At 40.1% G+C, this 233,252-nt stretch overlaps 3 protein-coding genes and 1 long non-coding RNA gene across 14 annotated transcripts; 2 read left to right on the plus strand and 2 right to left on the minus strand.

Annotated features, from left to right (window-relative positions):
• Positions 1-4,637: 4,637 nt before the first annotated feature.
• On the plus strand, positions 4,638-65,187 carry PTBP3 (polypyrimidine tract binding protein 3). 10 transcript variants are annotated; one of them, XR_005566468.1, is made up of 18 exons: positions 4,638-4,803; positions 8,524-8,754; positions 19,102-19,173; positions 21,457-21,620; positions 22,470-22,616; positions 26,037-26,201; positions 30,224-30,334; positions 35,355-35,529; positions 38,725-38,802; positions 39,451-39,584; positions 41,984-42,017; positions 42,644-42,736; positions 43,284-43,500; positions 44,526-44,603; positions 45,284-45,524; positions 63,573-63,740; positions 64,364-64,444; positions 65,139-65,187. XR_005566468.1 is itself a non-coding variant. In XM_027710330.2 (15 exons), exons 3-15 carry the CDS (start codon positions 19,149-19,151, stop codon positions 54,963-54,965), a joined length of 1,425 nt encoding a protein of 474 aa, XP_027566131.1. In that variant the 5' UTR covers positions 4,638-4,803; positions 8,524-8,754; positions 19,102-19,148; the 3' UTR covers positions 54,966-55,979. The 10 variants fall into 10 exon arrangements, 6 of the variants coding, with proteins under 6 accessions (XP_027566131.1, XP_027566125.1, XP_027566128.1 ...); XR_005566467.1 differs by lacking the exon at positions 65,139-65,187 and having other exon boundaries at positions 64,364-64,595; XR_005566465.1 differs by lacking the exons at positions 63,573-63,740; positions 64,364-64,444; positions 65,139-65,187 and adding an exon at positions 54,962-55,979 and having other exon boundaries at positions 45,284-45,818.
• LOC113982276 lies at positions 20,115-31,684 on the minus strand. Its single transcript, XR_005566469.1, has 3 exons — positions 31,601-31,684; positions 31,341-31,416; positions 20,115-20,216 (listed from the first exon to the last, which is right to left on the minus strand). It is a non-coding gene; the product is annotated as an uncharacterized LOC113982276 (long non-coding RNA).
• A 1,353-nt stretch (positions 65,188-66,540) lies between the features above and the next one.
• On the plus strand, positions 66,541-110,137 carry SUSD1 (sushi domain containing 1). Its single transcript, XM_039389288.1, has 16 exons — positions 66,541-66,631; positions 68,415-68,546; positions 70,012-70,167; positions 70,819-70,971; positions 72,275-72,451; positions 74,435-74,614; positions 76,579-76,758; positions 84,031-84,125; positions 85,603-85,792; positions 86,750-86,844; positions 87,952-88,138; positions 99,559-99,652; positions 100,743-100,998; positions 105,285-105,324; positions 106,160-106,253; positions 109,028-110,137. Exons 1-16 carry the CDS (start codon positions 66,541-66,543, stop codon positions 109,164-109,166), a joined length of 2,259 nt encoding a protein of 752 aa, XP_039245222.1. The 3' UTR covers positions 109,167-110,137.
• A 69,949-nt stretch (positions 110,138-180,086) lies between these two features.
• On the minus strand, positions 180,087-210,936 carry UGCG (UDP-glucose ceramide glucosyltransferase). 2 transcript variants are annotated; one of them, XM_027710319.2, is made up of 9 exons: positions 210,235-210,529; positions 192,847-192,988; positions 189,195-189,297; positions 188,209-188,310; positions 187,695-187,807; positions 185,026-185,204; positions 184,511-184,597; positions 183,897-184,086; positions 180,087-182,548 (listed from the first exon to the last, which is right to left on the minus strand). In XM_027710319.2, the coding sequence occupies exons 1-9, from the start codon at positions 210,330-210,332 to the stop codon at positions 182,378-182,380; spliced, it is 1,185 nt and encodes a 394-aa protein (XP_027566120.1). In that variant the 5' UTR covers positions 210,333-210,529; the 3' UTR covers positions 180,087-182,377. The 2 variants fall into 2 exon arrangements, with proteins under 2 accessions (XP_027566120.1, XP_039245256.1); XM_039389322.1 differs by lacking the exon at positions 210,235-210,529 and adding an exon at positions 210,846-210,936 and having other exon boundaries at positions 182,311-182,548.
• Between the last annotated feature and the right edge of the window lie 22,316 nt (positions 210,937-233,252).

Consider the following 233,252-nt stretch of genomic DNA (forward strand, 5'->3'; position numbering starts at 1 on the left):
GCCTTAGAATGACTGCGCTTTGAAACCAGGAGAAGAACCATAACCTCAAATGGTAGCCGAGTCCTAAGTACAAAAACCTTTTCCCCATGTGAGGGTATTTCAGACTATAGTGAAGCAGTATAAATAAATTCTTTAACGGTAACTTAAGGTGTGACTATAGCAATAGCACATATATTTTAACACATTCTTGTATTTACCAGCTGAACAGAATGTCTCAATTCTATCTCTCAGGAAAAAAACAAAACAAAACAAAACAAACAATCTCCCCCCAAAACAGCTGCTATTAAACCATGACCACACAGTAATTTCAGTCTGAACTAAACTTAGGTTTTTAATAAATACAGCTTCTGGTAGCTTAGCAAAGCAATTTCTCCCTTTTCTTTCCTGCTGGCAAAACTCTGCTAAGATTCTGCACCCAGTTTCTGCAGTGCATCAGGCCCCTTAGTGCAAGACACAGAATGGTAAATCACAATATCTAAATGTCACTTTGACTGGTTCATTCAGTGGAACTAGTTTGCTCAGTGATCAGTAGTGTCAAAGATTTGTCTTGTATTGTTGACTCTCAGTGCAGTGGGTAATCCGGTGGAGAAGCCATACCCTACCACCAGCTGGTACAGTACACAGTAAATCAGAGAAGCCCATGGAAGTCCATGGCTGCTCTCTCCAGATGTCTGCTCTGATACGCTATTGGACTGACCCCATCAAAAAAGTGGAGGAAGCTACCTTTTTTAAGTTTGTGGAATGACCTTAGTTGTGCCAGAACAGCTGAGGAGCTGGTCAAACTGTAGTGAATTGTCAGGTTTATTCAGGACTGTTATTTCTTGAGCTATAGTTGCTAGTGAAAGCCTTGTGTTGTCAAGTTCAAGCAATGACCTAATCAACAACTACCCTGCTAAGAAATCTCCTACATTTTTTTTCCAGGAAACTAAACAAAGGAGTTCTTACTAGAAATTGTGCTGTATGATATTCTCAGAAACCTAGCATATCTAACTACATAAACATAACATTTTATACAGAACTGAGAAGTTTTAATAGGAGAATTACCTGAAAAACAACAATGTATCAAATTATTCTGAGTAAATAGGAGTTAAATAAAATGGAGTACAGGATAGTATCTCCTTGAATAAAAAGTGGTTTAGAAGACCTTTTAGCTGCCAACTACTAATTAATGTCAGAAAATCCCAACTTAAAAACACATGGTATTGAAATTACAATCACAATTGCAAAACAAAAAAGTCTTTTTTTTTTCGTTTTGTTTTCATGGTGTAAGCAAGTGCTAGCAATACAGACAACAGGAATATCAGTAAGATACGGACGAGAAAAATACGGTAGGTGTTAGTTTCTTTAAACTTGATATGATAACCTCAAAGACAAGTCATTTTCAGTAAAATGCTATGCTGCTAAAACCAGATAAACATATTTTGTTTAAAATAGATCAGATTGACTATGTCTGTCTAATCATATTTGTATGCTGAGTAGACTGCATATCGTGCACCCAGGCCCTGATGCTATAATTTGATCTGTGCATACAGACCTCTGTTCTTTCTCAAAGTTCTATTTAATTAAATTAAACTATATACCTCTTTAAAGTAAACAAGACTATCATTCAGTTTATATGTCCTTATAAAAGAGGCAGCTGAAACACAACACATCCATTCAACACGATCCTGCACACCTAGTTTATAGCCAGCACAACTCCATGGACTTCCCTAAAGTTGCAAAAAACATGAATTTGACATGAATCAGGAAGAACACAATTCAAAGTAATGCAAAACGGAGAAAAAGTAACAGACATAACCAAAAAAGGGAAGCAGGCAGAAAAGAAGTAATGAAATAAGTGGACCCATTAAAAACAAAAAAACTAACCCACGAACAAACAAACTCCCGCAAACCCCAAACAAACAAAGAAACTCACTAAAGTGTCACAGGCAAAGTAGGAATATAACTCTCAGAGCCCAGGTTTTCTTCCTGGAAGTGTTTCTCTCACATTATTTTTATCTCTTTCTGTGTCTCTCCCCTTTACTCCTTCCCTCCCAGAAAGGGAATGATCAAAGTTTTCTTCCTTTTTGTTGTTCCCTGCATGTGTTAACAATCAGCTCACAGGCCCTATCACAAAGGATTTATATTCTTTTTCTATTATAACAATCTATCAAACTTTCTATTGGCTTTGTGAATTGCAGTTGGAAGTTAATTTAAAAGCATTCTTCAATGGCAGCGCAGTCTAGATTATCGGTGAAACACATTTCTATTTTTATAGGATGCAGAACAATTACAGGAGAACTCTTGTAGTATTTTTAAATTACATTGTATATTTAACTTGTAACAAGAAACATGTGTGCCAAGGGATGAAACTGCATGGTATTTTTCACAATCTGACTTCTAAAGAAAAGTTCTTTCCAAGGATTCAAAAATCCTTAATTTTTATATTCATATATATAAAAATAGAATTACTAACATATATAAAATATATTCCAATACATCAGAAAAATGGAATATATTAGTATATTCTCATATATATGTGTGTATGCTCTCATATTAGAATATAATAGACACATATATAATCCCCCTTTCTTTTCTCACAATAACTGATTCAAATATAATTGTTTTTGAGGCTGCTGTTATGACTAAATTTCATTTTTTTAAATGACTACCCCCCAAAGTACTTCTTTGATCATGGTGATTTGTCTTGCTCCTGTAGTTTAGTTCATGGGGGAAAAGAAAAGCAAATGTCTACATACTTCTATATTCTTAGGACTGAAGTCTATCAGACTCACAAAACATTGACAATTGTCATATGACTGTCATCCATTTGATTGAGGCTACATATTTCTTTAAAGACATAGCCCAGAAAGGCATTAGCTCAGGTAATTCCTTAAAGTCCACCCTACACAGGACATAACCAGAGGAATACAGTTTCTTGCAGTCTCATGACATGCAGATGACTCATGTGGTAGTCGCTTTGTGTTTCCGCGCTACCTCTTGCTTTTGGGAGCAGGATGCAGAAGCAGCTCATTTGATCCTGCATGCAGCCACCTCTATGTCACTAGACTTGGCCGTGCATCACTCACCAGCTTCCCACCTTGCTTCCCAGTCCTCATACACATTTGTCCAGGCATCTGCCCACTGTCCCACCTATGTGTCTTGGGGGCACCCAGCTCAAGCTGCTATTTTGTTATTGCACCAAGATTAGATTATTTTAAGAATCTGGACATCTGTGACTCTGCTCTGGGAAACCTGGGAACAAGCTGTTAAGGAAACCTGGTCTGACGGTATGAGTGTGGGGGGTGTAGCTGCAAAGGGACCTCAGTCCCAGCTCAGGCGGTGCAAGACTGACTGTCAGAATGGCTCCTGGATAGTTGGACAGGGAAGTTTTCTTAACATATGGCTCAGCGAGTTTACAACCTAGAGAGACAACTCTAACATGGGCAGGAGCTGACTGCCTTTGAACAGTGCAACAATCAGAGCTGGGGTTGTGCCACGAGGAAGGGAAGCCCAACCAACACCCAGTTTGGGGCTGGCACATTCGAATCCCCTCTGGTGGCCCCCCCACAAGCAGCCAGCTTTCACCCTCTGTTGTGGCTGCCCCAGGCACCCTGTGGGAATGGGACCAACAGGACAGGAGGACACTGGGTCCCCCAAGGGACAAGCAGGAACTGGGGCCCCCCTGAACTGCAGCTGCCCCCTAAACTTTGCAGTGCTTACAGGTTGGTGGAGGAGGGGCTGGAAAGCTGTCCAGTGGGAAAGGACCTCAGGGTGCTGTTTGACAGCTGGCCGAACACGAGGTAGGCATGCGCCCTGGTGACCAAGAAGACCAATGTCATGCTGCCTTGTATCAGAAATAGTGTGGCCAGCAGGACCAGGGCAGTGATTGTCCCTCTGTACTTGGTGAGGTTGCACCTTGAGTACTGTGTCCAGTTCCAGCTCCTCACTCCAGGAAAGACATTGAGGTGCTGGAGCGTGTCCAGAGAAAGACAACAGAGCTGGTGAAGGGTCTGGGAAGGGTCTGAAGGGTCTGTGAGGGGCTGCTGAGGGACCTGGGGTTGTTTAGCCTGGAGAAAAGGAGACTCAAGGGGGACCTTATTCCTCTTTACAACTACATTAAAGCAGATTGTAGTCAGGTGTGGCTCCGTCTCCTCTCCGTCAACTAGTGACAGGACAAGAGGACACAGCCTCAATCTGTACCAGTGGAGGTTCAGGATGGACATTAGGAGGAATTTCTTCACAGAAAAGGGTGATCAGACATTGGAATGGGCTGCCCAGGGAGGTGGTGGAGTCACCGTCCCTAGAAGTGTTAAAGGAAAGACTGGACATGGCACTTAGTGCCGTGGTCTAGTTGACAAGGTGGTGCTAGGTCACAGGTTGGACTTCTATAAACTAAAGTGACCCCGGGCCCGATGCTGCGATTCCGAGCGCTGAGGTGCGGAGCGAAGCCACGGGCCAGCACAACCGCCCCCCACAGCCGCGAGGCCACCGCCCCGCGCAAGCGCCGCGGGTCGGGAGGCGGCGGGAGGGAGCCCGCGGGCCCTCGGTGCGCCTGCGCCGAGCGCGCCCGGCTCGGGGCGGGGCGGCCCCGCCCTTGGGAGCCCCCGCCCAGTGCCCGCCCCCCCCGCCGGGCAGGGGCTGCCCCGCCCCGGGGCCGGGCCGCGCTGAGGGCGCCGGCCCTGAGCCCCCCGGCAGCGTCACCTGGTGCCGCCCGGGGCGGGGCGGGAAGCCGGCACTTCTTCCTCGGAGCCCCGGGGGTGGAGAGAGGGGCTGGGGGAGGTTCTCTTCGTCCCCGTTGAAGAGAGCGGAGTGAGTGGAAAGGTGGGTGTCGGAGAGGGGACGGGTTTCGGAGGGGCCGGGCTTGGGGTGGGGATATTCTCGAGGGCTGCTCCGCCAGGTTCTTGTGGAGGAAGGAGGAAGCCGGCAGCCGTCGCCGACCTGGGGCAGAGGGGCCGGGCTCTTCCGCGGGGAACTTCGCGGTACTCGGGGCGTGCGGGTCTCGCCTCCTTTTCATTCCTCTTTCTTTTCCTTTCTTTTCCTCTCACCGCGGGCGGGCTCCGCGTTTCCCCCTTGCTCGGGGCTAGCTTTCCCCCCGCCGCGACTGGCTGCGGGCCGGGATGCGGCGGGAAGCGCCGGGATGCGCCCCTCGGCGGGGCCGGCGCCGCCCTCCCGTCCCCCCGCGGCCGCCGCTCGGGGGCTGTTCTGGCCAGGTCCTGGTCTGTATCGCAGAGTTACCCCTGCTAAGGTGGCAGAAAGCCCCTTGGCGCCCGGCTCTCCTAGCGGTGGGTGAGGGTCGCGATGAGTTCTCGGATATTTGCGGTTTCGCGTGGTAACTGAAGTTTTGTGCCTCAAGTCTGAGGGTGGTGTGTGTGGCAGGGAAAACGTGGGAGTGCTGCTCTCTGCCTTGTCGCTGGTGCCTGGTGGAAGTGCATATGTGGAAGCGAACCGATTGACATCCATTCTGCAGGGTTAATCAATAATCAGAATGGTTATTCAGGTAGTCCTAACTGCATTTTGATAGACCGCACTGAGGGCTTTAAGCACACAGCCACTTGTTACAGGGATGAAGTTTATACAGCAAGTCATCCTCAAAAGATAAAAATATTTTTAGCAAGTCTGAAGTATTGTGCTCCCTTTTCTGGGGTAGCGTGATGTACGCTGACTATCTGTCATGTGTCTTGATAAAGTTTCATAACTTGAAACTAAGTAATAAACCCAGGTTCATTATGTATACTGCCAATTTCCCTCACTATTTTTTAAGTGAAAATGTGATTGCTGGTATTTTTTCTTTTGCCTATTGGTATTTCAAAATCCAAGGCCTAGGAAGCTTGACCGTGGTGGGAAATTCAGCTGTTCCAGGAAACTAACCAAGCCTAATGTCAGTAAAGTACTTTACTGTTTCTTTTATTTTTCTCATGATACAGTATGCATATGTGAAAATGGAAATGTTCACTAATGACTCCATGTGAAGATGTAGCTGTTTCACTAATTTAACTTCATCCTGTACATCAGTGACATGTAAAATCTTAGCTGTTCTTGAATTCTAGGAATTCCGAAGCAAAAGTTAATATGACTTCTTTTTTTTCTGGTTATTCAAAAACCTTTCTGACATTTTTTAACACTGTTGTACTGGAGGCCTTTGTAGGGAGACAGGTTGACGAGAACAGTCTTGTAAAAATGCTAATTAGTCAAAAAGCAAATACTCCTAAGAAGTATCTTTTTGGAGAACTTCATTTAAAAAATGTAGTGAGTAATTTTGCTGTGATCAGCATTTTTTCACGTTTGCTTTGAAACTGTTTTTCGGAATATTTCAAAAGAAAATTTCAAAAGAAAATTCTGACTGGAGTGAGAATCTTTTTTTAATTATTCTGTCAAATGTGCTTATGAGGAACATGTAATTTTGTTTTTCTTTTATTTTGTTTGAGAATACAATTATTTTTTTTCTCTTAGATTGTGGAATTGCTATCTAATGTGGGCGTGTGGTTCTTACTGTGGTCTCATACAACTAGTGTGATGAATTTCTTTTCCAAAGGTGGTTTGTTTTTTTTGTTTTTTTTTTAATTTTCATAAAGGTTTTATTGTTTCAGTTGAGAAGGGAGGGAAAAGGAGATATCTCTTGGTTGATGTACTGCCCTGAGATACTAATAAAGATAACTTAATGTTGACATTCATTCTGTTTCGAGTAGGAATGATACAGGTAAAATATGTGTAGTTCTTAAACTGTACAAATCTAATATCACAAAGTAGGTCCTTTCTAATAAACTTGCAACTCAGGGAGTAAGAAGACGACTATGGGCACTTAAAGATGAATCAGTTGAGTGCATTTTAGGAAATTTTCTGAAGTAGAGCCTTTTATGTGTTTCAGTAAAGATACAGGTGGTTGAGGATAACTGCAAGTTTGAGTATGCTCTGAGATATTAAATGCTACCTGTGACACTTCAGGAAGACCTGGGTTTTGGAGTGTTTTGGGGGTGTTGTTTTTTGTTAGAAGATGCTAAATACTCTCTGAGAATTGAATTGCATTGGGTGATCTTGAAACTGTTAGTTAAAAATTCAAGCTGTTAAGACTGGGGTTAGTTAAAACTGCCCTCGTAAAATTAAAGTAAAACAAGTTACATTTTTTCATAAACCAGCTTGCGATTTCTTATTTTTGAGGGCATTTAAGAAAAGAAAAAAGAGTAAAAGAAGGAATATTACACTTCCTTGGCACTAATATGGAAATGAAATAGAGGGATTAATTTCTTTCTGTGGAATGCTGAGGCTAATTTAGATCCAAAACTTGTATTTAGTGAGGGTAAGAATACATACAGGTAGACACAGAGAAACCATTTTTATTTGGATCAGAAAGATTCTGTAGAAATCTGGGAGAGTTTCACTGTTTTATGGCAAAGAAATTGGCTCTTTATTTAAGCTTATTGCATTGGCAATAAGGAAAATAAGAGTCATGTTAAACTGATAAAATTCAGTGAAACCGGTAACGATATGAACTGTATTCTTTTTACTATCAAAAGCAAACCACATATATACATAGATGTATGTTTTTCTGTAACTGAGGTTAGTGGCTTCCTTCCGGGTTAGAAAGAGGGGAAAATCAGCAACAACAGTAAACACAGGAGCTGAATTAATATTTGTGAGTTAAATTCAGTCATTCCAGTACCAGATTAAATCTTACAGTTTACGAAGGCTTTGGAATTGTGGAAAATGATGCTTAACCTTTTTTTGAGGAGTCATGAACCAGTTCCACATTAGTATCCACAAGTTTCTGGCTCAGAAGCCTTTTTCAGATTTATATTCTATGTAGAGTAGAATTACATAGCTTACTTTTTTGTGTAGTTGCTTCATAAATACCTGTTTCTACCCCACTCTGAGTTATGTGCTTGTGTAAAATATCTAATATAGGCCTACTGTGAATGAAGTTATCCCCCCTTATCAGCTTGTTGTTCACTTATCAAACTTGTTTACTACTAATATCTCATATGATCAGAAACGGGAATCATGTCACAATCAGAAACATGAAAATAGCAAAATATAAATAAATCTCATAGGTTCCCTAGCAGTTGTCAAATTATTGTTTGTTTGATTTGATGTGTAGTCAAGAAAATTTATCTGCTTTGGGTACTCTGTCAGGGGAGATAAGCAATTGAGTATGCTGGGTCCTATCAGGGGGTATTTATCAGGTTTTCTGCTGAACTAATCCTGTGCTAGCTGAAGCACTCAGAAGGTGGTAAGTGATAAGCACAAGTGTGTGTCTATGTCAACTTTCTTTTAAAGGATATCCTGATTAAACATAATATTGCATCAAAATGTGAGGATGAAAGTTAGTTATGTAATAAAATTATGCCTACAGCTACTGTTTCAAGGCACAGCTCTTAATTATTTTCTTTTGCACTCATGAACTGTTGCATGTGATTGCACTCTTGCTTTGATTTTCCTGCTTTTGACCATTGTTTATAATTTGTACTTTTAGTTTCATTTTGTGCTGCATATTTTTTATAGAAGGATACATTTGAGACTGTTTTTTCTTTTTCTTTTTCATTTCAGCATCTGAAAATTGGACTTGTCTTTTCAGGTCTGTGGACGTGAGTTTTACCTTGGAGTTAGAGACAGCATTTTTGGCACTGTTGTAAGGTGAACAAGTATTTTGGCTGTTGATCCTGTTGATACCACTCTTCCCTGCTCTTGCTGCTTCCGTGTTGACTGAAGTTGTTCAAACTCAAGTCTGTTGCCAAAAGAACAGCACCATCCTCGACAGCACATTTCTGCACCTCCCTCGTAAGTGTAGCAACTCTCATGTGTGAACTGCACAGTAAATCAAATTATTCTGGTACCATGCTGCCTCGCAGTTGTTAGTCACTGCAGCAGGAGCTGCAGCATGTGAAAACACAAAGGTGAGGAATAACAGGACTGCCTTTGCTCACTTTAGCTCAGCTTAAAATCACCAGGAAACCGCACCCTTAAATTTCCTGTGAAAGCCAATGGAATGAATGCTCATATGATTCAATAATCTAACCATTATCTTTATCCTTGCAATTAACTTCATTAATCACACTGAACTACAAGTAATTTAACTTGTTGCCATTCTTATTTGTTAAAAGACATGGTGTATTACAGTGGCATTTAAATCAAGAAGACAGATCATTCTTTCTCCACAGTAAATAGCAGAAGCAAAGGAACCAGAATAATATTTGCATATGTACACTGTGTGAAAATGTGCATGCTTCACACAAGAGCAAAAGTGTATGGTGGGGTCAGTACTCCCTATTAGGATCTTCCCATTTAAATGAAATCTTACTATTTCTTGGAAGGTGGGTTGCATTAATCACAGGAATGAGGATGATCCAAAAGACAGTTCAGATATAGGCAGAAATCAAATCTTACTATGTCATCTGCGTTGGGTGGGACCATCATCATCATGGCTGGGCTTCGCGAACGAAGATTTGGGAAAGGGCTCTACCCACGTTTATCACAAGCCTGCTGGTGGCTAAAAAGGCCAATATGAGACAGGCATGTCCGATTGCAAAAGGCACAGCAGAAAGACTCCTTAGGAAGTATATTCTGCAAGGCACGATTCTTTCTGTGTTGTCTTTTCTCCTTGAGAGTGATCCTGCGTGTGTTCTCAAAGGAGACAGCAGCGTTATAGATGGTGTGTCTCCAGACCTCCTGATTGGAGGCCAGAGTAGACCAGTTCTGTTGATCAATATGACCAAGGCTGAGATGTTGTTTCAGGGAGTCCTTGTATCTCCTCTTTGGGGCTCCTCTCATGCAGCAGCCGGTGGACCAGACCATGTGGCAAACCTAGGGACTGGTAACCCTTTCCTGGTCTGTAGGTCGCATGGTAGCTACATCTGAAGTGGCATGTGAGAAGGATGTGACAAAATTTCCATGTGTAATGAAGAGCAGGCCACTGCTAATCTGATGTACCTTGCAGGGATTTGGTTTAGAGTATTGCTCCAACTTTTGATTCTTCCTTACTTGGTAGTTCTCAGTCTGCAATGCTTTGGAAGAGACGATAAACATTTTTGAAGTGAGAATTCAGAGCACATTTTTCCACTTGTCCAGAGTGGCAACATACTTCAAAGACTTCATTTGAGTGTATAAATTATGCTTCAACCCTTTTTGAGTTACAGACTCACATATCTTAAAGATCTTTTCCAACTTAAATGATTCTATGATCCTATATGCCTTCATCCTTTTACCAAAATGTTTTCTAGGCTAGAAACACTAACAATACTGTTTGGCAATCAGCATGAAATGCATGTTGACATGGGGACCCCAAAGACCACTGCAAATTAAATTAATATAGCATCCAAGTATTTTATTGACTTGTAACATTAACAGGTGGCTTAGTTGAATTCATAAATTACACATAATCCCTCTTGGTTTTGTTAAGTCTTCTTTGTCTTCCTGGTTTTGTGCAGTTTAATTAATTTTCTTTCTGGTTCCATTACTGTAGGTTATTTGGTGGTTCATTTTCTCATTTTACTACCCTCTATTACTGCATTCATTTTCTTACTCTTTTTTAATTTGTCAGTGTATCTTTTTCTATTTTCTAGTCTCTAATTTGTCTTCCTTGCTCCATGCGTACAGACAAGTTGTTTGTTCTGATCTTGTGTTACCAGGAAAACTGCTCAAGCTTCACATCTGTTCTTTCCCCATCGTCTCAGTTACCTGTTCTTTCCCAAAACATAGTCAGTTTGAAATCTGTAATGATTTCAAAGTGATGTTGAAAAAAAAAATCATTACTGTGAAGTTATTCAGTACACATTGTAAGACCTTGGATGCAGTGGAAGCTGCAAAACTCAGTTTCTTTGGAGGAAACTTTGTGGACTCACAAGTAGGTGATCTGCTTGGTTTTAGTTTGTTTTCTGTTAGTGCTAGAAAACTTTTTTTCTGTGTAATAAAACCTGGTAGAGGTATAGAAAAACTTGCTCTCCTTATAAAACTGGTCAGTTTCAGAAAATGAGCACAAATTGTGTCTGTCATCCAGTCTTACAGATCTACTCATTACATGAGCTAAAGTAGCATTATATGCAGTTCTAGGTTCCCACCATGATCACTGAAGATTAAAAGCAGTTGCTGCTTCAGAAACTGAGTTGTCTTAATTGTAATTAGTTTCAAAGTCTGTCATAGAAGACTATTTCTGTATAATTTTTGTTTACTAAGTAACTTAACAGTAAAAGGACTTTAGGGTTACTGTTAAATCACTTCACAGTATACTTTGATCAGGGAAAATCATTATTTCACCAATAAATTGTGTGTTCCATTGAGAGCTGGAAGAAATGAAGTCTGTTAGAAGATGTATTACTGTGAAATAAAACTGAAGGGAGAAGTTCATGTTGTGTGGCTGGTGTAATATTTATGTGAAGGAATAAGAGAAGAGAAGAACTTTTCTGTAAATGATGCATTTACAGAATGATGAAGCATTTATTTCAACAGAAGATGGAGGTTTTCTGGATACAGGGGAGAATGTAAACAAAAATAGGGGTATATTAATGCTGTACTGTCTCCTGAGTCTCCAGACAGTCTGAGATTATGACTATGCACTCATTTGTATAACTAATGTATTAACATTGAAGCTTTAATCTAAAGGATGATTTTTACAGGGGCTAGTTTATTTACTAATTGTTCCAAAAGATGAAACAGAGTTGGGATGAAGAACACAGACCCACTGCATGAGAAAATGTCATACAGTGAGAAACTGATATGGAACACTGCTAGTGAAGCAGGGAGGAAGCCGAACAGTGATAAGACAAAAGGACAAGAACTGTGGGAATCATGGTTGTGACCACGTTTTCCTTGCATACAACACTACTCTCTTAGAAAACATTGAGTAGTAATTAAAAATTCAAGTTCTGAATAGAAATGTTATACTCTGTTGTTATCTTGGTACAAATCTTTCATCTGTTAGGACAAGAGCTTATTCAAGTCATACTTAATTTATGTGATAAACATCATCAAACAGACTTTTATTACTTTCCAACCTCTTGACTTCAAGTGTGCAATCCCTAGAGTTCTTAGTCCTAGAGTTATGTGATTGATTGTGCATATGAATCTTCCTTTTAAAAAAATATAAAAATTCTAGTTTTTACTCTAGTAAAGGAAAGCTTTAAATGTGAAGCTGAAAATTAAATAGTCAAAAAGCAAATAGTCAAGAACATGTGTCTTCAGAGTGTCATGGTTGAGACTAGGAACATTTTTTTTAGACTATTTGTAAGGTTCTGAAAATTTGTAAGTTAGAAAAAGTGGTTTCATGCTTTTAAATTAAATGATTGACCAGTTGAGAGTCAAGTCTTTTTGGTATCTTCCTATGAATCTGTGATGTTTTTGGATACATGGGATATGAGATTTTTATTTTCTCCAAAAAAATATTATGTTCTTAAACTAAGATATGTATATTTAGTTCTGCAGAGCAATAGAAATTAAAGTAACAAATATAAATGTTCTTCCACGCTACAAGGTAGAGCTGCTGATAAACCCTGTATCCTGGAATCCTGTTTATGATTTTTTCTGTTTTCAGAAGGAATTAAGGTTAAAAATGAATGGTAAAAGGGATGTTTCCTAAAAAAATTTTGCAAAAATTTTGTTGATTGCGATTGTGATCCAGCTAGTTGTTGTTTGTTTTGTTTTCTTTTTCTCCATATTATGCATATTAAACTATTTCCTTTGCAAGAGGAAAGAAAATAATCCATATCACATTTTTACTTTTATCACAATGTTTTTCTTTCTTCCTTTAAGCTATTTATCATTACCTTTGCAAAATTATCTAATTTGTTATTTTATCTTTCCATTTTTTTTAATACAGTGTTGTTACAGATCTCTTAGCAGTTGGTTTAAATGGAGGAATCTCTTTATAGCCTTTCACACACACTTACTAGTTCTTTTGTTATATCCCTTCCTGGGTTTGCTGTCACTATGTTGTTTGTTCTGTTTTTCTCAGGTGTATTTCTTTCTCAATTTTAACTATTAATAATAACAAATTATAAACTAGATTGTCCAGTTATGGTACTTTTGTATTATAGGGCTATGTAAGTTTTCTTCTGACCAAATTCAAGCGAGACAGCTTACTGGTGCTTCATTTAGTTTACTGGATGTTTGAAACATGACCTGTGCATAGTAGAGCATATAATGATGCAAAACTATACACAATATGGCATCATACAGATACATTTGTGACTTAAAGCAAAAAAATGTTGCGTTTAAAGCCAAGTATCTTCTTGCTGTACAGAACTTCATTCTGTATGGTGTTTACTTACAGATGTGTTCCCTTTTTCAATTGCTTATTAATAATAGGATGAAAATTTGTCTAAGTTGTGTTGAGGGTTCTGTTGATTATTTGAAAAAGGTATATATTTGAAAGGAATACATCGAAGTAACTTTCTTAAATAACTTAACAAAAAACCTGTGTTAACTCGTAAGGAAGACTTAATGTTTGTGTATTTAAGGGTTAAACTAACTAGGAAGAGTAGACATCAGTCTTTATTGTTAAATTTTGTATTTAAACTGTCAGAAAACAATATTGTTGGAAATTGTAAATGAATGATGACACCATGGAAAAAAAGCAGTCATCTTTTCGATGCGGAGTTTGAGAGGAAGCTCTGCTTCTGTGTCATGATGCCTGCTTGGTCTCTAGAACACTGGAAGTGTCCTTTCAGATGAGCTTAAAGCCCTCATACTAGGTGGAGGTATTTCTCACTTGAAAAGTGAAAAGGCACATTTTATGTTCATTAAAAAACTTAACTTGTCACACTAATTTGACAGCTCTTGATAATCACATGCTCAAGGTTGCTTTTACATACTTTGCAACTTCAAGAGGAAGATGTTATTTCCTTATGTTCTTGCCCTGTATCCAGCATAAAGGCAAAGTACATAATGTTTTTCTCTTAACCTTTTAATTACTGTTGCACGACTCCTTGAAAGTGTACAGTATCTTGTTACCAAGTGTAGGAGGGAGCTTCAGTAGTTGACAAAAGAGGCAGCAGAGCAGGCTATGTTGTAAGCAGAGCCACTAAGCATTTGAGTCTATGGGAAATAGCTATCAGGGCTAAAACAGTGTGCTTCTAGGGTGGCTGGCCTTCAGCAACTTGAGCCAGTGTTTGGAAGGGGTCTTTATGGTGGTGGAAAGGAGGCTTGCTTATTTGTGATCTTTGCCTATAATTTCCTTCTGTTTCAACTTAATGAAATGGCAGGCTTTATCTTTGTAAGGTCAGTTTATTTTTAGTGCAAATATATGATTTTGAAATTTCCCTTAGTTTGACTCCACTTTCTTCAAAATATTTTTATTCTGGCATCAACAACTTTGTACTTCACATTAAATCCCCATTTTGGAAGTAGGAGTTGCAACTCCTTTGCAAACATGGTTTGTGGAAGAAAGACTGAAAAATATAACAATTATTTAGAGACCTTACTGCAGAAGTAAAAGATAATGGAAATTTTTACTCTTCTCATGACCCTTAACTTTTTTTTTCACAGTTAGATTCTATAAAAATTAAAAGGTATGCATTAGAGCAGTTCATTTAAATTTAACAGTGATTTTTGACTGGTATAGCTTGAAATTGTCATGTTTCAAAGTTTACTTGTAGCAGTAATTACTTTGCTGCCGTATAGAATCTTGTAGAATAATGTACACAACTTTAATTTATATGCATAAATTGCTGCTTTTTGAAAGAATTATTTTCCCTTGAAATTGGCCCCTTTTTTTTGTTGTTCTAGCTATCTCATAGTAAAAACTGTGATGATATTCTTCCTTGTTGTTGACTTAAAAATAATAGTCTAGAAAAGTGGCTAGCTAAATTCTGGGAAAACCATCTATGCAAACATAAGTTTCTCTGAGACTATCCCATTTGGAATTAATTGAACAGTACTGAAGAATTTGTGACTTCTAGAAAATAAGAGAGGAAGAAAATACTGCAGTTAAATGCTGGGGGTGAGGGTGGAGTTGTAAAAAGATGGTTTTATTTACATACATCCTTTTTAAATATTAAAACTTGAACTAGCTGTAAGGTGCCTTATTGCTCTTACCTTACCTGTTACCACTTAATAATCTCAAACAAAGGCAAAAATGTTGCCTAATCGCTAATGTGTTTGGAATGATGGAATGAATGCAGGAATATAGGAGGATGTTGCAGCCATCTCGTGTGTCGAACAATCGCATTTACCTCGTTTCTCACAGATACATATCACAGGAATATTTACTGTGTCATTGGTGCAGTCCTGGCATTGAAACAGGAGGATTGTGCTGCTTTCTGTGAGTGTAGCTTTGTGCTGGAAGAACTGATTGTCAGGGAAGGGTTAGACAGCATGCTTACTTGTCCTACCTGCATCTTCATTTTCGCCTGTGCAGCCTTGCAGGGGACTGGTCCAAGTGGCTCGCTGAGGTTAAGTTAACTACTGCTGTGTTGTGGAAACTGAAGTAGTAGTGATGGCACCACGGCAGTGTAAACTCACATCCCTGCTGAAAGGAGTGCTTGTCAAGGTGGCTTTGTAGACTGTTTTCTGAACTGGACTTAAGAGTGAATAACTAGGAGGTAGTCAGTGGAAGACTTGTGTACAGAGACAGAGTAGGGGCATGGTAGGGCTCTCTAGCCTCTGCAGAAGGATTTTTGTAAAATAGTATCTAGGGCACACTACCTTCCTGTGTGGACTTTTTCAGCACCTAAGGCCTTGCCAACCCTTTTACCAGCAGCAGATCTTTGTCACCACATTAAATGCTTAATGTTACAAAGTATTTTAAAAATAACACTTTTATTTTTCACTGCGGAAGAAGGAGGTTGAACAAACGGACTTCAAGAACTTGAATTGTTATTTCTTTGTGGATTCTGTATGAAAAGCATTGTGAAGATACTGATGAAGTATATGTAATCTTTTTCACTAATCCAGAATATCCCAAACATGCATTTTGTATGTCAACTTGCAGAACTGCTGTGGTGTCAGTTTATCTTTGCATTCTATAGTGTTTTTGCATTTGGGTTGTTTTTGTTTTCAGTGACTGAGAAGGCTTGTCAGTTATCCTGCTGGCTAAATATCATGGCTAGGCTTCGTGAACGAAGATTTGGGAAGGGCTCTACCCACATTTGTTATAGGCACGCTGGTGGCTAAAAAGGCCAATATGAGATAGAGAAGTCTGGTTGCAAAAGGCACAGCAGAAGGGCTCCTTAGGTGGTATATTCTGCAAGACACGAGTCTTCCTGCGCTGTCTTTTCTCCTCAAGAGTGATCCTGTGTGCTTTCTCAAAAGAAGCAGCTGGCTAAATAAGGAAATGACGAAAAGCATCTTTATAATATTCTTGTACTTCAGAAATAGTTTGGTTGGCCACCTGCAAAAGCAGTGGCGTTCCTACCAGTTCCCTTATACCACATCCTTCCAAGGGGCGTGGTATGGTAAATAAATGTGCTGTAATTGTATAGGTAGGTATGTAACTTAATATTTATATCAAAAGGTAAAAATTGGAATAGTGTTTCAATGGAGCATTCAAACAATAACAAAAAGTTAACAAAAATCTTCTGGTTGTAATAAAGTTAAGTTTTGTAATCAGGGTTCTAGACTTAGCAAGCCTGTGCCAGCCAATTATTCTACAGTGTCTTGATTGATTTAATGTTTTATTGTTAAAAGAATGTTCACTTTAAAATACTCCTTGTATCAGGGTGAAGATATGAAGACAGTTATACATTTGAAATGTGTTGTAAGAAGACCAAAGATTTGCCCATCTTTTATTAGACCAAGTAGAACAGTTGACTAGGGAATGAGCTTAGGGTTTGAGAGAGTTTCATTATGTTTTGGCTATTATTTTAACAGGTTAATGGTTGTCAGCATAAAGGCAAAATGTAGATAGCTGTCTTAGGAGATAGTGGTTGAATGATGAATCAATGCAAGTACAGGCACATGTCATGATTGAAGGTTGTAATTTTGTACTGCCATCCTTCTGCTATTGAAGCTGGTTTAGTCCTCCATCCTGGAGCAGTTCTTTGTGTGCTGCAATGAGCTACAGCTTCAGTTGTATGGATACAGGCCAGTTGTACAGAGAGTTGTCACACGGAGCACTGCAGCCGTCTGAAATGCGCTTCTTTGTGTGTTTGTTAAACGTGGAAGAGGTTGGAAAATACTTTTTTTTCTGAAAACGTCTGTTGTGGTTTTTTTAATATCATTATTTATAAAATTAAATATAAAATTGTAAGAATACATGTTAAATCCTTGAAGTTAACTTATTTTTCGAAATAATAATAATTGATGTATTTGGGGCCGAGGTTTATAATGAAATCACAAAACAGTTAAAAATTGCTCAAAAAAGACACCTGCTGCCAGAGTTGGATGTGTTAAAACACCAAATTTTTTCACAGCCTTCTTGAAAAATGCAGATATTTCTTCTGTTGAATAAATGCTAAGTTAAAAAACAACAGCTAGATTTACATTAGTAGTGGGGTTTTTTTCCTACCCTCCAGTAAGTAAAAGGAAGGGCTAGTGTAATAAAAGATCATTCTTAATATTTTCTAGTACTTTCTATCTGCAGATGTATCTGCGTTTGTTTAATTAGCAGGATATGCATTTTACAATCAAAATATGCTCTTCTGGTGCAGTACCTGGATGCTGGCATGCTCAAAGTACTGCTAATAAGTGAAAAATTAATACTGATCTTGCATGTTAATTACCTCCCAGTATCGGTGCAAATACCATGTGATATTTATTAGACATCTAGTAACCATTTTGTTGATATTTCCTTAAAATAAGGGATTTGTATTTTTTTAGTTCTCTTAATGAAAAAATGACTTTGCTGTTTGCAACAGTTAGATGTTGCATTTAACTATACTGTTAAGATGCAGTTTCGTGTTTAAAAATAATAAGTCTGTACTGCTGCTAGAGAGGAATGAACACACTCATGTTTTCCTCCATCCCACACTAACACCTGTGCTTCTTCCTGCACAGCTGAATTTGGCTGAAAAGGTTTCTCAGCCTTCAGTTGTGAATGACCTTCCCACACTGGGGAAGCAGCAGGAACACATGGTTAACAAGGATGAAAAGAACCAAACTGCTCCTTTAAGCACAGGCAGCTTATAAACCAGTACCCTGAGCAGTACTTTTGCAGCCAATACAAGCCAGCATGACGACTTGCTGCTGCCATTCTTGGTCCCATCTCCTCTTTCTTTGCAGTGGATTTTGGCACTCTTTCAGCTGATTAACTAATCTAGCTCAGCATAGAGTGCTGGCAGGTTGGAGAATTGATTCATCTCATGGAAATACTCTTGGGCACCGGGGCTGGTGCAAGATAAACAGGTCATGCCCATGAGCAGGTGGGGCTCCTGGACCAAGGGCAATGGGAACCTCTTTTTCCACCAAAGTGGTAAGGAGTTGTTTGCATCAACTTATTCCATCCTGTAGAATCACTCCCTTAGTCTCAACTTTTTAATTAAAGTGCTTTTATAGAAGAGTATGGTGAAAATTTCAGGAACCTTAACTGCCTTGTTGTGGTATCTTGTTTCTTGTTGGCATTTTGAAGCTGAGGCTTAGCTGGAATTCTACAGCAGTCTTAATGAGTAAACAGGCTTTACAAACAGCTAAATGAGAAACTGTAGTGCTCAAAATCCTCCCTGTTAGTAGTTAGAACCTCAAATTGCCAGTGTTCTCAAAGTACATACTTTGATTTTTCAGTACATTTTTTTCTAAATACATATGACCTACCATCAAATTCTTAGGACAAGGATTAGTTTGTGGTGGGTTTTTTTTAACTGCCATAGGTATATTTAAATATGTCGAATTAGTTTTGCCCTGTGTCCAGACACAAATGCTGGCTTCGTCTGTGTGACTGTTTGTTTGCTCATATGTGGAAAGCAATGCTGTATTGCAGACCCGGAGCCTGCAGCCAGCTCATTTTTTTCATAAGCACTCTTAAGCATTATTCTTGAAATTTTAAAATATAAACTGTAGTGGGATAAATGTAAGTAAGAAGTGTAACAGCTGAACTTACTTCTTGAGATGGGGAAAAGTTTTCCCTGAAAAATAAGTTCTCAGTGTATAGAAGGGAGGTGTTCTTGGGAAGGTTAAATTACAGGAGTAATTTAACTTTTATATTAAGTTTTCTCTGTTTCTCTGTAACAGCTTTTACTGGTAATCTTGTCTTTTATTTCTTAGTGTGGTCCTGACGAACTTCTTCTGGTGTCAGTAACAGATCGTTTACCATGAGCAATTCTACTCCAACTACAGGTATACGTAAAAAAATATCACAGTTCTTCAACAGTGTGTGTTTCCTCTGCCTTTTTCTTTTTTTTTTTTTTTTTTTTTTTTTTTATTCTTTATTGTCACCATAAGCATGACTGAACTGTAATATGACTCCCAACAGTACTGGCATGTGAGCCTACCCTATTCCATGACAGTATTGAGGAGCTCCAAAAATGATCAGTTGAAATGCACAAAAAAAAAAAAATCTGTTTTCTATAATCATGATCAATCAAATACCTTCTATACAGACTGTCAAATGCCTATTCAATTTTCCTGTAGTTGAATGCTTGAAAGGAATTTGTTTTGAAGTATTTCAATGCTGTCAGGATTACAAAGACACCCATCTGAGTTTGGTGGAACGTAAGGAACATTATGTGGATTCATGATAAAAAATTCAGCTGATTCCCCTTGGTGTTCTTGTTCTTGCTTTCTACACTACCTCTGGAACTTTTTGAGGAGCAGCACAGACAGTCCTGTGATCTGGTTTCGGATGTTTTCTGCCAGTTCTTGTCCCCAGGCAATCTCTCCATGGGTTCAGATGGATGGTAATGTTTTTGCAAGGAAAGCAGTAAAAAAATACTACTTTTTTTCTCCTGATCAGATGTTTTCTAGATTTGGCACAGATTATTGTTCAGATATGTAGTGCAAAACCAGCAGAATGGGGTTTTATTGGGAAAGTGGTGGGAAGTTGGATAGGCAGATGCAGGGTAAGGAAACTGGGTTCATTAAAGCTATGTGATGGCTCACTGTGAAACCACAGCCACGTGTTTCTTCAGACATGTTAAACTATACTACCATGCGAAGAAACTTGTGCTCTGCCCTCTTCATGTGTTGAGAAAGATGCGGCAAATGTACATGTCTACCTACAGTTTTAGATCAGACAAGAAACTGAGAGAAAGCTAGGAACTGCTTCCTTTAGTGGTACTTCCAGCATAGGTGGTCTTGAAGTATTAATGGCCAATGGCTGCATAAGTTAACTTTACGTCAAGTAACTTAGTAAAGTCAAGGATATCTTGTCCATTTTGAACCTGAAAAGTAAAACATAGAATGGATTGTTAGGCTTTAATAGTAATATATCCTGTCATGGCTTGGTACTGGTAAGAGTTTAATATGTTCATGTTTGTTTCAGTCTCATCCCAACAAGTGTACCAGATATTCACAATTTTCAGAATGCATATAGAGCACATGAAGCCATATAAAATTTCTTGATAGAAAAATCAATGCATAATTGACTTTTCTGTTTTGCAGGTGGGGGAATTGTTAACTTGGCTTATGACTGTGCCATGGTTGGGGCTTAGATCATCTAACTTGGAGTTTTAGAGTCTTCCACTAATAAAAGAACCCTCTGTAATACAGAATGACTTGTTTAAACCACTTTTGAACCTTAGACTGTACTCAAAACAGACAGCAAAATCTGAAGTTTCTTGTAAAGCTCATACAAATATTTCTTCCTCATCTTTTGTTGTTCTCATTGGAAGGCTAAATGCAAGACATTAGGTGTTAAGACTGTCTCTCTTGCCTTCGTTACAACTGCTTCTAGAAAAATATGCCTGTTCCAGATGTGATGTTCTGTGTAAAAGTGCTCTCAAGAACTCTGAGTCATCTCCTTGAAAAGTAATCATTGGTCACTTAGCTGTTACAGGATCCAAATAGGCACATGTTTTAAAAAAAAAAAAGACAGTTTACCAAAGTAGAAAACTTCAGAGTTCGTATGGAATCCATGCTGTGCATCCTTTCCAAAGACTTTTCAAAACTTAAAATCATATGGAACAGCACATTTTCTTTAAGAAAATAAATAAATAAAGACCCTTTGAGTTTACACTTCAGCCACAGGAAGATAAGTTAGTGATTAAAAAAATTTAATATATTACATCTCAGTTTTGACTTACCTGTCTACTGTGCAACTAACACTTTGTAAATACCTTATGTGGGCATTTGGGAAGAAGTTATTGGCCTCTGTGTCTGTAAGAATTTAAAAAAACCCTCAAAACACAAAGCTAAACCACAGGAAAATAAACAAGCCCAAACCAAAGCCAAACAAACACAACACACCTTCCCATTGCAGTTGATATTTGGAATCGTTTATGAAGTCTTCTTACTGTGGTTATATATGAACTGTCTTTTCTTAAGATTCAAAGAGCTATACCTAAGTCAATGTCAGTGCTGAGACAGCAGTTTGTTTTTTTTTTTTTTTTTTGTTTTGGTGTCTACACTGTGCAATAAGTTTATCTTGTTTGCTTGTCTGTCTCCTTCCCTAAAATATTTTAGACAATGGGAAGAAAAAAATCAAAGGGGGCAAATCACAATGTTTGCCTTCACGTGTCCTTCATATTCGTCAAATTCCAAGTGATGTTACTGGAGCAGAAGTCATTGCATTAGGTCTCCCTTTTGGCAAAGTAACCAATTTCTTGATGCTAAAAGGAAAAGGTCAGGTATGTAATTTTCAGTGTTTCAATTACAAAGGCAAGGTTGAAGATGTGGTTCATATTTAGGTCTTGCGTTTGACTGAAATGATTGCAACAATGTCTAAATATTTCATTGATAGTTCAAGATTTTCATATTTTCAAATGTGAAAGAATGTTATGAAATTTATTTTAAATTCTTAATACTTTGAATTAAATAATGATCTAGAAACTTGTTAATAATATTGCTAAACATTATATCCACTTTAGGTAAGAACATATGGATGATAAAGAACTATATTGTCTCTATTGATGTAGATGTATGTCTTGAAATAGCCTGCCTAAGTTACTAACATGCCTGTTAATTTTTTAACATCTTTTTAATTCTATTAGATGTGACAGAATAGTTCACACCATGAATAAACACTGAAATCATAAAAATAATAGGCATTCATTCAAAAAATTGTCTAGAACCATCTGGGTCAATATGATGCATAAACTGATAGATGTTTAGTGTCCTGTTCCTACTTTTTCAATCAGTATGTGTATCTGCTAGCTAGGTAACAATGCTTGGATTCAGAAATGTAATAAATTCATTAGCATTGTGGTATTTTTAGTGGTGTTGCTTCCCATATATCATACTTATTCCACCTCTTCTTTAATGACTTAATGTACTTACAGTGTAAAACTTCATAAGAAAACCCACAAAATCCCATAAACATGCACACACAAGTGCATTTTAATGCTGAGCAAACCGGTACTTTACTTTCACATGATCTTTTTCTAGTGAGAGTGGAATTGGGAAAAAATGATGTTTCAATGCTTTGTTCTCTCCTGTAAACAAAAACAGCACTGAAGTGAGCTATGTATTGGTTACAGGCATTTTTGGAAATGGCTTCTACAGAAGCTGCTGTTTCTATGGTGAACTACTATACTCCTGCTACACCTCACCTCCACAATCGGCCAGTTTATATTCAGTATTCCAATTACAAAGAACTTAAGACTGAAAATCTACATAATCAGGCTGTAAGTATAATATTTCCATTTAACAGGATGCTGTATTGGTTTTGGCTAGGACAGAGTTAATTTTCCTTGTAGCAGCTTGTGACAGAAAGTATCAAGGCCTTTTTGGCTTCTCACATTGCCAGTGTGAGTGCATAAGAAGTTGGGAGAGGACCCAGCTGGGACAGTTGATCCCAGCTGACCCAAGGGATATCCCACAGCATATGATGTTGTGCTCAGCATAGAAAGCTGGGGGAAAGATGAGGAAGGGAGGATGCTCCAAGTTGTGGCCTTCTTCTTTCTGAGTAATTGTTACGTTCAATGAGGCTGTATTTTCCTGGAAATGTCTGAACACCTTTCTGCCAATGGGAAATAGTAAAGGAGTTCCTTATTTTGCTTTGCTTACACGTGCAACTCTTGCTTTGCCTGTTCAACTGTCTGTAACCCAGCCCATCGGTTTTCTCCCTTTCACTCTTCCAATTCTCTTCCCCATCCTGCTGGGGGAAGGTGGCTGAGCAGCTGTGGCGCTTCACTGCCTACCAGGGTTGAACCACAACATTAGTGAATAGACTACTTTTCACATCAGTAGTCAAGTTCTGATATATATAATGCCTGTCTTTTCATTTAAGCAGTAACTTCTTTCAGACAGAGACTTCTCAATATCTGTAAAATTACTGTGGAGGAGCTCAAGCTCAAAGCTTGCTCCTGATGAGCAAGAAACAAAGTGAGGGTGGCAGGAAGGCTGCCTGGATGAACAAGATGCTCCTGATTGAACTTAAACATGAAAGAAAGGTATAGAAAAGTTAGAATCATGGACAGGTGCCCCAGGAGAATTATAGAACATTATGTGAGCATGCAGGGTTGTGGTTAGGAAAGTCAAAGATCACATGGAGTTGTCTCTGGTGAGTGGTGTGAAAAGCAGCAAGTATGGCTCCTCAAAGTGTATCAGCAGTAGAAATAAGATTTTTTTTTTTTTTTTTGAATATGTGGGCCTGCTGCTGAATGGGGGTAGGGACTCTGGTGACCCAAGGACATGGAAAAGTCTGAAGTTCTGGATGCCATCTCTTCAGCCTTTAGTGGTTAAGACTTACCACTGAGTACCAAGCAAGTGAGAACAGTAGGAAAGTCTTGATGAAAGAAATAGAGAAGAATCTGACTAGGGAACATTTAAATGAATTGGATAAGCAAAAAGTCTTTGATCCTAATGAGATACAGTTGTGAGTGCTGATGGAGCTTGTCAATGTCATTGCAATGCCACTCTTACAGTCTTGTAATGTCATAGAAGTTGAAAGAGGTTCCAGAGGACTAGGAAAAAAGAAAATATCTCTCCTATCTTAACGAAGGACAACAAGGAAGAACCAGGGAACCACTGGCTGATCAGCCTTACTTCAGTCCTTAGGAAGAGAATGAAGCAACTCATCCTGGAAACCATGTCCAAATCTTCTAAGGAGAAGAAAGGGGTTAGGAAAAGTCAGCATGGGTTTTTCAAAAGGATGTAAAGCCTGACAAATGTGATGGTTTTCTATGGTGAGATGACAGGTTTGGTGGATGAGAGGAGAGCAGTGGATATTGTTTATCTTGACTTTGGCAAGAATTTCAGTGTTGTTTCCAATAACATCCCAATAGATAAACTGATTAAATGCAGTCTTGTTAAGTAGATTGTGAGGTGATTTAAAAGGCTAAAATGGTTCTGAAGTAGCATGAAGTTTAGTTGAGGTTGAGTCACTAGTAGAGTGCCCTAGGGGTTGATACTTTGTCCAGTACTGTTTAGCATCTTCATTAATCCCTTGAATGATGGGATGGGGAACATGCTAAGCAAGTTTGCTGACAACACAGACCTAGGAGGAGTAGTTGACACATGGAATGGTTGTACTGTCATTCAGAAGGATCTTGAAAAGCTGGAGAAATGAACTGGCAGGAGGAACCTCATTAAGTTCAAGAAAGGGAAATGCCAGCTCCTGCACCTGAAGAGTAACCTCAGGTACCACTTTACACTGGTGGCTAACCAGCTGGAAAGAAGCCTGGTAGACATGCCAAGCACCAGAATTAATTTCTTCCTTGTAGTTCTGAAGTACTAAAAATTGATTTCTTAAGAATATGAATTGAAAAATGCAGATGAGTGATTTATATCCTAATCTCTAAGCAAGGAAATACTCTTTGCACAATAAGATCAGACCACACAAACCATCATATTATGGTTGAAATCTGTTTGGATTTTTGGATTCCTGGATGATTTTCAATTGACCTCCCACTTAGTTACCTGAGTTATATACTGCAATGTGTATATCATGATTTTGTTTTCTGTAAGAACGTTGCAAGTAGTGATAGGGGCATAAATCATTAATAATGTTTAATTTGTGCTCACACAAAAGACACTGAAGTCTTGTAAGCTTGTCAGTCTGGTAAATGTTATTTGGCTGTTTCCTCATCCAAGATTGTTGGATTGATTTTTTTAATCTGCAAAAAACAAATAAACAGCAAGCTTTTTTTTTAAGGATGTGGTTTGTGTAACAGCCAAATATAACCATACATATATTTGCAAATAAGACTCCTTGAATCTCTTTCTGAGTATTTAACTTGGTGGGTAGCACTTGCTTTCTTCTCAAAAAATATTGTCTACTTTTAAAAATTGGAGAGGGGGCAGTTATGATTCTTATATTTGAGTCTCATACCTTAGCAAAGCAGCTGAACACTGTGTTACTATCCTAGTGTCTAGGCTCAGGCCTGAAGTACAGATTATTTTGCAGGGTTATATTTTTTCTGAAACTGGGGAACGTCTGAATGATGTGCCCTGTTTAGTCTGTCTTTCAAGAAAACAGTATAGCTGAGATGATTTCAAGTCACAACATTATATTTGGAAAGGAACATGGTCTCCATAGTTGTTCTACTCAGAGGAGGTTTGAAGGCCATGAAAAACAAGTGTAGAGGCAAAAACTCCAGTTGGAGGAGTGTTTGATAACTTGACTCTGAAAGAAGAGCAGGGTATACACCTTTAAGCTTATCCCCACCAAATCTCAGTTCCTGAAGAGAATGAAATCCTCAAAAAGCAGAGCAAATAGTTTTATGGGCACTGACTGGTTGTTAGTCTATTACAATATTGTGATCAATACTGTCATCAACAGTATTGCTGGAAAAATCTATGAATGTCAAAACCTTACTGAATTAAAGCAAAATTGTGGTTATATGACATTATAAAGTAGTAACAATTTAACTAAAAAAATAGTTGTAATTTTGTGAATTACACTGATCAGTTGTAAGGGAGGGGCATGGAAAGGAAGAGGTATGATTTACCTTGATTAATGTGGGATCTGAATCAACAATCATATGAAGGAACTACCTTTTTCTGTAGTTGCATTTTATGTGCTTTTCTTCTAAGAGACCTTTGTTTCAGTATGATAATTTGCATGTAAATTAATTATGCTTTCTGCTGTGTTGTAATTTCAGAGACCCCAGGCTGCATTGCAAGGTGTGAATGCTGTGCAGCATGGAAGCCTGGCTATTACAAATACTCTTGATGGTGAAGGTGGACACCTTCCAAGTCAAGGTTCTGTTCTTCGAATCGTTGTTGAAAATGTTTTTTACCCTATCACTTTAGAAATGCTGTATCAGGTAATGAGGATTGCTTAAAAAAAAGATAAATTACAGTCTGTTCCAATGTTGCTGTTGTAAATCCACGAATTTATTTTTTTAAGTACCCGTGGATCCTTAATCTTTTGAGTGAGGACTGCCTCTTTAAAATTATTTCTTGTAGTTTAGAGATCTAGGTTTGAAATAGTTCTGCACAGATGAAATTCCAGTAAACAAGGCTTCCGTACCCTGCTTTTCACGTTGTCATTTTTACTTCATTTCCTTTCTGTGGAAGCAGCAATGAACTTGAACTGTTACTTCTGATTTATGCCCCCATGATGAACTAGTGAAATACTGATTGTTATGAACTTGTGGGTCCATATTTTAGCGCTCTTTGTACTGAGTAACATCAGTAGTTTGCATTATATTTTAGGGGCTTATATGCACTTCTATAATTCAATGCAAGTGATGTAAAATGCAAGTTGCTTTACAAATGTTTCTGGTTGTTCATCGACTACTAGAATGACATTTAACTACCTCTGAAAGCCCTGAATAGTGATAGACTACAGCTATGAAAGACATTACTGTAACTTCTGCTAGGTATTTGGGTTATGCTGCTGAGAGCTCTAAGTTTAAAAACAATAACTTTGAGACCACTTCTTTGTGCCCAAAAGATTTGTTGATGTTTTTACAGGTACTGAAAAGCTTTTGTAATTACTAGTAAATTTTTACAGGAAAAGACATGCCCCAAGTAGGAGTTTCTGAAACGAATGTGATTTAAAATAACTGGGATGATTTTACAAGAATCTGCAGTCCTGGAAGATTTTTTTTCCTGCTCTGCTATGATCTCAAACAATAGATGATTGTTAGCAACACTTTATTTTTCTTCTTATCTCTTAGAATTTTCTCTTTCTCTGTTTCTCCCCACCATGATACTCATTAACTAGTATAGTAGTTTTCACTTTGATGTAGCAATTTGCCTGATCTAAACTTTCTTTGAGTGTTGTTCACTCGTTACTGAACTTGTACAAATACTATGTCAACTGCTTGGGATTATTAGTGCACTCAGAATAACCTGAGAACAAGCTTCTGTGGTTATGAGAACTGTGCTAGTTTTAACAGTGCAACAGCAAAGAGGAAATTCATGTTAGTTTAATATGATTAAAGTTTACTTCAGCAAAGGAGAATGATATTTTCAGTCTCTGAATTGCCCAGTGACCCTCACTGAACTACTTTTGCAATAGGTCTATAAAATTTAGCAATATTTGAAAAGGGATCTTATTTGCAGTTCTTATCAGGGGGCAATCTCCTCTAATTAAAGCAGCACTTTGTGCCTCATAGCTACAATCTAACATCGCTTTAAGTGTGATAAGGTTAATACAAATGAAAACTTGCATCAAGTATAGCATCATATGGAACACTAGTAGGCAAACTGTCATCCAAAGCTTCAATTTAATTTTGTAAGTTATAACTGCTTGTCAAGAAATTTTTACTTCATTTCCTTCATTTCCTTCATTTACCTCAATTTACCTTAAAATATTTATCGTAAGCAACAGAATATGCAGTTTTATCTGTGCAGAAACAAAATTGATATATACAGGGTATTTAGGTTTAAAACCAAGCAGGAGTATATTGAATTTCATTACCTTAAAAAGATCTATTTAGTCTTCTGGATAAACATGGAAAAGCATATGTTGAGAAGCTGCAGTTAGGCCTTCCTTGAGAGGAAGTGCTTTATGAACAGGAAATCAATGGCTAATTTTAAATAACTGTGGAAAGGTTTCTGTTCCATTTCCTATGACAAAATGATGATCGCAGCTTTAAAATCTTGTTTCTGAGAAATGAAAGACTGGGCACAAAGGCTTGGGACATTGGTCTTCTACCCGTGATTCTAGGCTGGCAAAAGATATTTATCCTTATGTATGGTCTTTCTTTCCATTGCAGGTTTAATACTTCTCAGGGGTTTCTGCTTTCCTGACTATGCATTGATTCTAACAGTTTGTTACAAAACTGTTAGTATTTCACAAGCTCACCTTTCCTCTTTGACTGTTAATTTAGACATAGTTTTTCTGTACTTGAATGATATATCCTAGCTTTAATTTTGTCCTCACTCCTTGTGGCTTTGCTTTTGTATAGACACTTCCATGTAGTGCACACTCTCATTTTGCGTGTATATATATTTAATTTCATCCCTTCAAAATATTTCTGTAATGTTTGCATTTGCAATAAATCAAATACCATTTGATTGTAAAGTATGTGAGTTGGTTCCAATCTAAGTCTTTGTCTTGCTCCTTTCCTCTTTGTCTTCTAGTTTGGACAATGGATCTTTGTAAACACATCACCTATTTAAGTTGTATTTTTGGCTAACAAATTTGCTGAATTTGTTTGAAGTACAGAATGTATAGGTGGATACCTTGAAATGCAGTTTGCCGTTCCCATCTCAACTGACTTCCAGAAACAAGGAATAATGTTGATAGGAATAGGCAGATCTGTCAGGTCAATGCATGGCTCCCACTCTGGTGTAATTTGAAAAAGTCTGGATTTTTTGACCATGGGATGATCTGTTCAACACCTGGCCTATTGACACCTGATGGGATGCACCTATCTCAGAGGGGAAAAAGAAGAAACCCAAGAGTTCTTGCACAGGAGCTAGTGGGGCTCATTGATAGAGCTTTAAACTAGCTGGGAAGGGGGAAACACCAGACTTGCTGGTGATGAGCAATGGGATGGTGTGCCAGACTCCAGGAAATGGGCATTAATGGGATCTGTCAATCTGCTTCATGAGCTGTTGGCTACAATGTCCCACACCTGAAATGTTTCTGCACCAATGCACGCAGCATGAGGAGCGAACCAGAGGAGCTTGAAGCTTTGGCCCAGTCCCAGAGACTTGACATCATTGACATAAGGGAAACCTGGTGGGATGAGACAGGATGAGGATGGTCCCCACAGAAACAGGGACAGAGACAAGGCAGAGGTGTTTAATACTTTCTTTGCCTCTCTCTTCAACATGGATGATGGACCAAGAGGGTCTCAGTGCCCTGAGCTGGAGGACCACAACTGTGAGAATAACTCCCAGCTGACCCTGAAATTGTGTGGGATCTGCTGCTCCAGCTGGATCCCTACAAATCTATGGGGCCTGATGGGATTCATCCCAGAATTCTCAAAGAACTGGTTGATGTCATCACAAAACCTCTCTCAGTGATTTTTTGAGCTGTCTTGGGAATCCAGAGAGGTCACAGCTGACTGGAAGCTGGCAAATGTTGTCTCGATTTTTCAAGAAGGGCAAAAAAGACGACCCTGGAAATGACAGGCCTGTCAGTCTCACTTCAGTGCCTGGTGAACTCATGGAAAATATTATTGTGGGAGGTATTGAGGAGGACAGCGCAGTCACTGGTCACAGCCAGCATGGCTTTGTGAGAGGGAAGTCCTGCTTATCAAACCTGATTTCCTTCTACAACAAGGTAAACCACCTGATTGATCAGGGAAAGCCAGCTGATGTAATTTTTTTGGACCTCAGCAGAGTTTTTGGTACTGTCTCTCACAGGATACTTCTGGAACAAAATGTCTAGCACACAGCTGGATAACCATGTTACTCAATGGGTGAAGCATTTGAGCAATGTTGTCAGGCACAGGGTGTGATCGTTGGGGAGTCCTGCGTAGAAACATGAGTTGGACTCAATTATCCTTGTGGGTCCATTCCAACTCCAGCATATTCTATGATTCTACGACTTGGGAAAGTTCATTTGTCAAACCTCAACTCTGATTCATTATCCACAGTTTCTCTGCAGACATTGGACAAATGCCTGTTTAGGCTCTCCTTCCCTGCTCTTAGTTGATCAGTTATTGCTAAATCTTTTAGGAAATTTTATCCTTCTTTCCCATCTCTTGTAGCCTTTTTTTAAAATATTTTTTTTACCCGCAACAAAATTCTGAGTTCACTCAATTTTTGTATAGCTCTCAGAACAGAAATACTTTTCAGAAATTTATTTGAAATATTAAATGCTAATTTTTAGAGAGCATGAATTATTCTTTGGGTCTAAAAGTCCATGCTTTTTCCTTAACAGATTTTCTCTAAATTTGGATATGTCTTGAAGATTGTCATGTTCCATAAGAACAATCAATTCCAAGCGTTGCTCCAATACGCTGATGCAATGAATGCATATTGTGCCAAAATGGTAAGTACACTGTATTCAAATTGATTTTTTTTGTTTGTTTGTTTGCTTGTGGGGGGGGTTTCCTCTCCCCTCTGGTAAGGGGGGAACATTGGGGATATCTTGACCATTACCTTATGATTTCTCATCATTCTAACCCTCTTGATGCACATGAATAACTTTTGACATCCCTCATTAGTTAAGAGGACAGCACTCTATCATCAAACTGCAAACAAATATATAGCACACACCTAAGTGTATGAGTCTACCAAAACAAAAGTCATTGATAAAGTCCCCTCTCAGTCTTCTGGAGGCTGAACGGGCCTAGCTCCCTCTGCTTTTCTACATAAGAGAGATGCTCCAGTCCCCTCATCCTTGTAGCCTTCCAGTGGACCTGCTCCAGGAGCTCCGTTTCTCTCTTGTCCTGAGGAGTCCAGAACTGGACACAGCACTCCAGTTGAGGCTTCACCAGGGCTGAGCAGAGGAGCCAGATTATCTCCCTCTTCCTGCTGGAATGCTCTTCCTAATGCATCCCAGGATACCATTGGCCTGCTTGGCCGCAAGGACACACTGCTGGCTCATGAGCACTTTGTTGTCCACCAGTATCCCCACGTCCTCCACAGAGCTTCTTCACAGCAGGTCGACCCCCATCCTGTGCTGGTGCCTGGGGTTATTCCTCCCCAGATGCAGAATCCTGCATTTGCCTTTGCTGAATTTCAGAGGGTTTTGCTCTGCCTATCTCTCCAGTCTACCAAAACAAAACTCAGAACTGTCAGTAGTGATGAGTGACAGTAGCTGTAGTTGACCGAAAAGGTTTACCTTTCAAACAGAATGGAATAGTTTCAATAAGGTTCAATGAAGAGAGTGTAGTTAAATGCCCAGAAATTAAATGAATATTACATGTTTTACTTGCTTGAATTTCAGTGAGAAATTTACAACAATCAGTGTTTTCATCTTGTAATTCTTAATTTCAAACAAACTGTTTGCTGAGTTTTAAAATGCATGTTCTCACTGATGAAGGAAAGCTCACCTACTCGGGTGTATTTTCTGTGGTGGGGTAACTTTGGCTAGCTGCAGGAACTCACCAAGCTGCTCTCGCTCCCCTTCTTTAGTAGGACAGGGGGAAAAATAAAAATGAAAAAGCTTGTGAGTCAAGATAGTGCAGGGAGATTGCTCAACAATTACTGTCATAGGCATACAGACTTGACTTAGGATAAGTAAGGAACAAAAACACCTTTCCTACTCCCTCATTCTTTCCTCCCAGGCTCCATTTCCCTCCCAGTCCACTACCTCCTTCCCCTGAGAAGTGCAGGGGATAGGGAATGGGGACTGTGGTCGTTCCATAACACTTTGTCTCTGCTGCTCCTTCCTCCTCACACTGTTCCTTTTGCCAGCTTGGGTGGTTCTGCCAGGATACAGTCCTTCCCTAACTACTCCTGTGTGGGCCCTTCTGTCATGGGCAGAATGGAAGCATTGGACAAGGTTTACTGGGGAGACCCTCCTGTTGTGTCACAAAGTGCAGAAAGGACCCACTTGCTTTCTAAACTCCTCAGAGAGGAGTCCAAGTGCAGCTGGATCCAATCTTAGCCTCAGACTTAGTTAATAGTTTATGTTTAAAGGAATTATGTAGGTGTAATTGAGCCTTTATACAACTCTGTCCCACTGGATTAAGGATGTCAAAACAAATATATTTATATTAATAAGGTAAATTATTTATTTAACTGGATGATAATAATTAGACTAAAAAACATTAGTCAGAATTATTTAGCACATAGTATAGATAAAACTAATACTACAGTGCAGTATTTATTGAAACAATATTGAAGCAATGATATTAAAGCTAGCAAAAAAAATTACTCAGTAGCAATGGCTGTGGGCTAATATCTTGCTTAGCCTCCGAGAGTAACCTTGAGGGGCATCCACACCCAAGAGAGGAATCTACACACGTACTTCTAGAAGGGGTGTGTTAGGAGACCCTGCTGTTAAAAAGTGGGACTGGGCTTTTATAGTACAGAGTCATTGACTGTCAGTCAGATGTCTCCAAGCCAACTGTGTCAACTCAGCAGCTTTAGATAGGTTATCAGTAGGATCAGTTGTTTGTTCCTTTATCAGGTACTTTGTACACCACATCCTCACTGGTGCCAATTTCTGTCAGGGAACATTGTTCTTCCTCAGAATGTTTAACTTTGGAATTGATGACTCAGGCTGGTCTCAGCATCCTTCAACACCATAAGCAGCATGACCTCCTTTTCCATCCACTACTGATAACTTCTGCAAGTAGGGTAAAGTTCAAGCTGGTTATCCTCACTTAGGCAGAACAGCCTGATACACCATCCCACAGGTTGTAAGTGGGATGGATATCTGTTCCACTGTGGGTGTCCATGGGCTGCAGGGGGTCAGCCTGCCTCACCATGGTCTCCAGGGGAATCTCTGCTCCTCCTCCTCCTCCCCCTCCTTCTCTGACCGTGGTGTCTACAGGGATGGTTCTCTCACTTGTTTCTCGCATCTCACGTCTCAGCTGTCGCACACTGGTTTTTTAGCCTTTCCTAAACATGTTGCCCCAGAGGTGCCACCAGTATTCTCCTCCACTTTGTATAGCAGCAGATACTTTTTTTTGAAAATACTCAATATATTTTTTATGTAAACAACTTATTCTTAAAGTTTTCTTATAATGACTAAATATTTTAATTTCTAAAAAATACTGTTAATTAGTTTCCTCAGTGACGAGTAGTTTTATAATTAAATGTTGAAAGCTGAGTACTTCAGAACTTTTGCAGAAGGCACAGCACTGTTAAAATCATTGGGTTATAATACTTGAACTGTGAAGTTAAAAATAAAGACAAAAATAAAACACTTCACTTACTTGAAGTTAAGCCTGAAACACTTTGATTTTATTTATTTACTAATATTGAGGTGACCACATATTTTAAAGAGAAATAGAATCTGAAAATTTCCATTGAAGTATATAGAATAGATTCCTCTAAGTATTAAGTGGTAATTAGGATTCAGTTAAAAAAAAATTACTGAAAGATGAGATAGAATGGAACTTTTACCTTACTTTTGTTATTTAACTTGACTTTATTCTCAGCTTCAACATTAAAGGTTCAGGATATTTACGTATTTCTACTTGCACTTTAGTTCAGCAAGTAAATTCACTATATGTTCAAAAGTTAAGAATATATTGGAAATTAGTAAATGTAGTTGGATTTATAGGCTGGTTGTTAGCAATAGTATCTTTTCTTGAAGAAGAGTATTTATAATAAATTACACCTAATTAAAGATTTCACAGAAATTAAAATTTCAGTCTAAATTATTTTAAGTAATTTTGACAAACCAGTATCTTTTGAGTGGTTTTCTTCCCCCTTCATCCATCATGATTCTTTTATGACTGGTATAGGCAGAAAATACTACTTCAGTGATCTTTCTGAGCATAGCTACTCATAAGAAAATGGATTTTATGGATTCACAGGTTGGGTAAGGTTGGAAGAGACCACTATAGGTTATCTAGTCCTACCTCCCTTCTCAAGCAGTGTTCCCTAGAGCACATTGTGCAGGATTCATGTGCAGATGGCTTTAGAATATCTCCAGGAAAGGAAACTCTACAATCTCTCTGGGCAATCTGTTCCAGTTCTTGGTCACCCACACAGTAAAGAAGTTCTTCAGGTGGAACTTTGAAATCCCATTTGATAATTCCCAAGTTACCCTTGCTGTCTTTAGTTCTCATGTGAAACGGCAGCAGGAGGTAATAGTCAGATATGTGGAAAAGCCTTAGCAGTCTTTGCATTACATCTGTGATTCAAGCTCCTGGCACATGACACCTTTTTAGATCAGCAGTCAGGTCAGCAGATGAGTGCCTCTGTCCTCTTCAGCAGGGAGTTAGCCACAACAATCACCCACCCCTTCTTTTGGGCGATCTGCAGCACAGGATCCATCTGCTCTGTTGCTTCACTTGAAGTCAAGCCCAGCTCCAGGGGTTTACATTGAAAAAGAACCTTGAGGTCATTGAGTCCAATGATAAACCCAACACTGCCCAAGTTCACCTCTAAACCGTGTACCTAAACACCACATCTCCACATCTTTTAAATACCTCCAGGGGCGGTGACTCCACCACTTTCCTGTTCCAGCCTGTTCCAATGCTTGGTAACCCTTCTGATGAAGAAATTTTTCCTAATATCCAATCTAAACTTCACCTCACAAAACTTGAAACCATTTCTTCTGTCCTGTCACTTGTTACATGGGAGAAGAGAGCAACCCCCACTTCACTACAGTCTCCTTTCAAGTTGTAGAGAACAATAAGGTCCCCCCCGAGCCACCTTTTCTCCAGGCTAAACAACCCCAGCTCCTTCAGCAGGTCCTCACAGGATGCTCCAGACCCTTCACCCGCTTATGTAGGGGTCAGTTCCATGCAGTAAGAATTTCCAAATTAGTATTGGTACTAGCACCTGATATTGTGTGTTGAGTGGGAGACAAGTGAGATCAGAAACACAGAAAGTCATGTCATGCTTGAAGCTCTGTTTTGTCCAATTGGCACGAAATGATGTAATACTTACTAACTAGTGGACTACACTGGAACTGTATACAGGATGTTTAGGTAAGGATAGTAGCAGCGTAATTGTCTACTTGGTGTTTAAAACCATCAGTGACTTTAAAAACAGAGGATGAATTACTATTTGGATACAATTGCAAGGTGAAAATCATGGAATGGTTTGGATTGGAAGGGACCTTTAAAGGTCATCTAGTCCAAACCCTCTGCAATAAACTGGGACATCTTCAACTAGATCAGGTTTCTCAGAGCCCAGTCCAATGAGCATCAATCACCTCTCTGTGCAACCTATGCCATGTTTCACCAGCTTCATTGTAAAAAGCCTCTTTCTCATATCGAATCCAAATTGACCCACTTGTCCTGTCGCAACAGGCCCTGATAATAGGTCTGTCCCCATCTTTCTTATAGGCCACTTAAGTACTGAAAGGTTGCAATAATAAACTTATAACAGTGGCTGCTGCAATGTGTTTTGAATCTGAAAATGTAATTATTTTTCTTCAGTCTCTGGATGGCCACAGTATCTATCCTGGGTGCTGCACTCTGCGTATTGATTTCTCCAAGTTAAATACCCTAAAAGTAAAGTACAACAATGACAAAAGCAGAGATTTCACTCGCATTGATCTTCCTTTTGGTGATGGCCAACGAACCCTGGATGCATCATTAACTGCTACCTTTGGTAAGAAACCTTCACTTCTAGTGATAAATACACACTAAGATAATAATTTTTATGTTGCATTTATGCTCTAGTTTCATATCAAGTTCCTAGAAGGGTACATTTTGCATACATTTCTGTGTGTTAGGTCCAGTAAGATTTGTATGGAAAGCAGAAAGTCCAGCTCAAGATAACTTAATATCTGTAACTATAACATGAGGAATGCTCATGGGCAAACTCAAGGTGTTGTCAAAAAGCTGCATTTGTAAAATGATTTGGAATGGTATTATTAGTACAGGTAATATAATAAATGTTGCATATCAGTATGGTCAGTGAAAGTCATCACCAATTAACATTGGTTGCCTAAGGCTGCTTGAAAGTAAGTGTTCTAAGGGTGTTGGCTCTTATTAGAGTATATTTTAGGATAACTGCCTGCTGTAACAAAGAAAAACTATAAGAAAATTCAAAATGCCGCATTTATAAATGTTTGTAGTCACCTTCTGAAAGATAAAATTTTAGAAGTTTTCTTGAATTTTAGAAGTCACTTCCATGGCATATAGGGAGACAGTGTCTGCTTGAAGTGACACTGGAGAAGCCCTTTTGGCTTAAATGACTCTACCATGCTCATTTAACTAGCTTTAGGAATAATGCAAATCACCAAACACATTGGTCTGATGACCTGAAGTGCTCACAGTGCAATTTGAGCTATTTTAGCTATTTTTCTTTCTCTCTAATGATAATGGTTAGCAATAATACATAGGTATGAGCTGCCTTAGCTGTTGAATAGGTATCTAAGTGCTGTCCAATTGATTAGCACAGTAGAAAGGGTGGGGGAATAATTCCCTTTTTTCCTTTAGTTTTCTGTGATGGCTAGGGCAGAAACCCAGAAACTGGGTTTCGTTTGATTTTTTGGACAGTTGAGTTAGTTAGCTTAGATTAGAATAAGAATGTGAGGTGCTCTTACTACTTTCTTGGTTGTTTTTACTGCTCCCCTGAAGACAGGCTTTGGATCTTTACTTTATGTACAACTGTCTTTATACTGAGGGGTGGAGCGAGGGGGGCAGAATTTGCCATACAGCATTATAGAAGTATGCTGTTACAGGTCTAATATATTCTGATTAATTAGACTTGCACTATTTGAAATGTCATTGGAAGGGGAAAGTAAAATTAGAATAGATTAAAGATGAGCTTGCAAAGATAACTGTATGCTTTTGTAGGATAACACATGAAAGCTGCTCCATTTCCTCCCCTTCACTCTTCCAAGCTTCTCATTTTTATATTACAGTTTTCATTTGCTATAATAGTAAGAACAACAGAGGTGCTGTATGAAGAATAGTCTGATGTCTGTACCAAAAAGTGTTTATAGTGAAATCACAGTGAAGCAGCTGCATAGATACTTTTCTTTTAAGAAAATAGCTGTAGATGAGGAAAAGCATGCTTCTTAACCTTTCTGTCGGTGGTGACAACATGTATATGTTGTCATTGGCATGTTCTGATAGACTTAGTTACAGAACATGAGAAAAAGATGTTGTGAGTCATGTCAGCACTTGCACTTCCTGTGTTATTACTAGTGGATGTATTTTTGATGGAGAATTATAAGATAAAGCAGGTAACTATCAGAATAATACTTTTTTTTCCTAGACTTGAAGTTGTCTTAATAGCAAAACTGAACTGCTCTTGAAACTTGTTTCTCTCTTTTTTTCTATTAAATTTTGGTTTTGTTGGAAAAGACACTGTAAAAATGCAGATTTTGTGAATATTTTGCACATAAAGAGTTCTTTCACCCAGTGAGCATAAGCACAGATACATGAAGTTGCTTGCTTTGAAAGCTAGCTACTAGCCATGAAGCAAATGATTTTACACATTAAAGAAAAAAAAAAAGGCCACAAAGAATTCCAGATCTTTCAGCATTAGTTCAGTTTGACAATTTTTACATGCCTGATTTTGGTATCAGTGTGCAACATGCAAGTCTTATTTGGCAGAATAAAAGCTGTTTATCTATTTCTTTGTTAATGTTCCATTACCATTTTTAGGTTGTGAATAAGTGATTAATAACTGTGTTGCCAGAACTTGTCAGGATAATGCACCAGTACATGTATTTCAAGAACAAAATTACTTGCTTTGGTGTGATAAATGTATTCGGTTGTTTGTATGAAAGACACTTTGTTGCCACAGATAAGAGTAGGTGTAATGTGATGCAATATTCATGAATACTTGATCTTTGGTGTTTGTTCCATTTGTCGCTTTTGTAATTCATAATGGATACTTATGGTATTGTATCATACATTGTATCAAGGACCATTCACTAGTGAATGTGGCTGTATTTTAGTCAATGGTGGAGGTTTGAGTAGTAAAACAGACATATTACCAAGCTTGTAGGATGTATTTCTTGATTATACATGTCCCATTTTAGAGAAAAAATGTGGTGTTTGCTAACGTATGAAAGAATCCACAACTCAGGCTTGTACCTAATTGCCTCTTAGAACACAAGTTTTTCTGCTGCCTTGGGTAGCACTTAACTCCACATACTAATGTGGAAATCACTGAGCCATCTTTGAGGCTGGGACTGTCCATATGTTGCTATTCCAAATCTGTTTCATGGTTGTGATTTCCAGAGGAACCATAAAAACCACTGATTATTTATGAAGTTATGCAAACTGGGAAAGTACATCTCTTTAAAAAGCAAAATACATATACTTTATGCATCTCAGCAGCTAGTAAAATTCAGAATCTCAGATCAGTTGTTGTTGTTTGTCTTGTTTAGCTTATACTCATTTTAGAAATGTCAAGGAAATAGTTTTATCTTAACATTGCAAAACATCTTTGACTATATTTACTTCCAGCAATTTCTAGAATGCATGTCCATCATGTGAATAAAAACTGTTGAACACCACAGACATATTAACTTTATTGGATACTAGTCTATGCTGTGCTTTCCTATTCAGACTTGTCTACCTTATGTTTTGCCCTAACTTCATTTTAGAGAGGGACATTGAGGCTGATCAGAATATTTGCCTTCAAAAGTGTCTGAAAATTGTCTTTGTAAAACATAGAATCATGGATTTCAATGAGAGATTTTAATGCAAATGTTTTATAAGATGTGTAACGACAGACAAAATCAGAATAGCAACACTGGCAGCTGACTCTGAGTCTTGAAACCTCTTCTGTTTTCCAAAACTTTTAAAATCTCTTTAAATTAGATGTGTCTTCTCTCTCTAGCCACTCCAAATACGATATTCCCATCATATCCAGGGGCTGCTGGATTTGCCCAACCCTTGGGCTTTCCTCAAGGTGCTGGTAAGTTTGTATTTTCTAAAAATGTGATATTTGTAGTTATGGCTAGTGGGCTACTTGAATACACCTGTTTAAAGCAAACTGTTTTCAGATATAGCAATCAGAACACAGTATCCCTTTGAATAATTCTGATTCTCTTTCTCATATAACTCAGTAAAATTACTTTCTGTAATAAAAAACATTACTGATGTAGTTTATAGTTTAATAAGAAATTAAATGCCACGATAAATATAACCTGCAAGAGAAGAAATTAAGCATCTATTTTTCTAAGAATCATCAGACTTTAATGATATTCAATGCAAATACAGGAAGTCTCCCCTTTCCTGGCTAGAAAGTGAGAAATAAATAGTTTTTTAAACTGAGTGATCTTTTCCTTTCTAACACAGGATAAACTTTTGTGCTGAATTATTTTTCTTCTTTCTTGAACTGTAATTTGTGTCCCCTTCTGTTTGGGTCTGTTTGGGTAGCTGAATATTTCTTCATCTCTGAAAGGGAAGCACTTCCTGCTTTATTGGTCAAGTACTATTAATAACTAAATTCCTTAAAAGCATTTTTAAATTGAATATTGATGTTTTTGCCAAACATAACCTGGTTTTGTCTTCTTTCTCTTCCACTTTGAGATGTCAAGTGATGCTCTTTATACCCTTCCAGGTATTTCAGTTCCAGCTGCTCCTGGAGCACTTGGTTCTCTCACAATCACCCCGTCAACAGTGTCTGGACAGATTCCTGGTGTTACTGGTATTCCAGGAAATTCTGTTTTACTGGTCAGCAACCTCAACCCTGAAGTAAGTTTGATTAGTGGAACTGATGCAAGTATCACCTTGTACCAAAAGCCAGAATCCTTCTTGGAAATGGATGTTAGCTGAAGGAATAAGAGAAATTCTTTATGCTGCTAATATAAAAAACAGGACAGCTCTATACTTGTTTGAGGTAGTTTGTAATATTGATGAGGTTGAAAAACTCTGGCCATCTATGTGCTGCTTTATCTGTAAAGAGGGCAAAGGATTTTTCATTTATTAAAAAACAAGGAGTTAGAAAAAAAGAAGGGAAGAGAAAAGGAGGTGAAAGCATGCCAAATCAAGTAGCTTTCTAAACATGCATAGAATCTTTCTAGTTTTGCAACTTTTCCCAGGTTGGAGAGGAAGCGCACAGGTATGCTTTGCTATTGACATCACTGTACATCTGTTTTTAAAAGTGAATATATACACATGTTCACTTTTCAAAGTACCACACAGATTTTGATTTTTTTCATATGTTGGCAGTAAAATTACCAAGGACAACTTGGAAAGTTATTTTTGTAGTGGAAGTGACATAGGCTATTCTATAATCTTACTCCTGTTAGTCAAATATTACAGACTGATCTGTGCTTAATTAAAAGCCATGTACATCTTTTAAAAAAAACAAAAATCAAGCTCTACCAAGGCCATAACTTAAAATACAATTCTACTTGATTGTTGATAAGCAGTCCTATTGCAGCAATGTAAAATTCTTGTTTTACACACTCAATACATTTACTTAACCATAAAACTGTTAAAATTAGAAGTGATGGCAAAATGGAAGTTACTTTCATATTCTGAGGTTTAAAAATCTGTTGACCAGTTTCTTTAAGTAATTGTTTTGTTCTGTTTTTGTACTAGCAGCCAAATTCCACGGTAAGCATCAAAAGAAACAGCTGCAGATAGGACTGTAAGACAAGTCACTTTTTCTTTGATTTGTCAACACATCCTATCAGTGAGTTTCTGATGATGGCTGTGGATATGCTTTCTGCAGCTGATTATTCAAGATGATTCTCTGAATCTTAAAAGAGTGTGTTTCTTAAGAATAAGCATATGTCAAAGATAGGTCAGAGCTATTTTTAGGACATTGCTCCTTTACATAATACTAACCACATCTAAGGAGTCATGTAGAACTTTGTGATGTAATGCATGTTACAGTATCAATGCATTAAATAATGCTCGACTTCTTAAAAGGTGTGAAATAACTATGTACAACAACATTAATTGTTGGAAATATATTTTGTGGCAACTGCGTAACACTTGTCCTTCAGTAGTGGTTGTCTGAGCCCTGTCACTTCTTTTTCTATGTATAGAAAATCTTATTGAGCTTATTTCAATTTGTATTTCTCCCCATTGCAGAGTTTTAGTGTGCACTTGAACATTTCCTTGCGACTTTTAAATTACCTGGCTTTGTCTTCCAAACACATTTTTTTTTTTTTTAGAAAAATATTGAGATCTCATTTGGATAAGAAATTTCTTAAAAACACCCCTCCATGCTGAATTAAAATATTTAGGCCAGAAAGATAAACTCTTGACGAATTTAAATTTCACATTGCTAGTAATTGTTCTCTATTACTAAATGCTAACGATAAATGGGTATGGGCTTGCACTTAGGCTGCAGTATCTTCCTTTTTTGAAAAATTCAGATATTTTGTTACACATTTCAAATGTTGTGAGATAAGAAGGAATAGGGCTAGAGGGTGTAAGTAGTGCTTCTGATACCCAGGTATTTTTAATACTGGCAAAACTTTTACTCAATTGAATAAATTTTGGTTGTATTAGGATGTAAATGATCTTCTTTGGTGCTTGGCATACAAGAATTTAATTGAACAGCTTCTGTTCAATCACAATTTAAATACCACTTTCTATACGCTTCATATATAAACAGTTAAACTGTATGTATATCACTTTAGAATGTCACAGTCATCACATAAAGGAATGGGGACAAAATTGAAGACAAAGCAAGCACATTTTGAAGCAACTAGGTTTGGTTTCATAGGTGTTGTCTGCTGTTTACAAAATAAAAAGGAGTTCTTGAATGTTCTTTTCTATTTTTAGTTCAGCAAATGTCTTTCATTTTTTCAGGGAATGAGCTGCTAGCTTAGAATAAGTTCAAATAATGAAGCTACTTAAAATATTAATAACTTCTGCAGCATGACAGACTGAGTCTTGAGTGACGAATATGCATGAGCTGAAGTGTTAGCTTGTTTAAGTATTTCACATGTGCATTGCAAATATATACTAACAAGTACATTGTAGTTATTGCAGGGAATGGCTTTTGGAGAGACAGGTTTAAGTATTGGTATGCAGTATTTCTTCCATTCTTTTTGTTTACCATACACTTATGGAATAGATGTCTTTATTTGCATGGCTTTAGAAATAATATACTCATTTTATCATTTAAACAGGCCATCACACCATATGGACTTTTCATCCTATTTGGTAAGATATGTCAAATATCCCTTGAGAAACCACAGGGCTAGCATTCTTTTTATTTATCTGACACCTGCTGGTTAATTCAAGCTTCATTGTTTTGTCCATATCCAAAAAATGCACAAGAGAATACACTGGTTTTAAAATTACAGTAATTTGAGTCAGGAGTTATAGGCCACAGATACCAAAAAAGGCAAAAGATTTACAGTGTCACATGAATTTCAGTGTGTGGTCCAGTTTGTTTACTACAAAAATGGGAAGACAAAGTAAGAGGAAAAAACAAATATTGCATCAGAGGAAATGCTGTATAGAATTGGATCATACATTAATTGCAGGGGACAATGTTTGGCATAGTAGTATTTTAATAAGCCTCCGTTAAGGGGACTTTGACGACTGATTAAAAGCTGATTAAAAGCTGAACATAAACATGCAGTTTTATGACTAAGATCCTGGGGGTTTTCCTCCATTTTGGAGCCTCAGAAAATAATACACAAACTTCAAAACTGTCCTTCATACTAATATTCTAACCAAGCTGTTGAATGAGATGATTATTTTTTGTAAATCTAATGTTAATCAAAAGAAACAGACTTGCCCTTCTGCTGCTATGAAAAGATTTCCTTTCTGTATTTCCACAGGTGTATATGGTAATGTACATCGTGTGAAGATTATGTTTAAGAAAAGAGGAATTGCTTTGGTTCAGATGGCAGATGCAACCCAGGCTCAATTAGGTATTGATTTTTAAGGCACAGTTATGCTTCAAACTAGCATGAGCATAATATAAAGGAAGAATTTGCCCTCTGTCAGTGACAAGCATAAACAAATTCAATCCATCATTGTGCTGGATTACTACATACAAACTTTTCCTTACTTATGTTGATAATACTCTTAGTGGTTTAAAAACTAAGTTCCTGTGAATCTCAATCTAGTAAATGTTAGAATTAAAACATCATACAATTTTCCCATAGTTTGTCTTAATAATACATCATATGATTTTCCTGTAGTTCATCTTATATCTAGCTATTTAATAATAATCAACTGTTCTTTATTGAAATGATGTTTTGCATTTTTGTTGCATTTAGACTGGAGATTATATTACATCCTTTTATTTGTTTTAAATATAATGTTGTGGCATAGCCCACCTGGTAGACAAGCAAGTTGCAGTTTAAATTTAGAATGTGAAATCTGGCACTGAATAGAAAACAATATTAGTATTTAAAGAATCGTTTTTTCTTCCCCTCCATTTATTCCTGTTCAAATTAAATTTCCACTGGTTAGCTATCAACCACTTGAATGGACAGAGGCTTTATGGAAGGGTCATGCATACTACTCTTTCAAAATATCAGACAATTCAACTTCCTCGTGAAGGGCAAGAAGACAAAGGTCTGACAAAGGACTATAGCAATAGCCCTTTACATCGCTTTAAGAATCCTGGCTCTAAGAACTGCCAAAATATTTTTCCTCCATCTGCCACCCTGCATCTCTCCAACATCCCGTGAGTATCTACATGTATGATTTTCTTGAAGAGATGTTTTTTAGGTTGTGTTCTTAAGTTACAAATTTTGACATAAGCTTTACATTCCCCTGGCCTTCATTCTGCTATGGGTCATTCTGCTGTATAACTAACAACAAGTGAATCCTTTAACTGTACCTTTTTTTATCATTAGCAATGAGGATAACTGTTTGAATGATCTTCTTTATGAGTTTTAATCAGTTTACATTTTCTTGAGAGTATGCTTTTGTTCTTTTACCTATTAAGTTCTGTGTTACAAATTTTCACAAAGATTAAAGACGTGTTTTGAGATTACGTACTGGAATTACATGACAACAAATCTGTCATTGACATTGTTACTTAATATAGATACAGTTTTGAATAATTCTTACACTTCTAAAAGAGTAATTTCTACAGAATTCAGACCTCTTACGTAGAGCGGAAGTTGTAAAAAAAAGGTGTTAAGAATGGTGTTCTTTAAGAGTGAAACAATCTTTTTTTAAAATCTAGACTGTTGTCAACAATGTATGGAGTAACAGCCAAACATAAGTTTTTACAGGCTTCTTTTGTTTGGCAGCTGTGCAGGGAGGGAAAGGAGGAAACTGGAATTATGTCCAAGTAACAAAGGAAATTATAAGACACTTAGAAAATGGCTTTTTGAATAAAATAAAAAGCTTCAGAACTGAAAATACATGAAGCACAATCACTCAAATTTCAAGATGAAATGTATTCATGAAGGTACTGATTAAGATCTTAAGAGAATTTTATGCAATCTGAATTTAACTGAGAAAGAAATGGGCTTGGATGAAAAGCAGCAGAGTGTAGCTGAAATAATTTTGTAGCACAAAGGCAAGTTGTTTGGGCTGAAGTGTTGACAAAGTTTGAGTTGGTGGAGATAGTTTTTGCTGTTCAAATTTAATTTAGAAGCCAAGATTGAGATCTCGATATTATTATAGAACTTTGTGCTCTTCTACAAGTTGAGAGGGGCTTGTTTTGGTTTTGTTTGTTTGTTGTTTTTTTTCAATTAGGCCTTCTGTTACTGTTGATGATTTGAAGAACCTTTTTGCAAGTAAAGGATCTACTGTGAAAGCCTTCAAATTTTTCCAGTAAGTTCTCTTGTAAAATTGCTGAGCAAGCTTTCATCCTGGAAGATGGCTATTGCTTTTTTGTGACGTTCCATGTATTTATAACTATAGGCAGAATTCCATGTACATATACGTATAGGCAAAAGCAGTGACAATTTTAATGAAAATTTTAATCTTAAAATTTTAAATGAGATGCTATGTTATCATAATTAAATCAAAAATATGCACCCTTTGGACAAATATATGTTCAAAGTAAAGTAAGTTTAAGAAACGTAAATGCTTACTTCTTTAAAAAATGCAAGCTGAATATATGTGAAATGTCATATAAAAGATGATAATGTCTCTGCTCTAACACTGATCAAGGTTACTTGGCAGCATTATTTTAGCACAATCATACCGGCTAGAATAATCCCATCTATATGGACAATACAAGTGTTTCCTAGAGGCCTTCAAGCCTTATTTTGACCCAGTTTTTTGAAGTCCGGTGTTATGAAAGAATGGCATGACTCTAGGCCATTTTTGCAAAATTTATACAGTTTTGTTATCTTTGCATTTTAGTAGGTGCATAACTAGTTCTGACTCTTTTGCTGTACAAGTGTTCAGTGTGTGTGATATGGCTGAAAACAACCACTTATGTGACTCTTCTGTGTTGGTTAGTGAAAATTTGGTGAAGATTAATAATGGTTTTTATTGTACTTCAGGAAAGATTGCAAAATGGGTCTTATCCAACTGGGCTCTGTGGAAGAAGCAGTTCACGCTCTCATTGAGCTTCACAATCATGACTTTGGAGAAAACCAGCATCTCCGAGTTTCCTTCTCAAAATCTACAATATGAATTTTCTGTGCACTTTCCTTTTAATATAGTAAAATCTTCAGAGACTGAGAAAGCTGAGACCAGCTCTGTCTCTTAAAAGAAGAAGCTCATTCATACACAAAGAATTAGGTGATGATTCTGAATTTTCTGATTCTATCTGCAAGTATGTGATCCATAGAAAGATTATTCTGTGAAATAGCTTTAGCAACAATATTTATCAAATTTCCTACTTAAAATTATATTTTGAGAACATCCTTTATGTTTTTATTCTAAATTAGCCTTAGAAAACATTTTAGAGTGCTTTCACAATACACCAAACAAAGAGTATTATTAACAAAATGGTAAATATACTCTACGAAGATTAAACACTAATTTGAATGCGAAGTAGCGCTCGGGTTTCTTGAAGAAAAGCAAGCAGTGACTGTGAGTATCCTCTAAATAGTATTTATGTTACCAGGGTGTGGATTTATACTTTGGCAATTCTTTACAAATAACTTGTGGCATATTAATATAATACGTAAATAAATTACAGTAGCCCGGCTTACTCTTTGGGGGTTCAAAGCCAAATCCTCTTTGTTCAAATGAAACAACACCTTATGTACGGGAGTTCAAAGTAACACGTGACTCCTCTGACCAATCACCAGGGGTACCTCATTTTATCCATGTTCATGGGAGTACACTTGGACTTCATTTCCCAGGATGCCTCATCCAGCATCTTTCCTGAAACCCGACTCCTACAATAACTTGTTTATAAAAATAAAAAGTCTGTGCTGTTCCTACAGATTAAATTATTAGAGGAAAGGCAGTGCCTTTTCTTTGTGGAATAAAAGATATTTCACAAGTTTCTTCAAGTTGTAGGATCAGACATTTAGGTTGATTTAACCGTGGGATGGAAGTTTGATGTCCTATTTTTACTATGAAGTGATGGGTAATAGTACTTTGGAGAATATAAAACAAGAAAATAGTCGTGATTTAAAATAAATTTTTGCATTTCTCTAAATAATTGTTTACAATCTTATGGAAACTATTCAGGTCTGTGATGGTTTGATAGGTTTTAAAGAAGTTATTTTTGTTAAGGTTATCTTTGGGGGCAGAAAAAACCCCACCTTTAAGAGTTTTTTTTACCACTAATGTCTAATACTTAAATAAATGTGTATTTACCTTATTTCTTATTATGTGCCTTATATGTGTGTATTATACAATAGCTTAGAATGTTATCTGAACTATCTTGAAAAAATATTGTGAGCTTTGTGATAATTCTCTTCTTGGTCTTTTTAAAAATGTTTTCCTTGATACTTAAAGATATATTTTTTCTTTAGGTAATTCTCTGAATTCTAGTTTCTTGTGCTTTTTTATAGAGATTCGATATAGGTGGTAATAAGGTTTAACTCACTATGTAATCGCATAGGTGGTTCTTTGAATTTACTTAGTTGCAGTTGTCTGATGACAGTTCTTTGCTAAAAAAAATTCACATCCAGAAAAAATACACTAAAAAACCCGAACAAACCTACATAGAAAGGCCAAACAGGAAATTCACTTCAGTTTCTGGACTTTATCTTATTTTTTGAGGGGCATTGGCTGTATTACAATATTCTCTTTTGGGTGTCTGCATCTTTTTTTGCAGAATCACAGAATCAACCAGGTTGGAAAAGACTTCTGAGATCATAGAGACTTTGACCCAACACCACTCTGTCAACGAGACCATGGCACTAAGTGCTACATCCAGTCTCTTCTTAAACACCTCCAGGGACAGTGACTCCACCACCTTCCTGGGCTGCCCATTCCTGTCTGATCGCTCTTTCTGTAAAGAATTTCTTTCTGATGTCTAACCTAAACCTCCCCTGGCACAGATTAAGACTGTGCTCCCTTGTTCAGCTGCTGGTTGCCTGGGAGAAGAGATCAAGCCTCACCTTACTCCAGCCTCCTTTCAGCTAGTTGTAGAGAGTGATGAGGTCTCCCCTGAGCCTCCTCTTCTCCAGGCTGAACATCCCCAGCTCCCTCAGCCTCTCCTCATAGGGCCTGTGCTCCAGTCCCTTCACCAGCCTTGTTGCCCTTCTTTGGACACTCTCCAGCACTTCAATATCCTTTCTGAACTGAGGGGCCCAGAAGTGGACAAGGTGCAGCCTAACTAGTCTTTGGTAACTATGTTTCCCTCCTTGTCCAACAAAGAATGGAGGTTCTCCTTGTCCCTCCTTTTGCTGTTGATGCATTTATAAAAACGCTTTTTGTTGTCCTTAACAGAAGTGGCCAGATTACATTCAAATTGTGCTTTTGCCTCTCTAATTTTCTTTCTATATGACATAACTACATATGACAAACACTTCATGAGTTGCCTGCCCTTTTTTCCAAAGGTGATAGACTCTCTTTTTTTCCCTAATTTCCTGCAAAATCTTCCTGTTCAGCCAGGATGGTCATCTTTCCCACTGGTTCACCTTTGGGCACATAGGGACAGCCTGCTCCTGTGCCTTCAAGATTTCTTTCTTGAAGCATGTCCAGCCTTCCTGGACCCCTTTTGTTTTTAAGGGCTGTTTCCCAAGGTACCCTCTGAACCAGCCTCCTGAATGGGCCAAAGTCTGCCCTCCGGAAGTCCGAGGCTGAGGTTTTGTTGACATCCTTCCTTACTTCACCAAGTATTGAAAACTCTATCGTTATGTGATCACTGTGCCCCCGACAGCCTCTGACCACCACATCTCCCACGAGCCGTTCTCTGTTTGTAAACAGCAGGTCTAGCAGGGCCCACCCTGGTAGGTTCATTTATCAGCTGCAACAAGTTATCCTCCATACACTCTAGGAATCTCCTAGACTGCTACTCTTCTGCTGTGTTGAGTTCCCAGCAGGCGGGTTAAAGTCACCCAGAAGAATAAGGGCTGGTGATTTTGAAACCTCCACCAGCTGCTTGTAGAATAATTCATCACCCTCTTCATCTCAGTATTGAACTTAAAGTAATAGAATGCTATCATTCTTTCCTTTGTAAGTATGAAAAAATATTTGATACTGAATGTTGATTTCTCTTTGGGGAACAAGCTGAGATGCAGTTAGGTTTGGTCTTGAATGTACAGATGAATATTACTGATTTCTGATCATATTTTGGAAAGTTAACTTTCACTTTAAGATATTTTTCTTTCTAGAATTTCCTTTTAAATAAATTAATTTTAAGTAAATTTAATTTTACTGTACCACATTTTAAAGAGGTATTTCTTTCAAACATAATGTAGTGGGTTGACCCTGGTCAGATGCCAGGTACCCACTAAAGCCACTCTCTCCCTCTGCAACTGGACAGAGGAGAGAGAGCTAAAAAATGAGCTAAGGATTCATGAGTTGAGATAACGGCTGGGAGAGGTCAGTTACTGATTACCTTCACTGGCAAAACAGACTCAAAGTGGGGATAGTACTTAAATGTATTACTAACAGGATCAGAGCCAAAGAGTGAGAAATAAAACAATCTTAAAAACACCTTCGCCCCCCCTCCTGCCTTCCGTGTTTTCCCCCAGTGGTGCAGGGGGATGAGGAACGCGGGTTACAGGTTACGGTCAGTTGTTGTTTCTGCCACTGATCAGAGAGGAGTCCTTCCCCTGCTCCTGTGGGGGCCCTCCCACGGGAGACAGTCTTTGATGGGCCTCTCCAGTATGAGTCCATCCCTCGGGCAGCAGTTCTTCCCAAACTGCTGTCCCGTGGGTCACTCCTCCATGGGGTGCAGTCCTTCATGAACGAGCTGTACTGACGTGGGTCCCCCACAGGGGCCACAAGTCCTACCCAGGATAAACCTGCTCCAGCGTGGGCTTCCCTCTCCACAGGCTACAGGACCTTCCTCTCTGGCAGGACCCTGCTCCATCTTGGGGCTCCCACGGGATCACAGCCTCCTTGGGATATCCACCTGCTCCAGCATGGGCTCCTCCATGGGCTGCAGGGGCACAGCTGCCCCACCATGGTCTGCACCACGGGCTGCAGGGCCTCAGATCTGGTGCCTGGAGCACCTCCTGCCCCTTATTCTGCACTGACCTTGGTGTCTACCTCGTTGTTCCCATGTTCTCACTCCGCTCTTCCCTGGCTGGAATTCTTTCTGTGCAATACCTTCTGTTCTTAAAAATGTTATCACAGAGGCATTACTGTTACTCCTGATTGGCTTGGCCTTGGCCAGCAGCAGGAAGTCTGTCCTGGAGCCAGCTGGCACTGGGTCCACCAGACAGGGGAAGCTTCTAGCAGCTTCCAACAGAAGCCACCCCTGTAGCCCCACCCCTGCTACCAAAACCCAACCACAGAAACCCACTACACATGGCATTTATATACTTTTAAATATTGCAGAATTTGTTTCAGCTGTAATGTTTTGCCACTCATTCTTGTTGTTTTTTTCATTAACTTGTATGAATTGTATGACTTTATCTTTCTAGAAGAAAGGCTATGTTTCTACCATGATGTGAGTATTCTGTAGTAAAGTTTTTCAAATTTTTTCTCTGAATTATTTTTGCAAAATCAGCCAGATACTCTAGCTTGCTTTCCTTTAATGCATGTTGGTTAGAGATGTAGTGTTAAAGAAACTTTCCTGTCTGACCATCCAGGAGCCACTCAGGCAGTCACACTTGATCTACCTGAGCTGGGATTGAGGACCCTTCCCAGCTATACACCCCACACTCACACAGGCAGACCAGGTTTTCTGACTGACTTAACCCCATGTTTCCCATGGCAGAGTCTGATATCTTGATCCTTAAAATAATTTAATATTGGTGCAATAACATAATAACATCTTGAGCTGGTGTCTCTGAGGAGGGACCTTGAACAAAGGAACCCTGGGGTTTTATACCCTCACAGTCTAAGGGCACAAAAGTCTGGGGGTCCTTGGCTCCTTCTGTGTCTCTGTGTCCTTGAGTGTCTGGTCCCCTGGCTGGGCCACAGCTCCCTGGGCCCTTTGTTGTGCAAAGGGTTGGCAGTTCATGGCCTCTTGCCTCAGGCTCCCACCACTCAGAGCTCAACCTACAGCTCCACTGCACCCCTGAGCTACCTGCACTGAATGGGTTCTTCAACAGTAGCAGCCAATCTTATAAAGATGGTACAAGACCTCTATACCGCAACGGAAGTGTGCTATTGACAGTAGATACAATGCTGACTATACATATGTAACTAGGAGAAGTGCTGTACAATGCAACTGTGTAAATACGCAGAAGGTACTATGTACTGGAAAGTTCAGTTGGCTTAGGAATAATATACATGTTATCTTTTGGGTTTCATATAATCATGGAGTGGTTTGGTTGATTCTTATCAGGTTCTTATAGGCCCACCTCTCCATCTGTCCGCATCTCTCTGGATAATATCCCTTCCTTCCAGTGTGTTGACTGTACCACACAGCTTGGTGGTGTCAGCAAACTTGCTGAGGGTGCATTCAATCCCACTGTCTTTGTCACCAAAAAATGTGCTAAACAGGTCCAGTACCAATACTGACCTTGGTGGAACACTGCTTATCTCTGGTCTCCACCTGGACATTTAGCCATTGACCACAACTCTTTGAGTGTGACCATCCAACCAATTCCTTATGCACCTAATGGTCCACCCATCAAATCCATCTCTCTGTGGCTTAGAGACAAGGGTATTGTGTGGGACAGTGTCAGATGCTTTGCACAAGTCCAAGTAAATGACATCTCTTGCTCTTTCCTTACCCACCACTGCTGTAACCCTGTTGTAGAAGGCCACAAAACCTGTAAGGCATGATTTACCTTTAGTGAAGCTATGTTCACTGTCACCAACACTTCCTTTTTTTCCATGTGCCTTAGCAAAGTTTCCAGGAGGATCTACTTCATAATCTTGCTGAAAACCGAGGTGAGACTCACCGACCTGTAGTTTCCTGGGTCTTCCTTATTTCCCTTTTTAAAAATGTGGGCTATGTTTCCCCTTTTCCAGGGAAGCTTTAGCTTTCATAGAATTTGGCTCGTTGGACAATCACTCCGTTTTCCTTCCAGGCTCCATGTAATTTCTTCCACCCTCTGTAGGCTTCCGTTTTGCATTTGAGTTTGTCTGGGAGCTCCTCGTTCACCTAACACCATCCTCATGTTTTTGCCTGGCTTCCTCTTTGTTCGGATGCATCACTCCAGGGCTCTGTAGAGGTGACCTTTGAATATCAACCAGCTTTCTTGGGCCTCTCTCCCCTCCATGTGCTTTATCCCATGGCACTCTACCAACCAGATCCTGAAGAGGCCTTCAGGAGTCTGCTCTCCTGAAGTGAGGGTAGTGAGCTTGCTGCACACCCTCCTTGCTGTCCTAAGGATATTGAACCCCACCATTTCATGAACCTTGTAGTCCAGGCTGCCCTTGACTTTCACATTTCCCTCCTTGTTGGGAGAACAAGATCCAGCATAGCACCTTGGCTTCTCTATCATTTGGAGAAGGAAGTTACCATCAACGCAACCTCCTGGATTGCTTATGCCCTGCAGTGTTGACAGATACTGGGATGGTTGAAGTCATGAGGACCAGGGCTTTTGAATGTGAGGCCACTCCAATCTGTCTGTAAAGGACCTCATTTGCTTGGTCTTCCTGGTTGGGTGACCTGTAGCAGACCCCCACTATAAAGTCACCTGTTCCTGTCCTGCCTTTAATGCTGAGCTATAAGCTTTTACTTAGCTCCTTGTACATCCCCAGGTGAAGATGCACGTGCTCCAGCTGGTCGTTGACATAGAGGGCAACAACATCTCCTTGTCCACCCTTCCTGTCCTTCCTAAAGAGCCTGTGTCCTTCCATTCCAACACTCCACTCTTTGGAGCCGTCCCACCATGTCTCCATGACATGCCAATGAGATCATAGCCCTGCATCCATGCACACATCTCTAACTTCGCTTCTTTATTCCCCGTCTTACGTGCTATTGCCTTGAAGTTGGGACCCCAATGAAGCTGACTTATTGGCTAGAATTCCTTTTTGTTGTTCTTCAGGTGCTTTCCTGCTGACCTGTGATCCCTCTTCACGCTCTGGGCATCTATTGATGGCATCAAACTGGTAGGACTGGGATGGACTGAGGTTCCCCTCCCTCTGGCACCTTTAGTTTAAAGCTCTCCTCACTAGCTTGGTAAGCCTGTGACTGAAGTTGCTCTTCCCTTTCTCTGACAGATGGATCCATCAGCCCCCAGTAGACCCAGTTTCTCAAAGCAAGTCCCATGATCCAAGTCAAACTGGGCACCAGTCCCAGAACCATTTGTAGATTGACTAGATTTAGCTGGCCCTTTCAAACAGCTCTCCTTTGACTGTGAGGATTGATGAAAAAACTACCTGCAGAGACTTACATTTTTTTTTAATTTAAGAAAAATCTGAGTGGGGATATTTATGATGTTTCCTTTTTGGTTTTGTGGCACAACTGTTGTGTATCTTTTTTGATTCTTCTTTTTCTGCAACTGAATTATTCTTGTCAACTTACTTTCAGATTTGTGTATGTCTTAAAGATGCTGCCTGTTAGGGAGATCTGCTTTTACAGGATGTGCAGACAAGCTTCAAAGCTAACTGTACATCTTAATGTTTGCTTAGCAGAATGAAGGCATTAGTTAAGGCTAGTTTTTCTTATGGGATATTCTGCCTTGAATAATTAAAAGCACAAACATAACCCCATCTTTATCAAAATGCACTGATACTGAAGGTTTGTGGCAAAAGGAATAATTCTTATATTTTGTGCTTGACTCATTAGTGCCTGGCTGTAAAAGCATAGTTGCATCTCAGTTCTTGATTCTCTAAAACATATTTTAGCAAATCCCTTGATATCTGTGAAAAGAGCAGGATTTGGGAAAGAATGATATTATTCTACAGATTCTTACAGTGATGTAGGATCGAAAGGAACCTCTAGAGGCCTTAATCCTACCTCTTATTCAGATTACGGACAACTTTGAGCAGTTGCTCAGAGAACTGTCCATGTAAATTTTCAGTGTTTCCAAAAATGAAGTTTTCACAAATTCTTTGTTCCTGTGTTTAGCAGTCCTTACTGTGAATTTGCTTCCCTAATATGTAGTTAGACTTTAAACGTACTGCATCCTATATAGGTCTGTTGCCATTTAACCTGTTAACTGTGTAACTCCCAAGAAGATTCTGGCTTCATCTTTTCTATACTGTAGCCTTGAGTTGTTAAAGATAGGTTTATAATTTCTTTAACATGTATTATTAATTTCTGTTTAAATCATTTGTGAAGTACCTGATAATGTGCACAGTGTAACCTGGAATTTGTACTCTAAAACACTAGTAGGTACTGGAAATTGCTGATGTAGGTACTGGAAATTGTAGATTTTTTACTCCCCAGAGAAGTGATCATAGCACCAAACCTGACAGAGTTTGAGAAGCATTTGGACAGTGCTGTCAGGCACATGGTGTGACTCTTGGGGTGTCCTGTGAAGAGCCAGGAGTTGGACTTGATGATCCTTGTGGGTCCCTTCCAACTCAGCATATTCTGTGATTCTATGACTGTGCCTTTGTTTATGTCATGGTCACAAATAAACTCTGGGTTACCTCTGATTCCATTTTTTTGGATGGATGCACACTTGGTTCAAAGTGTAATAAGGCCTTTTTAACAACCCAGGAGCAGCTAAGTGCCTTTTCAAATGATCCTTGGTTTGTTGTATAATGGTAAAACTTTTGTTTCTTTGAATTTCTTCAGAAGTCTGTAAATATCTGAACAAATTTCCTAAACTTTGATAATTTAACTCAGTTGCCTTGTCTGCTGGTTCTCAGTTGCTCTGTTGTTGTGTACTGATAGATTGAGATCCTTCTTATGCTGAAGGTATTCCATTTATCTATGGAGATTTGCCTATAGGTGACATTTTCTGATTACAGATAGCAAACTTGTGTTTGTATGCCAGAAAATCTATTAGTGTTTGTTGATAATACTGCCAGTGAGGTTTATGTGATCAGTTATATTGCTCTCCTCTGATTCATGTCAGTAGGAAAGTGATAAGTTCTTCTTTTATAAGGGATGTAGATCTACTACTTGTCATTTTATGCTGCTATAGCTTATACTTCTGTTTTTCAAATGACAGGTCAGCTGCTTACAAAAAGCATTGTTTTGCCTTAACCTTTGACTGTGGTATGTTGTTAATTAGATCAGAACTACAAGACTTATTATTGTTGCTGTTGTGCTAAAAGGATGCTGGTCAGATTGCACAGAATTTTTTTCTTTAAATTAACTTTATCTTCTGAGATTTTGTTTGCTGTATACAAGACTGTTTGCCTGCTCTTTTTAAAGCAAATCCTAACAGTTAGAGTGGAAAATTTCTGAGGTACTTAACTTCAGGGTTTTATTACCAGGGGATGTGATACAGAAACAAAATTGTACCAAAGTTTTTGTGCCTTCAGAAGTTTTATATGTAGGGTTTTTCATATCTGTTGCTGTCTTAATTATAATAAATATATTTCCCCTTCTGGAAATTGTATATTTATATTGTTAGAAATTATTGTTGTCCACTGACTATATATGAAGTGAATTACCTATATGAAGTGAATTACAGCTGTTTCAATACAGATTTAATTATCCCCCTGCCTTTTCCATTGCATTTTTTTCTTTTGTACTGCAATATGCAGGAATCCAAGCATAACCCATGTATTTCCAACTTTAGGTAATAATAACAGGTACCTGGAGCAGTCCCAAAGAAAAGAAATAGTTGAAGGTCTAAATGAAGAAAGCTTTTACCTTGGCAGACTAATGTCTTCACTGTAAGCAGTTTCTCGGGTCTCAGAAACTCTACAATATTCATGAGTGGGAAGCTACCATGCATAAACTTCCTTCTAAGCACTTTCCATTTAATTTTGAATATGTTTTACACTTACTGCAAAAGTTCACCCTGGAACTGCAGCAACACAAGACCAAGGTTGTTAACCAAGCAGATTCTTGCATCAATCAGAATGTCATTTCACTCTCTGACCAAAGACTGTTCTAGTTTTACTGAGACATGTGAAAAACCTTTTTTCTCTCACACTCCTTTCTGATGGGAAGACCCAATGCCAAGGGGACTTTGTTTGAGACTTCTGTTGGTGATTGAAACAACGGAAAATGAGATTGTAATGTGAACCAAATGGTGTGAGATAAGGCAAAAGGTTAATGGACTACTTTTAGTACTGTATTCAAGACACAGAAACATGTCTAAGAATTGCTGTCATTCCCTCATTTTACATGATCTGTTCATAAGTGTTCCCTTTCAGTTTATAAAAATGTTCATCTAACACAAGAAAATACTGTAAATATTTGTAACATCATGTTTTGTTTTGTTTTTTTTTAACCTGGCAAAAAAGTGTTTGGGGGAACAAATGGGAATGTAAACTGTTTTTATATAAAAAAGATTGTCTGTATATTTTAATAAGCAACAGCTTTCATTTGTAAAGTATCTTATGGCATTGCTTGAAAAGTATTCCATATCTGTTGAGATGACTTAAAAACTGAAAGAAGATATAAGATGTATTAAAGAAACCTATTTTGGGACTGTGTAGTGCATGGTGAATTTGGTTATGCTGTAATATATTCTGTTTGTTTAGGTTAGTGTGTTTTCTGATTATTTAGTACCTATACCTAGCTCTTTTCCTAACTAGTTGTTATAGCATGTCTTTTAATAAATGTCATTACAGCTGTACTCTCTTAAATTCTCCTGTGTTCTTGTCTACTGCTTTGGGTTTTTTCTTATAATTGTGCAGTTAATAATGTCTTATTTTCATATCAAAAGTATTTTAAGGAGGTTAACGCATATCTTCAACAACAAGTACACCTTTCCCCTGTGTAGGGCAGAAGTTCTTATTTTCAGTGGGATGAAAATCTATTCTGCAACTCAGAGCCAATACCGCATCTGGTGACTGCTGTGTTCTTTGAGGCGGGGATGTGAGACATCAGTGATGACAGACTTGGGGCCTCATCTGTGAGAATTCTTTTGTTTTCTCTTTTACCATGCTGTACTCTTTGAGCATTAGGATTCAAATTCATATTATTTGCACAAAGATTTAAAAAATTTAAATAGCAGCCAAAAAAGATGGTCTGCTTTCAGCTTCCTGTTTCTCAACTTCTAGATTGCATTTCTTTCAGACTCCTTTGCTTGTCCTTCTCTGTGTTACACAGCACTAGTTTAGACCCTTTTATTCTGGTATCCAAAATTCAGGGCTGCTGGTAAACAGACATTAGTCTAAAGCAATAGATACAAATATGTGGGTGATGTGGGGAGTGCAGCCCCTCTTTCTGATCTAAAATTCTCAGCCAATCTGGCAGGCATTTTATTGTCTGCCATCCAGTCCAAGCCTAGCACATCTTGAAGAATCTGAAGTCTCGTGTATATACTTCATGACTGCATGTGCCTCAAGACTAGGACTAGAGCACTCAACAAATTTAGTGTAAATTATGCTATTACCAATCTCTGAATTTAGAGAAATTGTTGGGAGAAAAATCTAATTCAGTTTAGACTGAATTGGCAGCTTTCAGCAAAATACTTATTCTCTAAAGACTAGATATGAAGTCCCCATGTGTAATTCTTGATTTTGTCCTTGATACTTAAATATTTGATGAGCATTCTGGGGAAAGTGCTAGCTTTTGGTGGCCAAAATCTGGCCTCGTATTTTTTGACCAAGTCTGCCTGAGAAAGTGTGATAGAATTCCTGCCTGTTGTCTTCTCCCCCTCCTCCCTAACCAAAAAATAAATCCCATCTTGAATTCTTGTCAGCTGTTGTAACCCTGTAATGTAATCACAAGTGATTTTGTTTCCCTAAGCAGTTAATGTAAGTGTTCTTCTTGGGAAATGAAAAACCGCTTGTAATTAGCATAGACATAAAATTTTTGATATCTGTAAGCTGAAACAGAAAGGGCAGTAACTGGTGAATTTGCCAACACGTAAGATCTCATATGGTTTGAATCAGTCCTAAATGATTTCTCTCCAGCCCCAGGCCTCACCCATTTACAGAGCTGGAAAGAAGATAATGTGTGCTTTAAAAATAAAGATTTCCACTTGCATTTTCTTAAGTGCACTGAGATATTTGTATTTGAGTTATTCAGCATGTAGCAGGTGAGTACAAGGACATGTAAACAAAAGATATGAAAGTGGAAATCATATGGCAGAATATGTAGGTAAAAGAAGACATGGGACCTGTAGAGGTTGAGGGTAAAAGAGACTTCAGAGTAGTGAATCCTCACAGAGACCATTTCCAGACCAATGCTTTTGCTGTCAAACATAAACTCATCACAGATGCTGCAAAATCCCGAGAGAAACAGTCCACTGACAAGGAGAACTCTTTAGAGTAGTGTTAAGGTAGCAATATGAGTTGCCTGACTCCTGAAGAGCTCTTCTAAGGAGAGTAATACTTTAGTCTCAAGTTATATTTGCTGCTTAGTCTAAGCCAGTTCATCAGAGTAACCCTTTTAGGCCCTGTTTTTCTGTTTCAAGTGCAGCTGGTCAGCATACATTTGAGAGAATCAGAGCTTTTAATGCAAGCAAAGGCATACCTTCTGTAGTACCTCCATTAAATCTACTGTGTAAAGTGTTTTTCTAGCTGTGGTTTAACTAGGCCTTCCAGTATATAAGTACAAGAAGGCTGGAGAGGGACTTTTCACGAGGGCTTGTAGCAATATGACAAGGGCAAATGGCCTTAAACTGAAGGAGAGTAGGTTTAGATTAGAAAGAAATTCTTTTCTGTGAAGGTGGTGAGGCACTAGAACAAGTTGCCCAGAGAAGCTGTGGACTCCCCATCCCTGGAGGTGTTCAAAACCAGGCTGGATGGGGCTCTGACTAACCTTGTCTAGTGGAAGGTGTCCCTGCCCACAGCAGGCAGATTGAAGTAGATGATCTTTAAGGTCCCTTCCAACAACCACCATTCTATGAATAGTTTCTCTTACATGTGTGTATTATTTGTATGATGAAGGGTCTGTAATAGTTTTTATTGGGGGTTTTGTGGGGGGGGGTTTTCCCTCCAGAGCCCATCTTTGTCTGAACAGCCACATTACTCAATGCTTGGAAACTTTTTTAAAAGCAGGCAGACTAAAGGATATTGCTTAATGCTGCAGGCTTGCAGCTCTGTGGTTGGATATGGGTTCTATTTCTACCCTGCTATGGTGCTACCCAGCACACACCTAGAGAATATATTTGCAAACACTGTTCAATGAGTATCACTGCCTGTGAAAATAAAAATGATGCTTTTTTAAAAAATTTGATCTTAACACAAAAAAATGACACAAGGCTAAAGAAATTAAGATAACTGCTATTCAGTGCTATGAATTCTGTCGATGATCTGGGAGCTACTGTCTGTAGCTCCGTGAACTATTTTAGTCAACGCAACATGGATGGGTGCTGGGAGGGAGGGTTGTGGGTTCCTTTCTAATTAAAAACTTTCAGTTAAGAATTGACAAAACATTGAAGTCAATTTACTTCTACAGCTTTACTTCTTACCAAAGAACATGGCAATGTCACTAGTTGATTTTTCAGCATTACTAACTTGTTCTTTCCTTCTCTTTTATTTCCAATTCTCACCTATGGCCAAATTGTCCAAAAGCAATGTGAGATTTAATATGAATACTGTGTATTCAGCAAAATGTCATTCCCGTATATGCTGAATTTGACTCATCTGGTCATCAGACTTGGAAGTATCTTCTGAATTGTGTAATTAATGTTCCTCATTTTTGAAAGCTGTGAAAATAGTTTTTCTGTTTAAGGACACAGTAAGTTTCTGAAAGGGATTTGCTACCTAAGTATTCTCTTCTATTACATCTATTAAATGAAGGTGGTTTCCACACCTTCCTTCATATGTGATGTCTGGTTGTGCGATATACTCTTTTCCTTTTTGTGTGTATGTCCTGAGTATGATTGAACAGCTTAAAATTCTCTCTTGCCGAGGCTTTAATTATCTTGTCAAAAGCATAAAGCATTCATACTGTTGCTCTATGTGATTCAATGAGTTTACCCTCTCAGAGGCTTCATTGGTCTACCAGATATTGAACTGGTTGGAGATTTTGGTAGCAGACCTCTCCCAGTTGTTGAGTGCATTTCATTTCAACAGTAAATGACAAGGCATTATGCTATTTGAGTTCTTCAGTTTAGGCATAAGATCTTTCAATGTTAATTCAACCACAGAGCTAATGAAAGTTAATACATGCTTCGTGATGCTGAGACTTGTTATAGCATAAATGTCTTTTTCTCTCTTTCTGCTCTGATTTGGCACTGTTGGTTACAGCCTGCTTGACACAAGATGGCCTGAGTTAATTTCTCCTTCCAGGCATACTATATATGCTTGTAAGATTCCCAAAGAACTTCCTGGAACACTTTACGGAGCTCTTATTCAGCACTCAATGCAGAAATATGTTGCTCGTGTAAATGGTTTTTCTCTGAGAAAGGTGTTCAATCACTTCAATATGCTTATTCTGTGGGACTTAGATTCTCCCAATTTCATATTATGGGAAGATTACACTTCTTATTTTACACTTAGTTTTTATTTTAATGCATATGATTTTAATCAAGGCCCTTCAAAAATATTTTCACAGTCATCGTTGCCAATCTTCAGCAGGAAAACAGATAAGGAAGAGATTATTTTTGCAGGGTCTGCCCATAAGATGTTATGTATCCTGTCTTGCCTGGGATATCTTACTCCCTTACTGTCTCATGAAATCTAACAGGAAAATTGCTGATAACTTTGCAGATCAATTGCCTAGAAACAGTGGGTTTGATTAAGATGCTGAATTTAAGTTGAGAAATCCTGCTGACTAATCTTGATTTTGTCCATTTCAAAGTCTAGGACCCAATCTAAATGGCCACACTGCTAAACTTACATTAACGTATCTTCTCACTTACTCTCCAAATGATGGGATTGTACATTCAGCCAAGCTTTAAAACACCTTCTGGTGTACATCTCATTGTACATCAAATGGGTCTGAAATAAAAAAATCTGTAATTGTAATTAGACAGTGGGTTGATGTAGTACATATTAAGAAAAACATCCTCACCCTGTATGTATGTATGTATGGCCAGTCTTCGCGAACGAAGATTTGGGAAAGGTCTTTACCCTTCGAGCCTGCGCAGTGGATTTTTTAGGTGAGACACAGTGTGCGCTGAACTGAGCCCACCCTTTAATCCTGAGGTTCATCTGCCGGGGCCGAGCAAGCTTGGACAGTGGCAGTGAGGTCCTCTGGACGTAGGTTTGTTTAGAGTGACCTTCTCTTAGATTGATGGCCTTACAGGGCTGACGAGCTCCATCTGCCCGGGGGAGTTTCCCTTGACCGGGAATTGAACCCGGGCCGCAGCGGTGAGAGCGCCGCATCCTAACCACTAGACCACCAGGGGGTCCCATCCTCACCCTAGTGCAGGCCTAAATGGTCAGTCGTCATTTAGTTCTCACAGGCTTACATTATTTGAATCTCAGGTTCTTCTGGTGTATAGAAAGTTCACGAGGCAGCAGTGTGTCCATGTGGCCAAGCAGGCCAATGACATCCTGGGATGCATTAGGAAGAGCATTGCCAGCAGGTTGGGGCAGGTGATCCTGCCCCCTCTGCTCAGCCGTGGTGAGCACCTGCAGTGCTGTGTCCCATTCTGTTCTTCTCAGGACAAGAGGGACACGAAGCTCCTGGAGTGGGTCCAGTGGAGGGCAACTAAGATGATTAAGGGACTGGAGTATCTGTCTCTCTTATGAGGAAAGGCTGAGGGGACTGGGCCTGTTCAGCCTCAAAAGAGATGACTGAGAGGGGACCTCTTAATGTCTGTAAGTATCTGCAGGGAGGGTGTCAAGGGGATGGAGCCAGGCTCTTCTCAGTGTCCTAGCAATAGGACAAGGCAATGGGCAGAAATGATGCAGTAACTTCCTAAGTTCCACGAGAATGAAAATGAAGTTCTTCACTGTGCAAGTGACTGTGCTACACTGGAACAGGCTGCCCAGAGAGGTTGTGGACTCTCCCTCACTGGAGATACTCAAGAACGGTCTGGATGCAATCCTGTGCCATGTGCTCTAGGATGACCCTGCTGGAGCAGGGAGGTTCGACCAGATGTCCTCCAGTGGTCCCTTCCACCCTTACCCATTCCATCATTCTGTGATTGTAAGACAAACTTGATTTCTTGCAAAAATTATTTGAAGTTAAACAAGACTATCAACTTTGCAATTAGAATGAAAAAAAAGAAAAGACTAGGTGACCTTTTATTTAACTAGAAATGTCAGTCTAAACCTTTATTACAATTTATGACAGCATAAGAATGCCATCATTCAGGGTGTCTTTCTCTTTGATTGCCAGTAAATGTAGAAATAATAGAGTTACACCTAATTTAATTTTGCAAGATGAAAGAAGAGAGCTTGTGCTGGTTTTGTAACCAAACAAAAGCACTCTCATTTTGTATGCCAAAAATGAATGCATTATGTTATGAATCCAAAATCCAACTCACTCTGCTGGAATTGTGTTCCACAGTAATTTGAGGTGCTTTCCAATTGACATAAAAACAGTTACTTAAAACTGGATAAACAGCATGTGAAAGCTTAATTGCTTACAGAACAACTCAAGGAATGAAGGTCAAGGTATTTACTATGAAAGGTTTGATTGTTAGATTATTCCCCTCTTTCCCACTACAAAATGTTGATTCAAATATGAGATTGCCAGGTGACAAAATACAGTTGGTCTGTAGAGAAGGAAGCCATAGCAAAAGAATCCCCACCTGACTGAACAGCTTGAGGAGAAGGGTTTGGTTTATAATCTCTAGTCACAGAACCACAGAATGGTTGGGGTTGAAATAGGCCTCTGCAGATCATCTGGTTGAACCTCCCTGCTAAAGCAAGATCACCAAGAGGAATTTGCACAGGAATGTGTTCAGGAAGCATGTCCAGGAAACAATATTTGGGTTTCTCTTCTCATAAGACACATGTATGAAATTTTTTATCTTCATAGATGATATATAACTTGAGAAGTTGCCATATTTTCCATTTAATGATTGTAGCACTTTCAGACTCATCTTGCCCATAAAAATAGGCAAAGCTTATGGTGAGAAGAGTATAATACAAGAATAATACTGTAGTCATTGTGATTTAGTTTTCTTCCTGTAGTTATGAAATAAATTATCATTCATTTTTGCCTGATCTATACGTTTCTACTAAGTTTTGTGCAACTGCAATAGTAAGACCAACCCCCTTGTGGGTGAGCTTGGGGAGCCTGGCAGAGAAGGAAGGATTAAGCTTGTTGCCCAGTTCTTTCTCCTCAGATTTTAGCAGATATTCTAGGATCAAAAAAGAAAAGATATCTGTTCATCTACTTGAAGTTAAGAAAACCACAAAAGTACTTTATTATTTATTTATTATTGTTATAATGTATGAAGAGGGTGCTGTTATTCCTTTTTTCTGTACTTTTCCTTTGTGCCTCTCTCCTCAGAACTATTGACTTTAGTCAGCCCAGCCCTCAGTGACACAGCATGAAACAATCAGAAGCAATGGCTAGTCAGCAGTCTTCTTGAACAATATTCCAAGATATGGCAACATTAGGATGTTGTCCCATAAACTGGTTGACTCTAAATCCTAGTATTTTAAAAATTGGGGCACAGTGTAGTGGCATCAAAGCTCTAGCTTCTATCAGAGTTTATGTTGCATCATCTCAGATGATATTAAGCCTCAACACACATAGGAGTACTATCCCAATTTCAAAACTAGGTGGGAGGGAGAAGTGAAGAGAGGCAGGAAGGGGTTATCTTATCAAAGCTCACAGTGGGTTTGTGGCAAAGCTCAGTTTGGTCTCCTACTCCAATGCTAAAACCCACAGATAGCAGCCCTTTATGCTCTGTAGAACTGCTTTTCTGATTAGCAGCAACTGTCAGCAGACTTTATCTCGTGCTCTTGCTATGAGATGTATATGGCATGCTCTGAGGTATGTTTCATCCAAGGCCTGTCCTCCAGGGTAATTGTATGGAAGCATTCAATATTTAAGGTTCAAATTCTGCTTTTGCAGAAATCTCATTTATTTTTTCATCTTGACTTCATTTGCCTGAGTTGAGAGAGTGGCACAGGCACACCTGAGAGCACAGACAGAAATGCTGAGAACAACTTGAGTGGTAATATTTCCTTTGTAGAAAAATTTGTACAAGAGACTGCTTTTTTTATGCACAATATTTACTGAAGCATTTTCAGAAGAAACTGAAGTGGGTCAGCCAATTTTTTCCAGTTATTTTTGCTTCAACAATTGCTGTTTCTTATTCTGGGAATTAAGTGGATAATCAGAAACCAGTCATTAATCTGATTCATTTTAAATAGGCACCAGAGGCAGAATTGAGATAGAAGGAATCTTCCATCAAGCTGCAGTTACTCTTTTCACTGCCAGCTGGAAAGAAGTGCTTGATAGCAAGCTGTTCGAAAATGCAACTGCATTATGAATAGCTGAGTGATCTCTTAACAAGGATGAAATACATTTATTTACTCCAGGTGAAGATGTTTGCTGTGTTTTTAAAAATCTGTTTGTTGAAAGAGCCATTAGTATCAAATATTTTGTCTTCATATGTAAAAATAAGTAGTGTAATCTCTGCCAAATATCCTTAAGAAAAAAATGGGATTTAGATGACACAGTGACATTCAACTGTCTGCAAAGGAGATTGAATGAATACAGGTGGCTGAGGAGATGTTTAATCCAGCTTGGCTTTCTGATTTTCAATTATCTCCATTCAGACAGTTGCAAGGAAAAAATGCACAGGAAACTTCCAAACATCTCTGGATGAATTCAACTACTTTGACCATCAGAATTATTTTCCTATCAAAAAAAAGATAAATGGAAGCAAACACTAGTACAGATGCCCTCTGGGCAATTTAATGTTAGAGAGAAAGGAAACACTGTAGTTACAAACTAAACTTCCTTTAGGTTTAACAGTGAAAGAATTAAAACCTTTATCCTGTCGAGAACAGAAAATATAAGTGGATATTATTCTGTGTTTTTATTAGAGAAATTTTTACATGCAACAAGCAGGATTGTCTAAGCAATTAGGGATCAGTATGTGTGGACACTAATCTGTCTTACTCTCACGAATGTTTAATTACCTTTTCAAATAAATTAGGTCAGGACTTGGGCAGGTGACCTCAGGGAAGAAATGATCCGTGATTCAGTGAAGTACTGGAAGAGATTGCTTGGGAATGCTGTGAGTTCTACATCACTGTATCTGTAAAGAACAAGTTAGACAAATATATCAAGAATCATAGAGTTTATCTTCTTCAAGAGCAAAAAAACAGAACAGGTGACCTTGCAACATCTTTTGACACTTATGACTCTGCACTGAATTTAGATATGCAAACAATATATATTAAATTTAAAGTAGCCTTTGTGTGTAGTTCAATTATTTGATTCTGAACTATGTCTTAAACAGCAATTAATTTTCTGTTTGAGACCTAACAGACTGAATAAAGCAAGGAGGTTTGTTCCAGTCATTTTCAACTGATACACATCCTTGTTACTTTCTTTAAAGAATATTTGTTACAATTTTTAACTTGTTCTCTTTATAAATATGATGTATTTAATCAAGCTTGCTGCCAAAAATTTTTTCCTGTTTGTTGCACGAGGTGTTTATAATTATAAAAAGTAGCTTCCACTACTTTTTATGAAAGGAACAGTAGAAATTGCAGTGATTAGTGGGTCTGCTACTTCGTGGGCTGCCAAGGAAGAGGAAAAATATAATTTCCAAATCATTTTAATATGTTGTGCAGAACAATTCCCCTCTGAACTATTCCTTATAATGATAAGCTACTTGCCACCACTGAACATGGATGCCTCCAGTTTCAGTAATTTAAGGCAGAAATATGCAGTACTGACATCTGTAGTCTGTTTTCCAAAAACAGGGTGACTTGGAAGGTAACTGACCGCTGCCGAAGAATCTGGTTGGGATGGATAAGAGTAGCAGAAGCTGGTTAAAAATGCATACCTACTTAAGTGGGCAGAATAGTAATTAAAAAAAGACTGGAAGAGACCAACTAACCTAAATAAATCAATAAAGTTGATAGTTTCACGAAACTTGGTTTGCATCCATTGAAATCAGACAGAGATTGTTTGGTCTTTGTTGTTATAACCCAGCAGTAAAACATCAGGTTATGTCACTCAAATGCAGTCCATTGAAATCAGACACATTGTTTGGTCTTTGTTGTTATAACACAGCAGTAAAACATCAGGTTATGTCACTCAAATGCAGTCGTGATGGAGAACTTGGCTGTGTAGGGATGTTAATGTAAAGACAACATAGCATATGAGCAAAACTTCTTCAAGAATCTCATTAGAGCTACCAAATATGCCTAATTCTACCTTTGTGCTAGGCTTCTCCCATTCATTGCCTTGGCATTCCTCTTTCTAAAATTCAGGCTCACAGACACGAATGAGGGCTGTGAGCGTTAGGAGTATTACTGCTCTTCTACAGCACAAAGCTCTTCAGGCAGCGCTACTGCTACTGCTACCAGCCCTAGTGGTGCTGCCCGAAAATGAGGTTTTAGGATTCACCTGTACCGCGGTGAAGGCCTGCAGTGACAAAGCATCAAGAGCTGGCGGTGGACGCCTGCACCGTTTTCGTATACCCGTAGGGCTGATGCGCCAACTCTTGTGCCTCGCGCAGGTGGTGCCGGGCAGGGAGTCAGATACGACTCCCTCCCGATGGCAGGGGGGACGCGCAGAGCCCTCCCAGCCCCCAGACTTGCCGGCGGCCGCCTCTGTTCGACGGACCGACACCATCCGAAGTGCTGCTCGGTCACGTTTGCCGCCGGCGGCCGGAGAGCGGCACACTCGTATTTTCCTTTCTCACGTACAAACAGGTGTAACGTTCCAGCCGCCCTTCTTGGGAATCATAAATGACCCCGTCCTCCGCTTCTCCCCCCCGCCCCCTGGCTATGGACAGCATCTGCCCTTATCAGCCCGGCCACCCGCCCGGCCGGGACTGAGGCGGTGTCTCGGGGAAAGAAAGGGGTTGTGCCAGGGAAGAGAGAAAAACACACCACCACAAAAAAAAAAAAAAAAAAAAAAAAAAAAAAAGAGAGTTTTGCGGGCAATGGGGGCAGGGGGGAGGAAAAGGGCCTCTCCGCGGGTAAAAGGCCGGGGGACCCAGGGCTCGGCGGCGGAGATAAGGGTGCTCCGCCCGCGGAGGGCAGCGCCAGGCGCCCTCCGCCCCGGCCGCGGGCTCTACCCTGCCCTCGGGCTGCGCCCCCTCCCTCCGCCCGCGGGGACGATGCAGAGGCGCCGGGGCGCTGCAGCGGCGGGGACATGAGCTCGGGGGCCGTCCGGGCCCAGGGGCCGGTCTTGCTGCTGCCGCTGCTGCTGCTGCTGCTGCCGCCGTGCGCGGGGCGGCGGCGGGGTAAGTGCGGCCGGGACCGCCCGACCCGGCTCCGCTCCCTCGTCCCAGCCCGCGGGGGGACGGGGGGACTGTGGGCGGGGGGTGGGCGCAGCCCCACCGAGACGTCCAGGGCCCGGCGGTGGTGGCGGAGTCTCTCTTGGTAGGGGTGTTGGAGGCAGCCCGTGGTGGTGGCAGAACATCCCTCGGTGGTGATGGCAAAGGCAGCCCGTGCTAGTGGTGGAGCAGCCCGTGGTGGGCGTCGTGCTTTGCACTCGCTGGCGGATCTCCTCGCCGCTCGGTGAGGGCTGTGGTGGCAGCGGCCTCGTGGCCTGCCCGGCTGAGAGGGCCTGGCCAAGCCAGGAGCTGTGCCTGAGGGAACACGTGGGTAGGACCGAAACCGTGAGGCGACTGTAGTGCTGGGGTGATAAATTGTGTGTTGTGATGGAGAAATAAGTCATAAAGTAGTAAAGGGGCACTGAGAGTCGACACATGTTTTTTGTCCCCTGGAGCAGCAATCTGAGGAGGATAGTCCCAAGTCTTATCAGAAGATTGAGGTATCATGAGAAAGTTCTTACCGTGGTTGTAAATCTAATTTTCTGATCTATGTTGGCTGCCATTGCATGCTGACAGTTTTTGTTTTCTTATCAGAAACACATATAAGTATATAAAAGCATGGATAACTAGGAGCAGGAATCTATGATGCTTCCCACAAATCTTAAGGTGCTCAGAAATGCACTGTGAGTAAAACAAACTGTGTGCATGTGGAGGGACGGTTTTATCACAGTGATAAGCTAGAAGCTAAAAGTGTTCAGATGCCTTCTCCCTCCAGTTATGGTTATGTATTCAGACACCTTGTAAGGTAATCAAAATTTTGACACTGCTATATGTGCAGTGAGGTTTGTATTCGTACCAATTTGAGCTGTCTTAGAAGAGTAAAAAATTTCGCATTTCTGTGTCAAGCATCATGAGACATCTGCTTGTGCAGTGTTAATTATTTCTTTTAAAATGTAGAAATGTGTAAGCATATGCATGCTTTGTCTACATTAAAGCCATCCATTCTGAGGTTTATCATTAGGAAAGTGAGTGCAGATGTGAAGATAACAAAAAGAGCTTACAAAACATGGACAAATTGAACATAATGCCATGAATACATGAATACAAAGAAGACAGTAAGTTTATATTTTATTCTGATTTCACGTATACTTATAGCCCTGTTAAATTACAGTAAATTAGGTTTTGTGTTGTATGCTGCTAAACCACTTTTAATATACATTAGTTTCTAAAATGACTTTAAGTCATTTTACTCCTGGCAGCATTCTCAACCTTGTTTTTATGAATAACATTTATATCATATACGTGTTGATGACACATGATTCAAGCAGATTGATAAGCAGCCCAAATGTGAATGTGTAAATAATAAGGAAAAAAAAACAAACACAAAACCCCCAGAGGAAACAGAAATCAAGAAAAAAGGGAAACAAATTATTATGAAGAAAATATTAATACTATTGGATTGACCTATTTATTATATGCCTTGTAAGTTTTACTGACTGTTGGGAAGCTCTTTAGCTTGTTGTCAGAGAAGAGATGGATGGACAAAAATGTTCAGTGTAGTTATTTCATTTAATCTTTTCTGTTTATTTTTCATCTTTAGTCTTTGAATAGTATGACTTGTTTTCCAGTAAGTTTGAAAATGAGGTGGGAGAAGATAGGAGTCCACTTTACATTTCGTGCCTGTTACCCATACCAGGCCACCCTTAAGGTTGTCCAAAAAAAAAGTAATTGTGTCTTTTTGTTCTTAAAGTGATTGTGAACAGATCAGTTCCAGATGTCTGTGCAACTTGCCACGTTCATGCAACATGTCATCAAATTGAAGGAAAAAGTGTTTGCATCTGCAACTATGGATTTGTAGGCAATGGAAGAACCCATTGTCAAGGTAGGCTGCCTGTGAATAAAGTGACAAGAAACTCAGTACATTTCTAAAATGCTCTTTCTCAAGTGATATTGATGAATTCTTCTATTAATGAATTCTTCAAAACATGCTAAGAGCTTTGTCATTTCCAGATAGATCTTCCCAAACATAGGATATGCGTGGATTGTTTCTCATTACCAAAAGATTACTACACAAGAAGTGTTGCTCAGCTTTGTTTTGTTAGTGTGGCTGATAGTGTTCTTCTACAGCTATCTCATACATGACAAATCAATATGTGAATCAAGGAACGGTGTCAAATGCTGCGTCTGAGTATGTGTAATAGCTTACCACTGCTTAAAGGGGATAGTTCTCCACCGCTGATCTTTCACTCCATCTCTTACCCTTCCTTCACAAAGAACTGGTGGCTGCTGGACCCCGCACAGAGTTATCTCCTTATTGTAGAAGAAACATAGAATCTTAGAATGGTTAAAGTTGGAAGGGACCTTAAGTGTCACCCAGTTCCAACCCCCCTACCATGGGCAGGGATATCTTCCACTAGACCAAGTTGCTTCTCTGGGCATCCTGTGCCACTGCCTCACCACCCTCACAAAAAAGAATTCCTTTCTAATATCCGATCTAAACCCACCTTCTCTCTGTTTAAAGCCATTCCCCTTGTCCTATCACTACAGGACCTTGTCAAAAGTCCCTTGCCAGCTTTTCTGCAGGTCCCCTTTAGGTACTAGAAGGCCACCATAAGGAGTCCTTGGAGCCTTCTCTTCTCCAGGCTGAAAATCCCCAACACTTTTGGTCTTTCCTTGTAGGAGAGGTGCTTCAGTCCTCTAATCATCTTCATGGCCTCCTATGGACTCAGTCCATCAGGTTGATGTCCTTCATATGTTGGGGAACTCAGAACTAGACACAGCACTCCAGGTGGGGTCTCACCAGAGTGAGGTAGAGGGGTAGAATCATCTCCCTCGACCTGCTGGCCACTCTGCTTTTGGTGCAACCCAGAACACACTTGGCTTTCTGGACTGCGAATGCACATTGCTAGGTCATGTCCAGCCTCTCATCCACCAACACCCCAAAGTCCTTCTTGGCTGCTCTTGATCCATTCTCTACCTGGCCTGTACTTGTGCTTGAGATTGCCCCCACTCAGGTGTTCCATTAAGTGCTGCAATCAGTGCATGCCATAAGGAAGAGCAGAAGCAGAGAGCAGGGTCCTCTGGTTTCAGCAGCTCTTAGACTCATCAACTTGAGCTGTGTCGTGAAACTGTTCATCCAGACATGACAGCCTCTCTGGGTCTGAATATTTCAGCTTACTAGCAGTGTTTACTTCCCAAATAATTTACAGAGGAAAACAATAAGAAGTCTATACAGAGGAAGTCTTTACAGAGGAAAACAATAAGAAGGTTATACGAAACAGAGTGAGAAAGGGAGGATACTCCACTTTTCTTAATCTCTCTCTGATGTGTTTTAAATATATTGACAGATAAAGATGAATGCCAGATTGGAGCCAGCAAGATCTGTGGAAATCATACACTGTGTCATAATACACATGGAAGTTTTTACTGTGTTTGCCTTCATGGATACCGAGCCTCCAACAACAACAAGACATTTATTCCCAATGATGGCACAAACTGTACAGGTAGACATCACAAAGATTCTTGAGCATGATGAATCCAGAACTTAATTTGTTACCACACCAGTCTTTCCCATCACTGTAGGACTTACTTTCTAACACCATATCAGAGCACTTGCTGTTGTGAATGCAAACACTTATTTAACATCCAGGTTCCTAACAGCTGTGAATTGGTTCTATTTTGAATTCTCTGTTATGTTACAAATCATTGCTTCAGAGTCACATTCAAACAATGATCTTTCCAGAATAAGAAAGAGCCAGATTAAAGAAAATCATACTTGAAATTCCCCAGAATGTCATATTTGTGTTTAGTGTAGAATATTAGCCAGTTCCTTGTTATAGTAATGAACTGTTACAACTAATCAAGATATGTGCAGACACAGGATTTTTCTGGAGTTGTTGTAGCAGCACAGAACATTGGAAACTCTTTGTCAAATAAACCAGAGATAATTCAAAAGATAGATAGCTACAAAACTGAAAGAATCCTCTTTCCAGATGCTTAAAGACCACACAGTTATAAGCTCCTTTGTTTTAGCAGAAGAGCCATCAGAAGCCATGTAGAACTCTTCATGGAAGAGTAAAGCTTGGGCCCTATATTAATTAATTGCTTTAAAAAAACTCTATTATGAATTGCATGTATTTTTTCTGAATTTTTAGATATAGATGAATGTGAGGAGTCTGGGCTGTGTGGTCACAATGCAAGATGTGTGAATACTGAGGGAAGCTACAAGTGTTACTGCGATGATGGTTATAAATTAGAAAATGGAGAGCATTCTTTTCATCCAGATGGAAACAGAGTTTCATGCAAAGGTGAGAGTCTTTGGATGCTGTTTTTGCTAGCAGACAAAATCAGTTGTTACGTGACACAGTAGTAGCTGCTCTGGACTGTGCTTGTAAGTCTGTAAGGCAGAAGCTTTATCTCTGGGCTTTGCTTCCTGTATATTTTTTTTCTTCTTCTTGGGTTCAGTTTGTTTCAGTGATGTCTGGATTGTAGAGTCAACACCAGATATGATTCCTACATGTTCTCATCAGTGCTTCAGGTGCACTTGGTCAGAGAAGCTTGATAATGCCATGAAGGTGATGTAGTTAGTTTCTGAATGGAAAGGAACTGTGGTGTAATCCACTTTTTTATATAATCACACTGCATGAAGGGAAAGGGGAGACTAAGTAGCTGGTAAGAGAGGTTAGCTGAATGAAACAAGCCTAGGGGAGAGGAATAAAAAAATAAATTAAACTATTTACTACATACTGTGTCTCCTGCATGAATAAACTGTTCTGTTTTTTCTTGCCATAACAAAAAAATGCCCAACCAAAACCAAGTTTCCAATTTGAAAATTCCTCTTTAGTGTAGGTTTTCACAGATGCAAATTGCTAGCAGTGTAAGCTGTAGATGTCAGGGTATGTAATGAACCCAGACATTCCAGGTTGAAGGAGCTGCCTAGATTATATCCAGCCTTTATTTCTGAATTATTGCCAGAACTGTCAATAAAGCTCACTGCCTATAATTTCCTGGTGTTCCTGACTGGAGTGCTCTTCTTTGTTTGCCAAAATTGCTGCTAACCCTGCTTATCTCATTGGCTTTCCTCTCCATATTCTGTGGTAGCGTATCTGCACTGACAGTGTTGCGGAGTCAGACAAGGGAGCCCTGTCAAGCAGATGTGCCAAAGGAATGTAGCTTTCATATGCAAACTGGTTCAGTGAGATGAAGGAATTGAGGGGCAGACCATTTAATTGCTACTCATCCACAGTGCCTCACTTTCTCCATGCATAGCAAAATAAAGCTGTGCACTGGGGCCTGAAATTTTCCTCTGGTGTTAAAGTATCATTGAGCCGTTGCTGTAATGAGAGTGGCACATGCCAAGCACCATCACATTGCGGTGTCGCTGTTTTGGTGTTGTGAATGGCTCCAGGTGTATGTTAGTAAGGATGTAGCTCAATAACTTGTTCTCTGTGTTCTTCCAAATGTGTGCAGGACTAATCTTCTGCCCTTTTGACAGCTTCTCAGATTCATCAGATCAGGTATATTTTGTGACCATCTAGTTGAACTCATTTTGAAGCGGTCAAGTGTTGAGATTTTTGTACTGTGAGATCTTTTAACCCAGTCTCTTTGCAGAAATTGGATGTGGTTCCCCCCCTGAAATGAAGCACGGATACATTGTGGGTAACTACAGCTTGCTACCAGGAAGTGTGGTTCATTATGAGTGTCAAGAAGGGTTTTACAGCAACGAGGGCAAATTCTCATACTGCACTGCAAATGAAACTTGGGAGCCTGCCACTTTAAGCTGTGAAGGTGAAGAGAGTCTGAAGTATTTTTAAAATTCTTCATTTAAGGGGGTTTAAGCATTGGAAGTGTGTTTGTGGAGACAGTGGTCTGTTTTCTCAGTTTGAGAGATAATTTTGTCAAGATCTGACTATTTGCAAAAGAAGAAAAGAAGGATAGGAGAGGTTATTGTCTGCCTCTTCTTGTTAGTGTAGTGATATTTTCAATGCTAGTCCATACATTTTTATCGATGTGTCCTGCCCGTGAACTGAGGCCTAGAAAACAACTAGATTTCTGTATCATTTCATGGGATAGGCCACTAACTTGGAAATCATCAGTGACCTCTCATGGAAAGACCAATTTTTCTGGCACCTTGTGAAGTTTTTTCTGAAGGTTGGCTGTAGATGCAAAAGAGAGACATCATAGCCCTCTTCATCTCTGGGTGACCTTCATGAATTTAAGAGCATTTGTGCATAAGCAAACACTTTCACATCTCTGAAGCATTAAGTTTCCTGTGACCGTCTTTAAAACTTCCACTTGCTTTGGTGTTCTAATTGCCCATTCTGTTGAAATATTACTGCTTAAAAGTGCAGGATTGATTTTGTGTTCCTGTGAATAGTTAGAAAATCTGTACATTGGCTAAATACACTTGAAGCGCTAGCTAATAGAAGCTGTACTGTCTATAGCAATTCTGCAGGCGAGAATTGCCATCCTGAAAATTGTCACTTAGTGAGGACGGTTTGTTTCTTTCAAACTACAAATACCCTCTTGGTTTCTAATTCTTTCCCTTTTTCTGTTTTTTTTTTCCTTTGAGAGTGGATAGAAATGTAATGTTTCTCTGTGTGTCTAAGGGAAGTGAATAAATTAAAATAAAGATGCTGAACCAATGTGGCTGGGAAAACTAAAATATTAAATATCACCAGAAAATTCATAAGAAAGAAAAGATAAAATAATTTAATACTAAATTACTGGCATCAGAAATAAAACAATTGAAATAACATTTTCTCCAATAAATAAATAAAAGAACAATGACTTTTAAAACAAAAAGGGAGTGCCCAAAGTTTCAAGTGGTCCCTAAAGAAAGATTGTAGAATACAATCCTTGTGAGTTGTTCGTACATTTATTTTTTTGTTAATATTTTTCATAACTTGCTTTTTCATGTGATTTTTTAATTCTGCAATCAGACAGTAGGTCAGTTCAGATTTTCTGAGCACATCTCTTATATTTAATTGAAATAAAATACATGATACACCAAGAAACAGCCCATAAGTCTAAAACAACAAACTTATTTCCCCTTTGTATTGCAAGCTCTTTTCCTGGATTTCAATTAGAACTTCTCTTTTTTGTAAAACCAGCAAACCTGATTTTTTTTTTTTAATACTAGTAAAGGTAGTTTTAAATAATTTGGTTTTTTCTGGGTGCTGCTTGACTTTGTTTTTTGTATTTGCCAATGACAACTCAGCATGTTAGTGAATATAGCAACTATTACAGTGCATTTTGAACATCATTTTGCCTTAGCAGGAAGTTTTAGTATTGGTATGTTGTAACCTTTTCTATGGTTTTGCATTTTTATGATCTTTGTATACTTTTTTCAAATTTTGCTTTCTAAAGGCAGTTTCTGCTCGTCTGCCTCCCTCTGAATTGTTGCTTACTGCAAATTGTATAGAACCAGCTTGCCACATATAATCAGGTTTGTAAAAGCAGGGGAATCTTTAAAGATACAAAAGAAAACCAGAAGTTTTCCGTATACTGGCAGCTAGACTAAGGAAGGAGTCACAGAGTTAGCATACCATTTGGAAGGAAAGGCAGAAAAGTGATGTCATTTTATTTGGAAGCAGATCTGGAGTAGCTACAGCACTGTCAGTCATAATGGAAATGTTGCAGAGGACGTCAGGGAGTGTTGGATTACTGCAGGAGAAGAGGGTAAGGGTAAACTCCCTTGTGGGAGTGCAGCTGTCAGTACTCCTGCTGGTTGACTAACAAGGTTATTTTCCTCTTCTTTTGTATCCCTAGGTGTGGATTGTGGGGTTCCACCTTCTGTTTTGAATGCACGTCCAGCATTTGTAAGTGGGACCACATACAAAAGTGAAGTTACTTACAATTGTCTTCCTGGTTACTTGATTGCAAGTGGGAATTGGACTGCAGTCTGTAATGCCAAAGGACAGTGGGATGGTCCTGATTTGGTGTGCAAAGGTAAATAAAATCTGCCTTCAGATTTGTTTAGCATAGATACTGTTTCAGCCACTGTTATTAATAGCCGTTATCTTCTGTGGGCATTCAGTTTATGCAGTCTTCTGGCATAGAAAGTTCAGTCCCAAAACAAAAAACATATATTACAAGGGGTTTTTTTTATTCCGTGTTGCTAATGAAGTTGCAATAAATTGTTAATAGTTAACATTCTAAGAACGTAATCCCAATGCATGTTGGGCATTGCAATTACCATTAGATGAAAATTCAGCCTTAATTGCTAACATTTTTCTAGTTCAATATCTACTCTGTGATTGAAACCACTACACAGAAATTGAACTGCTGGTTTGTCATTAGCATCCCCTCAAAATTCTCATATTCAGAAAGTTTCAAGCTGCAAACTATGATTGCTCAAGCATGCTATTGGTATTTCAGATGAGTCAAATCCTTATATTGCTATAATTTGGGAGATAGCCTAAAGAGTTCTTCGATAAGATGAATCACAGAGGTACGTTTTTTTTAGAAAGTATTTTACCCAGTAAAATGTGAAGTGTTGTTTTAATCTGAGCTCATATTATTAATAAGAAGCCTCAGAGTAATTACATTCTTTAGTCAGTTTTCATACGGGCACAGCTTCACTTTTGTTGCATGATTAATATCTCTTCAACTTGATCCAGTAGGATAAAGTTTTCTGCTTATTGCAGTAAAATATAAGTTACAAAGACTCTGTACTTTTAGAGTCTTTTTTAATATTCTTGTTCTATGTTACGAGTCTAAATAGAAGGTTTGCAGTGTTACACAGAAATATGCTGCACTTCAGTCTGCTTACAGAATGGCTTTGGATGAGTAGCTGGAACTAAGCAGCAGGAATTTTTGTATCTCATCACACACTGTTCTATAAGTTGAACATATGCTTTACGTGTGTGTTAGTTATTCTAAAGCTTGTTCTGATGACTTATAATAGATACATACGTTCATACACATTAGAGTATGAAAAGGAAGGTAGTTGTGGTGGATGTGGGTGTATTGCCCATTGCAATATATAATGTTTAATTTTTTTGTTAAAGGTTGTACAGATCACAGTTCTATAAACTTTGGTTCTTACTTCTTTGCTCTTTTTTTGAGTAGAATTTCAGAATCACTTAAGATTATTAAATGGTTTTAAGAACACTTGTTTTCTGCATATAAGCTTTAGTGAAGGTAAGATTTTAATTCTTAGAGTGTTTGCTTCTTGTAACTGAAGTGATGCAGAATCCTTTATCAAGGTTTAATGTCCACTGTGGATTTAAAAGCAGATTTTAATCTTAAACTGAATAATATTGTTCCATTTATTTTATCTTCACTTTTTTTTTATTCCCTAATTTTATTATGAACCCCCTGAAAACTGAGCAAATGAATTAATTTATAAGTTCATTATCCCAAATTTCTAATTATCTGTAAGGTGGTTCAAATAGTCCATCAGATTTTCCCTCAGAAGTGCTCCTCCTGCTTGTGTGTAGCAGCTTCTTTTTTTCAAAAGCTTGAATTAAATCCACTGACGAAGGAACATGACCTTCTTGATGCTATTCTTTAATGTCACTCCTTGGACCATGTGTCTTTTTTCGTATCTACTGTTACTAGTAGGTAAAATAAGGGAATAAATAGCATGTGGGGGATAAGAGAGTGTTATGGGAAGATAGATCCATTTATAAAAAATTTTCTTAGAGATCCTTGCTCTCCATTTCTAATCAGGACACTTTGTTTTATTTTGTGGTTCATCCTGTAGGATAAATGCCCCACCCCGCTAGAAGGTCTCCAGTCAAAATTTTGGGTTCTGGTGAACTGGCCTGGCTTCTAGGAGTCACTAAGAAGTGAGAAAAAGTGAACTGTTAATTACTTGCTGGGACAGTTCATCCCTCCATCTTAAACACTTTGATATGCCTTGCCTGCTTTCCTTTACATGTTTGTTTTCCTGTTTTCCTCTCTTCCAGAAATAGACTGTGGCAAACCTTTGCTGATTCCACACACAACAGTGACCTGGGATAACTCTACCGCTCTCTGGAGCAGAGTGTACTATCAGTGTAAAGAAGGATATTATTTCAATGGAGACAAGAATTTTTCAGAATGCACAATAGATCAATCATGGGAGAATATTACATACACATGCAAAGGTAAAAATTACTGTAGGAAGTTGCTATGAATTGCTATGCAATTTAAATAGTTTGTCGTTCCTGTTTTGAAGGTAGAAAGAAGAGGAAGGATGAAGTCAAGAAGTGCCCTTTTAATATATGATGTAGGGAACATGGTGGTACTTTTGGATGAAACAGTTGTGGAAGAGAGTATTAACCATACAGCGGCCTCTGGTGGATGCCACAGATCTTTCTGTAACTGCTTAGCTTTTTACCTCAAACAGAAAGAGACTAATGCAACTGAGTGTTCATTGCTGCACTGAGAACCTTCAGCTTTAAAAGCCCATGGAGCGTCACCTGAGAGGCAGCAGGCATTTAATGGTATTTTCTTGAGACTCTAATACTGTAAAGTGCACTGCAATGGAAATGGAATTCAAACCTTTTTTCTCCTTCTTTTTTTTTTTCTTTTCTCATAATGACCAAAGCAATATTTGTTCATGACTGCCTGTACAGCCTAGATCTAGTTGTCTGCATTTCAGTACAGAATGATTTTCTTAATTAAGAATGAGTCCTGAGAAGGGGGACCCGTAGTGAAGTTGTTGCCATGCTGTGGGCTTGGAAACAGACATTTCAATAATAGCAAAAAATAACAGATGTTTTGGACTATGATTGTTGTGCTTCTTAGTGTTCTGCATCCTAAGAAAGAGGTGTCACGTGATAGTTCTACAGCTGTCCATCTCTTGTTCTTAAGTAGCAATGCTGTCTTTTGCAGACGATAATGTTCATTTAGCTTTGTAACATCCTCATGTTCCTCAAAGGGTCTAGAAGTGTGTCCTTGACTGCTACCGCTTCACTTTACACAGAATTACTGTGTGATGCCTCTCTTGCCCCACTTGACATCTTGAGCATTCACTGCGAATATAAAACATGTGACACAAAACAAAACGAGCATTCAGAAAAGCAGTTCTCTCGGCGTTTGTAGTGCCCAAATAAAAATGAACTGCCGTCTTTAGAAGTCATGATTCATATTTCATTTAGGCAATTTGCGTGGCTGTACTTTGTGAATTGGTTTTGAAGACAACATTGTGTAGAGTGGCTAAGTTAAATCAGGTCTGTCAGTCTTGGCATTAACAAGAGTTCTGTCTTGAGCACTCTGAAGCTTTGGAGGGCCTGAACCTGCAGACTGCACTCACTCAGGCTTATCATGGGTTTCAGCAAGAGCTTTGCCAGAGGCAAAGTGTAGACTCCAGCTTTAGCTCTTGCATCAGAGGCCAAAAAAGTCAGACATGATCAAGTAGAATAGCAAAAAAGCACTTGTGAAAGTAGCCTAAATAGTCCAGTCTCCTTTAAAAAAAACTTAATCATGGACAGGAAATTAGTACAAAGGTCTTGTATCTTCTTGACTTCTGCATTTTTCACATCTGCTAGAGGTAACAAATGTAACAAAATACTTCAACATGAAATAAACTTTCTGTTTTGGTATTGATGCCTTTGAGATACACCTGCTCTTAAGAGTGTGTATAATTAATCAGTAATTCCCATTAAAATTAGAGGAAGTCATTTTCCTAAATAACTTATAATAGAAGTTGGAAAACCTCTTGTCTTTTCCTGCTGCCTGAAAAACTGCATTAGAAATAGGGAAGTTAATAGAACATCCTCAGGAAACTGTCTTTGACAAATGATTTCTTCATTTCTTAGAAAGTGATTGCTATGGAATGCCCTTTATTTGCATTGTCTGTTTGGAAATCTGATAAATGTGTGTATGTGTGTGAGTACCATTATTTTTAAATATTAAAAATTTGCTTAAAAAAATTAGTTTTACCAGTGATGATGATTGGATTAAACCATCAGTAAAACGTGGCAGGAGTCAGCTGGATTACAGTCTTTCTTTACCAACCCTTGATTTGTATACATAAATCAGGAGACTGAAGTGCAGAGAACATTAATATTAAATACCTGCTGTCCATTATGCTCAGCGTGTGAGCCTGGACATCCTGTATCGGTTGTCCTTGCAGAACTTCTTTGCGTGTGGAGTAGGTTCCACAGAATCATAGAATCATTAGATTGGAAGGGACCAGTGGAGGTCATCTAGTCCAATCCCCCTACCAAGGCAAGGTCACCTAGAGAAGGTGACGCAGGAGCATGTCCAGGTGGGTATTGAATGTTTCCAGAGAGGGAGACTCCACGACCTCCCTGGACAGCCCGTTCCTGTGCTTTGCCACCCTTGGTGTAAGGAAGTTCTTCCGCATGTGGAGGTGGAACTTCTTGTGTTTTAGTTTGTGGCTGTTGCTCCTTGTCCTGTCACTGGGCACCACCGAAAAGAATCTGGCAGCTTCCTCTTGGCCCGTGCCTTTGAGATGTTTATTTTCATTTATTTAATTACAAAAACAGTGTGCTGTTGACTCCAGGCACACATTGTATTGAGCTCTGGTGAGATTTTATGGTAAAACTGGGACCTTTTCCTCAGAGTGAAAATGAGATTCGCATGTGGGAATGATATTTCAGTTTGTTTCAGGGAAGGGCTTTTCTTATAAAGAACTATAGCATGCAGTGGTGGAATACAAGATAGTTGGAAACAAAAAGCTTGCTTTTCCCATTGTGAATTTCAGAGCAGAAATTGTCAGCCTTAATATTTCTCTCCTCAAGTGAGGTTGTTCTGAGTGTAGCTCAGAATAAGACATTAGGTAATGTAAGACTTACAGTTGCTTTTATTTTTATGAAAGAGGAAAATATAAAATAAAACCTTGCCACTAGTTTTTCTTTTTGAGTGGATTCCACAAAGCACTATGAGGCATTTGATAAATTTTTAAAATTTTTGATAAATTTTGATAAATTTGATAAATTTTTAAAATTTATCATGGCTTTAAAAAGGGCAGAAAACAACTGATTTGTGCTTTGGCTGTCTATTCAAGTTTCTTCCTGAATCTGTACTTGCAGCATACTGCTGTTTTTCGCAGCCATGTATAAATAATTCATGTCAACAGTTATGAGCTTAGTAGAAAAGTTGTCACATCTGTGGGCATTGATTCAAAACCCATGGTTCTGTAGGAATAAGAACATGGTCAAAGCATTAGGATAATACAGTCATCAATGAAAAGGATCTGATTGTCCTGAGATCTTGTAAATGCCTAATGTGATACATACAGACATCTGGTAATCTAATAATTTCTTTAATTACCTGAGAAAACACAAGTGGAATGGAAGATGCTGCTTCTCAGATCAAAGTGATGCAATCGAGTTAAAGCAAACAAAAATATAGCTTTTTGCAGGACTATTTATGTTTGAAACTCAATTAATAATTACCCCGTTTGTGATGACAAGTGCCAGTCTTGGGAAGCTCTTTCAGCTTGGGAGTAGATCGCATGCATTTCTAATTGCAGCCCATCTATTTCCATCTAGTCCGACACCCTTGATTGGCCCATCTTTCCTCTGTAAGTATGCTCGCAATTGTCTCTGTTACATTTTTGTCAGTCTGGTTCAACACACAAATTACTCTGCTCCTGATTGTCTCTGGGTAATATTTTTAAACCAAGGGAAGTACTAAATCATTAGCTACCTGTCTGCTTCTTCTTGAATGATCATATCTGCCTGCAGCTTTGCTGTTTCTTTTTAGGTTTCCTCTATGTAAAGTTTAGGGCTGAAGGTGAAAACCTGATGAAATTTGGCAATCCTAGTTAAAATGAAAGCAAGTATGTTACTCAAAATGTGAAAAACTCATAAAAACCTACCTGAAAGTTATAAATAATGAAGATACATCTTTGTGAAGTAAATTCCGTATGTATTTTCAAAGGCTACTGTGCAGGAGTTTGTCCTTATGCACTGAAGCAGTCTGAGCAGAAGTTCTCTAGAGATGTTGTTTGCTCTCATTTAATTTCTCTGTCTGAAGACTGTGTGGTCCATATTAGTAGCAGATGATGTTTGCCCTGTCATTCACTGCTTTCACAGAATTGAACAGGCAAAATGCACCAAAAAATCTAATACCTGGATTTTTTCTCTCCCCAAATTTTCATGTATGTATGGGGTTTGGTGGGAAGAGCTCTGTGAGTGAACTTGCATGTGTGGATGCCCTTTTAGCTACTTGCTGAAGTTAAATGTCAAAGCGGAACCAGTCCTATCTGCTTTCTGGTAAATTCTGGTTTTTCACACAGGTTCAAAAATACTTCACTGATAAGATGTATCTTGAGCTGAGGTCAGTTGTAGTGAAATGTTCTTTCAACTGAAGACAAGTCAACTGTGTATGTGAAAGAAGTCATGTGTTTTTAATGGCTATTCAGACACAGTGGTATGTGTGTGACTTTTTTTATTTTTTTGTGAATCAGCAAATAACAGCATTGAGTACTGGGTCCTGAACTCACAGAGACTGCTAAGCAAATTGTTAAGGTTGGTCCTCACGGCACAGTGTTAAGACAGAAGAACATGATAGGACAGGCATTTATGCTCTGGCTGTAAGTGCTGTGAAGTTTTTCCCAGACACTCAGGCACAGGGAGAGGCCCTCATTCCTACTGGAGCTTTAAAAGCAGAGTAAGCAAGACTGAGAGCTTCACTCCTTGTTTTCCTTCTTAGAATTGGTATATTTGGTTTTCTTAACATTATTTCTCCCTTTTTGACACTCGCTGGTGCTGTTGAATCACTTTGCTTGTTTTTTTACATTCTGCAATTTCTGTTCTGTTCAGCAGCACCTGTCTTCCCTGACTGCCAACAGCCAGGTGCTATTTGTATCTCTCTATCCTATCCCAAATTTGCCTTTCAGTATTTGACTCTTCCGGGATCTCTTTCCACCCTTCTGCTCTGGTCCCTAGGTATTTATTTGCATATTGTTTCTAGGACTCTTTCCCTTGGGATGGGAAGGAGATTGTGAAGGCAACCTGAAGGTCGGTGGAGTAGCAGAGATATCCACTGGCCTTGGTTAATCACAAGTTGAAACTTATAGTGCTGAGGTATGGGAAAATGGAAGGTCTTTGCTTATGCTGTCTCATTTGTGAGGCTGAGTGTAAGCTGTTGACCAAAATCAGATGCATTTAAGACTTGGATGTTACTATCTGCTAAGATGTCACACTGAGGCCAGCACATATAGTGGGTTTCACAAGCAGAATTCCCAAGAAACCTGTTTCCCTTTAGTAGCAAGAATAGTTTTTTTCAGAGATGCCTTTCTGCTGTTGTTGGATACCATGTTTATATTATTGGGATTAATGTTAAACCAAGCACTTTCTGTGTACTTGGTTATCTGAACAAAGAGTGTGTGATCTGTAGGAATAAAGGAGGAAAACTGGTCTCTTCAGAAGCCCAAGATTTTGTTGTATTTGGTCTGTACAGCTTTTCATGCTCTTTCACTCACACCTATGTGAAATGAAAACTTTCGAAAAAAAGTCTGCCAGCTATTCTGTGAAGGTATGGTAAACATATGGTAATTATGTGGTGGTCTTTTCCTTCTTCTTGTCCTCCTGAAAATTCAGAAAGCATGACAAAAAAATTGATGTAGTTACAGGAAAAAAAACCCTACTAGTTCTGCTTTCTTCCTTCCAAGGAGGCAATGTAAGATTTCTTTCCTTGCTTGAATACCCAGCATGATCACTTTTGTTGTTTGCTGCTTTATTTTGCTTTATAAACTCATTAGTCAAGTTCCAGATTTTCTTGCTCAACAATCTTGGAAATTATTCCTCCTTGCTCCCTGCCCCCCTCACCTTGTTATGCATTTTAATTCAGATCTCATGGATATGCAAATGTTTTCCCTCTGTCTGTGAGTGATTTTTGTCATCCAGTCTTCTAAAAAACATCTCATTTAAAGGATACAGCAACTGAACGTAATCTTTTGCGCTGTGTTGGTACAGAAGTCTTATACTACAGTTTTTGGACAGTACTGTGAAACAGATAACAATAGTTGTAAGCAGCACTTAGACGCAATTAATCACAGAACCATTTGTAAGGAAATTTGTTTTAGAGGCCACGCAGATTAATCATTTCTGTTCTGGAGACATGGAAGCTTTCAACAACGTTTTCATATTTAATGAGTGCGGAATAGAGGAGTTAAAATTAGTTGGGAGATAAATTGGTCCAGTTAGTGAGGCATCTATTTTTTGCATATATGGAGAGGGATATAATATTAGAAAACAGTTTTATGGCAGTATTAATAATCAAAAAAAGGAAAGAAAAAGTGCTGCAAAATACATAAACAGTTGCACTTTAGTTCTAAATAACTGCCTACAAATAGGTATGTTAGAAACTATTGATGTATTAATTTATTTTATGACAACTTGATTCCCATGTGCTACAAGGGGGCCTTGTGAGATGGTAATGAAGTTAACATACAGAGGAAGAGTGCCTTGGTCTGTGCTTGCTTTCGCAGCAGGACATTATGCAAACTGTTTTATGAATATTTCAAAGTATCTACCACTGCTGTCCTATAAATTCCCTTCAATTTTTCAGCAGCCCGTAAGGGCTTTTCAACTTAGAATCTAGATGAGGTTGGATTTGTAAGACCTTGGTTGTGTATTAAATGTAATAATAAAATGTGGTAGTAGGACAGAGGAATGACTATTTGAAGGCTGGTGAGTGAAAGAAGAGGAGCAAATACATTCACTGTCAATCTGAGCTGTGATCAGAAGGAGCTTTGTTCTTGGCTCTGTGAGGATGTTTGTCATGTGAGAGCAACTGCACGGTGTCTGATGACAGCAGTGAGAGAACTGCCTAAAAAAAGAGTGGATGAGTTGAGCTTCCTGGCTGTGCTCTTTCTCTGAGGCATAAGCCTACTCTTAAAAGTGTGTGAGTTAACACAGGTATGCTGAGGGATGTATCTCTGCTTGCTACAACTGTACTTCCTACATGCTTTCTTCTGTGGGCTTCATTCTTTTAATCTAGTGTTTAGTTTGAGAAGTGTTTTACTGTGATGGTGTGATTTAATTTTATTTATTAAAAAAACAAGAAAAAATTTCAATAGCTTTTAAAAAGCAACCAAAATAAATAATGGACCAAAACATTGATTCAGCTACAAGTAGGATCTTTTCCAGTCTACCACAGAAGCTTTCTTAAAAGTCATGGTTCAGTTTATGTACTCCTTGCTGTGTGTTTAAAGACTTCACAGTCATTATTTTACAACACGCTTCTTCCTTTAGCCTGTTATTTTAAGTTTAGGAGCCAACACAATTAAGAGGAGACTTTCTTCCTAACATGTGCCTACCTTGTTTGTTTTTTTTCTGTTTAGGAAAAAAATGAACAAACAAAAACCATAGAAAAATGAAAAATAAACAGTTGTTCCAAACTTAAGATTTGCATGAGAAATAATGATTTTCCTTCTGTGTTCATGTTTTTGCTCACAGAAGAGGAATTATTCAGTAATTTGTCCATATTCAATGAAACATGTGTGAAGTGGCAAAGGAAAACTGGAAGACCGGGAGTGCAGAAAATGTACACAGTAAGTAGGGCAGTATTTGAAGTATTTGAGAGTGGAAGTAACTTTGTTCTGGTTAATTCTGCTAAACTAGCAGTGGAGATTTGTTTTGTGGGTTTTGTTTGTGTTGTAATTTGTCTGGATCTTCCCAGTGAAGCATCTAGAAACCTAACCCACGTGGCTGGGTTAGGAAAGAAAAAAAATTAGATCTTAAAGTTAGGTGCAAAACTCAAAATCTCGGGAGTCCCATTCCAGTAAGTCACCTAAACACCTGCTTGAATCTGTAAGAAGTTTCAGCATAAGTTTATGGGTTAGTGAATTCTGTTGCAGAGCTTAAGCTCAAATTGCCACAGAAAACATTGTAAAACTTGGGCTCTGTCCCTGTCTGTGACCCAAGCATTTCAAGTGAAAAGTGTATCACTTAGAGACACTGGATGTAACTTGTTTTAGAAATGCAGAGTATATTGAAATAATGTGCCTTGCTCAAAAGGTTCAACGTTTTTCTTCTCCCAAACTATAAGCGTAAGAATAAAAAAGTAATAAGAATTTCCATGTTTTGACATTTTCCATTCTTTGACATCCCAAGAAATGTTGGGATGTTATTGGGGGTTTGAGGGTTTTTTTAAGTATGTACAAATAAGGAAAAAAATAAAAAGGGGATTATTTAGGGTCTCCAGGGTAGGTACTTCAACGTGGAAAATACATTTAAAGACTGGGTAATAATTTTGGAAAACAACTCATCTCTCTCCTCCTGTGTTATAAACCAATACATTTTTAGTTTCTATACTTTTATTGAGGACTGCTGAGATGGAAAAAACAGCTTCCCAGTTCCCCTAACAGTTCAAAACTGGTTTTTATGTACCCAGTGGTAATGGGCAAACTGTTGATCTCTGATATAATGTACTCTATGCACATGCTCTTACCTGAACTCAGCTATCTGCAAGACACTTCAGAATAGTCAAAGTAGGTAAGTTTTTTCTGTCCCTTCATGTCATATAAACAACAGATTTATTTTCCACTGCACTGGGACAATCTTAGCAAAGCTTGTCTTTTATCCATGTTTGGCATTCAATCTTTCTACTGCTTCTGTAGGGCAACGGGCAAAACTGGGAAAAAAGAAAGAAAGTAACAAGCAGATGAAGTTTCTATCTGTGTGCCATAAATAAGAAACAGTATTTGTTTACATCTTATTATTTGTGTCAGAGTTATTTGCATGGTCCACCAAAGATTGCTAATAGATTGGATTAGATTCCATAATAGATTCTTCTATTTGTTGCAGAGATATAGGGAAAAATAGGGATGACTTTAACAGCCAGAAGACATTAAAGATCCATCTTGTAGCACCAAAACATTTAGTCAAAAGCCTATTTTTTTGCTTGAAATGATCTTGTAAAACAGATGTAACCCCACATTCTCTTTAAGAACTAGTAGGATTAAATGAACTAGTATTTTGAATTTGGGATAGCCACAACTAATTGCACTTTCGTTTTTGTTCCAATAGTTTCATATACTAGGCCAAAGATGGGATGAGAAGATGTTCTCAGAAGATGTGATGTTTAACATCAGTACAAGTGAAGATAATCCACAGGTGTGTTTAGAGCTGAACTCTGGCCGTAACTACATGGTGAATATTACTACCATCTCTTCCAAAAACATCACTGTCTCAGTTACAGTATCAGTTCAGACAAAGGGTAGGTTGTGTTTTGTATTCTCTGTGCTTATAAAAGAACTTACTGTGCTGCAGAGTTCACTGATTTGAGTCTAGCAGACAGGAAAATGGACTGTTTTCTAGACTTTGTAATTCTTTATGCTGACTACAAACATGTAGCCACTGTCAGCATGCTCTTTTTCTGCAAAACGTTTTTCTTTCTGCTCACTGTGGCCATTGCAAACAGAGCAGTGTCAGTATAAGTGCCCTTCGGAAAGATTTGGCAAACCTGCTTTTTCGGGATTTGCCTTCTGGCTGAGGCAGGATTGGTTCAGTGGCATTTCTGGCTACATGCCAGAATTTAATCCATGAAACACTGCCTACTGGTTTCCATTTCTTGCCTTGAAAAATTATTCTCTGCCTGTGGGAGAATTCCATGTTGTTTAGCTGTGTGATACTAATCTAAGTGATGTCAGCATTATAGACAATGCTCCTATGTTTACCAGTGATTAACAGTTTTCAGGCAAGGAGTGTTCTTGAGAGGGTTTCTGTAGTATTTTGGTCATGGAAACTTTAAGCTTGCCTTCTGACATTCTAATTCTGGTGTGACAGACCTTGAGAAAAAATTGCCTTTGGAATCCACAAATATGCTTTTTCTCACTTCCTGTTTCCTAAAAGGCAACAAATTGTTCTATGATAACTTTATTTACGTCAGAAGGTCTGAACCCTTGGATCTTTCTGTAATTATAACCTCCTAGGCCTGGACAAATTTCCTGAATAGCGTGCTTGGGTTTTTCCAAAAGCCATTTTCTCTGGAAATCATGCTTTATTTACTGTGTTTGTTCATTCCCATAGAAATGAGATTGTACCTTTATCTCAGAAGATAATGAAATTAAAAACCTTTTTTTAAAAATTTTATTTTCAGCTACTCGCATTCAATTAAGTTGAAGAAGGTAACATTTTCATAATAAGTTGATTTCTTTTTTAATTGTCTCTACAGTAAAAGAAGCTTTCAATAATGTATTAATTTTTAATGATACTTGCTTGAAATGGCAGAGAAATGTCAGAGAAACTGATGTGGAAGACAGATACTCAGTAAGTGACATTCTATGTTTTGAATCTAGAAAACAATTTTTATCAATCACCTATGTGAAAAAACCTAATTTTTCAAACACTGGCAGTGTTCCTCATTATAATAATGTGTCTTGTGAAAACCCGGTGAGTAAGCTTGCATGGCAGTCTTCAGAAAAGAAAGAAACCACCATGCTCTGTTGTAGTGCCCTGATTCTTGCTTAATTTTTCCCATGTTATACTCTTATTTTGCATTCCTTATCTGTACTTTCAAGTTTGTTATGTTCAGGCCTCAGACAACTCTATTCCAGTTCCACTGAGTCAGTTCCCTCTGCCTTGTGATATGCCTTTAGTCTCCTCTTATCTCAGCATGGAATTTCTACATGAACTGTCTCTGCCAGGGCTCTTGGCCACCTGCTGTTGTCTCAAGTCTCCTTGTGCTGGGAGGCACTAAGAAATTATCTAAAGGCATGGGATCTATTTAAAGGAAAATTATCACTTGATTAAAGTACAGCAAGCATTTTAGTTTTCATTAACAGAGAAATCATTTGATCAGCAGAGGTCTAAAGTTAACGACTTCATGATCATTTAAGTAATCAACAACAAAACAAACAAACAAAACAAACTACTGAAACAAAAAAGACCCAATAGGTCTGTAAATTTGCCTGGAAACATAGGTGTCTGAGACAGATTCTGAGGTGTAGCTGGCATTTTGGCATGGGTCAAAATAGCTTGATTTTGTCTTGATCCTCAGGTTGCAACCTGAGAGGTGGTTATGTGAGATTACTTTTATAACTCACCATGAGAGTATACTGCAATGAAAGTGAACTGTTCCTGGAAACCTATATGTTAGCAGGAAATACAGATTGAGGAAGTTACAATGTTAATAAAAAAGAGGATAGACTGGAGGAGAAGTGAAAGAACGAGGACAATGTCAGATCCGATCAAGAGGGAATGCAATTCCTGACAAATTTTGGAAGCTTTGGAATTTGAGTAATTATCAGTGCAAAAAGGTTTGGTACTCTCTGTTGATGTGTTCTGCTATTTCTTCTTCTTAAGAGCGTGAGGTGACTGAATGCAAGTAATATATTAAAATACTGCAAATTACACGCTGTGATTGTTTCGTTGCAGTTTCATGTGCGAGGCCAGCGTTGGTATCAGAAGGACTTCATTCATGAAATGACCTTTGAACTTACCACACACAAGAAAGCTCCTGAAGTTTGTTTTGATTTACAGCCAGGCACCAATTACTCTGTTAATATTTCCATGGTAGCTTTGAATTTTTCACTGCTCATTTCCATGACAACACAAATTACAGGTAGGTCCTGTCATTTATTTTATATATTTCCAATAACACCTAGTGGGTGCAAGAGGCTCAGCATTGTTGATCTCAGTGTTACATGGTGGGTTGCCAGAATACTCTTTCCATGCTCAAAATTGTTCATGCTTTGTTTTCACAGGTTTCATAGGGTCTTACAGTCTAGTGGCAGAAGGGGGAGAGAAATGAGGGTTCAGAGTGTTGAAATGTCATTTTGGCACAGCAGGGAAAAGATAGTTTTGTGGGTTAGACACAAGATTGGTATCTAGGAGAGTTGGGTTAAATCCCCTGCCCTGTTAGAGCCCAAGTCACTTTTTCAGTAAGAGTTAATAGCACAACTGCACTTTGTATGGGTATTTGTGACAATCATCATGGCTAGGCTTCGTGAATGAAGATTTGGGAAGGACTCTACCCACGTTTATTGCAAATTTGTGACAACAGATAACGCTAAAACACGCAAGGATTTTAGGGTATGGAGAGCCCTGCCAGTACCTCAGACAGACACCTTTGCCTCTGATTGGCAGAGTACAAAACATAAAAGCCATTTGAGCAAATACGGTTCTGCGGGGAGAGCCTCGGCTTCACAATTCAGCGAGACGTATGGCACTAAATGCTGTGATAAGAAACATAGCTAATTTTTTTTTGTTTAGAATGGCTTTGCACCCTCCTTGTACTGTCAGACTCTCTCTGATAGGCTATTACTGCTGCAGTGTGAAGTGCAGCGTTTGATGATGGTATCACCTTTCCCATCAGGAACATGAGTTGGAATAAGAAAGAAGCATGGGAGCTTCCTGGTGTCTGTAACTTTGTTTAGCCACTAGATGGAAGCAATTATCTTCTGACTTCTTAGGAAGAGCTGGGGATTTGTGGGGATTTTTGAAATTGATAGTGTTACTTTATTTTTAATAATAAATCTGACGGGTTTAAGCTTCATGAAAGGTAAAACATCTCTTGTTTTCTAAAGCTACTGTTTAGATACACAATGACTTGGATTTTTTTTTTTTAAATGAATTTACAGTAATGATCTGATAATTCATTTTCACAAGTTTACTGTTGTGCCCGTGAGTAGTGCCTGTGAGTTCATGCATCTTTGTAAAAAAACTAGTATGTTGTTTCAGAATTTTGTTGACTTAGGTAATTTTTGAATATATACTCAGAGTATGAGCTCAGTCGTTAGCTCTTTACTCTTTCATCCTGTGATATTTCCTAAATTTTGCAGATTGCATCAGGTCGCTTACTCAGCAGTGCTCTGGAGATCACTTTGCAGCAGGTGCTGTGTGAAGTGGTATTTGTGTCTTGGCAGCTGGCATATTTTCCTCTCTGCTGAGTTAGTGCTTCACAAATGCACATGCATAGCCCCAGGAAAGGTCTTTGCATGAAATTTAGGTCATTTCCATTTTGAAAGAAGATTCCACTACACAAGCCTTTTTATATCTGGTAGTTACTTTCTTCAGTAAGCAGTAAAAAGTAGTGTTGCTCTGTCATATTAGGAGTCTTTACCTAAAACGTGCCATGAAAACACTTATTATGCTTTTTTTCAGCAGAAACCAAGAAGTAAAGGTATGTCTTTTTTCAGTTGAAATCGAGTGAAAATTAAAAAGCAAACAGCAATCATGCTGCAAACCCCACCAAATAATGAGAATTTAAATAAGATGTTAAATGTGTTGCTGTCTCATCTGAGATGAAAAAGACACATTTGAAGTTATTCTTCTGGCAGTGTACCTTTGACCTTTGGAATTGCATTGTCTATAAAAGCAACTTAATTTATATAAAAGCTATTTATAATTTTAGAGGTAGGTGTATAATTTTCTTTTTCATTTGTCTAGTTATTTTGTAGTCCTGTATGTAGTAAAACCAGATGGTACCATGAAAATGCAAGATATGTCTTAAGCGCAGAGGCTCTAAGGAAACAGAAATTTACAGAAGTATTTTACTGTTTATGGCCTCATTAGTTGTTTAAGGTTTCATATGCCATCCTTTAACAAGTGCATGGTTAGTTGGCCTGTTTCCACAGCTAGGGGCAAATCCAGGTGTTGTGTCTCCTTGACTTTCACACACCTCCTACATTTTGAGAGTTTGGGAAATCTTAACTGTGGTGTTTCAACTGGTATGAAGAGACATGTCCCAGACTGTCTCTTCTGATCATCTGGCAGATGATCATTGCCTTACAGACTAGATTTCCTGACAAGGATAGTAATCTCTGTAAACCTTTAGACTGTTGCAGAATACAGTAAGTATTATGTATGCTAGCAATAAGTTTGGGTGTTTTTTCAAAAAAATAAGATTTGTAAATGCGTGTTATGAAAGTTGCTTCTGTGTCCTGAATATCTATATATGTGTACCTCATGAATGAGGATATATTATGTCCATAGTATTTCTAAATAAAAAAAACCAAGAACTCAGGACTTAAAATCCCGCTTTTCTCCCTGGCAAGTAGCAACCTCTAAAAAAATAGTTCTGTACTGAACACAAAGTTGAGTTTGCTCATCTCATCGTGAATGGTAAATGCAGTCTATCAGATGCTTCATGGATCCTTGAAATTGTGATCCGTTCGTATGTCCAGTAACAGGCATCTTGCACAGTCTTTTATGTTGCCCTTCTTACTTCGGAGAAACTCTCACCACTAGTCTACCTGAAGTAGGAAATTGAGTCAATTATGAAAAATAATTAGGCAGCGATTATATTGTAGTTGTGAAAAAGATGGTAGCAAGATTGTCTTTTAAGCAAGAAGGGATTTTGTGTCTGTTTCCAGAGAAGAAAAGGAGCATCCTGTGGGCATATGTGCAATTACACTACTTACACATGGCTCTGTTCATTTTCCTTTTGGAATATCATTTATTAAGACATGCTTGGACAAGGCATTGTTCTTAATTTCGCTACCTGTTTTCGTATAATGTAAGATGATTGAACTTTTGCAACCACTTTTCCAGAGTTTGAAAAACAGAATAATAAAGTGCTAAGACTTTTTTACTTTCACTTCTAATGTTCTAAATAGGAGTAATTTCTTCAGTTGAGCCACATTAAAATTCTACTGATGTTTGAATCTGTGAACTTTGCTTTGCGTAGATTTTTTATGAAGGATATGACAAAACTGTGGTCTTTGGAAAGTTCATGAACGCCTAAATATTTACAGAATCTGGCTGGTCTTTTTTTTGGTTTAGAGCAGACTACTATGACTTAAAAAATCATAAGACAGAAAAGATTTTTTTGTACCTGAATTACCAATTGTATTTCCTTCCTGTAAAATAATTCATATTAGATTGACTAATGGTTTCTCATTGCTCTTCCTCCTCTCAGTTTTCTGCTTAGAATCAAGGTGTATTTTGAGTTTGTTCAGTGCATACTATTCACACAATTTCTTGCATATTTGTATGTGCACTTTTCAGTGGGTTTGAGTAGGCTTGACCTTGAGTCTATTCCTCAGATGGTTTTAGTACTTCCTGTGTTTCTCAGCTGATATTCTTTTTGCAGGCCACATACTCTTGTTTGTGTATCATCCCTCTCTATGAACACTTCAGTCAGAATGTAGACACACAAGCAGAGAGCCTAGAAAGTGACTTGAATTAGAAGAAGGTATTTCATCAGAAATGAAGTATTATCTTCTAGAGCTCTGCACTTTTGTGTTTGTATATGGAAAATACATTGCATTAGCAATCAGATTGTGTTGTGATTTGTTCACCTGCCCACGCACACATAAAAGATAGACTATTGTTCTACTCTACTGTATGATGGAAAAGACTTACACTTATTCTTTCATAAGGGGAATTCTTCAAGGTCTGGAAAAGGAGGGAAACCCCAAAATCTGCTTTCCATTGAGGAAGTGAAAGACAGTTGGAGCTGTGGTAATCTGACAGCTCTTACTGTGATAGCCCATCACGTCCTCCAGAGAGAAAATCTGGAGATCTGGAGAATCTGGAAGAATTAAAGTGTGCACCTTCAGAGCACAAGAATTGCAAAGAAGGGAGTTTCTGATTTATGTAATGGTGAAAGGGGAGTGATGAAAACCTGAGCGTGATTTCTTTTGTTTTTAAAGTAGGGAGGAGATGCCAGTCATGTAAACACTTTTATACATATGTATGTGCTTTGTATTTTAAGTTCATATGAACTCCATTTCTCTATCATTTTTCTGAACTCCTTCGTAGCAAGAATTTTTCATACGTATCTGTGAAGTCATAATAATTCTGAACAGTTCTCTCATTTCGTTTACAAAGCAATTGATGTCAGTGACACACGGCCTGTGCTTTAAAGCCAGTGCTTTACAAGTGGAATAAAACTCTGCCTTTTTAGTCTTTTCCATCTGTATGAACTGGGGCCTCTTTAGTAAAGACCTGGTACATTACAAATTTATAGTGAAAATGAAATGAATGAAATGCAAAATGGAAACAAACCAATACAAGAATAGGCTGTGTGTGGGAGGAATATAGATTGTAAATCCTGTTCAGCTATGAATTTATATGAGAAAAGGTCATACATACACACTGTTAGTATTTCCATTTTAAGATACAATCACAGAATCATAGGACAGGTTGGGTTGGAAAGGACCTATTAAGGTCATTTACTCCAACCCCCTTACAGTCCGATCAGGTTCTTCAGAGCCCTGTCCAACCTAATCTTAAATGGTTCAAGGCGTGGCACATTGACTACCCCTCTGGGACACCTCCTCCAGTATTTTACCACCCTCAGTGTAAAAAATTTCTCCCTTACTATCTAGTCTGAATCTACCCTCTTAAATTAAAACTATTATGCCTTGTGTTTTCAATACAGACCCTAAAAAGTCTGTCCCTGTCTTCCTAGGCAGCTGCCTCAAGTACTGAAAGGCCATAGTAAGGTCCATCTGGAGCCTTCTCTTCTCCAGACTGTGCAACCCCAGCTGCTTCAGCCTTTCCTCAAAGGAGAGGTGTTTGTCTCTCTGATCATTTTTGTGGCCCTTCTCTGAACCTCCTCCAACAGGTTCACTTCTTTCCTGTGCTGAGGAGCCCAGAACTGGATGCAGCAGTTCAGGTGGAGTCTCACAAGAGCAGACTAGAAGGAAAAAAATCCCCTTATCCTGTTGGCCCCACTTTGTTGGAGGTAGCACAGGACACAGTTGACTTTCTGGACTGTGAGTGCGGGTCATGTTGAACTTCTCATCCACCAGCACTCCGAAGTCCTTCTCCTCAAGGCTCCTCTCAGTCCGTCCTCCACCCAGCCTGTATCCCTGCCCAGGTACAGCGACTTGCACTTGGTCTTGTTAAACCTCATGAGGTTCCCATGGGCCCATTTCTTGAGCTTGTCCAGGTCTCTCTGGATGGTATCCCATCTCTCAGGCATGTCAACTACTCCATCCAGCTTGGTGTCATTTAGCTGTATGTATTCCAGTAGTTTACTAAAGCTAAGCTGCTTAAAGTTACACTTTCTGTTTGTCTAGGCTGCTGATAGTACTGCCTTGTGTTGTTTTAAACATTAAATGTGGAATAGAACAAGGCTAGTTAAAACAGTTAAGAATAATAATACCTCTATAAAACATATACCTCTCCTCTTTTGTGAGGAAGCAAGGAAACACTTTCTGTTTACACTTTGCCTCATTCTAAAATCTGATATTCACACAGGAAGCTTTGAACTTTGTTGTTTCTCAGGACAGAGGAGCAGAGCTAGGTTTTGAATCCTCATCAGGAAAGGAATAGCTGGGCAATTGTTGCACTTCCCATGTCTCTAGATCTTACCAGCACATTTGCCTTTGTGTCTAGCTTACTGCCAGATGTACCCCTTGCTGCTTCTCCCCCATTCTGCAACCACAGCCTGAACACCTCCCCCTGGGTCTGCAGAACTATTCCAGGAGGGAACACTCAAGTGTTTCCTACACTGTGTTTTCTATGTTAGATTTTTGCTCCTAGAAATCACAAGGGAAAGGTGCCACAGGAGGAACCAGAGCAGATGACAGCAGATGACGAGCCATAAGAAATGTTCAGGTAGAGGTGAGCCAGGAGATATGGGGCAGACTGGCTCAGCTGCACACATGGCAGCAAAGGCAGATGACTGTAATGCAACCTGGAAGCGGTCTGTCCAAGTAGGGGTGAGATGGAGGTGAATTTACCTACAGAGCACCTGGCCCAGGGGTGCTCTGCAGCCCGAAGCAGGGCCCCTTCAGGTCCTGGCTCTGACACAGAAACACCCGAGGAGGCACAAGCTGGTTCCTTGTCTATTTTGTGGCTGTGAATTACACTGACTTGTGGGTGTGGGGGCAGGTCACTTGCTGATATGTTCAAGACTGAGAGGTACCAGCCAGGGTCCCCTAAACCACGTCTCCTTGCTTTCGTCTTTCCTTCCTTGCCTAGGATCATTTTACTTCGGAGACATCCTGCCCCTTGCCAGTATTTTGCCTAAGAGAAAGGACTGTTTGTGCAGCAGAGCTCAGGCTCTCCCAGTGCAGGAGCCAAACTCACAGGAGGCCAAGCACACCACTGCAAGCAGAGCTGGCCTGGCTGGTGACACGTCACTGGGCACTAGTTCCTTTTTTACTGTCTGCCTCATTGAACTCATACCTTTCTGATGATGAACAGGATGGTGTGGCATTCAGTCACAGATCAGGAAAACAAAGACCTCAGTCAGTAAAGGGAATCACATGAGCAGGATTTCCAGAAATGACCAGTCCTTAATGAAGATTTAAATGATCTTTTTCTGTAGATGTGGTCTTGATTTATTCATCCACGTTCTTTCCTTCCCTTCTTTAAATAATGTTTTTCTCTTAAGTCAAAAATCTCTTTTCACTCTCTGTTTAAAAAATTATATTTAATATGTACATTAAACTTATTTACTCTTCAGACACTTTTTCTATTGTACCAATATCTCAACCATATTTTTTTATTTTATTTTAATAGCTGTGTTTTTGACTTCCTTGTTTTAAAATTCAGTAAAAACCTTTTGGATGTAAAGCCCTCAAATAACCATGAAAAAAATCCCTTGTTTACAAGAAATTAGAGTAATGAAAATTGTCTTATTTCAGCAAAGGGTTGTTTTAGTTAAAACCTGGCTTTAAGAGGAGTCTTTGATTTGACTTCTCTGGACTGTCAGTTTCAGTGAAGAGTTGCCATGTGGTTTTGGACTTTGTGGTTCAATTCCATTATTATTTTTAAAGCTTTGTCAATACCATAAAATGATGCAGGGAAGCTGTAAAAATGGCTGTACTGGCACCAAGAAAAGGTCTTTCAACAAGTTATATTCAGTTTAACTGGCATTATGCATATCCATATATAGTGTGGGATAGAAATGGATTTGTGCATTCATTTTTGATGTGACTGTATGGGCAACTTACAGCCTTTCTTGCCTGTATTACATATCCAAAGGTTAGTAGCACAGTGTTGTCCCAGAGTTACTGCTTCAGAACTGTGCAAAAGATCATGTGACAGGAGGCATTAAATGTTCCTGTTACCACTCCTGGAGAGTGTCCCGAAAGTTCACGTATTCCTTCTATTGCAGTGGTTTACTTGTGCAGTCCTCAGCAGTAAGCAGTATAGGCATTAACTAGGGCTTTAAACAAGAAGTCAACAGCTCATTTCTAGGAGTAAAGAAAAAATTTAGCTCTTCTAATGTGAAGTGGTTTCATTATAACTAATAGTGAACTGCTTCCAATGTGCTTTTTCTGAAAAGCGTGATTACAGTATAACACCAAGCAGGCTTTTGGTCCAGGCCTGCGGTGTTTGTGGTGCTGCACTCGCAGGCACTTCCTGTCATATGCCTTCTTTCTTGTAGCTTGCCTTCAGGTTCAGAGGAGGAATTACCGGATGGATTCTTCTTTTAGAAAATTAGCCCTGTATATGGAATGTTCAAGTGTTATCAGCATAGCACTGCTATGACAAGGAAGTGCTTAGAGTGGGACTATCTCTGGATAAACTTGCATTTTTTGCTGTGTTCTTCTCTCTTTTCCTGGTGCTGCTACAGATATTTTAGTCTGTTTTGCTGGTGAAGAGTTAAAAAAAAAAAAACTTCAAGAAAGGCAAGGTGCTAACAGCACCTGAACAGACTGGAGGGTCTTGCTTTCTTCTCTCAGCCCACCTACTGCAAATCCTCACCTCTGTAGCGCTCCCCCCTTCCCTTACCCGCTCTAGGTGGTGTTAAGTCAGTATTTTTATTGTGTGGATTTTTAAACCTGTTATTATGATGACCTCCCAGCAGACTTCTTTTTTTTTTTTTTAATTTTATTTTTAAATGTTAAATTTTTGGAAAGGTTCTTTTTTTATTAAAAAAGTCATACTGGACAAATACTGCAGATGGAATAACTCCTTCAGAGTTTACTTTCTGGTCAGTGAAACAAAAATGAAATCTATTGCTTTCAATTATTATTATTATTATTATTATTACTCCTTTACATTGTTGCACGCTGTTCACTTTTCTTATTAAAACAGGCACTTTGTCTTCTGTATATGTAATAATTAGTATTTCTTACTAGAAACTAAATATGGCAAAAGACTCCAACCTTTAAAAGCACTATGTGTTTTTCCAGATTTTGCTCTCTTTTACCCACTTGCTAGGGCTGTCAGTGCTGGATGACTGTTTATTTTCATGATTTGCATTTTCCTGTCAAATTATAGAAAATTTAAAAAGTAATTGTTGTGACCTTAGTCAGCATCTTTTTGTCCCGTTTCCCCTTGTGCTGCTTATCTGGAAAAATGATGCAAAACTGCTGCATGCAATGCACAGTCTATCTGGCATTAAATAAAAAATTCCCAAGTTTTTCTTGGAAATTGAAAAATTCTTAAGAGAAATTAATAGTAGTGTCTCCTGGTGATCCTGAATGCCAAAGGAAAGGAAGATACGAGAAATATACCAGATGAATCTACCCTGACATATATATCTTCCTGTCACTCTGTCTGTTGACAATGTCTGTGCTGAGGAACCACTGAAATTAACAGAGAATTTATGGCTTTCAAGTTATGTTTTTTTAAGTTTGCAATGGACAAAGGACAAAAAGATTGGCTGTCAAATGTCATTTGTTCATTTATTTTGTTCAGATAGAAATTCTCTCTGTACATATTGCAATATCTGCAGTTGCAGATGTATTGAAAAGACCTGAAGCAAAGACCATTTCCTGTTCTTGCAAGCAGCCATGCAGTACACCTCATTAACTCAGAAAACTCTCAGTTTTCGTAGAATAACAGAGTATGCTGAGTTGGAAGGGACCCATAAGGGTCATCAAAGTCCAACTCCTGGCCCTGCACAGAACAGCCCTGAGAATCACACCATGTGCCTGAGAGCACTGTCCAAACATTTCTTGAACTCTGTCAGGCTTGGTGCTGTGACCACTTCCCTGGGGAGCCTGTTCCACTGCCCAGCCACCCTCTGGTGAAGAATGTCTTCCTAATATCCAACCTAAACCTCTCCTGACACATCTTCATGCCATTCCCTCTGATCCTGTTGCTGGTCGCTGGAGAGAAGATATCACTGCCTGCCTCTCTGCTTTCTCTCGTGAGGAAGCTGTAGACCACTATATAAATCTTATTGTCATTTCAATCCTAAACATTCGTAGCTGGTTTCTTCACTGGTAGTTCACCCATAGCCTGGTTTTGAAAAGAACATGGTAGAGAGAATTACCAAAGCAGTCTGTTTGGTTAGGTAAGCTTTCAGGAGGTTCTCTTGGGGGTGATTTTTGTCAAGGGTAAGGTAGGTCTTTTTCTAGCTAGGGATGCTTTTCTGGCCTGTTAGCTTTATTTTGGGCATACTGTGCTTAAGTTGTATCCCTTCCCCTGTTTCATTCATTTCTGAATAAAGCAGAGATCACGTAAGCTTTCAAATTTCCTCTTCATAGGTTACAAAATGTATGAATCTGAGATTTTGGTTACCTCATGTAAGACAACTTCTTTGTCCATGTCTTCCTTGTATCCTGTGCACTAGTTTCTCAGAGCTCTGTAGCACTAATTATTGGAACTTCAGACACTTAAGTGGTCGCACCTGAGCCTTGAGTACCTTTGGTGGCACTATTCTAGCGTTACGTAAACCTGTTTCTTATGCTTTTTAGAGCAGCCTTTCTTTTCTTTCTGTTGTCATTTTGGTGACTAACACTCATTCTGAGATGTACTAATATGCCCTTCCTACTACTCAAAGGAAATTAGAATAGGTAGTATAAATTCTTATTAGTAGGCCCAGGTGTATCACCTTATACTTTAAATGGATGAATTTAATCTTATTTTTGCAAAACAATAGTTGTAAAGGTGATGCAATTCTTCTTGTGTAATGTCTCTCTATTTCTAGCATTGAGCAGCAAAATTAATCTATATGCATTGGGATTTTGCACGGTGATTGTTAATAAAATGCCAGACTTAGTACTTCCTTTTACCCTTGAAAGAACTCCTTTAATAACCTTTCTGCACCCCAGTACTACTGCTTTCAACATGATGTATGTTTCTAGCTCCCTATTTAGCAGTTATTTGCCCTCTTGACAGTTCTTTTAACAAACCTCATTTTCTCCTGCAAAATGAATGATTTTCTATACTTCAAACATATGTGCATCTATCTGTATTCCAGCTGTTTGAAAAATCCATGCATTTCAGAGAGATTTTGCCTGATGTAACTTTGGCAGATCTGCATTGCTTTTCTTTTGGTTCTCTCCATGACATCTTTCTAGCTCTAAAATCCTGGTTTGCTGTGCTTAAGCACTGCATTTGTTACTCTTTAGTTAGATATCACATCAGCAGCCCGATATGCTGGTGTTCAGAAAGCCTAACCATATCTGGAAATATCTGTACAAGTTCTTTCAGACTTCTGGGGTCAATAGTATCCATGCTTCACACTCTGTGCCCTTGGTTGTGCACACTGAAGCTGTTTTCCTTTTTGCTTTCAGGCTAGTAGTGGTAATTTCCATATCAGTGTGCAGCTGTCATCATTGCCATTGAAATTAGAGGGAGAAGTAGTTGTTCAGTGTTGGCCTTGATTCAAATTCCCACTGACACAGATTAGAGCTCTGTACCAGTATTGAAATCCAATTTAGGGGGCTGGATATTGCTAGCTGACTGTGAGGAAGTTACTAAGGAAGTTGCCTTCTAGCCAGTGCTTTCGGTGCTACTAAATTCTCCTTTTTTCATACCATTTTATTTCTCGCAGTGGGTTCTGTGCCCACAGTTTCGTATTTTTCTTCTCCTTGGCCGTTTCAGATAGTCTAATAAATAATGCTGCTTCTTCCAAGCAGTCATTTTTGGGCACCTCTGTTTTCCCTAGATAGCAGCAGATATACTTCAGTGCAGGGTTCTGAGTTGAGGCTGCCAGGCCGTCATGCTCGTATTTGCTCTGTGTTTTACTTGACCAGTTTTAATTTGCCTGCAGGCTTTGTCTGTCAGGTGTTTAAGACTCAATGAACAAGGAACTTCTGGGGGAGAGAATAGCTGAGAACCCTGATGCCCAAAATATTTCTAAAACCTCTCTGAAGTACTGGTATTTGTTTACTTTTTTAGATCCCCCTTTCCCAGATGTAGAATTTGTTGCAGTAAAAGGTTCTGCACCTTTGCTTAGACTCCGGAAAGCAGAAGATCAGAATGGACCGATCAGGTTTGTCTGTGTGCTCTTCACCCTTTCAAAAAACATTCTGCAGATTTATATTACTAACAGATTGGAACTGTTTCTGAGGGCTGGATTATTTTTGTTAGCAATGGGAGAAAATTTATGCTGTAACTCATAGTTTCTCCTCTCTTAGCAAAGTAGTATTTATTTCAGACTCCTCTCTGTTTTCTGGAACAAAATCTGGTTCTGATAATTGTGAATTTCCACAGTTGGCTTTGTGGTTTTGTTCTGTTTTGTTTTTCTTTTCCCTTTATCCACAGTGAGGTTGCAGTAAATCTTTACTGATGGCTCCAAACACACCTCTACTCATGTGATTTTCCTTTTCCAACAAACTCATGCAGCCAATTCCCTTTTTTTTCCCTAAGAGCCAGAGTAAATAGTGAATAACAATTCAGAATTTATACATGTTCTGAAGTAGTGTTTTCATGTTAGTTTATTACAAGCAAAATATATTTCTAGAGAAAAAGGATTTACCCCTTACTAAGTGCTGTTGGTGATAGAAGGGAATGGTAATCATAATTCAATATTACAATGAATTAGAAGATATTTGAAAGTTAATAATGTTTCAGGAAATGTCTAGTTTAAAAACCCTAATAAATAACCCTGCTGTCATTGGATACCACAGACTAAACATTGTTTTGAGAGGTCTGAAGACAGATTTTATTTATTTTTTTACAAATGGTACCTGTCCTCTCAATAAAAAAAGTCTTGTTTCTGGGAACTTACAAATCATTTTCAGAGGCAAACGGTGTCTTATTTCATAGTGAACTTTGATGAGAGGAGGAGGGGGAGATAGCCTGAAATATCTCAGTTTGATGTTCTTCTGAACATAAATAAACATGTAACATTAATGTGCATGTCATGAGGAGCTCTAAGCTGTGCATTCAGTACTTTTGGTTCAAAATGCAGTGGAACACACACAGAAATATTTTAGTATAAGAAGTGTTCATATTGGACGTTAATAATAAAGAACAGTTAAGAGCCTACAAATAGAAAAGACAATATGAATTAATGAATGTCTGATGCTTTGTTCATTGAAGTAGGGGCTAATATTTAATTTTTTTTTTTTTCACTCTAGTCTGTATCAAGTGATTGTGCTTCCTCTGGGTTTGCAAAGCACTTTTATTTGTGACTCCTTTGCTACTGCAACTTTCTTTAGTAACACCACTGATGTTAAAGGATATGTGGCAGCTGAATTTCAGGCGAAAGATGTTGCTGATAACATGTCAATTGCTCTTGGAGACAGACATTACTACGGGAAGTTTTATAATGCTCCTTTAAAGCTGGGAGAAGAGTACTGTGTTTTTTTGAGAATAATAAGTGAGTGGAATAAGGTAATGGATATTTTAAAACCTCTTCTTTACACCTGTTGAATGAAATGTTGCTGGGGAGAAAGAGGAAAATTTTAATATGTTAGATTTTTTATGATGCTCCAAGGATCTGTTAGTTGACTTAATTAGATTAAATCTGAAGCTCTTTAAATATCTCTTGTAATTCCTTACAGATATTTATGTCATTGTAATGTTGAAGCAACTCTGGATGTCAAAAGACAAACAGAAAATTAGTAAAAATGAAGGGCCATCACTGCCCTCAGTAATTGAGGGTGTCTTTATTGGGCCAGAATTTAGTGAAACAGATCAGTATGAGAATTTAAAAACTACTCCTTCACCCATGTTAATTTTTAATCCAGTGTATTATAACAAAATATTCCAGTTCTCCAAATGATGTGGACAAACTCCAGCTCCACTGGGAAAGCTTTGTGGAAAAAGAAGTATATTACTAGCATTAAGGTTTTTATAATTTTAAAGTAAATATGCATTTTCAATTAGAAACAAAAAGTTTCTAACATGTACACCTGATCTAGTTTTCTAGTTGTATCTATCTCAGGGGTCAGCAGTTTTTAATTCTTTTATAATATAACTTCCAACAGTAGGAAGTTCTTCTCACGTGGAGCAGGTGATAACTCTATGTGCAATACAGTTCCTGAATGTCAAATATAAAAACTGAACTAACCAATCCCTAATAAAGAAAAAAAACACCTAAACACTGCCTCACCTTGCTATCTGAAGAAAATTAAAATAGAGTTTTTAGGGCTTTGTTTAAACAGCAAAAAACAAGGAAGCGTGCAATAACTGATCTGTGAGTCACTTATTTGAAAGCCTACACATGAATCTCAGTAAGTTAAGACAGCTTTTGTTAAGAAATGTAATGGCCTCAGTCCAAACTGAGTGAAATAAAACAAGTGCATGTAGTAAGATGTTTCTGGTATCTGCTGACCTGTGCAGCACATGTTTTGTATAGTATCTACTTTAACAATAGACTGAGAAGTTTTCTTATAGCACAGGTGAAGTGGTTTCTGATCATGATGTAAGTCTGTTTGTCATAAACTTTTAACTGATTGTGTGAGAGGAAAAAGTAGGAAAATGACAAAAGAAGGCATTTCAGTTCATAAATAAGTTAGCCCAAAATATCCTGGAGTTTGGACAATGAACTGTATTTTTTAGAGAAATTTACTCTGTGGAGCAGAATTGTTTATCAGTCAAATGTATAAAAGTGTGGCCTCTATAAGCACTGCTAAATACATCCATGAACTTAGTTCATTTATCCTTGGGTTTTATGCTTTGGTTTCCCTAGCTCTTTCCCTTCAGTATTTTCTGATAGTGGGGTATTTTTCCTTTTGTTACTTGTGTGGAGGCCTTTCTTGCACAGAACAGAACTGATTGCTTACACATCTCTGCCAGCTTGTTTATTAAGTGGCTTCTAAGCTACATTATTCTTTCTCTTTCTTATAGATTATTTCCTGATCTTTAATTGCTAACATTTGCAGATGTATTTTCTAGGGTGCTGATTTAATGGATTATTATTACTGTCATTTGTCAAAGTCACTCTTGCTTCCTTCCATTTAGAATGCACCAGCTCCTTAGTATACATCTAGTATACAGTATGGCTTTTGTTAGTTGATGAAGTACATGAAGTTACATACAACACTTATGAATCGTTTTTAGGATCACAAATACTAAACAGCTTTGTTTCTCAGCTCTGCTTCTTTGAAATGGGACTTAGACCAATGTTTCAAAAGTACTGGCTTATCTGCAGTTCTCATGCCCTTGTATTCTGTGCAATCATTGGTATTAAACGGTTAAAAAAAATAAAAATTATGAATTGAGGGTTGTTCAGTTTTGAGAATTTCTGAAAATCTTATTACTTAACTAACTGGATTCAGGAGTTAATATTTAAAAGTTGCTTGTTTTTTGTCGTTTTTTTTTTTTTTTATTTACTTGGCCCTCAATTATTAGTACCTGTGAAATCAGCATTTCTATAGTGTCTTTAATTTGTTAACACATTTCCATTTGAATACAGACAAACTAGAAATAGATGCCATAGACTTCTAACTAATGTTCTCATTATTGACTTTTATGTTCTGGCATGCTTCGGAGTCCCCTCTGTCTCCAGAGCCCCTCATACTGAGAATGGTTCAATTTGTGTCATCATGCTGTGCAATCATGACTTGATTGTAAACTTTATTGTCATTATTCATAATGTACCTGACATATTATCATGTTCATTTATCCATTGTTCAGATTTGGAGGTCTTGAGAAGGATGTCTGCTGTGAGGTTTTTACTTTCCATTTATTTTTCAAAGTGGACTATTTAAAATGCATATTTTGTTTATGCATTTCATGCAGGATATCCAGATGTGTTAAAGGGCTGGTCAAATGATCCGAGGAGATCACTGGGGATACACATGGAAAGCAGTTAGGAAGTTAACCTTACTTAAGTGGAACAAATTGTCCAGTGTTGGAAAGGTTCATCTCCAGGAGGGATGATCCTAATTAAATAGCGCAAATACACCTGGTACCTATTTTAATCCCCTGTGATTACTTTATGAATTCCATGCTGTGCAGAAAGCCAAGGCTCACAATGAAGGGCAAGAACTAAAAAAAAGCATTTGGAATTTAAACTAATTTGAGAGTAGTGTCTTTAGCATAGCTTTTGTTCAGTGTCAGCATCAGCTTTTTTTGAATCAAACGGTTTGTGCATCCAACAGAAGTAAGAACACAACTGTGAAAGGTGAAGGTGACATAGTCTTTTCAAGAATAAAGTTGTGGGTTTGTTGTTTTGGTTTTTTTTAAATTGGAATCAAACCAATCCCTACTGTGAGGAAAATCTGTTAAAATTAGCCTAATATGAATTATCTGAGGAAAGTGTATATGCATGACAGAATGCTTTTCCTCCAGAACTCTTTCAAGTCTGCAGCTGTGGAAGTGGTTTCTGTCTGCAGTTTAGCTACCTGTGTTCATCCAAGTTGTAATATGGACTTTGAGATCAATGGATACTCAAGTATTTAGAAGAGTAATTTAACTTTTCAGTAAAGGTGCTATTTGTATCAGAGAAGGGGATTTATAGTTTGATTTAGTATAAAGTGCAGAAATGTGAGCTTTTCTGCTGAGATTCATGGGACCTCTGTAACTTCCCTGATAGGCAGGAAGTAACTAATTTTCTGCACGCTAGAGGGTGTCATAAATGTAGCTATTTCAAAATGATGGCACTCATGCCAGTGCCTCCAAAATCTGACATTTGGGTGAGCTTTTAAACCCACCCCTTGTTCTTTATTCTTCCTCTTCTAAGAGGATCTTCTTTGTCAGTCTTTTGTCTTTTTAATTGACCAGAAAATTCCTTATAAAAAATGGGTTGCAGAATCACTGAGATTCCACAGTTCAGCATGCAGACACATGAGATAAAGAATGCAAATACACGAGATTAAACATACAAAAGTGTCTTCATCCTTTTATGCAAATACTTAAAAATGTAGCCTTCTATTTCTTAGAAATGTACTGTTATTCTGTACCTAAATAGACATTTTGCTACATGAAAAATATACGAATTGTGTATGCATTATGGGAAAGTCTGTGAAAGTAATTTAGCAGGAAAGCGTGTGTGTAGAAGCACTACAGAAATAGACTTCACAGTACTTACAAGAACTTAGAACAGAACTTCTTTTGTATTTATGACTGTGAAGTGATGGGGGAAAAAGCTTTAAATGGACCAAAGCTTACTGTAAAAAAACCCAAAATTGTTCAACAAGTCTGCAAAAGCAGACCCCTGGTTACATTTATTCAACTGGTGTGAACATGAACCATTATAAGTATTCTATACAAATTGTTAGAAATTACCAAACAAGTTGTCTTAACTGAAGAAAATGCTATATCCAGTATCTGTAAAGCACATCATTAGGTACTATATTTTAACATATATGTTCTGCATGGGGACAGAGTTAATACAGCATATTCAACCCTTGCATTTCATGAATTCTGAATCCCTATCGAAGAAACTTCAAAGATCCTTCCGTGTTATTAACATGCCTCGGTTGTAGAAAGAAAGGAAGAGTAATGAGTTAAAAGACAACAGTGAGCCTTTCATCAAAATTCTATCTCTAATCTTATCTTTATAATTTATAATCTTTTAAGACAAGCTAGAGGTTGATGTTTAGGGGAATAACAAACTGTATTCCCAATAGTAGTAAAATACAGTATGTTGTGAATGGCTGATCTTTCAGAGAGTGTTAGTAATAATAAATGTCTCTCATGAGAAACAGCAATTTTTATGTTTTCACTTTCAGGTAAGAACACAGTCCTGTGCTGTTTGGGCGCAAATTAAAAGTAAGTCAATTTTTCCTTCAGTAAGAAAGTATAATTTGTCATAGCTTTGCTTGGCGGCATAAACTAATAATTGTTGTGGCTGTTTCTTCATTTGCTATTAATGATTATGAGGATTGAAAAGGTTAGAGACAGAAAATTTGCCTTCCTCTTCAATATTCCCTTCTAATGGATTCAGCAATCCATTCTAAAATGGATTCTCTTATTTGTCCGTGGTTTTCAATGTTGCTATTTCTGTACATCACATCCAAATCTTTACAGCAATTTTTGTGCACAAAGGATTTGAAGCAGAGAAAATGCGAATTTTAGAAGTCTATTTTAAGATAGCTCTATATTGGCTTAAAGAGTAAAAAAAAAAACACCAAACCAAACAACAACAGCAAAACCACACACACAAAAACAAACCCCCCCAAAAAATCCCAAAAACCAAGCAACAGCAATAAAAAAAACCCCACAAAGCAAAACCAACTAACCAACCAGCCAAAAACCCCACAACATTCTAGCTTTTGGAGGCCACTTTATTTATTTTGTAACGTTCAGGTAGTCCTCAGAGAATTAAGTCTTTTTATCATCTCAAAAAAATAAAAGATTCCGTGCAAAAATGAAAAATATGGCTAATTTTTGTGCTTGTAAGGACAGTTTCTTAAATATATAGTGGCATAACTTTAAAAAAAACCCAAAAAGTAAATTTCTTAGCATGGTTTTATTGCAATTTACTTTTAATTATAAAATGTTTCCAATTAATGAGCGTACCTCAGAGGAGTTCAAAATCCGCTAGCGGTCAAGTTTTGGTATTTTGTTTGTTTGTTTGTTTGAATGGCTTGATATTTTCTTTCAGGTTTGTCACCCCCTCCTCAGTACATGATTGCTGTTGGATTAGGGTCAGTGGCTGCCATCTGCCTTATACTGTTCCTGTCATTCTCAGCGGCACGGTACGTATTGTTACTAACTCCAATTCCGTGGTCCTCCTCTGCAACGCTTGCGTGTTTTTCTTTTCAGGTGGTTTTTCTTGCCAGCCTGCTTGGTTTAGGCATCTTGGGTTGTTAGAAACTGTTTTCAGGAGTAGTTTTGGCGGCCAATAATTTATTCCATTGCTTGAACTGATGTCGTCTGTATCTTTGCAATCACTGGCAAAACATCTGAAAATCATGGGGCTTGTCTTAATAAAGGAAAAATTCAAGACAATGAGTAGCACCAGGACTGTAGTTCAGAAGTGTTTTGATTTAATAGGAAATAAATAAATGAAGTTTATATGCCATTGAGATGTTGATGTACTTTGCTTATGTACAAAACCAATTTTTAGTCCTCCCAGCTTTATTCAAAAGGCCTAAAAGGATTGTTTTTCAGGAGTGATTGATCTTTAGCTAAAGGCCACGATAAAAGCGTGTTAGAAATTTTTAAGAAATTTATTTACGTTTCATGATCCTTTAAGCAGGGTTGGTAACTTTATAATGGTCTTTCTTTCATAGGTAAAACAAATATGCGAGTTATGTGATTGTGGATGTCTGTGTACATGTAAAATCTCTTAACTAAAAATACGTCTTTGTTGTTGTTTTAATATGCTTATCTCTAAGAATAGTCTTCTTACTTATGTCCCTTGAAAGGTCAGGAGCCTCCAGCTTGGGGGCTGTGAAGTACAGCATTGATTGGTTAAGCTGCTTATTTTGCATTTGGAAACAGAAGGAGTTAGTCTTATGTAGGGCTGGAGAAAGTAGGATTATTCTGATTGTTTGTGGTTGTCTAAATTTAAAATCAGTTCTTGCAATCAGAGTTCCAAATTAAATGTTCCCTGGTGTCCTTCTTTTTCTTTAAGTACTTCCCTTGGAAGTATCATGCAGTGGTAAACTTGAGCTTGTAGTCTTGATTTTTTGGGGGGTTTTGAAAACAATGCCAGAGTCAGGTTTGATATTTGAGGAAGAAGGGGCTATAACTGTCTTGGTTTCTAAACTAGTCTTCCTAGCAGGGCGCTTATTGCAGGAGGAAGGGCTCCCCTAGCCTGTCACGATGTGAAAGGCTTCTCAGTTATTTCAGTTTCTCTGGTGAAAACATGACAGTGGGATATTAGTACCCTTAAAAACTATGTCATATCAATTAGGATCATAGTCATAGGATAGCAATTTAAGAAGACAGACAGCATGGGAAAAATCATGGATGAGTATGGACCACTTGTGAGTGAGTGTAAAGAAGATAGACACATTTCAGTCTCCTTTTAAAAGGAGTGAGAGCAGATGAAATCCTTAGGGAGCTGGGTACATTGAGTACATTTGTCAGGGGTCAGGCTGTAGCACGTGTATTTTTGCGGAAGAGAATTTAACAATTCAACAAGTATCTTTTAGGTCCTTGATCCCATGTACAGAGAAATTCTTGAATCCATTCTCCTGTTCTAGGGAACATCATGCAGAGAGAGTCCTTGGCAAAAATTAAAGCTGCCCCATCTCAGTAGGAGGCAGAGAAGAGAAAACCCAGATGTCAGTTGTGATAAGACTTCAGAGTGCTCACAAGAAGTATCTGTAATATTTATACGTAACAGATACTCTTTAGTTGTAATTAGACATCAGTTTAATACATTTCTGAGTAAGAATATGACTTGGGAAAAAAAAAAAGCATGTGAGGTCAGCCTTCTGCTCTGTTCAGTTGCAGAATCATGGTCCTGTTTTATGCAGTGTACTCCAAGATAGATGTGGCCTAGCAGGAGAAAGAGAGAGAGGAATTTGACAGGAAAGACCTGAGACCTATTTGATCCAACTTCAAGCAGGGCAATCTAATGGCAGGATGCTTAGCCTGGCAGAGAAGATGCTGCCAAGAAGCATGATATACAAATACACAAAATGCCATTACAGAAAGGCCAACTTCCTCCTGTTCGTAGTGCCAGTGGTACATGTACCATCCATGGACAGTGTACCCATGTGCTTCTGAACTGTAGGAGAGGGAGGCATGGGAACACATTGCTGTGAATGCAGCTTCTGGGTGGTCTGCAAAGGCAGGTTAAACAAACTTGTCAGTAATGACACAGCTACAGCTGATCCTGCCATGGTGTCAGGTGAATGGTCTCAGATTATTTCTTGGGGTCCCTGTAAGCTTCTGTCACAAAGAGCCGCTATATTCAAGTGCTCACCAGCTTGCCACATGTCTGCAGCCTCAGGGATTATGTTACTGCAGTGGGTTAGATTGTGAATTCCCACCAGTGTGGTTGCTGACAGCAATTTCGACTGTTCCTCAGTGAATAAAAGTCTGAGACTGGATTCACACAGTGAAGTCTGACTGATGTCCTTAGATGTTTATTTTTTTCATTTAAAAAGTATGTTAGTGTATAGTTATTGTTATTAAAGTGGCTAGTTACTCACACAACTTGCTCCATTCCTCTCAGTTCTTTGTTTTCTTTTATATGTGATACCTGTTCATATGCATAAGGACAGTGCCAGAACTTTAGAGTTCTGTGGATCTGCACTGGGCATGAGTGCTGTTGATGGCAAGGTTAACCTTGGTCAGGTGATTATCAGGTAACCTATGGGAATGCTTCCGACCTATCTCACACTGGCTGTAATGTTCAGAATTTATATCAGCACCATGGGTCCTCAGAAAACTTTAGAAACATTGTCATGTATCCCATCAATATGAGAGATACAAGTTCTTTGTCGAGTCCATGCTTGCATGTTGAATGATTTGTAAGTATTTTTTCTAACTGGAATTTTTTCTCTTTCTCCAGCTCTTATCTCCACAGCACAGCGCATCCCCCACCTGCTGCTGTAGCCTGTGAGGCTGTACATTTATCTGCTACAATAGATGTGGCACAAGCAAGGATTACGTCATCATTCCTAGAGACTGAAAATGTCTCTCTTCTCTGATGGGCTATCCCCTGAAGTCAGCATAGAGAAAATGTACTCTTATCACTGCCAGCGTCTGTCAAGTATGGACATATCTGCATGTCACATATGCACTATAGCAGTTGAAATGTATCTGTCACGGGAAGTCAGATGTTTGTTGTCTTCCCTTATTCCAGATAGTGTGGTGTGTAAAGGAGAACCTTCCCTCACAAACAGATTTGTGTCTGAGACGTTATCATGCATTATGTGTGTTGGCCACAGGCTTTCAGCTATCCCAGCTGCATGAGCGCCTAATAATGCGTGCTTGTATTGTACTCGATTACATGAATAATCCCCTGATCCAGTTGAGACTGTCTGAGGATTAACTGATACTTTAGATACCTTTGGACACATAAACTAACCCATTATGAGAGAAAATGCAGCTCTACCTTTATATGAGATAAAGTACCTGTTGTATTTCGAAGTATAAGGGTAGAACACTTTTATCAGTCACTTAGTAGTAGTGGTACATCAGTAACATGTACCACTTGCTAGCCATGAAGTTGTCACATTCAAATAGTGCCAGCAACAGATGTGTTTCAGATATATTGCAATCATTGCTCATAGAATTTAACGATAATTGCAAATAATATACCAATCTATAAAACTGCAGTTTGCCAAAAAGCTGAGTAGCTTTAATGGCATGTGAAACTAATTAAAGGAAGGACCTACCTGTGTTAAGTGCAGTTTGTTAATCTCTGTTCTATAATTACTGCTGAGTAAAGCCATTAAATTGTTTTTAAATGGGCTGGTGTGTAACATCTGGTTAGAATCAATAAAGTACAATTAACCAATTTCCTATGTCATATTCCCAGTTGATATATTTTTTCTCCTATAAGAAAGAATCAAGTGGCTTTGGTTACTTCCACTCCTATTCAGAAGTCGCTTTGATATATTTTAGCAAAATAATTCTGTTAACTGATGAAATAAAGAAGAAAGAGTTTTGCTTTTTACTCAGTTTTGTGATTTTTTTCAAGTTATGTTTTGTGATTTACCACTTCAAATATATGCTACCCATTTTTGGAACTGTAGGTTATTCAGATTCCTACTGGTTTTATAATTTTAGATGTCGTGTCTCTCTAGGCTTTGTAATCAATTTTTTGGTATTGAAAGTGTAACAGCAGATTTCATACTTAGTAGCAGAGACGAATGATAGCCAAAGAGAGTTTTCAATTGCAGCATCTGACTGAGAGTGCTTTTTCAGATCTGGGCCCATTTCTGTTATCCAGTATTTCCACTGCTTACTAAATCTGCCCTTCAAGTTAGTTAGTACATGAGTAAGAACACCTTTATTTGGATTAAGGATTAAGAGTTGATGACATTTTCTGTTGCTAATTGAGAAAGGACGATTTAACTGTTCGTAGTGGACAACCATGTCTTAATTTTTCAGTTTTTCCTGTGGAATTCATTCACACAAATTCCACACCCAATTTCCTTTCTCAGTTGAATAGATTGCAGGGTTTGGTATAGCAGTACAAACTGCACGACTTCATTCTAATTCAATCTCCTGCAGCTCTGGTCCTGTGAGAGAGTTCATGAGCAGGTATTCCTGTATAAGGGAGAGCTAGAGAGGCAGGAAATTATTTAAAGATACAGATGTTCCATCCTCTGGGAAAAAAAACAAACTTCTTTTACACTTTACTAAGATCCACAGTATGCCAGTATGTTAAGCAGAATCAGGAATATGCATCTTGTCAGTGGGTATAGTTGGAAAATTGGAGGTCTTCCTGTAACTTTCAATAAGTAATTTGTTTTCTGTGTGCCTCTTCTTTACCTACCTTGTTTTTTCTTATATATACAGAAACATCTATACTTCTGCTGGGACTTAGACAATGTATTTAATGACTCATTTGGACATCACACAGTGTAGCTCAGGAGTGATCTGGTAAGGGAGAAGATACAAGGCAGGATTCTCTGCTGTCTTAAGTTCTCCAATACAGCTACAGCCCTGTAAGTTTCCCTCGTTCTCTCTGCCTCTTATATCACTCTTTGCAGACCTACCTCTGGCTGTGAGCCTATTTTCACAGAATCACAGAATATCCTGAGTTAGAAGGCACCCACAAGAATCATTGAGTCCAACTCTTAACCGTGCAGAGGACCATCCCCAAGAGTCATACCATGTGCCTGTGATTATTGTCCAAATGCTCCTTGAACTCTGCCAGTCTTGGTGCTGTGACCACTTCTGTGGGGAACCTGTTCCAGTGCCCAGCCACCCTCTGGGGGAAGAACCTCTTTCTAATCTCCAACCTAAACCTCCCCTGACACAACTTCAGGCCATTCCCTTGGGTCCTGTTACTGGTCACCACAGAGAAGAGATCAGTGCCTGCACCTCCTCTTACCCTCATGAGGAAGTTTTAGACTGCAGTGAGGTCTCCCCTCAGTCTCTTCCAGGCTGAACAGACCACGTGCCCTCAGCCGCTTCTCCTACGACTTCTCCTCAAGGCCCTTCACCATCTTCATTGCCCTCCTTTGGACACTCTCCAATAGCTTAGTATCTTTCTTATATTGTGGCACCCAAAACTGCACACAATGTTCAAGGTGAGGCTGCCCCAGTGCAGAGCAGAGCGGGACAATCCCCTCCCTTGACTGACTGGCAATGCTTTGCCTGATGCCCCCCAGGACATGGTTGTCCCTCCTGGCTGCCAGGGCACTGCTGACTCAGATTCAACTTGCCATCAGCCAGATCCCTTTCCATGGCACTGCTTTCCAGCATCTCATTCCCCAGACTGACTGTATATCTGAGGTTGGCCCATCCCAGGTGCCAAATATGGCATTTGCCTTTTTTGAACTTCATATGGTTGGTGGTTGCCCAGTCCTCTAATTTGTCTCTCTGCAGGGCCTCCCTGCCTTCGAGGGAGTCAACAGCTCCTCACAGTTTCATGTTGTCTGCAAACTTGCTTAGTATCCCCTCCAGTCCAAGTCATTTATGAAGATGTTGAAGAGCATAGGGCCCCAGATGGAGCCCTGTGGAGCCCCAGTAGTGACAGGTCACCAGTCTGATATTACCCCATTTACTATCACCCTCTGTGCTCGACCCGTGAGCCAATTGCTCACCCAGCCCAAGTTGTGTTTATCCAGCTGTGTGCTGGACAGTTTGTCCAGAAGGATCCTGTGGGAGACAATACCAAAAGCTTTACTGAAATCCAAAAAGATTACATCAACTGGCTTTCCTTGATCAACTGGGTGGGTTTCCTTGTCATAAAAAGAAAACAGGTTTGATAAGCAGGACTTTCCTCTCATGAAACCATGCTGGCTGTGACCAATGACTGTGTTGTCCTGTAGGTGTTGAGCTTCTAGGATAATCTTCTCCATAACTTTACCAGGCACTGAAGTGAGACTGACAGGTCCTCCTTCTTGCCCTTCTTGAAAATCAGGAAAATGTTCACCAGCTTCCAGTCATCTGGGACGTCTCCAGATTGCCAAGACAGCTCAAAAATCATCCAGAGAGGTTTGTGAAGACATCAGCAGGTCTTTGAGGCCCTATCAGGCCCTATAGATTTGTAGGGATCCAGCTGGAGCAGCAGATCCCACACGATTTCAGGGAGTTGATCATCATCGCAGTCATGGTCCTCCAGCTCAGGGCACTGAGACCCTCTTGGTCCATCATCCATGTTGAAGAGAGAGGCAAAGAAAGTATTAAACACCTCTGCCTTGTCTCTGTCCCTGTTTGTGTGGGGACCATCCTCATCCTGTAACAGTGATGATATTTCTATACTCCCTTTTGCAATTAACATACTTGGAAAAATCTCTTTCTATTGTCTCCCACGTTTCTGGCAGCTTCAACTCCAGTTTAGCTTTGGCTGCATGAATTTTCTACCTACAGTGGCAAACAGCATCTCTGCATTCTTCCAATGTCCCCTGACCTTGCTTCCACTGGGCATACACCTTCCTTTTTTGCCTTATTTCTGAGAGAAGATCCTGTCTCAGCCAAGCTGGCCTTCTGCCTCACCTGCTTGACTTCTGACATTTGGGAATTGCTGCTCCTGTGCTCTTAGGGAGTGATGTTTAAAAAGTGACCAGCACTGATGGAAACCAGCACCCACAAAAACGTTTTCTCAGGGGACTTCACTCTGTAATTCCCTGAGCAGCCTGAAGTCTGCTCTCCTCATGTCCACAGTTGAGGTTTTGCTGGCACTTCTCCTCCTGTCAGCAGATCTTTTAAACTCAATTGCTTCACAGTCGCTGTGGCCAAGATGGCACCAATCTCCACTTTGCTCACGAGATCTTCTCTGTAGACAAGCAGCAGATCAAGGAGAGCATCTTCCCAAGTTGGCTCCCTTATAGAACCTGTTCCATAAAGTCATCCAGGTTTTTCAGGAACCTTCTGGCCCAGACTGCACCAGCTTTGTGATGCTTTGATGCTTCCAGTTGTTTCTGGCAAGCTGAAGTCCCCTGTAGGAACAAGGGCAGTTGACTTAGTTCCTCAAAGAATAATTCACCAGTGTGCTGGGAGGTCTATAGCAGACTCCCACAGTGACATCTGCATTATTTGTTTGTCCCTGGATTCTCACCCAGAGACTCTCCACTGTGCCATTGCCAGCTGTGAACTCCACACATCCTAACCCTTCTGTTACACACAGTGCCACCCCTCTGCCTCTTCTGCCCTGCCTATCCCTTCTGAAGAGCCTGTAAACGTCCAACAGGGCATTCCAGTCACAGGTCTCATCCCACCAGGTTTCCCTTATGTCAATGATGTCAAGTCTCTGGGACTGGGACAAAGCTTCAAGCTCCTCTGGTTCACTCCTCATGCTGCGTGCATTGGTGCAGAAACATTTCAGGTGTGGGATATTGTAGCCAACAGCTCATGAAGCAGATTGACAGATCCCATTAATGCCCATTTCCTGAAGTTTGGCACACCATCCCATTGCTCATCACCGGCAAGTCTGGTGTTTCCCCCTTCCCAGCTAGTTTAAAGCTCTATCAATGAGCCCCACTAACTCCTGTGCTAGAACTCATTTTCCTCTCTGAGATAGGTGCATCCCATCAGGTGTCAGTAGGCCAGGTGTTGAATAGATCATCCCATGGTCAAAAAATCCAGAATTTTTCCCAGTACACCAGCCTCAGAACCATGCATGGACCTGATAGATCTGCCTATTCCTATCAGTACTATTCGTCATTACCAGAAGAATCAAGGAAATCACTACCTATGCTCCTGATCTCCCTGCCAATCATCCCAGGGCCCTAAAGTCTCTTCTGACTGCCCTTGGCCTTCTCTTTGTTATTTTGTCACTGCCGCTTTGAAAAACCAATAGTGGGTGGTAATCAGGGGGCCTTATTAGACTGGAGAGTTTTCCAGTGATGTCCTTTATTCGAGCCCCTGGAAGACAGCAGACTTCCTGGTGAGTTGGGTCCAGACTGTGTAGCAGGCCCTCTGTTCTCCTTAGAAAGGAGTCTCCTATTACAACTTTCTTTTCCTTTTAACAGAGGAGGTCTTGATGCAGGTATTTATGCATGTAATAGTGATGATATGTGAAATGAAAACTTTATTGTAAAATACTCTTTCTACTACATGTTACTCTTCTGGAGAGATTTCTTTCATTTAGTTATGATAAAGACAGCCAGACGCCATCCAGACTTGTTTGTTTCACTATTTATATTATCGATCAATTGTACATGCATAGGCAAGCCAATATGCTCCATGTGTCTATGTATGTTCTCAGATTTCATTATTCTCAGTCACCATTCCTGTTAGTGCAAGAGGTCTTGCATTATTTTGAAGGGCCATTTCATATTCAGCACAGTTTGGCCAGAGTCCCACATGAGCTCTCAGGTCTCCAGCTCAGATGAAAATATTTATGTTCTTAGTGACAGAATTGCTAGGAGGTTATGAAAGGCACTGAAAAATCTAACCATTGCAATGCTTTCAAGGAAGGAGCTGGTGCCCTTGGATCACACACTGAGGAGACTGTGAAATTAGTTGGTGATGTCAGTGCTGAGCTCCAGTTAAGGGAATAAGTGTCAGCATTGCAAAAGTACCTCCACTACTGCAGTCCCTGGCAGTAGGAGAAGGACCCTTTGGACAGCACAGACACTTGGTCCTTTTGCTTCTGACAGAGGTGAGGTCTGAGAAGGCAGGGGGCAACAACAGCATTTGTGGTATGGCTACTACAGAGCTGTTTCCATTTTGAGGTTAACAAAAATGGCACCTTTACAGTCACTAGAAAAAAAAAGGGGGGGATACTTGCTCTGAACTTCTGTTTTTCCTTCTCCCTCTCTTTCCCCAAATTTTTATGTGTATTTTTTCCAGTAATACCATTTTTGTTCCTGCAGTCTCACAGTTGAATAAGGAGGAGCAATCTTTTATTAGTGTTTTCCCACCATGAGGTATCACATTTGATATATTTCAGTTGCATTTCATGTTTTATGTTCCACGTGTCCTTGTTGGATCGCCATATTGTAAGAAATTCTATACATTATACATGTATAATATACGTGTGTACACATATATGTAGTTTATTCTGTTTGTTCCAGTTCACTTCAGTAATTGAAGATATAGTCAAAATTTCATAGCAAGGGTGGAGGAATTAATTTCCTGCCCGTAGGAGTATAAAAAAACCTAATAGAATGGGAAGCAACAGGGAAAGAGTTATAGAAATAAAGTCAGTTCTTAACAGAAAGTAATTTCTAAAGGCCCAGATTTTCCTCAACAGCTTTTAGCCTAGAATATTTTAGCCTGACTTTGGTGACAGTTCATATAAAATCATTCCTGTAGGGATCTGAGGAGAAGCGAAATGAGAGCAGTTTGGTGAAGATGTTTCAGGCTAATGGCCACAAATCAGCTGTGCTGATACATTGGATAAAGACTAACATAACAAGAGTGTAGGTTTGGTAAAAGCCAGTTCTCAGGTTCCCCTTTTAACTGTTTTAAAGGACCTTCTCAGTTTCTCTCTTGGCTAAGGAAGATGTTAGGAAGTTCCATTTTGTTTTGCATTTCTGTGAATTCTGACCCGTTCTGGGTATTTTATTTTTATGTGTACAACTGGCCATTCCTTTCCTCTAACCTGGAGTAATCTCAGGCACAGAAGAACAGAGCCAGGTGAATGTGGAATGACAAATTAGTTGCAATTGTAAATATCTGCTGAGAGGTGGGAAATAATGCTTCAACAGCAGCTCTGCATTTTTACAGTATACTGTATATATTTATACAGTATACAGTATATATTTTATACAGTCTCTTACTGGAAAATAAATAATATTATTATTATATGATTATGAGGCATGTTTCAGAATGATGATTTGAGTGTTTTGCGGCTTAATGAAATCTGACTTTTTCTTCTAAATACTACCTTAATCATGTTACTCTTCATGGCTTTAATCTACCAGATGTTCATTTTTATTAAAATAGAACAGGCTCAACATTGGGCCTAGGTCCAGATATTCTGAGGATTTCAACTTTCTGCCCCAGATTTTCACAAAATTCCCTTGAAAGTATAGAATCTTCCAGGTTCCCACTTTGTACCATTTAACATTGTTATTTCTAAATTTTGTACAATGATACGTATACTTACAATCTGCTATTATGTTTTAACGCAAGACAGAAAGAGGAGAAGAATACATTTTGCATTTGCAAGAAGATTGAAACAGTAGCAGTAAGAATGTTTCCTGGAATGGCCACAACAGTATTCAAACCAAAGACTCTTCAGCACTACTATTATTTATCGTATGTTTGTCTACAGAGGAGGTCAGTGTGAAGCAAGGTAGATGGGAATTTCCAGCTGCATATTGCTTTTGTGTGATTCCATTTTTTTTTTATTCCTTCTTGAAAGATTTTTCTTTTAATGTGTCTAATAGCATTTGAGGTTAAATAGGATTGTTGGAGTTAGTTTAGGATCCTGTTGATCTCTTCTGTTTTCTGCTGGGACTCCTGGGAGTTTGTATTTTTCCATTGCACAACCTGATAATTACCACAGTAGGACTGATTAATATTTTTCAAAGAATCCAGGCCAGTTTCATGTATTGGCTTTGGGCTTTGGGCATTTTGCAATGAAGAGCCATGACATCTTTGATAAGCGGTAGCAAGCATTTCTTTATCTAATTATATGATTTAATGCAAACATCATTTGCCCTCCAAAGCAAAAGGCAGAGTCAGTGCATGGAAAGGGGTTGCATTTAGTGTGACAAAGCAAGAGGTAAATGACAAGGAGTTTGTAATCACAGGAGTGATGAACCCCAAACATTTGGTAGAGTATCAGCAAGCAAGAATAAGTTAATATGGGAAGCAATCCAGTTTAATGCCATTTAGATGTCACTTGATTTTGTACAAACATATCCCAGCAGACAATAGTAAAGCAGGATGATAGTGAAATACTTTTGCCTCCAGATGTTTTATCTGGCTTACTTGGAATTTCCCTTCTCAGATATTTTCTTGGCAAGTATGAGTATGCTTTGGGTATTGAGTAATTGCTTCCTGTGTCATATCCTAAAATGCTCTGTCTTTGTGGATAAAGTGGCTGTAGTCAGGACATGCTTCATTATAGGAATAAAGGCACGGTGAAAATAATTTGAAATACTTTGGTGCAGTGTATGGAAACTGCAATACTTAAAAGAGACACTATTTCTCAACACTGGCTCTCCACTCTGGATATCAGTTGCTTTTTTTAAGCAATCATTAAGAACCTGAAGCACTTACCCTGAACTTCACTTCTATACGCCTTTCCATTGTTAAGGTATGCTTTACTGTGAGTGGCATGTGAGTCAAGATTTAGAATCATAGCATATCTCTCATCAAGTTCAACTTCTTGCCCGTCACGGGAGTTCCTCCTTACCTAAAACTAAACCATATGACTCAGAGCATTGTTCAAATGCTTCTTGAACTTGAACAGGCTTGGTATTGTGATCGCTTCTCTAGGAGTCTGTTCCTGGATAGACCACCCTCTCGGTGAAGAACTGTTTGCCTGATGTCCACTCTGAACTTCCCCCGATGCAGCTTCGTTACACTTCCTTATGTCCTACTGCTGGCCACCAGAGAGAGGAGATCAGTGCTTCCCCCTGTGCTGACCCCACTGCCCTCATTTGTAAGCTTAGGATCAGTTCGTCTAATCAGTTCTTGTTTTTAAAACTAAAAAAGCAGCTTTCAAAACCAATATAAATTATTCCCATTCCTGCCTTTGACATCCTTGAGCAAATATACCATTCTTTGGCTTTCACTTTGTTACCTTTTTTATCTTGTGTTAATTTTCTCCTGTATTATAAATTACATTTATTTCCCTTTGTCTTTTTCCCAATGGAGTCAGCATGGAAATATATGATTGCATTTTTTTTCCTCTTTGTAGACAGAGGGGGAGGAATGGCTCTTTTCTGTGGGGGTGAAAAAAGTAAAATTATTTAAACTTCTAGGAAATACATTCTAATTACAAGATTTTCCAGCCTGAGGACTTCAAATGGTTTGCTGTGACATTTGCTCTTTTGCACTATTCCTCTTTTACTTCAAATCAAGGCAGAAAAGGTGCATGAATGTATTTTAAATTTGGAACTTTCTGTCCAGGAGAAGGAAAACCAGGGAGAGATAAAGAAGTGCCTGTTAATATAATTCAATCCTTATCTTGTAATCTGACACGAACAAAACCTTGTTGATTCTTCACAATAAATGATTGATCTAAAAAAGATTCTAGTGAGATTTCATATTTAAAAAATACAGTGAAGAGGCAAACTGTCGCAAAATGCTTCAGAACAGCATCCCAATTGGAATTACCTGTTTTGCTGTTGGAATTTTGTGCAGAAACATCTTCCTCTGCTGCCAGTTGTTGAATCTGTATTTGTCAGGGTTCCCTGCAGGCTCTTAGGATGCTTGCCATCACACTTAAGAATGTATTTTTCAGAATTACAGAATCCACTGCTTTTGTAGCCTTTGCATTTCTCCATGGCACTCAACCATCTGTGACTCAAGACCAGGATTCATGGTTAATCTTTCTAGTGTGTTTGGCAGGAAGAGTTGTCAGATACTTGCTTGTGTGACAGTCCTTGTCAATAGATTTTTAATCAAGGGATCAGCAAATGAAAGCAAGTGACAGGACCACTGCAATTTCAGGCTATCAAAGGCTGCATTGCAGACAGCAACTTTCATATTTGTCAGTAGGGAAGCATTCATGGCCAGGCTTCGCAAACAAGGATTTGGGAAGGACTCTACCCACATTTGCTGCAAGCGTGTTGGTGGCTGTAAGGCCAACGTGAGATAGACATGTCTGGTTGCAAAAGGCACAGCAGAAAGACTCCTTAGGTGGTATCGACAAGACACGGTTCTTTCTGCGTTGTCTTTTCTCCTTGAGAGTGATCCTGCGTTTGTTCTCAAAGGAAGCAGCAGCGTTATAGATGGTGTGTCTCCAGACCTCCTGATTGGAGGCCAGAGTAGACCAGTTCTGTTGATCAATACGGCCAAGGCTGAGATGTTGTTTCAGGGAGTCCTTGTATCTTCTCTTTGGGGCTCCTCTCTTGCAGCAGCCGGTGGCAAGTTCACCATAAAGCAGGATCTTAGGGAGGCAGTTGTCCTTCATCCTGGAGACGTGTCCTGCTTAGCACAGCTGTGTTCTCAGCAACATGGCCTCAATACTTGTGACTGCTGCTTGCTCTAGAACAGATGTATTGGTCACACAATCTGACCAGTGGATGTTTAGGATTGTACAGAGACAGCGTTGATGGAAGCGTTCTAGGAGACGCAGGTGGTGGCGGTAGATGACTCATGATTCAGATCCGTATAAGAGAGTAGACAGCACTATGGCTCTGTAAACACTGATCTTGGTACTTTTCTTCAGGTGTTTATTTCACCAGACTCTTTTATGGAGTTTTCTGAAAGCTCTTTGCTTTTGCTAACCTGTTGTCTATCTCCCCGTCAATCTTACCATCCGAGGAGATGAGGCTGCCTAGGTAATTAAACTGCTGGACTGATTTGAGCTCTGATTTGCCAATGGTGGTATGGGGATGATGGAAGACTTCCTGAGGTGCAGGTTGATAGATGACTTCTGTCTTCCTCAAGCTGACTTCCAGCCCAAAAAGCTCAGCAGCCTCAGCAAAGCAGGATGTTAAACGCTGCAGAGCTACTTCTGTGTGGGCAATGAGGGCATCGTGGTCCAGCAGGTCCTGGACAAGATAATTTAAGGGTTTAGTACGGGCCTTCAGTCACCTTAGGTTGAAAAGGCTTCCATCAGTACAGTATCAAACGTAGATACCATCTTCTTCATCAAGGTCTGCTGTGGCCCTTTGGAGCATCATGCTGAAGAAGATTGTGAATAGAGTTGGTGCAAGAACGCAGCCTTGTTTCACACTATTGGTTATTAGAAAGGACTCAGAAAGTGAGGGAAGCATTACCACAGTTACAATTAGAGATCCAACTAAATAATGAGGAGCTGGCCTGACACCCATTAGAAGCATCCATTTGTGTAACTGTTAAGGTTTTTGCTTTTTAAAAAAGTAGTATTCATGTCAAGACTGTCCAAATAGGTCTCTTTCTGAAAGAAGACTGAAGGCATGCTGTCGTTTTGAAGCTGCAGTTCCTAAAAGTGCTGTGTCAGGCACAGAGAGAGACAGTGCCTCCTAACTTCTTTGGATTTCTTTTTAGGAGACTGTACACTTCTCTTTAAAAAAAAAAAAAAAAACACAGAAAATTTGAATAAGACAGAAAAGAATAAGGTAGACAAGATCCCAAGAAGTAAATTAGGGTTTGCACCAAGGCAGTGCTGGTAAGTTTTGCTTGGAAGATAATTCTGGGGCATGTACCTTTAGTGAAAGGAGCCCTAGTGTTTTTCATGTGGGACTTGGATACATGTCTGTGGTCAGGGTATGCATATTTGCTTATGCTACTCTGTGCCACTGAGGCACTGGTACCCCTTTAAATCATTTATGGATTCATCCTTTTGAAAAATACAGATAAAAACCATGTATTGTCAGAGGTTCTCAAAAATAAATATGGAGGTTTGATTTTTAAAAAAAGTATAAAACCACCCAATTTTGCTTTTCAGAAAAAGATATGTAGATGTTAAGGGCAATCTGCATTTTTAGGTATCGCTGTATTCAATTCCTTGTTTGTTTTCAGATGCTGCTTCTCCTTCGTACTGCAGAAAAGCTGTGTTAGTACTCAACATTCTTTCTTCCCTTTGTACAACAAAACTTTTATGATATTTCCTCTGCTGCTTAGCTAGGGTTAGTTATCTTCAAATGCACCTCACTGGGATGGAAAACCTTGTCTCTGGCTCTGAATATAGATGATCATCTTACTCCCACTCCTGTCAATCATTACATGTGCTTTATACAATATCTTTTTTTCCAATAAACCCATAGCACTTTACTGTCAGAAAGCGTGAGGAACAGAGAGGTTAGGTGTTGTACTGACTGCCACAGAGTGAATTCGTCCGAACATAAAACTAGAAATGCTATGGTTTGACTGTCAGTTTTGTATTGTGAGGACTGGTTTAGAGAATACTATTCCTTTCTTTTCTGATAACCATCTTTTTATGGTTTAAAAGCTGGTTCTCCCACAGGTACCTGTCTGTGATCAAGACCTGGTTTTCAGTAGCATGTTACAGATTGATTTTATATTACTTTCGGGAATGAGAAGGCTACATAAGGTGCTTGCTAGAATAGGGGTATTTCTCATGGATTTTTAGCCCCTTTTGTGCTTGTGATTAGAGCGATGTATTTTGAGAGTAGGTGGAAATTAGCAATATTCCATTCTGTAGGAATTCATGCGTTATTTATTTTTTAACTCTTTGGTGAGAATTGTCTGTGTGAATGTTATACTGAAGGGTATTATATCTATGAAAAAAATACTAAAATATTGCGTACTCTGTAGCTGCATGTCTGATATTGGTTCTCAGCAAGAGCAGGAGATCATAGGTCTCAACTAGACCTATGAGCTTGCTCATGTAAGGAAAGGAAACTAGGAGTAGAGCAACCTGTCTGCATTCTGCAAATGTGGTGTCAACAGCAGGCAGTGTTACCTGTACAGATCCCCTCAGCCTTGGTGTGAGCTTTGCAGTTTCTGTTGCTTTAAATTGGCCACCAGCTAAACGCACAATATGCTGTTTACCACAGCTCCAAAACAGTATTGAGAGGCAGAAGAGGACAGTAGTCCCTACGGGACTTCAGTGGAGTCATCTGGTCACTCTCATACTCTTTGTCTGTTAGTGGGTGGTACAAGGTAACAGATTGAGAGTTTAGAAATATCAGAATCATTGACTTGTGGGGTCTTAGGCCTCAAGTATAGGGTTGTGATCTGAATATTGTGGCTACTGCGTAACAAATGGCTGAAAATCCTTGGGGCCTGAGGAGCAGTAAGGAAAATAAAAAGCAGCCAAATTTAGTGAAATTATAATTTTTCCTTCCTCCTGATTTGTGAAAAACACCTCTCTGAAACTGAAAAACTGTGCTAAGCTGTGGCTGACAGTCATATTTTTGGTCCACAAAGAAGTCACTGGTGGAAAATACAGACATTTTCTAGAGAAAGTACAATTATCACTGAGAGAAGCTTTAGAGAGAGGCCACTGAAAAGAAACTCTATCACAAGAACATGATTAAGGAGGGGAATGACTTGAGCAAGAGATAAAGGAAAAGAAAGCAAACAGAATTTGCAAGGAGATGAATGCACTACTTCTGCTTTTTGTGCTTTTTTTTTTTCAATGTCCATCTTCGTTCTAGTTCATCATAGCCAGCCATGTTTAGCTGTCAATTTGAGGGGCTAGCCCGACAGGTTATTTGCAAGTCAGTAGCACGGGCATAATGATTGTAACATCCTTGTCATTCTGCTGTGCCGGTGGGGGCAGCAGGAAAAAATGTTAACTGACAGAGAAAAAATGGTGCAGTGGGAAGAGTGGGAACAGCTGAAGCAGTCTGAGGTTAAATCTGAAATCATAGTTTCCCCTGTAAACATTGGAAGGTTCTTTTCCCTTCCTGAAATACAGAAATTTTCCATCTGACTTAAATTTTGTAAAGCTTAGGAGGAAGCAGGCGCTTCTAACCTGGTCATTCAGGCATATATCAAAGGCAGATCTTGTCTTTGTCATTGAGAGCAGGAGCTTCAATTTGAATTTCTCCTTTTGCAGAAGGCCCTGAATACCATAATTGTAGACACTTACACAGTAACAGTAGAAAGCACATCCCCATCCACCCAGCAAATCATATTCCAGTATTTATCATGCACCTTGGGGACTCTATTCACATTTGTAAAGCCCTGTAGTGACAGGAGAGGGTCAAAACGGCAGCTGAAAGGTGCACTGGAAGCTGCAGACCCAACCCTGCGTACAGGCAGTTCAGGACATTGGTTGCCTGAGACTGACCCTGGAGATGACAGTCAGCAGCATCCTGAATGACCAAGTAGCCTTTTTAGAAAAGACAACGCAGAAAGAATTGCATCTTGCAGATACCACCTAAGGAGTCCTTCTGCTGTGCCTTTTGCAACCGGACTTGTCTATCTCGCGTTGGCCTTTTTGGCAACCAGGGTGCTTGTAGCAAATGTGGGTAGAGTCCTTCCCAAATCTTTGTTTACAAAGCCTAGCCGTGATGATGATGGGGACACTAGCATCATCTTTATTGTTTCAGTGTTGCATGTCTGGCAACAATAAGCAGACTGATGAGCCCACTGGCTGCAACAGACAAACTCTAAAACAGAAAGCAGACTTGAGGTAGGGTGTGTGGCATGAAACTGCCAAAAGCAGCACTGCAAACTCTCTGGTTTAAGATATGTGGGCTCATCACACAGGTACATGTTTGTTCTGCCCTTTAGAAACAAAAAGAGATTATTGATTTTCTGCAACCAGAAAAGAGAACATTTTTTTAGGAAACCCCCGTTTTTAGCCACAAGCTGTCATGTGCAGATATTAATAACTTTGAAGCATTTCTTTTAACATAGACCCTTGTCTAGGCCCCGTGGCCAGGAATGATGTATTTTCTCTTGAAAGGCACTGCTTGATGAAAGGTCAGATGTAAAAAATGCATCCCTGCAGCCTCAGTGGTAAGAATGCCTGGAAATAATTGTGAAGGCCAGTAGAGCCTGATCACCTCCAACAATTTTGCTGCAAAGTAGTTCTGCTTAAGAAGGTCAGTTCTTCCACACCACCCTCACACTTCAAACTAGGTCTTCCTTCCGCTTCCATCTGCTCCCCCAGAACTGTCAGGGACCAAGCATATCTTTATGTTTTTTCTGGCAGAGGCAGTTTTCTGACAAAGGTGCACACATGTTCCAAACTGGTTTGAATCCATATTTAGCTGAATTCCCATTCTGCTTTAGGGTTACATTACCTTTATTCTAGCACCACAGCACCCTCAAATATTCCATAAATTTATTAACTTAAAAATCCCTATCTTTGAGATCCTTAATCTGCTTTCATATATATATATATATATGTATGTATATACATATGTGTGTATATATATGTGTGTGTGTGTATATGTGTGTGTGTGTATATATATGTGTGTGTATATATATATATGACAATTCTAATTTGAAATATCACCAAGTGAACATATCTAGCAAATCCACAGAGTGACAGGCTGCTTAACCCTGTTTCAGCTAAAACCGTCAGGAAAGGAATAGACTTGGTCCTCTTTAAACTGCTGCCAATCTTCCTACAGCATTGAAGCTGAGAGCACATTTACTGTATCTTCATCAGTTCATCTGGTATCACATAAAGCTGTTAACTGTTTTACAGTAATCTGAAAAGAAAATGCAGTATGGATTTTATTTTTTGGGGCCTTTTTGTTTAATTTCTTTAGAACTCAGCCCACATTCAGTTCTATCTGGCAACAGAACTGGTCATTTCTGGAAATCCCACTCATGTGATTCCCTTTACTGACTGAGGTCTTTGTTTTCCTGATCTGTGACTGAATGCCACACCATCCTGTTCATCATCAGAAAGGTATGAGTTCAATGAGGCAGACAGTAAAAAAGGAACTAGTGCCCAGTGACGTGTCACCAGCCAGGCCAGCTCTGCTTGCAGTGGTGTGCTTGGCCTCCTGTGAGTTTGGCTCCTGCACTGGGAGAGCCTGAGCTCTGCTGCACAAATAATCCTTTCTCTTAGGCAAAATACTGGCAAGGGGCAGGATGTCTCTGAAGTAAAATGATCCTAGGCAAGGAAGGAAAGACGAAAGCAAGGAGACGTGGTTTAGGGGACCCTGGCTGGTACCTCTCAGTCTTGAACATATCAGCAAGTGACCTGCCCCCACACCCACAAGTCAGTGTAATTCACAGCCACAAAACAGACAAGGAACCAGCTTGTGCCTCCTCGGGTGTTTCTGTGTCAGAGCCAGGGCCTGAAGGGGCCCTGCTTCGGGCTGCAGAGCACCCCTGGGCCAGGTGCTCTGTAGGTAAATTCACCTCCATCTCACCCCTACTTGTACAGACCGCTTCCAGGTTGCATTACAGTCATCTGCCTTTGCTGCCATGTGTGCAGCTGAGCCAGTCTGTCCCATATCTCCTGGCTCACCTCTACCTGAACATTTCTTATGGCTCGTCATCTGCTGTCATCTGCTCTGGTTCCTCCTGTGGCACCTTTCCCTTGTGATTTCTAGGAGCAAAAATCTAACATAGAAAACACAGTGTAGGAAACACTTGAGTGTTCCCTCCTGGAATAGTTCTGCAGACCCAGGGGGAGGCTGTGGCTGCAGAATAGGAGCTGTGTGCTGTTGGCTCAGGATATTTGAGTTTGTGTTAGGGGTGTGCTTGGAGCTTCCACATGTGGGTCTGGCGTGACAGCCTCCTCATCTCAGCGAGAGAGGTCTGTGCTGGGATCCCACAAACAACCCCCACTGCTCCCACCCCACTTCCTAAGCTATTGTGATGTGAGCACCTGGCCTGGGTATGCAGAGGGGTGCAGCACCATGCTGGATGCTGGAGTCGCAAGGTGAGCACCCAGACTTGCAATGGCAGTCCCTCCCCACATCTCCCGCCTGTGCTCAGCGCTCTGCAGCACTGCCTCCCACCCTGACCTGGGCCGAGCACAGGAGCCCTTTGCACGACCTGGAGCTGCCATGATGGGATGTGTGGTACAAGACACTAGCAGCTGCTCATATGCACCAGGATGAGGGCACTGGCACAGTACCTGGCCATAGGAGAGGAGGAAAATTAGGTCAAGGAAAAGTCAGCAAGGTGCTTTTTCAGCTAAGAGGACGGAGGAAGAACACCATATTTTTCATTTTCTTTTTTCTCTTCTGCGAGCCATCCACCCAAAGCAAACAATATGGAAATCAGCTTAATTCCTTGTCATGCCAGGTTGTGGAAGAGGGTGCAGCTTTCCTTCTGACAGAGGGGCACTCACCAGCACCAGCACTTTCATACAGTAAAAGCCACAAGACCTGGAGCTCCTAGCACAGCGACCCGGGGATGAGGAGCAAGGGGTACATCTGGCAGTAAGCTGGACACAAAGGCAAATGTGCTGGTAAAATCTAGTGATGTGGGAAGTGCAACAATTGCCCAACTATTCCTTCCCTACTGAAGATTCAAAATCTGGCTCTGCTCCTCTGTCCTTAGAAACAACGAAATTCAAAGCTTCCTAAGTGAATATCAGATTTTAAAGCAGGGCAGAGTGTAAACACAAAGGAAGACATTTTTTTACATGTAGGGTGGCTAAACACTAGCACAGGTTGCTCAGCCAGGTGGTCGATGACCTGTGCCTGGAAACATTCACAGTGAGGTTGTACCAGGCTCTGAGCAACCTGATCTAATTGAAGATACCCCTGCTAATTGCAGAAAGGGATTGAACTAGATACCTTTAAAGATCCCTTCCAATACAAACATTCCATGATTCTATGACAACTGAAATTTTATCAGAAATCAGAATTAAGAGATGAGATGGACATGTCAGTTTTCATGGATTTCATCCAACAGCATTCAGCAGCATGTAGCTCAGTACACAATTCAGCACAGCCAGAAGAAAAATTTCTTATTGGGTCCTTGTGGCTCATACTAAATGCTAAGTTTTGTAACCATTGCAATTTTATGCAAGCACCTGTATGTATTAGAAAAAATGCGTTAAATTGGAAAGCTGTGACATCATATCCTTGCTATAAAACAATACAGAAGTGTTGCTGTGTTATTTTCCAGGTGAGCTGTGTACAGAAACTTTAAGCTGTGCACAGGAAGTACAGGAAAAGTTTAGAAGTAGTTATAACAAATTGAATTCCCATTCAAACAGTTCTAGAAGACCCTTATGTCTTCTGAAATAAAAAGACCTAGTATGCACTGGAATCAGATTTTGAATATATGGAGATAATAGAATATTTCTGAAAGCAGGAAGTTCCAACTAAAATTCAAAGTCTTAGAACTCTGATAGCAATTTTCTTCACAGAATCACAGAATGGGTCAGATTGGAAGGCACCACTGGTGAAATCATCTGGTCCAACCTCCTTGCTCAAGCAGGATCAGCCTAGAGCACATGGCACAGGATTGCATCCAGGCAGTTCTAGAATATCTCCAGTGATGAGACTGCACAACATCTCTGGGCAGCCTGTTCCAGTACATGGTCACCTGCAGAGTCAGGAAGCCTCTTTCTGCTAATAAGATTTTCCTTGATACTAGGAATCCTGTACCATGGAAGTTGCTAGCAGAGTGAAGGGTGCCTTTTCTTTTCTCATCTGGAGTAATCATGTTGGTGTCACTTGTCCCAGTGATGAGGTCCTTGATTGGACTGCAGCTGCCATTCCAAATTTCTATAAACCATTAGAGTCCAAAGTTTGTGCAGTGCCTTAGGTCTAGAAAATGCTTTCAGAAGTAGCAATCTAATTATAAATTTACTCAGTGCCCCTGGACTCCAGGATTTAATCTCCTGTCTGCTGTGCTATGGAAATAGAAAGACCCTTCAGAGGTTTCTTAACCCTCCAGCTCTGATTTGGTGCCTAGGTAACATGCAATGGTATTACAGTTGCTTTTTTCCATGGGTCTTTCACAATAGTTTTGTCTAATGTCTTTAAATTTAATTTAACACATACGCTCAATGTTGTCCAATCAAATCAGTACTTTTGAACAATGTTAAAGACAGATTGGTGTCCAACAGAATGTTGTGTTTCTGGATGAAATCTTTAACATACAGACAAATGAAGTCAGCCTAAGCCAAACCATCTTTGCTACCAAGGGCACTTTTATACAGTGGCATCAGTCTCCAGCATGGCACTGGTTCTATTAATCTACCAAAATAAAATCACTATTTTTATCTCACCCACACTTGCAAATCTTCACCCATGCTAAAATATTTTTCTGTTGTTAATGTGAGTTTTTACAGTGCTGAAATGAAATATTTAAGGGATTATATGCACATTAAATATAGTTAGATAATTAGGTAGCTGAGCACCCACTGCTGTTTTAAATCATTTAAGGTGCAGTCATGTCCATATGTTGAGTTGATCCACAGATACCATAACAATGTAGTCACATGTCAAAACCCAGAAGTATCATTTTCACATTTTAATTTGGTTTGCAAAGCACTCACTGCATTTCTGCCTAAGCAGTAATATATGGGCTTCACCTTTTCTAGTTTTATAACGATAACATGCAAATACCATGGCTGACAAAAAATTGTCTTAAGATCTTTTTAAAAAATGAGAGAAGATAACAGTAAATCAGATTAATTTTTAATTCTAACTGAGGAAAAAAATCCTGCTAAACTCCAGATGAACTGGTAAATCACTGGACAAAATATGGTCTTTCATGGACTTTGGAGAAACCAGACAGTTTCTATACAGATCACAATCAAACCATAGCAAAATTTAATCTGCTTCTCGTCACTCTCATTAAAATACAGAACTGAGAGCTTGTTATACCAGAAGTCTTGAAAATACCTAGGGAAAAGGAGACACTAAAGCAGAACTTAGATTAAAAAAAAGCAGAAAGGTCATAGAAAAACCTCTAATAAGCAATAAACTGCAGGAACGTACCAACAGTGTGAATCCCGAATTTAAATGCTACTGAAAATAGCAGGATAGCTGCTTATTACAAAATTAAATGTAAAATGGTGTCATCAGTGATCTGTGTATAAAATAATGCTGCAGTAGCCTCATGTAATGCCGCTTTGAAACTTCAAGCATTTCCACTTTCATGGTGAAGTTCTGATCATGGAATCATAGAACCATAGAATCATAGAATCAGTGGGGTTGGAAGGGACCTCCAAGATCATCAAGTCCAACCCTTGATCCACTACTGCTGTGGTTACTACACCATGGCACTAAGTGCCACATCCAGTCTCATCTTAAAAACCTCCAGGGATGGAGAATCCACCACTTCCCTGGGCAGCCCATTCCAATGCCTGATTACCCTCTCTGTAAAGAATTTCTCCCTAATATCTAACCTAAACCTCCCCTGGTGCAGCTTAAGGCCATGCCCTCTTGTCTTACTGATAGCTGCCTGGGAGAAGAGACCAACCCCCACCTGGCTACAACCTCCTGTCAGGGAGTTGTAGAGAGTGATGAGGTCTCCCCTGAGCCTCCTCTTCTCCAGGCTAAACAACCCCAGCTCCCTCAGCCTCTCCTCATAGACTTGTGCTCAAGTCCCTTCACCAGCCTTGTTGCTCTTCTCTGGACCTGCTCCAGGACCTCAATGTCCTTCCTGAACTGAGGGGCCCAGAACTGGACACAGTACTCGAGGTGTGGCCTCACCAGCACTGAGTACAGGGGAAGAATCACTTCCCTGGTCCTGCTGGCCACACTGTTTCTGATCCAGGCCAGGATGCCGTTGGCCTTCTTGGCCACCTGGGCACACTGCTGGCTCATGTTCAGCTTCCTGTCAATCCAAACTCCCAGGTCCCTCTCTGCCTGGCTGATAAAAAAAAAATCGCAATAAACTGTACAAAAATGTTTTGTTCTTGCCAAAAATAACAGCAATATTTTCAGTCTTACTTCTAGACAAACAGCAAACTCTTATTTTAATCTGTCCTGGGTGAGTTTATAAATAAACATACAATAGGATGCTTGGGCTTGTGTCAGAGTCGGGAGGGAGCGAACAGATATAGATGTTTGTGGAATACATTTTAGGAATTCCAATACTCCTGCCATGCCTGTTAAAAGCCTAAAGAAATCAACGGTTTGTGTCTCACACAAAGGAATGTAAACAGTCACTGAGGGATTAAAGAGGATGACTCTGCCAAGGAAACAGTAAACATACCCCCCACCCCCGGGTCACTGACATTCACTCACACCAGAACTGCCCCACACGGGGCTCATGCAACACCTGAACCTGATCAAACCTCTGCAGCCACTTCCAAAAACAGCTGAGGGAAGCAGTAGTTCTCATTACAGCAGTAGTCGTTTCCACATAAATTTTGAAAAATAGACTGAAGCTTTTACTCACAAAAAGTGTTTCTGCAGAAGTCATTGCTAGGGTTATCCTATAGTGAAGGGGCTCTTTACCTTAAAATTGGTTCTGTGAAAGAAGTTCTGCCAAAGAAGCCTGTGCAGCTCACATACAATTGCTGAACACCAAAGAAAAGTCATTCTTTACTGACTTCAAATGTCTGTTACAGTAAAAAGGAACAAATTGCATCCTTAAAAAAGATTTTAAGAAACAGTGGCAAAAACTGGGATATCTTGTTTGCAGGCTGAGTTCCAGGGTAGATTACTTTTGAGGTCCTTACTGGACCTCAGCCGCTGTTTCTGGATTGTGTTGTTTATTCAGATCTGGAGTATTTCAAGCAGCAGCAAGCTGGAAATGGTCAAAATCTTTCTATGGTAATTATTCACCTCTAAGAAGTCTGGTAGTTGAAAGACCAAAGAAAGGCATTCAAAAAGCTAAATCTTTATTGAAAAGTATTGAAAGGGACAAGACTTGGGAAACTGTTTACTTGATAAAGCCACTTTGCAGTCTGGGCTACCTTCCTCTGTAATACTATGGTTAAACTGTGTAATGTTGTCAATAAAATTGATATGCCCATTTGAAGAAAAAAAATTAAGTTTATTGCACAAATTGTTCACAGTGATACCTGGAAGAATGCTTCTATTTAACAGAATGCTGTAACTGCTGCCTTTACTAATGAGAAATGAGAAGAATATCTAAAGGAATTTTGGTCCTGTGGAAATCATCTTTTAGATTTTCTCATCCAACATGAGACAATTTATAAAGTCCAAACTTGTGCTGAGTGTGATTTCACTAGTCAAGTGTTCCACGTTCTGGAGAAGATTCCAAAAACATTGAAGTTAAAAGCTCACTTAGAATATTTTTCATGAGTAGGAATAAGTATTCCAAAAGTACATCAGCCTTATGATGGACTAATTTTAGCAGAAGGGTAGAAAGTCTATAGGTGGAACATCAATTATTTGCTGGTCTGATGCTATTTTAAAAGAGAAATAATTTTACTATATCCACCAGGCAAATAGTAACCATGAATTACTGTTTCTTGGAAGATCAGCCTTGTAATTTGCCTATATTTTTTGCTAAACATATTCCTTCTAAAAGTGAAAAAGGCTTGACCATAAGGAAATACATGTAGGCCAAGCACAAACTTGACTAGTTCCTGGAATTGTAATAGAAAACATTATTTTGCATTGCTTCTAACTTAAACTACATATTAGTTATTAAAATGTTATATTACAAAGTACCAAACACTGCCTCTGTTATTCTGTGAACAGAAAGACACAGAATTCATGGGAAAAAAGGGTACCATCAAATCAATTAGTTTCTTCAGAACAATTATGCAAAAAAAATCTCTCATACATTAGATAGTGTTTACTTACAATTTTATTACTTTTGATTACTAAGTGGAGAGAGATATGAAACCTGCAGCAAATCCCATTTCCACTTCCCAAAATCTGTATCAAGGCCTTGAGTTATATACATGATTTTCCAAATGAAGGCATATGGCACCTAAGCCCAGAAATAAATGTTAACAATAAACAAACAAACCAACCAGCTTTGAATTTCACTCCATTTTTTTTCTAGTGTTTTAACAGATAGAGTTAAAATTTTTCTATGATTCTAAATTCATATTCACTAGATCATGGCTATTTTTACTTACTGTAAGAATGTCAAGGTGGATTTGTTTCTTTCAGTCCCTAGGTTGCTCAAATACTTTCTTTTGACAGAAAATGCAGAAATGAAATACAAGTGAAGAGCACACTGGGAGCAGCCCAATGCAGAACTGGAATGCTTGCTGGTGGTGCAGCTCAAGAATGTCTTATCATCTAAAATTGAAAAGCATCAACAAGGAGATATTAATGAAATAGCAAATCTTATAACTTTAGAAATACAAATAGTAGTCCAAGAAAATTTTTTCTGCATTTCATATCCAACTCTTTGCTAAATAATTTAATGATAATCAGCATGAAACAAATTAATTACTTGATTTACACTCTCTGTGGTGGTTAATGTAGAAAATATTGGGCAAAATTTATTCAATGTCAGTCTACAGAGCAGCCCCAGTCAAAACCCAGCAGATTCCCAGGCGGCTCTGGCTCACAGACTGCAGCTTGAGCTCAGGCTCAAGCTGGGCACAGCAGTGCTTATAATTTTATGACCTGTGCAATCCACTGGTCATGTAGGAGGTAGCAGCCTCTGCTCCAAAAGTAGCCTGCCTTTGCTAACAGGTTCCTAAAAAACATCCAGCATAGAACAGTCTAAGGAGCAGCAGTTTGCTGCCAAGAAAGACATCTCTACAATTCATCACACTGCATTTTGGACAGCCTTTCCTGCCTTTCCTGAATCAACAGTCAAGTGATTCAGTCACATGACTTGTGAGGATAAAAGAGAAGTACACTGAAAAAAAGAGAAAGTCGCTCACGTTCAGGTCTGCTTGCAGCTTCTAAGCAGAAAGTAACTCCTTATGCTATGCTGTTAAAATCACATAAAAATTTTCACCTTAAACCAGCGTGTTAGTGGCCAAATGCATGTGTTGTCTGATGCAGAGAATCAAAACCCCCAAATCAAAGTCTGTTCCAACCCTCAGAGCTGGTCTCTGCTTATATTTGATTTGGAAACAAAAATCTACATCCTCTATAGTAAGAATTGGGATTAATAAGGAAATCAGGCAAAATTAGGGTATCCACTGAGTAATTAGAGTAAAATAAAATATTCCCCCTCTGCAGAAATAATGGGGGTTTAAAGCACAAATATCACTGAGTCAGCTGCAATGCTCCTTGTGATGGCTTTTCAGCATTGTTTATATTAAAAGGCTAAAAAATTATCACCTGATAGCTGTCAGCAGACCAAGCATTAGCATAAAATATGTGAAGTATCTAATTTACCTTGTGGAGCACTAATAAAGTCTGTGAGCTTTCAGCTCTGTAAATAGCTGAAAAACATCCTGTTTTCCTATTTCATTGAACTGGTTAATGGGGAGAGTCAGCAGACCTGCTGTTTAACCTTCCTTTCTTAGTATTATGTTGCGTAATGTCGGCTAACTCAGCTAGTTCCCAGCTGATTTTTCTGGAATGGGAAAGGACACCAAAGTTTGGAGGCGCTTTTTTTTTTTCTCTCCTCAATTTAGTGTTCTTTGTGAGCATCTGGCAAAGCAAAGGAAGGACAAGGTCTTTGAAAAATAAACATCCATCCCATCCTGAAGATAAGGCTTACACGTCCTCTGTAATGATCCTCTTCAGAGACTTACAAGGAAACAAAACAAAATAAAACAGGAGGGAAAGAGACCTTGAGAGGTCTGTAAGATCAACCTCCTGCTCCGAGCAGGGTCATGCATGAGATCAGACGTGGCTGCTCGGGGCTTTATCCAGTTAAAGTTTGAATATCTCCATTGGTTTCACCTCCCTGTGCTGTCCATGCTGCGGAAAAAAGCTTTTGCTTACCCCCAGGCTCTGGCCTGGCTCGGCTAACTGCGTGCCAGAGCACAGAACTGCCCCTGATCCCAGTGGCATCACTGTCTACTCTGCCTGCCTGAGAAAGGGCTGCCCTCTGCTCGGGAGCCAGTTGGTTCCTTTCTTGCTCTGTCCCAGCCTCTCCATAGGGCAGCCCTGGCCTGTTGCATATTGACTGGTCTGTTTCCATTTGGGATTATCTGCAGTTAACCAATATTTGCAATGAGTGATTTTCTTTTTTTTTTTTTTTTAAGTATATCAAATCAAGCTTAAGAAACTTCCTCGGAAACCTGAAAGGAAAGGAAAGAAAATAAATAAATAAATAAGAGGTAAGAAGGCGAAAGCAAATCACTTCCTTAAATATGTCATTCGTAACCAATTGCCTATTGCCAACTGCCATAGTAGACACCCGAAACCTTGTGTGTTTTGAACAGAATCTAGGCAAGCAGTCTTGTCAAAAAAACCCAGGGGTCAGACCTCTATCATGTAAATTCACGCATATAAACTAAAGACAGCTGAGCCATGTTGAATTTGTACATGCTGATGAAATGGCCACAAAAACTGTGAAATTTTGAAAATTTTCTTCCTTCTCCTGAACAAGTAAATCTCCAGGAAGGTGGTGTTTCTAGTTTAAAAACAACATTCTTAGCAAGCCTGTCTTCCAGTCTGAGAGATCTCATGAGACGAATTATAGCAGCTATTCAGAATTTCAGGAGGGTAAAAAGGCAGACACATAGAGAGGTATTGGCAGAAAGAGATCACTAGAAACCTCACATCCAATTTCCTGCACAATGCTGTGCTGCCTTCAGCACCAGGTCACGTTGATCAGGGCTTTATTCAGGCTGGTTTTGAAAGCTCCTGAGGGAAATTCCACTTCCTCTTTCAGCACTGTGCTCTTTCAGCACTGCTTCACCATCCTCAAGGCAAATTATTTTGTCTTTGTGAGTAGCCAGAATTTGAATTACTGCAACTTTTTACAGTTGTTTTTGCTGTACACTGCTGAAAACTGTATGGTTCTGTCTTCTTGATAATGCTCCTTTAGGCTTAGCAGAGAAGATGGTAGTCACTGCCCCTGATCCTCTGGCTCTATTCCTGCCTGTACAGCCCTCATGCAACTATAAAACTTGAAGATATTCAAGGGAAAAAGCTCAAAGTCTGGATAGCAACATGCAACCTTGGCTAGAAGTACCTATCTACGCTCCTGTTTAGCACCCTACCTTCAGAAGGATCAAGTGCCCATATGTTGAAGCAATGCTGCTCCTTGCTGTGAGCAAGGACACATCACATCTCCTTGATCCAGAGCAAGCAGCCCTGTGAGCTGGGAGATCTGGGAGCCTGGGCACAGCAGGGTGCATCACTGCTGGCCCTGTAACTGTGCTGCAAGACCAAGCAGTCACAGGTGTACAGCAATCATTCCTGCCCAGAAAATGGGAGAGTTTCACAGAGAACAGGAAGGAAAAAGCTCAAATCCTTGGCATTCCCATCTCCACTCATGTGCTGGCAGATCCTTTGCAACAATGACAGAGGAGAGAAATATGTTGCTTGCAAGGCATTTCCTTGGCCAGGAGCTGCAGAGGATCCAGTTTGTCACTGCCTCCCCTGCCACTCCTGCCCAGGATCCAACATCTGCAGAGATACAAACCAGGATCCAATACAGCAGAGTTGTGCCTGCCTTCTTAAATCTGTGTTCCTGCTAAAGTGGGTTTGGGAACTGACTATGGCACTTTGAAATTACTGGAAGATGAGGTTTAGTTGTACAGTCAACCCTTGGACAAAACCTCTTTAGACTTCAGAAAGGGTTTGCTCCTGGGGAGGGAAGATAGCACATGGCATTTGTTAATGCTGTATGTCTGTGTCAGCCAAATGAGGCTCAGTAACTCCAATTTTTGAGTAGCAAGAAGTATGGAAATTCACACATTCCCTTGCAACTCACACGGATTTTGAGGTTCCCTCAAAGTGTCAAACAGAGGCAATATCTAGGCATCTCTGTCTTCATGATCCTTCACAGTCGTGGCAGGCTTAGGAGTCAGTAGCTATGTGTCCAAGGTCTTGGATGTTTTGCTTCTGCAGTATGCTGTCCCTTTTCCCAAATCTTCATTCGCGAAGCCTAGCCATGATGATGATGCTGCCCCTTACATGCCATGACCTCCCTAGGAAGGTCTCCCATCTATCAAGTATCTTTTCATAGCTTTAACCTTCCAGGTGTGAACATCAACTTAGTCTCCCTGATGTCTATGTAAGGCAAGCACCCATCTGCTGTTCAGAAATGACTACTCACACATGTACAAGTGTTGATCCAACTGTCGATGGTCCTTTTCCATAACCAGCCCCTGAGGTGTCACAGGGGGCTTGATTTCTGCATCACTGAGCAACGAGGGTGGGAGGAGGCAGCTCTTATGGAGAAACTTCACACTATGAGTATGCAATTGCAATATTGCCATGGAGGAAAGTGCAGAGATTTCCGAATCACAGTTAACTTTAAACACAAGCTTGACTTTCTTCCTTCTGCTCCCTCAACAGGCAGAAAAGGAAGACACCTGATTGGAAGACTTTTACAAGGATAGGCAGCAATCCGCTAATGAGTCGGGCTCCTGCCTACATGTGTACAGTCAGCCAGGCATTTTAACATTTTCCCTGTATAAATATCACCTTTCAAATCCTGCAGACTCCTTCTGATCTTTTACTAGAGGACCTTCGTTAATGAATTCTCTAAGGACTTGTAAACATTTCTGCACCTCATTATTTGCCACTTCTGGATAGAAGTCTGCTTGGAGCTTCATTAACAAAGATTATCATTGTGAACCGTGACTAATTCCTCCCCAAGCACTTCCATCTCTCATGATCATTTCTAGGTTTAAAAATAAATGCCAGCTGTCCCTTTGCTGGAGCTTGTGTAAAGTACAATAGCAACCTGATAAGATTATTGCAGGGCTGATCACATGGTTTGTGTCAGAGGTTCCAAAAGGGGCTTTATTTTACTTTACAGATTAGAGAAGAATTTCTTGAAGCTCTACAGGAAATAGAAAATAACAAGTTTGCCCTTATGCTGCCATACTGTCATGCTGTTGTTATGTCATGTTTTTATATGACCTTGTAAATTTGTAAAAATGGAGGGACCAAAAGGTAAACAATTATTGAATCATTTGAAAGAAGACAGAAAAAACTGTGACTAGTTGGAGCATGCAATAATAATTCTTAAATTTCAGTTTGCAGTCACCATTATCCAAACCAAACTAGATCGTGGAAAAAAAAAGCCAGTTTGCTTCCTCACCTGCAAAACCACACTCTCGGTCTTTATATTTTGCTATCATTTTTTTAAAAGTGCAACCTACATAGCTATGTACAGAAGGTTAAGCCAAACAGATTACACAGTGCCAGTTTAACTCAAGTTCTCCACCGTTTGTAATTCAAGAACTGATAAGTTTGGAAAGAAGGGGTGTCCCACACTGTCTTCAATAGTCCATCTATCAGCAACTGAGTTGTCTCTTCTTAAAGTTGCTGTGACTAGGCTGATTGATACCAACAGGGACAAGTGTCACCATTTTAAGATGCCCTTCGGCACAGATTCCTAGTAAGTCTTAATAAAAACCTCTACTACTTAAGGAGATCTTCATACTCAGCTGACAACTTTGAGAAGAAGCACAATGTTTGAGTGTCCGTGGGAAGCAACACCTCCATTTCTGAAGTAGGTGGCCAAGCCTGGCATCCCATGTAGTAACTTGGTAGCAATGAGTGTGTTTGGTTATGCTGAAAGAACATGAGGCCACTGGCCATGGCTATAATTCATTGTCCTCCTGGGTTTGTGATTAAAAAAAAATAGATATAAATGAACTCTCATGCTGATCAAAGACTATTTACATCTTCCGAATGCAACCAGGATAAAAGTCGAGGCCATGGAACGATGCTCCTAAAGATATTTTTGTTATGCAAGTGACTGTTTTAATGTTTTTCAAATATTTCAGAGATTTCAGAGCATCAAACAAAAACTGTGTATTTACTGGCTTTGCTATTGTTGGTCGTTGTGGGGTTTTTTTAGACTATGTTGATACTTTGCACAGAAGCATCAGACAAGTCTTGGCTTGACTATAGAAGAACGGCAATATGAGTTGACATGATTGGAACAGATTCAGAAAGGTTTCTTCAAAGAATGGTAACACTGGAAAAATATTTTCTCTTTCTTTGGAGAACTGATTCATGGTTCCTCTCTGTCATCAGCTGCCACCTGGAAACAGGAAGCTGTTTCCTGCTGATGTGGAGATGCCCATGTGGTTCATTGACAGCCTTGGTGTACACAGGGCTCTGTGAGAGAAGTCTGAATTTGAACACCTCTCCCAAGAATTTGTGATGTTCAATTTGAATTTTCAGGTGTTTGCAGAGGTAATTTTCCCCACTTGCAAACATGAGTAAAACAAGAAAACTTGTTTTCTCCCACTATTTCAATAGAAACTTTAAAAAGAAATCTAAATCCTTTTCCTAAAGTCACAGTTTTCTTCTGGGATGGCCACTGTGAGATTTTCACCCTTCCAACGTAGCCTTCACACAATTTCAGGCTGTAAAACTCATGCTGAGTATCAAGGTGTCATGGTACTGGATGAATACAGCAGAGCAACCTGTATCTCTTACTTGCTCCTTTCTTACCAACCTCACCTGCCACATGCCACCCCCCAGCTCATGTCCAGTCTTTGCACTACCCTCATATCTGCAGAAGCAAACCTTGCCAGCCACCAAACAGGTTCTGTTATCAAATAGCAGATATGTAGCTCTATAGCATAAACACAGCCTCTCAAGTTTCAAGAGGCTACCAGATTGCTTCTGTTGTCTCTTAAATAGCTCTTCACCAAGTTTTTCTACCCTTTTTTTCCCATTTTAATATGATTTATTCATTTTTTCACTTTCTCTGGGGTGAGCCTTACTGCTGCAGTGCTGAAGGCTGTTTCTGCAAGTGAAGGTGAGTCTCAAGCATGTTCAAGTGCTGATCTGGCTTGGGTTTCTGCACCTGCTACAACTGCAAACTTTCCTCCACTCAATGATATTACTCGCTTTTCACAAAAAAAAATAATAATTACAAGAAAATTATTTTCAGACCAGTTCTTTTAGTTTATCTCCCTTTCCCTGTTTCAGTTCCACCTCTTCTTCACTGAGATATTTTCTTTCCTGGGAGAGCATCTGGAAGGAGTTGTTTTCTGTGTAGATGCTTTAGATCCTAGTGTTCTCAGACGCTGTCAGGCATCTCAGGGGAGGCTGAGAGAAACTACCAGTCACTCTGGGTTAAATGTGCTAAAAGTCTTTGTTTCTCTGGCAGGCACTTGAGGCTTGGCCCTCCCAGCTTGGTGTAGTGGGGCAGACTGTTTTCATGCACGTGTGCCACATTAGAGGCTCGTGAAAGACTTGAACATCTCTTGAAACAGCAATTTGGAGACAGAACAAGTGGACATTGTTAGCTTGGACTTTGAAAACATGGGCAGTTATGCAGGCAGAGAGGCAGGCTCTGTGCCTCTGCACATGCCCTAGGAATCGTATTACGTACATGAATGTATATAGAAGTTATAATAAAAGATATGATAGTGGGCCATCAGAATGAGCCATGAAAACCAGCTCTTTTTGAAGCCAAGGTAGGCTGTGCCTTTGGTTGAGGTGTAGGTAGGATCACTGAATCTTTAAAGTAGACAGGTGAGCACTAAAATCACATCTGCCATTCATTCTGCTTTCACTCCCATGCTAGGATCAAAACCCTGGTTTGGACTCTGTGGCAAAAAGAAGGTGGTTACTTTCTGAAGATTTACCAGTTTCACCACCTAGCCAAGCTTCTTTTCTTAAACATCTAAGATTTTACTAACTTCCACATTGTTCTTCTTAAGTAGGTAAAAAAATGTCATCTTTTTCTCTACTCTCTTTCTTTTTTTTTTTTTTTCCCAGCTTCCAGGAGAATTAACGGATTTCTGCCTGTTGTATTAATACAATTCCACTGTCCAAATGTTGCTCACTATCCCCTTCCCCCACATCCTTTTTCACAGTCATTTGTTTTGTTTATATTTGTTTTATATTTGTTTATCTGTGATATTCTCTTTTGCACAATAAAATTATTAAATAAATATTTATTAAACAAAATTAAGATCAAAAGACTATAAGTGACTCAATTTCCCCAGCTTAATCAGTCTCAGAGATTTGTTTTTCCTTGCTCAGAGTACCAGATCTTACTGTACCACTGACTTACAGAGGTGACACTGAGATTCAGCTGTGCAACGGTTTCCTGATATGAACTGGAAAGAAATCTGTGAGCACAAGGATGCCATGGGGGGGAAGGTTCAAAGTCCCAAGGATGTTTGTGAAACGAAATGATGTTTGCTTTGTGACGTTGCAACTCATTCTTGCTTTCTGTCCCTACCTGTTTTTCCAAACCGCCATACAAAAAATGATGAAGTGGGAAGCATTTAACTTTGTCCCATGGTAAAATTCTTCTCCCATTTCACAGAGATTTGTGCTTGTAAATCACATTAAAACACCTATGCAGAAGTGTGGGGTTTCTTCTTTTTTGAGGGGAAGTGTGTTTGCTTTTTTAACCTAACAAAGTTCAAGAAGGATCTCCTGAGGAATTGCTAACTGTTCACAGAGGTCCTTTTTCAGCTGCTCCACACTCCTTTCTGCCTGTCCCCACCAGGGCTGGAAGTGCTGCAGGGAAGTCTCAGGCTGCTTGTACCCTCCAGCTCCTGTGGTACACACAAACATCTCTGCACTCTGGTACTTGCAGTTGAGCTCAAAGATATGCACCATTGGCAACCACAAAAGCTGGTATATGTGTTATGTCTGTACATAGACCCCAGATCAGGTATATTGCAACATGGAAAGATTAAAAGCTTAGCTATCCCTAATGCCTGGCTTCAGTTGCATGACACCTCTCAGTTGATCCCAAGCTGCAGCTGAATGCAGGTGCTTTGGGGAGATACCTCTCCTCCACACTTCTAGGCCCTACTACCTCTCTAGACACCTCTGTGCCCAAAGCTCCTGTGCCTTGCTAACACTGCAGAAAACTACCCACCTCTAGCTTGGTATCCTTCAGGAGTACTTAGCAAACAGAAATCAAACAGCTTCCCTGACAAGACCAGCTATGGGGGAGGGACACCTTTTTAGAAACATTCAGAAGCTTTTTTGTTTGACTGGGAGGAACACCCCAAACTTTTATTTGCTTAGACAACTGCCTTCTCACTTTTATTCTGGTCATTTTAACTACTCCCTTGCTCTTCAAACAAAGCAGTTTTGAGTCACAGGAAATCTATGCTCTTTCAGTGTCTGTTTATTTTGAGAGCTACCCAACACCACAAAAAACATGCATTAAAGATCCAGTGATTTCAGGGAAGCTGGGATGGTCTGGGATTTCTCTTCTCCCATACGGGACATTCAGAAATGTAAGAGTCACAGAACAACAATCATATATGGTTTAGGAACCATTTTTTTGTGGGTCAGTCACAAGAGTGATGCGCGCACAGTGAGTCACCTGCACATGCTTCTCTCTGGGACAGGCAAGGGCAAACAAATGCAGAGTGAAGAAAAGTCCCTGAGAATATTCTCAGTGTGATTGCAACAAACCAGAGTGCCGATACCTACTGCCAGTGTCCCCTGGGATCTCTCACCTTTCTTCCTTTGCTAAGGGTCTCAGTGTTAGCTTGTGCCAGTGACAGATGCTGAACAGTGGCTGCTGACTTCTGCTGTACCTATCCTTGAAAACATCATCTTTCCCACTGAAACAGCATGCTTGCTGTTCGGACAGCCCTGCTATCACTTAATTAGCAGCCTGGGACAATTCATAATTAGGTTGTAATTTTACCCTGCTTTCTGTACTAGATTTCTAAAAGGTCTAAGTAACAGAGCCCACATGGCAGCAGGACAGGTGTTTCCCTGGCTTCACAATAATTAGCAAGTTGAATCAGTGATGCCTGGTTTCCCTCGTTAATATGTCTGCCTAATGGTTGAGCTACTCTCTGAATGCTGTGATGACTGATACAGGCTAAACACATTGTTGAGTGGGGAATGCATGGAGAAGATGGTATATTTTAGTGAGAAAGGTAAGAACTTATGTTGCCTGTGACCACAGACCCTCAGACAAATGCAGTCAACACTGTCAAGATGTGTTCAAGACAGAGGAATCATCAATTGGTCTCTGCCATTGTATTCATCTAATGTTACAGAGTAATATGAAAACTCTCTTCTTTTTCCTTCCCCTTCTCCACATGAAAAACTAAGATAATTATTTTGCTTTTGATGCTTTTATTTGCAGGTTTACTCCCTGATGTGAGTCTCTTGCAGTGCCTAGAGCCATTAGCAACAAACACCCTCCCACCCCAATCCTCATTTACATTTTAAGAAAATCCTGTTTTGCTTAACCTCTGACTGTAATTAAGTAAAATATATGATGAGGATATTTTCATCTGGGCTGGACTTCTTCCTAGTCCACTGAAGAAAATTATAAATACTTGGTGAGCTATGTAACCTGAGGACTAAGACTTCAGACCTTCAGCAGAAAGAGATACCAAAAAAAGATTACCTTGAGATCACAGAATCACATAATATGCCGAGTTGGAAGGGACTGACAAGGATCATTGAGTCCAGCTCCTAGCCCTGCACAGGATCATCTCCAAGAGTAACACCATGTGCCCAAGAGTATCATCCAAATTCTTCTTGAACTCTGTCAGGCTTGGTGCTGTGTCCACTTCCCCAGGGAGCCTGTTCCAGTGCCCAGCCACCCTCTGGGGGAAGAACCTCTTTCTAATCTCCAACCTAAACACACCTTCAGGCCATTCCCTTGGGTCCTGTAACTGGTCACTACAAAGAAGAGATCAGTGCCTGCCCCTCCTCTTCCTCTCACAAGGAAGTTGTAACTGCAATGAGGTCTCCCCTCAGTCTCCTCCAGGTTGAACAGGTCAAGTACCTTCAGCCACTCCTCATGCGGCTTCCCCTCAAGGCCCTTCACCATCTTCGTTGCCCTCCTTTGGACACTTCTCTAGGTCTTCAAGGTATTCTGGCTTCCGGAGAGGAAAGAATAGAATTAGTGCATGAATCAATCCTGACTTTACTTACTGTTGATACAGCCTAAAAAGATCTAAATTGGTCCAGATTCATTATGACTCTCGATCACGTCCATGCACCACCTCTGCACCACTATTTGGAAGTTTCTTTTTGTTAAATCATTGTTCCAGCTGTGAAGGTCTTTCTAGCATAGATCAAGAATAGAAAGCACCTACATTGGACACCGACAGGAGTTAACTGCTTAGATTGTCAAAGTCTTTCTTTAACGCAATTTAGAAAACAGTCTCCTTCTGAAAAAAAATGGTCCAAGACACAACCAAAGGGTGCTGAATTGCAGATGTCCTCAAGAACTACAGGGTAGTCAATAGAAAACTTACTGTACAAGCACATAAATACTGAACTTCGTGCCAGTGTGCACACATTAAATCAGTAGTTTTGTGCAACAGAAATGTAAAAAGGCACATACACATTCAAGTTCCACCACACTTTTTCTTTAGCAAAGAAATGTTGTGTTTTGTGGTGTGGTGACTAGAGAACTCCTTGGGGTTTACTGTCTGTGTACCACACCATTTCAAGGGGTTGTTAACTGTATCCATTTCTGAGAGAACATTAACTGACAAAAACTGTGGAAATAAGTGTATTCTATGCTTTTTCCAGAGAATTAGTTTCTACCTTCTCTGTTTTTTAATTTACTTCCATTTTCTCAACCCAAATAAAAAGTCTTTCATATAGAGGATCTTATCCATTGCCTTGCTATGATTTTTGGGCCCAAGACATTGCATAGCTATTCTGTGGCTTTGAGTTCCTTCTATATATTCCTGGTTTTTTGATTGCTGTCCTCTGATTTTGGCCCACACATGCCTGAGATTGTGTTGCCTTGGCACAGCAGCAGCCCTGTGGTGACGGTAAAGGGGACCTGGCAGTCAGCTGTTATCATACCCCCTATTCTGTTTATATCAGATCTTGAAAATCAGAGCCTGTAAATGGAAAAGTGAAACTGCTGAACACTGAGACTGCTGCCATAAGCCTTCCTTCAAACAGAAAACTCAGGGTGGTGACAGCTCTGAATTACACAGCTTGGACATCATCCTGACCAGGTTTGTATCACATCCAAATTTGTTGGTTTACTCATCTATTTTATATCAGATGAGTAATGTGGAGATAGGTCACAGAGCACACAAAAAATCCACACTGAGATCAGCTGGAGCATGGAAAAACAGACCTCGTCCAATTCTTGAACTCTGTGGCTCTTCCTGGCCTCAGGGATGAGTGTTTCTCTAGTGGGTGTGTTTCTCTCAGGGGTGTGGATGTGACTGGATGTGGCTATAGTCACAGGTAGCTGCAACAGGGCAGCGATTACAGGCAACACAAGGAAGCAAGCCTAGTTTTCCTAAGAAAAGCAGACTCTGCTGGGCATGGGGCTCTGCAGGTTCATTAAATCCTTCGGAGAGGTTCCTTTTTTCTTTGTCATGGTTTTCAAATGGGTATTGTACTTCCCATGTTTCCCACAGCACTTACAAGAGCCTGAGGGTCAGAGCATGGACAGGCTAACCGGATCATCCATCTGCTTCTTAAATTTCTAGCATGTAAAAAGCAAACAAACATGAACAATTAAATTCATCATCCTAGCTGCTGCTCAGGGAGAACAGACCTAGCATGGGCCTGGTTTCTCCCACCTCTTTGCTGTGTTACTGTTATAAGCATAGTATGAAACTCACCATGTGAAGTCTGAAGGTCGATAAGGCTCTGGAAAACCCAGATTCACTCAGACAGCATGACTGAGAGCTGTTGTTAGCAGGTCTCTGGACTGCAAGTGCATCTGGCAGAGCAGGAAATCTCCTGCAGTGAGGAACAGCTGTGCATAGTCCAGCTGTTTTAGCACAGACTACACAAGTGTTTGTGTGACAATGGGCTACAGTGCTTCTGGGAACAAGATACCACCAGGGCCACACCAAAAACTGTTTATGCTCAGACATCTCGGAGAGGAGGAACAGTATAGCACATATAGGATCTCCCAACCTGAATTGCCCTGAGATCCTGTGACCTCGTTATTCCAAAGAAACCTGCATGCTGGAACATGCCACGTAAGGTCCGCACTGCCCCCACTTTGTGCAGTGATGCGTGCAATTTGCCAACTGCAGGGGTGGCGGAGCAAAGGCTGAAATATTAAAGGGGCTTTATGATTCAGGTTTGGCTTTCTCACCTGTTTTCTGGGAGTCAGTCCAACACCACCAGACAAACCTTTGGTTTACAGCGAAAGTACAGCCTCCAAACCTGAGACCATCTGCTGATTGAAGTCCTTTATCTCCACTGAATTGGCAGGGCAACACTGACTTGCATTAGTCAAGTCATGGTTTGATCAAACGTAGCAGCTGGTGTCAGGCCAGACAGACAACTCCAGATGACCCTATCAACTTCATCATAAATGTTACTAACAAACCCTTGTATGGTTTTTTTTTTTCATGATGTCATGAAAGCTGTTTGTATTTTGTATGTATAACTCCAGAGATGCTCCGCTGCTATCAGGCATGACAGCAACCAAAGCTGCTATTTTTAACCAGAATTTTAACTTTCTGTGATGGCTGCCATCAGCCCTCTCTGGCCCTCTTGTGCCATTTTTTTAGTGTTTGGATCTGCTTGTTCTCCCCTGACATAAAAAGTGGAGGCTGTGATAAGTGGATGGATAGATGAAGAAGGCTTCACAGCTTCAAAGATGCCTTTTTTATTCCCTGAGCAGAAATCTACAGATTTTGTAAAGATCTGCTCTGAGTACGGACAAGCATCTCAAGTTGCTTTCACACAGTCTGGGCTTTCCACCTGTGCGGGTTGCATGACCTGCAGCACTTTGGGATTTGTTCTGACAATAAAAGACTGAAAAGGCTTCCTACAACCCAAGGTTTGCCTGGATTACCTGCTCACCACATTACACATGTCCTGTGGAAACCATGAGCACCTGCCTGCCTGGACCAAGATAAGAGGTTGTCTTGCCCTGCTTTTGGGAAGGGAAAGCCAAAGCATGTGCTTAGGCTCCACTTGTACTAGATGCACTTAGTCAGCCTGGAAAGGCACGATGTTTCCTGCAGCTCCATCCACCAGATGGAATTATCAATTTGCCTTTATACCATGTATACAGTGGCTCTGCAGACAGCAGTTAGAGAAGACCTGTGCCGGTCTTAGAGGGAAATGCAGATGGGCTTTGTAGGCTTCAAAACCTGAAACCTTGAAGTTATTATAAGAAAAAGAAAATTAACTGCAACCCTAATACCTGAGGGCAGGAGTGTCCTATGCTTGTTTATACTTTTCCAGCTTGACACCTAGTAAGATGAATTGAACCCATAGGTTGCACTCCTGATACTTCCACAAACACTTGTTTTATTTGGCAGGTCACTGCCATTATTCATCATCTGAAGTTTCAGAATTATGAGCTTTGCATATGATCCTAGAAACAGCAGCTTTTCAAGGGGTTTGGGAGGAAAAAGATTGCAAGTGAACCTCTGAGTGCTGAACCACTTTTCTCTGCTGGTGGCAGAGCCTGCAAGACTCAGAGTGAGATGTTCCCATGTCCCTGAGTATTAATGGGTTGGGAGAGGGAGCAGGCAGGACACCTCCCTGTTGTGATCACTGCGCAGAAAGTCTTTGGAGAAACAGAAAAGCAGTAACAAAATAATTAAGAGAAGCAGTCAAGTGAGCAAAGTCACTGAGGCGGAAACAGAAGAAGCAAATCAGTGATTGGAAAACTGTGGCCAGCACATGTTGGTGTTCGCAACATCCCAGGCCAGGTTAGTGCCTCTGTTGCAATGTTGCCTTTTAGCTGCAAAATGAAAAATTTGTTTATTGGCACATTTAAATAAAACATAGCTCATGGTAATGGCTGCTGGCTTAGCAGAGCAATTTATGGAATCAATGTTGAGCTCGTGGTTAGCTGTTTTGTGTTTGTTGAACTGAGACCAGGGCTAACCTCCCCCTCTGCGCTGAGATAGCTGTTTCTCCTAATGAGTCTCAGTCACAGCAGTGTAGGCAATTTGGAGATGACTGTATTGTCTCTTCCTGTGATATATATTAATTCTGTGGCTAAAGTGGGGACTTCCTTCTCTCTGCTGGGCCAGCAGCTACGATAGGCCGTAACACATGAGTGTAATGTGCATTACCTGCTGTAAGCATGAAAGAACCCTCAAAATAAACCAATTGAGGACTATAAATACTCCCAGTCCCTGCTTTGCTTTCCTCAGCTCAGCATAATCTGACATAAAGTATTTCAAAAGCCATGTAAGATAACCTGCTTGGATAGGCAAAGTTAAGAAAGAGCAGGATCTGGAGTTCCCCTGGATTTGCATGCACCAGAGGAAAGCAGAAGTGAGTCTTGCTAAAAGCCTGTTGATTAAAATGGTTCAACTAGGAGGGAAAGATTAAACTTTTTTTTCTTGTTTTTCAGCACTGACAATGGAAATTACCTCTATTGTTTGTAGGGACTGGATTTATACAGCTGTTGCTGAAGCTGTTCAGAAAGTAATACACTTAACACACAAAATGCCGTATCACCCCAGACAAAAGGCAAACTGTGTGGAAACCCATGGGGCTTTTTTCGAAGATCTGGAATCCACATGAAATCCACAGCAGGTCTAACCAACTGCAGAGTCATTGCCCTTGACAATTCTAGGTCTTTGATTGAACCCTGAATTGCAGGGGGATGTCCTGAGGGCTTGCTGGGGATGGGGAAAGGGTGTGTTCTGTGAGAAAGATGGGTGCAGAGAAGGCAGAGAAGGACTGCTGCTTTGCTGCAAGTAAGCAGGGGTGTGTTAGGCAGGGGAGGGGGCCGTTTGGGGGAGGAAGCATACCTGGGGGCTGCACTGAGTGTGTGCACGTGCCCCCACCACATGCATCCGTGTTGGATGGGCACCTCCTCAAGGGAACAGCCATGGAAAGGGGTTTTCACTGTATTTGTGTTTTTCGTGATCTACAGCACTTTACTTACAGAGAAAAAGAGCAATAAGGATGTGTACCATAACGCTACCTGAGAGAGGGAAAGCAGCTGTGTTGTATAAATGCCTGAGCCCAAAAGATGCTGGAGAGATGGCAGCCCCGGGACCTCTGGCTGTGCACTGCAAAGAACCTCCAGGGTCAGACTGTCATAGTTTTGGCTGTCTAATGTTTGCTGTCCTGCACCAGTAGCCACCAAGTGTTTGACAGGGATAACAGTATTGGTCTCTGCAGCCTTACAATCACTGTTTAACATAACAGACTCTGGACTGGTGTCCTCACTAAAGGAAAATTAAAATGTGTGGGCTAGTCCACGCTCTGTGGGAGGGAGGGGATCCCACCTCTTTTATGGTGAGACCTGTGTGCCCTGAGATGCTGCCTCCCCTCTTCCTTCCTTCACCTGCAAAATCATCCTCTCCATTGACTGGGTCCCAGGAGCATCACTGAGGGGCAAGGCAGTAGTGCCAGGGAGCTGCTGTTTGCCAGTGGTAGCACAAAGGGACCCCAGGGAACTGGCATTGTTCTACCACTCCTTCTGCCTTCCTCCTCCTTCCTAGGTTAGCAATCCCAGCCTTCTAACCTACCCAGACCCTGCTCTCTGCTGCCCCGAACATCAGGGAGGTGATGCACACAGAAGAGCAGTGATGGGGAAGAGAGCCAGGGAGCTGCAAAAAGCACAGAAATATTTACATTAAATAGCTCAAGTGAATTCTGAAATCCTGAAGATGTATTTCTCAGTTTCTCCCAAGCCTTGTTCTTTTGACTTCCCTCCCTCACCAAGGTAACTGAGGTGCTTTATGCTTCTATTTATGAAGAAAAAGTCTGATCTTTCTCTCCCAACCCAGTTTTCAAACACAACATAATGAAAAAAGAAATCTCTTGTGCTTATCCTGGGACTCATGTTTGCAAAGGGTGGTGTGTGTGGGAGGCAAGCAAAGCAAATAAATACAAACTGAGAAAGAGGAGGAGGCAGGGAAATGTGTGTTAAGCTCTGTGGTGTTTCCTCTTGGTCCACTCACAGTCCCTTTCTCTATTTTCTTTTTCTGTCCTTTATAATTTTAAAAATCTCTTCAAAACAAGGAATTTGGGCTCAAGTAAAGAGGCCTTGTAAAAATCAATAAGCCATTTTAGAAAGACCAGATCTTTTCTGTTAACAAAATAAGTCACTGTTCTTGGGTTAACAAACTTATAATCTTTTTGTACTGCATGCATTATAAACAGGAAGTTAAAATCTGGCATGTAACAATACTGAAAAAAAACCATGCAAGTAGGAAAATCAGAAATATTACAGGAAGAGAGGTTTGCTTGCCACAGTCCAGGTTATAACTTGTGATGAACTTCTAAATATTTCTCACTGTTTAGACTGGCTGCAATAAAACATGTATGCCTTAAAGAATGAGAGGACATTAGCTACCCAAAAGGTTTTCTGGTGCAAGCTACCCTCTGACCGAAGAACTATGGAAAATGGCAGTGTTGCTAAGCTTGTAAGCCTCCCTTCTTTTTATCAGCACTTATATTTTCTTTGAGTCATGCTCACAACTCACAGTGAAGCATCTACCTGCTTGTGAATCACAAAAATAAAAATAACCAAGAAGAAGAATAATGACAGACAGAGACAGTTTTGCCATGGAAAATGGTTCTGTTCTTCTAAGGCAAGCTAACAGGGACCTTTAAAATCCGTGTAGATACACCAGAACTGTTTGACTGCACCATAGGAAATCCCTGTTCATTTGCTCATGCCTGCCATGCACTACATGCGGAGAGTGTGAGGGTATGGGGTGGGCAGCAGGTGGGCACACACCAGTGGAACATCGTGGGTGCACCCTGCCCAGCTCAGCCAGCACTCGCTGCTTGCTGGTTCTGAACCCCAAAATATTATCTTTCCAGGGTTTGCTTTTCAAAACACCAGCCACAGTCCCTCTACAGCTCAAATACGTATCTGGTAGACTGAGGCATGTAAAAACCTTGTGGGGATGTGGCATTGCCCCTGTGCATGTGTGAAACTACTACCTTGTTGTTCAGCTCTGGCAAAGGCTGCCTGAGCACCTCCCTGTGGAGGTTCAACCCCTAGGGATATCCACACATGGGAACACATCTAATTTCCTCAAGCTGCCCAAGGCGGTGTTTACATACCACATCAGAATGATTTAAGCAAGCCTCCTTGTGTGTTTGAAAGTCAAATAGTTTCATTTCATAACATTTGCCATTTTATACAAATAGAACTGATTACCAGCTATTAATGCCTAATTTTTTCTCCCCCTCTTTGGATGGTTTTCAGTGAAGACATGGACAACTTGATGCCCCTCAAACAACCTACGTGGGAGACAGATGGTGCTAGAAACAATTTTTCAGCAGCCATCTGTCAGATAAGTCCCATGTCTCACAATGAAAAGGTGCTGCACACAGTTGAGGCACCCTAGGAAGTCAGTATCTGAAAATGGTTAATGTCACTGATGTGCCCAGTACGTACCACAAATCCAGAGTGCTAGGGCCCAAGGCCGTGCTCCTTGGGGTAAAGCATGAAGGCCCCAGCTTTCTGGCAGCACCAAGGGTGGACCAGGTACAGCAGATGATGCTGCAGAGCAGCATCTGTGTAAATAACCGTGCATAACTCCTTGCTGCCACTATCAACTCAGGATGATGATTTCGCTGTGCTCCCTGTGGATCCCTTCCATTCTTATCCTGGACTAGTCAGGTCCATGTCAGGTGGCTTTGCACCAGCTTCAAAAGTTCATCCTTCCTCCATCCCCCTGAAAGTATTGATCCTTCAGGGACAGTGTCCTGGAGCAAGTGATTGAGCTTTCCCTCTGGAGACCTGCCCATACGTCTCAGATGTGCTACCCTAAGCCAGGCAGCCAATAGCAGATGTGATCCAGAGGGAAGGTGCTGGCTTAATCTTCATCAGCCACTCAGGTTTACATTTCTTTTCCACAGTTCTGAACACACATTCACTGAAATCCTTGCTGAAAGCATCATTTGCCAGTGAAAGATAGTTATGTTCATTTCATTAACTTTTCTGATAAATGTGGACAGGAAGAGGTTCAATTTTTCATACACATTAATTCATAATATTTCATTTCTAAAAACACTACAGGTAGCAGAGGGAGAATAGGAGTAACTGGTCCCCCATGTTCCCCTTTTCCAGTATCAGTAAACATGTTAGGACAAATGTAGTGGATCCCAAGCTCAACAGGGTTTATGTTGTGAAATTGCCAGAATGCAAGTGCTGCATGCTGTGATGTCATGTCAGCAAACATTGCAATTTCAGGTCAGCTGGGCAGTCATTTTTATTTTAGCTGCTTCTTCAAGGTAAGTTTTAAACATCCTCACATCTTTTGTGTTCATATAGGAAGCAGTTCTGAAAAGTGCTGGTGCTATGTAGAAGCAGCTAAAAGCTGGTGTTTCTGTGAAACACCATGTAAGATTGTTGGGGCAGACCTTGAGCTGTTTGTTAAAAAGCCTTGTTGTTCTTCTAAGTGTTAGTTCCTTTTGACATCTCTTATGTACATGGCTTTTGTGTATTTTTAAGAAGTCACTGAACAATGAGAATAAAAAAAAGTTTTGCAAATAATTATTTTCTGAACACACCCATAAGGATCCCCCAAATAACCAAATTTACAGTGAGCAGCCTATCCCTGAATCTAAAACTCAGCTTACTACTGACATCAGAGTAGGACTAATGGCAACCAGGACCAAACCTCCACCTGGATTTCCAGCCTGGTCTGTTTTACCACTCTCCTATAATGTACAGAGACTAAATGAACCCCAAGCCTCGACTCTTCCTGATCTGATCACCAGCTGGGCATGTGTTTGAAGACTGTATTTCACAGTAGTAAGGGGGTAGGCCAGGGTTGTTCTTATTGACACAGAAATATCCATGTAAGCAATGAAATGCCAGTGCTCACCCGGAACTGTGCTGGTGTAGTGGCTATTGCATGACCCTGACAATATGCTATCTTCCTGCCAGGGTGCTGATTTTTTGAGATTACTTGGAAAGAGAAACCTTTGCCGAGGTACAAAGTTTCTATAGAAAACTGTTTCAAAACACCAGCCAGTAGGGAAGATGTCTTGGGATGAATGGCCCACAAGATAAGCTTATTACACTGCTGTTGATAGTTTTGCTGGAAAAACCACTGACGTCCACTTAAGGGAAGCGATAAAAGAGCAATGTTTGTGCAACAGGAAAGATGGGGAAAGAGTAAGATAGAGACATCCAGGAAAACTCCCTTACTTGGACAATAGTTTCAGTGCCACTACTCTAATTTCTTTTTTAATTTTCTCTCTCTCCCGTCCTCTGACATATGATCTTCCTGCTTCAGCAGAGCGGCTGTGACTTCAGCTGAGATGATTTGAATCATGAGGCCTTTAGCTGGTAGCCTGCCAAAACCATTCTGTATCCTTCATCCTTTTGCAGACCACAAGGACCACACCAGCTCAAAGCACAAGCTGGAGCAGCGCTGTGGTCATTCTAACTTCCACTGGTGAAGGCATCTCACTGAAAAGCCACTGCACTGAGGGAGCACACAGCCCTACCTGGCCCCAGGTCACAAAAAACAGGATGGTCAGGCAGAAGTGGCAAACATCACATAGTGACACCACCAGAGCCACTGAGAGTGTCGCAACACCAGCAAATTCCTGCCTTGCTGCTTAAAACCATTTCGATACAGTTTCTTCCTGCACCACATTTCTCTTAAGCCTCCAGTACATAAAACCACAAGAGGTAAGGTCTAACCAAAACCAAAAAGGTCTGCAAAAAGTCCATGATGTGAACTTCAATGTTTCCCAATAAGTATTAAGAAATGTTCATTTGACAAAAGGATTAAAGCCAGTGAGGCCTTTAGGATTGGTTTAGGGAGCATTTTTAATCAATCAGTTTTACTGACATCTCCACACAGGCCTCCAGGCCTGGGTCTGCCATGCTTTTTCATAAGAACTGGAGGTAAGCCATGAGTTCAGGATTCTGTGCTTGTGCAAGTGAAAGGTTTCTGCTCCTGGCTGGAGCACCAGAACCAGAGCTTAGAGTTTGCTTGACACAGTGTGGCACTAAATCTGCATTATATGGGAAAACTGTTGTTTAAACATGTCTTAAAATGGCTTTTTGTGGTCTCTTTGCAAACACATGCTCCTTCTTCCCAACACCCCCCACGACAAGTGTTATCCCATGCAGGAATGTCCTGAGGAGATATCCTGAGGTGTTCTCATTGGCCCCTTTTAACCCCTTCCCAATGGTTGTTAACCCCTTCCTGCAACCTGTAATTGGTTACTCTGTGAATCCTCCTAAGCCTATAAATGTAACACCCCCAACAATAAAATCTCTCTTGCCTCCTCTCCACGCCTGGTGTGCTGTCTCCCTGGCAGCCATGGAACCACGTGGGTGGGGAGAGAAAGGGAGGGCACCTCTCCCCTCCAGGCTCAGGGCCTGAAGAAACCCCTGATGCTGGAGTTCCCTTTCCCCGTCCTTCAAGACGTCGGAATGGTTCCTCAGATGGAAATGGAACTAGAACTGGGCTGCCCCACGCCATGGGGGGAAAGGGATCCAGAAACACAGGGAGCCCTGCAGTAGTCAGACCCGAAGGAAATGGGTAGGTGAAACTCCCAGGAGAGTCAGAGCTGAAGGCCAGGCATTGAGGCATCATGCTTTCACGGGGAAGCTTGCTCATGTTATTGCTTCTCAAATGGTTGATGTATTGGTAAGGATGGGAAAGGGTGTGTGGAAAAGGATGCATGGGTGTTGTCCCCTGAAGGAATGCTGGAGCGCAAGCCAGATACACGATGGTTTCAATCCCTGCTGCAGAGGGGCTGCAGGGATGGGCACAAGAGGCTGCTAAGAGCCAGTATGCACCCACCTTTACCACGGTCAGCTGCAACAGCTAGAACAGCCCTTGTACCCTGTTGCTTTTCTCCATTACCGTCCTGCTTCACTGCCTCTGCTACACTGCAGTGACATGAGCTTCCCATGAGTGGAAAGGAGGTCAGCTGGCCAAAGCTGTTCATGCACAAGGCCCAAAACCCAGACACACTAAAAACAATTGCTGACATCTGGGGTCAGGGAGGAAAGCACTGATGCATACTACACCTAGGTGCCCTATGCCTTCACAGTATGGTATGGATGTTTCCTGCTGCTTAGACTCCTGCAGTCCAGTAACCAAAGGAAAGCATCTGAGTGCTACTGGTCTCCCAGAAGAGTCGAAATGAAGTCAGCTCTGCATTACTGTTGGCTGTTGCAGGTTCTATCTGTGCCACCAGTAACAAGTCTAATTTCTTGATGCTAAAAGAGACTCTGCTGACCTCCAGTCTCCCTCGTCCATCCGATACACCAGGGATCACCTGGAAATTGGCACATCATCGTGACTAACTCAGGAGAACTCAATGGATGAATTTTTGCTGCTGTCCTTGATGTGATTTTCAAGCTGTCCATCTTTCTCTGGTAAATCAGCACTTGGAGTAAAACAGAGTATTTCTTGGACTGCAGACACACCAAGAACTCAAAATGGGTGACAGTACCTTCCTTGCTTCTGCCAGGTTGCATCATCCCACCCCCATGGTACTGAGCCGCAGCACTGAATCATGCTGGGGAGGTGTCAAGCCAGTAGGAAGGTTGTGTCACTGCTAATCTGTTCTTGTGAGAGAGTTATCCAGAGGTGTATGCAAAATGCTGATGCTCAGTAAAAATAGAGTGAGGAGGAAGGGATGTCGTCAAAGTGCAGCAACTCCTATTTCAATTCAGTCAACTAGTCTGAGTCAGGTCAATCCTTTTTCTAGGCGGAACTTTCCTGTAGTGTGGCAATAAGTAATTGCACATCTGCTGAGTTGCATCAGTTCAAGCAAAGAGAACACATATGTCCACAATGGGTGCTACCAAAGTAGTGGAAAAAGGCATCATTACCAGAAGCTGTAGGCAAATTCATTATCCATGATGAGAAGTTAAGCAATGTCATCTGGAGAGAGGAAGAAATAGGATTTGCATATCTTTTCAGACTGTTTTAAAATGTTTCACCTGATTAAAGAGATGTGGAATATCCCTTTGGTCAGTTTGGGGTACTTGTCCCTCCATTTTGTGTACCTCCTCACTGGCAGAGGATGAGACAAGAAAAAAAAGTCTTTGATTTAGGAGAAACGTGACTTAGCAAAAAACCAAAACATCAGTGTGTTCTCAACACCATTCTTATTCTAAATCCAAACCACAGCACCATAACAGCTACTGAGAAGAAGTTAACTCTGTGCTAGCTGAAACCACTCTGATAGGTGCTGACTATTACATGTCCCTGTATGTGGACTTGGCATCATTTATTTTTGCATTACAAAAAGATTTTTTTCTCACAACCAGTATGATGCTGAGAGCCATTGTTGTGGGAAAGATAAAGAGCAAAGCAGTTTTTTGCCTGATTTCCTATTTCATGGCATGTTGGAGTGATACTTAGAGAGAGGCAGCCCTGCCATAAAAGACCCTGAACACTTATTTTTCATATTTCTTCCCATCTTCTGACCCTCAGTTGTGGGTGAACAAGGATCAGAGAGGTAGCAGAAGGAGGAGTAAATGCTCAAAAAAGTGTAATGGCAGCAGAAGGGTCCCACAGCACTCCCTCAAAGCAAAGCCACACAGGTTTCAGAGTCCCTGTGCATTTCACCACAGCACTGCTGCTGTGTCTGCAGGCAGTTGGAAAACTGAGTTGGTGGCATCTATCACGAACAGGGCCAAGGCAAAATCAATGTTGTTTAGTCCCCTGAGCCCCCTCACACAGACTCTCTCTCATGCAGAGACTGGACTTTGGCTGAGAGATATATCCGGGGCCAGACATTCCTGCACCATCGGGAACATGGTGCTACCAAACACAAATGCTGGTACAAAAATCACTTGCATGACTAATGGGTTGAGCATTGCTCTCACAGCTCCCCAGCCCTGTTTCCCAATCAAGATGCAGAATCAGGTTTAGGAGGAAAAGGAAGTGACATGAAGGGCAGGAGGGGGATGAAGGGATCCTGTGTGAGGCAGGAGAGGTGGAAAGAGATATGCTAAGAGAGAAGAGTACAAGGAGCAGTGATCCACAGCAGTGTCCATAAAATTTCTATGGAGACCAGTAGATGGAAGGTAAGGGTCTGTGTGCCTACATTTAGCTGATGGAAATAAGAGATAATCTGTTATTAGCTTGGTTTGTAATAAAAGGACATTACACAATGTTGTTCATGTCACGGGCAGAGTGTGTTCTCTGACATTCACAGCAGCTTGGCTTTCGTTCAGTGATTTCACACAAATGTTGCCAATTAACATCTTTCATTCCTGTGCTCAATGTCAGAAACAGCAACAGATCAGCTGTTGATGATTTGCGCAGAGTCTAGGTTCATACTACTCGGACCCCTGGCATTGTTCTTATTAAAAATAGTATTACTTCAGTAAAGAAAATTACCATTAAATTGAGAATCAAATGCTCTGAAGTGTGCCACTGGTGAAACAGCCATGAAGAAACTGATGTACACTGCCTCCAAAACACATCACACTAAAAAGGTAGCCTGGAAATACAATAGCAGAAGAGAAAATCGGCAGAATTAGGTATGCTTCTGTTTGTCCAAAAGTGGGAGAAATAAGTCAACAGGAAGTGGGGACTAGAGAGGCAGAAGAAAAAAAAAATATTTCTCCAGAGTAAAACATGGTTATGCCTACTGCTGATACAGTAGGGTCTATCCAGCTGGATCAAAAACAGAGATTGTTTCACAAGGAAGAAAGATCTCAAGCAAAACCCATAGGAGATCCCAGAGGTCCAGAATAGCTTGACAAGACAGTCTTACACCATACACAGCCATTGCAGTAGTCTGAGTCTCTCTCTCCCTTCTACATGTTGTCCAGATGCCCTTGTCCAGAGCTACCACAGGTGCAGATCTGGCTACATTTTCACAATGGTTCCCATTTAGTATTTGAGATTTTGTAAAAGTAGCCAGTGGATGGGTCAAATTCATCTCCGGGACTGCCTCAGGTCAGACAGTTGAAGTTGGAGATTGAGAAGCGAGTTGTGCAAATATGTGTGAGCAAATGTGTGTTTGGAGGAAGCCTTCCAATAGCCCAAAGAGGGGCTATGTTTTTCTAGGTGCAGAAAATGTTCAGATCCACATAGTGTTGGTCTGATGACAAAAACTTCACTTTGTGGTGGTTTGATATTACAACAGGTGACATAAAATTCTGCCTCGTTCAAGCTGATAATAGTCTCTTCTGATTTCAAATAACTCATTCTTGAGAACTTTACAGGTATTAGCTATTTTAGTCTCACTTCACCTCAGAAGACATTTCTTCAGTTTTATGGAGTTTGGATTCATGACCCTTGTTTGCCTCAGGTGCATAGGGATTTTTTCGCTTTGCATTTTGTCCTCAACTAAAAAGTCCTCCCTCCTGAGACCAGAGGGTCATGAGCAAAGAGCAAATACATTCATGCCATTTTTATCACACCTGCATTGCTTCTGGTGTGCATTGCTAATGGTTTTGCCTGTTAACTGCAACCAGACACTTCTCTTTCTCTGTGTTCAGACCGTAATCCCTGCCTGCTGGGAGAGAGAAACACCCAAAGAAACACTATGCCACCTGAGCTGCTGGGACCATTTAATTTCCAAGGGCAGTGTTAGGTAAATAATAAATACAGGTGTCCATTTCTGCGAGGGCTGAGGATCATTCTTGTGGCTGTGGAAGCATCTTCACAGAAGCATCACCTTGCTTTTCTGTTCTCTGCAAGGGTGGGCAGTTGGAGCAGCAGAAAATAGTCTTGCAGAGGGCAAATGATAGTAGCTGGCAAGGTGGGGGGAGGATAAAGGCTGTCCCAGCTCACTGAAAATGGAGGAGGGGAAACCTACCTGTAGTTAATACTAACTTGCCTGAAAAAGAAACTGTTGGTCTTTAGTCATAACCACAGGAACTGGCAATCCCCAAACTGAAGAAGACCATGTGCTGAATGGGATGTTTATAAGGATATGGTGGTAGGGTTGGTTAAATGGTTTGGTAATGATAGCAAAGGTCACAGCTGTGTGAGGAGAGATCCAGAAGCATGCACTGACAGCTGCCTGTCCACGACCAGTTCTTGTGCAGGATTGTGCTCACTGCTGCTTATATGTGGGTAGCCCTCCACTGCTGTAGAGGAGGATGAAGTCAATGTTGTGACCTGCAGCAAGGTTAGTCTCTCAAAGTAGGCATCATGTCGTGGGGCAGAGGCTTCTAGAAGAAACAGAGATGGGGTAAGTAACTTGCAAAGCCAAACCTTCATTCCTGTGAGTCTGTCCTGGTTTCAGTGGGATACAATTAATTTTCTTCTTAATAGCTGGTACAGTGCTGTGTTTTGGACTCAGTGTGAGAATAATGTTGATAACACACTGATGCTTTGGCTGCTGTTTGACTAGTGTTTACCCTAATGAAAGACTGTTTAGTTCAACACATGGTTTTGAGGCTGGTGACATCAATAAGATTTTGGGTTTTTTGATCATGGGATGGTCTACAACACTGGGCTACTGATAGCTGGTGGGATGCACCATTCTCAAAAGGGGAAAAGGGTTTTTTTGAGCAGAAATTAGATTTTTAGAGCTTTAAACTAGATTGGAAGGGGGAATGGGGCAAAACTTTTCCAGTAATATACAATGGGATGGTGCACCAAAACTTGAGGGACATAGCACTAGTGAGATCCTTCAGTCTGCACCACAAGGTTTGGATACAATGAGCCACACTTGAAACATTTCTATACCAACACAAGAGCATTAGGAGCAAGCAAGAAGAGCTCGAAGTTTTGGCCCAGTCTCAGAGATATGACATCATTGGGATAAGAAAAACCTGATGGGATGAGGTCTGTGACTGGTGTGCTAGGATGGGATAATAACAGGCTCTTCAGGAGGGACAGGATGGGCAGGTGAGGTGGCAAGGGGTGGTGGCACTCTATGTAAAGGAGGGGCTTGAGTGTGTATGGAGCTTGCAATTGTAATGGCATGGTTGAGAGCCCCTGCTTAAGGACTAATGGACAAATAAATAATGCAGATGTCATTGTGGGAGGCCCTGCAGAGAGACCTCAACAAATTAGAGGACTGGGCAGTCACCAAACGTATAAAGTTTAATAAGGGCAAAGGTTGGACTCTGCACCTGGGATGAGCCAACCCTGGATGTACAGACAGACTGGGGAATGCGAGGCTGAAAAGTAGTGCCATGGAAAGGGACCTGGAGGTCCTGGCTGATGGCAAGTTGAATCTGAGTCAGCAGTGCCCTGGCAGCCAGGAGGGACAACCATGTCCTGGGGGCATCAGGCAAACCATTGCCAGCCAGTCAAGGGAGGGGATTGTCCTGCTCTGCTCTGCACTGGGGCAGCCTCACCTTGAATACTGTGTACAGTTTTGGGTGTCACAATATAAGAGAGACATTAAGCTATTAGAGAGTATCCAAAGGAGGGCAACATAGAGTGAAGGGCCTTGAGGGGAAGCCGTATGAGAAGCGTCTGAGGTCACTTGGTCTGTTCGGCCTGAAGAAGAGGAGACCTCATAGCAGTCAACAGCTTCGTCACAAGGGGAAGCAGAGGGGCAGGCACTGATCTCTTCTCTGTGGTGACCAGTGATAGAACCAGAGGGAATGTCATGAAGCTGTGTCAGGGGAGGTTTAGGTTGGAATTTTACTTTTCTTTCCAATTCTCCTCCCCAGCGGGGTCAGGGGAGAGTGAGCGAGCACCTGTGTGGCCCTTAGTTGCTGTTAAATTGGGGATAAATCATGAGAGAAATCCACCTGCTTTGCATGTGCTGTTAAAACTGTAAAGCAGCTTCCCCATCGACTTGTCTCTCTAGGGTACTACTCTCCAACAACAGACATATCCCTAAGCTCTCTATATGCTTTACTCAGCTTCTCTTGCTTTTTCTTCAGCACACACTTGCCTCCTGCACCCACCACAAGACGCTGAAGGATTCTCTGCCCAGAAAACTCAGGGCTTAAATTTCCCCAGTAAACCTGGCCAGCGCACCTAGATTACTATTAACTGACAGTAACTCGTTGGTCATTGTAGAAAAATCTTTATGGGACTATGATGACTGTTCAAAAATCCAGGGCTTCAGTGGTGACTCATTACGGAAAGACCAAGACTAGTTGGTGGAAATTAGACCAAAACTTTCCATTGATTACCAGCTGAAAAAAACCCTGTGATTCTCTTCTGAACTGTGGCAATACCTAAATAAGAGACAAGGCAGATAAGACCGAAACCTTGCCATTTCACATGAACAATATTAACCTTTGCCAGCTGTACATGAACCATATTAACCTTTTCCAGCTGTATAGAAGGAAGCTGCACACACAACAGCAGTTAACTGATAATGTAAACTTCACTTACAGGAAAAAAGGGAACAGACTGACTTATACTGAAATTATCTTGTTGAGATAAAAATGTCTTTCAACAGAAGATACAAGGTTTCTATCATAATGAGTTCAACACACAGTTTGAGTCTTAGGGTCACCAAACCAAAGCCTCTGTCCTGGAGCTGAGTCCTCAGAGGAGCAGCTGGCAAACATAAGCACCAGCAGATGATATTTTGGAGGAATACATAGTAAAACCAGCAGAGAACAAGGCAGCTCATTAATGGCAGGGAGAACCCAGCACAGGAGAGACCAAAGCCTCTGGCATCACAGAAGAAAACCTGCAGTAGTATGAATACAAATCATGCTGCAAGAGGCTCTGGTGAAAATTACTGCCCGAATCATGTCAAAGGTTAGAGGAAGCAGCTCTGGAAATAAAAATTACTTGAGAGCAACTGCAGTCATTGCTTAATCACATGAGAGCACATAATCATAAAGATGAATATAAGGTTTCATTAAACTGCAAAGTTGTGCAATCTAACCATAGTGATAAGGAAAACTGCAGCCTTTGCAAACATTTCTGTCTTGAGTACATAATGAGTACAACACCCAGTTTGAGTCTTAAATTCACCAGGCTACTGCATCTGCAGCAAAGTTATCTCTAGACTAAGTTCTTTTTCTTGTACCAAACACACACACACACCCCACTCCCTCCACTGCCATTCCCCGACTACTCAGCCAATGAAGTTCAGCTACAATGACCATCACATCACATCACCTCACTTCACAGCATGTCAGCTTCAGGTTGCTGTACTTTTTCCACTGAACTTAAAAAAACCCCAACCAACCAACCAAAAACAAACAAATAAAAAACCAACCAACCAAACAAAAAACCCCCACCACATCCCAGACCATCTATTTCAAGTTGGTTTTTTTTCACATTTTCACCCATACATGCCAAATTCCCTCCACTTTCCACTTTTAGATTCACTTTGCAAACCACTTCAGCTTATTCTCCAGTGTTAACCCTTTCAAAGTAGTATCAGACACAGTTGTCGCGTTTTCTTGCAACTACAGGATAAATCAACTTGAAACTAATGTATAGGAAAAAATAAGGAAAACAGTACACTGAGGTACAAACTCAAAAGGAACACAGCACAGTCATCCAGAATATCAGTGGACAGTATTATTGGTGCTGTGTACAGCAGGGCTAAATGCAGTACTATAAAAATGTCAGAGAACTTCTGTAAAAAAAAACTAAATGGGAAATCAGACCTTCCTTTATGCTCTTTAAGACAGTGTTTGTTTTCTCATCTTTTGAACTACCTCCCACCATGCTAACTTAAGAAAGAGAATGCTGAATAATCTTGTCTTTCTGTAGCCAAGACTTAAGCAAACCCTCCAGATCAGATCCAGAGGAGGAATTCAGGGAATCACTATACTCACTGAACTAAAATACACATGTATATATATATGCGTGTGTGTATATATATATATATCACGGCAGCTTCCGGGGTCCCTGGGGCACCCTCAGAGAGAAGTAACACAAACTTAATTCCCTTAATCCAAATGAACCTCCATGGATACATTTTCCACGTGCAACAGTTCCATTTGGTAGTTGTCTTTGGCCTGTTCTTGAACTTTTGACCCTTTTCCACTGTTTGTTGTAGAAAATTTTAACAAATGTAAAATAGCTGCAGTGAGAGGGGAAGAGAGAATGAAACTGAGGCTCCAAACATTTAGGAAAATCTGACTACATGGCAAATGGATGCATGATCAATAATAGAGAGAGAGAGAAAAACACATTATTCAAACACATTGAGAAATATTCTAGGTGTCAGCAACACTAAGCCGCAGATGTCAGATAACAACTGCAAGAGTACACTCATGGTTTGATGTCCAGCTCTACTTCGGGCTGAAGGTTGTTACCATTCTTTTTTTAGCAAATAATATTTGCTAACACAAATTTGAATACTGTGGGGTTTTTCCTATGGTATTTTGGTAGTGACACGGAAAGTTAGGTAAGTTAAGATTGGATGTTTTCATACAATCTGTCTCCGTACAGTCCTAAACATCCACTGGTCAGATTTTGTGACCAATACATCTGTTCTAGAACAAGCAGCAGTCACAAGTATTGAGGCCATGTTGCTGAGAACACAGCTGCGATGGGCAGGGCACGTCTCAGGGATGAAGGACCACTGCCTCCCTAAGATCCTGCTTTATGCCACCGGCTGCCGCAAGAGAGGAGTCCCAAAGAGAAGATACAAGGACTCCCTGAAACAACATCTCAGCCTTGGCCATATTGATCATCATAACTGGTCTACTCTGGCCTCCAATCGGGAGGCCTGGAGACACACCATCTATAACGCTGCTGATGCTTTTGAGAAAGCACGCAGGATCACTCTGAGGAGAAAAGACAATGCAGAAAGAATTGTGCTTTGCAGAATTTACCATCTAAGGAGTCTTTCTGCTGTGCCTTTTGAAACTGGACGTGTCTATCTCGTATTGGCCTTTTTAGCCACCAATGCGCCTGTAACAAACGTGGGTAGTGCCCTTCCCAAATCTTCGTTCATGAAGCCTGGCCATGGTGATGATGAGATATATATATATATATATATAATATATATACACACACAACACATACACACACACACGTAAGTATTATGTATGCATCTCCTTGCTGGTGCAGGTCCAGAATTGAAGGTTATTTTTGAAGGTGTTTAATCTGTCAGCTGTCAAATGATGTTGTTCTAAACCTGAAGTTTAAAACTGTGTTTTAAACATATGTTTTTATGTTATGAAACTAAGTTTAAAACAGCTATCATGGATTGTCCTGCTGTAAATGACACTGGAGCATTACCACTCCAGAGCAGAAAAGGTAGACTCTTCACCTTCAGCAAGTACATTCAGACAGGCAAAATGCAGCATAGCATGCAGGTCAGGCCAGCTTCACTGTCAGCCTCTCCTTTTTGGTGGTGTGGGGTTTTTTTTGTCTGTGTGTGTGTGAAAGCTAATCCAGCACATATATGGGGTTCTCTAAGGGAACATAGTGAAAATGGGTAAATTTGTGCTTAGACAAAAACAGTTGTTCTTGAATTAGACAGAGGGCAGTCACTTAAACCATTGTTACAGCTGCCTGCAAATACATTCCTGACCGTGTAAAGGCAAAATGCGCAGCTCTGAGGGTAAGTGCTTTCCTGAAAGGAACCAAAATTAGCAAATTAGCTACCATCCAGTCAATTTTGTGAGGCACATATTAGACACTATTCAAGAGACAGAAATGCAAATTGAGGCATCAGCTGCAAAAGATTGATTTTTCCTGAAGCTTCCCTCCCTCGCCCCTCCACCCCAAGGAGGTTACACTGTCTACAGCTTTGTGCGTTCCGTGTTTTCAGAGACCAGATATGGCATTTTTAATTTACCCTTTGGCTTCTCATCACAAAACATTTATGCTTTTCTTTTATTCCAAGTCGCTGCAGATTAAAAAAAGGTGTGACTTTAAAAATCAGATAATTAAATCAGTACAGAACTCACACACCAACACTGTGAAACAGACAAAACTTCTTTAAACCCATAAAATCAAAATGAGTTGAAACCTTGGTTTACACTGAATTCAGAACATTCCAGTTCTTAACCACTGTCAAGTGCTTTAGAACTAGCCTGAGGAGGACAGGACCAAGTCTGAAAGCATGGGATTCAGCTTTCAACAAAAGGAAATTTAGTGTGCATCTCAGTAAGGTAGGTCAGCTGCTGTAGTGACAGGCAGCCTTGCAGGTTGTGGCAGCCCTGTTCTGGACAACAGGTGACATTTAAAGGGAACAACCGGTTTCAATGCAGCACTACGGCCTGAGCTGCAGGAGGACAGGTGAGATTCTTTGGGGAGCAGCAATACAGAACTGGAGAACTCTCTTTTTTTAAGTACATGATAGAATAACTCCTGAACACTGTCCTGCACACTGCCTTTGAGCAGTTTCCCCATGGTGGGACAATGGTGACCAGTGTGGCAGGGGGACTGCACAGCCACCCACAGAGCACCATCGCCCCAGCTACCACTGCTCCTCAAATCACTGCAGGCAAGAGTAACCCATTAACATTTTTACCCTTTGCTCTGATGAGGCTATGGGAGCATCAGAGGGCAGCAGCCTCCTCACCAGTCCTTTGCATAAGGGAAATGAGGGGAGTGGTTTGTAATCCTGTACCAGGTACTTCCATTTGCAATCGTCCGGGATCCTGCACACACATGCACACTGACACAAACAAATATGTATCTTCATACTGCTGCTGTAGATATCACTTGCAGCTACTGAACTTCTGCTTGACTTTGACGCTAACCTTTTGAAGGGAAAAAGTTTATTACAGCCTGTAATCATATAGACTGCTTTGTCAGATAATTTGAATCACTAAGAAGAGATGAAGCTCTTTTAAAGATGTATTTTATTTGAACAGTGCTTTATCTGTGCTTAAAATACCCACAATTAAATACCTACAGATACACATATGTACCTGGCTTTACATAAAGTTAGATAGTACATTCCCTCCAGAATTTTAAGATGTAAACTGTTAGATGATCTGTAAGCTTCTTAAAATTCACAATAAACTTTGTAACACAGCAGGAAGAATCAGAAAGACAAAAAAAATTGGATTTAAAAATTATAGAATAGTGGTAAACCCAGTAAAAGTGTAGACAGGTCCTGGCAGAAGCCAGAAAGTGTCTCTCAGACTGCCACACCAGAGTCGAGCTCTCAAGTAACAGATGGCTGCAGTAAGTTTTTGCATTTCTGAGCAGATGAATCAGTAACTCTGAGAGCACGCTGGACACATGCAAGAATCAGAATCACTCTCTTGAAGGCCAGCCCCGGGGACAAGCAGCTCATACCATTTGTAATTACCAAACACTACACGATTTGTAATTTGCCCAAGCCCCGGTGTTTTCATTCAGCTGAAACTATGAAACCAACATGAGCTCCCAGCAGATCCAAAACATTGAGGAGTTAAAGAAGACAAATGTGCATGTCCTAGTTATCTTCCTTTAGAACATGTTACATGACGTCATGTGACAACATACATTGTCACACACACTCTGGACTCCTGCATGAGAAGAGCAATAAGCTGAAGCTGCCAAAGCTGGCAGGCCTTACTCTCTCCTGCAGGAGGGTCAGTACTTGCTGCCGTGGATGGTGCCCTAGTACCTTTGGGCACAGACAGGACCCTGGCCCCGTTGAGTAGAATGAATTCCAGCCATCCTGGCCACCCAGCCCCACAGCACGAAGGCCTCTAAACACCCTCAGACACATCCAGAAAAGAAAGAAAAAAGGAAGTACTTTTATCAGCATTTACCAGAAAGCACACTTACTCTAAGATAAGAGTCTGGAAGTCAGTAGTAAAAGGGATCAAAAGTTTTGCAACCTGCATTTGAGGACTGCAGCCCATTTCTCCCTCTTCTTGGGAAAGCACAGAGCAGGGCTGCACCACACGAAGTGCTTCCCATGCCAGTGCTCTCTCCCACTGGTTTTACCCACCCTGAAAGGTCCACCCTCTGCACACTACCCCTGCCCCTCATATGTCATCCTCAGCCACCAGCCAGCAGATCTCCATCATGTTTCTGGAGCTGTAATATTCTCCACTTTGTTAAGTCAAATTTTTAACTGTATCTTTACAGATACATGTTTTTAACTCCTCAAGGCCAGAAAGTTATCCTAAGTGCTTTGCCTTTACCTGGACCCTTGGAGAGAGGTGAGAAAAACAGGGAATTTCAAGACTTCTGGAAAACAGCAGCTTTACCAACTACTCTCCAAAATAGGTATGTTTCTCTTTTGAAGTGAAACTATTCATTCAATTACTCACCAGAGTGAATTTTATGTGTGCTCATTAGTTCACAGGAAGAAGTCTTGGGAAGAAAAACCACAAGGAGGCTAAGGTATTTCCTCTCTTATAAACAAGTAAAAACACAACCGTGATTTGACATGCAGATAAAAATACTAATATTCCATTTCTGTACTAAGCCACTTCAAGTAAGCAGTGTTATGATGGTTGCACAGTTAGAAAACTGTACTACTTACAAATTTTTCCTGTAGTCATTTCACACAAACAAGCTGTAACACATGAATATATCAGAGCAGTTTGCAAAGATGTGTTGTGCAGTAAAGGGCAGGTTTCCTTCCTGTTCCCATTTGGTGCCACAGAGGCCTTAAACCAAGACTAAGCTGTTTGGTGCAGCCTAGCTCCTATCTGCCTGAAATGATCTTGTCCAGGGTGGGGCATCAAGAGAAAACAATCCTCCGTCACCATTTGCAGCACAAATTAAAGGGCCAGTTTCTACACAGCAGCATTTAAAGCCGTCAACAGTGTGACTATTTACAGTGCAGGACAGACGGGAGCAAGAATTCCTAAGATCTGCTTCCAGTGAGCCCGGGTTCTTCTGGTAAGAAATGCTGAACAAAATATGCAGTGCAACCATGACCAGACATATTTCAGGTTGGCATATGACTTCTCTTGGGAAGTTTCTTAATGAAAGGCCCCTCTATGACGTGGAATTGTTAAGCATTGTTCCATAGGCTTGTCCCAGCTCATTGCCATGAGCTAGTATGCAAGAGATTCCTTCTGGGCTGCAATCCAAAGTTTTTTGACAGATCTGATTTCATGCAGAAGTTCCAGGGTTTTGCAGCTTTTTGTGCCCCCTTTTTTTTTTTTTTTTTTTTTTGTTTCATTACCAGAAACATTTCTTTGAAACAATTTCCTTCTAAAATTATCTCAGCTTGAGGAATCACGTTGCAGGTAGCTTCCATGCCTGCATATCTTACACACTTACTATTTTCATTCCTTGCACAAAGCTGTCATTTATGCCCCACCACATTGCAAAACCACAGTAAGACAAGGACAAGGAGTGTTTCAAGACAAATGGCACTAAAGATATACACATGCAGGCTACGTCCTTTCTCAGGAAGACCATGTTGTTGCTTGTCTCTCTTTGTCTCTTTTCCTTTCTGCTCTGTTCAGCAAGATGAAGTCAATCAGTGCTGCTGGTAAAACAGAAATCCAGAAAGCAACAGTAATTACCAGCCACAGACTTGCATCAGTCAGGCTCAGTGCTTAGGGAGCTATTTTACTTTATACTGGAGCCTCAGGTCTGACCTCCCCCTCCTTTCTCAGGCGTTTTCAGTGGAGGGAGTTGAGCTTAGCCATTTTGCATTTCCGTGCGGGTGATACAGGACTCTGTGACAGTAAAATGACCATAGAAAGGTACTATAATAGTCAAATATTGACCTTTTTGTCCTGGCTGAACATTATGGGGGTTGAAAATCTTATTATAGTTTTCCTAGCCCCCTTCGCCAGTGTCCAGTAGGCAACATCAGGGATGGGCCAGCAACACATATTCTCGCTGACAGAAAGTATGTCTCATAGCATTGCTACCTGTGAGTGCAGCTGACTGTGGGATGCTGCTCACATACCCATGAGTTTGCTGGTCTTTAACTCTTTCCTGATAATCAGCAGCTCCCTGAGATGTGAGGTGTTGCCCTCCAGCCTAATAGATGTCGTGGAAAAACACACCTGGAAAACATTTGCTTCATGCAGCTATACCTGAGCTCCTGGCTGTGGTCAAACACTGGCTCTCCTAGTGCTGACGACTTGCTATTTTCTCTGGCACCTGCAAACAATTTTCATGCTCCAAAATGCAAGTCCATAATGTCAGAGAATCCCTGCAAGCTGATCAGCAGCTCCAGAGAGGTGTGAACCTTCTCCCTAGCTGCATGGATTAGAGGTCTTTGTCACTTCTCTGGAAGTATACCGAGCTTTATAGGAACCGGACTTGCACAAAACAGATGTGTTATCTGGCAGTGGGTTGCAATAATCTGCTGAGTATTGCTGTTTCCTATCTAGACTGCATGGAGGAGATGAGTAATATGTACACAACAAGAGCAGCTGGCCAGAGGTTGTTGTTCATGTGCTTCTCCTAAATGGCAGCACTGATAGGTCTGGCATTATTGCCACAAACCTCACTCTCTTCGGTATGCTTCAGAAAGCCCCATCTGCCGGAAATGGCATCACCTACTTCCTTTGTGGGGAAAAAAAAAAAATCAGGAAAGAGCAAAATAGACCTTTGTGGTATTCAGCCTGTGCCAATTGAACAACTGGCACTGCTGTGGTTTCTCCGAAATGAGCGAGTTGTGGCAAAGGCTGTGCAACATCACAGCACCATTTGCTGTGACAACAGTTTGGTAGTTTCCCATGCCTGACCTCACAGCAGAGACTTCCAGGAGTATGAGAAAGTAAAGAACACTTTGATGAGGGTGAGTAACAAACGAATTTACTTCCCTCACTAGGAGGGTCCATTCATCGAGACTTCTGGAGAGTGGGCACCTGATTTTGGGAGCCTGCTGCACCACAGATGGGACCCCATGCAACATAGCACCACTCGTGGCTATGAAGGCTGCAGAGGTCCCTGTTTTCATGATTCCTGATGATCAGAGCTAGCAATAGTGTAGCTGTGCCCACAGAATAAGGAACAGCGTACTCTCTGATACAAGGATATAGGTTGCTCCCAACCTTTCCCCCCAGGATGCTGCCCCTTGCATGAGTACAAGGCAGCTGGCTGTCTGCAGCCCAGATTTAGTAAAATTTTTAGGCAACAGCTCATCTCACAAGTGTTGTCCACACCTCCTGCAGGTGACACCCAGATTCAACACTGGGACCCCCTAAGACATCACAAACAGTTGGTGCTGCACAGGCTGTGGGGAGCTGGTGCTGAATTGGCACCTCTTGGGTAGCAAAGAGACTTCAGCAGCAGCAATTCCTTGGAGAAATGGAAATCTAATTATACAACCCTGCCACGGGGTCCCGAGGGCAGCACCTCTTGCACTGGCGGCACCAGCTGCACATGGTGACTGTGTCAATTCAGTCACTTCTGCCTCTTTGTACTCTCTCCTCCAGTGTGAGAGCCCAGAAGCAAAATCCACACCATGGGTCACAGCAGAGGCTCCACCTGTGCAGTGCCATGAGGGAAAATGGGCTGTGTTGACTACTTGCTTTCAGTGGCATTGCTGATGTAGAGGGACAATGTGGGGAGTCACTCACCTCTGTTTCCCTGTGTAGTGATAGCTCCAACAGGGTTGAATGAGGACTCATAAGAATATTCTTTTAAATTACTTCCTACCAGCCCCAGGAACAGGAAGAGGAATGTGTACTTTTAGGGGTGAGAAAATGGCTTTCCCATCTCGATCCACCCTCCTTGACTTTCTCTGAATTTGCTGTAAAGATTGTACCCCAACCTTTGGCCTACTGAAGCCACCTGACTGTCACAGTAGAAAGTTTGCAGCTCACTGTGTGTATGATGCTCTCCCATCCCTCCTTGCTCAGTCAGAAGTGGTCCAGATAGTTGCACCACCTCTAAGTGAAGGAATTATTTCCCCAGCAGGGGCCTGATCCCAGTAACGAGACAAGTCTGTCTGTTGGCAGCAGTAGGAGCCGCACTCTTGGACTGCCATTTCCTTTGGTCTGAAATTGGGCAGGATGAATAACTTAAAAACAGCAGAAGGCATCCTCAGACCTGACTCTGGCTCAGACCAGTCGGCACTGTTTAATGTTTGCCCAACCTGTGGCCATGATTTCTCACTTTCCAGGTTACTCAAGCTTTACATTGCAATTAAACGTGGAAGCAGCACACCATGAGAAATGGCTGTTTACCTTGGGCTGCCAAAGCCACGCACTCTGCCACCCAGTCAGCACTCCCATATCCCCAACACCACACTGCCCACGGCACCACATGTCCCACAGGTTCCACTCCCCTGAGTGAACTTTTACTCACACATGCTTGGATCTTAGCAAAACGGCATACCCAATGTCAGGGCTGTGCTCTCAGCTGAATGGAGAAAGGGCTGGTAATGAGAAAAACAACATGCCAGGATACTAGTACAGGCTTTCAGAAAACCTTCCCATATCAAATAGCTGTTCAGCCACCAAAGGCACAATGCAAGAAACAGACAAGGGAACAGTGATATCTGCAAACCCCGGTGATATAAGTCCAAGAACTAATTCAAAATCCTTTCATGGGGATCAAAAGCAAATAATATCCAGAAGATAATACTAAAGACAGCCTGGAAGAAAAACAGCATAGTACGTGGCATGGGTTAAAGGGGTTCAGTTTCAGTCTGCCTCAGCTTTTAGATTGTTAGGAGGAAGTTGCACCAGATGGGCCATGATAATGCCCTTCATGGCATTTACTTACACATTAATGAAGCCTCCAGGTCCTGAGCCTGGTCCATGCTCTTGCACGGTTCAGCCACCTCCACAGGCACACAGCAAATATCACAGCACAGTTTTCTCACTGTCCCTTGTCCCAGGGATGAATGCAATGCCATGGTAGCTACACAGGAATTTGGCACGTGTTTGCAAGGGAAAAAGTGTTCATCTCCCTCTGTGGCAGTGTCCAAAGTCTTTGTCCAGCTTCATCAGCGTGTGGCACTTTCTATGCATCATTTTGTCAGAAAGACAGCCACAAAACTTTGTGTTCCTTCTTGAGCAGGGAACACAGTCTGCGAGAGCAAGTCCAAGGTATACACACACAGTGTTGTAAATCTGAGGAAGACATTTGCAAACACAGACACCTGAGAAAATCTAGTCTTGATAAAGACATTGGTTCTGAAACAGCAATTATAGCTGAAAGAGACTAATTCCAAATAACACTGCTGGCAAATACCACTATAACCCTTCAAACAAGACACATAGAGGACATATCTACTGTCTTATGCATGATTATATGAGTCAAACCAGAATAAAGAGGGTAGAAGGTACCAGATTTCTTTCTAGTAAGTAGGAATGCAAACACAACCAGACAGCACAGAGGTAAGCATGGAAATCAACAATTTTTTCAGTTACTAAAATAAAAGTGTAATATATTTAATAGAAAATAAAGGAGAGGAGGTTTATTAACAGCACATTTTCTTTTTTTCTATCTACATACACAAGCTTACAAACAAAGAATCATGCTTTATATTTATTTATCTAAAATATATCCTCCTAAGGAATACAAATTAGTTGTCAATATTAGTCAATAAATTAAGTTTGAAAGTGTATTTACTGCATATAAGCACAATATACACATGGTTAATGTTGCTTAGCTAACTTAAAGCTAAATCTAATGGAATATGCAACTCAATTTCCCACAGCTTAATATATTTTATGACTAAACTGCAGGCTTTAATAGCCAGTCATAAAACCCAAATCACTTAGCCCAACATCCAAAACCCAGCATGTGCACTGAAATCTGGGCTAAGCCTTAAAAGTCATCACTGTCTGAGGGTGTGGGCCCACTATACTGGTGTTGGTTACTGAGGTTACCCCCCTCTGCCAGCCACCGGGCCCTTCACTGAGCTCTTCCAACTCTAAAGCAACAAAGAAACATACAAACAAAATAAAGATCCAGCTCCAAAAGGTCCCCAAACCCAACCCTGACTACTTCCCCTACTTTGCAACTGGTTTTAGTTTGCTGAAACAGCTCTGCAAAGGGTTTATCAATCACTACATCCGGTACAAAGCAGGGGAATTCAGGAACTGTCTGACTTCCACAGCATCTGTCCAACTGCCTTGAAAGTGGCAGATGCTTGAACTCCTGCTGTGAAGGGTGTGTTTCAAGGCATGCCTTCAACTTTCAGTGTCCTATCAAGCTCAGAAGCCTGCTGGAGAACCAGAAGGCATGTTTGTTTGTGTAAGCCAAGAAAGTGCACTCCTCAGGGACACATGGTAAATGCCAGACATACAGCAATTCTTTGCACTGGCTTTCTGAATGCCAGGATAGCCAGGCAAGACAGAAGACATTTAGCCACTGAATCCTCTGTTTTATTCCCCAACCTGCCTTTCTCACTCCTCCAAAGCATCTCCAGATCATCCAGGACTCCAGTCCAGTAGTCCCTAACTACCCTTACTAGTTTTTAAGCAGTGGATTCCGGCACAGAGGCTGGACATACCCTAAACCCAGCAGAAACCCACCATACCTGCTGCCCATTCCCACTGCTCACCACACCCCCAGGCATGGAAGCAGTGGGACGGACCAGCTGGTGGTCTGCGTGATGGTGGCCATCAGGGCACCATGGCTACCTTTGCATTTATCCCCCAGTGAGGAGCAGGTTCTTCCCACATTCAAGTCCTCCAGGGGGGGTGCACATGAATGGCGTACACGTGGTTGGCTTCCGTGTGAACTGGTACCTCCTGGAAATGGAGAAGAAGAGCAAAGGTGGAGAGAGCAATGTCAGTCCCTGCACCAGGCAGAGATGAGGGAACACAGCTCTCTCCCATGAACACATTGTTGGGGAGGGAGCAGCAGCCTGCATCTGCACTTGGCTGTGAGGGAAGAAATGGAAAGCAAGAGGGGAGAGAGCAAACCTAGAGGTAAGACAATGGCAATGGGAAACCTAGAGGTAAGATGACAGCAGGGCAAAAATTGGGCAGGCAAAGGGGGAAATCTGGTGGAGAGACTCGGTGGGAGGGCACCAGGGCAAAGAGAAATGTTTGCTGTGAAGGACAGTTTGCTGATTTCCAGAAAAGATTACTCTTATCCAAAATGCAATGAAGGCACTCAGAATCTGTGCCCAGATGCATATATCAGGGATTTACAAAACTCATTTATTTTCTTTTCTCTCTCAGTTATTTCAGGAATGAGTGATGGAGCCAGCAGTCAAAGCCAATTATTACAATCAGTAATCCGTTTGCATTGTTTCCATTTCATATTGAGAAGGAGATATTTTGCTTTTGGTTCAAAGTAATAGAATGTTTTTCCCCTATTTATACTGAAGTAAAATAATTTCAGATTCACACTCTGTTTTTACACAGTGCTGTTGTACCTATGACAGTCAGGAGGTCATGCTGTTATCCAGAGGGACCTGGTCTGGCTGGAGAAATGGGCCAACAACAGGGACTTAATGAAGTTCAACAAGGAGTAGTTCAAAGTCCTACATCTGGAGGGGAACAGCCAGAGGCTTGGGGCTGGGGGCTGACTGTCTGGAAAGCAGCTTGGTAGAAAAAGACCTGAAGGTAGTGGTGGACACCAAGTTGAACTTGGCCCAGGAATGTGAGGAATGTACCCTTGCTTTAGAGAAGGCTAACGGTGACTTAGGTTGCACAGAAAGGAGTGATGCCAGTAGATTGAGGGTTGTGATCCTTCCCTGCTGCTTAGCACTGGTGAGGTCACACCTTAAGCAAGTCCATGGAAATGCCACAACCATGATGAAGGAATTGAAGAATCTAACATATAAGGAGAAGTTGAGAGAGCTGGGACTGCTCAGTGTGAAGAAGAGAAAGCTCAAGGGCATCTTATCCATGTGTACGAATACCTGACGAGGGTAAAGGAAATGGAGACAGACTTTTCTCAGCAGTGCACAGTGACAGGATCAGAGACAATGGGAACAAACTGAAACACAGGAGAACTTCCAGAAGCACTTCTGCTATGAGAGTGGCTGAACAGGTTGCTCAGAGAGTTTGTTGTCTGTGTGCTCAAAACCTAACTTGACTCAGTCCTGACCAACCTACTCTAGCTGACCCTACTTTGAGCAAGGGGGTTGGACTAGGTCTTCAGAGGTCCCTTTCAATCTCAGTTACATTGTGAATCCAAGGTAAACACCTAATTCTTTGTGGAGAGGACTGCACTGCAGCTCCCTGACAGCAGCTCACTCATTCACTTTTGGATGGACAAGGGAGCAAGAAGTCAAGAAGTCCCGATGCTACAAGAATCCTCACAGTGGGCTGTTTGATGCTGTTTGCAGCAGCAGTGATTATCTTCCACTAAAGTATCCAATATTCATTTTTACCAAGGAGATCCCTGTGGTAGCATGGATCCTCTCTGGTGGGGAGTAGAAATGTATTTGTCACTCAGTTTTCGTAGACTGGTGTCTTCTGAGTCACTGTCTATGGACTCCTGGATATCTGTAGAATACTTCTAAAGGACATACAGATAGTAAATAAGTGAAGTGAGCCCATCGTAAAAGAACTTAAGCAGACTATACAGGAAAAAAGGATTCATCAGCTGGGCACACAAAGGAAAATGGATGTCTGCAATTTACTCAATCTGATCAAACTCAAGTGGGTTGTGATGCACCTTTCTCCTCTGAAAACCATAGGTTTCAGCTAAGTATGGAGAAAAACCCAGGGCCCAGTAATGCAAAAATTGTTTAGGAGATGGGTAGCAAGGGCTGTTTTTTCAAAGGAACACCACAGTGAGACTTTTCAAAAACCTATTTCTCTCTGAATAAACGCTGAGCAATTACAGAAAGGGACTGCCAAGCATCAGTGTATCAGACTCACATCTTCTGCACCCTGTGGGACATGGAGATAAGGTTCACCAGCCTGGAACTGAGTGTGCCCTTTAGTACTCCCTGATTTCATCCAGCATTGCTAACAGCAGGGAGGAAATGGTAAATTTCTCTTAATTTTTCCACTGATTGCAGTGTTGCAATGGGAGCAAATGGCTGCCACGGATGCAGCAGACATCAGATGAGGCTACAGCGCAAACCAGTCGAAGGCAGCAGGATGCAGAGCATTGAAACGGCAGAGCTTCAGTCTCTTCAGACACTTGCCATCTCCCACCAGGAAAAAGGAAGGAAACCGTGTCCCGTCTATTTATGATGACAGCTTCCCAACTTCCTGGGGGTCAAGAAGCTCAAAACAATTCATAGCCTAGAGAGGTGGAAAAAACTCCAGCATGATGTTGGAAGCTATGATTTCGATGAACTCCATGATGCTTTTTTAGAGGGGAAAGCTACTGGGTATTGGAGGTGGAAGAAATGGTTTAGTAGAAAGGGTTTCCTTTAGTCTCTAAGATACTTCGCTTTAGAGTGTGATCTGTGCTTAGACTTGAAACAACAGCAGGAAATCCTACTTGCAGTGCAAACTGGTATCATTTTGTGGCCAGAAAACTGGCTTCTATAGTCCTGCAAAACAGCCATTTGAAGGACTTGAAGGGCAATTTTCCCGGAGATATCTGTAGCAGATATTTGACTTTGAACAACCCTATGGATACATGGCCTCTGATATCCATATCTATCTGCTGCTGGCCTTAGGCTACTTCACTGAGACTCTGCAAAAAACAGACTTGAAACAGATCATATCGACAAGTGTAGTCTTTCCTGCTACATGGAGTTGGTTTAATCACTTTACATGATGATAAAGAATGGGCCCACTGTTTATCAGCAACAGACTGCCTGAGGCAGAAATGTACCAGCTTCTCTATTAATCATAGGACAGAGGGCTGGAAATGCCAGATTTCACTTCTGATGCTCATTTCAACTACGTCTTTAAGCTAAATGAAATAATCTCTTTAGTCATCACCTGCTGCATACAAAAGCAATCTGTTTGACAGGCAAAGCATGAAAATATTATGCAGTTGTATTCTGGCTGCACAAAGATTGTTTTTATGTACATAATACCAAATGTTAAATATGACTGTTCACTCCTAGCAGACTTAGCGTATTGCTGACGCATTATGACAAGACCATTTTTTGTGTAAGTCTACACACAGACAAGACACACTTAATATTCATATACAGTCATCATTGCAGGAGAATGTCTGAAACACACCAACATTTTAAGCCTGTGCTGTTCTAGTAAGAGGGTTTCTAGCCCACATCACCAGTGTTATACTTACAGAACAACATTCCTTCCACCATCTGCCAGGCCTCTTCTCATTCCTTGGTACACTGTCTGCTTTACACAAAGAGACTCCCCAGATCCCGCAGAATCAGCACAGAACCTTCATTCTAGGGTCATCACCATACCATACCATCAGCAATTTTAAGAGTTAACATTCTGAACTCAAATAAAGCCTGTGGTTGTAGACATTCTCAAACTTGGGGAAGGTCCAGACATGACTGCTCCAGCTGGAGCTCCCTCTTTGCTCAGCCAATGGCCCAATAGTGACAAGACATCCTTATCCAACAAGTCATCTGCAGGAGTGAAGCTGAATTCCTCAAGACATGGGAAGCCAAAATGAGAAGGTCTCTGAATGGTCTGTAACAAGGAGACAACAGCTGCAAATTATCATGTCTTGCAACTGAGCTGAAGGGTGGGCTGCAAACCCTGCTGGCTTGCTTTCCTCCTTTTCCAGTCACACAACATAACCCTTAAACAACAGATCTTGCTGAAAGTCCCAAAAAATTCCCAGGAAAAGGCTTATTCTAGAGATCTAGCCTTGAGGAACATCTCAGAGGTTTCCTATCTCTCTTTAAGTAAGAACTCTTTTATAAACATTTCTAAACTTTTGCATCTGTTATCCTTTCTCATTACCCAACGTGCTGCAAAAGTGCCCAGATTTGCCCATACTTCACTCTGGAGCATTAGTCACAGGCATATTTAACACTGCACTCACTACAGTTCTACTTCTCATTCTATTATTTCTCCTTCACACATGTTTCTCTCCTTGGGAAAACTCTTTTTATAAAGACCCTCAGGGACAAAACAGTTGTCCCAAAAGGGAAGAGCAGAAGCCAATGAAACTGAACAGAAAGGAGGCAAGTGACAAAAATGTGTGCCTTGTCTTGCTCAGATTTGGGGGGCTGCCAACTAAGAAAGCAGAGTCTCTGAATTGTCTCTCAGTGGAAGACCCAAAAGTCTAGATGAATAAAACCTTTTTCAAGTTTATAAGTAAAGAGTCCAGGAAAAGAAATTACAGTTTTCGAGTCTTTCTGCTGAGAGATGAAATGAAACTGGACACATGAGACACTGGGGCTCCTGATTTAATTAACTCTGAGCTGCTGGTTTTTTACACTAGAAAATCATTATTTTACCTACATTGTCCACCTACAGAAAGAACAGGTTTCTCAAATTAAGGCTTCTTACAAGGTTCTCTTTTGGCATCAGTACATGTATACATAAAAGTTCATACATAAAAGCGTATGCAGATAAACCTTTATATATGTAGTGTATGTATATGCAATAGAGAAATAAAAAGTAAATATACCAACAGAATCCCCCAAAGGCTCCATAGCTTCTTCATGTATTCTGATTTCCAGGGGGTTAAGGGGTCACTTTTGAATGTGTTACTGCATTTTACCAGTGTACTCTACAGGCCTTCTGTTGTCTCAGCACCTCTCCCAATATTTTGGTATCAGAGATAGGACAAAGCTATTGCCAACAAAAATAAGGTACTGTTGAGCATGTAAAAATACACTTACAGGCAACAGGCAAGCCTTAAAAGAGGAAAAGCTGCTCATTGTACAGCAGAGCTTTATATTGACTTGAGCTCGCTTCAACCCTGTAAGCAGATCTAACTTTAACACAGGCCCAGAGGATGTAAAGTCAAGAATAATAACTCACTTCATATCAAAATCCGGTGAAAAGATTTCTTTTGACAGCTCCTGCTTTGTGCTCTCATTGAGCTTATTGGCTTCCTGCAGACGCACATGAGTCTGACCTCTCCCGTTCATCCACAAATTGGCTGCATGTAAAATGGACATTAAGTCCAGCTGGCACATGGGTTTGGCTGAGGCCCTTCCTTCCTGTCTGCAACAGGGAAAAAGTGCTGGGGGAATGTGTGGAAGGATGAGACAGAAAGAAGCAGCAATACACAAACTTCCAGTGCAAGGCTGTCTGGTTTGCACCTCTTAACTGAGTATCTGCAGTCACATCAACAATTAGGCAAAAATTATTAGATCTGATTAAGATCACAAAGAGGAAGCATATTCTCCCCAGAAGCAAAACTGCACATAAGCGGCAGTCCACTCTTGATCTGATGAGAATTCAAGAAGTAAATTATTCCAAAAGCTGTGTTGGAGAGCATTAGAAATACCACTTTACTTTTCACAGTCTCTTAGTTTACAGGAATAAGCTAGCTAGTTATTTTTACCCAAGCTAAGTGTGAAGATGGGCATCACAAACATCTTCCCCTGAAAAGGGTTGTTATCTTCTTTTCAGATACACTCTGCAGGGCTTCTTCATAGAATATTTGCCAGACACTAACTTAAAACTGCCTTTGAAAGGGATGCAGTCTGGACATAACCTTGCAAGGTTATAGCTGAATATGATCCTAAAGCCTTAGGATCCATAGGACTGGCTGTTTTGCTTATGCTTAACAAGACGGATTTGAAGGGGAAACTGGACACTGATCTGCAGGTAGGACTTATCATAGAAAACAGAGTAGAAACCGCTACAAAGAAATAAACATTTTCAGAAAAGGTTTGCAACATGATGTTGTCAACAGGAACTTTTCACATGAAACTGGTAACTAGAATCTTTAACTCATCCATGGCAGTGACTAAACTGGTCTGAGGCACTTCATTAAACTGCTTATTGAAAGGTTCAAATTCTAGGGACAAGACAAACAAGCAAAAGCATATTGTGGGTAATTTAACCATAAGAATTATCACTTATTCTCATTTGTGTGAGAGCTGGCAACGGAAATTGGTTTGTGCAATGCAACATTTAAAGCAATCCAACTTTAGAGACTCAGGACCTACAGGACACGCAAAGGCAGAGGGGTTTGGGTTCCATGGTGGGTGGATTATGGTTTGCTTCAGGTGGGTTTTTTTTTGTTAAAAAGCACATCCCAAGTCACTGATTTCAATCACAGTGCAGTTCTACAACACTAAGGTAAGAATCTCGGAGATGACTTTGTGGAGGGAAATTCTCATCTGCCCAGGTAACTGCTCTATAAAAATAAATGCTGCCTATGTCATGGAATTTAGTTTATTTTAAGAGATAAGAAGAGCCTTATGTGAACTTGTGCAATCACTCTGAATATCCAAGTAGTGGACCATTCAGTATAATCTGACCATTAGTTCAAAACTTCAGTTTATGCATTTTCAGAACCAAAAGCTGGATTAAGTTTGAAATTATTGCTATTCTATACACTGCCACTCTCTCTTCTAAGTGTTATTTATACAAGCATAGGCACTGTATAAGCTGAAATCACTTTGTATAACTGTAAAAACTCTAAGTATTGCCATACAAAATTTCAGGCTTTCTTAACCTCAATAGCCAGTGTCACAGCTGTTGGAGGACCAATTCAACCCAAGAATGGCTGGAGCTCACGCCTACCTTAAAATCAGATGGTCAGAAATTAGGTGTGAAAAACAAAAGCCTTTAAGATGAATGATACAGCTTTCAGAAGTGATATATGAAAGCAGATGATCAGAGACAAGCTTTTCCAGATGACAAAACAGACCAGAGAGAAAATGCCGGTAGTCAGCACTCAGCAATAGGAAACAGGAGAGTGGCAAAAGGAATTCAAGTGGGAAAAACTTCAACTGAAAGTACAGAATAAAATGACAACATCACTGAATAGCAGACAGGAAAATAACAGAAGTACTCAGGAAAGAGGATTTAGGTATTGTGTTTGGTGGCTGCAAATGCATTCAGCGCAAAATGGACACAGGAACATTTAAGTTTCTATAAATAGTTTTTGAGTAATTCCAGTGCCTCCAAGATTCCAACAACTCTGTCGTAAACACAGTCTCTTATTAAGTTTCACATGAAAATCTTCATAAAGGCTAGGGAAGACACAAAAAAAGAAGCCAAGTCAGATGGCAAAGCAAGTGCAAAGTGCTTTCTTGGTAGTGTACCTGAAAGCAAAAGATCAATACTACTTCTAGATGTCAATGTGTATCACCTCTAAAATCTTAATCTAGACAGACTAGTTACAATAGACAGAGAAGTACTCTGTTCACTTGTGAGGTTTTTATACACTAAAGTTATTCTAAAAAATTTAGGATAACTCAAAATCAGATTTAGGCACATGTAAGTTAATTTCAGCTAAATATAAAATCCAAAAGAGATGGTAAAACTGTAAAAAAACTCAAAACAAAACACACATATTTGTTGCTGTGAAGTCTAATTAGAAATGAAATCAATTAAAACTACCATAAATACTTAAAGCTGTCACATTACAGCATCATTGAACAAAGGAAAAAAAACACTGTAGTCCAAACAGATTGTATTCAAAATTTATTTTTAAATAAAAGAAAAAACAAGACAATTATTTTAAATAAACATGGTGTATTCTACACATCTGTAGATCAACACAACTTTACATTAGCTGTTTATAACTTTTAGAAGTACTGTTGCAGCATCTTCTACAACATTTGACAGTGCTGGTTTCTATTTCTTCAATCAAATACCCAAATGAAACCATTTGCTTAAGTGAAGCTTTATTTTTCATAGCCAAAGATGGCTCTACTAATACCAAAGCACCTGTTAAACAATTATCCCCACCCAGGTTTTTTAAAAGGAAGTCTGTTCAGCCTTTTTTTTTTTTTTTGGTTCTGTTCCATTGCCTGCATAGAAATCAGCATAAAGCTAAGTAGCAAGCTAAGCTTCACTTTAGCAGTGCAATGAATGGCATCAAACTTCATGAAACAAATGAAGATACAAACATTGTCAGCAAAATTCAACTTTGTCAAAACAATATCAAAAGAAGAATGTTTTTGTGGGTCACAACTAGACTAGCTTTCAGTGTGCAACTTTCCTCAGGAAAAGTGCTTCTTCCTGATTCACATGAAAAGAATGAAGCATGCATCACAAGCCTTTGTTCATACAGAAATGCCCATTAAAAGAGTTCCATGTTATCATAAGGCAAAGGAGATATTAAGGTGGATAAAGCATCTTGGCCCAGAGTATGTTTTACAACACACACACACATATTGTACTTGTGTACCATAAGATGGCTAAGGGATTGGCTCAGTAAGGTAAAAAGTTCATTTTTATAAATACATGTCATTATTGCTAATATGCTACACATCATCCTCCAACTTTTAAAGCTGCTTTGTTGACATAACCTTGTAATTAGCAGCTCACATTCATGGTGACAGTAAACTATTCCATATGAAGAAAAGTAAAGCAGCATAAATACAATTATAAAAACAAAAGGCTTATGCAACATTCTTCTCTAGCTTCACTGTGTTTTTTTTAATTTAAGAGTGTTTGAAGAAAACAAGTCCAGTTCACCACAAATCTGGAAGTTTCACAATGAGGTTGAAAACCAAGGTACAGGGAACAGAGAGGGGGAAAAACATGGCATGCATTATAATCTAGTCCTTTTAGTCATACCACTGGAATACAGAAGTCCAATTTAAAGGCTAGACTAACAGAAGGCAAAAAGCCAAGAGTAGACTTAGTTTTGATATCTAAATTAAGACTACAATTTTAATCAGTAACAGCAAACTGCGCTGGCCCTTTAATATATTCACAATATCTACTGCAACTGACTACTTAATTATGACTAGTATAGGTATGTATGTTCACTTTAAAAAGATAGTAAATACCTGCATCATGAAATTACATTCTTAAGACATTGTGTAAGAAAATAGCTCACGTGTGAAATGTTTCTGAAATGTGTTTCTGCTCCCTTCTATTCCCTATTATGTGTCCCCCCACACCCCCCAACACACACACAACCCTTTCCCCCCAATAAATGCATTCACTCACAGGGAAAAAACAAATACCCCTTAAAAAAGGATGGAAGTATTGAGGAGATCTGCTTGGCTAGTTACAGCACAGTGCTTAACAAGGTTCAAGACAGAACCAGATCAGACTTGGCCAAAAGATGCCCACAATACATGCCTGACCAGTAATTCCTTCCAGCTCTATCAAACACAGTCCACTTTTGGTTCATTGCAATGATTAAAATATTTCCTATATACATATAGGACATATATACACAAGACTCCAGCTTTAGTTTGTTTTTGCAAAGCAGTTTTACCTTTCTATTCATATTGTTCTGCAGCAACTACAAGAGGTAGGCATAAAGCATTTCAGAGCTTCTTTCCCAAGGTCCCATTACTAGCTCAATTTAGTGGGATAAAACAAAAATCAGCTGTACCTCTGTGCTTTTACTAGGTACAGCCTTGTGCAATCCAGCTGGAAAATAGCTATGTGAACCTTAGATTTGCTAGGCTAACACACCAAGGAGTAAGAAGCTGTTCACATCCAGGAGGATACTTTTAAAAAAAAAAAAAAGTTTACTGCAGAGCATTCTTACAGAAAGTAGATGCCAGGACCAATTCTCTCCATTTCTATTTGTACAGAGGAGTAAGGTACCACTTGGCCAAGACTACAGATGTATTTTCACAGATGCAAGTGCCATGCAAAAATAAATTAAAGAACAGATACCAAACATACAAGTAATAAAACTAATGAAGGTAGATTTTCTTAAAAGTATATAAACAATTTATAATACTTTTCTTTCCCCCTTCTCTTTTTGACATTCACAGTTACAAATGTGTGGCTATACGTCAAGAATTTCTTCTGCAGTGCCTCCACAACGTAATCTGTAGCGTCCTGTCCTCCAGCTAATAGTGGGGTCCCACAAAGCAGATAGGAAAATATAAATTGTCATGGATTCTCTGATGAACCAAGCTACTGCATAATCAAGTTTTGAAAAACAGAGAGCACCACCCTAAAAACATAAAAAAAAAAAGTATTTAAACATACTGATTATTCAAGAGAAACTTTAAAGTAATTTAAAATATTTGTTACAGATAAATCTCTTCTAAAGTTTACTATGCAGATTAATATATCAATAGCGGTTTTCTTTAAAAGCCGAGAATATTTTCTTGTTCAAGACACAGTTACCCATATTAAACCTCAAGAGCATGGCAGAACAACCCAGAAAGTTAGAAAAAAAAAAAAGAGACCTATACGCAGAGCAAGAGGCAATGAAAAGTGTGGCAACTGCACGTTTTTGAAGCTTTTATAACTGTGTTCAAGCAGAGACACCAGGTTTTTGTCACAGACCCCAGCATCTATACAGCCCATTCTGGCACATTCCCAGAGGAACGAAATTCAAATAAAGTCTTCGGCCTATTGAATAGGAAAAGTAGGACTAAGAAACAAGGTTTATAGCATCTTGATATTTTCTGCTCCTTTGAGAACTTCCAGCTACACGCGGAGTTTGAAATTAAGGAGGCTTCAGAAGAGGATGAGTAGGCATAGTGATCTTTTACATGCTGCTCATGATGAAAAGAGTAATCAGAAAGTGACTACTAGACCTTCTGGAGTCCTATAGAATCAACACAAGCCTTAATTTTATTATTTCCACTATGTGCTAAGACTACCAAAATAATATTTTCCAGTATGATAACCATTTGATAAGTTTGCATACACAAGTAATTATAGATTTGATTTGTATGGCATATGGTCACAACAGAAAATAGTCTAAATAGTTTCTCCAGCATTAGGAGAATAAATGCTGTTCTGATTTGTGACATCTTTCTATAATAAAAGTTTGTGAAAAGCCTCACTCCTAGTAATGGGAAGATTTTATTTTTACAAGTAGGCTACACCTGTCCTCTAGATTTATTATTGCCAAAATAGAGTGAAAAATGTACTTAAGAGTACATATACACCTCAATACAAATAACACTTCGTGACAACAAAGATAAGAAAAACAAAACAAAACAAAATCTCATAAAGCTGCTGTTCTTGTATTGTTAAAAGAGCTTAAAATTTCTGAATATGCCTAGGTAGAGCAGACTGGAAACATGAAGATTAAGGGGACAGATGGACAAACTTTCAGAGCCTACGCAGAGACAAGTGAATATAGAATACCAAATGGCAACCAAGCACACTTGCTCCTTTTCATGCTACTATAAATGAAGCTGGAAGACTGAGAAGTAACAGGATTTGACCTGTAATTTCCTTCATGTCAAGAGAATTATTTTATTACTGTAATTACTCTTAGCTTTTTTCTAAAGTAGATGGCAATAGCAACTTTAATAACCTCCAAAGAAAATGAAGTTACATACCTGAACACCTTTTAGTTGAATGTAGTCAAATATAAACCAGGCCAAGCAGTGACACATGAAAAATACCATTATATCCCATCTAAACACATGATGAGCTGCCCATCCAATAACTAGACTGGCAACAAAGCACTCTGAGATTGGCTCACAAATTATTGTGGCAGGCAACATATTAATTCGTAGTTTGGCCCACCTAGGAAAGATTAAAAAAAAAAACAACAGTTCTGACTTTGCATTATTCATTATGCCCTCCTCACCCACCTCATAAAATGAGCCATCATGGTATTTTCTGAAAACGTTAACCTTATTTAATTTACACCTCAAAATAAAATACTCTAAAAAAAAAAATCTCCCAAAGATACTGCAGATACCATTTAAAAGGTACTGAGGGTTGGGAGGTTTTATTTTTTTTTTTTTAATACTTGTGTTAGTCATACTCCTGTTCAAAGTTAGTGCCTCTCTCCCAGCACTAAGAAAGAGCTGTACATTGAACTTTAGTATACTGGGCATTAGATCAAATTAGCTTGGAAAATGTATTTCCTCTCATTACCAGCTCATTCTCATCAGAAGCACATGACAGGGATGGGCGTTAAAAGAAGTAAAGATTAAAATTTTACCTGATCATTCTGGACTGAAACTGAGAAATAGAATATGAACCAGAGTTCTGCATTGCAACTTGTGTGGCCATTGCAAATTTCCAGCCCCTGAAAAAGGAATTAGTTATTATAAAAAAGTGCAAATAAGAAATGCAAAAACCAGTTAGATAACAAACACACAAGAATTTTATTAGTCTTGAAAAGTTTCTTTGGCATTTGTGCCATATTATTACAATGGATATAGGCAAAAAAAAAAAAAGTGTATTATATCAAGACTCTTCACTGGAAAAAAACCAAATACTTAAACCAAGTTCTCAAAACCTTTTCTCTAAAGGAATTGACAATGACATGGCTTACTTATTTCTAAAAGACTATACTGACAGGATAAAGCACATATTATTAACATGTTTAATATAGATAAGTGAAACTAACCTGAATACCTCTACTTACAATATGCACCACTTTAAAAAAAAAAAAAAAAAAAAAATTATTTAAACTACATTTAAAGCCACTAGCTTAGTTCAGAGTCATCTTACCGGTCGGCTATAGCTTTGGCCATAAAATAATCTTCAGCAATATACTGTGCAAAAGCTATCAGTCCTCCAGCTTGGTCCAAGACATCCTTCCTCATCAAGCATGACATTCCTGTTACACACTTAAAGCCAGTTAAGTTGGCTGAAATATATGACCTTGGATGGGAAGTTCCAAAATAAACCTGCCAAAACAAAAATAAGCATTTAAAGCTCTGTATATCTGAGTGCTACCCACTGACAACTTTTGCTCTGAACACGTGTGGAGGATAAAAGTGCTGGATGTGGCCAATTATGAAAGCGTATTTGGAAAGATCTTTACTACCATTCTAAGAATTTTCTACATTCTAGTGTATCATCATATCTGAGAAATCTATTAGTGTTATTATTGGCTGTGTTTTTACAAATCTATAAGCAGGTTTTAAATTCACATATTGAACTACTGCACTTCATTTGGTATTTCATTTCTAATTGACTGAGGTTGTTCTCAGGGAATATATACATATTAAAAAACCATGAAGCAATGGACTAATCACTAGCATTATTATATTATCTGGTGATAGCCGACAGACAGGTTCTCTCCTTCCTCTTGTGAAAATTAACTACATTACTGCATACATGTTCTTAGAAACTTACTATATGCTTCTACAGAAGCAGGGAAAATTCATTTACTTAGCATACTTGCAAACAGCAATAGTGAAAACATTCAATTTGTGATTCAGCTAGGGTAGAATTAATTTCTTCTCAGTAGCTACTACAGTACAGTGGTTTGGACTCAGAATGAGACTGGTGTTGATGATATACTGATGTTTTGGGTTTTTTCTAAGTCATGTTTATGCTAAGTGAAGGACTCTAGTTTTCTTGTGTCACGCTCTGCCAGTGTGGAGGTACACAAAAGAAACTGGGAGGGAGCACAGCTGGGACGGGTACCCTGAACTGACCAAAGGGATATTTCACACCATAGAATGTCATGCCCAGTGTATAAACTGGGAGGAGTTACTCAGGAGAGGGGCCAATCTGGGTTCGTGAAGGGGGGTCTGGCGTGGGTCAGTGGGTGGTGAGCAACTGTGTTGTGCATCAGTTGTTTTTCCTTTTTTATTATCATTGTTGTTATTATTATAATTTACAATTATTGCTGTATTTTACTTTATTTTCAATTATTAAACTGTTTTTATCTCAATCTACAAGTCTTACTTTGATTCTCATCTCCATTCCACTAGGGTGAGGGTGACAAGGGGTGGGCTGAGCGAATGGCTGTGTGGGGCTTGATTTCCAGTTGGGCTTAAACTACAACACCAAGTCTTTTTACAAGATTCAGTAACTTAAGAGTGTCCTACAAAACAACAGTGGGAATGAATGCTAGCACCTCTTGCTACTATTCTTAGTATAGACTGTCTTCACACTGGTCTTACAGTAACTCATTCAAGAAAAGGCATGCTCATCTTGCAGTATACTGGATCTGGAAGCAAAAAGCTCTTCCAGGAATATAGAAGCAGGAGTAGTAATTCCTGCTTTAACAAATAACCATATTCTTGCTTTAGCAACGAGCAGTACTAAGAAACTTGTGCTATACCTCTCTGCTTTTCTCTTGTAAGAGGAAATTCAGACTTTGTACTGTTAAAAGAAAAAAAAACAAAGGAAAAAAAAAAGAAACAAATCACATGAGCATCCCTCACTCCCTGCAATGATGGGAGTACTGAATATCACTGCATTTTCATCTCTCACATTTCTGTCTTTGATTCCCATCAGTTAGCTTTGGAGACAAAATGCCTTAGTACACGCCAGCTCACAATAATAGCTGATTAAATTACATGCCTTGAGATACAAGAAAGAAACAAGAAAACTCAACTTCTTTGTTCTACAAATGAGAACTTACTGAAAAAGAAGAGATGACAATAGGACAGAATGAGTTATATGAAGATGGTGGATAAGAATCAACTTTTCACTCTCTCTTACACAAGTATTAGGAGACACGAAATAGCACTACGGAAGAGCAAGGGTCAGAGTGAACAAGATCCTGTGGATCCTGTAATAGATCTATTGAATTTCCTGGTAAAGTTACAGACATTCAAAATTTGTATGGATTGCAAGAAACAATGGAAATGATTGTATAAGAAATCTGTTCTTACTAGAATATTAATATATTAAGGATTAGTAAATACGCAAGTCTGCTTCCTGCTCAGGAAGTCTCTCAGCTGAAGGTTGCAGAAAGTTACGACAGTATTATTGGAAAACAGGATATAAGCCTTGCTTTTGTTCTACTCTCCTCAAAGACTCTGCTTGTAAACCCTGCTGGAAATAAGATACTGTGCAAGCCGGACTTTGACTTATGGCCACTTGTGTGTGCCTTTTCAGACATCAAAATTGTGCTTTCTGACTAAGCACTGGAAAGTGTTCTTTGGTTTTAATAATTTTGAAAATCAAATCCATAATTTTCATCCTATAATCTTTATTGTTCGTATTGTAAACTTAAATACTGAATCAATGTTCAGAGCATCACAGAGGAGTTTTGGAGCATTTAGAAGTTATCCTAGATAGTTTACAGTGTGACTGCAGGTGAAAATAAATATTTCTTCACTCAAAAGGTACAAGAGGCACAATATAACTTTCAGTCAGCAAGGTTTTGCAAGAAAAAAAAGGAAACACCAAACCCTCCCCCAGAACATTTTACTCACCTGTTCAAGAGTAGCAGCAAAACCTTGTCTGTCTGCAACATAGGGAAGCCCATGGACCAAGCCTACTTTTTCAGTCATTTGATTGGCCATATCTGTCAGTGTGTCTGGCGTTACTAAATGACAAATGAAAGAAAGACGGTTCATGGAGTAATTCCGTCACTAGCAGACTACTGTGGAGAGACACTAATTCTAAATTTATTACCACTATCAAGAGCATATGTTCTCTGATGTACAGTATTTTGCAAGAATAAAGTGTCAGAAAAATAATAATATTAGTGATTAACATAATTACTATGATCAACAATAAGTACAATGGAAACAGTTTGAACAGTATTTTTAAAGGTATTTTCACCTTTAATTAGAGATTAACCCCTTTTTATACCATAAAAATGTTTTTTCCAGACTTTAAACTTTAATTTCTACTTATATTCTCAGTAAAAATAGTCTCCAACAACTGCTTGCCTACAGTGAGTAAGTGCAACTCAAGAGTCAGAACATTACAACACACACCTACCTCTGATTCCACTATCACAAATCCATATAAGATCATATTTGGCAACTTCATAGCCAGGCATTAAGTTGTTAATCTTGGGGTTGATGCCAACCTTCTTGCCACCTAAAAAACAGAAGCATCATTCACAAATAATGTAAAGGGTTTTTTGGAATTCAGACACAGTACCGAAATTATTTTGATATACTAACTGAAGAGTAAATGTTTACCCGCCGATTCTTAAATTCCATTTTTATGCAAAGGATTTACATTTTCAGTATACCTTCATGCCTGTATTTTAGACCTTACTATAACTGGGGAAATAAAAGGGAAAAAAATATTCAAAGGCTTCCTCAAAATGGAGGGATAAAAAGATTATTGTAATTAAAAGGACAGTAAAACTACAAAGCTTATTACAACATTTTGTAAGGTAACTATTATCTGTTATTTCTAAAGACTACGATTATGACCCTTATACTCTACAATAATTTTAGCAGAAAAATGAAAAAGGAGCAGAATAAAGAGAGACACACTCTTTTGCATCCAGCTGACAGACGTGGTCCAGTTTGCTTCATACCAGACAAAAAACCCAACAACATTCGACTACCTTGTTCTAATATACCCTCCCTCCACTAATTCAAATATAAAGCAAAGAATGAGCTCTACAGTCTAAGCAGAGGAAAAAGTATTGTTGCAGGACCTCAAGCTCAAATACAGCCACAATTCAAAGTCACTTCCTGCACATTTAGTTCAGTGCAAAGACAGAATTTAAACTGCTATTTTAAAATTAGAAGGAAAAAATGTAGGGGTTAAATAAACCATTCTTCCTAAAGTTTTCTTGGACTGATGTCACAGACTGTGACTACAAACATACTTTTTACCCCAAACTGGTAATTAAGCTACAGAATAAACACGAGCTGAACAAGATATCTACTAATTTTAGAATGCTGTATATTGAGTTGAGTACCTAACATTTGACAAGAGTCCCACCTTCAAGTTGCACTGCTTACCTATAAACAGTCTAGCATCAACATTTGGGTATTTGCCAAGGAGCTTTTTGCACACATCAATAGCAGGATCATCATGATCTTGTACACAGAGTAGTACTTCATACTAGTAAAAACAAAAATGTATACACTCACATATATATTTATGTACATACAGTTAATATCCATATGGTCTACGAATAAAGCTTAATAGAGTAGCAAACTAAAAAAAATAAAGAGTGCTGTTATAAAATTAAAACCAAAGAGGTTGTTTTACAGCTAAATGAGTATTTTTTAATGCACTTGAGAAGAAAGAAACCAGGTTGTATCTCAAACTCTTCTGCTGAAGAACATGACTTTCTCTGTTATCAAAGGGTTTCTATTAGCAATGAAATAACACATTCTGGTATACAAGGTAACATTTTTGTTTCCTCTTCCATCTTTGTTCACATACGAATCTTAAATCCAATATTATATTCAATGAAATTACAGCACTCAAAATATTAAAGGAATGAGGCTGTGATACACTTTGACTGTATGCCTCTGAACTACATCTTCCACTCCTTAACTTTGTAGATACACAGGCAGAATAGAGTTGGGAGACAACCCACAGAGACCAGTTTAAGTACATATGTGCACCTAATTGTATAACAAAGCTAAGCTCAGGAACATGTATATGCATCTGTATATTCCTCATTAACAAAGCAATGGTTGAAAGAACAAGAGGCAAGGGAAAACTGTAGCTGTGTCAGCAATCAAGCTCCATGCTTGTTACATGAGCTACAGAGGGCATGTGAAGAAATAGCGTTTTAAGAATCATTCAATGTTGAGGCTGCTCTGCATGCTTTGACAAAGGTACTTCTGTTTCTGCATTAACAGCAAATTCCTTGAATACTTCTAACCTGATACGACTTTTTTTCCCCCTGTTAAAATTACTGAATTATTAGAAGCTATTAGAGCTCTAATACAAATAATAAAATACAGCAAATGCAAATTTCTGGTCAAGATACCTAGAAGCCATTTTTACAGCCCAAGACTGAAAAATTCAATTACAACAAGAAACAATTTTCTTGGACCACATCTTTCAGTAGCTCAAAACAGTCCTTATTCTCCTTTATATTATTCTATCACCTAATTGGACTTTATTTTCCCTAAACTACTTCAGCAAAAAGTAACCTGAACTTTGAAAGCTGCCTATGGGCTCTGTGATGACAACTTCTGATGCTTTTATTCAGTAAGAAGTATTTCATACAAAAGAAGATATTATGTTAAATACACACATACTTTCAATTAAAAAGTGGTATTGCCATACATAAAACACCCAGCTACTCTAACTGCATTCAGAATATTGTGGAAATTTAAAATTATTAACCACTAAATGGGAGTCAAGACTTGTTTTAACTACACTAGCACTACAAACTATCAAACACATCTCTACCTCTCAGAATGCAAACTCAAAGCCAGTTTGGCCAAAGAGGAAGCAGTGTTTGATTTCTACCATCTTATCAGCATGGAAAATAGAATTTAAAAAGTAAAAGACCTGTATCATTAAACAGACACGTCCTTCTATCACAACAGAACAATCTTGGCAGCATGAACACCATAGAAATAACTGAAGAAATTAGTTCTTTATTGATCATCAAATTAAATTTGTAAAATAAAACTATTTTGCCTAGTAATTAAATAATTAGTCTTCAATCCACAGTAGCAATGGCATTCTATAGCCATGTTCTCCAAGAAATTCAACCAGAAATAAAAAAAAAAACAAAAACACTTTTCAGACTCCAATATTTGAAAACAGAAAAAAAAAATCACAGTAAATGGCCTTTGTATGCAGTAACAAAGTACAGAACTACAAAACGTATAATAAAAGCAAAAGGAATCCAAAGATGCTTATCTACATAAACATTACCATCAGCTTTACTTAATATGAATAGAAAGACTTCTGTGACAATTACAATACATACAGTAGCTAAGAACTGCTCACTGATAAAAATAATACATGTAAGTCCTTCAGTTTAGAAACTGCACTACCAGATTCTATTCAAGACAAAGCTATTTCACACATGGAGTATCACAAAAGAAAACTGGTATCGCTGCAGGTTGAGTTCACCTTCACCGGAAAAAGTTCAATCTTAAATTTTCATAATAATTTCTCCCTGGACAGCTGAACTTTGAATACCAGGCAATACTGTTGTTCTAATTTTTGTGGTCAATCTCTTAAAAGAAGTACTTCTGCACAATAACTATGAAAGTGTTTGCAAACAGTTTGGGGATCTTGCTTGTACTGTATAATCTGTGCCCCAGTAAACTGAAGCATTCACACATGTATTTTCACTCTCCTTGAGAAAAATATGATTGTCACTATTGTTATCTGAAATTTAGATATCTGTAGAGCAGTAACATTTTAAGATTGCTATCCATATATTATCAGAATTATGGATCGAGACTCTCTCTCAAAAAGCAAGATCCAGCGTAACTGTTTTTCTGAGTTCTGATGTAAGTTTTATTTGATGTCAAATGTTTCAGCTGCATAATGTTTTGATGCTCATTATGGTCATAAAATAGCTTAAGATATTGTTGAAGGTTCTTTGCATTGTTTGCAATATTGGCATACAGCATGCACAGTATGCCTTAAGTGTGTTTTAAAAAGTGCTTGGCCACACTTTATCGCACTTTGTGGAGTTGAAAGGATTAATACATTCATGCCTGAACCTTTTCAAAAGGTCCCCAAGCTTCATTACAGAAAAACTACCCAACTTTTAATAAGTTCCAAATGATGGGGATTTTTGTTTGTTTTACCCTGCCTACTTAGCGTTTAAGTTTAAAGCTCACTCAGAATACAAAAAGGAAACTTACAATACAGCTTACACAAACCTTTAACAACTGCAGCAGCAGTGTCAGATGCAGTTTTGAGAAGAATTGAGAAAAGAGGAGTTTTTTATTAAAACTAAATTTCAAATTTCAGAAAGCAGCAGATACACAGTAGAAAGTGTATTTCTTTTCCCACCCACAGGAGCATACATCAAATACTGAATGATGCAGCAAGCATTGATAGATTTGTCTTTTAAGTTGTAAGCTCCCTAGAGCAAGGACAGCGTCTGACACACTTATCACTTATATTACAAATTCAAAGAGTGTTTAACAGCCAATGCACACTTTTAACAACTATTTGCTTCCCAACAACAATAAGTGGCTTGGAGACTCTCCTACCTACCAACAACTGGTGAGGTGTACCACCTCATCACTGAGCAATTCCTCATTAGGTGTGCCATCAGCAAGAACCATCAAAAAGGCTATCAGTTAGGAGTTCTCTTTTGGAGGATCTGTTATAGAGAAGTAGTCAACTGAGGAGGATGTCTTGCCTCTAAAATGATCTTTTATAGCAGTATGAAACTTTTCAATCTATAAACACCACACTATGGGGATAATGACTACGCAAATCTTAATGGAGTGTAGAATATGTTTCATCCCTAAGCCCTGGACATGTTCCTCAGCAGAGAGCTTTTTAAAAATGAATAAGTTTTGTTTGCATCATGTAAAATATATAATTATACATTTGCTGCAGAAGGAATAACAATCCCAGACATAATGAAGTTGCATAGTTCTCACCCAAGCTTCTCATATGACTTTTTGAGGCATGGAAGGGGACAGAGACACTAAATAATATACGTACTTTTGGATAATCCAGTTCAAAGAAGGTTTCTAAGTTGTTGATCAGGTTAGGATCCACACCTTTTAAAGGCTTTAGAAGTGAAACACCAGGAAGCTTGCTATATGGCTGTTTGTCTGTGGCTTTCTTATTGAGGTGGAGGCGCCTGTAATGAGAAAGAGCATATAACAACACTTAAGAAAACACTCTAGAAAATGCTATTCAAAATACAGTCAGAATTAAGAAAGCTTGAGAGTGAAAACTGCTGCCAAAAAAAATAGTTTTAGTTGTTGAAAAAAAGCTATTTTTATATCTCACAGTTGATGTGTTGAAGGCAATGCCTAAAAAAACCTTAACTTAACATGTAGGTTAAATTCAACCTTATTCAACTTATTGACACTTCAGATTAACGCATTTTGCGCTACGCATTTTGAACAGCAAGGGTATTACTTTTTTCAAACTGCAGCAGAGACAAGATTTTTCTGCCTTCCTCCACAGCATTAAAACTCAACAGTATTATAACAAGATGATAATAATAAAACCCAATGTATTATAAATAAGGCAAAAAAGCGAAACGGTGAGGTGCCTTTTCCTGCTTTAAGTTATGCAAAATTTAGAGCAAGATGAAAGCACAGGGGAAACAGCTGATTCTACTGATCAATTCGTTAACAAACAAATCCAAGAAAATAATAAGAATCAATCAACTGTAGTATAAAAAAATCCTAGAAACTGGACATCAGGCTGGGCCAGAACATAGATAAACTTTTACACACAACTTAAAACAGTTACTATTTTTCAGCAATGAATCAGAATTGTTTAGTTGGAAGGGACCTTTAAGATCATTGAGTCCAGCTCTTAACACAGCACTGCAAGTTCACATCCCTAAATGTCACATTGAACATACAAAATATATTCACAATAATGTCACAACTCACTAATGTGAACATTTAATCCCACACTTCTGCGTGAATGAATGCAAAATTAAATTCTGAAAGCTTGATGGGCCAGTATACAATCAAATTTCCATCAGGTAAATAGATATACACAAGTAACTAAAGAAGAAGTATTTGCTGAAACATGAAATTTGCAAGTTAGCATACATACTGCACAACACAGTTCTCTACCACACATAGTAATTAGATTCAAAGGCTATTTTATTGCAACATGTACCTAATATCAATTCTTAACTTAAACATTCACCAAGTGAAATTACTGAACCTTGAAGGAGCTCCAGTAGGAGAAGAAGAAATTCCAGGAGTTCTCTAGAATTTTTTTTTCCTGAAATGAGGCAGTGACATTTGGTACCTCATCAGTCCCTCCCACCATGTTCCTTTTAAGCAGGTTCACAGCTGCACATCTTGGGCATAATGTTACAGAGAATGAACAATGGGTTCAACAAAAAGGCAGAAAGGCAAAGCAGATTATGTCCTCGTACTGCTGTTGAGCCCAGGCCTGGGCTTTATAGAGGTAAATGGAAATGCTGAGCATTTAACAGCCAAGGGATGGTCTAGACCAAAGTAAGAAAAGCAACAGTTCATACAGGTACCCCAGACAAAGATTACCTTAGTAATATTCACAAACATGACTGCAAACAAGGCCTTTAGAGTCATTAAAAAAGTAGAGTCTCAAGAATGCAACTTTGACCAGGAGGATCAAAAAGTAGATACTGCAAGGGGAAAAAACCAAAACCAGACTCTAGCAATGCACGTAGCTTTGTACAGAGGCAAAAGCCTTGATAAGCAGGAAATACAAGAAGGAAGTCGCAGAGTAAATGGGAAAAGATAAGAAAGGAAAACATGAAGACAACTTTGAGGCAGGACTGTGATAAATAAGCACTGAGTTATAAAACCACAGAATCTTGCAAGGCATCATATTACTGACATATCATGCTGACACAGAGTATTATGCAGGTGATTGAATTACAGTAGGAAAAGCCTACAGACTGTGCAAGAGGGGGAAACCTTGCAAAACATGCAAATAAGGCATGCAGCATTATCACGATCTGTTCAGCTACAAAGCACCGCATACTCTTGACAGCAAATGGCAAAACTGTCCCTAACATACTATCTTTAAGTAAGACTCGAGTTCATGTGCTATTCATAACATTGCACAGAAGTGGCAGCCTGCCATTCTGAAAGCACTGTGGCATTGTGACACTAAAGTAAAGTAATTTCCACGCCAGTAATTGCAGTGCTCTGCTAGACTCCATGTAGCAGAAGGTAAAGTAACAGTAAACCAGATCATTTTACACAGAGGACTATTTGTGAAGCGGCATATTCTGACATAGAATTAAAGTTACAATTAAAATTCTACCATCACCAGAGAAACAGGCCAACTGTTACAAAAAAAAAGTTACAATATTGAAATTAAGGCTAACATTTAACATGGAAATCAAAATAATAGACTAAATTTAAACAACATCAACACTGTTGAAGCAAGTACATTCTAAATGAAGTTCTGTGTGCTACAGAATATGCACTGAAGTCTCCAAAGCAGAGGTAAGATGAAGTTGGTATTTTTGAGCACTAACTTGTGCTTATGGTGGTTTAATTCTCTCAAACAGGTGTTGTGATCAGAGCAGTCCTCATTACTACATAACTTCTGTATGTATAGTTCAAAATCATAAAGCAAAGCAATCCTTTCTCAACATTTGTATCATGTATAGAATAACGTATTATTTTGCATTGAAATTAGCCCAAAGCAGCCAAAAACACTAATTATACTTGCTTAATACATTTTTCCCACCTCTGCCTAATGCAGTAAGCTTGCAGAAAAACACTACACCAAGGAACATACAATGGTTCAATGACATTGAGCTCTGCAACAGATGTTGGCAGAGCACTGCTTACAGGGACTTTCAGATAGTGCACGTGAAAACCTAAGTAGCCAGGTTGTATCTAAGCACTTTTGCACCTACATTTATTAAATGAATCATCCTGCAGCCTCTGGATAGTAAAACTGAAATTCCTTCTTATACAGTCTGGTTCTGGTATATGTGGGTATACTTCCTCTCCACACCTCATTAAGGGCAGAAGAATATTACAATTGAATGCTTTGGGTTGAAAGAGATCTTAGACATCATCTATTTCCAACTCCCTGTCATGGGTAGGGATACCTTCTGCTACAGTAGCTGGCTCACAGCCCTGCTCAACCTGGCCTTGAGCACTTCCAGGGATGGGGAATCCACAGCTTCTCTGGGCAACCTGTGCCGGTATCTCACCACCCCCACAGTAAAGAATTTCTTCCTAAAATCTTATCTAAAACTACTCTCTTTCAGTTTTAAGCCATCACCCCTTGTCCATGACCTTCTAAAAAGGCCGTCTCCATCTCTCTTGTAGGTGGTATTCTAGAGAAAACAAAAACCTTGCTACCTTAGACAGATTGCTGGGTCTCTGAGACATAAACCTTCTAAAAGCAGCTAAAAAGACCTCACTCTTTATTGACTCATTTCAACCTTCTCTCAGCAGCTACTTTAAGAACTATCCTATTATAGGGAGATAAGTAAGTCTTGATCAGAAATGTGTAACAGATAGTTAAATATTGCAAGACAGCAAAACAAGATGCAGAAACCACTGATGATATTCCTTGAAGACTGTGGTTTCACAGGCCATCGAGATAAGCTAGCAGATCATTACTTCTGAAAGGGACTGGTTTTCCTGCTTCTATTTCTGCATTTTTAGTGAGCTGAACCATCTCACACAGGTCTTTCTGGAGTGTTGATCTGTTGTGGAATACCAAACACAAGGTCTCAGCATGAACAGGAGAAAGAAGTTCCAAGATTATTCTGCTTCTTTTGGTAACAGAAAGGTAGAAAGGATGAGCTCCGTACATCTTCCTTACTTTACATATATATATATATGTATATATATATATATATAAATATATATACATTTATAAACACCTCCATGTATTTAACCACATATATGTGTAGTTAAAACACTTTCAAAAGTTGGCATCTTTATCCACAGGAAAAAAAAAAAAAAGAAATTTGCTACTGGTATATCACACTGGTTAATGCATTAAATACAATTTAAAAAGATTGGAGGATTTCAAAAACTTTGCAGACAACCCTTAAATTCATGAAAGTATTAGCAGCACCCTTGCTTCATAAAGACTACTATTAGCATATTTAAAATCCTACCATATTAATGTAATGGTATGAAGACAAATCCGTATCAGAAAGCATAGATAACTACCAAATAAGTTTTAGTACCTCAAAGCAGTAACTTTTTATACAGTCATCTGATCATCACAATTAAGTAATCAAGAACACTTTTTATATAGAGAAAGCTCTTTTCTATGTAAAATAATGTATGCATAATGATGTCCTTGGGACAACTGTTTAACAGATCAGGAGCACAAGTAGTTTCTCCTCTGTCCTTCCAGCTGCAAAGAAGGATGAGAAAAGAAACGGCAAAGGAAGACCCAGCAAATACCTGGCTCTGTAACTCGTGTCACTGACATAATTTTGAGTTTCTTGATCATGGGTTGGTTTATATGACACCATGCCTGCTGCAACAGATGGAGTACCTGTCTCAAAGAGGAGAAAAAGGATTTTTGCATAGGAGTTAGCAGGGCTCACTGAAAGAACTTTAAACTGTATTTGAAGGGGGAAGGGATAAAACCAGACTCTCTAGAGATAAGTCTGGGTCCTTCAGTCTGCCATCTCAGTGGAGTTAGGGGACCGAGATCCACATGGCAGCAGAGACACGGGAGTCACTGAAGTGCTAAAAACCACTAATGTATCTGCAAACTCCACATAGGAAAACCTCTCTCCAAAAACATGGCAGGATTAATTGCCCAGCTGAAGTTCATCTACAACAACGCACGCAGCATAGGCCTCAAACAGGAGGGGCTGGAAGCCATCGTGAGGCTGGAAAACTATGACAGTTATCAATATGGAACATGGTGAGATGACACACAACTGAAGTGCTACAATGGATGGCTTTTGGGGCCAGTTCTTTTTAATATCTATACTGATGATGTGGACAACAGGACCAAATGCACGCTCAGTGTGAGCTTGCATATGACACTAAGTTGGGTGGGAGTGTTGATCTCTTGGAGAGCAGGAAGGCTCTGGAGAGGGATCTGGACAGGCTGAATCGATGGGTCAAGGCCAACTGTATGAGATTCAACAAGGCAAAATGCCGGGTCCTACCCTTGAGTCACAACAACCCCAGGCAGCGCTACAGGCTGGGGGAAGAGTGGTTGCAAAGCTGCCCAGCAGAAAAGGACCTGGCAGTGCTGCTGGACAATCGGCTGAACTGCAGACAGCAGTGGGACCAGGTGGCCAAGGAGGTCAATGGTATCCTGGCTTGTATCACCAATAGTGTGACCAGCAGGACCAAGGAAGAGACTGTCCCCCTGTACTTGGCACTGGTGAGGCCACACCTCAAATCCGGTGCCCAGTTTTGGGCCCCTCACAGCAAGAAAGACACCGAGGTGCTGCAGCATGTCCAGAGAAGAACAGTGAAGCTGCTGAAGGGTCTAGAGAGTAAGTCCTATGTAAAGCAGCTGAAGGAGCTGAGTCTGGAGAAGAGATGGCTCAGGGGAGACCTTATTGCTCGCTACAACTACCAGAAAGGAGGTTGTAGCAAAGTGGGAGTCAGTCTCTGCTCCCAGGTGACAAGACAAGAGGAAATGGCCTCAAATTGTGCCGAAGGAGGTTTAGGTTGAGTATTAGGAATAATTTATTCACTAGAAGGGTTACCAAGCATTGGAATGGGCTGCCCAAGGAAGTAGTAGAGTCACCAAACCTGTAGATAGTTAAAAAATGTTTAGATGTGGCACTTACAGACATGGTTTAGTGTTAGGTTAACAGTTGGACTTGATGATCTTAGAGAGCTTTTTCAACTTAGACTAAGATTTTTTTTTTACTAGATATTGATATATATTATATAATGTTATATAATTATATTTTATATAATAAATAGGTATGTGAAGGTTTTTGCCTGCCTGTGAAGGTGGGAGGGATGGGGTCTATAGAAGCAGCCATTGTCATAGCTCTGGTCCATCCCACCAAGAAGCAAAACTAGACACTTGTGCATGGAGGCAGAGAAACACAACTAAGGCTGAATAACATGCTGTTATCAAGTACTTATTTCTTATACTTTTATACCCGGATTTAAGCATGCAGGCATACTACTGTTGCATTAGTAGGTCTATTACACTCCTCTTTATAGACCTTCTAGACTTCAGAGATTCAAAAACTGAAACACAGGTCAAACAAAAAGCAGTGGTCACAGCTCTCTTAGTAAATGGAGAGAATTATTCCTAAAGCAAGAAACAAACACCTTGATCTTGTTTTCAGCCTTTTTTCCCCTTGAGTGGAGCTTTATAACGTAGCTGAACCAGTTTAACTACAGGCTACTGCTCCGAGGCACTCCTTCTTCCCTCCTTTCCCCTCTTCTGGGACGTCCTGTGCTTCTCATCGGTGCTGATATTTGTCTAATCCCACAGTAAATTAGCTGAGATACATAAACCACCACAAAACTATTAGCACACATGTAATGTTCACATGTCATCAATTTAACCTAGTTAGTTTGAAAGGATGTGGCAAGATGATCATGTAGTTTCACTGGCAGCAAAGATTCCCTGAAAATCCTTCTCCTGTGTTACCATCAACACCAACCAAACAAAGTATCATGCTGGTACTGATGCCCATACAATCCTGCTTCAATTCATTCACTTAACAGAAAGTTAAACCTGGCTTTTTTTTCCTTGCAGTTCAGATTGTGTTCTGCCAAATTAGAGTTTGGGCACATTAGGGAAGGCAAGAAGCTCCAGAGCACATTCAAGAAAGTGGCTGTGAATGTGCTGCCAAGATCATGAGAGAAGAGCAGGAATAGGGTCTCCTTCCTTCTCATGCTTCAGTGGGCTTCCAGAAGAGCTGAGCTGACCACAGATTTGGGTCAGGTCCCTGAAAACTATTCCACAACCAACTCTACATCACAGCATGCACTCCCTTATAGTTTGCTCCTTGCCCCTATTTGCTCAAGAAACAGTTGACTCAAGTTAATAAGTAATAGAAAACACTGCCAGCACGCACAAGTGACTCAAAGTAATACTAAACGCATGTCACCCTGATACCTGTCTTGACCGAAGGAAGACATCAGCCTATAGAAATATGCTGGTCCCAGGTCAGGATACCTTTGCTTGGCTGCTGGCCTGGGTCAAACCACTGCATCAGTCACCCAGAGTGCTTTCAGGCAGGCAGTCTTTCCCATCCTCCCCTCTTGTCACCTACTTACATCCAATTCAGCAGCCACATGGACACAGGGCAAGTCAATCCACTCACTCAGCAAACTAATAGTTACACAACTGTCAGATCTAACAACAGGGAGGAGCAGAAACACACAGGTGTGGACAACGGGAAAGAACTTAAGAGGATACCCTGATGTAATTAAAAACAATTAACATGTCACTTAGCCTTGATAAAATATTCAGAGATAGACGGAAGTAGGCAAGTCTGAAAGAAGTACATGGAAGGTAAGATTCAGGTGTGCACTTTGTAGTAGAGGCTGTCTGTCAGCAGAGAAATAGTCATAAGTTTGTGCATGCCTGCAAAACCACTGAAAACAAAAAATGTAACCCTACCTTCTGCATACTAGGAGTTTATATTGAAAAGCATGCTGCAATTGGGTACTGCTTCATCACATGCCAGGTGAATGTACACGGCAGATCAATCATCTCATACGCTTCACACATATTTTCTCCTGTACTACACATCCCCCCCATACAAAAAAAAAAAAGAAAAGGACCTTAGAATGTAAAGCACTGAAATCAGTGGGTAGTGGAGAGAAAGGGCAATGATTAGGAAAAAAACCCCAAAACTTAAGCTCCAAAATAGCGCCTTTTTTTTTTTTGGTGGAGAAGTCAAATTAAAGGTCTTGAGCAGGAGCTAATCAAGAAAGGACCCAGATTGCGATCATTGTTATTTTTCAGAAGGTGACTGTTCTCGAAAACCAAACACTGATTTGCTCTTTCAGTTTTGGAAAGTAATAGTTCGATCAGTTGCTAGTAACAAAGACAAACAAAATTATACAACGCAGAACAAATTCTATCTAGTGCTAGTCACCATTTCAAATATAAAATCTCAACACACAACTGAAATTCTTCAACCAGCATTTTCCAAATATTACCACAAAATCACGTTCAGTAGATGTAATCTGTAACTTGATACAGTTTTTCTAAAAGAGGGGGAGTGGGAAGAGGGGGGAGACAGGGGAGTTAAAGATGATTTCAAACACATTTTAAAGTTTTAAGCAGAAGAAAAAAAACCCTTATCTTTCAGGAATAAGAACAACACTACAGAACTCAAAACCAGTGAATATGTCTTCTCCTACTCCCCTCCCTGCCCCCACACCTGCACGATAAAGGATAAACAAACAGGCTCCCATAGAATCGGCTGTGGTTAAACTTGAAGTAATGGGAACCCTGTTACTGACCAAATCCTAGGCAGTTTACAATTCAGCAAGCTGAAATGTAGTGGGCTTAACAAAAACACGGCAAGTTGCCTACAACACATCCATTACGGATCACACTAAGCATTAAAATGAACACACCGTTTTCCCTTGTAGTCTACCTGCAGTTTGCCACCAAAACAGCAATTCACTCCCTGTTTCTGCTTTCCCTCACCCTCAGCCCACCGGTGGCTATAAAACAGTCAATACCACAACATAAATTGGATCAGGCTGCTGATCAAACAGGGAAGTATCCCACAGAAAAAGCTAGCTTGCTGATCTGAGTCACCACATAGCCACATGCTCACTAAAGGCAGATTAGTACTGCAGAAATGTTTAGAAAGGTGTAGCAGTAGGAGGTGGATTTGGATTATCCCTTTGAGCACCAAATCAGGAGTCACTAAGGCACAGAAATAGAAACCCTTTTTGATACAGACTCTTCGCAACAAACCATGCAACTTCAGAGAACTGCATCCACCACAATTTGTGTTTTGTTTATGAAAGCATCTCCAGTGGATGGATGGCTGTAACTCTGGGTCAGATAAACCAAGCTTTTAGTACAGCATCAACCCATCAGTGTTAAGTACGGGATCTTCTAAAACACAAAACTTTAAACTATTGTATTGTGAGACTATTCAATTTGGTTTTCTGACTTATTTTAAAAATCTGTTAACACTAAACTAGCTCAGATTCAATTATTTCATAAGGTACAAGTTTAAATGACAACATAATTTGCTAAACACTACATAACATGCTTCCTACAGACCCCAGGCTGCTCTTTACTGCTTGTTTTGCGCCAAAGATCCCTGCCACGCAAATATTTCTCAATTTTTCTCCCTAAAAGATTACAAAATAGTTAACTGCCAGAATTATGTTAATGGCTAAGAAGAAACTATATTATCGAATCATGCCAAAACTTTTTCTTTATTTTCGGTGTATGACAGGCCAATTTTTATTTCATTAACTCATCAGCAAGTGTTTCCAGAGTACAAAACAGCATAATGCTGAAGAAAGACGCTCAAACACCAATTCACACAGGTGTGAACACACAGTCCTGGGCCCTATTAATCCCAGCCACAGTAACAGAAAAGCTGTAAACGTTGTCTGGACTACACAGTTGTCAATGAGACAGTGTAAGTGCCCTTGTGCTGCAAATGCCTTGGAAAGCTTGAATAAGTCTCCTGTAAGAAACATCACATATTGAAGAAAGCAATTATTAAACACCATAACAACAACAACCCAAACTTTGAAAGAAAATGGTAAGTTAAAGTAACGCTGCTACACTCAACATCATGTCTGTCAGCATTTCAGAAGGGCAATGGTTTTTTGGGTTTTTTTTTAAATTTCCAGTAGATACAAACCAGAAAAACTGAGTTGGTAAATTTTATCTGTCTTATCTCTAAAGAAACCCACAAAATTTGGCTCACAGACTCTCAGAAAAATAGATGAATTCACCTCTCTCACCACTACACAATCTGCACAAAAAAATCTGCTTGGAAATGCTGTTATGAAACATATGTATCACCCCTCTAAAAGATGCTTAAAAAGAAGTGTGATGTAACATAATTTTGATACATATCAATAGTATTTCAAAAGGTTAAGAGGCACAACTCTTGACAATGTATTTCATCCATCCACTGTACCACCTCATATTATGCAGTTAATATCACTGGCAGGGGAAGAAGGAGCAGCAAAACACCCCACAGACTCCTGCAGCCTAAAAATTTAATCTATTTCCCCCTCTCCCATCACAGAGATCTGTAATGCTTTTAACCCTCTAAGAATTTTTGCAGAAAGATACTGCTAATGAGATTACGAGTTTGCTCCGTTCCGTGTTCCAAATATACAAGATCAAAGACAACAATCTGTTGTTAGTGTCACCAACATTTTATGTCATCCTTGTCATCAGCTACTCGAAAAACTATTTACCTTGAGGTAGACAACCTGTATGAAAAATTTCAGTGTAAGTAGTTCAAGTTGTATAAAGATTCAACTAAGTCACACACCCAAGAACAGACATGCCATTTCACATGTCCTAGACATCTTCCAGACAACTCCTGGAGAAGTTCCAATACCATCACTTTGCAGCTTTCTGTTTGTGTGTGATTATCAATAGGAGGGAAGGGTACCTCTAATCTCATAAATGAGTCCTTGCATTATCTCCAAAGTCTAGCAAAATGTTGGTTCACTTATGCCTGGTAACACTTGATAGTAACAGGAGAGCTCTCTGAAGATTGCCTTTTAAATTAGATCTACGCTACAACCTACTTGGTTCTTATCTGTAATAAGATGCCTCCAAAGCACTTTCACAAACCAGAGAAAATGCAACCCCTATGATGGCAAAGTGGGTAACTACTGCTGCTCTTAACAGCTACCTTACCCTATCTGTTGCCAGACACTGCGAAGTGTAAGACAGTCCAAAGGAGGAGACAGTCCCACCAACAAACAAAAAGGTGAAAATGAGATGACAAAGAGAAGCAGAGAGATCAGAGAACAGAGCACGGTAATTCTGGACACAAATCACAGACTAACCAGGAAGAGGGGGGTCAAAGATTTAAAAAAAACAAACAAACAGCTGACAAGACAAGCAAACTGGGCCAAGAGAAATAAAACTATTTTCTTACAAATTAAGTGTTATAATCACTATACAGTAATAGATTATTAACCAAAATATCAAAAGACTGCACAGAAAAAAAAGCAGAAGTCAAACATAGGCTATGTGGGGGTTTTGTTTAGGTTTGGAAGCCATGTTTAGAAAGTTCTTCAATGTTGCAGAAGTACCTCAGGAAACTTGAGTTTTATGCATCTGTGCAAACTGAATTTCCTCCTTGTGTCCATACACATTACACTAAGGCAATTAATTACTTTTAGTTATATTTGGGTGTTTTATTACGTTTATATGTTCCTAGAAGTCTTGTATTTCACTCAGCAGACAAGGTGCAACAGGCCCGGTTACACCCAAATGCCACATAAATGCAGAATTCATTATTTCTTCATTGACTACGGTAACTAAAAGCTTTTTAAAATAATTTGTCTAAATCCAGCAGTATCAATTTGTCTAAAACCAGTTTATCAATTAATTGACACACACTACCCTTCGCACTTACACCTGGGAACCAAGACAATGAGGAGCCTCAGCACCAACTGACTGCGGCTGCCTTAAAGTGATTTCCATTAGGTGCTATAATTAGAATTGCCACCGACAACTGGTACAAGAACAATGGAGACTCAAAGCCAGAACATGACTTCACATGAGTTCAGTTTTTCGGACCAGACAAATAAAGCAGCAAAAACAAATAAATAGTTACTAAACATTATCTAATGTTTGTTTTAGTTACCGAACATTACCTAATGTGTTTAATATCTTTGTTGACAATCTGGACAAGGGGATCAAGTGCATCCTCAGTAAGTTCACAGATGACACTAAGTTGGGTGGGAGTGTTGATCTCTTGGAGAGTAGGAAGGCCCTGGAGAGGGATGTGGATTGATGGGCTGAGGCCAATTGTATGAGGTCCAACAAGGCAAAATGCCAGGTCGTGCCTTTGGGTCACAACAACCCCAGGCAGCGCTACAGGCTGGGGGAAGAGTGGTTGGAAAGCCGCCCAGCAGAAAAGGACCTGGCAGTGCTGCTGGACAATCGGCTGAACTGCAGACAGCAGTGGGACCAGGTGGTCAAGGAGGCCAATGGCATCCTGGCTTGTATCAGCAATAGTGTGACCAGCAGGACCAAGGAAGAAATTGTCCCCCTGTACTTGGCACTGGTGAGGCCACACCTCAAATCCGGTGCCCAGTTTTGGGCCCCTCACAGCAAGAAAGACACCGAGGTGCTGCAGCATGTCCAGAGAAGAACAATGAAGCTGCTGAAGGGTCTGGAGCACAAGTCTTGTAAAGGAGCAGCTGAAGGAGCTACTGTTGTTTAGCCTAGAGAAGAGAAGGTTCAGGGGAGACCTTATTGCTCTCTAAAACTACCAGAAAGCAGGTTGTAGCCAGTTGGGAGTTGGTCTCTTCTCCCACGTAACTAGCAATAGGACAAGAGGAAATGGCCTCATGCTGTGCCAGGGGAGCTTCAGGTTGGACATCACGAAGAATTTCTTCATGGAAAAGGTGGTCAAGATTTGGAATGGGCTGCCTAGGGAAGTGGTGGAGTCACCATCCCTGGAAATGTTCAAGAAACAACTAGACATTGTACTTTGTCATAAGGTTTAATTGACAAGGTAGTCAAAGGCTGGACTCAATGATCTCAGCTTTTCCAACCTAAATGTTTCTGTGATTCAAACCCATCCAAAGTAAGGCAAGGCAGTAGGGAAAAGCGGTGGCAAGAACCAGATTTTGCAAATGCATTATGGAAGGACAGGCACTCTTCCTCAACTGAACCCTTGTACAGTACCTTAGGTATCCAAACACTATAACTTTTAAAGCCATTACAGCACAAGCCAATGCAAAAGAAATGTTGTCTTGACCTTAAGGTTGACAACTGCTGACAGCATTTCAAGGCAAAAAAGCTTACTTTCTTGAATAACCCCATTTATCTACTTAATTCACACATGTCCTAAGTGTTTTGCTAAACTGAACATCTTAAATACCAATGAGGAACCACAGAAGGATGACTGTCTAGTCCACAACAGTGTCACTGACATGTTACAACACTATCTTAGTACTCCAGTGGTAGAGATCAGCTCTTCCAACTCACCAGTTCAGAACATAAAGAGAAAACAGAAAGACTAATTAGTTTCAACTTTCCTCTTTACTTCCTCTAACAGGTACAATGTAAGTATTTTTCAGTATATGACAAGTACCACATAACTCTATTCTAATACTGCATCCTCCCACTGACATCAGAAGAAGTTTCTGTAAGTGAAAACTCCTTCATACCTCAGGGGTTTAGGAACGGGTGCAGTGTGCTGCGTCTGCTATCCAGGACAGAATTAGTCTCTATGAGATGAGGGGCACTAGTAAAAGTGTCCAGCCACCAGAGTTTTCAGGTCACTAACAGAGTGTTCAGCACTAACAATCACCATCTATCTGGGGTCCTTTCCCCAGAAACATGTTCCAGCATTCGAAGCAGAGTTGATCTCCTGATTCTGCTAATTCCTTTCACAGAGATATCTTGCTTGCAGGACCAGGGTATTCTTCTATGTACAATTCCATCAGAAAACCCCACAGTCCTCCTCCCTTGCACAGAGCAATGCTAACAAGTGCCACAGGCTCCAAAATCACCAGAGCAGTGCTCTCTCCAGCCGTCAGCTATATGCCATCAGCTTCAGTTGCCCAGTACCACCACAGCCACTGCAAGGACAGCTCCCTGGGACGGCTGCTTTAGGTGCCCAGCACTTCTTTATTACTTCAAAGGGCAGCTGCGTGGTCATACTATGGGCAGCTGTGGTCCTGTTTCCTCAAATCACTGTAACTGAGGCAGCTCCTCCACAACAGCCTGCCAACTCAGCACAGATTGCACTTTGGTCACTTCAGTGCTACCAGCTGTTCACCTCCAGCCATGGGCCACCTTTTCACACTGAACATTAAATACCTCTGTTACCATCAGCCCATTTCTCTGCCAAAGAGCTCCTGGCTCTGGCCCTGCTGAGACAGTAACTCCAGAGCCCCAGTGGAAGCATACTTTTTTCCAGGGGCCTCAGAGGCTGAAACTGCATCACCTCAGTTCTTACCATCCTCTTCACAACTGGCAAGTTTTCCATCTGCAAACACACAATCTGCATTAACTCCTCATACACAATACACACGCTCATAAGACAAGTTCCCATTAACACAAAGCACAACTCCTTCTAGGTTTCACATGACTACAAATACTCCAGACCCAGGCCATACCAGGTCCAACTGCTGCCTGCATTCCCCACCAATTACTGTCACAGGCAAAACTGCCTCAACTCAGGCAATTCTACTCAAATTATTGTCAATTAATGGGCAACTAATTATCAATGTGGGTATTGAGAAAAAAAGACAAACAACTTTCAGGGAAGTACCTTTTGCCTTCCTTCTCCAGGCTCAGCTTCAGTCAGAGACATTTCCTCCCCACTTTTCCATCTGAACTGCTCTTTTGCACAGTTCCTTACATTCAGTCCCTCCCCTGCCCTTCAGCAAGACAACATAGGAGGCAAAATTCAGCATGTAAAGGTTCTTCTGGCCATGCCTTGCTTCTCACTTATTTTCCTCCACTGCTGGTTGCGTCTTAACCGTTACGCTGCTCTAGCAGGTGTAGCTGCTCAGGAGAGACTGACTACAGGTTTGCAATCCCTGAGTCAGCTCCAGTATGGGCCCGTCACTGGCTGCAGTCTTCTCGGGTGAGTCATCCACAGGCTGCAGCTCCTCAGGGTGGGTTGCCTGACAGGTCAAAGTCCATTCAGGGGTATCTTACCTGCAGCCCAGAGTGCATTCAGGAGTTTCCCTCCTCCAGTGTGCTGCCTCCACAAGAGGCAGTGCCTTTGAAGGGGTAGCTCCTGTGGCACTGATTGCCCAAAAGTGTACCCTTCTCTCTGGTTCTCCCTTGTTTTTTCTTCTCATGTCTCTTAGCATATCTCATCCTTCTCCCTCCTGTTTATCCTCTTTCATGTCTTCCCCTATGTTGCCATTTGCATCTCCTGCCCTTTACAGCTGTCAGTCTTTCTTAAAGATTTATGAGCAGCAGCACTACACAGGTCTGCCTGATTGAGGTTTTAACATGCAATGGACTGTTTTAATCAGTTTCAAAGCTGTCCAAAATTAGCTGTGTCCACAGCAGCCTATGTTTTCATCTCCCACTAAGCACCCTTTCTCCTCCCCCGTACTGAAATTCTGCCATTTATGTCCAAGACAACCCATACAGATAGTTTTCAAGAAAGAAGTTAATTATCCAAGTGAATATTAGATCTAAGGGTAACTTGAGCAGAAAAAATTATTAGAGCTTATAAATGATTTAATATAAAATAAACCAAAGAACCACAAACTAACAAAGAAAAAAAACCAAACCAAACCATAAGGCAACTAAGACCAAGGGCAAAAGAAGCAAATCTCCGGTATCCACAAATTCAACTCTGGAAGCATGGACTGGATGAGTGGACGGTGAGGAGCACTGAGAACTGCCTGAACAGCAGATCGCAGAGGGTCATAATTAGTGGCACGGGGTCTAGTTTGAGGCCGGTTAGTAGTGGTGTCCCCCAGTGTTCAATACTGGGCCCAGTATTGTTGAACTTATCCATCAATGCCTTGGATGAAGGGACAGATGCCTCCTCAGCAAGTTCACTGATAACACAAAGATCGGAGGAGTGGCCAATACCCCAGAGGGCTGTGCAGCCCTTCAGAAGGACCTTGACAAGTTGGAGAGATGGACAGAGAAAAACAGTCTAAAATTCAACAAAGGCAAATGAAGGGTCCTCACCTGGGGAAGAATAACCCCAGGCACCGGCACAGGCTGGGGGCCAACCTGCTGGAAAGCAGCTCTGTAGAGAAGAACCTGGGGATCCTCATGGACAACAAGGTGTCCATGAAGCACCAGTGTGTCCACGTGGCCAAGCAGGCCAATGATATCCTGGGGTGCATTAAGAAGAGTATTGCCAGCAGGTTAAGTGAGGTGATTCTGCCTCTCTACTCAGCCCTGCTGAGGCCTCACATGGCTGTGTCCAGTTCTGAGCTCCTTAGTACATGAGAGACATGGAGCTTCTGAAGCAGGTCCAGTGGAAGGCAACAAAGATGATTAAGGGACTGGAGCATCTCTCTTATGGGTGAGGGAACTGGGCTTGTTCAGCCTCGAGAGGAGACAACTGAGATGGGACCTCATTAATGTCTCTAAGTATCTGAAGGGAGGGTGTCAAGAGGATGGAGCCAAGCAATAGGATGAGAAGCAATGGCCCGAAACCGATGCAGAGGAAGTTCCACCTGAATATGAGGAAGAACTTCTTTACTGTGGGGGTGATCAACCACTGAAACAGGTTGCCCAGAGAGGCTATGGTGTTTCCCTCGCTGGAGATATTCAAGAACTGTTTGGACACAATCCTGTGCCATGTGCTCTAGGATGACCCTGCTTGAGCAGGGAGGTTGGACCAGATTGACATACTGCGGTCCCTTCCACCCTTACCCATTCTGTGAGATTTGCTTTCAACAATGGCTGGGATTTATCACAGATACCTATCAGATGCAGTGGAACAGCAAGAAAGGAGAATAGATAAACACAAGCAAAGCAAACAAATTCAGCTATTTTCTAATCCTAGCAGTGATGCAAGAGTTGCCTTTTGCTTAAAGGAGCAAAACAGGACCTTCTACAAAAAGAGATGCCTTCTTAATTCTTCCCTCACATGCCCACAGCCAACGCCTCTGCTAGGCTGTATCTGCTTTGTTCGTCCGTCAAAAATGTGTGCACAAACTCATAAAAGAATTTCTACTTGTACTTATCCAAGAAGGGTCTAACACACTATATATACTTGTTTTTATTAGTACTACCATCATTTCTCAGCAGAAAAAAAGAAGCATACTTATGGCTAAAATTTTGTCTGCCTGGTAGAGGATACTGTACTCCTTCAGTTGCTCTTCTGTACAGCCGTTGCACAATCAAAATATCACACATTTGGTAAGTGCTGTGCACGCTGGTCTCCCACCATCACCGGAAAAGCCTCGCTTTACAGGTGTACCGGCACACAACAAAACCCAAGCCTTCCCCAGCAGCGCTAAGGGCAAAGGAGCAAAGATCACGGCGCAGAGCAGGAGGCAGAAACCCACAGAGGGCGGTTTTTACCCGAAGAGCGATAGCACGAACCCAGCTGTGCACTGAGGACGGCGGCGTGACGCTCGGGTCTCCCGGCGGGGGATCCCGGTGCTGACACCCGGGGGAAGAGGAGCCGCCGGCCGCGGGGGAGGCGGTGCGGCTGCAGCGGACGGGGCCCCGCTGCCCGGGCGCTCCGGGCGCGATGGCGGGTGGGTGACGGAACAACGCGGCGCCATCCCCCCGCACCCCGGCGCTTACGTGTAGATGATGGACATGAAGTGCATGAGCCACAGCACGACGAAGAGGATGAGCCCGAAGATGGCGAGTCCCTCCAGGGCCAGAGCCAGCACCGCCATCCCCGGGGGGGCGCGGCGGCCCGGGCAAAGCCGGCGGCGGAGCGGAGCGAGGCGGGGAGGAGCGGAGCGGCTCGGGAGGCTCGTGGGCGTGCGGGGCGGCGGTTGCCGCGGGCGGGCTCTCGGGCAGCTCCGGGGGCGCCGCTGCTGCTCCGCACCAGCCTCCGCGCGGCTGCCGCTGGCGCACCAGGAGCCGCCGCCGCCTTTCTGTCAGCGCAGGAGGCGGGGCGGGCGGGCACATCCGTTACGGGCCCGGCCCCCCGCCCGCCGCCGCCGCCGCCGCCGCCTGACCTTGAGTCCGTCCCCCTCGGGCCGCCGGGCGAGGTGCGGGCCAGCGGCGGCGCTGGGCGGGCTCCCCCCGGGGCAGGGAGCGCCCGGCCCGGCCCGGCCCGGCCGCCGAGGAGGGGTGTGGGTGTTGGGGCGGCGGAGGCGGCGAAGGCTCCGTGTCGTCCAACTTTGCTGTTGGCTTTTAAAAGCGCTCCCTCAGCCGCCGCTGAGGAGACCGCAGCCCCTTACCTTATCCGCAGAGGTAGAGATCGGGGCAGCTGGATGTTGCCGAGCATCTATGAGGAGAGACTGCGGGAGTTTGGAGAAGAGGAGACTGAGAGGGGACCTCATTAATACATGTAAATATCTCAGAGGCAGGTACCAAGAGGAAGGTACCAGACTCTTTTTGGTGGTGCCCAGCGACAGGACGAGGAGCGATGGCCATAAACTAAAACACAGGAAGTTCCACCTCAACATGAGGAAGAACTCCTTTCCATTGAGGGTGGCAGAGCAGAGGAACACGCTGCCCAGGGAGGTCGTGGAGACATTCAAAACCCACCTGGACGCGTTCCCGTGTCACCTGCTCTAGGTGACCCTGCACTGGCAGAGGAGTTGGACTGGATGATCTCTAGAGGTCCCTTCCAATACTAACTATTCTGTGATTCTGAGGTCTAGCACGGTGGGGCTGATACAGGGCTGCATGGCCTTTGTTATTTTTCTTTACTGCTTTTGAGTCTGAATGCTTTCTCCGTGATGTTGAATGCTGCAGGACAGGATTGCCATTTCCAGCAGAGGTGTGCACCCGTTGAGTTACTGGTGGTGCTGACCTCTGTGAGTCAGAGAAGCTGCCCCGAGGACTGAGGTGATGCCACTGTCATGCTGCCACTGCCATCTGTGGGGCCCAAGCAGTGCTAAAGGAGCCTGGCAACTACCAGCCTTGGCTACATTTAAGTTAGTGCCCAGTTAATGAAAGAGTCGGTTGCTCATTACTAATCACCTGAGCCAGCAATTCTTGCCTTTATTTCATTACACTGTTTAGAGCAATTCCTGTTACTGTGATGTTGCCCTATTTTTGAGGGCATTAATATGAAGAATCCTCCCAACACTTCTGCTCAGTTTTTACAGTTTAGAGTTTTGGATATGGGATCAGAAATGGTAATTTATCTTTTTTCACTGATCATATAATAGGCAAACATGGATTGTTGAAAATTTAACTCCATTAATCTGGGGTATGCTGTGGGAAGGTAAAATTACTTGAACACCTGTGCTTGCATACTGAGCTTGCCCAGAAGCAGCATAGCCATGCATAAGAGATTATGGTTTACCTGTGCATGAGAAAGTATACTTTTTATCAGAACTCTTGACCAATAACACAAGCTGAACACTGCAGTGTATGCACATTCTCTTATAGTTTTTTTCTTCCACAGCTCTCTGTTATGAATGCAGGTGAAGCAGTGTTCATAAATTCTGCTAAGAACTCAGTTGTAGTTTTGAAAAATATTCCAGTCACCATAGTGCTTTGAAGCTGTAGAAGAATTAAGTTTCAAGGTAACTCTAGTTACATATGAGAAGTTAGGATGTAGTGATTTAAAGGCAACTTACTGTCAGAAAAGATCTCAATGATGGGAAACTGACTAAATGAAACTCACAGTTTAAAACTGAAAGTGAAAAGCTGCTGATAACTGGTAAGAACAAGTGAGATATCAGTCCATTGTAGAGCAAACAATGCCTGTGTAGTCTGTTGGTTCCTTGTTGACATTAGTTTCCACGCAAAAAAAACATGGGGCCCAAAACCATGCTTTTTCAATGCTTTCAATGTTTTCTTATTAAAATTTCCTTAAAATTAAATTCCCAAGTAAAACAACTTAATTTTAAATTCCCCTGTTGTGTCTGTATCTCATTTGTAACTGAAAGTGGCAGTCAGTTCTTTTCCTATTCGTTACTGCAGTTAAAATCTATCACATTTATATTGACTTAAGATTACCTTAATGAGTTTTATATGCATTTTTTAGCCATGATTTGAATTGTCATGCTCAATTTTGGCACTGTCTTGAGTAGCCTAGCCAGAGAATTATGAGCTGATGTGTATAAACTGTTGGAATATAGCTGATATTACCCTTAGCTGATTGGCTTGCATTTCTCCTCCAAGGCAAAACCAGCCTATGCAAAACAATATCTTGCATTAAAATATGGCAGTAGAGGGAACTGAGGAAGATTGATGGTGCATCTCCAGTAGTCACTTGAGCAAATAATCATAGTTTATTAAACTGAAGCAATAAAGCTTATTCTTTGTCCTATAAGGTGTTTGCCTGGGAGGTTATGTTGGCAGGCTGCTTATTGTGCAATAGGTATGGTTAACAGCTCCATACAAACAAACTTCACTGAGACTTCTTCATGAATAAAGGTTATTTAACCTGCTACTGACTCCTATACTTCAGCAAACCACACTGATGAATGAGTAGTGCTCAAACAGTGTTACTCAAGAAAATGCCAAGCTACTGTAAATAGCTTTATTTAGAAGAGGATCCATCTTGCTGCCATCCTCTCTGGGACGTCATTCAGTCCTTAGGTTGTATGGGGAGAAAGAACTTCTCTCTCATGAGGCATTTAAGGTAAAAAGCTGCAGCATTCAACGTTCACGTTGAAGTCTGGTTTAAAACCAGGAGCTCCAATGTACTTTCAGGATTACGAAGGAAGAAAGTCAGGTAAGGTAAGGCCTTTGACCTGAGCAGTTTCTCTGGTCAACCCCTGCCACATAGATTCTTTCAGCAGGTATATTAGGCTTAGTGGGGGAGCAAGGAGTAAACGTTCCCTGGAGCATGGGGCCATCTGGAGCTGTGACAGTTCAGTAGTAGAGGATGTGCTCTTGGTCTCCCTTCTGTTAGTGTAGAGTGCAGCAATTCACAGAAAGTGATGTTCCTCAGGTGGTGCATAACTGCCTCCTTCTCAAAGGTTCCTCATTGTGCCTCAGGAACATGGTACACCCTGGTGTTTTAATCAAGTGCTTTGGACTTAATGCTAATATGTACTATGTTTAAATTAAAAACAAAACCAACCCTCCCACGTGCTAAAAAACTACTGCTCTTGGTTCATTCTTCATTTTGCAAAAATATTGATTAATTTAGTTAGCAGTGTTTGAGTGTAGTTTGTTACAGACTGGAAAAGCTTATTTTAATAAAAATTTCCTTCATAAGGGTCTTAAGTGACCTATATATGAGACTTGTTGTTCCAACAGCAAATATGATGCAATATGAACACCCTTGTAATTTTGAACTGATAAAAGGGTTTATGTATAATTAGATAATTAACAAAGGAACATTAGCGTGTTGACCTGTAGTGATACTGATATTAGTGTTGAGAAGGCTGTGGAAACCACAACCACAAAAGTTTCCCTTACTAGTATACCTGTGGATGCTTTTAACCCATATACAAACTTTCCAATTTTCTTCTAAAGCATCAGAGTTTCTATTGAAAACTGTCATTTATGTAAGATCAGGAGGGAGAAAACTATGATCTAGCTCTCCATCTTCATATGGCAAAACAGTTTATCACCTGGATTACAATTAAAATTGTATTTAAAATGCACTGAAATAGTATTTCCAAGTATATACTCTCCAATTGACTGTACTATTACTGTTTCTGTTTAGAGTGATATCACTGAGGTTCCAGGAAAATAGAAGGCAAGAACAGATTAGCTTTTTCTTGCTTATGTGTGTTTTTCTTTATGAAAATACAGAAATAAGGGGATAGACAGTGGAAGATTTTCCTTTGCATAATAATTAGGTCCATTAATGCATCTGCACTCTGAAACTGCTTTGTAAAATACCTTCTTACAAAGAGAATATGTATTGGTAGGATTTGTGTGTCTTTGAAACACAGTTTTCTTAATTGAAACTCTGCAATGTCTGTCTTTGAGGGCAAGCAGGATGTTGGGTATGTATAAGTAAGCTTTTATTAAAATCTCTCTTTTGTCCTTTTTTTAATTAAGTCAAAGAAATGTGTATATTGCTGTTCTGCACATTTGTTTTTATATAAATACTCAGTCTTCCACCTTCCTCTTGTTTAAATGTTTAAATTATGAAAAAAAGTCTGCAGTCATTAGTTGGATTTGATATCGAAATCTGTGTAATTGTTCTCTGCTTGTTAGTCTCCGTGCCTAAGTGAGTCAAGAATTTTATTCAGGTCTTAAAACACTTGTAAATATAAATCTGTCTAGTAGGGGGAAGAGAGAGAGACCAAACTTATCAGACAACTCTGTCAGTATCCTCTTTATTTGGCAGTAACAAGCTGTCTAATCAGCATATGTGAAGTAGCCTGTGAGGTTTAACAAATGTAGTTCTAGGCTAGCAATACCAGTCCTTCTCTTGTCTGGTGCTGTGTCTCTACAAATCAAACTCCAGAAGAATTAGACAGCAGAGCTCTTATGCCCAAGGATGGGAAAAGTTAAAGGTACAGCTTGCAGTGAAACCTCAAAGTACAAATCTATGAGGAATGAGGCTTCACTACTTTTGATATTCAGAAATATTTTTGTAAGAGAATATGCAAGCAGCTTTTTAAAAAGCTGTCAAACAATATTATAATATCTGTGGAAATGTTTCAAGTGTCTGGCCTTCAAGTGTCTGGACTTCTTGCCACTGATCACAAGGCTTGCAGCCTGGCTGTTCAAGCCAGCTTTCTGTTTACTTCACCATACCCTTATCTGGTTCATTCCCTGTCAGTTTGTCTATGAGGGTATTATGGGATACAGGGTTGAAAGCCTTCCTAAAGTTCAGATTCACAACATCCGGTTACCACCTCTTGTTCACCAAACTAGTCATCTAGTCATGGAAGGCTACCAGGCCAATTAAGCATTGTTCCTGCTGCATAAATCCATGCTGACTACTCACAATCACCTTTTTCTTCTTCATTTGTTTAGAAATTGTTTCGAGGCTTAGTTGATCTATCACCTTCCCAGGGATTGAGGTGAGGCTAATCAGCCTGTGTTTTCTGGCTTTAACTTCTTCCCCTTCTAGAAAACAGGAGGGACATTTGCTTTCTACTAGTCCTAAGGAACCTACCATTTTCTGCCTGACCTTTTGTTGCCAGATGAAGAAATGTTTGGTCAGCTGGTAGGAAAAATACAATGCTTATTCTTAAAAATCACTGACCTATGGAACTGTGTAATGGGGATCATGCTTAACAGTAACCGAGGAGAATAACTATATTAGTTGTGCCAACTCAGCTCCATATTTGGGAAAGTAACATTGAGTTCATTGGGCAGTCAGGTATAACTTCAGGGTTGATGACCACCAGAGACCACTGGAGAGACCCTCGGGACAGAAGAATGCATGTGGAAAGGGGATACGTTACTGATTTTGGGGAAATTATTATTATACCCATGTTCATTCTGGGGAAAATCAATGAGTATGTATATATAGTATATAAACAGGAGCCAAAATATCATGTGCATGCATGATATTTTGGAGGAAATATTCCCTCGTGCATCCAGCGCTGAATAAAGAATGCCTGCTTCTTAATGTTACATTGGTATTAAGGAGTCTGAATATCTTCCCTTTATTTACTGCTTTTTCCTGGCTCTCCTTTAAAGTCTTATTCTTCACTTTGGTGGCCCAGCAGAGTTCAATCCTCCTTGCATTTGTAGAATGGCTGTTTTTCCTGATTTGCCCAATCTTCTTGTCGTTTCCTGAGTTTCTTTTAATTCTAACTTACTCCTTCACTGCTTGCTTCCTAGAATATGTTCTGTCATATTTCATAGGGTTTTTTTTCTCCAAGTCCCACCCCCAGATGTTTGCTCTGTCTTGTCTTCTGTTAGGTCCTCCAGAGTTCCTCCTTTTAATTTCCAATTATCAATGAAAAGCAATAGGGCTTTGTTATCAGTAGGTATTAAGAGGTCTTTTTTTCCGCTTTCATCTGCCCTATTTTTATTGCTTTACCTTCTCAAGGATAATCCCTCTAAGGTGAAGTGACATTCTTCTTAATTATACAGACTGCCACAAAATTGTTACATCTACATATGTGTTTTCTTTTACTTTTAAAAAAATATAATGTCCTGTAAAAAAATTACATCTCCTTCTGGGGAACATCATGCTATCCTCACCTCCTGGAAAACAAAACCATCTGGCCACAGTATTTTGATTATTGCAGAACCAGAGGCTAAGGAGGATGGCCAGGGATCTCTCCCTGCATGGTGGTATGAGAATAAGAGGGTGCTGATCAAGGGTGAGAGCATCTGATTGAAACAGCTCAATAGTTATGATATTTTTCACATCGGAAGTTTTTCCTGTGGAATATATGTGAGTCCTTCATGGACAATAATAACTAAGGTACAAAAGCAAATGGTATATACATATATTTATATATAAACAAACCTGAGCCTATATATATATTTGTGTATATATACATATATATACAAATACATATATTTGTATGTTCAGAGTTGTTTGTATTTTTTTAAAGCTCTAAATCCTCTCACTTTTGGGGGCTAACTTTGTTTCAGAAATAATCTCTCTGTTCTGGTGTTTTAAAAGTCACCTCTCTAAGGAATATTAAGCAAACAGCTTCCCTTTAAGAGTGAAATATATTTGCAGGTATGTCCATGGGATTTCACATGCTGAGCAGCGTAGATGTCAAAATATAACCTTTTTTAATCCAAAAAACACATTAGAGAAGTACTGAATACAAGCATAGAGAAGGAAGGAGAGGATCATCAGGTCTTACAGCATTTTTCTTTGTTTAGATAGTTTTAAATTTATGTTTTTCATTAATAGTTCTGAGAATAAACTTGGATTGTTTCACAAGTATCTTTAAAAAATAGTTATTGTTAATTTTCCAGTGGGATACACACTATGCATGGAATTTTCCCTCTTAATATAATTTATTTTTCTATTCATGGTACTCAATTTGCCATTGACATCACCTCACAATGGCTAATGTCCTGCATGGACATTTCAGGTTTGTAAAGATAAAGAAAAGAATCAAACAAAATTGCAAATTGATTAGATACCTACATCTTTCATGACTTTTGGAAGAGCAAGCATTCATTCAATGGGAAAGTTTCTGAGAGTTTCCATCAATGCGAACCTTCTTGCAAATAAAAATCTCCCACAAGTAAATGCTGAGTGCAGGTTAAAAGTATACCATTAGAAACGTACAGTCAAGTTTCTTTTTTAACATGCTGGATCCGAGCAGACAGTCCCTGTTCTTGGCACCTCTCAATCATTTTTGCTGTGAAACTGTTGCATTCTTGTTAACCCAGGCAAGGGTAGTCAAGAGCACATTCCAGAGTTTTAGTGGATTCAATGAAGGGAAAGTTGTTCAGGGGCTTAGGAACCAAAGGCATCCAGCAAGGTCTTGAACTCTGAGAAGAAATTTGGTCTGGAAGCAACAGAACAGAAACTGGGGTCAGAGAGCCCCCTTGGGCTAGAGTAGAGGATCAAAAACATGAATGATTTTTTAAGCTGAGACTAAGAGCTGAAAAGGGTGAAATCAAGGAAATAGAGACCAGCCACAGAAATGAGCCAAATAGTGATGTTTCATGACTGCATAGGACACTAGATTTAAAATAGATTTAAAATAGATTTTAAAAGTTTGATGTTTCCATGAACAAGTATTTGATGCTCCAAGAATACATATAGATACAAATAATAAACATATTTATAGATACTGATACAAAAATTAGTCCTTAAGAAAGCAACTGGTGCACTCCTGAGCCCCAACAGTGGACATCCATGACAGCCTGGAAGCAAAACCATGTTGGCCAGGTAGGTGAGCAAAATCATAATGATGGTCATTACTTACCAAAGCTTAGAGGGTGAAGGAAATAAATGCTTTAGAAAGATATCTGACTTAGAAATCTGGTTCAGCCCTGCCTTGAAGCGGAGCGCCTGGCAATTTCTGAAGTCCACATTAACACACTGACTACAAGATAACTCATGTGATTGAATATAGTCATCAAGATATCTCACACGGTTTTCTACTCATGTCTCAAGGGCTAGAATTACAGTATACACCATTAACTTCATCAGAGACATCCCTAAGGAATGCCTCTTTCCCAAACACCTCCAAAGATATGAGCTGTATTTGTGACTTCCCCAACCCTAGTAGAACTGCCAAGCATCCAGGAATCATTCTCATATGGTGTGCCAAGATCTCCTTTCTGATATCTGTGGGTATTTGCATGCAATTTCACAGAATGTGAGTGGAGGTACACACTGAAGATGGAAAGAAGGGTTATGTGTGAGTAGCCAGAACTAACTGAGATATCTGTTCTAACCATGTGCTTGGTTCTCACCACGAAGAGAGATTTGTAGCAGTGATTGAGAGATAGAAAGGGACAACTTGACTGGTCTGGACTCTACCTGGGGGCTGTTGAACTAACATGAGGACAGTGTAGCCTGATGACAAAAATAAACGATTAAAATTGTTAAGAAGAAAACTTGTCTGACATTTTACAAATAATTTTTAAAAAGCTATTTCAGTGGCTATTACTTAAGTGTTTTAGAAACAGTTGTTTCTAAATAGTTAACAAAATATTTCAATCAGATATGAATGATTCCAGAGTTGCTCATTTAGCCGTTACTGCTGCTTCTCCATCTTACCATTATGGTTTCTGACATTCCATTTCCTTTATTTTGTTAAACCAAGCTGAAAAATAGAGTTCTATTCACAGGAACATGGTAAAACCACCACCTTGAGCAAGTTTTCCCACCTCTTTCTCTGGAGCACCTTTTATTAACCATGTCAAACACAGATACATGTCCTACAAAAACAGTACCTGCATTTCTGTACCTTCTGTCTAAAGGAGCTGCAAGTAACAGGCCCCTATACCTAAGAAGGTCTCCTGTCCCAGACTGCATAGTCCAGACCTGCAATTTCAAACAACAAAACAACTTTTGTTCAGGACTTGCAGTAGCATAGCCATTTTTGCAATTATGTGCTGGACTGGGCAACGCTAACAGATCATGACTTCAGTCAGTAGCTACTCCTGCACATCTGGGAGGTGCACATGGTGTGGTGAACTGAGACTAGCTGAAGAAGTTCAGGGTCCTGTGTGTAGAGGGTTTCAAGTTGGCACCTGGTACGTTCCTTACCCAGTTTATGGGAATCATCTATTCCAAGCTATGCCCATTTTCCATAGTAGTTACAGACTCTGGGCTTTACACAGGGATGTGCATCCAGTTAGAAGCAATGAGGATGACCTGACATGTCTGAGCTGCTAGGTTTCCTGTGTTGTCTTTGTGGTCATTTATATTTTTGCTGTGGTTATTTAATTACCACTTTCACAGTGAAGCAGCTGTTAGGTGGCTCGAAGACTAATATACATGGAGTCTAGACAGGCACAGTTTGAAACCAGAGTTTTCAGTTTCTCTCTAGATAACCGATGCTATCTGAGTTTCTGTTTCTAAAAACATTCAACATTTCCATAGCATTTTCACATTCTTTGCAAATGAAAGATCATCCTTAGTTGTGTTGTTACATCCTGCTTGGCATGAGTTACTCCACAAGAAAGTGGGGAAAACTGTTGGGGATATTAACAAGTTTTGGTTACCATTTAAGCCCATTACTAAAGCACCACATTTTAATGTTCTTCAAAATTTCTTTGCAAAAGAATTCTTATCATTAGGTGCACAACTGGTGAGAGAGAAAGCTGAACTTTGATTTATTACAATGGAGTTGGCTCTGAAAAAAGAACTCCTGCTTTTTAAATAGTGATTTGACAAAAATTCTATGAACATTTTCCTTTCTCTAAGCAGAACCTAGTTTTGTTTGTTATAAATATTAAGTTGTTAAGTGTTGTGTGAACTGGGTGCAAGCTGGGGACTGCTAGTTAGAAGAGGTATGGGGTTACTAGAGCTCTTAGAGTCATAGTCTTTTCAGGTAGTGACTTCTGCTTTACTCGGGACTTTTTTTCAAAGTTCAGTTTTACTCTGGCCCAGAGAGTGACTGTTGTATAACGATGTATGGACAGGAATGAATGTGATTTTGTATGGATGAATGGCAGAATGCTGTCCAAAAGGATGCCCCTAAAATGGAATATCTACTCACCTGCTTCTGGAATCAACTAGCAACCATCAGTATCTGTCATCAGGGTTGCTTACATTTGTAAGAGCAGAGCCTTGCTAGGAACAGAAGTAGGAGCAGCTGTTTGCTGTTGTGTTAACATTAATGATATCAATCTGGACATCAAGGATGAAACAGTAGAAACAGCTGCAGGCTCCATCAAGATTTCACCTGCTCCTGAGCATGATCTGAGTCAGATATTGGAAAAAAGTGAACAAACGAGTGATTAGGTAATTTCCTCCAATTTCATTTAATTTCAAGCCTCAGACCAGAGTGCGGAAGTGAAAGCCACAGGGTTCTTGATTTGTCTGTCTTGCTTGTCTGCAAGCCCTCTGCTTGCTATCTGTGCCAAAAAGCCCTGTGGTAGAAAAAAACTGCTCTTGAATGGTCTTATCTTGAGTGCACTTGGAGATGTCATGGAAGCATTGGCACCCTGTCTCAGAGACACAGCTGTTGTGCCCTTTGCCTAAGGACAAAAAGTTCAGCCCTTCACCAGTGAGTCATAGTTGGGTGGATCAGCTGAAATACAGGCGACAGGTTCATTCTGTGTACTCGTCGTCGTGAGCCATGTTTGCATTGCATCATGTATTCCAAACCCATGGTGTCAGTGTAAGGGTGTGACAGTTAATTTTGTAAGTAGGAAGCAAGTGTCTACGAATCCTACAAATTATTCCATCCTCTGAAAGGGACTATTACAAGATTACATCTTCTTATCAATTTCTTTGTGACTCATTCTGGGTTTTATTACAGTTAAAGCTTCTTTTCAAGCATGTAATTGTGGTAAGTTTGGACATGGAAAGACTATATTCTGTTTCTGTGTATCACAACTGCAAGGACCTGGGCAGCTGCAGAAACCAGTAGGCATTTTGTCTTCAGCTGACTTCATCACAGTTGAATCAGAAATATTTTATGCATCCCCTCCTAGTAACCTTGCCTTTCCCCTTTCATTCTTTTTCTCTCTCAGCCAAATAGAAATATTACTCAGGTAACAAATGTTTCGTGTGTGTGTATGTGAAAGAGAGGGTGCAAACGTTAGATATAGTTAAATGGGCAATGTTCCTTGACAGTCTAAAGACATTTCTTTGCTTACGTGTATATTTGTGTGCTCAATACGGCTGTACCTTGCTTTTCATTGGGGTGTGACACACTGTTTCTCAATGCCATGAGAGAGCAGGCGGCTCACCCAAGAGGATTGTGTCACATGAACAGGTGTGGCTTTGAAAGAAACTCTAGACTATTTCCAGCAGGAACTTAGTCACCACTGAGTCTTTTCACAGTTACTTACTTGTGAGAGTGGAGCTGATAAACAAAATCTTATTGGGTGATTGATAAAGCTATGCATGGCATGAAATAATCAGTTTTCCCAAAAGGCTAAAAGAAAAACTCCTCTGGCTGGTTCAGACATTCACGTGGCAACTTACTCTTTGGTTAGAGAGCTGGGTGGCTGAAGAGGCTGAGTTGGTTTGACCACGGTGCTTCTCTCCATCCTGAAGGAATAAGGATCAGGTGCCAGAACCTAAATGAGGAGCAGGCATATCACAGAGGGTTTAAATGCAACCTCTTTGAGAATCTTTAGGGAGACCTATTAGTAAGGGGTAAGAGCACAGGCCACCAGAGTAGTGTAGGAATGGTTTGGCAGAGTCTACACTCTAAGATACTGGAAGGTTGTAGCTGTGTTAGCATCAAGGCTTCAGCAAGAGTACTCCCAACTATTCTTCTGTATCTGTTGCCTACAGGTATTCTAGCTTGCATGGAGACAGCTAAATATCAAGGCAGTGTGAAAAAGGTGTGACAGACAAAGCCAATTGGTTAAGAAATATGTGAATACTTATGCAGTATTTATCTAATTCTGGGAAAAGCAAAATAAATGACTCCCATGTTTTACCATATCTGTTAATATCCTCTAATTAAAAGGACGGATATCAGCACAGTTAAATAGGTCCTGGGCTAAGGGGTGGATAGGATGCTATTATATGTTCATGCGTGCTGTTATGCATTAAATATGTAGTCCATGATGAAGTGTTGCTAAAGCAAAAGAGTAAGCAACTGTTGTAATTAGTGTCCCTAAGGTGACTCCACACTGACACAATGCACTGTCAGTTCATCACAGAATGGGTAAGGTGGAAGGGGCCACAGTGACCCAACCTCTCTGCTCAGGCATCCAGACTTGAGTGTCTCCAGTGAGGGAGAGTCCACAACTTCTCTGAGCAATCTGTTCCAGTGCACAGTCAACTGCACAGTAAAGAAGTTCTTCCTCATATTCAGGTGGAACTTCCTGTGAATCAGTTTCTGCCACTTGCCTCTCATTCTGTTGCTTGGCTCCATCAAGTAGAGCCTGGCTCCATCCTCCTGACACTCTCCCCTCAGGCACTTAGAGACATTGATGAGGTCTGGTCTCAATCATCTCTTCTCAAGGCTGAACAGGCCCAGCTCCCTCAGCACTTCCTCATAAGAGAGACGCTCCAGTCCCAGTTGCCCTCTCTAGACCGGCTCCAGGAGCTCCATGTCTCTCTTGTACAGAGGAGCCCAGAACTGGACATAGCACTGCAGGTGAGGTCTCACCTGGGCTGAGTAGAGGGGGAGCATCACTTCCTTCAACCTGCTGGCAATGCTCTTCCTAATGCACCCCAGAATACCAGTTCTGGTATCCTGGTATTGAACCCTGACTGCAATGGAGCTATATTCACCTATACCAGCCTAAAGTCTGGCCCAACATTAAAACAAACAAACAAACAAACAAACAAACAAAAAAACCCAAAACCAAAACCAAACAAAAAACAAAACAAAAAAACAAACCCAAGCCCACAAACAAACAAACAAACAAACAAACAAACAAACCCCAACAACTTCTTGATTTTAAAGTTCCTGCTGCATGTCCAAGATACTACTGAAATTTTCATTATTTATCCTGGAAACTTTTTGATGTTTTAAAGAAACCTCAGTGTACCTTCTTTTGCAAAGACTCTCGTAGAACAAAACCATATTCTGCTCTCATGAATCTCACTGTGGTATCTGAAATACACAGTGTTTCACATCTGATCATGCTGAATTAATTTATGTTTGTCTTTTCCCACTTTACCTATATTTGCGAAATTGAACCTTTGCTCAACAGATTGTTTCCCTAAATCCAGTGAATGCCAACAGTCTTCCTTATATACACTGTTCCTAATTTTTATCCACATTTCTGAGGGCAAGGAAAATCATTCTTAAGACTACAATTTCCAATTAGCACAGTTTTAAAACATGTAATACAATAAAATCATGTCATAATTCACGTTACATGCAAAATCTTTTTTTATTATTTCTTTTATTATAATTACATTTCACTTTTACTCTAAGTATGTTGCATACTCTATGGTACTACAAAGAAACCAGACTGTTTTTCAAGGAAACTCTAGTCATAGTCAAAGACAATAAACAAAGGTGGGGAATTAAATAAGGGGAAATAAGGTTACAACTAAAACATTTAGTTATAATACCAGGGAGTATAGGGGTGTCATCAGAAATCCATTTCATAGGCCCTCTACAGCAATATAAAAAATATAAAATACTAGACAATAAAACTCATATTTAGGTACAGTAGCTGAATCAGTTTTGCTATGATAATTCTGGTAAATAAGAATGCATGTAGTTGCCATGTACTCAGAAATAAGAATTATTCAAAATTGCAAAATTATTTTCATATTAATGGTACAAAATCACTTTCTAACACACCATTAAATTAGGGCTTAATTTTAAAGCACTTCTTGAGAAAGCAATCTCTGTGTCCATTTTCACTGGACACATTACTAGATTCTTCTGCTTCTTCCAAACTTAAAAGTAAATGCAGTTTCAGTGGATGCACTGGTTGAAATGATTCTCAGCAGATTTACAGAGCTTTGTAAACAGCAAGAAAAAATCAGTTTCAGGACACAGGGAATACTAAATATTTGTTACAACAGTCTTAACTGCTTACTGATTCTGAAGGTTTCTGAAGTGTTTTGCAAAATGTTTCCATTAAAAGAAAATCTCTTTGTTATACTTTCTAAGAAAGTTGGTAACATTAGAGTTCTTCCTATCTGCTGGCTCCAATGTACTCAGGCTCCCTTTTAAGAGATAAACATGAAGAGTAATTTTCTTCCGTTACATTGTTTCTTTGTTTAATATCTAAATGCCACAGCTATTTTCTGGCATATATATCTTAAACTCTTTCCTCCTTTAATTCAAAAGCTTGCTACACTTCTCTTATTTTTCTAACCCACCCATTTTATTGAATGGGAATCTGACTAACAGTCAGCTTTCCCATTTTTGTGAAGCACCACCAGGTCTATCTGTTGTTCAGAGATTCAAAGATATTCTGTATCCTCTTTGAAACTGCAAAGGAAACAACATATTAAAAAGGCTTCCACTCAAGAACTGGACGTATTCAGTGACAAAGAGGCACCAGGACAATATCTCCAAAGTAGAGGTAACGTGAGAGGTGACATTGATATCACAAATGCCACACATATCCACATATACTACAGTGCCATATACAGATTACTGTCTATGGATTTAACTTTTGGCTTCCATATGCTTAATATCTGGGATGTCCCTGAGCAGAATAAATGCTCCCCAAACGCTTTGTTTCTTTTCCTGTGCTGTATTAGCTGTGCACTTTTCCTTTCTCTTTTTCATGAACCTCAATCCTTTCATATGTGGGTATAAGAGGAAAGTCTGACTTTGAAGGGCCTTCCTAGACCCTGCACCCCAGCTGTGCTGCTCCACATCTGTCCCTGTAGTGGACACCATGCTCTGAATCTGCTCCTCTTTCTCTCCCCTCCAAAAATCACTCCCATCACACAGCTGAAGGAGATCTATTCCTGGAGAAGTGGGTTGAAGTGAGCTTGAAGTACGAGGAAAGGAGATGCCTGCTTTGAAACATGAGAGTGAGTACTCCAAAAGTCAACAAGAGACTTGGCATAATTTGTTTGATGTAGATACCTTGAACAGTGACACCAGAATGAGGAGCTGGGTTTTCAAAGAGCTAACTTGACCTTCAGAGCCTGGAGAACCTCAAGACCTACCTCTCCTCGTGATCCTGCTGTCCAAACACCTCTCTTGTTGCCAGTGCTCACTGCATTTACTGGCACAGAATATAGACTCTTGTGCTCTCACTACTCACTATAGCTTGATGCTAAAATTTCCAGCAGTTGAGTTGCTTTGTGTTGTGTTCCTGTTCAATAGTCAAGAGCCCGCAATGCCTAAACTTTGTTCTATAACCCAGTAATTTCTCCATTTCAGTCCAACTTCATCTCTCTTACTTCCTATTTGAGATCCCTTTGCAGGTCCTTGATTTCTAAAGAGAGTTAGCCAAGGGATTCCAGCCTTAGTGATACAAATGACAGTAAAATGAAGTATGTGGTAAGTCATACTTAAAATATGGGTTTGAGATTGTCTGCCATAGATACAGGCCAGGCAAAAAGAAGTACATGGTAGCTATAAACTCTCCTGGAGGACTAGATGAAGTCCAGAAAGCCTCCTGTAATGTTTCTACATGCTACAGATCTGCTTAGAACCTGCTCAGCACATGCAAGTGGTTCCAGCTTCCTCACTATCCCAGCCTTAATCTGGTGCAAGGCAGGGTTTCTGAAAAGGTCTGTGGCTCAGAGATCTGTAGCACTTGTCTTGGCACGAACCCAGTCTACATGTGAATGCAGTAACCAAATGAGCTTTATTAAAAACTAACAGCAGTTTATATAGACAGTTCAAACCGTGACATGTGACTCTCTCAACCGCTCACATTGGAGCACTGCGCAGTAGAGTCCTGAAGGACTACGAGTCCCAGAATGGTTTGCCGCACTCTTCCTGTAATAGGAACCCTACAGAGATCTGTCTTTTGAAGTGCTTTCATGGGAAAAATACTCTCCTGGATTGATACGGGAGTTTTGTTATCGCTCTTGCCTTAAATCCACTGTAAAGGAGCAAAGATCTCATCCCACGTAGCTGAGAACAGAAGTGAGATCCCATACCAAAAAAGAGGATGAAATTAGAATGTGGTAAAGCAAAACAAAAAGCAGACGTTATTATTAAAACAAACGGACAAAATTTTGTTCAGCTCAGGTTGGCTACAGGAAAAGTGGATCAAGTCAGAGAGGTGAAGGCCTTCATAAACCTTCACAGACATCAGGATATGTAAGAATGTTGTTCAAAAATATAGGTGGCAAGATGTTTGGAAATACAGCCATGTGCTATGTGGGTTTGGGCCACACTGTCCTTTGTACAAAGCCCATGTGTGTGTCTCACTTGCAATAAGCACTGTGTGTACAGCTCACCAAACAGAGACACTCGGATCACTGTTTTGCAAGTTGGATTTCTTACTGAAATGAATGAGTGGCCTGCTGGCACAGCAATGTGCAGGAATGTTTGGCTCACAGAATTACATATTTCTGCTGATATGTAATGAAGTGCAGCACTAGGAGTCATTACTGGCTAAGAGCTTTACCTAGAATATCTGCAGCATACACTTGTATATCTCTAATGGCTGTGATTATGATGCACACAGTGCCAACCATGCCATCAGCAATACACAGGGCAGAAAACAAACCTCCTCTTCCTCTCCCAAGGTTCAACATATTTTTCCAACATTTTCTTTCAACTTATATCCATTTGTGTGGATTTTAAAATTTTTATTCTGTCTTTTTTAAGTGTATCAGATCTAGAAAAACCTCATTTTTGCACAACAGGACTGAAATGCTGTACTGATTTGCAGACAGTTCAGAAGGGAGCAGGGTTTTGTTTATATTCATCCTATCAGGGCAGTGGTTTTCTGTCACCAAGATCACACGTGCTGTCAACCCCACAGAAACTTTTCCCCAGCACAAACATTAACCCAAATCCCAAGTGTGTGTCTAGACTCATGCCTTTAAAGATCTTTAAGAAACTTTTCAAATTTATTCCCACTCTTACTTTTTCACTGTGTGTTAAGCCCCCCAAGATGGCCAGTGGTATTTTAGTGCTAACTCTATTTTACTATAACATTATTTAGCGCCTTCCTCTTCTATATATAAAGTAGATTTCTGACAAACCTTCTTAAAAGTAAGATGATAATATTTATGCAACAGATTTTGCAATATTAGCTCTTAGAAAAAAAGCTCATTGGTATCGCTTCAGATCATATGAATTCAAATAGTGTGAATTTTGATAGTGATTAAGCAAAACCTGACCACATTGATCTGAAGTTTACAGTCATTGAGACCGTGGACTTTAATTCCAATCAGATTAATTCCTTGGATCTAGCAGATGGGAGAAGGAGCAAAAGAAATGCTATTTGCAAGCAGTTTAACTCAGTGCTTGGGAAAAGTTAAATGTTTGCTGATGGACGTGAGCAAAACTTTGACACAAGATGTCATGACTAAGATTTTAATTTCTCCCTACTATTCTACATCTATTTTGCTTTATTAGATTTTGATTATAGGCAGAGGTCCAGCCTTCCTAGAGTTCCTCAGCTTGACGAACAGACAGACATTTTAGAAAATGAAAACCTTTCTGTATGGATGCAAAAAGTCATCTCAAGAATAATATATGATACCATTCACACCATGGTATCATAGCATTGTCAGTGCTGTAATTATTTACACAACAATGCAGGTATTAGAGAATTTGACTGTAAGAAGGTAATGTGTTCTATGCTCTTTTATATTGCCCAGTGCCTTATGATATTTTACTGTCTCCATGTCAGTTTGATGAGCCCAGGTGACAATCAAATCTTTCTATCAATTTCTTGTTTGTACAAGGGTGTATGAACATGCAAAGACTTGCTTCACTAATTGCACAGGTAAAGCAACCATGTCCCATTTCCTGTTACCAAGTGTATTGCTATCTATAGAGCTCAGCAGTTTATAAATATTGCTACAACTTCTTATCAGAACTACATCAACCAAAGTATTTCATAACTGTTCCATATGAAAGTGTTCCCAGGTACCAGGGTGTGTTCAAGAAGGCCTGGGAAGAATACTGCCCAAGCCTATGTTAAGCAAGAGCAAACAAACAAGTAGCCTTCTCTTCCTTCCCTTGTATAACAACCCCTTCTCTTGTATGCATTCCCACAGTGATCCTGACGAGCCATTAGCAGACCTTGCTGCAGCATTGGCCAGCGCTGGAAATTCTACCAGAAGTGTCTTAGCATTGTTTTCACGTACCTAGTCTTTTTTTGTCCTGAAGTGACTACTGTTCTGGGTGAGGAAATAGTAGGAAGCACACCCAAGGAAGCAAATTTTAAATTTTTCCTCCCTCTGCTCTTATTTTCTTGAATATTACTATTAACTGTTGCTATTAAAATCCCTTTATGAGTGTTTAAAAAGCATCCTTTTTCAGCCTGCAAGCTGATTATGAACAATAATTTATTCTCACAACCATTCAGGGAGTCAAGTAGATACAAGTATCTCCATTTTACTGAAAGGGTAATTGAGAAGTGAAGTGCAATGGACTGCTAGCAACATAACAATTAAGGTCTTATTTTTGTTCATAGTTTTTTGAACAGTTGGGAAAGTCACATTCAGATAAATGAATCTCAGAAGAATTAATCTACTTCATGGAGCTGTAAATGAGATCATTGACCCCAGACCAAATTACTTTTTTTCATTTTAGCCAGTGAGACCAGCACTTGGTTAAATTTCAATTAACAGTCCAGTTGTTGCCCTCCAGAGCCTATATCATCATCCTTCTCCGTGACAGCAGCACTCAACAACAACATTCAGCACAAAGTTTAACATTAGTTTGAAAGCAAGTCCATAGTATAAGTGCAAAATCTTCTGTCAGTAATCTTCAGTGAACACCTGTCTTTTATCATTCCTTTTACCCTGGCAATGGACTTCCTAAGCTACCTAAGCTTCCTGCTCCTGCTACAATGAGCAGCTGGAGCACAGTGATTTAGTTTGGAGTTAATAATAGTAACTTCACTCTTCTCACAGATGTTTTACTCCCCTGTATCAACATGACCTAAGAATCCAACATACGAAGAAACCCCAGAAGCCTTGAGCTTCTGCACTCCTATTTCATACTCGCATCTTATCAGCAATAGAGTAGGATAGAACAGCGATGTCTTGCCTTACAGTTTTGTGGCAAAACCACACTGACATACCAACCCAAGACCAACGAACACTAGTGTGCAATGGTCATCACTCCATGTGCTAGCAAAAGTATCAAACTGCATTTGCCAACTATACTCCTTTTTGAAGTTCATTGAGATGCTGCTTCAAAGAATACACTAGAGGGGATATTTTTTAAGCCTGCCAAAGTTGAGAACTTCCAGGATGACAGAAATAATTCCCCAAAACTTTGCAACTAGTTTCTGCTAGAAAACTACTTACCTTAGTAAATAGTTTAGCATGATTTCCTTTAATCCTAATAGTATTTATCCAGGAATATTGCAAGAACAAATTCAGCAGTAAGAACAGTGCTCTCCAATTTTCATACATATAATTCATAAAATTCCAGGATACAACTGTGTGGTCTTAATAAATAAACTGTAGAAAACTAGCAAGTTATATTTCAGAAAAAGTAATTTTCCTATTTTTTTATTCTAATAGAAAAATCATTACATGGAGCTGTTTGTTCATTTATCTACATATTTTTGTTAATGGAATACATATCAAGTGACATTTATCCTATTGCCAAGTCATGATATGTTGGTTATGGTACTTCAGAGGCAACATTCCCTTCTTGGGTAACAATTTTAGATGGACTGAAAGCCCTGGCAGGAAACAAAGCCTCAGGAAGCTTTGCCCCAACTTCTATTTCTTCTGGGAAAAAAATGTTCTCCTAGTGTGATAATAAAGGAGCAGGAGCTAGTGTAATATACATGGATGTCATCCCTGGCATTCAAGAGCCCAAAACATACAGTATATTGCAGGGGAAAACCTGGAGTGTACCAGGCACAGATTCTTCATGCTCAGGCCAAAGTTAAGGATGCATTGCTGCTTCTTAGTTGCACATGCAATGTCTGTATTGCCTGCAATTTACCCAGTCAAGTAAATTTTGCCCTCAATACGGCAGTTTCAACAGTGCCTGGAGCTGTAAGTGTGCTGTGTACTTTCCGCTGAATTTTGCCCCGTATGGGAACAATATGCTGAAAATATACAACTTATTTCTCGTGGTGTACAGATTTAATTTTAAAAGACTAGAATTTCTTCCATCCTGTCTCCTACTAAAGCTTCCTTTATCCTGTCTCATCTAGGCCACATGAACAGCTTGCAGCTGCTCTTTTAAACTGGCTTAGCTGAACTTTATGAGTCTTTTGTTTCTCAATTACCAGCAACAGAGTCAGAGATTCCCCTGGAAACACTGGGGAAAACAATGCAAAGCTTGTTGAAGAGCTGCCTGAGCCCCAGCTTTAAGTGGAGCTTCCCACTTGTATCCTGATTGGTCAAGGGTCTTTGGGTGAAGTGACCATGCTAAACCGTAACAGAACAAGTAAATGACAGCAGACTGACTTTGGGGATATGAATTACAAACAGACCTATACATATTTGTCTAGTATCATGGAGCCACTTACGGAAGGTTGTTATAATGTATCTTTTTCACTGTTATCCTGTGTGTCATAGAATCATAGAACGGCTTGGGTTGGAAGGGACCTTAAAGATCAGACTTAGGCGGGACCTATGCCAACTCTAAGTCTTGAGCTTACTGACATGTCTATATGCTATAGGATCCTTCAGTTCTGTCTCCTTCCCTGAATAACAGTTTACCTATTTTCCTGTTTATTTTATCTGCACCAACATTGGCTCGTATCAAATGGGGGCTGGCTCAGTGCTGACTCTTGTCAATGTGACTTCATGGATGATGGATTTCCACTTCATATGACATACAAGTAAACCTGGGGCATGATACCTCTGGCAGAGGAGTACTTGGGGACTGTGGCCACAGGATGGGTGGTATCTTGATCATCCATGGCTTATGACAGGTTTATGTCATGGACTGCTTCAGGGTTCAAGTGTCATCAGTGTCAAAGTGGCATCAGCTGACCATGCAGTACATGGTGCCCTTAATCCTTGCCCCTCGAGCAAGTTCTGTAGTATTCACAGTTTTACCTACAGATCAATTCAGGATAAGAATGGTTGTCATCATTCATAGCTAAAACTAAAAACATTTAAAAATGTGTAAAATTCTGAAAACTATATAACTTGAGTTTTATAAAGTGCTAAGAAGGAGGATTCCACAGTTCTTAATTAACTAAAGACAAAAACACTCTAAAAAACTCAGCTGCTGGCACACAGGCATCACTTACTGTTCTTCTTAGTTACTATTTACATTGTGGGTAACACACAGAAACTCCAGGCATGGATAAGGATGTGACAATGATTGATGTTGAACTGGCAAAGGATGAAAAGACAGCCTTTGCTCTAAAGGGCTTAATGTTTATAGTACCATATTCCACACAGCAAGAAGTAACAAAGATAATAAATCAAACTTGGGAAGCAACTTCTTGCTGTCTGGGCAGCTGGGTCCTAGTGGTGCCAGGGGCGTGTATCTGCTCCTGGTGCATACAGAAGAGCTGTGCTCAGCTCATGCTTTTCTCTGTGTGGGCTCCACTGCAAAAGCAGGTGTTCCACAGGCAATAAACTGGGTATGTAAATGTTAAAGGAAGCAGATTTGGGGTAAAAATATTTCATTTTCATGGAGTTTCTCTCTTCCTCAAGGAAGATCCATGCCTGCAGATACCTCTAAAGAATGCACTGGATCTGTATATCCTGCCACAGTGCCTGCAACAGGGCTCCACTGGCTGCAGACCAGAGATGAGGTTGCTGGCTGGTGGGACTCCTGCAGCTGTTCTGGAGGCAAATATGTTCCCACAAGATGTCTTGTGTTTATGCCAGAGCACATGCCATATTATGTCATTTATATGGACAGCTTATTGGTCTTTCCCCACAACTAGCAGTGACACCAAGGCCCTGATGACCTGAGGGTTGATAGCAGCAGAGCAGGGATATATTCTCACTTCTTTGCGACATTCAAAATAGTAAGTACTTCAAGAAGAGATTCACAAACAGAAAAAAATTGTTCCAAAAACATATTCTTAATCAGATGTCTACCCTGGCTCTAAATAGGTGCTGGAATCCACTTACTTGGTGAACATGAGGTGAAAAGTTCATCTCAGCCAGGAGCCATTTGAAAGCTATTGTCTCTTTGAGTACTACATTATTTCCAACCCAACGGATTAAAGAAGGGAAAGATCTGGTCTAAACTCTTCTTAGTTTGACCCTTTCTTTCAGATAATTTACTTTTTAATCACCTTCACCAGCAAATAAACTTACTTCTGATAGAAGAAAAAGCTTAGGCTGTAATGTAACCACTGGAGTACAGAACAAACATCACCCATTTCAAGAGTCAGGGAGAGGCTTTAACCCCCCAGGAGTTCTGTGTTGTGAGGTACTGCATGCACATACTAAGTCCCATCTCCAAAGAGCTAAACATTTAGCTGTACAAGACAAGATGAAAAGAAGAATAACTGTATTTTAAACACATGGTTTTATAGATAGTCAACTTAAACACAGTGTAAAAAAAAATACAATTAACTAATACCTAGATCCATTTTACCTATATCTGATAAGGCACAAGCTAAACATCTAAGTGAGCCAG

This window comes from Pipra filicauda, unplaced genomic scaffold (genome assembly GCF_003945595.2).
Source record: "Pipra filicauda isolate LSUMZ 115617 unplaced genomic scaffold, ASM394559v2 scaffold71_size5581439_pilon, whole genome shotgun sequence".
Taxonomy (NCBI): Eukaryota; Metazoa; Chordata; class Aves; order Passeriformes; family Pipridae; genus Pipra; species Pipra filicauda.

Bases quoted from the DNA above. Each gene is read 5' to 3' on its own strand.
- SUSD1 (XM_039389288.1), top strand. From the start codon at position 66,541: ATGAGCTCGGGGGCCGTCCGGGCCCAGGGGCCGGTCTTGCTGCTGCCG. The intron at 70,972-72,274 runs GTGAGAGTCTTT...GTCTCTTTGCAG, and splicing joins AAACAGAGTTTCATGCAAAG to AAATTGGATGTGGTTCCCCC. The intron at 106,254-109,027 runs GTACGTATTGTT...CTCTTTCTCCAG, and splicing joins CTGTCATTCTCAGCGGCACG to CTCTTATCTCCACAGCACAG.
- PTBP3 (XM_027710324.2), top strand. From the start codon at position 19,149: ATGAGCAATTCTACTCCAACTACAG. The intron at 21,621-22,469 runs GTATGTAATTTT...TATTGGTTACAG, and splicing joins TGCTAAAAGGAAAAGGTCAG to GCATTTTTGGAAATGGCTTC. The intron at 35,530-38,724 runs GTAAGAAACCTT...TTCTCTCTCTAG, and splicing joins ATCATTAACTGCTACCTTTG to CCACTCCAAATACGATATTC.
- UGCG (XM_027710319.2), bottom strand. From the start codon at position 210,332: ATGGCGGTGCTGGCTCTGGCCCTGGAGGGACTCGCCATCTTCGGGCTC. The intron at 187,808-188,208 runs GTAGGTGTGTGT...TTTGTCATTTAG, and splicing joins TTGTGATAGTGGAATCAGAG to TAACGCCAGACACACTGACA. The intron at 184,598-185,025 runs GTAAGATGACTC...TTCCTTTTTCAG, and splicing joins GCCAAAGCTATAGCCGACCG to GGGCTGGAAATTTGCAATGG.